General features: G+C 41.3%; 4 protein-coding genes and 1 long non-coding RNA gene across 43 annotated transcripts; 2 read left to right on the top strand and 3 right to left on the bottom strand.

Moving 5' to 3' along the window:
• Positions 1-57,868: 57,868 nt before the first annotated feature.
• Positions 57,869-66,345, bottom strand: LOC114672319 (uncharacterized). Its single transcript, XM_028833637.2, has 2 exons — positions 62,335-66,345; positions 57,869-58,728 (listed from the first exon to the last, which is right to left on the bottom strand). Exon 1 carries the CDS (start codon positions 64,204-64,206, stop codon positions 63,283-63,285), a length of 924 nt encoding a protein of 307 aa, XP_028689470.2. The 5' UTR covers positions 64,207-66,345; the 3' UTR covers positions 57,869-58,728; positions 62,335-63,282.
• On the top strand, positions 63,839-173,212 carry ARNTL (aryl hydrocarbon receptor nuclear translocator like). Of its 27 annotated transcripts, none has more exons than XM_015114732.3 (19): positions 63,839-63,972; positions 95,669-95,741; positions 135,929-136,054; positions 140,255-140,402; positions 142,688-142,726; positions 143,005-143,046; positions 144,460-144,617; positions 146,371-146,450; positions 151,502-151,594; positions 152,671-152,788; positions 155,633-155,782; positions 158,165-158,408; positions 160,078-160,184; positions 161,601-161,751; positions 162,595-162,683; positions 164,307-164,415; positions 167,098-167,191; positions 171,644-171,746; positions 172,542-173,212. In XM_015114732.3, the coding sequence occupies exons 4-19, from the start codon at positions 140,263-140,265 to the stop codon at positions 172,700-172,702; spliced, it is 1,878 nt and encodes a 625-aa protein (XP_014970218.1). In that variant the 5' UTR covers positions 63,839-63,972; positions 95,669-95,741; positions 135,929-136,054; positions 140,255-140,262; the 3' UTR covers positions 172,703-173,212.
• Positions 173,213-173,957: 745 nt separating this feature from the next.
• On the bottom strand, positions 173,958-251,826 carry BTBD10 (BTB domain containing 10). 13 transcript variants are annotated; one of them, XM_028832564.2, is made up of 11 exons: positions 251,644-251,826; positions 248,236-248,306; positions 231,480-231,637; positions 217,592-217,660; positions 201,762-201,958; positions 199,631-199,916; positions 197,325-197,427; positions 194,057-194,177; positions 185,358-185,555; positions 182,867-182,977; positions 173,958-175,093 (listed from the first exon to the last, which is right to left on the bottom strand). In XM_028832564.2, exons 3-11 carry the CDS (start codon positions 231,578-231,580, stop codon positions 174,783-174,785), a joined length of 1,497 nt encoding a protein of 498 aa, XP_028688397.2. In that variant the 5' UTR covers positions 231,581-231,637; positions 248,236-248,306; positions 251,644-251,826; the 3' UTR covers positions 173,958-174,782. The 13 variants fall into 13 exon arrangements, with proteins under 13 accessions (XP_028688397.2, XP_077816589.1, XP_014970197.2 ...); XM_077960463.1 differs by lacking the exon at positions 217,592-217,660; XM_015114711.3 differs by lacking the exon at positions 248,236-248,306.
• A 668-nt stretch (positions 251,827-252,494) lies between these two features.
• Positions 252,495-260,370, top strand: LOC144334284 (uncharacterized). Its single transcript, XR_013403986.1, has 3 exons — positions 252,495-252,623; positions 259,250-259,338; positions 260,233-260,370. It is a non-coding gene; the product is annotated as an uncharacterized LOC144334284 (long non-coding RNA).
• Positions 260,371-284,925: 24,555 nt separating this feature from the next.
• On the bottom strand, positions 284,926-287,479 carry PTH (parathyroid hormone). Its single transcript, XM_001094024.5, has 3 exons — positions 287,393-287,479; positions 285,648-285,738; positions 284,926-285,544 (listed from the first exon to the last, which is right to left on the bottom strand). The coding sequence occupies exons 2-3, from the start codon at positions 285,731-285,733 to the stop codon at positions 285,283-285,285; spliced, it is 348 nt and encodes a 115-aa protein (XP_001094024.1). The 5' UTR covers positions 285,734-285,738; positions 287,393-287,479; the 3' UTR covers positions 284,926-285,282.
• Between the last annotated feature and the right edge of the window lie 879 nt (positions 287,480-288,358).

Here is a 288,358-nt window from a genome sequence, read left to right as displayed (position 1 = left end):
AGGTTGAACTTTTGAAGAGAAGAATAAAGAAAATGTCACCAAAGAGGTGCCCAAAGGGGAATTTAAGGGGAGTTCACCTAATGAACACAGACAAAATCTCTGTGTTAAAAACAATCCCATTACTGGGTATATACCCAAAGTACTATAAATTATTCTCCTATAAAGACACATGCTCACATATGTTTATTGCAGCACTATTTGCAATAGCAAAGACTTGGAACCAACCCAAATGCCCATCAATGACAGACTGGATAAAGAAAAGGTGGCACATATACACCATGGAATACTATGCAACCATAAAAAAGGATGAGTTCATGTCCTTTGCAGGGACATGGATGAAGCTGGAAACCATCATTCTCAGCAAACTAACACAAGAACAGAAAATCAAACACTGCATGTTCTCACTCATAAGTGGGATTTGAAAAATGAGAACACATGGACACAGGAGGGGGACATCACACACTGGAACCTGTTGGGGGGTGGGGGACAAGGAGAAGGAGAGCATTAGGACAAATACCTAATGCATGCAGGGCTTAAAACCTAGATGATGGGTTGATGGGTGCAGCAAACCACCATGGCAAACGTATACCTATGTAACAAACCTGCACATTCTGCACATGTATCCCAGAACCTAAAGTAAAATTTAAAAAAAAAAAGTAAAAAAAATAGAGAAAATATTTGAAATAAAGGATTTTTTTTTAATTAAAAAAAAAAGAAACAGGCTCATCATTTTCCTCCATCACAGACTCTCCACTCATGAGGCCTCCGTTTCTGATATTTTACACCTCCCAGTTCCCCCCATTCCTCCTCAGTGACACAGTCATGCCGATTTCCTCTATTCTTTTCCACACCACCCTCCCAGGCTCTTCTGCCAGCACTTGAGCCGAGTGCCTGACTCCTGTCTCCTCTTTCCAATCTCCCCCACATGCTGTTGCCTCCACAGAGATTAATCAGGGCTCAGAAGAGGGGGGAAAAAAAAGACTTTTCACTTCTACTCTTGGGATCTCTCCAATTTTGTATCATGCATATAGATTACCCATTCATAAAATATGAAAGATATTTAAAAGTAAGTGAAAAATGGAGATAAGGCCTATATTCCTTACATTATTTTGTCTCATCTGAGCGGGCTACTTGGGAATCTCCCGACCTACAGTCCAGAATCTCCTGGCTCTGCCAAATAAGGTTTTCCTCCTTGAGGGGAACAGACATAATGGTTCCTTAGCCACCTCAAGCAGGTCTACCACTTTTCCCAGAGAGCAATTGTGGATATGCTTTGGGAGAAGAAAACCGGTAATGACAGCTAGTCTCCCATTTTAAGTCCCTCTTTGTTTAGAAATCCTATTTGCTTGGCTTTTAAATTTTTGAGAAATAGGAAGAAAATGTTTCATCCCTACCCAGATAAGGCAAAAGCAATTTGTGTCACCATGAGCTGGTGGTTTCAGCTCCTTACCTAAGAAGTTTTGCCAGGTTTGAGGTCTAAGGCAAGGGCAGGAAGCAGCGTGGGTAAGGCTGGGAGTGAGACCCTTTCACTCATTTGCTTTGTAGTATTCACAATTCCTGTTACTTTCTGATTAAAAGACTCTGAAGAGTATGGAAACTGCTACAGTTTTCACAGGCCCTCCCACAGTGGACTGAAGAAATCACGAACTTGCCAGACCTTTCTAAACCCTGCACAATATTAAGCGCAAAGTGATTAAACAGAAGTGACTCTCAGCACCACTGAGAGCCAAGATCTTTAATCACATCCCACAGGCCATGCCCCAGTGCTTGCCCTGGTGCTGATAAGGGGCCCCTTTCTGCTCCTCACCAAGGCCTGGCTCTTCCCAGGCCCCTTTCTGCACCCCCAACCACAGCAAAGCCCCAGGGCCCACCTCTGCCCCTGCAGCAGCATTCAGAAAACGGAGGTACGTGACTGCCAAGCCAACGGGCAAGAGAGGGTGCAGGATCAGGTAAGTGAAGACAAAAGAACAGGCCAGAGGTGGGATGTGGGTCTAGGAAAAAATGCTGTGGTCTATACGAGAGAAATCTGAGTTACAATCAGCAAGAAATATGTGCTTCTAGCAATGGCACTTCTTCTGTTCACCAATCTTTTATAGTCACCAGTTTATCTCCCTTCTCCTCCCCAAGTCACAGACATTTGTCATTATCTTTTTTTTTTTTTTTTTTTTTTGAGACGGAGTCTCGCTCTGTCGCCCAGGCTGGAGTGCACTGGCCGGATCTCAGCTCACTGCAAGCTCCGCCTCCCGGGTTTATGCCATTCTCCTGCCTCAGCCTCCCGAGTAGCTGGGACTACAGGCGCCCGCCACCTCGGCTAAGTTTTTGTATTTTTTTTAGTAGAGACGGGGTTTCACCGTGTCAGCCAGGATGGTCTCGATCTCCTGACCTCGTGATCTGCCCGTCTCGGCCTCCCAAAGTGCTGGGATTACAGGCTTGAGCCACCGCGCCCGGCCCCAGCTTTGTTCTTTTGGCTTAGGATTTTCTTGGCAATGCAAGCTCTTTTTTGTTTCCATATGAACTTTAAAGCAGTTTTTTCCAATTCTGTGAAGAAAGTCATTGGTAGCTTCATGGGGATGGCATTGAATCTATAAATTACTTGGGCAGTATGGCCATTTTCACAATATTGATTCTTCCTATCCATGAGCATGGTATGTTCTTCCATTTGTTTGTGTCCTCTTTTATTTCACTGAGCAGTGGTTTGTAGTTCTCCTTGAAGAGGTCCTTTACATCCCTTGTAAGTTGGATTCCTAGGTATTTTATTCTCTTTGAAGCAATTGTGAATGCAAGTTCATTCATGATTTGGCTCTCTGTTTGTCTGTTACTGGTGTATAAGAATGCTTGTGATTTTTGCACATTGATTTTTGTATCCTGAGACTTTGCTGAAGTTGCTTATCAGCTTAAGGAGATTTTGGACTGAGACAATGGGGTTTTCTAAATATACAATCATGTCATCTGCAAACAGGGACAATTTAACTTCTTCTTTTCCTAACTGAATACCCTTTATTTCTTTCTCTTGCCTAATTGCCCTAGCCAGAACTTCCAACACTATGTTGAATAGGAGTGGTGAGAGAGGGCATCCCTGTCTTGTGCCAGTTTTCAAAGGGAATGCTTCCAGTTTTTGCCTATTCAGTATGATATTGGCTGTGGGTTTGTCATAAATAGCTCTTATTATTTTGAGATACGTTCCATGAATACCGAATTTATTAAGAGTTTTTAGCATGAAGGGCTGTTGAATTTTGTTGAAGGTCTTTTCTGCATCTATTGAGATAATCATGTGGTTTTCGTCTTTGGTTCTGTTTATATGCTGGATTACGTTTATTGATTTGCATATGTTGAACCAGCCTTGCATCCCAGGGATGAAGCCCACTTGATCACGGTGGATAAGCTTTTTGATGTGCTGCTGGATTCGGATTGCCAGTATTTTGCTGAGGATTTTTGCACCTATCTTCACCAGGGATATTGGTCTAAAATTCTCTTTATTTGTTGTATCTCTGTCAGACTTTGGTATGAGGATGATATTGGCTTCATAAAATGAGTTAGGGAGGATTCCCTCTTTTTCTATTGATTGGAATAGTTTCAGAAGGAATGGTACCAACTCCTCCTTGTACCTCTGGTAGAATTCGGCTGTCCTGGACTTTTTTTGGTTGGTAGGCTATTAATTATTGCCTCAATTTCAGAGCCTGCTATTGGTCTATTCAGGAATTCAACTTCTTCCTAGTTTAGTCTTGGAAGAGTGTAAGTGTCCAGGAAATTATCCATTTCTTCTAGGTTTTCTAGTTTATTTGTGTAGAGATGTTTATAGTATTCTCTGATGGTAGTTTGTGTTTCTGTGGGGTCCGTGGTGATATCCCCTTTATCATTTTTTATTGCATCTATTTGATTCTTCTCTCTTTTCTTCTTTATTAGTCTTGCTAGCAGTCTATCAATTTTGTTGATCTTTTCAAAAAACCAACTCCTGGGTTCATTGATTTTTTGAAGGGTTTTTTGTGTGTCTATCTCCTTCAGTTCTGCTCTGATCTTAGTTATTTCTTGCCTTCTGCTAGCTTTTGAATGTGTTTGCTCTTGCTTCTCTAGTTCTTTTAATTGTGATGTTAAGGTGTCAATTTTAGATCTTTCCTGCTTTCTCTTGTGGACATTTAGTGCTATAAATTTCGCTCTACACACTGCTTTAAATGTGTCCCAGAGATTCTGGTATGTTGTATATTTGTTCTCATCGGTTTCAAAGAACATCTTTATTTCTGCCTTCATTTCATTATGTACCCAGTAGTCATTCAGGAGCAGGTTGTTCAGTTTCCATGTAGTTGAGTAGTTTTGATTGAGTTTCTTAGTCCTGAGTTCTAGTTTAATGGCACTGTGGTCTGAGAGACAGTTTGTTATAATTTCTGTTCTTTTACATTTGCTGAGGCGTGCTTTACTTCCAATTATGTGGTCAATTTTGGAATCAGTGCGATGTGGTGCTGAGAAGAATGTATATTCTGTTGATTTGGGGTGGAGAGTCCTGTAGATGTCTATTAGGTCCGCTTGGTGCAGAGTTGAATTCAATTCCTGGATATCCTTGTTAACTTTCTGTCTCGTTGATCTGTCTAATGTTGACAATGGGGTGTTAAAGTCTCCCATTATTATTGTATGGGAGTATAAGTCTCTTTGTAAGTCTCTAAGGACTTGCTTTATGAATCTGGGTGCTCCTGCATTGGATGCATATATATTTAGGATAGTTAGCTCTTCCTGATGAATTGATCCCTTTACCATTATGTAATGGCCTTCTTTGTCTCTTTTGATCTTTGATGGTTTAAAGTCCGTTTCATCAGAGACTAGGATTGCAACCCCTGCTTTTTTTTTGTTTTCCATTTGCTTGGTAGATCTTCCTCCATCCCTTTATTTTGAGCCTATGTGTGTCTCTGCATGTGAGATGGTTCTCCTGAATACAGCAAACTGATGGGTCTTGACTCTTTATCCGATTTGCCAGTCTGTGTCTTTTAATTGGACCATTTAGTCCATTTACATTTAAGGTTAAGATTGTTATGTGTGAACTTGATCCTGTCATTATGATATTAGCTGGTCATTTTGCTCACTAGTTGATGCAGTTTCTTCCTAGCATCGATGGACTTTACATTTTGACATGTTTTTGCAATGGCTGGTACCTGTTTTTCCTTTCCATGTTTAGTGCTTCCTTCAGGATCTCTTGTAGGGCAGGCCTGGTGATGACAAAATCTCTAAGCATTTGCTTGTCTGTAAAGGATTTTATTTCTCCTTCACTTATGAAACTTAGTTTGGCTGGATATGAAATTCTGGGTTGAAAATTCTTTTATTTAAGAATGTTGAATATTGGCCTCCACACTCTTCTGGCTTGTAGAGTTTCTGCCGAGAGATTTGCTGTTAGTCTGATGGGTTTCCCTTTTTGTGTAACCGGACCTTTCTCTCTGGCTGCCCTTAACATTTTTTCCTTCATTTCAACTTTGGTGAATCTGACAATTATGTGTCTTGGAGTTGCTCTTCTCAAGAAGTATCTTTGTGGTGTTCTCTGTATTTCCTGAATTTGGATGTTGGCCTGCCTTACTAGGTTGGGGAAGTTCTCCGGGATGATATCCTGCAGAGTGTTTTCCAACTTGGTTCCATTTTCCCCATCACTTTCAGGCACACTAATCAGATGTAGATTTGATCTTTTCACATAATCCCATACTTCTTGGAGGCTTTGTTCATTTCTTTTTACTCTTTTTTCTCCACACTTCTCTTCTCGCTTCATTTCATTCATTTGATCTTCAATCACTGATACTCTTTCTTCCAGTTGATCAAGTCAGTTACTGAAGCTTGTGCATTTGTCATGTATTTCTCATCTTATGGTTTTCATTTCTATCAGTTCTTTTAAGGTCTTCTCTGCATTGATTATTCTAGTTATCCATTCATCCATTCTTTTTTCAAGGTTTTTAGTTTCTTTGCATTGGTTACATAGTTCCTCCTTTAACTCTGAGAAGTCTGATCAACTGAAGCCTTCTTCTCTCAACTTGTCAAAGTCATTCTCTGTCCAGCTTTGTCTGAAGCCTTCTTCTCTCAACTTGTCAAAGTCATTCGCTGTCCAGCTTTGTTCTCTCGCTTGCGATGAGCTGCATTCCTTTGGAGGGGGAGATGCGCTCTGATTTTTTGAACTTCCAGCTTTTCTGCACTGCTTTTTCCCCATCTTTGTGTTTTTATCTGCCTTTGGTCTTTGATGATGGTGACGTACTGATGGGGTATTGGTGTGGGTGCCCTTTCTGTTTGTTAGTTTTCCTTCTAACAGTCAGGACCCTCAGCTTTAGGTCTGTTGGAATTTGCTTGAGGTCCACTCCAGACCCTATTTGCAGGGATATCAGTTGCGGAGGCTGCAGAAGATAGAATATTGCTGCACAGTGAGTGTTGTTGTCTGATTCTTGCTCTGGAAGCTTCATCTCAGGGTTGTACCCCGCCATGTGAGGTGTGAGGTGTCGGTCTGCACGTAGTGGGGGATGTCTCCCAGTTAGGCTACTCAGGGGTCAGGGACCCACTTCAGCAGGCAGTCTGTCCATTCTCAGATCTCAACCTCTGTGCTGGGAGATCCACTGCTCTCTTCAAAGTTATCAGACAGGGGCATTTACCTCTGCCGAGGTTTCTGCTGCTTTTTGTTTAGCTATGCCCTGTCCCCAGAGGAGGAGTCTACAGAGGCAGGCCGGCCTCCTCGAGCTGTGGTGGGCTCCCCCCAATTTGAGCTTCCCGGTGGCTTTGTTTACCCACTTAAGCCTCAGCAATGGCAGGCGCCCCGGCTGCCACTTTGCAGTTAGATCTTAGACTGCTGTGCTAGCAATGAGAGAGGCTCCGTGGGTGTGGGACCCCCTGGGCCAGGTGTGGGATATAATCTCCTGGTGTGCCATTTGCTAAGACCCTTGGTAAAGCGCAGTATTAGGGTGGGAGTTACCTGATTTTCCAGGTGTTGTGTGTCTCAGTTTCCCTTGGCTAGGAAAAGGGATTCCCTTCCCCCTTGCGCTTCCCAGGTGAGGTGATGCCTCGCCCTACTTCAGTTCTCACTGGTCAGGCTGCACCAGCTGACCAGCACCGATTGTCTGGCATTCCCCAGTGAGATGAACCCAGTACCTCAGATGAAAATGCAGAAATCACCCGTCTTTTGTGTCACTCATGCTGGGAGCTGGAGGCTGGAGTTGTTCCTATTCGGCCATCTTGGGCGTGCCCCCCCTAAAATATTTTTTTTAGGAAGTGAAAGTAAGCATGACCCATGCAAATGTCAATTGACTTGAAGCTGGCAGAGAGGAGGATGCCTTCTGTCTTGAGACCTCAGCGCATGCTGCACATCGGGCAACTGAGGGTTCAAAAGGCAGGAGCAGGGCTCCTTCAAGGCTTCTACCCATATTTTGTTTCCTAAGGCAAAAAAAATTCAAATTAGTGTTTGTTTTTCTTTCACTATCAAGGGCTTTGCATTTTCAAGTGAAGTGCCTTCTACCAAGAGGAATGTTATAATCCAATTCAAGGGGATTTCAGCTCACAAAAGAGGATTAGGAGCCATTGGGTAGATAACAAGTGGCAGCATATTTCCTATTAAGAGCCTCTTAAGACTTTTTTCCCTGACTGGGAGTTCTGCTCTCTCTACCATAAGAAGCTCGGAAGAGACACATTAGAGACACAGGCTGCTTTCTCTCCCAAGTGCCCCTGCTACCTTGTCTTGCTATTTGTTGCAGATCATAAGAGAGTCCATGGCCTTTTCACACTTTGAGACAAAACAAAAATTCCTGAAAACAAAGACCAAAATGATAACCAACCCTCAGGCTCCTGGGCATACGTAGGAAAATGAACAAGATCTGAACCTAATCAGTCCTGATTGCTATATATCTCCACCTGGCCAGCCACCTTGTCCCAGAAAGACGGGGAACATTTTTTTTCTCCTGAAATTTCAGCTTGGAACACATTCCAAGCTGGCTTCTCAAGCAGGAGCTGTGAAACAAGATGCAAAGAGACACCAGCAACAGAACCCAGGACAATGGAGCCCAGTTCCCTGGTAACTGCCTGCCCAGGCCTGGCTCTCCCCCAGGGACAGGCCTCCCATACATAGCATTCTTCCCTGCGATGTGTAACCTGGAAGGAAGGGTGAGCAGACAGCTTTTTCCATCCTCCCCTCTGACTCACAGAACAAAAGAGCGCTAATTGTTTTTCTTTTGGATGAGCATATGTAGACAATGAAAAAGGCAGCCTAGTGAATGACAGAGTAGGGACTTGGAGTCAGCCCTGTCTGGGCCTGGTTCTCACTATTGCTTTATAGCAGTGTACACTTCTCCAAGCACTAGATCCTTCACCTGAAAGGAGAAGAGGAATAATACCAGCTTAGCGGGTCACTATCTGAGTTAAAGCAAATATGACACAGGGCAGGGTCAGACTTAATAAATACCTGCTAAATTTGAATCATTAACTGTATAAAATCAGCAGAGTCTATTACAACCAACTAAATTTGTGCTATTCAGGGTTGCTTTTAGTTTACTTTATTTTTATGGTTTCTAACTCCATTGTTAAAAGGAGTTAAAAGGAGATGGAGACTTCCTCCTGGATTTCTTCAACTTCTAAATAAGTTAAATTCTTCTGTTCAATTCACAAGGAGAAAGTCCTTCATCTAGACAATATCCTCTTGGCACCCTCTAGAAAGCCACTTGCTTGTATGATCAATTTGTCCTAACAACCAGGTTAATTTTCAGGCTCCCAGGAGCCAGCGTGATCATTTCAAACTGCACTGCTTCGGGGTTTAGATGACATGCTTGTGCTTTGGTCCTCGGTTCTATCAGACCTTTCCATCAGGCCTTTCTCTAATACTCCCACCCCCATCCCAGGAAGGCTCTGAACTAAGGATGCTCCTCTGAGTTTGGGATGCTTAGAATGAAGCTCTCACTTCCACTCCTTCTGAGTATCTTCCCTAGGTGCTTGGTTGCAAACCAAGACCCTGGAACCTCGAAACAAGCCACTCCCTCTGCCTGCAGCTGAGGTGGAAAATGTCCCAATGTTACCAGTAAAATGATTACATTTTTACTCACATGTTTTTCTCCCTGTGTATTTCTGCCAATGCATTTTGAACTGAGCAGGTTTTTAAAAACGCTTTTCTGCCTTAATTCTCTTGCCTCATTTTTCCTGCTCCCCCTTCTCCAGCTTTTGTTTATTGGCTTGGTTTGCTTGTTACTGCATTGCAATGATAGCCCCAGTTACTAGTCAGGGTGTAAATGGGACATGCTTCTTTTTTGCCAGGACGAATCAAGAGTTAAAATAAAGAAGCAGCTGTTTTTCACTCATTCATTTCAGTACATTTACTGAGCAGCGACTGTGTTCAGGTTACTCTGCCAAGGAAATGAAGATGAATATGGCATGGCTGGCTCTCAAGGAGCTCAAGGGTTGGGGCAGGGACATTGATCCCAGGATTTGTGAATAGGATTCAGAGGGTCTGTGACTCCTGAAATTATAGACAAAATTTTGTGTGTATATACATGCCCACACACACATATGCATGCACACACACACACACACACACACACACACACCCTATCTGTATATATATACAGACAGTGAATTTTTTCAGGGAGAAAATTTCATAGCTCTTATCAGATTCTCAAAGACATCCAGAGTATAAGACAAATGGGATTGGGAAGCAGTAGGCTAAGAATTATTGGTCTACAAGGAGATACTGACATGAGACTGAATCATTAAGATGCAGTTTCTTGCAGTCCCCTTGATTGACTGATTCTCTCTTTCTCTCCACATCTAATCTGTCAGGAGATCCTATTGGCTCTATCTTGAAAATATATTGCAAATTTATTCTCTCCTCACTACCACCACCACTACCACCCTGGTCCATACTATCATCTCAGCCTTGAGTATTACTTCTGCCCTTGTCCCCGTAATGTATTCTCAACACTACAGAAGCCAGCTCAAACCTTTTCAAGGATGAAGCATATTATTTCATTCCTCTGCTCAAAATGCATCAAATGCTTTCCTGCTTACAAAGGTTAAATTCCAAACACCTTTATGTTCCAAAGGACCAACGTGCTATGTCCCATCTCTGCTCCTTCTCTGACCTCAGCTCTGACACATTCCCTCTCACTCAGTCATTTCCAGAGTTGCTTCCTGCTATTCCTCATACATCCCTCATAAGTGCCTCAGGACATTTGCACACCATTGCCTCTGCCTGCAACTCTCTTCCCCAAATGTCAGTTTGGCTTACTGACACTTCATTCAAATCTCTGCTCAAATGTCACTCGATTAAAAATATTTTTCATGTCCACCCTAGTTAAAACAGCACCCCACTATCTCTCAACCTTTGTTTTCTTTTTCATCTGATATTAAATTATGTATTTGTTTATTTTCATATTGTATGTACACACACATACAAGGATGTAACCTTCTTGAGATCAGGGATTTTGTTTAGTTTATCACTCTATCTGCAGCCCCGGGTGTATAGAAGCTGCTCAATAAATATCTGTCGAATGAATAAATGAGTGAACCACCAAAGGTTCGGCTAACAAACCTACGGCCCTCGTGTCCCCAGCCTCCTTCCCCTGCCCATTGCAAGGCTCATTACCCTGTACTCCTTCCCTCTGAGGCATGACTTGGCCTTGGAATCCTCCTCAACACAGTGCATCAGGCCACTATTACATAGTAATTGGAGTTGATAGTCAAATGTAAATCTGTTTGTCATCTGTGATATAAGGTTTCTACTTTGAGTGACTCTATAGTCACATAAGTGCAAATGCAGTGAAGTAACAAGTAATAGTTTAATCTACAAAATGCTACAGAAGCACATGGAAGAAGAAGCCACTCACACTGCTTTGGGAAGGTGAAGGAGAGGAGTTTGCCAGGCAGAAAAACCTTCCAGAATAGGCTATGCCATATCAGCACATTATAGGATGAGGCTGTGGAGCCAGGACTGTGAAGAAGGGTATACTAGAGAGGAGAAACAGCATAGGCTAAAAAGCTGGGGTTGGGGGGCCTGGAGAAGCATGGCCTATTGGGAACTGAAAGTAATTCCAGGAACACTGGGCATTTTCAGCAATGTGAGACTATGCTTGGAGAAATTGCCATGCCCTGTGGCCAGGGGCAAGATAGATTAGAGCTGAAAGAGCCCTAAGGCGGGGAGCCCACTTAGGAACCTGGTGATAGAGATCGACTGAAAGATAAAAAGACCAGAACTGAGAAGGAGAGTAGAAATGGAGAGAAAGGAGTCGGAATGAGAGAAATGGACTCTGGGATCTACTGCATGTGAAAGGGAAGAGAAAAAAGTCTAGGTAACTCTAAGGCTCGGCTAACAAACATACGGCCCTAGTGTCCCCAGCCTCCTTCCCCAGCCCATTGCAAGGCTCGTTACCCTGTACTCCTTCCCTCTGAGGCATGACTTGGCCTTGGAATCCTCCTCAACACAGTGCATCAGGCCACTATTACATAGTAATTGGAGTTGATAGCCAAATGTAAATCTGTTTGTCATTTGCGATATAAGGTTTCTACTTTGAGTGACTATATGGTGCTGTCATGAATTGAAATAGTAAAGAAAAAGAAAGCTTTGGTAGGGAGGATTTAAGTTAACTTTGACCATGTGGGATACAATAATTGTGGAAATCTAGATGGAGATGTTCAGCCTAGTGGAGGACAAGGGAGAGGGCAGCGAAACAGCTCTCAGAACTCAGCTGCTCTACATCCCTCCCTCCCTATCACCTCCAACAGTCCTCCAAACCTCCAGCCTCAGGCCCACAGGGCCATTCATATTTGAGGTCCTGTTCTCCTGCTCTAACTTCATCATATGGCCCTTACTGCCTCACAATCTATGTTCCCACCACTTCTTTCGGCTCCCTCCATGCCCCTCTTCTTTCTCCATCATGCTTCCTCTCCCATGGGCCATCCTTCCCCTCTTCTCCAGTCTTCTGGCTTGGTCTGATTAATGCCTATTCATCCTTCCTCTGCCAGTTTAGATGTCACTCTCCTAGAGCTCTTCTATGGCACTTGGCCTCCTTGTCACAGCAGAGCACCATCCCCTGTTGCTGGGATTGCCTGATCTTTTGTCCAACAGCCCATAAGCCCCAGGAATGTGAAGGCCATGCCTCTGAACACAGGGTAATATCTCTCCATCCTGTCATTTTCCCCTCTGCATTCCTAGGCTAGTGCTAAGCCTACCCTTGAGGCCTTAGTGTCACCTCCCACATGCAGCCCTAGGTACGTATCCACCAACCTGCCTATGCACCAAGCACCCTTTGGTCCCTTATGTGCCAGCCTGAATTGGAGTAGAAAGAGATAAAGATTGGAAATGGGGAATTCAGGAGGTCCCAAACAACTTATGATTCACCAACCTAAAAGAATGTGACACTCAGAGCCGCCTCTCACCTCCAAAGGGAATGAGAATGTACTGGTGACTCTTAGGGTCCCTCAGATTTTATTTTATTTTGGTCCTTCACTCCCTGGCAGAGCAGAATTCATAGGGCCTAAAGTATGAAGCAGAGTTTGTGTCCTGATTGGTTCCCTTGGAGAAATTTGGTTTTTAAGGTAGACTTTCCAGATCTGAGATGTCAGCACCTTTCATTTTATTCTGGTAAGTCTCTAAAGGTACGTGCTGGGAGAATAGACAACCAAAGAGCACAGTCTCTAGAAGCTGCAGAGCACCTCCCCTTCTAATTTCTGCAGGAAGGCATTTCTCTACGAACGACTTGTTGGGAAAGAAAACACCCAGGAATGCCAGTACCTAGTGCATTTGGGACTCGTTACATTTTTGTAGGAAATAGCAACATAAAAGAATGCTGCTTTGGGCTGGCTGGAGAGGGTTTTGGGGGGAAGAATTGGGGCTAGTGGGAGAACATACAGAGACAATGACATGGAAGATTAAAAAAAAAGAGAGAGAGAAATCAGGTGGAGGCATATGATCATTGGGAAATTAATGGGAGTCCTGAGAATCTGATAGTCACCTTTTGTATGCCTATCTTGGGTTACACATTTATTCAATAAACGTTACCTGAACAACTGTAATGTACCATGCACTGTACTGCATGTTAACCAAGAAGTGGTAGCAGTGTCTGTGGTTGGAGATGCTTAATGTACAGACTGAGCATAGCACTGACTGCTTAGGACTCTGGTTAAAGAACACAGTTGTTGCAATCTGACAGCTGCGTTCAAATCATGGCTCTGTTACTTACTAGCTGTGTGGTCTTCAGTCAGTTAGTAATCCCAGGTTCTAATATATAAAATGGAGATAACACTTATATCACAATGTTGCTATGAAGAATAAACGAGATGATAGCACATAGTAGACCTATAAATGCTTGCTTGTATTATTCATGTATTTACTCAGTACATATTTATTGGGGACTCTATGTATTACTATTATTGCAAATCATGTGCTTCTTGCTCTCTAAACACACTCCATCAACCTCTGTCTCTATTTTTTCAACATCTTTGTGAAGACAGGGAGGGATAGAAGAACATTCATCCATTTAGAATAAGAGCATTTACTGACTTGTCTAAACAGGCATTCTACCTGCCAAATAGTTTTATTTTTTTTTTCCCAAAAGGAAAAAAATTCATCTCTCATTAAATCAGTGGGCAGGTTGCCTTCTTCCTCAACTGACAGCTGACGTTGCTGGCAGCACTTCTGTGTAAGCATCTGGCAGGTGACCACTGAAGGAAGCCACAGACGTGGTTGGTGCAGCCCTGACATGCACAGACAGCCAGGCAGACTTGCCAGTCACTGCCCACTTAGAACCCTCTGCTGCTGGTGGAGGCCACCAGCCCAGCCAAGATCACACGTCTAGACAAGGCTCAGGTTGTCCCATTGTCACCCAAGGACCAGAGAGCCACAATGCTGATCTGGTTTCAGTGAGAAAGAATGCACAGGGAACATCTCTAACACATACTTCAGGTATGTGCACACACGCACACATGCACACACACAGTCAGAAGTCAGAGACAGAATGGTTGTTTCTAAGCAAAGACATTCTGCAGTAAACCTAGAGTGGATCCTAGCTAAACAATAAATGAGCTATAAAATACATTCTTGGCAGAAGTAGAACCTTTGAATATAATAGGTAGAATGTTAGATGATATTATGAAATTCAAGTTCATTTTCTTAGGTGTGTGAAGGGAATTGCGCATGTGCGAGATTGGGAGCTGTATACTGAAGTACTTAAGGGTGAAGCATCATGGCATCTAGAAATTAATTTCAAACAGTGTAGCAACGTAGACCAACAGATAATGCAAATATGGCAAACTGTTTAAAGTTGTTGAATCCAAATCAAGGGTTTAGTGGCCTATTCTTTCAATTCTTCTTTAGTTTGAAAATGTTAATAGTAATTAACAGAGGTAAAAAGAATTATAAAGAAAGAATTAGCCATAAAGTGCTCAAAAGCTGAAGTTTTCATAATGTTAATTCTCCTGAGATGTACACAGGTTATTAGCGTGAATCAGAATAAGAATGGTGTAGAGGAATATCTGCGGGTGGGGCTAGATTCTGCAGACAGTAGGGGAGATGGCAGAGCCACACGTAACCACATAATGAACATCTCTAAAGAACTTTATCCTATTCAGTTCCTCCTCTTACATATTCTCACTTAGGCTTTGCGAATGGCCCAATGAATGGGGTAGATTTTATTATGCTCTGACTTCTTATAGTTAAGGGAACTAGAACTCAGAGAGATTAAAGTCAGTTACCCAAAGTCATTGACACATAAGTGACAGTGCTAGGATAAAACCAGTGTCTTCTAGTCTGAAACCTTGTGCTATTTTCTCTATATCATGTGTTTTCATGTGGGTTCTCCCAGAAGCAGGCCTTGATACAGGGGTTCTAGTGCAGGAAGTGTATTTGGGAGGTTCAGGGACCAGTACTGGAGGAGAATGAAAGTGACAGAGCAAAGAGAAGGAGCCAGGCAGGGGTGTGGAGTGAGCCTACTATGGCAGTGGGCAACTGGAGCTGAATTTCATGGGAAAAATCTGGGAAACAGTATAAAACACATGAGTCACAATTATCCCACTCAAGGGGTGAAGGGACTGGAATATTTTTGCCCCAATTAGCAAGAATCTTTGGTTGAAGGCTGCTCCCAGGAGTGTTAACTCCCCTGGCACTTCCAGCTTGCAGCAGTTCTGAGACAAAGTCTTCAGACACAGAGACACAGATAGAAGATTGGCCCATGAACACTGGATCAGTACAGTTTGAGGAATGTGACTAGCAGACTGCCCACATCTGCTACCCCATGCTCCAGGGAGACCATCCTCCCCTGCTTCCTTCTCCTCTTACCAGTCAAGTACAAGAAGTAGAGATCAGCTCGGACTGCAACACTGTCCAGGGAGATCCAGCCCCTCTTTAGAGTGAGGTAAGATTTAAAGGCACTCGTTTGAGGCATGTACCCATCCATTCAGGTGGGTCCATACCTGTGATCAAATTCTAAGGCAGCAGTGGCAGATCTTGACCTGAGGGGTGTTAACATGCAGGCACATATGTGTACACAGCATTGCTGTTTCTAAAGTTACTTTAAGCCACATAAGGCTAAGAATAAACCACTTAGAGGAAGAAGCTCAACAGCTGTTTACTGGAGTGTAAAAGCAAATGAATGGGGTTCATCATAAATTCAGACACCACATCAAGCCCCTCATTAGGCTCACTTAGGGTTTGAAGACAATCGGGAGACGGGTAACAGGCTGGAATGAATATGGGGCCCAGGAGCATGATCTAGCATCCCTTTCATATCTCATTATTCCTGCTGCCTGCTGTGCTCTGAACAATCAGACCCATCCAACAGAAAAGAGCTTACAAATGCAAAAACACTGGGCAACCATGATTGTTTAAAATCTGTTTTTAAAATTTTACAGCCATCATAGCTCCGGTAACAGAACTGAAAATATTTCACCCACAGTTCTGCAACCACCAATAAATCAGGCTGCTGTCATTTTTCCATATTTCCTTCCAAAAAAATAGAAGTGTCAGGGAACTAAATAGTAAAGGCAACACATGTTAGAATGGGGCAGATTGAGGCAGTTCACCCAAAGGAGATGGGATGTTGGAATGCTTTGGAGAGGGATTGGCCAGCCTTGGATGTGCTGGCAAAGAAAAGTCACAAAAGCAAGCCTTGGCCGCCCTGCCCAGCGCAGTCCCAGGGAGACACAGAGCTTTAGTCAATGGGTTTTGAGTGTTTCCACTTCTGCTGGCAAGACAATCCCTATGATAAAATCAGGCTGTCTTCACTGCATACTATTAGATACACAATTTCTCTAATTGTTTTGTTCTGGTTCCATGTTTGCCAAGCAAGCTTACCCTTCCCAATAGATCTTCCCGCACAAAGATAATGTGTCAGTCCCGCTGACTTTGAGTATTTCTGTCCCCATCATAATGCTCCCTCAAGAGAAACCAAGAATGTCACTTTAAAAAAATTTTCCCAGGATTATGTAAGATTCACTATTTGTTCAGCATTGCTGTAAAACTAAAGTACTTTACCTAGATCTACTCATTTTAATCCTCATGATGACTCCAGAAAGTAGATGCCACTACGGCCTCCATTTTGCAGATGAGTAACAAAGAATGCAAGGGATTTGCCCCAGGACATGTGACTAGAAACGGGCAAAGCGAGGACATGAACCTAAGCAGCCTGGTTTCAGAGCTCATGCCCTCTGAAGATCACCAAGTCACATTGCCTCTCTCATTAGGTTTTTTCTTTTTGTTTTGGTGGTAAAATATACATCACATAAAATTTACCACCATAACTTTTTTTGCATACAATTCAGTGGAATTAAGTACATTCACATGGTTGTGCAACCATCTCCAGCATCCACCTCCAGAACTTTACCATCATCCAAACTGAAACTCCATACCTTTTAAACAGTCACTCCCATTCCCCTTCCGCCCGTAACCTCTGTTGTACTCTCCGTCTCTATGTATTTGCCTACTAGGTACTCCATGGCTGGGCACAGTGGCTCACGCCTGTAATCTCAACACTTTGGGAGGCCAAGGCAGGCAGATCACCTGAGGTGAGGAGTTCCAGACCAGCCTGACCAACATGGTGAAACTCCGCCTCTACTAAAAATACAAAATTAGCCAGGCGTGGTGGTGCATGCCTGTAATTCCAGCTATGTGGGAGGCCGAGGCAGGAGAATTTTGTGAACCAGGGAGGCAGAGGTTGCAGTGAGCTGAGATCATGCCATTGCACTCCAGCCTAGGCAACAAGAGCAAAACTCCATCTCAAAATAAATAAATAAATAAACGGAATCATACAATATTTGTCCTTTTATGTCTGGACTTATTTCTCTTAGTATAATGCTTTTGAAGTTCATCTATGTTGCGGCCTGTTTCAGAATACCTTTCTTTCTTAAGGATATAGAGTATTCCATTGTATGTTTTACCATGTTTTGTTTTTGCATTTATGTAACAGTGGACAATTCTGTTGCTTCTTGCATTAGGGTTTGATGCTTCTCATATTTTATCATATGCTGGGGCTTCTGCTTCTGCTTCTGCATTGGCTCCCTCTGCTTCTTGCCTCTGGGGAGAGAAAGTATTACAGTGCTGGGACAGGTATCTCTGTTCCACATGATATTTGCATTTCTCTTTCTAAGTCAATACACTGGCACTCTAATGTCTAGGTCAGGCCTTCATTAATTTTCTTTTAAGTAGAGACAGCCTCTCAGAGCCTGACACCTCTGGCCGTTGTGACAAAACTCATTTTCCAGGTCTTGGAGATCCACATCCAGTAAGTCCATAGTGAGGCAAAAAAATATTTCCAGTTCCCGATGCAGGCTTCCCCATGGCTGACAGGTGCATGCATGCTTTTGTGGGCTGCTTTTCATCCTATCATATTTGTTTCCATGACTGTAAAATATTCTTTGTATACTTAGCTTCTATTAATATTTATTTGACACTTATCATAAGCCAACAACTATGCTAGGCACTTTTTAAATACTATCTTTTTAATCCTGACAAGCCTGCAATAATAAAGATTATTTTTCCCCACTTAACAGTTAAGAGATGTTAAGTAATTTTCTCCAAGATCACACAGCTGGTAAGGATCAGATGGTTGCATGCTGTCTTGTCATGTAGCTGTACTATAATTTTCTTAACTGTTGACTATTTTCATAGGATAAAAGTTTTTGCTACTTTAAGTAGCAAAACATCTTTGTCCACATACCTTTATCTTTCTTTGGTGTTAGTTCCTTAGGTTATATTTCCAGGAGTGCTATTACTAAATCAAATAGTATGACTGTTTTTGTGGTTCTTGATTGCTAAAACATTTTCCAAAAGGCCAAAAAGACGGTCATGCCAAGGTTTCATGCCCAGGGTCCAGTGTTGGTGAAATCGCAAATCGGGGAAGCAAATGTTGAAGGCTTCCCATCTCCGCTTTGTGTTTTGTTTGTTTGGTTGGTTGATTGGTTGGTTTCTGTTTCAATTTTTAATCCAACACCTTCAGTCTGACCCTAGAATAGCTAATTAGTCCCATGGCACCAAGTCCTACATTCCTCTAGTAATGTCTTATGCCCCTGAGACATTCTTCCTCCTGTCCCATTCTTCTCTCAAACACCCACCCACCCTCATACCCAATAAACCTCCCTTTTTGTCGGGGTTTATAACTACCATAAAGAAAGGAGTGATTACACCAAGCTTCTAAGGAGTGATAATTTATTTTTAAGGCAGGGTGCCTGGGGAATTTGTCCTAAGGAGCAATGGGGACAGGTGCTCAAAGTGGTATATATGAGAATGTTCCTAGAGGTGTTGTTGACAAAAAGCAGTGGCTAGGCAACCATATGTCCAATAACACTAGATTAGTAAATAAATTATAATAAACCATACAGTGATTTAAAATGATGATGTAAATGTGTGCTTATTGACTTGAAATGGTAGTGTTAAGTTTGGAGGGGGAAGGAGTAAATTACAGAACATTTGATATAATCTCAATTTGGTAAAAGGGAATATATACATACATAGAGGACAAAAGAGGTCCCTTGTATATACACAAGTATATATGTGTGTGTGTATATAAAATATCAACAACCAAAAAAAAAAAAAAAAAAAAAAAAGCTGGAAGGATAGATACCAAAATGTTTTCTTTAGGAAGGTGGGAGTAAGGATGATTTTTTTTTTCTTAAACCTACTTCTAATTAACATGTGTTACTTATATCATCTTTAAGACTTTTTTATGGCATGCTTGGAGTTGGCACTGCTAGGAGAGAATGAGCATGTAATGTGCAGGTGGGTGGGAGAGAGTGTGGGGGCTGGGAGCTTGTCAGGGACCCTCCAATCCACCAGCACTGATACTGGCTACTCTGCCTGCTCCCCAGTCTGGCCCCTTCTCAATGTGCACTGAAGGAAAAACCAGCTCTCACTAATTTGCCCCCCTCCAAATGGCTATAAAAAGCAAGTTGATTTAGGATTCCATGAATCCTACCTACTCTAACATATGCTAAACATCTTTTTTGTGTGCTTTTGTTAAAAATGCTTTCTAAATGAGCTGGTGCCCATATGTCTCAGGATCCTAAAATGTGACTAGGTAGGCTGGCACAAGTCATGTTTCTATAATTCACTTCCGTGGGTTTCTAATGAGCTCAGTTAACTGCAGCAGGAGTTTCCCAGCCCAAACCATGATGCAGACCATATAATGATAAACCTTCTCTTCCCTAGACACCCCCAGAGAAGAAAAGGAGGAAAGATGAAAGACTTATCAGTTTACTAAGCACTTTTTATAAAACATAGTATTGGTTGTATATGTGTGCATGTGTTTTTATCCTATTCTAGAGTGTGACAGGCATGTGCTGGTCAAGAGACATTTAGCCCAGTATTATGAACATGGGCCCAAAGTTAGACAGAACTGGTTTTGAATTCCAGTCCTGAAACCTACTAGCTGGGTGATCTTGGACAATTTACTGAATCTATTCTTTTCTGTTTCCTCATCTGTAAAATGGGAATGGCAATAATAAAACTGATCTCCTAGGGTCATTGTGGGGATTGAATAAGACAGTGCATGAAAAGTACCTAGCATAGGCCCTGGAACATAGTAAGAACTCAACAAATATTACTGCTCTTGGTCTAGTTACTAACATTTCAAGTCAAGCATGCCACATTGAGATGAGGACCATGGCAGAAAAGAGCTGGGGTCATATAGGAAGACATACTGGAGGCACCTCCCATAGATATGGGAGGGTCACACTTTCAGGAAAAAGTGATGTCAAAGTTGGGATTCTGAAAAGTTGATATGAGAAGTCAGGTGAAAGCGAAGGAGGATGTGTGGAGAGAAGAAAAGGGAAAGGTCGCAGAAGTGTAGATGTAAAGACAGAGGTAGCTGCATATTTCTGAACTTCCATTCATTTACATCCTTACAACGACCCCATGAAACAGACATTAATATTATCCCCATTGTATCAAGGAGAAGACAGGCTCAGAGAGGTTAATTCATTTGCCATTCAAGACTGTTGGGGAAACAAGGGACCTCCTTTGTCCTATATGTCAGGAAGACCTAAAACACAGGGCTTGAGCTAACAAATGGAATGTGGAGGCAGGTAGAAAAGATTTTACTGAGATACAAAGATTAGGACTTGGGGATTGGATGTGGAAGCCAGAGAGGAAGAGCTAAGGCAAGACTGAGCCTCTACTTTCTCTGCCTTAGGAGCATGGCACCTGAACTTGTTCATGTTCCAGGGGTAGATTTGGAGATTCTGCTCTAGATGTCAGGCAAGATGAAGCACACCTTGAGTGAGCAGGTAAACAGGAAAAGAGCCACAGTGCCCTTCTGCCCCCACCTAATACCCTGTGCCCAGGTTCTGTCATCTTAGCCCCTTTCTACTCACCATGGTACTTAGTTTTTGTGGAACTGAAAATGGGTGGAAAGTGATTCATAATTACTATTTTCTGCCCCAGAAGCATTATCCACTTTGTATTCTGAGACAGAGGGTAGTTTCCCAATAAGTACTTTTTAATGGTTTGATCGATTGGTTTGTTGGTTGATGAAAGGACTAGCAAGCATTTTAGTAAATGCGTATGAATTTTTGAAGTCCATAATATTAACCTACCAATATCCTGCCTTAAAAACAAATTTCTCTGGCTGGGTGTGGTGGCTCACACCTGTTATCCCAGCACTTTGGAGGTCAATGCAGGTGGATCGCTTGGGCTCAGGAGTTCAAGATCAGCCTGAGCAATACAGTGAAATGCCATCTCTACAAAAAATTAACTGGGCATGGTGGTGCATGCCTGTATTCCAGCTACTTGGGAGGTTGAGGTGGGAGGATTGCTTGAGCCCAGAAAGTCAAGGCTGCAGTGAGCCATGTTCACACCACTGCACTCCAGCCTGGGTGACAAAGCGAGACCCTATCTTAAACACACACACACACACACACACACACACACACACACATGTTTCTTTTATCATCATTATAATGGCATAAGAACAGTCAGATGTTGTAGACTTTCCCCAGGCCAGCATCACTTGATACGTGGGGAGGTTTTAATGATTTGCCCAAGACCATAGAGAGAATCAATGGACAAATCTGTTGCAAAAGTTCCAGTCCATCATACCTTGCCCTATATCCAGATTAATGGGCTGTACTCAACACACTAACACCAGAAAAGAAAAGGATCCCTTATTCATCTCCCAAACTGCTGTCAAGATTCCCACTAGGAGGTAAAAGTCTCATTAACAATGAGCAAGCCTTTCCTAAAAAGCCTATGAAAACATCCTTGAAATAGAAATTCATCCTCTTTCATAGGTTTCAGGGGTTAGGAAAAAGAAAAAAAAAAAAAGTAGAAACTCATCCTCGAAACTTTAGCTAACTTCTGAGATCACACAGTGATTCTTCCATTCCAATTTGATTTAACAGGCACCCAGACAGGTTTTTTAAAACTTTGATTTTTTGATTAAGTTTGACAATAGCCATCAATTTAATTCCTGAAATGATAATGTTTAGAGCCGGAGAGAAGTATCTCTTACCACCTTTGGGAGTGTATGTGTCATGTCTTTTGGCAAGAGATATAGAGCAGTGCTTCCTTTTTTTTTTTTTTTTTTTTTTTTTTTTTTTTTTTTGAGACAGAGTCTTGCTTTTTGACCCTGACTGGAGTACAGTGGCATGATCTCAGCTCACTGCAACCTCTACCTCCCGGGCTCAAGCGATTCTCCTGCCTCAGCCTCCTGAGTAGCTGAGTGCCACCACGCCTGGCTAATTTTTGTATTTTTAATAGAGACAGGGTTTCACCATGTTAGCCAGGCTGAACTCAAACTCCTGACCTCAAGTGATCCACCCACCTTGGCCTCCCAAAGTGCTGAGATTACAGGCGTGAGCCACCGAGCCCAGACTGCTTCTTAAACTTTATTGTGCAGCCGGGCACGGTGGCTCAAGCCTGTAATCCCAGCACTTTGGGAGGCCGAGACGGGTGGATCACGAGGTCAGGAGATTGAGACCATCCTGGCTAACACGGTGAAACCCCCATGAGCCGAGATCGCGCCACTGCACTCCAACCTGGGCGACAGAGTGAGACTCCTTCTAAAAAAAAAAAAAAAAAAAAAAAAAACCCAAACTTTATTGTGCGTGGGGATCCTGTTAAAAAGGAGATTATGATTCAATAGGTCTGGGGTGGCACCAAAGATTCTGCATTTCTAGTAAGCTCCTAGGTGGTGCCAATGTGGTTGGTCCTCAGACTATACTATGAGTTGCAAGGATGTAGGATGCAGAGCAAGTTACAAATTAATTCTACTTTCTTTTAAGAGCCTTCTGAGGAGCCACAGAAGCAGCTTGGTGTGAACAAAAAGGACAAGAGCTTTACAGTTGGACTGATTTGGGTTTGAAACTCAAGTTTCTTCATTCATTAGCTTCTCTGAGCAGCAACTTCATTTTTTGGGAATTAAATTATACAATGCATACAAGAAACATGGTACAGTGAATGGCACATAGGAGTTGCTTAATGAATGTAGCTAGCAGCATTGCTTTTGAAAATGAACAGGAAGATGTTTTAAATATTCCATGGATTTCACTACAAATTTTGAATAGTAGTAATAGTAGGTCACAGTCTGCCTACTATCACTTATTGAGTGCCTGTTGTAGGCATCCTGGCACTTTCATCCCCTTCTCTATTTTTACTGCCCCTAAAAACACCTTCCTCATGCCTTGCTCTCTTCAATAGCCCACTTTTTATCTCTACTTGCTCTAGAGCAGCAATGTTTGCTGTCAAAATCCTGTGCCTCCAAAGAGAGCAACCTTTGTGTTGCAGATGAGAATAGAGGCCTGGCAGGAATTGTCACAGATTTATGCCTCATCATTATTCTCAGACCTTCCCCAAATGCTTACCCTGGCTTGATCTGGGGAGGAACAGAGACCATAATCCCAGCCATCCTTGCATTCCACCTTCTTCTTCTACCTCCATCCCATCCAATGAAGATGAAATTTTCACCAAGTTACAGAATTGGCCCATGTTATTTGCCCACTAGAATGTAAGCTCTTTGAAAGCAAGAATTGTTGCTTAGTTTTTCTTCTGTTAGATCACCAGAGCCTTGCATAGTGCCTGGTACATTACAAGTGCTCAGTAAATTGTTTATGAATGAATGCATGCATGTTATTCTGCAGAGGCATCTGTGATAAAATGTCAGGAACATTGAATACAGAATCAGAATTATTTTTGTTGCACTCCCACCACTCTCAGCTCATGTGACTTACATGTGACTTTGAGCAAGTCACTAATCTTGCTCAGTTTCCCTTTCTGCAAACTGAGGATCATGCATATGTATTGTGCAGTTCAGTTAAATATTGTATATAAAGTACCTGACACATAGCACATGATCAGTTGCTGGAAGCTGAATATTCAGTTCTCCCCTGTACCATTCGACATCACCATGCTTTTAAATCACACAAACATTTAAAATAGATGAAATGCAAAGATCTTTTGGAATATCTCCAAGTTAGAAAAATAGCCTTTGTTCACCGGAGATTTAAATTATGCTTCTATATGTACAGAGACCTAAGAACGTATGTGAATCTGACACTGACAAGTGCAGAGCATGTGGAAATGCCAACTACTCTGTTATAAATCTGCTCTGGGGGAGGAGAGCGATGTTGCCTGGAGATTTTTATTCATTTGAAAATGTTACCATTCACCCAGTGAAAGCCAAAGAACGGCAATGGGACACTTGGATCCAAGTGCTCTGATATTTCCTTGCCGGCAGACACCATCAATGAATTTAGAAGCTGTATTGCTTCATATGGCATTGAATTAAGAAAATGGTGTGTTATAAAAAGAGGGAGAGAAGGCTGTCAAAGCCTAGGTTTCCAATATGTTTCTTTTGTCCCAGACTGTTCCAGAATAAAGGTTAAGTATGGAAACGTCATGGGCTAGAGAAACTTGGGTCAGGAAGAACCCAAGGGCTCACTTCACATTAACAGCTTAATACTCCTTGAGTAATTATGTGCCAAACAGTGGGCTACGCACTCTACTTGGAAAACATTATTGAATTCCTACAAAATCCCTATAGGAAACATGACCCCCACGTCACAAATGAGCAAACTGGAAGTTTGCTTTCTGAGTTGCAGAAAGGCAAAGTGACTTACTCCAGTCTTGCAGCCACGAAGAGGCAGAACGGGGGCTCTGAGCCCATCTAGGTCCACCCTGGCAACACCACTAGAAGATTGAGAGATGGGGCTGGAGGGTGGGCAGCGGGAGGTTGGAAGACTCTGCTTGACTTGCCAGGCAACAGGGGATATCTGTCAGTTACTAGCTCCATAGCTCCATGGTTTTGAACACATTCCCTGGTCTTCCTCATCTGAGCTTTGAAGGATTTAGTAGTAAATAATAATAGTAACAACAAACTTTTATGTTTCAAGCACTCATTGTTCAAAAATGTTGTACATAGTATTTCTCAAAGTGCTTGCAATAACTCTTAGAAAGGAGAAACTATTAGCATTCCCATTTTCCAGCAACAGAAACTAATAATGAGAGTCACAGAGCCTAGATAGCACACAGCAAGTGCTCAGTGAGAGATATTACCAATGTGCCACACTGCCTTCTTATCCTTCTTGCAAGCCCTCTTCCAACAGGACCACACCTCCATGCCTTCCTGAGTCCCACCCAGCTTTTTCCTGAACGCCCACCTCTTTCCTTCCTTTCCTCCACCAAATCCTTACCCACTGCAGAATCTGCCCGCCTGAGAGTGTCTAAGATAAACTTTCACCAACACTCCCCCTAGTGGTGGACCAATGCCACCCTTCCCCAACTTCCTATTTTATTTTTCTATGAAGTTCCAAAATATAATTCTGTAGAGTTTAAGCTGCAAAGATTCAACCAATTGATGAGGAAAATATACATGCTGACTGTAAAGACAATTGTGAGGATTGGTTTGGGGACACCAAAAGCATCCAAAGAAGGTTTCTTTGGACGGCTACTGTCAATAACAGATAACAGATACTGAGAGATTGCAATGTGCCAGACATAATGTGTAGTTTGACTTTTAAAAACTCCACAACCAATCTTGAATTAGACACAATTATTTTCCCCACCTTACAGATAGGGAAAATGAGAGAATGTAAGAGGCTTGTTCAAGGTTATAGTGTTATGACACTGTGACAGTGTCAGAACTGAGCTGCACAGTGACAGAAGGACCCTGATTCCAGGCCTGGGCTCTGGGTCTTTGTGCTCAAAGAACCCTAATTCAAACAAGACATCCAGATTCCAAACCTGTTTTTGCCATTCTAGACCTGTGTTCCTCATTGGTAAAATAAAGGATTGCCCTTAATGACCTCAGAGAATTACAGATCTTTAGAGAAGTAGATTATCTTATTTAATTCTTACTACCTATGAGATTGATTTCATGATCTCCAGTTCTACAGATAGGGAATGACTGTGCACTCCCTAAGGTAGCAGAGGCAGGGCCAGAATTGTTTTCTCTGACCCCAATCCCATGCCCTCTTCTCTGCAGATGCTGACTTTCCAAGTTCAGGTTCACAGCACTCTGTGACTCTGGTCATCCCATCCTTCTTCATCTAACCCATCCATGTCTCTGCTTCTCTAATTCTCAGTTAAATATGTTAATTAAAACTGAAATCAGAATTTCAAAGTTTTTCCTAAGTAGTTGGGATTTTGTTCATTAGTTTCTATCTCTAGAAACCCACCAAACAATTGGATATCTTTGGGTCAGCTTTCGGTATAGCTCATAGGTCAAATAAAAGAAATGCAATATTAGACATGTGTATTAACCAGCCTGGCCAACATGGCAAAACCCAGTTTCTACTAAAAATACAAAAATTAGCTGAGTAACTGTGGTCCCAGTTACTCGGGAGGCTGAGGCACAAGAATCACTTGAACCCAGGAGACAGAGGTTGCAGTCAGACAAGATCGCACCACTGCATTCCAGCCTGGGCAAGAGAGTGAGACTCTGTCTCAGTCGATCAACTAATCAATCAATAATGTATATTAAATATATTACAAAGAGGAAAGGATGGTCCTATCATTACATTGCCTCAATAATGTGTTATTCAAAGGCTTGTGAATAATTTTCTTAGGTAACTCAACTCTTTAGAGAACATTGATATAAACAGAAGAAAATCCAATACTCAAAAATTCCGAATTATTTACCAGGAGAATACTAAAGTATAAGTAAACCCACATGATATATGGCATGTGGAATTTATTAGAACACATAGTATATGAAAAATATGTTAAAATTAAATCCCAAAATATTGTTGTTATTATATGAAGGATCCTTTCTTTGTCTGTTTTATGTTTTTAAAAGTTCATTAATAAAAATAAATGTTGTATGCCTATTTAAGTGAAAAGAACATTTGACAAAAACATCAACCTTAAATCTCATCATGCTAACAACTATTTTAATATTTGGACATTATTTTTCAGTCACAGCCTGCATACAAACACATTTTAAATATCGACTAATTTAATATTTTGTGTTCTTGGATTTTTTTTTACTTAATGTAGCATAAACATTTTACATATCTCTTTTTTTTTTTTTTGAGACAGGGTTTTGCCATGTTGGCCAAGGTGGTCTTGAACTTCCGACCTCAAGTGATCCACCCACCTTGGCCCTCCAAAGTGCTGGGATTACAGGCATAAGTCACTGCATCCAGCCTTGTATATTTCTTAATGGCTTTTATTATTGCTATTGGTAATGATCTGATACAACTCCAGAGACTGACATACCGTACTTTTTCTAAATCATTCTCTACATCACTGGATATTATTGTCCATTTCCCATCGTCTGATGTTCTAAATCAGCGCTATCCAATATGACAGCCACTAACCACATGCGACTATGGAGCACTTGAGATGTAGCTAGTCTGGATTGACAAGTAATGTAAGTATAAAATATGTGCCAGATTTCTAAGGCAATATAAGAAAAACAATGTAAATGTTTATATTGATGCTGAAATTGTGCTATTTGGATATATTGGGTTAAATCAACTATCAAAATTAATTAATTTCACTTTGTCTTTTTAAATATGATTCCTAGAAAATTTTAAATTATAAATGTGGTATTATATTTATATTGAACAGTGTTTGCCTAGATGACACTTCAGTGTACAACTATCTGCCTATAAATTTCTACTTCCGTTGAATTCCTCCCACAATCTACAGTCCAGTGAGTGAGCTTACTAGAATGAAACGTATAGTCTTAACGGTTTTTGCTATCTATCATGATATTGCTTTGCATAAGACTTGTAGCAATTTATAAAGCACTAGCACTGGATCTCTCAAGAACATTCCTAGAACTGAATAGTCTACTTTTAGATATGTTTATTTCTACTAATTTCCCAAGTGTAATATGAATGTAAGAGCCAGACTGTCTGAATTTAAATCTCCCCTAATTATGAGTCGAGCAAGTTACTAAACCTCTCTGTGCCTCAGTTTCTTCACTTATGAAATGGAAATAGCACTATCTCTTATGGTGGTTTTAGGGATTAAATGAACTTATATATGTAAAGCAGTTGGTAAATATCAAAAACTGTAAAATTATTTTGTGTAATTATAATGATAAAGATTGTTTTAAACTGTAATTCTTTGATTACTACTCAGGATAAATGTTTTCTAGGATAAGTGTTTAGTATTTGTATTCTATTCTATGTAAATGTTTTCCTCATGTCCTTTGGCCATTGATCTATTGAGATCTTGGGGTTTTTTCTCTTAAAATCTGAATTACTTCTTCATACATATAGTTGAGTCTTAATCATCTTCGGTTACATATTTTCCTTTCAATCCCATGCCATTGTTTTTACATTTTAAACAAGTTTCAAATTCAATATTGTCCATAATTTAGCAAGAAATTTAATTCCTCCTTTACTTCAAAGCTAGGAAAGTTATTTCTCATCAAGAGATACACATGATATAGTATTTTATCTCTTTTAGCTCATCTATGCTTTGAGCCTGGTTAATAAGGCTGGATTTTTGCTAAATGTTTAGACTTTGACACAGCAAAGGATAAAACAGAAAACTCTCCCATTAGGGTGCATGGAGGCATAAGGAGTAGTCCTAGGGATATTATGGTGACTTCATTGGAAGCAATGAGGTCCTATGAAGACAGAGTTGTTGCCTTCTGTAATCAGATGGATCTGACCCAATCCCTTGCTGTATGGAAAATCACCTGCAAGTAAAACCAGGTAGTGCTGGTTTCTAATTCTTACTCTCCTATTGATTAGCTGTGTGTGATTGGAGGCAAAAAATTTAGCCATCTGGAGCCTCATTTTATTCTACTGGAGATTAAATGCATATGAAAATGCTTAAGCATAGAGCAGCCAAATATCAAACTCAATTTTTAAATTCTTTATTTTAGTACAATATTCAAGATTATGTCATTTTCTTAGTGAGTCAGAAAAGGGAGTGGTTCTATATTAAACATTTCCCTGTTAATCACATTTGGCTAGATGTATCAGAAATTAGCTAGCCCATAAAAGAGGACTAGAGTATGCCTGCTGTCTGTTTAGTAAGACAAATGGGTGGCTTTTGTCCTGTTCCACTTCTTATATAGGGCTTTTACGTACTGTTCCTTAAAACAAACCTGTGAGGAAGACAGAGCAGTTTATCAAAAGTTGATAGCAAAGGAAAACTGGGGTCCTGGAAGATTTAGTGACTTGCTCAGTCACACAGCAGAGCCTCAGACGAAATGAGAGCAGACTCCTAGTCGCATGCCCTTCCAAATTGCAGGTTGCTCCCCCTAGGTATACAATTGGTTGAGTTGGACAATCTCTGGTTCTTTCCAAACCAGTTAACATAGTTATTAAGATCTTAAGCTCTGGAGTCCAAGAGACCTGGTTGGGTTCAAATCCCAGTTCTACTGCTTGCAAGCTGTATGACCTTATAGCAGTCAGTCAATCTCTTTCACCCTTACTTTCCTCTTCTGTAATGTAAAACTAACAACTTTACCAAACTTACTGGGTTTTAGAAAGGATGAAAAGAAATGGTGCAAGTAAAGCACGTAGCAGTAACTGGCAGGTAGTAAGTGCCCAAAGTTACTCCACTAAAAATGGAAAAATTGAACAATGACTCAAAATAGTTAGGTTTTGAGCCCTGAACTCAAATTTGAATTAGGTCTTCCAAGTGCTTGATCCATTAACCAGTGCATAATACCATGGAGGCTTCTGGAGGTTTCCAATGCTGTGTCCTTTGGCTCTTTCTGGTGTTTCAGGCACAAAGAGCAATTCATGCCAATTCGGCAGGCAGGTGTCATGTTTCTTACCTGTCCCAGCTGTAAACAGCATAATTGAATTTAATGTGAGAGATGATAGCAACTTCCCAGAGACACTTAGTGTTTAGTATTAGATAGCTCATCTAGTGCCTGCCCACTGGACAGGCTGCTGTAAGATTCTAGAACTTGACTTTATTGTACATTTCTACTATATATTTAGCAGCTGTAACATACTGATCTCTCCAGCTGCGCCCAAAGGTGCTCTTTCCTTTTTCACCTCGTGTACCCAAAATGCCTTTCTCATGTGGGAACCTCTCCCACTGGGTTGTAATGATCTGTAGCCCAGATGTGGCTGGCATCCCGGGGATACCACTGACCTCAACGAAAACGTCAAACCCAGACTCTTTGCATTCCCAAAGAAAGCAAACTAACTCCAGCAGCAAAGAGAGTCAGGGAGATTTCACTGAGGACCTCATGCAAAGGCTAAGGAGAGGGTTGCATCACACACCAGACAGAAAAGTTGATCAAAAGCTGATTTAAAAACTCAATTTCCTTGCAAAAGCCCTTTCCCTGGGTGTTAGCAGCCCTTTCTTCTCTCTTTTCTTTTTCTTTTGAGACAGAGTCTTGCTCTGTCACCCAAGGCTGGAGTGCAATGGCGCAATCTCTGCTCACTGCAACCTCTGCTTCCCAACTTCAAGAGATTCTTGTGCCTCAGCCTCCTGAGTAGCTGGGACTACAGGCATGTACCACCACACCTGGCTAATTTTTGTATTTTTAGTAGAGACAGTGTTTCACCATATTGGCCAGGCTGGTCTCAAACTCCTGACCTCAAGTGATCTGCCCACCTTGGCCTCCCAAAGTGCTGAGATTACAGGCTTGAGCCACCACACCCGGCCCCCTCTTTCCTTTCTTTCAAACCACCCATTTCTTCCTGGCGTTCTCAACAAATTGGCTCTAGCCATTGCCTTGAATATCCCAGAAAAATTTGGGAGTTAGCTATTCCCAGCCTCCATAAAAGACATTTCAACCATTACATCTATTCTCTCCCAGTCATGCCTCTGGCATCAAAGCCTCAGTCTTGAACATCTCATTAAAGAATCTACCCAACAGCTCTAAAGCCTTCTGAAGATGTGTGTGCAGATTTTATTAAGAAAACAAAGTTTTCTTAATAACGACTCTCTTGATCTTCATGTTACTGCAAGCTTGCTTGACTGAGCTCTTTAATAAGAGCTGACATTTACCCCATGCCCACCGTGTCAGGCGCTGCTTGCTGTAAGTGCAAGACATGGATTATATCACTAGTTGTCATGATAAACTTTTCCTAGTAAGAACCATCATTACCCTGATTTTGCAGATAAAAACCCAAGGCATAGGAAAGTTAAGTAGTTTATCCATGGTCATACAGCAAGTGGCAGATCTGGGATTCAAACCCAGGCAGGTTGACATTAAAGTCCACACTCTTAAGCAATAGGAGGGCAAAGTCTCTGTGGTTCTCAGGGACAAATGCCTCATCTCTTGCACAAGGCAGCCCCTCACAATAAAGTGGTGTTGACTGTTTGCTGAGGAGACAGACTTGCCTGGTCTTCTTTCTTTTCTTCTATTTCAGAACATCTATTCCCCTCCCTTCCATTTCATCATTCAATTTAACCAGAAAAAAAATCACATACAGAGTTGTCTATTATGTGCCAGGTGCTATGCATGGCAGTGGAGAAACAGAGACATATAATAAGGCAGAGTCCTTGCCCTTGTGTGTAAAGGTCACAGCAGGTGAGAAAGACACGTCAGACAATAAAGTATAATACATCTTTGGAAGAGCTACATTCGTAACATTAAAATACAGAGGTGGCCCTGCAGATGTCGAAGTGGGTAACCCCCTAGAGAGAGAGTCAAGGGACTTGTGTCTAGAAGAAGTGATAACTGGGCTGGATTTTGAAGGAAAAGGGGGTGGAAAAGGAAATAACTCCAAGGTATAAAGTCACAGCATTGTTTCCCCATTCTGTCTGGCTGAAAAACAGAGATTGAGAGAAACGATGGCGGCCTGTTAGCGGGTGGAGCTCAAGAGACCTTGGCTTGGCACAGCCTTGATTTTCAGCCAGGAGCAGGACACTCCTCTGAGGGAGACTGAGAGTTGGGGAGCAGCCAGGGTCCATCTCTCCTTCTGGGGACTCTGAAGACTCCATAAAGTATGGATGGGGGCATGTTGCTGCCATAGTGGCCGAACTTTTAGGAGGCTCTTAGAATGTTCCATAAGAGGAACTAACAGTGGTATGGATTCAGGAGGGAAAAGAGAGCATTTTAGAATGTCTTAATGAGATGTGGAAGTTTTGACATCACAAAGTTTTGACATATTTTGCTTTGGTCATGGTGCTGCTGTTTAACCTCATTGATAGAGTTCGTTGTTGTTGTTTTGTTGTTTGCTTTTCTTGGTTAATTCTCTAAATTCCCTTAACTTGAGGTAAGATTTCTGGATTAATCAAATAGTGGAATTAACTTAACCCTCTGGGCATATTTCCAAAAGTTCAGTCAGTATTAAGAAGCCAGACTGCCTTCTTTTTTATGGCCTGTCAGCTACTTGTTTTCAAAATTTATAAATTAAGTAGACATGGGGGGTCTCACTATGCTGATGAGGCTGATCTCAAACCCCTGGCCTCAAGCAGCTCTCCTGCTCTGAAATCCCAAAGTGTTGGGATGACAGGCATGAGCCCCAGCACTTGGCCCAACTATTCCTTTTCATTTATCTTTTTCTGAACTCTTTCTCAGAAAGACAAGAGTTCAGGATCTCTGGTCCTAGATTCAAAATGCTGTGCTAAAATTTTAGAAAATAGAGCTTGATAAAGTGTAGCATGGTTCAGTAATTCTCCAGCAGGAATCTCCCTGGGCCATGTTCTCTGTTCTACTCATTACTTCCACAAAGTTCAGGGATGTGTCTAACCGGCCAGTGGGAAGCCGCAGCTATGTGCATGCACTAGGAAGAGACGGGATCACTGTTCCTTCAAGATCTCATCATACAAAATCACGCAGATGGGAGGGTGAACAACCATATCCCCAATATCCACCCAGCCCGCTTAATGGTTGGTGCTCAGTAAATGTTTGCTAGATGAGTGAACAAATGAATAAATTAAATGGAAAACAAGAGATCAAGTACACATGGCCAAATAAACTTGAACTTGCTTTAACTGTGTCCCTTCAGACTGGTCTCTTCACGTTGGGAAAATTGAGGCAGCTAAGCTGGCTCATTCATTGTCCAGTCTTCTTAGAGAAGGATATTGTTCTGTTAATGAAGATGTAAACTCCCGAAATTAAAGCTATTAGATTGAGACTAGCAAAGCAACTCACTCCCAGAGTTGAGTCTTCTGTCTGCCTCCAGTCCCCCAGTTCCACTCCTCCAAAGGCAATCCACTGGAGTTATTGTTCTAAAATAGAAATCTGATTGAAACTCTGCCCAACTGGAAACAAAGAGGGAATTAGCATTCACCAAGAACTATGATATGCCATGGCTATGTTAGGAGTTTATACTTTACCTTGTTTCATCCAAATAACTCCTCTGTATGTGAGGTGGACATGATGTCCCCATCTTATAGACACAGGCACTGAGACTCAGAGAAACAAAATCATTTGTCCTCAGCCACATAGTCAGTAAGTAATGGAACTCAGATTCAAAACCAGATTTGACTCACTCTAAACCCCCGGGGTTGTTTCTCCTCAGACTGCACTGCCAGAAATCCTTGCCATTACACCTCACTGTCCAGAAGCCTTTGTGGGGCTTCAGTCCCTTTGTGAGCTGATTCCAACCCTTATTTCCAGCCTCATCCCCCTCATGCCATGCTCCTCTCCTTGGGCTCCTGCCACCATCTGTCACAAAGCATTTCAGGAGTGCCATGTTCTCCCAGGTCACATAAATTTGTAGTATTGTCATTCTCTCCTCTCTCTATACCCTCCCCCTTTCTCCATCTGGCAGACTTCTATTCATCCATCAAGATCCAGCTCAAATATCCCCTCCCTAAGTTTCTCTGATCACTCGCCACCAAGTAGGCTGTTAGTGGCCCCTGCCCAAGGCTCCCGGTGCCCTTTGTACCTACTACCATCAGATATAATCCAAGCAGTTCTCTGGTCTCTTCCTGTCTGACATCCTTTCGGCCACAGCTTCATGTTTAAGAATCCACTGCAGGCAGAATCTGGGTGCTGCCAACCCTCTAGCCTATTTCTAATTGCTAGGCAGATGCCACCCCCTCTGTGGAAAACACTCACAGTGTTCCCTGCAATGAATTCAGGCAATTGTTTTAAGACGAAATCCTTCCTGGGTGGAATTAACCATCAGGTGAGCTGTGGTTCTATTCTCAGTGCAGTCTGTGAGTGTGTGGTCACTTTTCTGGTTTTGCTCAAGGTACTATACTCAGGTTTTTTAAAATTATGACTAAGTGGACTCTATGAAATGTATGGACCGTAGAACCTTGACATTAAATAGCCTCACACTATCCCTGCTCCTCCCACTCCTGTTCTATGAATAGTAGACCATACAGACAGCAGGAAGAATGAATAAAAAATGACAACATTTCACCAGAAGACTGAAGCTCAGGATTATGGAACAGCTGGCTGGGGGATTGTGATCCACACACAAGCTACTGCATCATCCATTTTCTGCTGATCTTTTCCTTTTAGCTAGAATATGTGCTACTGTCTACACACCTGATTGAACTGGTAATAAACATGATAGCTATGATTACTAATCTAATAATAAGCAGTTATTAATTGCTTACGGTGTCCCAGCAATTTTCATATGCCTTCTCGTACTATTACCATCATAAGCTTGCAAATAGAATGAATTTGTGGTTAAAAAACAGGCTCTGGAGTCAGAGAGATACGGATTTAAATTCTGACCCTCTAATTCCTAGCTGTGTGACCCTGGGCAAGTCACTCAATGTCTCTAAACCATGTAATTCCACGTGTGTGAAATGAGGATAATAAATGTGGTCATGTGGTATAACAACATGTCAGTCAATGAGGAACCGAATATACAACAGTGATCCGTGAATTTATAATGGAGCTGAAAATATATACGTTTTATCTGAATATGTTATTTATATAATATGTATGTGTTTCATATGTATGTATATATATGTATAATGTCACACCTAGTGACATCTTGATGACATTCTGGCTGTGTGTAGTCCTATGCAAATATGTGTATGTTTGTGTCTTAGTTTTTAACAAAAAAGTTTAGAAAGTAAAAAAGAAAAATTTAAAAATGGAAAAAGCTTATAAAATAAGGATATGAAGAAAGAAAATACTTTTGTACAGTTGTACAATGTGTTTGTGGTTTAAGCTAAGTGTTATTTTTAAAAGTGAAAACTTTTTAAAGATTAAAAAGTTTATAAAGTAAAAAAGTTACAGTAAGACAGACTAATTTATTATTGAAGAAAGAAAAATATTTCTTTATAAATTTGTTGTAGCCTAGGTGTCCCATGTTTATAAGGCCTACAGTAGTGTACAGTAATGTCCTAGGCCTTCATATTCACTCACAACTCACCCAGCACTCACCCAGAACAACTTCTAGTCCTGCAAGCTCCATTTGTGGCAAGTGCCTTATATGTGTACCATTTTTTATCTTTTATACCATATTTTTACTAAGCATTTTCTATGTTTAGTTACACAAAAATTTACCATTGTGCTACAATTGCCTATAGAATTCAGTATAGTAACATGCTGTACAGGTGCGTAGCCTGGGAGTGATAGGCTATTCCACATAGCCCAGGTGTGTAGTAGGCTATAACCATGTCGGTTTATTTAAGTACATTCTATGATGTTCATATAATGACAACATTGCCTAACTATTCTCAATTACACATCTCTGTCATTAAACAACACAAGTGTACATTCATCACAGTGCAGAAGAACCTAGTAAATGTTTATCATGTTACTATCAGACACCCTTATCATACAGGATAAAGAAATTGATTCAAGAGGTTAAATGACATGCCTGTGGCTACAAACTAGTAAGTGGCAAAGCTGAGATTTGAGCCCAGGTCTGTCTCTTTATATTACCATCCTTTCCAGTACAGCAAAGCAATATTGAACAGTAGTTAAGAATGCAGCTGTCAGGGCTCAAATTCTGGCTCTTCCGCTCTCAGCTTTGTGATCTTAGGCAAGTTACTTACCTACTTCTTTGTGTCTCAGTCTCTCCATTTGAAAAACGGGTTTTATAGGTTTGTTGTGACAATTAAATGTGTTGATATGTGTATAGCTCTTAGAATAGTGCCTGAAATACAGTAAATGCTATACAAGTGTTTGCTATTAAAAATGACTTCCTTAGTTTTCCAAACATTGGATCTGATTGGACCCCTATCACAATGGTTAGGGTGAATGTTGGTAGAAACTTGGGCAGTTGCTCTGGATGGTTCAGTCCTTTTGCTTTTCTAAGATATTTCTCAGGTCCCTAAATCTTCTCCAGGATAATCACCAGTTTCTTCAATTTTCCCTAATAACACTGTTTTAAAAACTGTTCCCTCCACTAACCATGCTCTAGTTGCCTCATCAACTAGAGAAGGGTTTCTCACGCTTTGCACAAGTGACATTTGGCCTAAGTAATTCTTTGCCACGGGGAGTCAGGGGCTACCCCATATACTATAGAATGTTTAGCCAAACCTTTGGATTCTGCCCACTAGATGCCAGTAGCACTCCCTCCAATTGTGACTACCAGAAATGTCTCCAGACATTGCCAATGTCCTGGGGGTCAAAAACACCCCCAGTTGTGAACCATAAGGTGGAGAGCACGGCCACCAAAACTGATAAAATTCTCCAGATATAATCTGGGATCTGGATGTGCAACACTGTATGTCTTTTAAGGCAGCTGAAGATTAGCATAGCTCCTTTGACACTGAAGAATCTCCATTCTCTCACTGAACTTGCTGAATGCTAAGACTCCTATGTCTTTTTCACATGAACTGCTGCCTGTGTAGATGGATTTCTGGCCTTAAGTGCATCTCTTCCCCAGAAATCTCAACGTGTTAGAGACTGCTTAATAGCCCAGCCAGTATACGATTACCAGGGTAATCTTCTCTAAATGCCACCTTCCCTTAGCTCAGAAGCGGGCCCCATTGTCCATTCTTCCATTTCTACCCCTCTGTAAGGCCTAATTCAAGTGCCATAGCCTTTAGGAAGTTCTTTCTGATGCTTTGTTAAAATTCTTATTCTTCAGCTGTCTCTACTGTGCTTTGTTTGCATTCTATGGGCTATTTCTTCCAAAGGACTGTTAGCTCTTTGAGAGCAAGAGCTTTCTCAGGGAATTCTACAGTTCCAGCCATCTGCTTAGGGCAAACTCTTTCCCAATGAACGTTCTTTGAATAGAGTTATGTCCTGACCCTACTCATAAATATTACAATATCTTCTTGTGTACTGGAATATCAACACTCAACCATTCTACTTGGCATTCAATGTCTTCTGCACACTGTCTCCACTTACCCAGTAAACTAGTCCCTAAACACATCTTCCAACTGGCCAGATCAGTCTGTTTTCATCCAGGAACAGGTTTACTCTTTTTAACCCACAGAAAGCTGATGTCTTAACCCAAAACACCTGCCTCATCTTTCAGCCCTAGTCTTCTCAGGCATGGCTCAGCTCATGTTTAGCTGTTTCAGATCCACTTTGGATGAGATAGTAGATAAAACACAAATGCTGTCTTTAAGCACAGCCTTTCCTTTGTTCTCAAAGGCAGACAAGTGAAGTGATTTGTATAATCTAACCAATCAGATAGGCATGGGCTCAAATTCCACTTCTGTAGATTCCATAGCACTGTGACTTTGAGAAAATAACTTCACCTTACCACCTTATTTCCATATCTATACATAAGAATTGTTTGGTCCATTTTGTGCTGCTATAACACCGTGCTATAGACCGGGGTGATTTATAGTGAACATAAATGTATTTCTTGTAGCTCTGGAGGCTGGGAAGTTCAATATCAAGGTTCTGGCATCTGGCAAGGGCATTCTTGCTGCATTATCCCATAGCAGAAGAAGAGAGGGTGAGAGAGAGAAAGAAAGAGAGCAAGACAAGGCTTAGCTCAATGTTATAACAAAGCCACTCCTTTAATAATTGCATTAATCTATTCGTGAAGGTGGAACCCTCATGACCTAATCATCTCTTAAGGGTCCTACCTCTCAGCACTGTTGTATTGGGGATTAAGTTTCCAATGCACAAACTTTGGGAGACACATTTAAAGTGTAGAAAGTATCATAGAGGTGCCTGTAGAATAGAGGAGTTGAGAAGAGTGAGGTAATGCATGTGAAGTGTTCAGCCTAGAACTTGGAATGTGGTCACCATTCCAGAAACATTCGCTATTAAAGCTCTTCCTTGACCAATCCACCTACTATTGACCTTCCTTATGAATTCCTACAGCCCATAGACTATGTGCCACATAATGTATTCTTCCATTACACACTGTCTTATATTTTCTACTTGCATGGCTTTAGGACTTGTTATGTCTCTTTAAATAGACTGTTAAAATCCTCTGAGGCTAGAAATTCATTCACTCAACAAATATCTGTTGTGTACTCACTACAAGATTCAGGCTAGGCACTGTGGATGGAAAGTACACAGACATATCAACTTGGACCCTGACCTGTAGGAATTTACAGTTTAGGGGGGAAGACAAGACATGTACAATAAAGAGCCATAATTTAGGTAGAGAATGATCAGTGTCACTAGGAAAGTGTAAGAGACCAAAGGTAAGAAGAATCACTTTTGCCTGGGTGATCAAGAAAGACTCAGGAAATCTGAGCCTTACAGAGATGTGGGCTGAGAGAAGGCTTTATGGGAAAATGGAATAGCTTGAGCAAAAGCATGGAGGTGAGAAGGCAAGAAGCTTATATGGTAAACTGAGTAGTACAGTGTAACTTGAGCTTGGGGTATGTGAAAGGTAGCAGTTGGAGAAGCAGTTAGTGGCAAGAAGGGACCTTAAATATAAGGCTGAAAAAGTTGTACTTAATGTAAACTTAAGGGTAGGGAACAATGGGAGTCTTGATCAAGGAAATAGCCTGCTCAAATTTCTGCAACTGGAAGATAAATGTAGCAGGACGCAGGATGATCATTTATGAGACCACACTAATAATTCACGTACGATATGCAGGGAATTAACTTAGAGCAGCAGCTGTGAGGATGGGAAGGGAGGATGGAGTGGGCAAGACTCTGTGAATGTCAGGGGGACATGGATTACTATGTGTTCTTCACTTTGCCCCCTACAGTCTATTCTTCATACAGCAACCAGAGGGACCCTTTGAAATGCATATCAGATCATGTCTGTCCTAGTTGGTTTTCTGTTGCTTATAACAGAATATCGAAAACTGAGTAATTTGTAAAGAAAAGGACTTTATTTTTTACAGTTATGGGGGCTGAAATCCGAGGTCAAGGGTCTACATCTAGTGAAGGCCTTCTTGCTGGTGGGTGCAGGGCATCACATGGTGAGGGGGCTGTGTGTGCCAGCTAAGTCTCTCTTTTTCTTATAAAGCCATGAGTTCTATTCCCATGATAGCCTATTAATCCTTTAATTCATTAATCCACGAAAAGATTAATCCATTCATAAGGGCAGAGTTCTCATGGCCCAATCACTTCTTAAAAACCCCACCTCTCAATTCTGCCACATTGGGGATTCAATTTCAACACAAGTTTTGAAGGAGACAAATATTCAAACCATAGGAATGTTGCTTCTCTGATTGAAACCCTCCAATGGCTTCTCATCACACTTAGAATTAAATTCCAAACCCTTTTCCATATCTCATAGCACAATCTGGAGGTGCTGCTTCTCTGGTCTTGTCTCTTTACTGTCAACCTATCACTCGCTGCATTCTGGCTGCTAACCTCTTTGCTGTTTCTCAAGCAAGCTCCCACTTCTGGCCCTATGCATATGCCGTTCTCTGTCTGGTGTTCTCTTTCCCCAAATATCCACATGGTTTGATTCTTTATCCTGCTCAAATGTATCTTCTCAAAAAGAACTTCCCTGATGAAAATAAGCAGCATCCCCACCCCATCGCTTTCTATTTGCTTTTTATTTATAGTATTTATTGATTACTAACTGGCATTATAATATACATTGATATTGATGAGTTTAATCTTGGTCACCCATACTAGAATGCTAGTGCCATCAGTTTTGGTCCATGCTGTATCCTCAGAAGGAATGAATGAATAAACGAAAGGGGGAGTCAAAGAGACACTAGCATTTCCAGTCTGGATAGATGGGAGGCCAGCAGAGCTGCCATGAACCAGGATGGGAAACACAAAAGGAGAAAGAATTTTGAAAAGAAAGATGAAGTCTGTTTCTAACATTTACTATTGCAATACCAGCTGGACATACCATGGGAGAATCCTAGTAGGTAGCTAGGAAAGGACTAGAATTCTGGTTTGCATTGGGGCTCAGGAATCAATCATAAAGAGCATTTATTCAGCCATGACACTGGCTGGACAAAAGCGTAGACAATCCATCTATGAGTGTGTTCAAAATGAGGAAGCAGGCAGGGAAAGACAGGTTTTTCAATATCCACTCATTGCTCTTGGGAATAAATCCCAAACCCTCTCCATGTTCCCTACAAGATCACACATAATCTGGCCCGTTGTCCGTGGCTCTGACTTCATCCCTCCACCATTGTTCCCTGCACTTTAGCTACATGAGTATTCTTTCAGTTTCTTGAATTTGCCAAGTTCCTTCTCACTCCAGAGCCTTCACAGTTCTTCTTCCTTTTCCTGGAAGCCTCCTCTCCAACTTTACCACTCCTCACTCAGCTAACATGTTTTATCTTGCAGATCTCAGCTTTGAGATGTATCACTTCCTCAAACTGTTCTTCCTTAACTTGCCTTCCCCTCTCCCAGCTTCCTCCTTGTTATATGCTTTTATAATATATTGTAAATATGTAAATACACACATGCAGCAGATAGCTGATAGAAAGAGTGTGTATGACTGATGTCTGCTCTATTAGACCATAAGCTTAAAGGACTAGCGGGCCACTGACAATGCCTGTGATGTTCACCATTATATCCTGGCAGCTAGCACAGTTGTGGTGTAAAATAGATGCTCAATTAAAAATAAAAAAATTGTTCTGTGAGTGAACTGAAGCAGTAACAAGAGAAGCAGGAGGAGAACAAAAAAATATATACAATGATATGAAGTCAAGGTGGATTTTTCAAGTAGATCCAGGGCATTGCCATTGTTCAATACTGCAGTTGCACATGGCAAGCTGAAGACCAAGGAAAACCTGCAATCAAAGGGCCTAGAAAACTGTGACTTTAGGAACCCAATTTAAATATGGTGATGAGGGAGGGAGAAGAGGTGTTGAGGAGAGAGTAGGTGGCAGAGAAATAGAATCAGCTAGTATAGACTGCTCTTTCAAGCGATTTGGCAGTAAAATTAAGAAGAGAAGGAGAAGATGAAGGTTGAAATTGTTAGAGTCACCAAAAGGAATTCTTGAGGTGAAGAAGAATTTTACATTTTCTAAAGTCAAAAAGAAAAGTTTAGCTAAAGGGAATTACAAAATATTCATAAACAAGTACAAAGTAGTTGATGGCGCAAAGCTCCGAAGAGAAAGGGAATGGAATTTGGGACTCAAATGGAGAAGCTGGGGGGGTGGGGGTGGGAAGAAAATTCAGAAATTCAGGGCAGATGCCTCAGTTGCACATGCATCCAGCCATTTAATCCTCTTTACAAATCTCTTTGAGGTTGGTACTATTGTCATCCCCACCTATGGGTGAAAAAGGTGAGGCTTGAAACAGTAGATAAATTGCTCCCAGACATAAAACTGCTTGCTACTTGAGCTCAAATTCAAGCCCAAGACTGTCAGTTTCCAAAATCCATTTTTTCCCCATTATGCTTCTTGGGCACCCCAAAGGATGAAGTGGAGAAGCTTTACTCCTCTGAGATGTGAAAGAAGGGAGTGTGGTGGAGGGTAGGGAAGTTGAGAGAGCTCCAGTGAGGTGGCTTTCCCTCCACAGTGAAGGAAGAGGCAAAGGCATCTTTGGAAAGTGGAGTCCAGCTGAGACTGAAAGGTTTACAAGAGATGCTACAGAGCGTGGAGCCAGGTGAAGAAGCCAGGTGGAGGTGATGGGAGAGTGGCCAAGTCACGGAGACAGTCCTCCCAAAGTTGTAACAGATCCAAACATCCTGGGTTCCTGAACTTCCCCAGCAATGTGAAAGAGTAGAGAAAATAGAAGGGGTTTGTCCAGGTCTGGAAATTGGTAAAAGAGGCAGGGCTGCAGTAGAAAGAAAAGAGAGCAAGACAAGAAAGCAGCATCTTGCAATAATTGAATCTGGGCCAAAGGCTGGGCTGATGTTACGAACATTAGGAGAGAAAGGATATTTGATTGTGAAAATTGAGGATTTGAGGCCAGGGCATTGGAAGGGTTATCACTATGAGGGTTCGAGCTCTAAAGGGAGACAAAGAGAGGTGGAGAGGTGAAGGCTGTGAGCCTGGTGCTAAAATTCTTAAGGACTCCAAAAGAGGAAAATCTGTTTGAGGATAAGGGTAGAATTATGGTCTGTAAGCTATAGGCGAATCCATCAGCTTATTGAGAGGACAGAGGTGAAATACGAGCAGACCCAGTAGAGAACTCTGTGAGGGGAGCAACGTCTTGATAGGGGACTTAACACCTTGAGAAAGTGGCAGTGATGATTGAGAAGACCCTGAACATCCTGGGGAGTTTGTTCCCAGTAGAAAGCAGCAGCTCTGTGGGGCTTAGAAGTCAAGACTGAATTCATAGATGAATGAGGTGATGGAGGAAGAGATAGATAGGAATGGCCATGTCTAAGCTTGTGCATAGCATGTTGAGTTTAAGTGAAAGGAATTAATTCATTCCGAAAATCATTGTTGAGGATCTACATACTAGAGTAGGAATACAAATGAGACACAGTCATACCCTTCGGGAACACCCTTTCACAGAGAAAATAGATTCATAGCTTAGTGATTAGAGTGCAGTTACATAGCTTAGGCCCAGCCTACAGCTTTGCCAGTTGCAGTACAGTTACTTAAACTCTATAAATCTTCATTTTTTCATTGTAAAATGTGGATAATAATAAAACCCACCTTGGCTGGACACTGTGGCTCATACCTGTAAGCCCAACACTTGGAGAGGCCAAGGAGGGAGGATCACTTGAGGAAAGGAGTTTGAGACCAGCCTGGTCAACATGATGAGACTCTGTCCCTACAATTTTTTTTTTTAATTAGCCAGGCATGGTGGCATGCACCAGTAGTCCCAGCTAATCAGGAGGCTGATGTGGGAAGATTGCTTGAGCACAGGAGTTCGAGGCTGCAGTGAGCAGTGATAGCTCCATTGCACTCTAGCCTAGAAGACAGAGCAAGACCCTGTCTCAAAAATAAATAAATAAATAAATAAAAATATGACCCACCTCATCAATTTGTTGCAAAGATTAAATGAGATAATACATGGAAAGAACTTAGCACGGTGTCTGGAATACAGTTCTCATTAACGTCAGCTATTACTATTCATTAGAATACAGAAGGAGAAGTGTTGAGATACAGACATGACCAGAGTGCTTTTATAACTAGAGGAAATCAGGAAAATACTTCTATCATTTTAGAGTGAAGAGGTCTTTTTAAGTAAAAACATAAAATTTAAAAGCCAAAAAGCAAAATATGGTCATATTTACTAATATAAAAGTGTAAAGCTTAAAAAAAAAAGTGCATCTTCTATATGACAAGAGGCATTATCAAGTTAAAAGGCAAGCCAAAAATTTTGGAAAATATGTCCACCCTCTCTAACAGATAAACATTTATATTCATAGTATGTTCAAAGTCATTACAATAGTCAAATTTGTAGAGATGAAAAGTAGAATAATGATTTCCGGGGCTGGGGAGAGAAAAAAATGAGAAGTTACTGTTTAATGATTATAGAGTTTCAGCTTTGCATGATGAAAAGCGTTATGGAGATGGATGGTGGTGATGGATGTACAACATTGTGAATGTACTTAATTCCACTGAACTGTACACTCAGAAATGGTTAAGATGGTAACTTTTATGTCAGGTGTTTTTTTACCACAATTTTTTTTTTAAAAAACCCATTGCAAATGAATAAAAATGAAATTGAACACTCCTATAGAGAAATGATTGATGGATATAAAAATAGTTCATGGATGAAGGACATAAATGATGGTTAAATATCAAAAACTATCAAGCTCAACAATTGAAAACAAGAAAGTTTTTGACCAATTAGGTAACACAGATTAAATACAGCAATAATACCCACTCATAGTGTGAGCTTCTGACACTCTTATGCACCACGTGTGGAAGTAGAAATGGGCAGTAGAATGCTTTTTTAGAAGACAATCAGGCTGGAGCTGTCAACATATGAAATGAGATGCCATTTGATCCAACAACTCCATTTTTAGAATATATTCCAGGCCAGGAGTGGTGGCTCACTCCCGTAATCCCAGCACTTTGGGAGGAGAGGTAGGTGGATACACTCGAGGCCAGCAGTTCAAGACTGGACTGGCCAACATGGCAAAACTCCCTCTCTACCAAAAATACAAAACTTAGCTGGATGTGGTGGCACATGCCTGTAATCTTAGCTACTCAGGAGGCTGAGGCACTAGAATTGCTTGTACTGGGAAGGCGGAGGGTGCAGTGAGCGGGTGCAGTGAGCCGAGACTGTTCCACTGCACTACCGCTTGGGCGATAGAGTGAGACGCTGTCTCAAAAAAAAAAATATATATATATATATATATATATCTCTATGTGTATGTGTATGTGTATATATATATATATATATATATATATATATATATATATATATATTCCAGAGAAATAGCAACTGAAATTTGTAAAGGTGTAACGGGATTTATACCAGCATTGCTTGAAATTAGAAAAAAAAAAAAAAGAAGATAAAAAAAAAAAAGAAGATACCCAAGTTCCAAGTGGAATGTGGATTTGAAAGAGTACATTCTTTCACCCGAAAGTATTTACTGAGAACTACTATGTGATTTAGAACAAAACCTACATGAATTCTCTTCCTTTCAAATTGCTTTCAGTCTAATGGTAGGGGCACACAAAAAGTTAAATTAAATTTAAATTTAAGTAAGATAAAATTAAATAATTGGCAAGAGCTTTGAAGAAAATACTGACAGTGCTGAAGTGGAGAATACGGGAGATGGGTCCAGGCAGTTATGCTTCAGTTTATATGCACACTATTTTTAAAGCCATTACAGTAGTGAAATTCAGAGATGAAAAATAGAATGGTGATTGCCTGGGGCTGGGGAGAGGAAATATGAGGAGTTACTCTTTAATGTGTACAGAGTTTTAGCTTTGCACGATGAAAAGAGTTATGGAGATGGTTAAGGAGATAACTACAACCCTCTGAGGCAGTTTTGTTTAAGCTGAAAGTTGAAGGATGACAAAGTATGCGCTTAATGGATGCACTGCGTCCATTAAGGGCAAAGGTTTTTCAGGCAGAGAACACCATGTGCGAATGCTGAGAGAGGAAAAGTCTGTTCGAGAAAGGAAGGAAAGTCAGTGTAACCATTTTCCGAAGCAATACCAGGAATTTGCCTAATATGGTATTCCTTTATAGCACTTAGGTTGGCTGAGGGGTGAGGACCTGGAATGCCCTTCTGCAAACACCTGTTAACTAATGGGCTTTTTGTTTGATATGGCATTAAAATTTTTTATTACACACTAAATCTTGTACCCTAAGCTTCATTCACGTATCCTTAGGCATTTCTACTCTGTGTGTTGTGTATCTGTGTGGGTGTGGGGACAGAGGGAAAGACAGCGAATGAAAAACAAAGACAGAGAGATGGAGGGAGAGAGAAACAGAGGAGAAGGAGGGAGGGAGAGGGAGACTTGGAGTGCAATTTAGGTACGCTGCTATCTGTTCCTATCTTAAACAATTAAATGCAGAAATCATGCACCCTGAAACTGTTGCTCTTTTGAAACTGAATACTCAGTGTTGGTGCAAGCCAAATGTTGCTGAAAGTCACCTTGAATGCAAAAAGCTGCACGGAGGGAGAGCAGCAGGATTGACCATTGTTGCAATGCAACTTCTTTTAAACTTTTGACCATTATACGAATGGCAAAGAGTATGACAGCTGGTGTGTAAACTCTCCTTGATTCAATTAAGATGGAGCAAACACAGTACTCATCCCTGGGGAGCCCACAGTCTAATGGGGAAGATAAAGAGCATGGACCGATCCCATGCAAGGTAATAGCTGCTAGAAGAGAGGCACACATCTAGTGCCATGCAAACACAGATCAGGGAGCAACAAACTCAGCAGGGGTGGGAACAGGAGCCAAGAGTACTCCTGCAAAAGGAGGTGAGATGTGGGGGGCGCATTGCGGGGCTGAGCAGGAGGCAGTCAGTAGGCGATGGGATTCCAGGTAGAAGAAACAGCATGAATAAAGAAAGCAGAGCTGAAAGTACACAATGTTTTCAGGAAATAATGAGCAGGCAAATGTGGTTAGAAGCTCAGGGAGTGGCTAGTAATGAATCTGAAAGTTAGGCAGAAAGTCAAAGAGTGAAGGGTCTTGGATGGCCTATGAAGAATTTTGGAATTTCTGTAAGTGTGTATTCAGGGAGGGTTCCCTCAAAGGTTTTCAGGAGAGGGAGGTGATCTGAGCTGTGTTTAGAAAGATCACTGACTACTGCGTGACGGATGGACACAGGGGCAAGTCAGGGCAAGCAGATGAGACAGGATTCTTGTTTAGGACACCGTTCCTCCTCCACCCCACCCTCACCTCAGCCTGGCCTCTGTACACGAATAGGTCTAATGGCGGATGGAGAAAAACACCAGTCAGCTTCTACTCTTCCTCCATGGCAGGGCCGACCTCGGCACATCCATACTGCAGTTTTCTCTTGGAAGGGAGGATCAGGCTAGCGAGGCAGTGTCCTCACGAGGCCTCATGCACACCCCTAAACGCTCCATTAGGAGATGCCTGTAGGTCTGTAGCAGCTGCAGACAGAGCTGAGCCCTGGCTTCAGACTATTTCCTAGAGGGAGCAACGAGGAAATTTATCCTCTACCTTCCCAGGAGAGTACCTGCTTGGTGCTGGGTTATTTCCTAAGCTGAGTTTTGATTACTTTATATTCCAGTTTAGAAACGTCTCTGTCATTTGGGAACTGTTTTTCTGGCTGCAGCTCAACAGTGGCAAACATGGACACTGGGAACAGGCCCAGAGTCCTGAAATGATTAATATCCTGTGTTGTGAGATGTCCAAATGCATGGATAGCCAAAGCATTTAGAGAGCCAGGCTAGGCAGTGCAGTGTGATGGCAGACAAGTCCCTCAAGTTATATGGGGGGAAAGATGCTACAATTCCATATACTAAATCAATGAAATTGAATAAAGGTTCTGAACCAAACCTCCCTGTGGACATTCACTTTCAGGAAATGCTCGGGCTGGTTGTTCTGCAGAGCTCCGGTCATGCAGGGCTTCTCCAGGGAGACTCAGCCGATCCCACGTTTACCATCTTCTCACTTTCGACCCGATCCCTCAGTTTGACCAGTGGCGGCCCTGCCTCTCCTGACTGCCACAGATCAATTGCTTTGTTTATCTTATTGTCAGCCTGTTTTGGAAACACTCTCCTAGACTCCTGTCTGACTCATAGGTTAAGGAGCGTGAGTAATTCTTCTGGAACTCACTTGGAACAGGAGGGAACCCTTCCCATTTGATTTCCGGTCCTAAAAAAAGACAAGATAGTTCACACAGGATACTAATTAGTTTTCCTATTCAACAGTTAGCATGGCCTAGCCCTGTTTGGAAAGCTGCCTTTTGTGCTGCAGGGTTTAGAAATTTGAATACCTCCAGCTTTTATTCAGAATTTATAAAATGGCACCAGAATATCGTTTTGTTGTGATTAGTTTTGCTGCTAAAACTGTAGGGTTTTTTTGGTTTGGTTTTGTTTTTTTACAGAGGAAACCCAAATGATTTCTCTTATGAGACGTAAAAATGAGGAGAAATGAACAACCGGATTTCTCTTCTAGATTGTTCTCGTTTCATTGTTGGTGGATGAAGGTAACCTCTCATTGTTCTCCTCCTGTAGTTTTTGGCCTGTCCTTCTAAGCAGTGATGTAAACTCATGAAAGCTTTCACTTCAAATGGGTGTGGCCCTCTTTGTAGCCAGAATGGTTTGGCATTCATTTTCTGTAGCAGAAATGGTAAGAAAGTGGTTTTATATTCTTCTGTTTCTAAACTGGCTTAAGAGAGGACCAGCCCCTTCGTAGAGGTCAGGTACCTGAGAGCTTTTCACGTTGCCGATAGGAAGTATTCTAGCTCTGCTGGGGGAAAAACCACAGAGCGCAAGTTCAAAACCTCACCTTAGGGGCAGGGTTACAGGGAGCTTTAACTTTCTACTTTATGCAGTTTTGTACAGTTTGCATTTTTCACAATGAGTGTGGAAGACATGAGGAAAAATCAATCAAAGACTGACTATATTTCTTTGGAAATAGTTTCTTCATTCATTTTTGTCTTAGCTGCTCTGTGGCCTTGGACAAGTTAATTCACCTCTTGGTCCTTCTCTGTAAAATAAAGGTGGTTTGGCTCATGCCTGTATTCCTAGCACTTTGGGAGGCCGAGGTGGGTGGATCACGAGGTCAGGAGATCGAGACCATCCTGGCGAACACAGTGAAATCCCCTCTCTACTAAAAACACAAAAAAATTAGCCAGGCGTGGTGGCGGGCGCCTGTAGTCCCAGCTTCTCAGGAGGCTGAGGCAGGAGAATGGCATGAACCCGGGAGGCGGCGGAGCTTGCAGTGAGCCGAGATCACACCACTGCACTCCAGCTCAGGCGACAGAACGAGACTCCGTCTCAAAAAAATAAAATAAAATAAAAGATAAAGGTGGTAATATACCCGTATAAGGCTGTTGTACACTAAAACATCTAATGCACGTAAGTACTCATATTGAGTACACAGAGTCATGCTCCATAAGCTTTACTGTTGTTGCATTGTTGATATCGCTCATTGCCAGTACCCAAGACCCCCTCTCTGAAGCATGGCTGTTGAGTGGTGCAGAATGTGACTCTCACCTTTTTGGTTGCAAGGAGGAATATTAGTCTTAATTAGAAAAACATTATATTGGGAAGATTTGGAAGAGAAAGGCAAACCCACAGGTTTCCCCACTTTCTCTCCAATCATTTCTCCAGAAAACAGCTGAGAAGGTCACTGTCCACCCCATGCTTCTTCTAAGTGTAAGTTGGATTAAGCTCCTCCTCACTTGAGCCCTCTGAAGGCTTCCAAAGCACTTTGAATAAAGTCAGACTCATCTGCCCTTCTAGTCCCTCCAGATCTGCTTCTACTCACTTCTTTCCTTTTCTTTTCTTTTTTGAGACAGAGTTTTGCTCTGTCTCCCAGGCTGGAGTGCAGTGGTGCGATCTTGGCTCACTGCAAGCTCCGCCTCCTGGTTTCATGCCATTCTCCTGCCTCAGCCTCCCGAGTAGTTGGGACTACAGGTGCCCGCCACCACGCCCGGCTAATGTTTTGTATTTTTAGTAGAGACAGGGTTTCACCATGTTAGCCAGGATGGTCTCGATCTCCTAACCTCTTGATCCACCCGTCTCGGCCTCCCAAAGTGCTGGGATTACAGGCGTGAGCCACTGTGCCCAGCTACTCACTTCTTTCCTGGTCTATCCACTCTCCTGCCAGCTCATTAAGCTCTGGCATCCGACTGGACCTCATATGGGCAATCCACCCTCCTATATCCACTGTTTCTCATGGGTCTCAGTCTAAATATTACCTCCTCAGAGAAGCCCTTTCTTGTCTGCTCCCTTCATTATTCCATACACAGCCCTCTGTCTATTTCACTGTACTTGACAGAAGCTATCACTAGTTTACTTGCTTGTGGGTTTCTGTTTCTCTTATCAGATTGTAGGCTCCAGGAAGGCAAAGAGTAACCTGGACTGGCATGTAGTAAGTGCTTATTAAATACGCCATAGTAAGTGGGTAGGGGGCAGATCTGTGGAAGGAGTAAGAGGAGAGAAGTTAAAGGAAGGAAGGAAGGAAGGAAGGAAGGAAGGAAGGAAGGAAGGAAGGCCTGCAAAGGAAGGAGAGGTCAGCTATTCAAGTGGGTGGCTTTAAAAGTCTAATGACTGGTAGAATGTGGTGCCAATGACAGAAACAGTTTGAGAGGGAGAATAAGATTAAAGAGTAGATTGAGAGCTTGGTTCAAACATGTTGCATTTAAAGTGAGGCCGAACACCTAGGTGAAACTTCCACCAGGCAGAAAGATGCAGGACTAAAACTCAGGACCAGACCAGGGCTGGAGATGCTAGGTGGAGAGTGATGAAATAGTATTTAGTCTCTCAGAATGGAAGAAACCTTTAAAGGTCAGGGAAGGAAGGAAAAGAGAAGTGCTTCTGGGAATCAGACCTTTGGGTTCTAGGGAGAATATGATTGCAAAACAGAAATTTAAAGGAATCTGTAAAGAGCAAGATCATGAGTGGAGCCTGAAGCTTAATTTGACCCAGCGTGGGAAACCTCACCCAGGCAGGAAATGGGCGGATTGACAGATTCCTGTCTTCATTTAGGGTCAGTGAATGAGAAGGCACATTCAGACAGACAGGAGATGGAAGATGGTGTAAGGTCATGGCCAATGGCGAGGAGGACAGGGTTCTTAAGAAGACACCAATATAGTATAAAATGCCTACGGACACATTGCTCACAGGTTACTGATACCTCTTAGCAGTGTCCTGCCAATTAATGAGCAGACATGGACAGGTGATGGTGATGACCCCAGGCAAAATTGTGAAGTTAATGGAGTCTTTCTTTCCCTTCAAGGGTTTTTCTGCTTCCATTTGCCCCTTTCTTGCTGCTGGTGGTGTTTCTTAGAGGTACCATGGAGAAGAGAAAACAGTAGGGCCCTGGAGCTGGAGAGCTCTGGATTTGTATTACCTACTGCCAGCTTGGTGATTGGGAACATTTTCTCTGTGAGCCTTAGTATTGTTAATCTTTCCGGTGAGGATGATAATATCTACCTCCTGGGTAGTTGTGAAGATATCAGAAAGCCTCTGAAAAGCCCCTAGCACACTGTCAGTGCTCCGGAAATGTTAATTATCTTCCTTCCCAAGGCCTTTCACTTTCTGCTACCTTCTATTCTTATCAGAAATTAGTGAAACGACTTTATCTCTTCTAGGAGTATTGGCATTTATAGCTTTTTATGCACTTGTGAAATGCATTTTTAATTATTCATTCGTTCTTTCCACAAATGTTTATTGAATACTTACTACATATGTGTCCAATGCTGAGCTAGGTGCTGGGAGCACAAGGGTGGATACAACAGACGTACCACACCTCAAAGCTTGCTAGGGAAATTAGTTTCACTGTTCTAAAGTATATGCAGGAGGGTGCAGCAGTAGTTCCCAAACTCCTGCATGGACCAGAATCGCTTGGAGGGCTTTTTAAAATTGATTGCTGGGCCCCATTCAAAGCGTTTCTGGATCAGTAAATCTGGAGTGTAGTCTAGAAATCTGCATTTCTAACAAGTTCTCAGATGCTGTTGCTCCTACTGCTCATGGTTCAAGGACCACACTTTGAGAACCATTGAAATAGAGCATTAGGAAGAAAGGGGAATAGGGTATTAGTAAAGTATTGTCAGAAGAATCTGGTACCTCTTGTCTTTAAGATGTGTTGTTTTCTTTGATAAAGATAAGCTGGGGTTGTTCCAGCTAAGTTCATAAACTGCAGATGTTTTGGAGGTACAGAGGACCTCCAAAACAGTTGCCTGGACCTCCAAAACAGTTGCACAGCAACCTCAGCTTCCAGATGCAGGGCCCATTTGCTTTCCATCCCAATTCATCTCTTTGTCCTGTCCTTAAAAGTCTCTATTCAAATCAAAGCCTTTTTCTGATGACTTTCCTCACTTTCCCAGATAGAGTTTGGCCATTCTTCACTCGCATCACACTTAATACATCCCTTTATTATGATAACCATCTCACTGGATTGTAAATTTGTTTATTGACTTATATTCTCTGGTAGCCCAGAAATGCCTTGATAGGTGGAACTATATCTTATATCTCTCAGTATCGCAGTTAAAACTTGAATGTTTATGGACCACTAGACTAACTGATAGGACAAATGGATGTGTTTAATGAGTATTAAATTATATGATACAGGAAAAACTATCAAAATGATACTGTGTGTAGATACTGAGAATTGGGAGCAAGGTTTCTCTTGTCTGACCAAAATGGGTTGAACTCGTTACTCCACTGATAGTCATGTAATGTTGGATCAAATGCCCAATCATTCTGAACTTTCCTTTCATTATTGGTAGAATAAGGACATTAATCTTTGCATGTGTGTGAGGATTAAATGAAATAACATACATAAAATGTTTAACATAGTGCTTGGCACGTAGAAAAGGTGAAATAAAATGTACTATTTGATAAAATAAAGCAAAAGGAAGAATTAAAAAATGAAAACGGATTGGGCAGGGAAAAAGTGGCACCGTCAGTTAAAGCTATTTATAATACTTGCTTAATATTCATGTCCAATTACTAAGAAGTAACTTTTTTGCATATCAGTTAATATATGTTAAATTAACTTTGGTAATTATTTTTCCATTAAACTCTGTGTTGTTCTCAAGTCAAGAAGACTGAAGACTTAAGGAAAAGTCATTTGAATTGGTGTTTAGGATGTCATTGGTGACTTTTAAGAAACTTTATTCAGGAAAATGGGTATATAGGAGGATAAGGAAGGATTTCAGAGTGTATAACAAGAGGCCACAAGTATAGACAACTTTTTTGGGATAAGTATAGCATTACTTAAGAGAGAAAGATAGGCCGGGCACAGTGGCTCACCCCTGTAATCCCAGCACTTTGGGAGGCTGAGGAGTGGGGATCACCTGAGGTCAGGAGTTAGAGACCAGCCTGACCAATATGATGAAACCCCATCTCTACTAAAAATACAAAAATTAGCCAGGTGTGGTGGCATGCGCCTGTAACCCCAGCTACTCGGGAGGCTCAGACAGAAGAATTGCTTGAGCCCGGGAGGCAGAGGTTGTGGTGAGCCGAGATAGTGCCATTGCACGGCAGCCTGGGCAACAAGAGTGAAACTCCATCTCAAAAAAAAAGAGAGAGAGAGAGAAACATAATAGCAACTCTTTGTTGAACAACTTATCTATAGGAACTAAATGTTTCCACTGGCATTAGCAACATATACCAGATTTGAAATGGTTTTAATGCAATGTTCTAGGTATTCTTGAATCTGAAGCCCTGCAATTCTTTTCTCTATATTCTATGAGGTAAATGTTCAAATTCACATGTAGCTCATTTTAATGTTTCATTCCAAGATTTCTTTACCAATGGATTCCCAAGCATACTTTTTCAAAGAGCACTTAAAATATTTCTACTTAAAAACGAAGCTTTTTTACAGGATAGATATTTTAAAATGGGCAACACCCCAGTAAGAGGAAGAATACCATTAATAAATTTGGTTTTAATGACCCTGGCAGGGCAGAGCAAGCAGGACCCTGTCATTGCTGAATTGGCTTCAAAGACAGTAAAGCACAGGAAATGGGATGACAGCAAATTTCAAAGCACAGCAAAATCCTCATTAATGCTGAACTTGGAAATCACACTTCAGCTTAAAATGTGCTGAAACAGAAATAGAAAACAAACATATTGCCCTTTGGGTCTTCTTGTGTGGAAAAAAAAATGAGTGATGAGTGATGGATTATTCTTTGGGATTCTATGATAATCAATTTTGACCACTTGTTTTTCAAGGAGCTTTTATCTTCAGATTCATTCTCAAGGCGAGCTCATCTAGTGCATTCTCCCCAGTGTGTTCAAACATGCACCAAGGACTATCCTACAAACAGAAACTTGAAAGCTTTTCAGCCTCAAAAAATAAATAAATTAAAAAATAAGGCTTCTGCATTGCAGGTAATGGCCTCTTACAGAGGCTTGCAGAGAATAAGTGCAGTTTAGAAGCATGGTTAGTAACAAACTAAAAAAAAATTAATTATAATTTTTTTGTTCTTTGGTGTGTGTGTGGTTTTTTTAAAAGAGAAAATGCATTTTTCTAGTTCAATCAACTTAGTAGACCCTTTCCCTCCTTGCAGAATAAGAAACAATGTTTTCAAAAGACTATGGTACTTAATATTTTAAAATCAGATTTTATTTTCTAAACTTGACTAATCTATGACTTTCAAATGTAGTGAGTTACAGACCATCATTTATAAGGTGATCCCTTGGAAGTTTGAAAATACTTTCTAAGGGGGAAAAAGTGTTATTTTCATTGTGTTTTCATACTAACACAAGTCTCGTTAACCCATGATGTATTTAAAAGGACATATAATACCCCCCTTTTTTTTCCTTTGAGATGGAGTTTCACTCTTGTCACCCAGGCTGGAGTGCAATGGGCACGATCTCAGCTCATTGGAAACTCTGCCTCCTGAGTTCAAGCGATTCTCCTGCTTCAGCCTCCGACCAGCTGGGATTACAGACATGTGCCACCACACCTGGCTATTTTTAAATTTATTTTTAGTAGCGAAGGAGTTTTACCTTGTTGGCCAGACTGGTCTTGAACTTCTGACCTCAGGTGATCCGCCGGCCTCGGCCTCCCAAAGTGCTGGCATTACAGGAGTGAGCTACTGTGCCTGGTGCAGGACATATAATACCTTTTATAAGTAGGACTATCCTACCTTGTATTAGTAGGAATAAAAAATAGAACTTTTTATTCCTACTTATAAAAGGTATTGTATTAAATAAATAGCACTATTTCAGGTTGGAGAAAACACAAATATTAGAGTCAAAGCCACCTGAAATCTGAGTTGAATCCTAGATCAGCTGCTTACCAGATTTGTGATGTTGAGTGAATAGCTTTACCTTGCTGAACCTCAGTGGCTTCATCCATAAAATGGGGGTAATGCCTATATCCCAAAATTGCTGCTGTGAGACCAACACATGGGCCGAGAGCTGCCTCTGGAGTCAGATGTCTGGGTTTGGATTCTAGCTCTACCATTTACTTCCTGGGAGCCATAGGCAAGTTATTTAACTTCTCCATGCATCAGTTTCTTCATTTATAAAATAATGATAACATAGAAACTTACCTCTGGAGTTGTGTCAATTGTGATGGGTTGAGTCAATATGTATAAAGTGTTTCAAATAATACTTGGCACGTGGTAACACCATAAAAGTGTTTGTTTTTATTATTATTATTTTATTAGGTATGTTTTCTCTCTCAAACAACAATAATGAACTCTCCTAAGTTTAAAAATAGATAGATCGATGGAAAGATAAATAAATAGATTGATAATAGTTACCTAGGAAACTGATTTGGTTCATGGTAATTTACCTCTATGTATAGGAAACAAATTTCATCCCCTAGATTGTGTAAATGAAAACATGGAGAAAGAAGGAAGGATTATGTCTAGCCAAAACCACAATTTCAGCTGCACATTCACTTGGTTTAGAAAGAATGTCAAGTGTTACCAATTCTTCAGCAGAAGGAAAACAAGCAACAAGTCTCTGCAGCCAGACATAGAAAGCACTGTTTTGAAAAAACTGGGAAGTAGATCTCAGACATGCTTGGGCAAGATTATTATTCCACTGCATTTTAATTGCAATTGCCATACTAAAAATAGTTGCATTAGACTTCATGTATCATTGTTCAATAGCCCCATTTGTGGAATATGAAAATATTTAATGCCTTGCAAATGAAGACAGCTGGATGCTTAAAACTCTGTCTGAAGAATTAAATAGAGAGTCTTACTGTATTATATTCCCCTGGTACAGTGAAATTGCTGTTTGTCTTTCATATTCTCCAGTCCTAAGATTAGGAAGGAGTGAGGGAAAAGGTTTTATTTTAATAGGGAGGTTACCAACTATTTTAATTTCATCTACTTGGAAAGGTTAACTCCTAAACCTTATAATGGACCACGAATCATGGCCAACCTTCCAAGGTGCCAATATTGCACTCTGCATTAGGGGAAGAGAGTGGAGGAGTAGACAAGGTGGGGATTATGTGAGAAGAGCTGGTTCACTCTAATTTCCAAAGCCTGCTGTCCCTGGGAAGCATGAAATCACGAAGACCATAGCCTCAGGAAAAAAATTATGTTTTCCCACTTTGGGCCCAGACCGGGGCTCCCGACTAAGGCATTGACCTGGCGTAGTGTGTGGGGTTGTGGTGTTACAGTGCAGAGGTCCTTTAGCTATGAATGTTCCTGGGCAGCAGAGTGTCTTCCCCAGAAGCAGAGCTTCAAGCTGGAGAATGTCCAAAAAATAAAAATAATGCCAAGCACCACTAAAACTGTAAGTCATGTTGAATTTCATCTTGGAACCGGAAATTCACAATACAACTCTTGGTATTTCTCTATCAGTGTATTGAGATTAAAAGGAGCTCCAAGGCATAAAAGCAGATCACCCTGGAATTTTCCAGGGATCCCAGCCCAACCAGGGCAAGTCATCTCAAAGGCTGTTCAATTTGAAGGTGGATAACTGGTGACTAAGAAGAAAAAACCAGAATAACATGAAGTGGTGCCAGAAAACACATGAAGTGTTCTGGGACACTTGGCTCTCCTGGTTTCCTTTTAAAATTATTTTTATTATTATAAACAACTTTGCAGAAAGTTTGTCCCCTAACCTCTTCAATAAAATGTAATCAGTGAGATACCGCTAGAATACTTATCACTTTGTCCATGTATACACATCTTATTTACAAAATTTCAGTCACTCTGTATACGATGGGAGTCTCACTTTTCATATTACATTATTTGACTTTTTTCTATATATTTATGGTTTAATGTCATGTTTAACATTTTAAAGGATGACATTGTATTTTATCCAGCTGATATAACTACTTATTTTCTCAAAAGTGAATCAACTTTCTAGTCCTTATTATTGGACTTCTGAACAACGACAGCAACAACAACAAAATCAACATTCACACTGTAGCTTATGAAAAAGTTTATTTTTCTACCCAGTGAGATACTTTATTTGAACATATTGTCAACCCACTGTGAGGCAGAAAAACATAAAAAATTTTGATAGCTGCAACTTTAAAAATTGACTAATAAATGATAGAAACAACTCAACTAAAGGAAAATATTTTAAAAATTATTTGTTCTTTTATTTCCCTATATTATGGAATAAGCTGCTTTTTGCTGGAAGTTGATAGGACTATTTAGAAAGCCAAAATGGCTCAATGTGCTGCACTTGGGAATCTCATTGATTGATTCATTCATTAACTAATATTTATTGCACACCTACTACCTGCTGGAGACTATTCTAGATGTGAGAGACATGGCAGTAAAAATAACCCTCCCCTCACAGACCTTACTGTGGGAAGCATACAATAAATAAATGAATACACAACAAAATGTCAGCTAGTGATATGTGTTGAAAAGAAAATTCAAGAAGGGTAAAAAGATGAAATGCAGAGGCTGCTGTAATATTTCAGAAGGGATGGGAGGTTTTCTCTGATGAAGGGGTAATTGAAGCCATTGCTTAAATCCTATGAGTATCTCTGGAAGGTGATGTCTTGCGTGTGTCCATGCAATAGGTACAGCTCACTTTCGCATCTCTTTATCATTTTTTATTAATTTGTTCAGACAATATTTGTTCTCATGAATGTGCCACTGCTTTGATAGCTATGGGAGATACAGAAGTGAACCATGCAGGTGTGGCACCTGCCTCACAGAGTTTATGAGAAGACGAGAAATTACAAGTGAGACAGTGCTTTGAAAGAGGAAGTACCAAGTGCTGTTGTGGTAGATTTTTATAGCTGGGAGGTCAGGGAAGGTTTCCCTGAGGAAGTGACCTTTAAGCAGTGAAGCAAGTGTGAGCCAGATTCATGGGTCAAAGGCAATGGAAGTAAGGGAAATTTACAGGCAGGGAGATCAGTGTGCAAGCTTGCTTTCCTTTCTGACCTTTCTTTCCTTCCTCCCTCCCTCCATCTCTCTCTCTTTTCTTTCTTTCTCTCTCTCTCTTTCTCCTTCCTTCCTTCCTTCCTTGCTTCCTTCCTTCCTTCCTTCCTTCCTTCCTTCCTTCCTTCCTTCCTTCTTTCCTTTCTTTCCTTCTTTCTTTCTCTTTCTCTTCTTTCTTTCTTTTTCTTCTTTTCTTCTCTTTTTGGCTGTTGACTTTCACCTTTCTCACCTATCCAAATCTTCCAAGGGCTAAGAAGTAATATCACTTGATTATATTTTCTTGTCTTTCTCTGGTAAATGTGCAAATGTATGATTTAGTAGTAGATGAATAAAAGAAAATGTACATGCAGCACAGGAGTCAAAAACAACAACAATAATAATACAACCCAAACTAAATGGACTTTATTCATACTCAAGATTTGGATAGCTTTATTTACAGTAAGTTTTATTGTCCATATTTTGTTAGCTAGAGTGCTATCAATTTATGACACAGATTTTGGCTCATAAATTTCTCAAAGACCACTTATCAAGTTATACTCACTTGTGGTTTTGTATTTAACTCAAGTGCATATAATTTTCCACGTCTTTAAAATAAGTTTTATGGCAGAGAGAGAAGCAGCAGCAGGAGAAGATAGCATTGAAACCTTATAAGAAAAAAATATGTAAGTTGTATTTCCTGTCTATACCAGCTGATTCTTTGAAACCCAGTGTGGTAATGAAGTAGAGTAGGAAAGCTATGGGCCGGTCCCATAAGCTTATAGCTTCCAGAGGGCCCTGAGGTTTAAAAATCCCAAAGAATGTTCTTTTCAAAACTGTTTACAGATGAACCTCAACTTACGATGGGGTTATGTCCCAATAGACCCATGGAAAGTCAAAAATATTGAAAGTTGAAAATACATTTAATATCCCAATACACCAATCATAAACTAGAAAAATTTAAGTCAAACCATTGTGAGTCCAGGGCCATCCGTATGATAAAGAAACATTAGAAACTATGTGAATATTTTCAATGAGAGAGTTTTGCATAATGAGGTATAGTTTCTCCATACAATAAAAACGCTGCAGCCATTAGACAGCCTGTTGTAGAAGGAGGCTCAGTAACAAGAGAGAATGCTTGTGATAATTTTTTAAAGCAAGATGACAAAACTTTGACATGATAAAAATTAGATCAAAAGAGCTGGGTGTGGTAGCATGCCTACAGTCTCAGCCACTTGGGAGGCTGAGGCTTGAGGATTGCTTGAGTCTAGAAGTTCAAGTCCAGCCTGGGCAGCATAGCAAGATTCTGTCTCTGAAAAAGAAAAAAATTAGGTCAAAATATGATATAGTTACAGAGCAAATACATTGATATTTTAATGGGGGTTATATCTTCTTAATGGAATTATAGATTATTTTTATTTTCTTCTTTATGTGTGTGCTTTCCAAATTTTTGATCACAAATGTAAATTGGTTTCATAATCTAAAAAAAAAAAGCAATAGATGTTCTTGTTCTTCCAAAGAGAAAGGAGAGATTTGAGTAGCAGTTGTTCTTACAATGCACACACATCTGTGTACAAGATGAGAGTTTTCCTTAGGTAAATTCTGAGTCTGTAGCTTTTATGTGAGTGGAGCAAAGGACCCAGAGTTCACTGCAGAGGATCTGAACAACCTTTGATGCTGGAGATTGTGCTTGGTGATTATAAACTTTTGTTTGTAAAACACCAAACGAGAAGGAGAGGGCCAATGAAGTACGGCAATGTTACAAGGAGTAATTCTTTATAAGGAGTAATTCTTCTACCAATGACAGGTTAAATGACATCACTGCTTACATCTCACCATGCCAGGTGCTGACTTATTAACTGGAATGTGTATATCGCGCATTAATAATGTGTTGTGGGGCCTGCATGCTAGTTTTTCCTTTATTTCGTTTATATGGAGAGTGTGTGTGTGTGCAAAGGTTTCGTACACAAAGGTGTATGAAGTCCACCTTTATTTTCATAGCCTCTGGATTTTGTGTTATACTTAGATGTGCCTTTCAAGATTATAGAAATTCTACTCATATTTTTTTCTAGTGTTTTTATAGGTTTGATTATATGCACTTAAATTCTCTATTCCTATGGTTTATGTTTTAATGTAAGTACAGGGTAGGGGGTACATTTTATGTGTTTCCATACAGCTAGCTAGTTGTTTCAATAGCATTTATCGAAAAATCTATCTTTTCCCCAATCCTTTAAAATTCACGTTATAATTCAACTTTCATATACTTTGGGTCTGTTTCTGAAAGCTATGCCTTTTAATTCGTCTATTGGTCTGTTTCTATACCAATACTAGACTATTTTATTACCACAGTTTAATAGTACACATTGATAATGTATGAAATCTAATTCCCCCAATCTATCCCTTCTTTTCTTTTTCAAAAGCATATTGTAAATTTTTTTGAGCTAATGCATTTCTGAAATGGCTTGCTTGAACACTTCACTTTGCTATACTAACTTGAAGAGATTCTTCCTTTCTTTTATATCTCCAGAAAGTGAATTCTAGTCTGCTCATCCCAGTGAAGCAGGGCAAAATCGATGCCAGTTTTTTGAAGACAGTGTCTATCTGTTCTTCAGAGCTTCTGTTGAGAAGCCATGTGGCCACTGGTCCTTTAGCTCCCTCTAGCCAAGTGGAAAAGCCCCTTTCACATCTGAGCACCAAGATCTTTGGAATCTTCGCCATGTCTGTAAGCAAGATCTAGTCTAAAGCCTAATTACACGGTCTAGGACACATTCCAAATAAGGTATTACTGCTCTCCCATTCTGAACTGCTATGGCCATCTCATTCAAAAAAGAGCCAAAGAAAGTCTTTTCAAAAGCAGCTGAAAAAGCTATAAAACTGATTAACTCATTAATGCCTGATTTTTTTAATTCCCATTTTTTGTACACCCAGATGTCAACCTTGGTTAACAGATCAAACCATTCACAAATGTCAAATCCCAATGAAATGCAATCAGAATCTTCTAGAATGGGACTCAGAAGTCTGTATTTTTAAAACTCTCCAAGTAATTCTGATGGATCCAATCATTGGATCAGAGTCAGGGAAACTACTGTAGATTATACTACTTTATCCTCACTAACTTCATTTGTAAAACGGGAGCAAGAAATATCAATTTCATAGAATTGCTAAGAGTGATACCTAATATGTACTAAATCTTGACTGTATGCCAGGTGTAACAGCCCTATAAAGTAGATACTAAATTATCCCCCTTTTACAGATGAGGAAATTGAGGTACACAGAGGTTAAGCAATTTGATACAAGTCATCCAGCTAGCAAGTGTGGAGGGCAAGCATATCAACTGCTAGGGTTAATGTGAGGATTATATTAAATAATGTATTTAAAGCCTCTGGTACACAGTAGGTGCAAATAAATGCTCTCTCTTATCTTCCTTTTATCCACATCATTCTACTCATGCCCAGGACAATACTTTGACCTTAGCAGTGCCCTAAGAATTGAAAGTTTAGTATCCTGGAAAGTAGAAAAGAAAAGGGAAGTTAAGTAGTAGTGGAAGGAGGTGTTTGGGATCTCCAACAGAGAGAAACACAAAGAAAGGTGTAATTACATAGGGAAAAACAGGTGCACATGAGGGGAGACAGTGGCTTGGCCACTGAGGGTAGGATAAGGCAGGGTGATAACCATTAAAAGAGGAAAGCCAGGGTACAAGATGAGAATCTCAGAGGAATGGAGTCCAAAAAGACACCTATTTCAGCCCCCCTCCCACTGCATGGTAATTCAGTTCTCACTTGGAGATTTTCTGTGACAAGAAACTCAATTTATCAAGGCAGAGGATGCTTTAGCTGTTAGAAAATTGTTCATATTGATTCATTCTAGAGTTTCTACCCACAGGTTCTCCTTCAACCCCTTAAGGTCCTGAAGAATAAATTTAATTTCTCTTCTATTTGACGGTTCTTCACATATATCAAGACAGTTACCTTGTACCCCTGGGGCAAAACCTTCTGCTTCCTTTAATATTTCCTCATACGACATAGGTTCTAGCCTCTTTACATCCTGGTCCCTCTACTTGTGCAGGTAGATAATTTCTTTCTGCCAAGTCTTAATTGCAGACAATACTTCGTGTGGGTACTCACCAACACTAGGTAGCACAATGAGACCTATCTTGCTTTACATGTCAGACTTCCATTGATGCAGCCTAAGAGCATTTATTTATTTTGGCAGCCACAATTCACTGTGGACTCAGATTTTTTGTCACCTAAGACCCTTCATCTTGCTCCTATAAGCATCTAAGACACCTCTGCCTCCGGCTGGCTTCACACAGGGTGAGACTCCACATTTACCCTTAGAGTCAGCCCACTGCTCCAATATTGTATGTGGTTTGTGCTATATAATAGCGTCTCTTCCCCTCCTGGCTTTGTGTCATCTGGACATGTGATGCGAATCTTCTGGATTTTCCTTCAGGCCACTGATAAAAGTTCTGATGTCTGGACCTGGGAGAGAGGCTTCTGTCATTCTGAGGGTAACTGGTGTGGTATAGACGCTTTGAAATAAAAAGAAAAAGTCTGGTTTGAATCATGGTTCTGCCACCTACTGTGTAACCTTTGGCCAGCTAGCTAAATTCTGACTTTCAGTTTTCTCATCTGTAAAATGGGGCAATAAAAGCTTCCTCACAGTGTGGTTATAAAGATTAAGGGAGAAAATGCGGGGAAAGTACTTAGCACAGTGTCTGTTATGTAGTAGGTGCTGCTGGAATGTTGACTGACTCCCTGCAATCTTCCTTTCAGTCAACGTGGACTCATTAATCAGCATCTTTAGGTTATGGTTACTTAACCAGTTGTTAGCCCAATTAATGATACTAGCATCCATCCCATATTTCTTCATCTTGTCCACGATATCTTGTCAAGTGCTTCCCTTAAGTCCCACTTACCTAGAGTGATCTCCTCATGAAATGGGGGCAGAGACAAAGTAGCAATAAGATTCCATCAGCGTGTAAACTTAGGAAAAATAGCAAGCTACCGACCGAGGTGGTTGACCTAGAAAACAGCCAGCATTCAGCCCACAAGCACATATTGGGCACTCCGTGCCTGTCAATGAGCTGGGGATGGGCAATGCTGTTACAAAGATTAAAAATGCAGTGTCTGTATTCAAAGAACTTATCAGCCTAGAAGTCTAGAGTCACGGGGGGCCAGTCTGGGTAACAGAATTAGGCCAATTGATTTAATTCCATTTGTTCATATATCCAGCCAACAGATATTTATGGTGCACTTGCTGGGTGCCGGTCCCGCCCCCACCACTCCACCCTACCCCAGCAGGCGCTAAAGGAGAGCTGGCACGATGGATAACGAAAAAGAAGACGCTGTCCTTCTATTCAGGGAGTTTAACATCTGGAAGAGCCGGGATTTCTTTGTGCTAAAGGCCCTCTACAAAGTGCCTGGGATGCAAAAATAAGTCAGTGTCTCTGTCCTCTCAGGAACCGAGTTGCATGTCGTTATCAAATTTTTATTTTCTCTAACTGTTTCCTTCCGTCTCGCTCCGTAGACAGCTTTTCGCAGCAGAGAGCGCTGCCGCGGGGCTGGTGTCTACCCCTCAGCAAGTGGTCAAAACCTGGCTACTGGAAGGAAATGGCAATGGAATCGCTCCGCGCTCGAGTATTCTCTTTGGAACTACGGGAATGACAGCTCCAGTGGGACACTTGGAGGTCATGACGAACGCAAAGAACGTGAGAACACTTGCAGTCCTCGGGGTGGAAACACCTTCTAGAAATACTGAGTATTCGTTCTCTAGTTTAGACTTGGGCACACCAGGGGTTTTAGGAAGGGTCTGGCACTCAATGTTCCTAAAATTGGTTTCCTAGATGGAGCTGGAGGGAGGGGAGTCAGGAACTGCTGCTTTTCGTCGCAATGCCCCGAGTGGAGGAGAAGGAGGAGGGGTGAGGGCAGACGGCCAGACGCCAGCCGGCAGGGGACCCAGAGAAGAGGGACATCCCCGGCGACCCCGAGGAGCGCGGCGTGGGCACCGCAGTGGCCGCGGTTAGTGGGAGACCTGAGGGGAAAGGGAGAGGGCAGGGGCGAGGAAACCCAGGGAGCGCGCGCAGATTGGTCTTCTCCTCGGGGCGTGCGCTCCTGTGCGCCAAATGATTGGTGGCAGGAAAGTAGCAGGTAAACCGGCCCCCGCCGCCTCGCCATTGGTCCGCGGCCTCTCTAGCCGCCACACAACTGGCCAGCGGGCTGCCGAGCCGCGCGCGGATTGGCTGGTGGCGGCCGCCGGGACCGGCTCCCTTCGGGCGCTCGGATTGGCTGGCGGGAAGAGGCAGGTATCCGGGCTCCGCGGCTCCTCCATTGGTGGGCGGGGAAGGGGGGTTGGGCACAGCGATTGGTGGGCGGGGGGCCGGGCCTGGGCCGGCGGGGAGCGGATTGGTCGGAAAGTAGGTTAGTGGTGCGACATTTAGGGAAGGCAGAAAGTAGGTCAGGGACGGAGGTGCCTGTTTACCCGCGCCGGACTCACCGCCGCCGCCGCCGCGGGATCCGAGTGCGGGCGCGGGCGCGGGCGCTCCCGGCGAGCCACGGTGAGTGTCAGGCCGGCGGCGGCCAGCGGCGCGATCCCGCGCACCCCGTCGGGGGCCGTTAGAACCCTCGCGGGCGCTGCGCCCCTGCCGCCGCCCCGGGGGCAACCCGGCCGCCGAAGAACCCTGCCCGACGTGCCCGCTGCCGGCCTTAAAGGGCCCGTGACCGCTCCCTGCCCCCACCCGGGCCGCGGGGAGGCTGCGCCCCTTAAAGGCGCCGCGCCCGTCCGCCCCCATCCTCCTCGCCTGGGCTGCCGTTGCGGGCTAGGGCAGGCAGAGGTGCCGCAGGAGCCCTTGAAGGGGCCGAGAAAGTGTCCGCTGGAGTACCCACCGCCCTTCCGCGGGCATCGCTACCTGACGGGGGGAGGGGGCAGCTAGCTGCCTCTTAAAGGGACAGCTCTGCACTTGGGGGCAGTGAATCGGCTGAGGAGGACTCGTAGATGTATCCCCGGGAGCTTCGGGGATCCCCGAGGGGACCATCCTTGGCGGCTGCCCCCCAAGGGCGTTGGGCGAACCGTGCCGCGTCTGCCCTTCCTCTCCGCTTCACTTCCCTTTCGGGAGCCCGCGAGGCTGGGTGGGGGCGGAGAGGGCGTCTCCGTCGGGCTTGGGGAGTCCAAGTCCGCCCGCCCCTTCGGCCCTGTAGCCAGGGCTGGCGCTGCACCCGGGAATCCCCGGCCGGCACGGGGCCGACCCCAGCCTGCGAACTTTCGTGGGGCCTGTGCGGTCCAGGTACTGGGCGGCCCGCAAGGATGCCCCGTGGGTCTGCTGGCAGGTGCGCTTCGGCGTGGGGATGTCGCCCGGAGCCCGGGTGCGGGCCGGCCTTGGAGCCCCAGAGCTCCGTGGAGGGCGCAGCGAGCCTGGCTCCAGCTCCGAGTTTGACAGATGTCAGGGAAGAAAAGGTTCCCGCTTGGCTATTGCCGGGCGTTGACGTCCCAGAGAGGTCCCCGTTTGCTTGGAAGAAGACGAGGAAGGTAGAGGTGAACGTCGACCTTGTGGGGTGTATGTCAGCCACCCCGAGGGGTCGCGAGAGCCGGCTGCGGGGTGAGCGCAGGTGCCGCCCGGCAGGAGCTGGGGAGGGAAGGGGTGTGCTGGACACCGGCGCCTGCTGTCAAGTTCTCGCCGGCCGGTGAGAGAGCCGCTGCCGCCGCGCACCCCGCACCTCCTGACCCCTCTCCCCTCTCCGCCTCGGCCCCTTCCCGGTCACCTAGCGTTGTTTTGGCGCTTTGGCGCTTGCGGTCTCTTCTCCCTTCTTCCACCGCTACTCTTCAGTAAGGAATTATTAGCCAAGTTTTCTCACCCAGCTTCCAAAAATCAGATTCCGTATTTGTGAACAAGCTTTTCTTGACACTACCCGTATACCCGTATTTCCAGCATCGTCGTTTTATTAAAAATCCACAAAAGCTGCTCCTTAGATGCATTCCTTTCCCACGACACCTGCTTGCTTGTCATTTGTCCTTCTGACATATGCTGTTGTTCACCTCTTTAATCTATTTTTATATGACTATTATTTTAATTCTTCTGGACTCATTGATATCAAGATCTGTCAATTTGGGTTGGTGGTGTCTTTAATTAATGTACCCGTTGAATCATAAGCTTAAAATAATCATTGCTGCTCTTGAGCAGTTTTGAATAATATCATGCTCTCTGTGCTTGCAAGACTTAAAAAAAAAATCGCCGCTGTTATATTTGATTTCCATATCAAAGGAATTCCAAAATATTTTTGAAAATACAAAATTCGATCTTTCAGTCCATGTTTTGTTACTCAGATCACTTTATTGATAAGTCTTTAAAACCGCTTATAGAACATATTTAGAACGTTTGGAAATTTCCTGGACAGGATTTGAAATTGCCTGTATCATCTGAAGCTGGGTCTGTAGAAGCGTTTTGGTTTTGATTGTAGGCGTAGCCAGTGAATGATAGCAATAAGTTAAAACTGTAGTTAAATTTGTTCTTTATTCTACCCTCTGAAGAAAAAACAGGTCTCGTACAAAAGCACTAAGGGAGTTAGAAGCTGGACATCCTGGTTCTAGTTTAGGCTTGGGCTCTCATGGCCTTTCCAGTTATTAAATTTATTAAAAGTTATTAAATTTTTCTGGGTTGTGTTTGCCTCTGATGGAAAGTAAGACAGTTGAATTAGGTGATCTCAAAGGTTCCTCTGCTGTAAAGTTCTGTAAGTCTCTAAATATTTAATACATCTGAATTCAGGTTGGTATTTACCTCCTGGCACCTCCAGAATATCTGAGCTGAAGCCCTATTTTCATAAGAAGGTTAAGCAGATAAATAGATGGTGTTTTAAAGGATCCATTTCAAATGATTTATAAAACGATGACTACTCACGAGTTTGTCTGCTATTTGCAGAAGAGGTTTGCATGCCACAGGGCAGGAAAAGGAAGTGGCCGTGTTTTCAGATTTATCCCTTCACACAACAATCTCTGTGGAATTTATATGCTAAAAGATGGACAAGCACCATAGAAAGATTTGGCTGTATTAACAAAATTGCATATGAAAAGGTAAAAACTAGATAGTTAATATCTCTCTTTGGTGTTAGGGTTATAATATATCTGAGCTTTCTTTGTGATTTCATCATCAACTCTCACTGTGGTAGGAGAAAGTCAATATTGAATAAACAGCTTCAGCCCCCTGATTACATGTAGTGATTTTAGGAAGCATCGTGATAACTAAAGTAGTTATTTGCAGGGAAGTAAAATATTCTTTCTAGACCTTGAGGTTTAGTTGGGAACTAGGGACACAGGCATGTTATCCTTCTCCACAGTCTTTTTTCATTGTCACCTTATCACAAGACTCAGATTTATCCCAAATACCCACCCTGTATTTTCTTCTCCTTCATGAAATAAGACCTGCTCTGACCCAACCCCCCTCAGCATCTCTTGCTTCCTGCCCAAAATGTCCTGTCTCTATCCCCGTCATCCCCTCCTCTCCTCCCAGTTCAGAGAAAGCAAGTGGACCCCTCCTCTGTTCCTTTTCTTGGCCTCTCACCATGGGCAAGTGCCTGGGCTTAGGTGGCAGAAGAATCTATGACTCAGGTTTGGGCTGTGTGGCCTTGGATGTGTGCTTGACTCCTTTGACCTCAGGCTTCTCCTCTTGGTGTAATGGCAGTGCCTGCCTCATTGAGTCTGTGTGAGGATTAAGGGAGATGGTGCATGTAAAATGCCTGGCACACAGGAAGCCTTTCCTTTGTGCCAGCTGCCATTCCTTCTCACCTCTGCCCGGGTCCTGTCACTAGAATATTATTTGTGCTGTTTGTCCTTAGTCTCCCCCTCCCCACCCTGAAAACCTTAGGCTTGATTTAGGAGAGGAAGGATGGAAGAGGCAGAAACACACTTGTGGCGAGCCTGCTGTGTGCCAGGCAATTTACATGTGTCTTTACTTGGTACCCCAGGTTCGTATGCCTCTCTCTTTCCTCCCTTCTGCCAGCCTCCCCCACTCTCCCATCTCCTGCTCCATTCTTAGTACCTGCCCTCTGGCTTCTCTCTCTACCACCTTTCTTTATATTTCTTCTCAAAGTTTTCTCCAAAACTTTGTCTTGAGTTCCTGGGGCCCATCTGCCCATCCTTATTCCTGAGTGGTTGTTCTTGGCCCCTTTGCAGTATTTTTTTTTGAAGGGTCTCACTCTTGCCCTGCCATGGCTCACTACAGCCTCCCAAGTCTCAGGTGATCCTCCTGTCCCAGCCTCCAGAGTAGCTGAGACAACAGGTGCATGCCACCACACCTGGCTAATTTTTGTATTTTTATTAGAGATGGGAGTTTCACCATGTTGCCCAGGCTGGTCTCAAACTCCTGGGCTCAGGTGGCCCACCCGCACCAACCTCCCAAAGTGCTGGGATTATAGGCATGAGCCACTGTGCTCAGCCCCTTTGAAGCTGTTACCTCCCTTGTTTTTTTGTCCCTTGAAATCCTTTCCTCCCTCAGCCTTTGGGTCATGCTGGTTTCTTGATTCTCTTCTTGCACCCCTGTAAAGATAAATGTCTGTCCTAGCTTCTGCTATTCATACCATCCATGGCCCGGGGTCCCCTCTTTAGCCCTGACCTGTGTCTCCTGTGTTCTGCTAGCAAGGCCATTGTGGACATTAATGGCAGCCTGTAACCTGCATTTGTGGCCTTGGAGTTACGGGTTTGCAGACTGCTTGCAAGCACTGTCACAATGAGTCCTCATGACACGCTGGAGCCTACATCCCTTCATTCCCCAAGCTGTCCTAAAAGGCAGTTTGGTTGGGTAGTTTAGCATACAGACTCTGGAGCCAGATTTCACATCCTAAGTATTCCCTACTGGCTTTGTGACTTGTGGTCAAGTTTCTTTTGCTCTCTATGCCTTGGTGTCCTCATCTGTGAAACTGGGATCATAGTAGCCCCTACATCAAAGAGTTGAGGTGTGGATTAAATGAGTTAAAGCATTGGAAAAAGCATTGACAAGGGGTGCAACAGGGCCATAAGTGGACAAGGCCGTGAGTACTTAGGTCTGTGTGGAAGGAGGGTTTGAATTGGGGACTTAACCTCAGGGGGAGATAAGATTCGATAAGGTTTAGTCATCTTCGCTACAGGGGAACGTTGAGTACTGGCATGTAATGGAGTATGGTTTTTACCTTAGTACGTGCTGTCCTTTTAAATAGTGTAAACTAATTTTTATCTAGCCTGGTTAAAGAAAGGATGGCTGGTCTGCCTAACTTAATATTTGGCTAATGCTCTACCCACTGAGTTTTGTGCATGTACTGAATGAAGCATTGGCTTGTAATTATTCCTTCAACCACTGTTTGAAATGTGTGACCTGGGCAAGTCAGTTAGCTTCTCTGAGTGCAAAATAGGAATAACAATTATTATGGTAACAGCTAACATTTATTGAACACTTTCTATATACCAGCACATATGTGAGTCACCTCTGCTTATTAACTCATTTAGACCCCATAACAACTCCATGAGGCAGGTACTATTATCCTTACTTTACAAATGAGGTGGTTTTATAAACTGTCCAAGGTCACTCAGCTGTTATGGCTTGGGGCAGGATTTGTGCCGGTGGACTCCAGAGTCTGCCCTGTAACACCCTAGTAGATGCCTACTGGGAGGAAACACCCCGTTACATCCCTTACGTCACTCAGCCGCACCATGCCAGGAGCCTAGTAGGCCGACAGCAATTGGGAACCAGTGTTATTGTTGACAAACGTGGTATGAGCCTCTTTTAGAGCAGGACCGGCTGAAACCCTCCGCATAAGGGACGCGGACCTGGATGCTACCTGAGCAGCAGCTCCAAGGGCTTGTGAGCATTCTCCTCACATTCTGTTGTGCCTGGCTGTCTCTGGCCTCCTCCTGCCTTCTCTGCAGTGTTGCTCTGACCCAGGCCCCCTGTGGCTTAGCCAGCTCCTCCCCAGGCAGCTCCTTGTGTGAGATGAACCTTTTAACATAACTCACTAACCCCACTTCCTAGCCTCATCTAGCCATCTGCAGAGCTCCTCACCAAGGAGGGGACCTTTTCAAAGGTCTCTCACCTTTGTCCTTTTCTCCCTGAAGACCAACGTCCACAACCTTGGTATATCCACAGCCTTGGGGGGGGGTGTGTGTGTGTGTGTGTGTGTGTGCATATATATATATATGTTTTTAATGCCAGTTGTTCCCCAAATACATTTAGATAGTAAGGGACACATTGTTTTATGTCAAGAACCTGTTACATAAAAATGTGTTATATAATGTTCAAATATATACTGCACAGTGAAATTAGATACCACTTTTTTTTTTCAAAGAATAAAAAGATAATAAACACAGGCTGTCCTGAATATAATTAACCTCAGATTTGGGAGGCATGGAAGGACGTGCCCTGCCCTCAGAGCTCTCATCCTGAGCTCTGTCTTTCTTGAGTGCACCAAGAGCAGGACGGATGGGAAGTTGGCCTGAATCTGCCATGGTGTGCTACTGTGAGATGCTCTGGAAATTGTCTTTTTTTTTTTGGCGGGGGGGTGGAGATGCCTTCACATCTTGCTCACTTGTATCTTTCTCATGCCTAAGCAGAGGAAAGAAGCTCTTTTTGCCCCCTCATACTTAGACCACCCAGGTCGTCTTCTGACTAGTTTTCTGCTCTGCTTACCTCCTTTCAGTCTTCCCACATGACACGCCAGCTTTACCTGCTAAGAACAGCCCTGTTGCCAGTGGCATGCAGGTGACACCCCTGTGTTCAGTCTTCCAGGCTCTCCAGGGTCTAGTCCTGTTCCTCCTCTGCAACCCTGCTTCCCCACCCAACCTCCATTCCCAGCCACAGCCCTGTACCCGAGGTTCAGTTCTCCTTGCCTCTCCGCTGTCCTCCCTAGGCCTCCTGATTTCACACTCTCCCTCTGGCTGGATGGGTCGTTGCTTAAGTTGTTCCCTTGAGGCCTCACTTCCTTGCCCCTGCCTGCCTTGGATCTCACTTCTCTGTGAAGTACCTCTGATGACATTTGTTCCCTTTATGTGTGTTCTCCTTTTTACTCTTAATTACCAGCCATTCATTCATTCAGAAGCAAGGGTATGTCATAATGAGCAAATTACCATATCATACCAAATCAGGATGGCCAGTTCTCTCATTTTTAAATTGTTTCATGGCTAATTATCTGTGCTTACTTCCAACTCTCCAGTTTCACTCAGTTACTCTGTCTGTGAAGTTTATTGGATGCATAGCACTGTTCTGGGCACTGAGGATACAGCAGTGAACAAAACAAGGGGCCAGGAGGAGGAGGCAGATGATTAATAATGAAACACGTTCATGCTTTGCTGTGACAAGTGCTGGGAGTGCTAGGATGGCAAGCAAATAGAGTAAAGCAGTAGTGATGAGGTATGGTGGGAGGGAGGGTGCCTTATCTGGATCACAGGGGAGACCTCTCTGATGAGGTGACGTTTGAGCTCAGCTCCAGAAAGATCTGGGGGAAAGTATCCCAGGAAGAGAGAACAGCATGTGTAAAGGCCCTGAGGTTGAAAGGTGCTTGATATCTTTGAGGAAAGTAAAGGCTAGTGTGACTCAGTTATGAACCGCTTGTGTACACATGTTTTCTGCCTCTTTTATACTCCCTTTAACCCTGAGTCCAGGGTTAGAAAGGCCTTGTAAATACTTGCATACAGAATTATAGCATTTGTCCTTGGTTATATATTATAAAATAGTAATTTACCATACCCTGCTTGGAAGGCTTTTAATAAAACATTATATTGCATATAAACAAATTAAGAGTTTGAAGGGTTTTCTTATAAATGCACTCCTAGCATGTTTCACCAAATATTACTGCTTTAATTGTGTTTAGTGCAGAACTTTAGACCTCAGAATTCTGCTTCATGTGCACAGCCATCTTAAAAACAGGTTTTGTTCCAAAAGTTTATTTGTAAGGCACTAGATGGAAACTTGGGATAAATTTTTCTATAGGAAAAAATGAACTAAATAGTGGTTTAGTTCCTAGGCGAGCCCACAAAAGCTATTTAGTGGTGACTGTAGCTGAAAACATACTGGTTAGTATCAGCAGTCGCCAAGCCCTCTGCTGCTAGACCCTCCTCTCAGTAGCATTGTGCCTGATTTGCTGCTAGCGTTCATAGGACCCATTTACCTCAGTCACTTCTCCTACTATATTTTCAGTCTGTTAAACTTTTATAGAAGGGATGTTTTACCTCTATATCTCTAAGATTTGGTTTCATGTGTTATAAATTTGACAGTAGTGCAGGGAGTAGGGAAAACCCTGGACTGAATGCTGGGAGAGGCCTGGGCTCCAGTCTTGGCCCAGCCACTGACTGGCTGAGTATAACTTCGAGTAAGTTATCCCCTTTGAACTGTGATTTCTCAGGTGCTTTTTGACTGTAAAATCCTGTTGTTTTCTCACCATAGCAGGGGAAAATAGATATACTTCATTGTTCAAACCTGCCCTCAAATGGCTGCCTCTGATTTCTTCTTGAAGAAGTATATGGCACTCAGCAATGAGGAACTCCAGCAGTTCCCATGTGTAGCGCTCTGCAGTGACATTCACAGTAGGAACCTTGATTTTGATCTGCTATCTTTCTTGATGAGTTGAAAGAAATTTTGTCCCAGAACTTTTGGTCCAGATAAGATTTCTGTGTTCTTGGCCAACTTATCTTCCATATAATTATGTAAATTGTTTTTTCTTTTTAACTCTTAGGGATAAAAATGGTGACTCTGGCTTGCCTGCTTATAAAACATACTTATAAGTGCCCTTAGGGAATGGAATGAGTTTGCAGGAGAGAGCAGGGCTGAAAGAGTGTGGGATCAAAAACAACTTTAAATGTTAAATGCAAAGCTATTTTCAGTACCCTGCTGGAAGAAAAATTTTTTTTCAAGGTTTTAGAGGATAGAAGAGGTTTTTGCTCCAAAGAAGAAAGGAACCTAAGGTTTTGCAGTGGTGAAAAGTACCTGATCTTTTAACCAACTACCACCCTCCCTTCCCACCTCTGAGTTTTGTTTTTGACATCATGAGCCACATTTGCCATTTGAGAGGTTTGATATTTAAGTGACGCTAGTGGCAGGGCTCAATTGGCAGTGTTCAAGTGACTTAGGCGCAGAGTGCCGTGCTGCAAACTTCCCCAGTGCATTCTAGGGTGAGGAATGCCTCATAGGGAGTGACAGAGCACTTTTAGCACTGCCTCTATTTGGTCAGTCGTGAATGGTGTGTTCCTTTTTTTCCTTACTTGAAGGCATAGCAAGCAGTTGGTACAAGAAGCTGTTGCTTCGTGGACTTCACCTTGGAGCTAGAGGGAGGTGTCATACCTAGCCTACCTTCTTGGATGCTGGAATACCAGCAGCAATGTCATCTCTTTTGTTCTCTGCCATATCCCCAGCAATGAAAACAGTGTCTGTACAAGAAAGTCTCTCAATAAATACTTGTTTATTTATTCAAAAAGTGAATTCAGCTTTGGATAAACCTCTAATTTCCTCCACTCTCTAACAGTATAGGCTTATGAGGTTGATCTTGCAAAATACTTTGGTGTTTAGGTTACCATTTCTTTTTGACATCTGTGTTTTTCTTATTCTTCAGGTTGGTCGGATATCAGTGTCTTTTACTGCTGATGGTTGTCCTTGCCCTGCTGATGTTCATCTTCTGTTAACTTCAGTTGGCTCCAGGCTGCAGCAAATCTATAGCTGAGCCACATTAACTAAAAGAACACTTGTTCATATTTATTTGGGCATAGTACTACACATTTATTTATTTAGTCAACAAATATCTGTAAGCCTATATGCCAAGAATGTTGCTAGTCCAAAGGAAGAGCAGAAATTGTTGTGACCAAGGAGCCTGCAGTTTCTTTGCCTTGTGGAAGATGTTTGTGAGCATTGTAGAAGGGAGGAGGCTTCATAGAACAGGTCAGGCTTTTACCTTTAAGGATGGTAGGATTTCGATTCACAGACAAGGGGAGGACAGGTATTCCCAGGAAGTGGCTGGGTGGAAACATAGCATAATTAACAGAAGTAAGAATGGACCAGTTTGCATTCATGTACACAGACTTGCCTAAAACGGAAGGTTCTTAAATAATGGTGGGAATTTAAGTTTGGAAGATCACTGAAGGCCCAAACCTGAAGCCATTTTAGACATCTAGTGACTTGCCTAAAGTGACAGCTGGTAAGTGGTAGATCCAGGCTTAAAATAAGGCCATGGGAGCTCTGGACCACTGGCACTGGACTTGGCTTTCTCCCAGCAGTCTCTAGATTCAGGATTTGGGCTTGATTGGGGACTTTCTTTTTCTTTTTCTTTTTTTTTTTTTTGTAGTGGATACTGAGATTGGGGGTTTTAGAGTCATGAGCTGGAAATGGGCAAGGCTCTATTTAACCCACTCTTTCATTTTGCAGTTGAGGAAACTCAGTGAGGTTAAGTGGCAAGTTGGAGTTTGCCTAGTGAGTCAGAGATTGGTAGGCAATGGAGAACCACTGGAGTTGTTTTATTATGATCATGATTTTAGTGACATGAAATATTTCTCCCTAAAGCATCAATCCAGTGTTCGTGTTCCAGTTGGATTGGAGCAATGAAGGACTAAATGCAGCAGAGACCTGACAGGAGACTGCTAGATTAATCCAGGCAGGAGAGAGAGGAAGCCAGAACTGGGAATTAATTGTCAATTATGTTAATTAGCATGGCTGTTATCAGTCACCCTTTAGATTTCTAGAGTGTGGTGAACATCTGCCTGTGTGAGTGGCTTTCAAGTGTGTGACTCTGCACTGCACTGTGACCAAGATACCTTAGTTAATGAATTCTCCAGACAGAAAGTGCCATTATGGAAGTCGAATGTTGTAAAACAAATGTCCACATTTTCTGGAAAGAGCACCAGATTAGGAGGAGTCGGATAATCTGCATTTTAGGCTGCTTCTGCTGCTTAATCACCATATAGCCAAAGAAAATCACTTAATGTCTCAAACTGAGCCTGACTCCTTATCTGTGGAACAGGTATAACGATTCTTGTTGAGCCTTTTTCAGTGTATGTGTGATGCTTGTGTGAGCTAAGGAAAGAATAGACATTTTGAAGCTGTAAAGTTGCTTCCTGGCTGCAGGGAGCAGCAGTGCAGTTTTAATAAATAGTGAAGACGTAGTGGCCCTTACAGGAATAGCCTAGGAGAACCAGAAAAATTTCCCCTACTTCCAGGGCGTGTTTAGGGATCTGGCGCTGTCCACCAAGTGGGTGCTGATGTGCACTATTTTGTTGGATAGGGCCAAGGTTTTTGTTTGTTTGTTTGTTTGTTTTGTTTTGTTTTGTTTTTATTATACTTTAAATTCTAGAGTACGTGTGCACAATGTGCAGGTTTGTTACATAGGTATACATGTGCCATGTTAGTTTGCTGCACCCATTAACTTGTCATTTACATTAGGTATATCTCCTAATGCTAGCCCTCTCCCAGCCCCCCACCCCCTGACAGGCCCCAGGGTGTGATATTTCCCGCCCTGTGTCCAAGTGATCTCATTGTTCAGTTCCCACCTGTGAGTGAGAACATGAGGTGTTTGGTTTTCTGTCCTTGTGATAGTTTGCGGAGAATGATGGTTTCCAGCTGCATCCATGTCCCTGCAAAGAACATGAACTCATCCTTTTTTATGGCTGCATAGTATTCCATGTTGCATATGTACCACATTTTCTTAATCCAGTCTGTCACTGATGGACATCTGGGTTGGTTCCAAGTCTTCGCTATTGTGAATAGTGCCGCAATAAACATACATATGCCTGTGTCTTTATAGTAGCATAATTTATAATCTTTTGGATATATACCCAGTAATGAAATCGCTAGGTCAAATGTTATTTCTAGTTCTAGATCCTTGAGGAATCTCCACACTGTCTTCCACCATGGTTGAACTAGTTTACACTCCCACCAACAGTGTAAAAGTGTTCCTATTTCTCCACATCCTCTCCAGCATCTGTTGTTTCCTGACTTTTTAATGATTGCTATTCTAACTGGTGTGAGATGGTATCTCATTGTGGTTTTGATTTGCATTTCTTTGATGGCCAGTGATGATGAACATTTTTTCATGTGTCTTTTGGCTGCATAAATGTCTTCTTTTGAGAAGTGTCTGTTCATATCCTTTGGGATAGGGCCATGTTTTAAAGATGATTGTTTCACCCCATAAGCCTGGGCATGAATGGAAAAGTTAGGCATGGATAGCCATGTGAATCTTATCTGCAAACACCTTTCAGGATAGTGACAGGCAGCTGTGAACCAGAAAAACAAGTGTCAGAATCTAGCCAGCTGGCCAGTCTGTCATTCTTGGATGTTTCACCTATCCTGGGGCATTAGGCAGTGATCCAGAGGAACCTTGATTAGCCTGGGGGAACTCATGACTGAGCCAGCATGCTGTCCAGGTAATACCTGGCAGCAAAGCCTGACTGGAGATCTGCCAAACCTAATTTCTGCCAGCATTACAAGTATATTTATTATTATTATTATCGTTATTATTATTAATATTAGTGTCTAACCTTTGACTACTTACCGTATGCCAACAATTGTGCTAAGTGGTCCTGTTTTCTAGTTAGAGAGACTGAAACTCAAAGGCGCTTCAGATGATACATGCTAAGTGCAAAAGCCATGATTCAAACTCAAAACAGTCTCACTCCAGTGCCTGGATGCGTAACTGCTATATTCTCCTTTCTGTCTTTTCCTGGTACCTCAAAATACTTCTTGTCTCTGGTTTTGAGGTTTCTGATTGTGTTTTTGGTTGATGGACTGGTTGCCACACAGAGGCTCAGCTCAGCACAGCTCTTTTTTCTTCATAGTTTGTGACGGACGTCCTCCTGATACTCCGGCTGATGAGCAAATGGATGCCAGTGGTGAATGCAGCAGAAAGACGAGCTCTTGCCAGCTAGTGCGTGTGGGTGAATTTTAAAGACAGCAAAAGAAATTTCTCTAGGTCAGTTTTTCGAAGAGTGGCTGGTAGCGTGTGTTCTGCTTAAAGTTTTCGTGAAGATGTTCATCAAAGTCACCCCATAAAAGCCTTTCCAAGTGCTTTGATTCTGATAACAATACCATAGAACATTCCTGTGTAATTCACAAGTAGTTTTTACATACAATGTCGTGTTTGGTCATCATCACAACCCTATGAGACAGGTGTTATGACATTTCCTCTTGTGGACTGGGAAATTGCTTAGAATTTAAGCAACTGTCCAGGGTTCTACAACTGGTCAGTGGCGGAGGCAGCTTTGTGACTTAATTCACTCTCCATTCAAGTTTCATCTTTGCTTTCTCTATTGAAGTTCTTAAATGTTCTGATTCACTGTATTTAGAAGTCAGCAGGGATTATTAAAGTGAACTTCTTTGTGGTATACAGTGTTACTGAATCAGAGTCAATAAAAGGTCACATGATTGGTTGTTGTGTTAGATTTAATTGATGTGTACTCACTTTGTATGGTACAGAATACACACATATCTTTTGTGGGATATCATTGGTACAACAGCTTTAAAAATCTCAAGGCTTTAATAGATGATAAAACGTGGAGTTTATATTATTTCTTGAAAAAGTTGACCATTGAGTTCTTGGTCAGGAACACAAGCTTCAATTGTAACAGTTTCCATGGAGACATTAGCCTTGGCTTGCATCATTTCAGCTTTCAGTGCCTTTCCTAGGAATGGAGTGAACTGCTGAAAGAAGAGCACTGGTTGTGGTTGTCACTTAGAGCTCTCTCCCCTACTATTTCTGCTGGAGGCTGATTTGCTTTTCTGAGTCCTCTCAGTTTTTCCTGTGACCTAAGCATAAATTGTCTTTGAGATCCTGGTAATCTCATATTTTAAAAGTTTTCCACGAAAGAAAACTGAATGGAACACTTTTTTTCACCCCTTTAAAGTATTTAATTGGTGGCAAGGGGCTTTGCTAGAAGAATGGAGACCTGGTCTCACTCTAGCTTCTTGTCTTAGTTGGGATACCAGGTAAGTCCCTCTGTTAAAGAGACCCACAGGCACAATGGCTGAAACCAGGTAGAAGTTTTCTCTCTCATGTGCTAGTCCCGAGTAGATAGTGGTCCAGTCCTAGTATCTTTAACATATGGCTTCCATTTGATGGCTGAAGGTAAAAACTTACCATCTCCCAGAGGAAGGAACCAAGGGGGCACACATCCAGTCATTTTTAAAGGGAAGACCCGGGAGCCGCACATTCTCTTTTTCCAATGGCCAGAACTTGCAACTACATATAGTTGCAAAGAAGACTGGGAGATATGTTTAGTTGGGAAGCCGTGAGTCTAGCAAAATCTCTGTTTTTATGGGTGGCGAGGGGAATGAATGAGGAGAACTAGCAGTCTGCTGCGTTGTGGTGGCAATGGAAGGGATAAGTAGAATTTGAAGCTGTTGTCAGTAGAGTTGGGAAGATGCCTGAGTCAGGGGTGAGAATCTAAGCAGGCATACAGAAACCAGGGCATGTGCAGCCATCTAGAGGTCAGGGCAGCTCTTGGCTCTGAAACTAAGCAGTGGGGGGCACCCAAGCATGGAAGGGAATATGAATTACCCAAAAGACGTTAGGTTGTCAGTAAAAGGAAATTCACCAATGTAACTGAATCAGTAGAAAGAGCACTTAGACTAGGAGTCAGAAGACCTAGGTTTGAGTCCAGCCCTTTTACTTCGTAACCTGGGGCAAAATACTCCCAAAAATATTTACTTTATTGTTTAGATAATGGCAATAACGGTGATGGCCTTTCCTGCCTCCCAGGCTTAGTGTGAGACCACAGGGTGAGGAAGTACTGTGTAGACTGCAGCCCCATGGAGATGTACACAGTGTCTGCCCAGCCCAGGGCCTGCCAGGGGTGTATTTGTTGAAGTGTGAACTATTAAAAGAGTTAGGGAAAATGCATTATACTAAGGAGATCTTAATCCTGGACAGTCTTCTCTACCAGGCAGAAAGTTTCTGCTCTCCACTGGCCAAGGCCTTGGACATGTGTGTAAAACCAGGTCCCCAATAATCACATGGGCAGATGCCTGCAACTCCTTACTGGGTAGCACATGACATGTAGTATGTCCTTGGCAAGGCCATTTGCTCATTCCTCTGTGTAGGTAACTGAGTGCAACAGAACTCGATGTGAACTAGTCATTTTTAAATGATTTGGTCCATGGGCAGGTTAGAAGATGAAACCTTCCCAAGGCCACCAAAACTTGATTTCTTGCTTCAAAATAATAAGATGCAGTTATAAAATGCTTCTGTTGATTTGGAAAAAATGTGTGGCTTGTTCAAAACAATATGTATTAATAGAAAATGTAACATAAATAAGAGGATACAAAAAAGGGCTTGATGTTTCTATCTTCTGGGCCTAATATTAGTGATTTTTTTTCCTTTTGGTAGGAAAATGGGGGCTCAGTGGAATAATTAGTCTTGTTTCTTTTTCTTTTAACTTCATGAAGGGTTTGTATTATTCATTTTGTTACTTAAATTGTTTATTTGCTAAGGAAAGTGCTTCTTTCTTGGAACTCTGTGGAGTGTTTTTAGATGGACTTTACTGGAAAAAAACAAGAATTGAAATTGTATTCACAGTGTGCTCTAAACTCTTTTAAAATCTCATGCTTGGATGGAGGAAAATGCACCGAAATATTAATAGTGGTTCTCACCTCATGGAATTAGCGGTGACTTAGGTGACTTTTATTCTCATCTCCTTCTCTGTAGTTTCCTATTTTTCAACAATGAGTGTGAATTACTTTTTTTTTTTATTATTATACTCTAAGTTCTAGGGTACATGTGCACAACGTGCAGGTTTGTTACATATGTATATATGTGCCATGTTGGTGTGCTGCACCCATTAACTCGTCATTTACATTAGGTATGTCTCCTGATGCTATCCCTCCCCGATCCCCCCTCCCCACAACAGGCCTCAGTGTGTGATGTTCCCCTTCCTGTGTCCAGGTGTTCTCATTGTTCAGTTCCCACCTATGAGTGAGAACATGTGGTGTTTGGTTTTCTGTTCTTGCGATAGTTTGCTGAGAATGATGGTTTCCAGCTGCATTCATGTCCCTACAAAGGACATGAACTCATCTTTTTTTGTGGCTGCATGGTGTATATGTGCCACATTTTCTTAATCCAGTCTGTCATTGATGGACGGTTCAGTTGGTTCCAAGTCTTTGCCATTGTGAATAGTGCTGCAATAAACATACGTGTGCATGTGTCTTTATAGCAGCATGATTTATAATCCTTTGGGTATATACCCAGTAATGGGATGGCCGGGTCAAGTGGTATTTCTAGTTCTAGATCCTTGAGGAATCCACAATGGTTGAACTAGTTTATAGTCCCACCAACAGTGTAGAAGTGTTCCTATTTCTCCACATCCTCTCCAGCACCTGTTGTTTCCTGACTTTTTAATGATCGCCATTCTAACTGGTGTGAGATGGCATCTCATTATGGTTTTGATTTCCTTTTCTCTGATGACGAGTGATGATGAGCATTTTTTCTTGTGTCTGTTGGCTTCATAAATGTCTTCATTTGAGAAGTGTCTGTTCATATCCTTTGCCCACTTTTTGATGGGATTGCTTTTTTTTTTCTTGTAAATTTGTTTGAGTTCTTTGTAGATTCTGGATATTAGCCCTTTGTCAGTTGAGTAGCTTGCAAAAATTTTCTCCCATTCTGTAGGTTGCCTGTTCACTCTGATAGTAGTTTCTTTTGCTGTGCAGAAGCTCTTTAGTTTAATTAGATCCCATTTGTCAATTTTGGCTTTTGTTGCCATTGCTTTTAGTGTTTTAGACATGAAGTCCTTGCTCATGCCTGTGTCCTGAATGGTATTGCCTAGGTTTTCTTCTAGAGTTTTTATGGTTTTAAGTTTAACATTTAAGTCTCTAATCCATTTTGAATTAATTTTTGTATAAGGTGTAAGGAAGGGATCCAGTGTCAGCTTTCCACATATGGTTAGCCAGTTTTCCTAGCACCATTTATTAAATAGCAAATGCTTTCTCCATTTCTTGTTTTTGTCAGGTTTGCCAAAGATCATATGGTTGTAGATGTGTGGTATTATTTCTGAGGGCTCCGTTCTGTTCCATTGGTCTATATCTCTGTTTTGGTAACAATGAGTGTGAATTACTTTTGTCATCATGAAAGACCAGTTAAAAATTAATCTCACAAATTAACACTCTCAAGCCAAATCACGAATTTTTATTTTTCACAACCTGGCTTGGACTATAAACTGTCACACTATCTCAGACCTATCCATATTCTTTTCTGAGTGAGGCATTGAGGAACTTATTATAAAGATGATGCTTTCCTTCTGGAAGTCAAGAAACAAGCCAAGGGCTTGTAATGTGTTAGGAAAGATGTCCTGAGTAACTCTCCTCCTGGAATCTGACTAGCCTTTATTATAGTTACCTAAGGAAATGAGTTTTGTGGGTTCCCTGTTCACTGTGTCACCATTTTTTTTCTTTATCCTGTACTCATATGTACCTCAGGGTCCCCAGACTTTCTTATCCTGGGATTGCATGACTTTGTCCTTGGCTGTCTTGAGCCCCTGCCATTTCCAGTGTCCTATGTTCATGTTCACAACATTGTTGATTTGGCTGTGGCTTCTTCCCCCGGTGTTCTTGTAGACTGAAGAGAGCACATTGCTGTCCGTGTCCCTGTGCAGCTTCCCCTTCCTCTTTATCATTGCTCAGGTGAGTGGCCTGAGCAGTGCTCCTGGGATGAGGTGAAGAGAAGCCATCAAGACTGCAGGGAAGGGCTGGGGTGCTGAGCTGGCTGAGCTTTCCTGGGGGAAGGCACTGGGCCATCCATCCAGCAGCAGTTGGCCCACAGCTGGCAGGGCAGGCTCAGGAGTGGCTCTTGAAGATGGCTGCTTGGTGTTTGAAGACAGTTCCCAGGGCATGCATTCATCTGTTGAACACCTTCAATGTGGCAGCCTCTGTTCTAGATGCTGGCTGATGACCAAGGCTGACATGGCCTTGGCTGTCATGGGACTTTCATTCTAGTGGTAGAGGGAGAGAGAAAGAGACGATTAGCAGGGAAATCAATGAAGAAGATAATTACAGGTTGTAAGAATGGTCCCAGAGGGGGTTACAGGTACCTATTTACAGGGGGGCAGAGTTAGGATAGGAACCTATATCCCTGATTGCAAGGTCTGGCTCCTTCTGTGTCCTCTGGGCTTTCTGGTGGGAAGGGGGAGGTGGAGGAGCCCCCCTGGGAGGGCTGAGCTTCTCCCATTCAGCCAGTCTGGGCCAACCTGGGGCCTTCAGATGGAGATAGCAAAGGTTGAGGGCCTGAACTAGGGACTAACTCTCTTGGTCACTCCAGTTACCCATCTCTAGACTGCCCCAGGTGAACAGCCATGTTTTTTAAAGAATGAGGAGCAAATTTGCATACAGGAGTCCAGATTTATGCATGCTGTAGCTTTAGTCTGAAGACAAGCTTATAGTTTCTCCCCTATTATTTTCAACTTTTAATGAGATACCAGCATCTCAGTGCCTCTCCAGCAAGGATATTGGGCTGGTGTTTTCAGGGAACAATTTTCATTAACTCCACCTTGCCTCCCTATCACCCAGCCACCCCCAGACCCCTTCCTGGTGGCTCAGAGTCTGGCCTTGGCATGCAATAAGAATATTTTTGCCTTGGTGTTAGCCTTTCTGAAACTCTTGATTACCAGTGCTCACAGGACCTTTCTGCAGCACTGTCTGCTTGGCTGTGGACTACCCAGAGGAGCTTGGTGTCAGGCAAACTTAGGCGATTTCCCTGAGCATCCTTGTTGAGTCTGCCTTTGTACTTCTTTGTCAGGTCTAGAGGCTTGGCCGTTTGTCCTGCTCTATTGTCCCCTCCTTCTGGGAACCCTCAGGACCCTCACTCCATGGAGACCCAGCACCCTTCCTCCTGGAAACATCAGTGATAGGGCTTTCCCAGCCCTTTCCCCCATCTTCCTTTTCAAAGAACAAAGCCTTTGAAGCTTGTCTCTTACCTGTCCAATGCAGTATGGGAATCTGCAAGTTCTTTGCCTCCTGAAGGGGTCTGGAGAATCACTTGGCTTTTAGAGCTTTCCTCACTCCTCTCCCACCCATAGACTGATTTTAACCTGAGAGTAAGTCATTCATGTTGTGGTTGAATACTCCTTCCAGGCCCACTAGAAAGACTCTTTGTTACTAAATTCTGTTTTCTTGGGAAAGGGGAGCTTATTACTATCTCATTTTGTTGGTTGTTATTACCCTCCTTTAAAAATGTATCTACATACAGGCATGTGTGTACCTACATGTTTCTGTATTTCCCTTGTGAATGAGGCCCTCAGAGGGCCTGGATTTAAACCCTGGGAGTGGTAGTGACCCTTTGGGAAATGTATTCTTTTTGTTCCAAATCTTCTCTGGCTCAAATATGGGAAGTTTTGTTTAGCCGTAGTGTCATAGTTTCTCCCAGTTTCTAAGATAAGTATGGGCTCACTGTAATCAGCATGCAGACAAGAATATGGCCATCAGCCCTGCCCCTTAAATTCATAGTCAGACTCAGTGGGGAAGCCGTTCCTGTCCCACCTTGCGCTTGTGGCTTTGTCAGCCTCAGGCGGTTCCTGCAGTGTCCCCCTGCCTGTGACAGTATTGTCAGGAGTTATTGGTACTTGGGTGCTGCTTGGCCTCAGGGTGCCAGGGCTCCCATGTAGAGTGTGCCCGCTGCTGTCTTTACAGCCCAGGTGTCTCTGCAGTCCTCCTCTTACATAGCCACAGCACAGTAAAGTACATCTAGTTTGCACTGTAGTAAGCAATTTTATTTAAAAAATTAGTTTAATATGTAAATGGTCCCTTAGTTCGTTTGAATGGCTCCCCTCTCTGGCTTTGGTCTGAATGAGCTACACCTGGCTGGAGACCCCTGCTCCGCTCAGCGTGGAGTCACCTCCCTGCGCTAAGGAGGAAAGGAAGAAGTTATTCTTACCTTGGTTTTGAGACAAGACAAGCCTGGAGAATGCTATAGGGATGAAGCAGTCGCCCATTTGTCCAGCATCAGTTGAGGGTCTACTGTGTGCCTGGCATCATAGGAAGCCTCTGGAGTGCTGTGAGCAAGAAAATAATACCTGATTTATGTTTTTAAGGGTTCTTCTGGCTGCCTGTGGGTCGGCGGTGAGGAGGACAGGAGTGCAGCAGGGAGATGGGTTAGGAGGCAGTTGCTGCGGTCCAGGGAGCAGTGCCAGCTTGGGGACTGTTGGTGGGTATTGGTGTGAGTGTGGGCAGGCCGCAGATAGGCCTTCGCCCATTGGCCTTGCCATGTGTCCCCATGTGTCCCTAGGGGAGGTTTTGGGCATCCCAAACCATGAGCCTGCCCTTTCCCAAGTGTGCTAGGACCTGCCAAGCTCCTGCTCCATGGCCTATGCTGTTCATTCCATCTGGAATGCTCTCTTCCCCCTGTTTTTCCTCCTAGCTGAGTGACATTGATTAAGTGACCAGATCTCTCTTGAGCCTCATTCTCTTATTCTGTGAAAGAGTGCTCATGGAACCTACTGCGTGGGACCATGAGGCTAAGACTGTAGTTGAGTGTGGTGATTGCAGTAGCCTCCAAAGCTGTCTCCTGCTTCCAATTTCATCCTGCTACTGTGCATTCTTTACACAGTGATCCTGTGACCGAGGGTCAGATCAGGGCAGGCTTCTGCTCAGAACCCTCTTCACAGTAGCTTCCTGTCCCAGTGAGAGGAAAAGCCAAATCTTAGCATGGCCCTCAAAGCTTCCTGGTACTTCTGACCTCATCTGCCACCCCAGGGCCATGGTGTATGGTTGATCATGCTGGGTTCTGCACAGCTCCTTGTGGTGCATGTAAGTGGCACTTGCTTCCTCCCCAACTTATGCATTGCACAACTTGCACAGCTGTATATGCTGCTCCTACCTGCCCCTCTCTAGCTCTGCTCCAGCCACAGTGGAATCCGTGTTGTTCTTCAAACACACCAGGCATGCTTCCTGTTTAAGCTCTTCCTACTGCCTGCTCCCTTGGCCTGGAACATTCTTCCCCCAGAGGTGTGTATGGCTAGTTAGCTCACCTTCTTCAGGTCTTTTTTTCAAATGTCACCCTATTTAAAATTGTTCCATCTGGGTCACTGCCCCCAGATGTTCCCTTTTTCCCTTTCTCTATTTTTTCTCCTAGCACTTATCACCATCTAATATATTTACATTTTCCTTATTTGTTTATTTTTATTTATTTTTATTTATTTTTATTTATTTTTTTTTCCCAACAGAACATAAGCTTGATGCAGGCAGGCACCAGTGTTAAATTTTGTTCACTGCTGTATCCCCAGTGCCTGGATTAGTGCCTGGCATTAGGGGCTCAGTGATGCATGAGTGAATGAGTTTGGATGCACACAGGTAAAGTGTTGGAAACAGTGCTCAGCACACAGGAAGCACCCAATACATGGTTGCCAGTATTTTCATTGTCTCTGTTAATTGTCCAGGCTCTGGCTCAAATGTGGCTTTCTCTGAGCCTTTCTGTAGTCCCTTCTGAGGCTGAATTAAATCACCACCACCTGTGCTCTGTGTTACCCTTCACTTTGCCTTCTCTGCTCGGCATTTATCACACTGCAGTAGTGGGGCTTATCTCACACTTTTTCCTGTTCCAGTTGGAATTCCTGTGGGGCAAAGACTGGCCTGTTCAGATTTGTATCTCAGGCAGTCTGCGCCCCCAGCTGGCATGTGGTGGGAGCTTAGGAAGTGCTTGCTGCTGGCGGCTGTGGGAGGTGGAAAGAGCTCTTTAATCCATCAGGACCCTTACAAGGGGGCCTGGCTCCAGCATCACTGCCGTCTGATGTTTGTGCCCCCTCCCAAGGAGTGTCAAGGGAGAGCTTGACAACCACCTAAATGAGAGTCTCCAGTGGTACATTTAGAGCAAATTTTGGAGAGAGGAGTCTCTTGGATGACAGCATCTAGGTGACCTGATTGTTTCACATATAAGAGTCTGGCTTTTTGGCTACTCAGGCTTTGAGAGGTTGGGGTCATTCCAGGGAGGCAGTGTTAAGACCCATGTATTTGGAGGTGGCTGGGGCAAGAGGGTGCAGGAGAAAAGGCTTGAGCTGGCCTGTAAGGGATCTGGGTTGGTGAAGGGAGCATAGCTTCTGGGGGTGGCAGAAGAAACAGGAGAGCTGCCCCTGCCATACCTGGGGAGGGGTGAGTGCCTTGGGAGGCATGGTTAGGTAGGTGGTTTGGGGCCGTCGGGGGAAGACTGTAATTCCAGGGCAATGACTATGGCCTCTTGTATTTGGCAGGAGGGGTCCACACTGGGGATTGTGGTGGAGTGAGGGAGAGGGCACTGGGAGAGAAGCTCTGGAGTCATTTTCTCTTCCAGAGGTGGAGTTGTCTTGTGGACCTGCACATGGCACGCAGAGCCCATGCTCTCAGGCACCTTCGGGGTGGCAGAGTTTCAACTGAACCAACAGAGGACAAGGGGCTGAGTAGTCGGAGGCCTTGGCTGAGATGCCCAGTTTCTTGGTTCACTTTCTTTACCTGTCAGATTAGCAGCAAGCAAGCAAATCCCTCCCGCCTTTGCCCAGCATTAGCCTCAGAGACTTGGGAAGAGCTGGGCCTTCAGGTGGGAGCTTGGTGGCCACACTGGAGAGTGCCAAGCTTGACATTGAGTGTCCGAGGGGCTGCAAGTTGTTCGCTCATCCAGAGATGGGTTCATTCTGCAAACGTAGGAAGAGTTCCCTTCCCATTCCTCTTGGCTGTTTGGGGATGGAATTTCTGAATTGACCTTGGCCTTTCCCTAATCTTGGCCTTTCCCTTGCACCGTGGCCTCTTTACTCTTAACATTATGACCCAGCCCTTTTCCATGGGTCCCTCGTCTTCCTTATGGCCATGTAAAATGGCTGTATAATATTCTATCAAGGGAATGTTTTCAGTAAGCCATGAGCTTGTTATGGAGCATTTAGATCGCTTCTAATTTTTGCTCTTTCAGCTAATGCTACATTAAGTCATCTCTGTGTATTATGGAATCATTTCATTAGTTGGCATTTGTCTAGCTAGTGGCAATGGCCCAAGATTTAATAGAGAATCAGAATTTCTTTTTTCAAGAAGAATGTCATGAGGATATATAAAAAATTTACTTAAAATGCTAGGAATCATTTTTGTTGGGGTTTTCATGAATGAGGAAGCAGGGAAACAGTAACATGAAATTAGTCGTAAGTGAAAGGCTGTGTGTATACAAGTAACTCGTGACTTGTTTATTCCTGAGTGTGGAGTGGAGCCAATAAATCCTTGGAAGCAGCAATCTACCTGTGAAAATCAAAGAGATCTGTATTCCTGCGTCTGATGAAAACATAACAAAATAAAATAAACAGTGATCTCTTCTTAAGGATATTTTTAGAAATGCCCTAAAACAAGAAACAGTAAATAAGATTTCCGAGAAAAAACACGTCTCCTTAATTGCGAGTGAGCTTCTCTGGAAATGCCATTTAGTAGTGGAAGCAGGTTGTAGACTTGCTGAAAGGATTTGATTTTTTGGTCATTAGGAAATAACTAGAATGAAATTGACAAATAGCACTGACTTGGTCCCCAGTACTGCTGAGCCTGAGGTATGTGTTGGCTTTGGAGCGATGGGGAAGGCTTCCTCTGACTTGCTGATTTGTTGTTGTTGTTGTTGTTGTTTTGAGATGGAGTCTCGCTCTGCCAACAAGCTGGAGTGCAGTGGCGCAATCTTGGCTCACTGCAACTTCTGACTCCCTGGTTCAAGCGATTCTTCTGCCTCAGCCTCCCGAGCAGCTGGGATTATAGGCACACACCACCACACCCAGCTAATTTTTGTATTTTCAGTAGAGTCGGGGTTTCACCATGTTGGCCAGGATGGTCTCTATCTCCTGACCTCATGATCTACCTGCCTCGGCCTCCCAAAGTGCTGGGATTACAGGCGTGAGCCCCCACACCTGGCCTGTTGTTGTTTTTATTGTTTCAGTCTCTGGTGGCTTATTATATAGACTTGGTCTGTAAGCTTTGCATTTCAGTTTAAACCAGCAAATGTTTACACTATATAAGGTTGCAAGGAATAAAACTTTAGGGAGAAAGAACCCAATGCACCCGTGTTTCTGAGAAGCTCATGACCAGGGAGTGGGAAGGATAAAGCAATGGTTATTCAAGGGAGATTAAGAAGGGGGCCCTGGGAGAAGTCAGCTCCATCCTTTTAGAGAAGGGAGGAGTTCTGCCTCACTGCTGGGCAGGATGGGGCCAAGAGGCAAGAGAATCAAGAAAGGTTTTATGGAACTGGTTGCGTTTGTCAACACCTTGAAGGACAGGCTGAAATGGAGGCTGGACATTCTCAGCAAAGGTAAAAAGCCTGAGTAGAGGAGATAGAGACGGAAGGACATGGGGCAGTGTTTGGGATTTGGCTGAAGAATCGGATGCCTGTAGTAATGGGCATAGTAGCACTTTATGGAGAGTATCAGGTACCAGGCATGGTTCTAAGAGCTTTTTATGTAGTAACTCACTTAATCCACGCAATGAACCAAATGAGGTACTGTTATTACCCCATTTTACAGATGAGGAAGCTAAGGTATATAGCAGTGAATTAATTGCCCAGTATCACACTGCTGTGGAGCCAAGATCAGACCAATTTCATCTGGCTCCAGGCTCTGTGCTTCTGACCATGAAGCTGTCCTGCCTCTGATTTGGGGAAAGAACAGTCACTAGAACCAGAAAGATGGACAGATGCCATATGTTTAGAGGCTGGGATTATCAACATTCAGGAATACAGAGGTGGAAAAGAGACCAGAGTTGGAGATGAGGGGGATTGGAGAGGTGGGGATGGGAGGAGGGTTTGGTGAGAGCCGTGAGGGGCCACAGGAAGACGAGCTTTAAGAAGTTTGTCAGTGAGGCCCAGGGCTGCAGAGAATCCCAGGAGGTGAGACCTGAGGAATAGGTCTGGGCCAAGGAGAAAGCTGTGAGGGCATCGGGAGAGGGGCAGCAGGGTGACCCAGGCTGGAGCTGCTGTGGCGTCCTATCCTGGCTGCAGGGTGCTGCGTGTTCCTGGGGGATCATAGCTGTTGATGAGTATCACTGTCCCTGTCCTCTTATCTGTAGAAAGAGGTGAGTGTGACAGAGGAGGCAGGTGAGAGCTGGCACTGCTAATTTGGCAAACCTGGTGACTTTTCTGCAGCCTAATGATTTTTGAAAGCTGTTTGCTGTGCTGAGGCACAAGTGTGACTTCCCCCATCTAAATGCTGTGCAATTGCTATTTTCCCTGGAAAATTGGGCCCATGTGGGCTCTGTGTGTGGTTTATTTGAGTTCCATTTTTATAGCCTTATTACCTTGTCCCCATGATGCAAGAGGCCTCTCTCTTTTCTTGAGCTTTGCTGTGAAAATTGTTTCTTAAAAGGCACAAAGTGATCTCTCGTCATCTGGGTGGTGCTCGCTCCACAAGCAGCACTTTTCTGCAGACTCCACATACACTTGTCATCGCCCCTGCCCCCACTTGGCAGGTTCCTCTGATTGTTGGCAATTTACTGAGAACTTTTAAGCAGCTCTTGAATCTCACTACCTAGGTGTTTGTCTTGATTTCTTCTGGAAGAGTTTGTGCATGTAAATATCCATTCAGCCTCTTCCTCTCTGAGATGTTGCCCTGCCACTGACCGTGCTAGGACCCGAAACCCAGTCTTGTCCTCTGGCCTCAAGCTGATTAACAATAGCAGTCGTCATGTACAGAGCCTGAGCAGTTACCAGGCACTAAGCTAAGGCATTATGTTCATGATCTTAATTATTCCCAATTTCTTTGAGGTAGGTACTGTTACTTCTCCCATTTTACTGATAAAGAAGATGAGCCTTAAAGGGGTAGAGTAAGTTACCCCAGGTCACACAGCTAGTAAATGGCAGAGCTGGGCCTCAGTGAGCCTTTCTAACCTTGGAGTCCATGTACTCCATTCATTCATTCATTGGCAACAAATGATTGCCTGCAACAGGCTGAGAACTGTTGTAAACCCAGGGTGTACAGCAAAGGGAAAAAAGGCAGAACTCCCACCTTCAGCTTATATTCTAACTTGGGGAGATAGAGATCATATAACAAATGACATATACATTATGCTATGTGGTAATGACAACTATGGAGAAAAATGAAGCAAGGAGGTCAGATGGGAAGTGGGAGGATTTTGAATAGAGTGGTCAAAGAAGGCCTCTTTGAAAGTACACCAAATTGTTAAGTTAACAAACCCCCAAATCTCAGTGTAGCAACACAACAAAACTGCACTTCTGTGGAGAAAATTTCCAAAGTGACTTCTCCTGGTTAGCAGGCAGCCTTCCTTGCAGTCATTGAGAGACCTAGACTCCTTTTATCTTGTGTCTCTGCCTTCTTCAAGGGCTTTAGCTTCCTTTCCATTCAAATGCTGGAGTGTGAGGAAGAAGAGAAGAGGGTAGTTTGTGAGCAAGGCTTTATGGACCCATCTGGAGGAAGCATCCCTCCCTCCCACCCACTGGCCAGAATTCAGTCACATGTTCACTCCTGACTGCAAGGGAGTCTGGCAAAGGAAGTCTAGCCATGTGCCCCCTAAAAAAGGAAGTGAGTTCTGGTGAACTCATGGCATGTTGTGTGTTGCAGTGAGTGAGGTGGAGAAGTGAGCTATGTGTTTAGCTGGAGGAAGAGCATTTTATGCAAAAGGAACAGCAAGACAAAGCCTGCTGGAATGGAGTGGGGAGGAGAGGAGAGTGGGAGCAGATGAGGGCATGGAGTTGTGGGGGCCAGGCCATTGGGGTCTCTGTAAGGATTTGGTTGCCTTGGGAATGGCAAGAGGAGCCAGAACATAGAGTTTTGAAGGAGGAACAACAGCATCTGAGGCATGTCTCACAGGGCTCACTCTGGCTGCTGTGTTGAGAGTGGACTGAGGGAGCAAGGGGAATGCAGGGGAGAAGCGGGCGTTTGTGGTTGTTATCCAGGTGTGTGACCGGAAGGTTTGGCCCTGAGCTGGGGTGGTAGAGGTGGGGAGAAGCCATTAGATTTGAGATCTGTTCTGAAGGTGGGCCAGCAACTTTTGCTGTGGGATTGGTAGTGGGGCATGGGGGAAAGAAAGGAGCCAAGATAATTCTGAGGTTTTGGCTTTGCCTAATGAGTATTAGTCTTACTTCCTACCCTCAGAAGCAAGAGGGGAAATTTTTTGGAAACAGATATCTGAGTGTTCTCTGGGCCCTGACCTGTCCTCCATAACCTCTTTCACTCTGCGGTACTTTTTTCGGCACAGATGGGCAATTCGCATTCATGACTAAGCTTTCAGACACAGGGAGGGCACTTGGAATCCCTCCTAGCACACAGCAGAGGTGAGGCAGCACTGAGAATTGTCTCATTTTCTCTGGGCTCTTTGGGTCAAACCTTGGGACCCCTTTAGAGGGACATGGGAGGGACTGAGTGTGCCCTCTAGGGGGGTGAGATATGCCTACTGGAGTCTACTTCCAATGCCTGCAAACGCTGGTGACACCCTGGCTGAAGGGTAACAATCCACGTGTGTTTGAGAGTGGGAGCGGAAACTGTTTCCCACGTACTTCCTTTGGCAGTCATGACCTGCCAAGGCTGAAACTGGAGATGGGACTTTTTAATAGACCATGATCTCACTAGGAGCATATGGGGAAGAAGGTTCATCTTAGAGATGGCAGGACATGAGCTGTGAAAACAAATAGTGCACACCTACTAGATGCTGGGTCCCCGCTAGGTGTTTTATTTCACTGGAGAGCAAAACAATATATCATCCCTGCCCTCATGGCACAGACGGCCTCAAGTGGCTAAACCACAGAATGGTTAGCTGAGAGAAATTATAGTTATTTCTTTTTTTTCTTTACTGATTGCAAATGGGGTTGTATTTTAAATTTTGGTATCCATGTGTTCATTGCTAGTATATAGAAATCCAATAGATTTTGTGTTTTTATCTTGTATCCTACATGTTTACTAAACTCACTAATTAGTCATAGAAATTTTTTTTTGTTTATTCCTCAGGATTTTCTGCATAGACAGTCGTATCACTTGCTAATAGAGAGTGTTTCATTTCATCTTTTCCAATCTGTATGTTTTTTATTTCCTTTTGTTGCCTGAGTGTGGTGGCGAAGACTTCTAGTCCTGTGTTGAACAAGAGTGCTGAGAGTGCGTATCCTTGCTTTGTTCTTAGTCTTGGGGAAAACATCAGCCTTTCACCATGAAGTGTAAGGTCAGCTGTGGGTTTGTTGTAGATGCCACTTGCACTTTGCTGGCATCGTTGTGAGTAGGACTGTGGGTTTTTGTGTGTGTGTGTGTGTGTGTGTGTGTGGTGTTTGGCTGAAATACAGTGGTTATTATCTACAAGTTTTCTGTCTTGAAAGAGGGAGATTTGTTGGGGTATTTTCTCTTTGTGCTCTTTGGCATTTCTGGGTTGCCAGTCTCCTCAGTTCCAAGTCTGAGCTATATGCAGAAAAGGAAATGCAGGAAGCTCACCACTGTGTTGTTCCTTGGGTCCTGAGGTCACAGCTGGTCTACCTTCTTCAGTCTGCCCTTTGGAGTCTTCTTACAGTCATCTAGCATAGAATGCCCAGGGATTTTCGTTGTTCTTAGCAGGTGGAATCGGTGAAAGTGCACCTGCTCCATCCTGCTGGGAGTGGAAGTGGTTGGGGGAAATTGGAGCATATAGGTCGGGGCTAGTTTAGATGCAAGGGCTCCATTCTGTAGGTGCAGGAGGGCCATGGAAGCCCAGCCCTGACAGCAGTGGGAGGGGGATGGGAAGAGGGGGAGTGGAGAGAGCCCAGGTGGCTGCTGCCTATGTCCAAGCAGAAGGTCCTGAGGTCCTGGCTGTGACAGTAGAACTGCAGCAGAAAGGAAGGACAGGAAGTTCCATCAGGACAGTGAGGAAGTGCAGGGAGACCAGGTTGGTCTGAGGTTTCTAGCTTGAGCAGCTAGCTAGCACTGAGATTACAGAGACAGAGGGAGGGGTCTAAGCATGGCAGAGGCGTGTATTCTAGGCATTGTAGAGCAGATCTGGAAGACTGGACTAACTGTGCTTCCCCTCAGGGGAGGCTCCACAGAGGAAGTTTGGCTGCTGGATAAAAATCCAGGGAGTGTGCTTTCTGGGCAGAGGAAACAACGTGGGAAAAGGCACAGATACAGAAAACGGCGTGATGGGCCTGTTGGGACTCCAGCTAGCTGAGGCGTAAGTGGGTAGTTACTGGTTCCATGACTGGGAAGGATGCTGTAGGAGTGCACAAAAGAAAGAAGTTCTGGAATGCGAGTTGATGCTGCCAGCGGTCCATTTGGCTCCTTGCCTTCTGTTCTTTGTGTGTTGGCATCAGACCTCTCTACCGCAGACAGGCTGCTCTGCCTGAGGGGCTATAGCTGCCAGCAGCCTCAGTTTACAATCCCAGTGAAGGGGGAGAGCCTTTCTCTACATCTAGGTATCAGTTTAAGGGAAAGACTCTGATTGGCCCAGGTTGGTGATGTGCCTGCCTTTGGACCCATCACTGTTGCAAGGGATTGGAGAGTTCTAATCTAGGCCGGATCGTCTGCCCACCCCCGCTGGGGCAACCAGCGTCTTTTAAAGGAGAAGGCAGACAACATGCATCTAGGGAAGATAAAAAAGACTGTTTACCATGGCTTACTATAATAGATTGTGAAGAATATATAATATGGCAGTGTAGGAACTCTTCACAGAGGTTAAAGCAAGGGACTTGATCAAAGTTAGGTTTTAGTAAAATCATTTTGGACACTGTACGGGGTTGTGGTCGGAAGTGAGTGATAAGAGGTGTTGAGATGGGTTCGGAGGCCACTGCTGTAGCTCCAAGGAGCACTGATGATGCCTAAACTAGCTTAGAGTCCTGACTTACTTTATTTGCACTTCACCTCCAGCCACAGCATCAGTGAGGTGGAGGACAGGGATAGAGTCCTAGAGATGTTAGACAGGCAAGACTTGGTGGCCAGATGGAGGCAGGGAGAAGCGGGTCTTATGGAAGATTCCCCACTGCCACCAAGGGCATAAAGAATGAGTCTCTGGAAGGCTAGCCTTATCTTTGGAAACATTATTAGGTGTTGGCATACTCAACGTACCTTATTGCTTCTTCAGAAGTGTTAGTGTTGTTGGCTTCTTGTGGTATCCAGCTGGAAAAGGAAGCTGATTGATTGGATTTCCCTCCCTTTAAAGAGCTTCCTTTTTTGAGAAATCAGATGATAGATGATACAGTCAGGACTGCCAGTGGAGAAATAGGTGGGGGAGAGGAGGACTCTGGCTTGGAGACTGACTCTCCTGCCCCCAGCCTGCCCCGAGGCCTGTGAGTCTGCTTTAGGCACATTCATCCTTTTGGCATCATCCTTGCTGGGAAGGCTTTTAAGGGATTTAAGGAAAGAAATGACACAATCTGATTCATGTTGCACCAGATTTCCTCCCCTGTTCAGAATAGAGTATGGGTGGAGGTAGAGTGACTCCAAGAGTAGCAGCAGGGAAGCAGGGCACCAATTAGGAGACTATCGCAGCAATCTAGGATGGGGACGGTGGAGGTGGTGAGAAATGGCCACATTCTGAATACATTTTAAAGGTAAGAACCAGTTTTAGTGAGGATTAGATACAGAGTGAGAGAGAAAGGAGATGAAAATGACTCCCAAATTTTTGGTCTGGGCAGCTGGAAGAACATTGTCTTAAACTGAAGCGGATATGACTCTGGGAGGAGCAGGTCAGGGGTCTGTGTTGTCTCACCGTGTCTTACACAAAGCTCCCATCTACTTCTTACTTGACACAAGCAGTTGGATATCCTGGTCAGGAGTTCAGAGGAGGGGTCCAGGCTCGGAGAGAAATCTGAGCATCATCAGCATGGAGGTGATATGTGTGAATTCAAGAGACTAGTTGAGATCACCAAGGGAGTGACAGAGAAGAGATGAAAACAAGGACTGAACACTCTGACATAAGAGGTGGGGAGATAAGGAAGAATAAGCAAAGAGAAGGAGCAGCCAGTGAGGTGGGTAGAAAACCAGGAGAGCTAGAGGGCATGATTAAATGGTGTCAAAGCTGCAAGGTAAGGACTGAGACTTGACCAATGGATCTAGCAACATGCAAGACAGGCCTAATGCATGCTGTTGGACCTAAGTTTAACTTTGCAAATAAGTCATAGTTCCTTTCCAGAAGGAGAATATAATTTTGCAAAAACAGATCATTTAAGATTTATTGAAATAAATCTAAAAAGATGTGAAGATAGTACCATAGGAATCCAGCAGAAGGAAACAGGGCTTCTGGCTTTTGTGGGGAGGATTGAGTCACATTCATTCATATATTCATTAATTTATGTATTCATTCATTTGACAAAACCTTATTGGGTGCCAGGGGTTGCGGGGAGGAGGGAAGAGAGAGTTGTTGTCTAGTGGGTATAGAGTTTCGTTTTTTGCAGATGAAAAGAGTTCTGGCGATGGCTGGTGGTAATGGTTGAACAACAATATGAAGGTACTTAATACCATTGAACTGTACACTTAAAAATGGTTAAGACTGTAAATTTTGTGTGACATGTATTTTCTCACAATTAAAAATGGAGAGAGATTTAAAAAAAGCACTTTTGGGGGCCCCATCATGAACTTGGCCTGGGATATGATGTTTGAAATGGATGCACCATCTCAGTAGATGGAAGTAATGTGGAGAAAAGTGGAGGAAGATGTCCAACTGAGAGGGTTTTGGGAACTACCAGTCCTGTTTGTCTGGATAGTAGGGTCTATCGGGGGAAACCAAGCAAGCTGAGACTGCAGCCGGGCCAGTTGGTGCAGGCCCAGCATCCTGGGCTGTGGAGTTGGGCCTGCCTTCTTAGATTCTGGGAGCCTCTGGTGGTTTCTGCCCAGGGGAGTGTCATTCCAAAGGTGTGTATTTAGATTAATTTCATTAGTCCTTCCTGTTTAAACCATTGCCTGTTAAAGGCAGTGGGGTTGAGGTATTCATTTTTATGGTGAAAATTCTGGCCTAGCAGAATTTTAGATATCCAAGCATGTTTTAATGAATTGAGTAGGTTATTTTTCCATCCATTTTACAAGTATTTATTGAGGAACATCTAAGTGCCGGTAGTGTTCTAGGCAGTTGGGGGTATAGAATGGGGTGAACTTAATAGATCTCTTCTCTTGAAAAGCCTACAGTGTAGAGAAACCCCCTCTCCTTCCTAAACAAGAAGTTATGCCACAACGTGCCATGTGTTACCATAGGCATGCTACTAGCGTTCCATGGGTGCTGAGAGGAGGGGGTGCCTGGCCTGCCTGGAACACTGGGGAGGCTTATAGGTAAAAACTGCCCAATGGATTTAAAGGACAAGCAGGGATTTTCTAGGCAAAGAAGCAGAAATGGGCATCCCAGGAGTATGGTAAATCAAAACATATTGGGTGCTGTGAATTTAAAGCTAAACTTTTATTTCATTGGCTTTTAGGTGGTGCTGGCTAGAGTGTATACGTTTGGACCCAAGCTTAACTTTTCCAATGTGGAATCCTGGGCCTTCATTGGTAAGTTTGTTTGATGCCTTCTTACCAAATTATGCTATCGAGGATTGGTATTTGGAATGAAAGGCAAGGTAGTTATCATTGGCAAGTTCTTTGTGGAGGTTACCAGTCCTGGACCTGGAGAAGCCTGTAGGGCAGGCTGAAGGGGTACATAGGAAAAGTGAAATCTCACTGTGGGTTTCTGTGGTAGATGCAGAGAGGGAGGCCACAGGAAGGGAACCAAGGGGTGCGGGGGATGGATGCAGCTGGCCTTATGGAGAGGTGGAGCTTTGGCTCTGGTTTGAAGGGCAAGCTAGATTGAAAAAACTCCAGGGAGGAGTGAAAGATTTTCGGGGCTTGAGAACATAGAGGTGAGGTATAAAAAAAGTGGGCTTAGCAGCAGTCCTATAGGAGCAAAATCTTCATCGAAAGGAGTCATGGGCAAGAACTGTGGTGCAATCTGCTGGCGTCTGACGATTCTAGTCCATCAGCAAACTTTTTCTGTAGAGGACCAGATGCTAAATATTTTTGGCTTCGTAGGCCATGTGGTCTCTGTCACAGCTACTCCACTCTGCTGTGGTAACATGCAAGCAGCCATAGATAATATGGAAATGAATGGGTGTGGCGGTATTCCAGTAAAATTTATTTACAGAAGCAGGTGGTGGGCTGGATTTGGCCTGCGGGATGTAGTTTACCGACTCCTTTTCTAGACCCTAAATGCCTGGCTAAGACACATAGACTTTATCCTGAAGGCAGTGGGAAGCCATTGAAGTTATTTTGGGCAAAGAAGTGAAGTGGCAGAAGTGATGTTTACATTTTAGGAACATCCATCTGATAGCTGGACAAGAGGCATGGGCCCCTTTTGGAAGGCAGCAGCAGTCATCCAGGCATGAGGTGTTGTGGTGAGCAGTAGTGAAAATGGAAGCAAAGGTTCAATGGAGGAGATACTGCAAAGGGAGAACCAGTAGTGTTTTCAGTCTCTTAGACTTTAGAGGCAGGAGTCAAAGAGGATGAAAGTTTAGACTTGCTTGTTCACAGTGGTATCGTTGACAGAAATGTAGATGTTGGGGGTGGAGAGGAGTAGCTGATGGTTCTGGTTTTAGATATGTTGAATTCAAGATAACAGTAATCATCCATAAGAAATGTCCAGCAGAGAATTGGAAATGCAGGGCTGAGGCCTAGCCTGAGAAGATTAAGTCTAGAGATGTAGAATGGAAGCCATAGGATTAAACACGGTCTCCCCAAGATGAGCAGTGGGCTGATTTTGGGGAACATGCATAACTTTGGGATAGGAAGAAGATGGAAGAGACTCAGAGGCCATGGAGGAGAGTCCCAGGAAGGGAAGAGAATGGGGAGACCAAGGAGAAGGGACCTGAAGGGAGGCTGCTGAATTTGTGACAAGGTCTTTGCAGATGGCCTTGAGGAATGTAATGTCACAGAAGGGGAAGGAAAGAGGAAGCCAGGTTACATGGAATTGGACATAAATGAAGGATAAAGAATTGAGATGTTACAAAAATAGACCACTCATAGAAGGTTTAGGTAGTAAAAGAAGGGAGATACATAAGATTTAGATACTTGCTTGTCAGAATAACCTTTGCTTTAGCTTTGAGGCAGGCAAAGCATGCTGTGACCAGTTCTCATTTCCTTCTTTGGAGCCAAGCTGTGTTTGGGAGTTTGTGTGTACTGTAGGCTTGTGATTGTATTCTTATGCTCCCTTTTGAGGTGTGGTGTTCATAACTCTGCCACAACTTGCACCACGGAATCCAGCCCATGTCTGGACCCTTGCCATGAGACAAGATGTGATCTGTTGGGGGAGTAGTTGCAGTTGTATAAGTTAGAGGAGAAAATAGAGTGGACCAAAAATTGAAATAAAACTTCTTACTGCAGAGTCTATCCAAATATGGGGACTTGAGGATAATTCCTCCACTCATGATTGAATTACGTTTCAATTTGTGCTCTGAGTATTTTGAGTGTACCTTCTTTGGTTTGAATTCTAAGTAGTTTTTGACTTGGTTTGTGTGAATATAGCAGTTAGAGAGCTGGTAATAAAAGCAACAGGTGTAACTGGTTTAGAGCCATGATTTATTGAACACTCATGATGTACTAAGTCCTGTGCTAAGTGCTATTGTGTATCATCCCATTTCATCTTTGCAATGACCTATGTGGGGGAAGTTATTAACAGTATTCTTATTTCAGCCAGAAATAAGTCTTAGTTGAATAACCTATGCAAGGTTACAAGGGATTTGAACCCAGGTCTGTATAATCCCTGGCTTATGCTACTTCCTGCTTTTTCTCGCCTGTGTCTGGAATTTTTCCTCCTACTAATGTAGAAGGACTAGAGATAGATTGAGTCCCTCAGGTTAAATATTCAGAGCCTGTAGTGGGTGTTTCCTCTCCTTAGGAGTCTATTGAAAGGGCAGAAGAAGTGTGGGAAGTCTGGAAGAGACTAAGGCCAAACCTCAAACACTTACTTTAACTGTTTCCCCAGATAAAATTTAGTTGAAGGCAGCAGCCTTGGGCTTGGAAAGAAAATAGCACTAGAAGGCATGAGAGTCAGATTCCAGTCCTAGCATTATGACAATTATAATGTCATTTTTGTTTAAACTCTTGGCATTTCTCTCCAGTTACCTCCAGCTTTGAGCTCCAAAGGCAGGCTCCTATTTTGTCTTGGTTTTCACTGTATCCCCAGTATCGTAGCACAGAATCTGGCATGTAGTATGTTATGTACTCACTAATTATTTATTGCTTCAAATGAACCAAAGGACTTGGTAAAAGGTGCTTAGCCTCTCAGGCACTGCTCTTGGCACCATGGTTGTAGAGGTGAAACTGGACGAGGTCTCTGCTGTCGTGAAGCAGACGTCTACATGTGTGAGATGTAGAATGTGACATCAGCTATGATTATGCTCTGAAATAAAAGACAATGAGACCAGGGTGAAGAGGGAAATGCCTGTCCAAGAAGTGAGACAGTGAGCTTGTTTGGGGGTAAAATCCATAAAATTCCTCTTGGGGTGACTACAGATTTAATTATTTTGCTTGGCTGCCATTGCTAATGCCCAGTTGATTGCTCCCTGCAGTGAGGACTCCCACCCCAGGCCTCGGTTTTTTCAGCTCTGCTGAGCGTGCCTCTCCTGGGTTGGCTCCCGGTTCTCCTCCAGCTGCTCAGATCCCAGCCTCCACAGCCTGCTCTGCTGGTTCTCGGTTCTTTGTCCTTAGCTTCTGGTTTGGCTTGGTCCCTTTCACGTCATCCTTGACGTCCTCCCTGGGTGAGCTCATCCACCACTCACCCCTGTCTCGAAGACACCCAGATCTCCATGTCCGGCCTGAACCTCCTCCCAGTCCACATTCCTAGTGGTCTGCCCTGAGGGCACCTCAACCTGTCTGTCCCCTCCAGAGTGCCACATGCATCTTTCTCCCTGTGCTGCCTGCTTGGTCCACACCCCTCAGTTGCTTCTGCTTCAGTAGTCGTCCTGGCCTTGTCTTTTCCCTCATATTCCCTTGGTTACCACATCCTGAAGAGCTCATCTTCTAATTTGTTAACTCTGTTCTTCTCTGTCTCTCCACTCCTGTGTTTAGGATTCATCATTTTGTTCTATGACAGCCTCTTAATTGGTCATCCTGTGTTCATGTTTTTCCTCCCTCACTCCACTGCCCACATTCCTATCAACATATTTCTAACACACGTCTGATCAGAGCTCTCTTCTGCTTAAAACTCTCCAAGAGCTCCTCATTGCTTAGAAAGTAAAAGCTAACCCTCTTCGGTGGGCCTGCAGTCTTCTCATCATCTGGCTTTTGGCCCCCTGCAACTTTTGCCTCCCCACCCCCACTGCGCTTTGGGTTTTCCTTTTTCCCTAACTCACATTTCTAACCTCAGCCCAGTTACCAACAGCCATCACCTCCTAGTGTCTTTGCAGTGCTGGGCCCTCTCCTGGGAATGGCGTGGTCCCTGTTCACACTTTGGGAACTCAACTCCAGTTTCCCCCAACTCTTCAGGACACCATCCTTCCCTACCCAGCACCTCTCCATGACCTGGAAATGACCTTCCTCCTGGCTCCCAGAACACCCTCATGTCTTTCTCTCTTGCAAAGCACTTATCATAAGGTGTTACTGTTGATTTACTTATCTGTTATGCTCAGCAACCTGAGCTTCTTAAGGGTGGAGACCACATATACACACACACACACACACACACACACACACACACACACGCGCGCGCGCGCGCGCACACATACACACACACTCTCTCTCTCTCTCTCTCTCTCTCTCTCGCGTGCGCGCGTGCTCTCTCTCTCTCCCCCCGTCTCTCTTTCTGTCTCTCTCTGTTCTAAGTGCCAGCATAGTTTACCTGGCTCAGGAAGTTTTTGTTGAAAGAGTGAGGACTGGTCTGTTTGTGCAGCCAAGCAACAGATTTATAATGTGATAAAATGTACTTGAAATGGGAAGTTCATTGGCCATTGGGTTTATTGGGGCGCTCTTCTTGTCAGCTTTGAATGCAGGACAGGTTGTGTTGGGCTTGAGTTTGTGACTGCCTGTTGTGTCTCCCAGCATGCTGAGACCTCAGGAATGTCTCTTCTCTGTATTCTTTGCCCCTGACTTTTTATTTTTTTAGCTCTTGTTGTTGATGGACCGCTAATAGCAATTCAAAATGAAAAATAATCCATCAAGGAATTCTCAGGAACGAGGTCCACCCACCTTGGTCCTGGATGAATCCCAAATTTCCTAAATCAGCCAGAATATCTATTCTTGCCAACCACTGTCTGATAGCCTTTTTTCCCAGCTTAATCCAGCTGAGAATGCTTTTCTTGAAGGGTGAGTATACTTAGTGGCCCTTCATGGAGGTGCCTGAGGGCCTCTTTGTCTTTGTTTTAAACCTTGTAAACTCCCCAGTGAATACGGAGGAGTCTAACAAATAGGAAGAAGCTCTGACCCCAGGGGTCCCAAGTCAGTGTCTGTACTTTGCATGGGAGCTAGCACAATGCACCTAGCCAATAGCACATAAACTCTCATGTTTTCATTCAGGGCCTTAAGCTTGATGCTTGTTGTGTCTTCTTCACTTCCTAACTCTGCCAGAGACCTAAGAAGTTGTGCCAAGAATGCAGCTTGTATTTGGGGGCTCACAGTAATCTAGGAAAGCTTTTCGGAAGAGAGCCATTCTCAGCCCCGAGGTGTCCTGCAGACCAGGGCCCTCCAGCAGGCTCTTGGAGCTGCTTTCCTTGGCTGGAAATGCTTGTGATGCTGCCTCCCCTTGTAGGGACTTTCCATACGCTGTTCCCTCAGCCTGGAATGCATTTTTCTCCTGGTTTGCCTAGCTTATGCCTGTTCACCCTTTGGAACTCAGCTGATTGACCTGCCTCCTCCTCAGAAGCCCTCCCACCTCACTGATAAGAAGGCTAGGTCTTGTCCTCACCGTTCTCATGCCAGCATCTAGCGCTTATGGGCTGCTCACCTTGTGTCAGGCACTGTTAGAGTGCTTCATAGGTAACTACTTTGTATTAGGGGCTTGGTAGATGTTGGCTGAGGTAAATGTCATCATTATCCCAAAGACACTGTGTGAGGAAACTGAGGCCTTGACCCATTGAGTAGGTGACAGAGTAGGAGTTTATCCCAGATGCTGGGCTGTGGATTTCTGCTCTGACCCTTTCTTCTCTACACTACCGTTCCCTCTGCTCCAGGTCCTTGCAGTCTGTCCTTTTTCAGCACTTGTCACGGAGGTCATGACCTCTGTTCATGTGGTTATTTGATGAATGAATGTTCGCTCCCTTGCTGGGCAGCCCCTTTGAGCCCCAGGATGGCGGGAGTACGTAGGACTCTAGACAGCTGCTCAGCATGGAGTTCACCGAGAGCCTGTGGGACTGCCCACTTGCCCACAGCCGCTTCTTGCCTTTTGCATCACAGGAGTGTGGGCTAGGACCATAAAAGAGCCAGCCCAGGCCTCCCCATTTCTGGAGCTCACTGGGTACGTGCATGGGGTTTGGCCCTCACCCTCGCTTCCATGGTTCTGCACCAGAGCCAGCTGTGCTGAGGAAACATCTGTGCCTTGTTAAGGTCTGTTCCTTCTGCCCACTCCCTTTGCCCTTTTCTCTACCTTACAACCCCTTTGCTGCCCTTCTTTAAGGAAAGAGGCTCCCTTTGCCTCTCAGGGCAAAACCAGCTGCCCTTCTCCTGGTCTTCTTGATCTGCACACACTCTGAGGATGACTGCCCATGGCGGGTCATGATGGTCCGTGTGCCCTGGACTTTGGTTTCTGTGGCAGAGCAGTACTTTGTACAGTCAGGGCTCATGGCCCTATAGGAGACTGAGGGAGAGCCCGAGGTCATTACCTTAAGAGAAGCTGCTTCATGGTACAGTTTGTGTGTGTGTGCATGTATGTGTGGATGTGTGCTTTTTTCATGCATGGCGTTTTTATTTGTGTTATTTATCCCCCTGCTGTATCTCCATCTCTCAGAGGTCTAACATGGGGCTTTGAATAGTGGATATATCATAGCTCTTGGCAAAGTCTTCTCCCCTCCTGATCTGAAGGTACCTCCCTTTTCCCCTACCCCTCACTTTGGTACCTTGGCGTCTTCACAGGGTTGTTATGACTACCAGGACACTCTTCTCAGACCTCATTGAGATTGCAGTGATGTGAAAACTCTACCTAGATTCTAGCCAGCTGGGCAGGGGCCTGGCAGCAGGGGAAGCCCGGTTCCCTAGGGCACCTCACCAGGCCTCCAGGGCTCTCTAGGGCCAGACTGGCTGAGCTTCAACTGACTCATACTGTTTTTGACTGGGAAAAATAAAATGTTTAAATGGCTTCTGACCAAATGGGGAAAGTGGATGTGGGAGGAAGAGAAGGGGGACGTTAGCCACACCCTAGGTACATTTGCCAGCAGCAAACTGAGATGGGCTTATAAAGTGCGGCTGGCCTCTAAGACGCCTCCTTCAAGGGGCATTCAGCACACTGGTCTCAGGCTCTGGAGGCCCACCTGCTTCAGAACGTCAGCTCCATGTCTGTCTAGCATTGTGACTTAAGACAAACCCACCAAGCTCCCTTAGCCTCCATTTTCTCATCTGTAAAATGGGATTGTAATCATTAGAATAACCTTTATAAGGTTCTTGTGAGAGTGGAATGAAAACATGCTTAGCACTGTGACCGGCATGTAGAAAGCACCAAATATTTATTATCTGTTATTGTTGTTGTTTGTCAAAGTATTGTTGTTAATAATAACTATAAGAAGACTTTGGAGCAGATATAAAGTCTAAAATGCAGGCTGTGATGAAAGGGAGATGCTATGTAAGAAAATTGCTTTTTGAATTGCACATTATATCCAGATACTATTATTAGCACAAGTGTATCTATTATTGTTTTGTCTTTGAAAAAAAATGCTGGAGCACAATTTTATGATGTTGAGTCTATGTCCTTTGTTGTTTTGGAAAGAGGTTTATCACATTGGCCTTTATTGGAATCTTGTCTAGTGAATGCATGACTCACATTGGTGACCCTGGGTACCAAATGCCTGGACAGCACCTGGCAAAGAAGAGCCATTATTTCCATGGTCACTATTGTTTAAAATGTTTATGGTAAACAATACCTGATAGGAAGTTCTTAGAGGTTTATTGACAGTAAACTGTCAGGAATGCACTGAGTTATTATTTACTCTAGACCTGAGAAATTCTCCCTCTCCAAGTTTTGTGCCTTGTATAGCTAAATAAATATAAAAAATTTCCTTAGAATTTGATATAAACAGCTACCATTGTCTTCACAAATATGTTAGAAATATTTTCTTAATAGCAGCTACTTGACCGTTTTGTTTTTTGTCTCCATTCTGTACCGTTGCTCTGTCTCTTCCCATCTTTCTGAAAATAAAAGTGAGCCAAATTCACCATTTGAAAAACACATAGATACTTTTAGGCAGAGGTTGAAAACTCTCTACCCTCTGGCTGCATCTGGCTTGCAGATGTGTTTTGTTCAGCACTCATAGTGTTTTAAGATGTTTAAATTAGTGGCCAACATTTAAAAATGGGTGGATTTTGAATCAAAATCCAGATTTCCAACTCTTCGTGAAAAATCGAAGGTCTGGTGGGCCTGGGCCCATCTTCCTTGTGGCAGTGTGGAAGAGTGGCGGTCCCTCTGCTGGGAGCTTGTTTCTCCAGCCTGCCCCAGGCTGGCCCAGCCTCCCTGTACCTTTCCATGGCCTGCTTAGCCCCTGTAGGTAATTGAGTTTGTAGTCTCTGCTTAATATAACTAATACCCCTTAGATACTGTGCATCAATTTAGAATTATTTCCACTAGCGACTGTGACCATAGGTAGGAAGGATATTTTACTTGCTAAGTTGTCTTTCTTATGATAGCTCAAATGGCTATAATAGTATTTTAGGCTCTTTTGGATTTAATAGAATTACCTTCTCTCCTCTCTGTGGGATTTCCTCATTAACAATTTTTAAAAAGTGTTCAGCAAAGCTTATATATCAACATAAAATTTTAAATAATGCAGGATATAAATTTTAATAGCTACTATTGAAGGGAGGTTGCAAACAAGTGAACTGCTTTAATTCAATAATTTATGGTGTTGTAAATTTGAAAAATAAAAGATACTTAGTTTTGTTTTTTTTTTTTTTTTTTTAGAATAAAATAATTAAATAGTTGACCTTTGGCAGAGTCTTTGTTGAAATAGGCAAGGGGTTTGAGCTTCTCAGAACTTGAGACCACTGCCTTCTGGAGTCTTTCCTCAGATGAGTCTGTGCCTCCCGCTAGCTAGTGCACGCTCAGCACTGTGGCCACATGCAGAGGGCAGAGAGAAGACTCAGCTTCCCATGGTGGTCACTGTAGTCAGGGGGCCCTTGCAAATACCAAAATTTTAAAAAATTACTCTTTTCTGAGTTTTTAAAAACTTTTTTGTTTTTGTCATCACAAAAGTAATAAACACTTGGGATAAATTCAGACAACACTGAAGTGCTTTAACCTAAGCAACAAAATCTTCTGTAACTGCCCTCAACCTTTTCCAACCATTCCTCAAACATAAGCACTTTTGAGAGTTTGCTTCTTATACTCCTGGACTTCCGTGTTTGCTTGTTTCTCTCCACCCCTACCCTTTGCCCTCAACCACAACATAGGTACTTTCCCTTTTATTTTCTAAAGATAGACTCTCCCTGTGCATGGTGTTCTGCAACTTCCTTTTTACAGCTGTCAATTATTTTGGTTATTTTTCCAAGTCCATATGTAAAGATCAATGTACTTGTTACTTTTAAAAGTTGTACTCCATGTTATGGTTGTATGTTAAGTAAATTTCATTTTGTATTGGTAAACACTCAGGTTGTTTCTGATCTTTTGCCATTGCAGCCACTGCTGCTGTGGAAATTTTTGTGCACACCTGTGAACTTTTGCATGAGGTTTTCTTTGGTATAGATACATAGAAGTAGGACTTTCGGTTTAAATGGTTTACTATTTAAAGTTTGAATCCATATTGCCAAATTACCCTCCAAAAAGGCTGTACCAATTCATGCTCTTCCTAGGAACATCCCATTATGGCTTTGCTAATCTAGTTTTTGCTTAAACATGTATAAGAAAAGTAAATCTTAAAAGCCTCACAAAAAAATGCCATCAAAATTACATGTTTATCTTAGAAAAGCATTCAAAATATATGTCTGTAGATTTAATTATATGATTTTTTATGTCTTGACTTTGATGATGGTTATCATCCTGCAGGGTGACAAAAAAGTTCCCTAAATACTGTACACAATTATTAAATAATTATTAAGGATATCAGTCGCACCGGGTAGCCTTTGGAAGAATTACAGCCAAATCACAGCTTCCTTTTCCACAGCTCTGCCAGATTGGCTTGTCTTTCCCACCGAGGGCTGAGCCATTAATACTGAGGCTGGGTCAGCATTTGCAGGGACCCTGCCAGGGAGTACCAGGCCTTGGGCCCCAGAGACCTGGGAAGCGGGAGATGGCAAGTGACTGCTGTGAGGCTGAGACAAAGTTTTTGCCTACAACACCCCATGGCTTTTTCGTTTACTGAGCTAGATGAGGAAAGGAAAGGGAAGTGATATTCTCAGACTTCTGGTGGTCACTTTTGTTCATGGATTTCTCACAGGAGTGCTAACGTTTAGGCTCATGTTCACGAAGGTTTGAAACCTTAGCATTTGGGAAGGATCTGCAGATTCTCAGCCAGGGGCCTTAACTGATCACAGGTAGTTGTGAACTCTTGGTCCAGGCTATGTTTCAAGACTCCTTCTTAGAAAGAACAGGTCAGGTTACCACGTGCTAACTCCATGTGAAATTTTGAATTCTACCTTCTCTAGCCCTCCTCTCTGGCTCCGAGCTGGTATCTGGCATTTGCAAACAGTTTACCCTTTGTTGACTTCTTAGAACTAGCCTCACTTTTATGAGGCTGAGTAGACTTGATGCCCAGGCCATTTATCCTTTGAGGGTGCCCTCAGCTTCATCAGACCTATGCTGGGCAGTCTGGCGTAGTGGAAAGAGGCACTTGGAGCCAGACAGACCTGGGTTTAAATCCTGACATCATCACATTTACTAACAGTGTGACCCTTTGGCTGATGACCTGACCTCTTTAAGCATCAGTGTCTCCTTCTACAAAGTAGGGACAGTAATTATTTCCCAGGGGCATTTTGAAGTATATACGAATTAATATTTGTCAGGTGCCTCTCAGATGTTCAACACAGAATGAACAGTGTATAAATATGAGTCCTCTCTCATCTTCCTGCTGTAGAGAGAAAGTTCCTTGGGGATGCTCCAAGCTGGTGGCTACTGGCTGAGGATCCTGGAGTGAGAGGAAGGCTACCATGTAAACCCAGAGATGAATCATACACAATGTGTATTCTCAGGAGCTTAGTATTTGATACGGGAGCCTAACAAGCAAATAGTGTGTTCAGTAATAGGAACTAATTAATAGAGGAAAGATTAACCTTCTAGGTGGGTGGGGTTGAAAAGTAGGTGGGGTATTGAAGGTTCAACAGGAGTCTGACAGAGAAGACAGACTATAAATAATTAATATACAGCTGTATCCACTAGAGATAAAGTTACATTGTTTTTTATGTACATGTTGACTTCTTTTGGACTTGCCAATACACTGATATATTCAAATTCAGCTCCTCTCTTTTTCCCTTTCCTTTTCCCTTCACTCTGCCTCTCCCCCAGCCCTGCCTTGAAATATTCAGCCACTGAAAATTTCTTAAAGAATTTCTTTATACTTTAGTAAGTCATCAGAGGATACTAATTCACCCTACTGAGATTTTACAAGAACTTTGGTGTAGCTGGGGTTTTTTTTGCATTCCTTTTTCTACAGTAAATATAAGTTCTTCTGAGTTGCCCAGTAATGAACAAAATACCAACCATTTGATGTTTACTGCGTGACTGCTGTGTACCAAGCACATGTGCCATTTCACTTAGTCCCCAGAATGTCAGAGCAGCTTTGTGAAATGGGCTGCCCATTCTTTCTTATGGATGAGGAAACTGAGGCTTAGGGAGGTTAATATACTGAATATTATACATGTAGTGAGTAGGAAAGCCACAGTTCACCTCCAGGGTCTTTTTCTCCCTCTTTGCTGCCTTGCTTGGGGTTCAGCTTCTAGTAGGCAGACAGCAGACGTTTGTCTGAACATATGAGAGCACTGCCTGCCATGTGCCAGCCAGTTTGATTTGTGCTGCTGGTTTTGTAACCCACATGGGGCAATGACAGCTGCTCAGTTACTTTCCTAACTATTAGTGGGGCCCCAGGGTCACACATCAGTCATAATTAACAAAAAACACAATTTCCCTTTCCTCTCAACTTTTATTTCTAAGGTACTTGTAAGCAGATAGATTAGATTGTTAGCTTTTTAATTTTTTGCTTTATCTCTGCCCTTTAAAGACTATGTGAGAGAATACACAGTGCCCTGAGAGCCTGGCCTGGAAATCAGAAACTTAGATTCCAGCTTCGGTTCTGCTGGTAACTCCTCAGTCGTTATGGGTAAATAACATTCCCTTTCCAGAACTACTAGAGTGTGTCCTTGGTGCAGTCTGGGGTTCAGGTGGTCCTAGGGATCCTGCCTACTGCATGAACCCGTATCAACTGTGTGAGGCTGGAAGGAGCTCGGCGTTGGTGTTGGGCAGGCCCAAGTGAGCATCCTGGCTCCTATACTCCCCAGCTCTGTGACCTTGGGCTAATCACCTGACTCCCTGATGCTTGTCCTTGTCTGCAAAGGAAGGCTAAGAGGACCTGCTTCCCAGGATCACTGTCCAGATTGAATGAGAAGGAATGTCGGCTTCCTTCCCTCTGTCTCCAACTCCTGAGTGCACTGGTTTTGGACTAACTGGGTGTTTCAGCAGTTGAAACCAAAACACCTTCATTAGGTACAGGGTTCATTACACCTCGCAACACCCTGAGATACTCAACATTTAGATTTCTTGAAGCTCTTTTTTGTTAAGAAACTCCTCAAAGGAAGATACTCTTCTGCCCCATTGAGCTTTATTAGTGCTTCAATGACAGCACCTTATTTTTTCACTTTCTCCCCTCCCCCTCAGACAGAAGCTGCAGTGTGAATCAGTTTGCATTTATATAATTTATTTTGCATTTCTTTGCAGAGAGGAAAACTCCATTCATTTAGCAAATGTCCATCGTGCCCAGGCCTTATGTTAGGTGAAGGGATTCAGAGAGAAATAGAGTCACTGACCTCAAGAAGCACACAGGGAGGAAAGGTATAAATACATAAAGTGACACATGGGTTTGTCCTGTCACCAATGTATGCAGTAGGTGCTGTGGGAGAAGAGAGGATGACACTGGTTCTCTCTTGGAGGACCTCATAGAGAAGAGGTGACTTGTGAACAAGTCTTTTTTATTTTTTGGAGAGAGGGTCTTGCTCTGTCACCCAGGCTGGAGTGCAGTGGCGCTATCCTAGCTCACTGCAACTTTGAAATCTTGGGCTTCAAGGGATCCTCCTGCTTCAGCCTCCCAAGTAGCCGGAACTACATGCATGTGCCACTTGCCTGTCTGATTTTTTTTTTTTTTTTTTTTGTAATTTTTTGTAGAGACAGGGTCTAGCTATGTTGCCTAGGCTGATCTTGAACTCCTGGCCTCAAACGATCCTCCCACCTTGTCCTCCTAAAGTGCTGGGATTATAGGCATGAGCCACTGCACCGAGCCGTTGTGAGCAAGTCTTAAAAGATGGGTAGGAAGGAGTCTATCAGCTGTAGAAGTAGGAAGGGCCCAGGCGGAAGGAGCACAGTTCAGAGGCTGGAGCCTTGGTAGGAGGTGACACACTAGGTGCATGTCTGGAGCTGGAGCCAAGAGGTGGAGGACCTGAGTGGCTTCATCTTGGCAGTCACCCATATATTGGCAAGTCCCAAATCTTTGTTACCAGCCCAGATTGTCTTCCCGAGCCCCCAACTCCTATACCCACTGCCCATTCAGCAGCTGACTGCATGTTGAAGTGTAGTGATCTTCCCAGACGCAACATAACTAAACAGAAGTCTTGATTTGTTCTTTAAAAAACAAACACAAAACTAACCTTGTTCCTCCTCAGTCTTCCCCATGTTATGAGGTCCCATCATTTTCACCTGGCTCCCCAGGCCTAAAATGTGGGCATCATCTTTGATTCTGCTTCCTCCTATGTCCTTCACATCATCTGTTTGCAATTCTTTTTTTGTTTGTTTTACTGGTTTTAAAAATTACTTATTTATTTATTTGAGACCGAGTCTTGCTCTGTCATCCAGTCTGGAGTGCAATGGTATGATCTTGGCACACTGCAACCTCCGCCTCCCGGGTTCAAGCAGTTCTTGTGCCTCAGCCTCCCAAGTAGCTGGGATTATAGTTGTGGCGCTACCACTCCTGGCTAATTTTTGTATTTTTAGTAGAGATGGGGTATCACCATGTTGGCCAGGTTGGTCTCGAATTCCTGACCTCAAGTGATCCACCTGCCTCGGCCTCCCAAAGTGCTGGGATTACAGGCATGAGCCACCGCACCCGGCCAATTTATTTATTTTTAATTAACACATAATAATCGTACATATGTATGGGGTACATAGTGATGTTTCCATACATATAATCTATAGTAACCAGATTAGGATAATTAACGTATCTGTCATCTCAAACATTGCAGTTCTTGACAGCTGTTACTGTATGTCCTGGAAGCCACCACTGCTCCGTATTATTATTATTATTCGTTTCTTTGTCAACCAAACAGACAAGACCGCTGCTCTCTACCCGCGTTCAAATCTCCACTGTCTCTCAGCGTGTCTCTGTCAGTTTTCTACGTAGGCAAAGAGATCTTTTAAAAAGCAAATATGTGTCATTTCCCTGCTCTAAACTCTCCAGTGGCTTTCTGGCATCTTTGGAATGGAATCTAAACATCTCGCTGTGGCCTGCCAGCCCCTCCTGCTCATCTTCTCTGGTCTCATCACTTGGCACTCTCTGCTCACTCCATTCCAGCCGCTGCATCTTTCTTACTGTTCCCCTTGTTGCTTCATGGGCTTTGCACTTGCTGTCCTCAGCCTGGGCTGCTCTTCCCCAGACACCACCTGGCTCACCTTCACACCATGCTGGCCTCTGTTCAAGTGTTCTCCCACCTGTCTGAAAAAGCACCATTCTGCCCCCTCTCCCCGCTGCTTCAACCATTCTGTCCTACCTTGCTTTGGTTTCCTTCATTAGCACTCATCACTCCCTGACTTTATATGATATGTTTGTTTGTCTTCTTGTTTATGGTTTGTCTTACCCCACGAGAATATAAATCCATGAAGATGGGACCTGGTTTTATTATTGCATTCAGCACCCTAGGGCCTAAAACAGAGCCTGGCACACGTGGGTGAACCTGAAACATGAGGTGGGTGGATGGACAAATGACTGAATTAATGCATGCCTGCTTGCAAGCGAAGACTTTGGAGTTTATTTCATAGGCAGTGCAAATCTAGTAGACATCTTTCAGGAGGTGAGTGACGTGGTCAGCACTTTTATTTTAGAAAGCCAGCTGGTGGCAGTGTGGGGGCTGGACTGTAGGAGGGAGGCAGCAGAATTACTTTAGCGGTTGTTAAAATTGTCCAGGAAATTGATGCTGAGTGTTGTGCTAGAGCTGTGAGGATGGAGAAGAGGGGACAGATGACAGGACCTGAAGATGACAGTACCTGAGTGTCTTTGATTTCTATTGGGATAACTTGGTATAGTGATTCCTTTATAAGAAAAGCAGGAGGGGACGATCTGGTCCAGGGAGAGATTGTTGACACTCCGTGGTGTTTTTCTCACCAAGCAAACCTAAGCCCTGGGATGCATGTTCTCTGCAGTGGCGTTGGCTTTCTGGGGAGTGACTCTGCTGCTCCGCAGCCTCCCCTGTTCCATTTTTTAATAAGAGAATAGTCAAGATGGTGGTGTCAGTGAGTGGGAGTCTTCTTCCCGCAGATGGATCCATTGATCTTTGCATACTCTAAGCCACACTAAATCATTGGTTCTTTTCTCTCAGTGGGTACATTTCACCATATTTGATTCTGCTCTGACAAATGCTGCTTTTTTTCTTTTTCTTTTTTTTTTTTAAAGAACACCTAGACTGTGCTCAAGTTCCAGGTGGGGTTTACAGATAAATGGGGCTCCAGCATCTCCCTTCTTACAAACACACACAGGAGCCTTTGCCGTCCTTGGGTCTCAGGGAGGCAGACCGGCAACAGGCACACATTCCTGGCCCAGGTGTAGCCATGCTGTCTGGTGCTGCCTTTTGAGACCCTTTTTGTGTGTGGGGGGGGGGGCTTGAATGATTCCTTCTTTCAAAAATTCAACCCTCTCCAAGTTTTGATGAAAAGCCTTTCATCTTTAAGTAAGCACATTATTTCCCATCTTGATGAGGTGTGTCCCCTCTGTGTCCCTGAGAGTGTGTCATTCCAGCCTTCTAAATTTTATTGTATTTTTTTAGGTTTTATTTTTTTCAGACTAGTCAAGTGCAGTAGTGAGAAGCGGGGAAAGAGTAGAACAAGGGGCCGGGTGTGGTGGCTCACGTCTATAATCCCAGCACTATGGGAGGCCGAGGTGGGCGGATCACGAGGTGAAGAGATTGATACCATCCTGGCCAACATGGTGAAACCTCGTGTCTACTAAAAATACAAAAATTAGCTGGTCATCGTGGCACATGCCTGTAGTCCCAGCTACTCGGGAGGCTGAGGCAGGAGAATTGCTTGAACCCCGGAGGCGGAGGTTGCAGTTGAGCCGAGATCGTGCCACCTCACTCCAGCCTGGCAACAGAGTGAGACTCTGTCTAAAAAAAAAAAAAAGAGTAGAACAAGGAGTTTGAACTATCAATGGAGATAACTCACTACCTTTGGACCAGCCTTATCCCAGTCCTTTAAGCCTGGTCCAGAATTCCTAATCCTGCTTGTCAAGCCCTTCAAAGTGAAAAGGAAAATGCCGTACCATCTGTATAGCTGGATGCTTACCTCCCACCTCTCCTCTCCCTTCCAAAGGTTCCGATGTCATAGGAATCTACACTAGACGGCTTCCTGTGTGCCGGGCACCGTGGTAAGCACTTCCCATGCATTCTCTCTAATCCTTACTACTTTGGGGATGTAAGCATTATAATCTTCTTTTACAGATGAGGAAGCTGAAGCTTGCCACTGCTTAGTAGTTAAGAGTATGGGCTTACAGCCAAACAGACCCTGGATTGATTCTCAACTAGCTGGGGACCTTGGGCATGCTACTTAATTTTTTTAACCTTTTTGTGCATTTAGAAGATAAAGATAATATGTAGATAGATAATATAGATTATATAGGCATTTTATATATATATCTTCTATATCACGAAGATAATACGGAGTTGTGATAAAAAATTAAATGAAATGACCAGACATAGTGGCTCACTCTTGTAATCCCAGCACTTTGAGAGGCTGAGGTGGGAGGTCACTTGAGGCCACGAATTCAAGGCCAGCCTGGGCAACATAGCGAGACCCCTTCTCTTTTATGAAAAAAAAAAAAAAAAAACTAAGAAAAATAAAATTAAATGAAATAACATGTAATTTCCTAAGTACATAAGTATGTGCTTACTATGTGCCAGACATTGTGCTGTCAGCAAATAAAAGCTCATCGCAGATGCTGTTATCATTATCATCATCATCATCCCAAAGTCACAGACTGAGTCTGTATGTGAGGTCCTGCCTGGCTCCAAAGATTGTTTTTTTCTCCTGTTGCTCCCAAGTTCACCTGTCCCAAACTTTCTGGCCCCTAAGTTTACTTCCTTGTGCTTTTCTCATTGTGCCATTTGTCCCTGTCTGGGCAGTGGGCTCAAGCTAAGGCGCAGCAGTTTTCCAGTCCCTTTGAGCTACTGACCTCTTTTATGTCATTGACTGAACAGTTTCTGGTGGCTGGATCATCTGTGTAAGAACTTGGACAATTTTTTCTGATTGTTACCATCATTGTGTTTACTGTGAAAGGGCTTCCTGTCTAGTTGTTTGTGTCAGCAGCATTGTCTAAATGAAACAGGAGTTGCAACAGAAGGGGTAGTCCTAGTCTTTTGGGGTCACAGATCACTTTGTGAGTCTGAAGAAATTTATAGACCCTCTCAAAAAAAAAAATGCACAAGACAAATACAAGCCCAGCATTTTTCATGAGACGTTTTTCCTGAAGTCCACCCAGAGATCCCAGTTAACAGTTTCTGATCTGGAAGGCTATGTGCTCGTTTGTCACTGTGCTGCTCCTCATTCACAGCCATGGAGGGTGTAATGTTTCTGCAGGATGTTTGTATTTAAGGGTTGTTGGGCAACTTGGCAACGCTATACCTGTTTCATTGATACTATGTGCTGTTTGCATTTATTTCCCATATTTGAGATATGTATTCACACATGAGAACTGGCCTGGCCATTTTGATGAGATGTACCTGCTGATTTGCACATAAACTCAAGCCATTGCCTGCATCTAGAGGATAGACTGCAGAGGCTTTCTTGGCCCAAAACATCAGACTAGTAGGAATTTTATTGTGAGTTATAGACTGAAAAAGGGGATAAACTTAGCTTCAGCAGGGTTTAATCTTCTCAATTCAGGTAAATGTAAATCTCTACTTTTCATTGTAAACATTTTTGAAATTTCAGTCTTTAAAAAATGCTTTTTTTCCCCTTCCAAGTTTCAAGGTATGGGTTTGGGAGAAGGCAGATTACAAACACTTTAACTCCTCGACCTCAGACTTGCTTATGAGCCTCTCTTTGGAACATTTCCAGTGAACCGTGGAGCCAGCAGCCGTAGGCATGATGATCGCTGGTGCCGATGGCCCCTCCACTCCCTGCCTGGCTTTTGAGGCCCTACGGAAAGAAAGGAACCGAATCTTTTCATAAGGAAGGCCCCAGAATCCTTTCTCCTGCTGTAGCTGTGCTGCCAGTGTCCTCTGTAGATGGAAATGGAACTTGGATTTTGGGTGCCAGAACTGAATTCATCACAGATAAGATTAGTTGATATAAAGCTCTTTCTGATGAGCAGTTTTTCCTTCAGAGTTTTTCATTTTTGCTGTTTCTAAATTATACAAAGTAATAGACACTCGTTACAAAGGGAGGATCATAATACTCCATACCTGGTTTTGAATTCCACCTCTATCACTTATTAGATGCAGCCCTGGGCAAAATACGCACCCTCTCTGAGCCTTGATTTTCTCATTGAATGGGAGATCTAATTGTTTTACCTCATAATATTACTGTAGGGATTGAGGGATATTGGTATAAATATGCTTTTCTGAGAGTCTGGTGTGTATTTGTTTTTTTTTTCAGTGAATTAATAATTGAGTACCTACTAAGAACCAGTCACTGTTCTAGTTGATCTGGAACCAGTCGAGCAAAACAGAGAGTGTCTCTGCTCTCATGATGCTCACATTCTAATCAGAGGAGGCGCAAGAACACAAGATCACTTCAGTTATTAAGAAATTAGAACCCAGGGGTAGCATGAGAGTCGTAGGAAGGACCCCTTTGCATCGGATGGCCAGCAGAACCCTCCCTGAGGAGCTCAATGCTTTGTGACCACCCAGGTCCCAAGTTTTCCAGGACTCCTACTTTTAAAAACACTGCCCCTCCAAGTGTATAGGTCTCACTTTTGAGTTTGGAAAATCTGACCACATATTCTCTTGTTCATTAATGGGCTTCCCATTTAGAGAGTGAGTTCCTGGGGCAGGAGCGATGTCACAGGACCTTTTGAAGGTCTCCGGGCCAATGTGGACGACACTTCTCTTGAACACTCACCCAGTTGGGCTGACGCGAAAGCCTCATAGTGGGAGGTGGGGGGTGATTAGTTTCCAGCCAGAGCCCATTTTGCTCCACTGCTGCTTTGAACATTCTGGTTTCTAAGGTGCTGGAAGTAATTTCTCTCAGTGAGAGTGTGGCACACTGTCATCTTCTGATTCTCTGCATGCAGTTCTTCAATGGCTTGTTGAGGCTGTGTGGAAGCACAGAGGCCGGGGCAGTTCCAGCTCACACACTGGCATTTGAACTGCAGAGCAGTAAGCCCTACACCTGACATAACTGCATTGCCTTCTTGGGGTACGGTACAGATTTTTAAATGACCATTTCAGCCTGCTGGGCTGGGCAACGGTGACCCAAACTGATGACTCAGGAAGCCACTAAGCAGAAAGGCAGGCTGCATCTACTCACCTGTCATGTCCATAGTTGACCTACTTTTGTTTGACCTTGATTTGCTCAGTGCAGCTAAAGATGCTGTTGTGAGTGTCCTTCTGCTACCTGATTTAAATAAAGCCCAACATGTGACAGCTCAGGGTCTTAAATGCACACACTACTTAGGCAGATGGACAGATGGGTGAGTGGTTAGCCTTTCACTTACCTCTGAATTGTAATTCTATCACAAGGAAAGGGCTTAATTTCAGGAACACGGAGTAATTATTTGAGACTAGATACAATGCCAAAGCAGCAGGCCTTGATTCCTTGCTACAGGGCAGCTTAATCAGGAAATGGCCTAGATGGCCGCCTTTCAAGTAGGTCCTTGCAGTAGCTTGGCAACAGGCACAGGGTCATAATTGGAAGAATTTGGCTCTGAGTGACTGTGGGTGTTTACAGTGCACTATAGGGCAGGGCTTCTCTTATTTATAGAATATTTTGAGCAACAAGCAGCAGAAGGCTGAAAAGCCACTAAAATCTCGATTTATTTTTAACAAATTCCATTTTTCTCCTCATCCCAGAAGGAGAACTGAGTTATTAAAAAACAGTTAAAAAATACATCATTGCAGAGCATGCCATATCTAATTATGGGGTTGCCAGCATCGGCCTGCAGCCACATTTTAAGGGCTTCGTAAATCAACCATCCATTCAATCTGTGAACTTATATGACTCCTGTTCTCCATTTAGATGTAGAGCGAAATTATTGGCAAGTGGGTGCCGATCAGAAAAAGTTCTTCCTGCCTAATTTAGGAGATGGGAGGGATAAATATAGAATAGTATACTTATGTTCTCAAAAGGAGATAAAATCATTCTTCATTGTCCATTATACTTAGCTGCACAAACATCCATCCCATTGCACTAAATATCCACTTTAGGGTTTTCACACATTGCAGTGGCAGTTCTGTGCTACTCAAAGGCGCAGTATTGTGATATCTTGCTGAGCCTAACCCTGAGTGATTGTTGCTCACATAGTCGTGAAGAGACATAAACCCAGTGCTTTTTTGCCTGTGTTGTCATAGTCTACTAGAGCTACAAGATGGGCCTTCAGAGAGACACTAGTTTTAAGTACATCTCATTGTAGGTGGGGAAGCGGAGGCCTAGGCAAGGGAGTGCCTTGCCTAGGGTCCCATTAAGAGTCATGGCAGAGGTGGGCTGGGGCGGCAGTCTCTGTGCTTCTCTTGGCAGTGCCCTGCTGTGCTCGCTGGAGCTACTGTATTAAACAGATCTTATTTCTACCCTTCGGGGGTTCACAGTCTTAGAAGACACAGACACGAAGATGGCCAATCACCCCATGCATAAGCAGACCAAGTTATGTGTGTATAACAGATTCGTTGAGTGGCGGAGAAAATGAGAGTGGGGAATTTTGGAATCTATTTGGATAGCAAAGCAAAGGTAACATCAGTTGCTTTCTGACCCACTTGGGAAAAGCTTGTAGATGCTATAAAGTTTTCTAATGGAAAAAGGTGCAGTACGTTTGCCACGTGTTAGTGGGAAGGTAAGCATGATGCAGTGGTGGGTGGCAGGAGGCAGTGAAGGTAAGTATTGCAACTTTGGAGGAGCCCTGGGAATGGACTGTTGAGGTGATTTCATAGGAATACCAAAGGGAGCATAGGACTGGGCCACAGGCCAGAGACAGGCAACCCCGAGTTCCCTGGAGTGCTCTGCCCTTTTCTGGGAAAGCAAGTGGGTGGCATGAGTGCTGTGTTCCCAATGCTCTGGCCCCACCCCTGATAGGAGAATAATAACTGGTCATGGTGGGTTTGGGTTTTTTCTGACCCCCTGTATCTTTGAGTAGCGTTCTGGTAGCTAATATCAATGGACTGGTGCCAGCCTGTGTGGTGAACCTGCATCTTTCTTGCCCTGGGCGACATGTCAGGCACAGTGCCTGAGCCAGAGTGGGCTTTGGGGAGTTACTTCTCTTTCTGAGGCTGGGAGGGGCAGAGGGACGAAGGGAAACCTTTGCTAAGGAGGGCAAACTGTGAAAGCCTCTGGAGAAGTCAGCTGTTGGGATGCCAAAGGCCAGGGCTTTTAGAGGATGTGAAGAGGCCAGGCGGGGTTGGTCTGGGCCTAAACTAAGGCTGTAGTGGCCAGCATGGAGAGGAACAAGTGAGGGGGAATGATTATGGGTGAGGAAGATATACTAGGGTTTGGCTACAGACAGACAACCAACCAGAGAGTAAAAGACAGTGACATGCTGGGACATGAACCACCTACTACAGAGAAGGTCAGAGGTGGGGAGGGAGGAATTGGGGCTATGGGCAGATCCAGCAGCTGGGATCCAAAGTTGGAGCCCTTGGGTTATTGAATCCATTCTTTCTGAGAAGAGATGGTTCATCTTCCTGCCTACGGAGTTCCTAGCCGGACTGGACAGTGGTTCTCAAACATGGTGCCAGGTGTTGCCAGATAGGAAACAATTAGTGTGTCCACAGAATGTCCCCAAGGTCACCTACACATATTTGTTTTTCCTAATCTTTTGATACCTACAGCCACTTACCCGCTTTTGAGTTCTCAGAGTTGAGAATATATAAATTAGCAGTAACAACTACACAGGAAATACTTGGAAAATGGCTGATGAACTTTAGTTTGGAAATTTCATTTTTTTCTTGGATCTGGATTATAATTTCAATACAAGCTAGCAATTTTTCTTGTTGATAAAACAGTTTCTAGTTTTAAAATTGTTTCTGTAGTTAATAAAGGTAACACTATTTCATGATGTAGGCGGCCCCAGCTCTGAATGAATTTTCACAAAGCAGATTCCCCTCTTTCTCTCTATTACTTCTTGCTCTTGGACATTTCACTATGTTCCAGCAACTTTTCCTGTGTGTGACTCGGCCAGGAGACTGACTTGGGTAAGATCCAGGTCAAGAGGTTGTGTGGGTGGGTTGGAGACAAGGAGGTGCTGAAGAACACTAAAACCTTTGCCTGAGAGGAGGCTGAGAAGTAGCCTGTGAACTGGAATGACCCCAGGCTTCCTATCACGGTCACAGCCCATGGAGTTGGCAGACTTGATCACTCTATATTGTGTGCCCCCAGATAATAATGGCATTAGTCATCGATACTGTCTTTTTTTTTTTTTTTTTTTTTTGAGAGAGTGAGTCTCAGTCTGTCGCCCAGGCTGGAGTGCAGTGGTGTGATCTCAGCTCATTGCAACCTCCGCCTGCTGGGTTCAAGTGATTCTCCTCCCTCAGTCTCCCGAGTATCTGGGATTACAGGCACATGTCACCACACCCAGCTAATTTTTGGATTTTTAGTAGAGATGGGTTTTCGCCATGTTGGCTAGGCTGGTCTCGAATTCCTGACCTCAGGTGATCCTCCTGCCTTGGCCTCCCAAAGTGCTTGAATACAGGCGTGAGCCACCGCGCCCAGCCAATACTCTTTAAATCGTCCAAAGTAAGAAAATGTTGATAGCTTGTCACAGCCCTGTCATTTTACACATTCCCTGAATTATTGTCGGGCACCAGCGGGTGTTCTAGAAACACTTTTGGTTCTTTGAGCCATTACTGGTCATTCCTGTCCCCACTGCCACCACCAGATGTGGTTCTGAGAGTATTAAGTAAAAGTTTTGAAGGTTGTGTAAAGACTGGTGCAAAGTCCATCCTCCTTCCTTCAGGCTGATCAGCCACACCCTGGCTATCAGCATTTATTTACTTATTTTCTTTTTTTTTTTTTTTTTTTTTTTTTTTTTTTTTTGAGACGGAGTCTCGCTCTGTCGCCCAGGCTGGAGTGCAGTGGCGCGATCTCGGCTCACTGCAAGCTCCGCCTCCCGGGTTCACGCCATTCTCCTGCCTCAGCCTCCCGAGTAGCTGGGACTACAGGCGCCCACAACCGCGCCCGGCTAATTTTTTGTATTTTTAGTAGAGACGGGGTTTCACCGTGGTCTCGATCTCCTGACCTTGTGATCCGCCCGCCTCGGCCTCCCAAAGTGCTGGGATTACAGGCGTGAGCCACCGCGCCCGGCCAATTTACTTATTTTCAAAGTGACAGAATGGTCCAGTGGGCAGGGGCCTAAGGGGTCACTTCCTCTAGCCACCCACCAGTGCAGGAGGATCCCATCTGTGCAGTGGCTGCCTGTGACAGGCAGTCCGCTAGCCCCACTCGGACATCTCCGCACCAGACATCCTGCTCCCGCTTTATGGACATCTTTGGCTCTTAAAAATCCTCCTTTATTCTGACCCCAGATCTGCCTTTTGGCAGTGTTTTCTTAGTGACCTAGTTCTGCTGTTTGTAGCAACACCGAACAAAGGTCCGTAGGCATGGCACAATTCCACTTTAGAAGTTTCAAGGTAGTGCTCATGGACCCACGTCCTTTCCCTCTCTACCCGCTCTATCTCCCTCCACAAGGTTTATGTTCTCCAGTGCCTTCAGCCATTCTTTCTATGGCATGGCAGTCAGTATTAATCCCAGTAAAGGTGACATGTATCCAGAGAGTGCTTGCCATGGGCCAGGCACTGTTCTAAGCTCCGTACATGAATTGTCTTATTTATGACTCAAAATCACCGTGTGAGGTAAGCCCTGTCATCATCCTCGTTTTACCAATGAGGCAACTAAGGAACAAGGGCTCACATCTTGTCCAGAGCCACACAATCAAGCAGCAGAGCAGAGATTTGGGGCTGGGCATTGTGACTCCAGAGCCCATGCTCTTAGTTACGTTGCCAGAATATCTTACAGCCTTTCCTGCATAATGCTAAAAATAAGCCTATGGTGCACTGGACTTGGGCTGGTCCTGCTTTAACTTATTTTGCAAGAAATCATTTGACAGGAGCCTTAGTTGAACCATTTTCTACGAAACCTTCAGAATTTGTTTTGACAGAACAGACTGCAGGGCAGAGGCATCTGCCCTATCCCCAACAAATGGATTCATCCTGTAGCTCTGCCAGGCCCTACAGGGTTCATGAAATGGTGACTTTAGATCGAGGTGACAAATACAGGGCTCTTGATGTTTTCTTTTCCTGAATATGGTGCCTGAGCAATAGGTTTCTTGTTTAAAGTGCTTAGTCATGGTTTTATGGCCAGAAAGTAGGAGAGAGGTACCTAAGAATTGTAAAACTGGGTCACCTCTTCAAGTGCCTAATCCAATATTCAGTCTCAGAGAACAACTCCAGCAGTTATGGGGGTGGAAGGATGTGATGACCACCTACCCTCCAAAACTGGGATATAGGTGCCAAATACACATTCTCCTGAAATGATCCCTGGTGCCTCTAGCCAGGCTCTTCCAGGAGTCTAGAGAAAGATGGCCCATGACTTCATCGAGAGTCTTTGCTTCCCGTGCTCTGGGATGCCTGGGCTTTTCTGGCCAGAGCCATATACTGACAGGACCAGAAGGGCTGAGATGCTGGGATTGAACCATCTTTCTCTTTGTGAGTTGCTTTTCAGATAGCACACATTCCCGTCACTATTTTCCAGAGACTTAAGCAGCAAAGTGAGGGACCCTGGGGCGTCGACTCAGAGACCTGGAGGGGAGCAGCTTGAAGCAATGTAAAAAGCACTGGGTAAAATCTGGTTCTGCCAAAAATAGGGCTATGAGAGTTACTTCACCTCCCTGAAAGGTAATATCTTTATCTGAAAAATGGGGATGATAATAGTACTAACCCAGAAGATTGACAGGAGGATTAGATGAGATTCTGCATGGACATAACAGTGCTTGGCACAATTGTCTAGCAGTGAAGAAAGATAAATATGAGAATAATAACTTCCTTCTTCCTCCGCTATCTATTCCTTCTCTTATTCTAGTCCAGTCTGCCATTGGGTTTTCTCTGTTGTTTTGGGTAAATATCTAACCTCTCTGCCTCTTTTTGTCTGTAGAAATGCTACCGGTTCTGAGTGGGTACGTCGCGCCCCCTATAGGACATCATGGGAATGTGTGTGGGTGATCTGGCTGTCACAGCGACCCAGACGAGGCTTTATTGGGGGAAGAAGGGAAGGCAGGGTGCTAGATATAATGCTTGGGGAACAAAAGATTGCCCAACACCAGCACAGTTGCCTAATGCTCAGTGCATTCATGTAGGCAAAACCCTGCTTAAAATTATCCGAGCCTGGAATCTGACTCCAATTAACACATAAACACAAATAATTTTTGCATGTTTTTAGTATATACTGAATTTTCTAGGAACACAGCTACCAAGTATGTAAGATTTGCCTATTTGTTATGAATAGGTGCAAGCATTTCATATGTCTTTCATGATGTTTTCTGGTGTAGCAGTGCCTCAATACTTGCATATTGATTTACATATTGTCTTAGTTTTTTTTTTTTTTTTTTTTTTTTTTGAGACGGAGTCTTGCTCTGTAGCCCGGGCTGGAGTCCAGTGGCCGGATCTCAGCTCACTGCAAGCTCCGCCTCCCGGGTTTATGCCATTCTCCTGCCTCAGCCTCCGGAGTAGCTGGGACTACAGGCGCCCGCCACCTCGCCCGGCTAGTTTTTTGTATTTTTAGTAGAGACGGGGTTTCACCATGTTAGCCAGGATGGTCTCGATCTCCTGACCTCGTGATCCGCCCGTCTCGGCCTCCCAAAGTGCTGGGATTACAGGCTTGAGCCACCGCGCCCGGCCTGTCTTAGTTTTAACTATATTTCCTTTCTTCTTTGTATTACAGTTAGGGCATTATATTGATTATTTTTGGAATTATAAGTGTTGTAAGGTTATATTGTTTACAGATTTCAAGAGAGCTAAGGACATATTTAAAATATTTTTATTGCGTCTTTGAAAATATGAGAGAGCAAGAGAGAGAGTGTGCACATGCACACACATGCTTACAAATTAGCTAGAAAAATTCTAAGACAGACTTTAAATAAAAAGAAATGGTTTCATATCTCTTAGAAATGTCCTTTTACATAAGGATATGTAGTAGAAGTCCAAATTTTTAACTGCATTCATTGTCAGAGAAATGAGGTGTTTTGATGTTTCCCCTGTCCCTTTTAGAAAATATATAATCCTAAAAGAGCCTGAAACAGTTTCCATTGTCATATTTTTTCATTTTTGCCATCTCTATTTTTTTCACTCCTCCCACCTGTGCATATATATATTTAAGAAGTCCCCATATAGACTTTTAAAGAAAGAAAAGCCAGCCAGGCTCCCCACTCTTTACTAAGTTTGTTTTGATTGTTTTGTGGCCTCTACCTGCACCTCAGTCTGAGTCAGACTGACTCTGGGAGCTGTGGCCAGGTCCAGGGGAAAGTCAAGGAGGTAATGAGGCTTCTCGTGGGGGTAACTTGTAGGCCAAGTTGGGTGGGTGTAGTCAGTCTACCAGAAGCATCTTGCTCAAGCCTGGGCCTCTACCTGCCCTGAAACCTGAGGGCTCTTCAGTTGGACCACAAAGGTCTGACATCCAGGAGGGTCCCCAGGAGAGAGCAACTGTCACTAGGGAACATGCTGCCCAGCACTGACTGTACTGAGCAGCAATGTTGTGCGCCTGTTGGGTTGATGCCATGGATAGCCAGGCGTTCAGAACTGAACACAACACCTAAAAGGCAAACACAAACTGTGAATGTGCCAGTGTCAGATGCTGCCTTGGTGGTCATGTGTGGGCTGGCAGTAAGCTTTTGGTCCCTTAACACTCACTGTGTTGGAAATTTCCCAAGGCTTTCATCTAGGGTAGCTGGTGTGTGATTTCCCTGTCCTTTGTTATTCCTATCTGGAAACTAGTTGAAGTCTTTTCTATGATGTTGATATAGTTACAGAAAATCTGAATACTTACCACTAAGTTTTACAGTTCTGCTTGGTTCAAAAGTAACACAACCTTATAAGAGAAAGTTTGAAACAGGTAGAGAAATTGAAAGATGAAAATCACTACCCATTGTCTCAGCCCACAAAGACAGCTACCATCAGCATTTCTGTTTACTTCCTTTCAGTCCTTTCTGTGTTTATGAAATTTTATTATATAAATAATTCATGTCCAATATAGAAAAAGATGGAAAATTGAGAATTATAATGTTAAAACAAAAATGACCCATCTCACCAGTTGGAGATGTCTTAATATTCTGGTGAATTTTTTCTTGTCTTTTTTCTGTAGACACATAAGAAGATTGGGAAATATTGTGTATATAAGTTTGAATCCTTTTTCACCAATGTATATCAATGTATATCAGTTCACTAAGATTATTAAATGAAATAATCATTTATTAATTAAATAAAAATTTATTAAATGTATATCAATTTTTATCTGTTGATATATGAACAGATACCAGTGCCTGTCTATTAAAAGAGTACTATGTAAGAGATGATATTCTTAAACATAAAATTTAATTTAGACATGAAATTACTTTGTCAAAAGGTATATCAGTTTATATTCAGATATACAGTGTACTGACCTGCCCATTTACCACATCTTCACTAATACTGGTATTATCTTTAAAATAGAATCTTCGCTAATATGAGCAGTGAAAGTGGCATATTATCTATTAAATTTTGACTGTTATGAGATTGAGCATGTTTTTGTATACTTACTGGTCTTTGTGTTTCATCTTTTGTGGTTTCCTATTCATATTCTTTGCTTAGTTTTCCACTGAAGTATTTGCTTTTTTATTGATTTATAGGAAATTTTGTTTTGTTTTGTTTTAACTCAGAAAAGGTAGTATTGCTTCAGTTGTCACAGAGCTTTGGAGCCAGACAGACCTGAGTTTGAATCCTGGCTTTCCTACTTGTGAACTGAGGAATTTCAGGCGATTTATCTGACCCCTCTCAGAATTAATTAGTTCTTCTTTGAGGACTAAACAAAACAACACTGACTAGCATGAAAAAAAAGCCTGGTGTGTGGTTTCTGCCACTAGTTTTTGTGTTGTTATTTTTGTTGTGATTCCTGCACTATTTTCTCAGAAAAATGACCTTGAGCTCTACGACTCATGCCTGTTCAGAACCACAGAAACATGATACTCACTATATCCAAAGCTCAGAAAAATGAAACTGAAATCACTGAAGTTTGTGGGTTTTTTTTTTTTTTTTTTTAATTCTTCTTGCCAAAAGAAGACAAATGAAGGGAAAAAAACAAGCTGATTTCGTTTTCATTAAGAGGAACTTGGGTTATTTCTGGGATCAGGCAGGATACATTCAGACCAACATGTTAGATCTAGGGCTCGGAAGATCCTGAGACTCGTTATAGATTACATCATCTTCCTCCAAGTGCGCTTGCCAGGCAAATGGACAAGTGCATTTTAGAAAGGTTTTCAGTTGTTCACGTTTAAACAAAAAGGATCTCCTGGCTTTTAGTTAACCCATTGAACAGATGTGCCATTCCGCCAGCGCACTGGTTATTCACGTCCTTGGTACTGATTTTTGACATCTTTGCACCGTAGGTGGGGGAGGGATGGGTATGAGCCTGCCCTGCTCTCTTTCTCCTACTTGGGACAGAGCTGTTGCTTTTATTTGCTGAGTCACTGAAGCAACAGAGCATGTGCAGAGTCCCAGCCCGGAGTTGGGCATATCTGGGTTCCAGTCCCTGCTCTGGCCCTTCTCAGCCGTGTGATCTTGGACTAGTTGCCTTACCTCTCTAAGCCTCAGTCATCTTCTACATGATGTCGATGCCTCCCCCAAAAGGTCGTTATGAGGACCGAAGGAGACATGTCGAGGCAGGAACCATCCTAGGCACGTGTTTGATGCTCAGTAAATGGGACGTGGTCAGTGTTCAGAGGGGCGGGGGTGGCCGGTGACTGCTCTATTTCACCTCCACTCACAGCAGCAGGGCCTGTGGTGTCACCTAGACATCTCATAGGCATCCCACACTGAACATGTCCCAAACCAGCAGCTCCTCCCTGGATAGGTGGATGGCGTCCAGGGCCCTCTTCCTACAGCTGTCACATGGGGCATGTACCTGGAAAGTGGCTTTGCCCCCTTGGCTGGGGGCCTTTGTGCAGTTCATGGACTGGGAGTCACCCCCATGTCTAGACCGTCAGGAAACCCATTGGCTATTCCTTTAGAGCATACCAAGAATCAACTTCTCAGAACATACCAAGAGTTGACTTTTTTCACCCCGCCATGGCCACTCAGACTGACTCCTCTTACACCTCACATCCCATTGATCAGCACAGCCCCTGGAAATATGTCTAGAATCCAGCTGCTTCTCATCACCCCCACGCCTAATACTGAGGGCTGAGTCACAGCATCTCTTCCCTGGACTGTTGTAGCTGTCTCCTAACTCAGCTTTCTGCCCTGCCTTTACACACACACACAGGGTGTCTTCTCACCACTGCAGCCAGATGTAAAAACTAAGAGGGATCATGTCACTCCCCATTTTACTCAGAGTCAAAGCCAAGATCCTTGCTGGGGTCTTCAGGCCCCCAGGCCTGGCCCTCTGACTGCACCCCTACCTTCCTCAGCTGTCTCCTCTCCCTAGTCCCCACAAGTCACTGGTCCCCTAGCACTGGGCAGCTCCCTGCGGCCCTGTTCACCAGCTGTCCTCTGCATGGAACACCTCTGTCGCCTCTCACCTCCTCCTGTCCAGCCTCCTTGGGGCCTTCCTGACTGCCTCCCTCCCGTGGTCTGCCTCCTCCCCATCTCTGACTTTCCTCCTGAGCACTCACTGCCACCCAGCACCCGACTGACTTGTTTGGTTTTCTTGCCTTCCTCACCAGGAGGTGTGCCAGATGAGGACAAGGATTTTTGTGTCCCTATCCCCATCCCCAGCACTGCCGTGGAGAACAGTGCCTGGCACTTGGATGCCCTCAGTACATATTTGTTGAGAGATTAATGAGTGGTCGTGGGCCAGCGCACCAACAGTGTCTTCGTTGTTACCAAATTGTCCCGATTTAAAATTTGGCTACTACATGCAGTTTGTGGTGGAAATTTACTCAAATTACCAATTCTTTCACCGAAGAAATTACCTGGTATATGTGGGTTCTCAATAAACTGTGTTGGATTGCCTCAAGGTTTTGGGGCAGTGGTAGCCATCCGAGGCCTCCTTGCCAGTCAGCCAAACCCTGTGCTGGGTGGGACATAACAGATGCCCCCAGCATCCTTAGCTGATGTGTCACCCCAGAATCCGTGGGGCAGCCCACCCCTCAGCAGCAGCTGTCACCCTGCTGGGTTCCCCTTCTCCTCCTGTGGGCTTCGTCTCCCTAGGGAAGTCATTGTCCTTGCTTTCTACATCTTATCTCCCTGAACAACTCCAAAATTCTGTTATTCAGATCCCACTGACCTTTCTCATTGCCCTAGTCCAAGCTTTTCGGAGCTGTCTCTGTTTTATATTAAAACAAAGCAGTTGGACTCTTAAAACTCCATTCACTTTTCAAATTATTTTGAGTCCTCAATGCTTCCTGCTACAAAATGCTGCCCTCTGGAATGCCTTCCAGACCCACCCCCAGGACACCTGTAGCCTTCCCTGCAGCCACTCTCCTCGACTCCTTCCTCGTTCCCAGAGGTCACTGTCCTGGATCTCTCCAGCTTTAAGTTCCTTCATGTCCTCTTGCCACCTCTGCTGTCACCATCTCTGAGTTCCTGCATCCCCAAGATTTCAACCTGAGTTTGCATCTCCTGACATCACTTTTCCCAGCCTTTGCCCTTTTCAGCCAGCACAAGGCCATCCACTTCCATGGCTATAGTGGGCACCACTGAGCATGCTAGGTGTTTTCTTATATTCAACTCATTTGGTCTGTGCAACAATCTAGTGCAGGGAATCCCCCCCTTTTACAGATGAGGCATCTCTAGCTCCTGGAGGTCACCTAACTTTCCTAGGACATGTAACTAGTAAGTGGCAGGGCTGGAATTGGAACCCGAGAGGCCCTGCACTGACCACCATCCTGCCCTACCTCTCCTCAGGCACCCAGAATCCCCTCACTCTATTCTCAAAACCCACTTCTCCTGCCTTTCTGGTACCTGGGGGAGAACCCTCAGCCTCTTCTTCTGCTGCCACTTGCTTCCTCTTCTGTCAAGAAGGTCCCATACCTGGCCGGCCTGCTCTGGAGACATGCCCGCTGCCCGGCCCTGCCAGGAGGCTCTGCTGTTGTGCAGGCTTCCCGCCCCACACATCCCTTCCTGCCTGTCCTGGGGTCCCACCACCCTGCTTTGTAGTTGGCCTTGCTCTTTACTGTGGTAAAAGGTGTAGGCCGTTCCATCTAAGATCCTATAATATTCCCTTTCTCTGCTGTTGAATGTTCTTCCCATTCTCCCCACATTCTCGAAGAAGGCGTGTGGTTTTCTTTGCGTCTCAGCCCGCCCTGAGCTCAGCCCCTGCCGCCTGGCCCTGCCTGTCTTGTTGGCAAACCCTAAGCCCTAGCCAGAAACACAAGCACCTTTCAGGTGCTCCATCCTAACTCCACCCTCCCTCACACCGGCCTCTCTCCCTTTGCCACCAAATAACAGCAGTGCATTCTTTTGTTTCCTTTAGAACAAGATGCAGATGTTTTCCAGAATTTTCTTCAACTTCAGGCAGTAAGTTTGCTGGTGAAAGGAGTGTTCCTCCCCTGAGTCTGTAGAACCAGGCTCTCTCCTCTTATTCTGTAGCAATTAAAGACAAGGACAGGCAGGAAAACAATGAAAAGAAATAGGAGCCAGGTGGATGCGCCTTCACTTAGCTGGTCCTTGAGCATGACTCGTTGATCCTTCTTGCTTCCATCAGGGATTGTACCCTGTGCCCTCTTTGAACGCAGGGGCGTGTTGAGACCAAGGGTTGGGAAGAGAGCTTTGGCCTCACCAGCCTGGTCCCCAGAGTGGAAGCGGCAGGACTGGAGGCGTGTGGCAGACAGAGAGCGCATATTGCCCCCGGCCTTGCCCCCACATGTGGAGTGCTAGGTGCCGGGGTGCAGAGGGGAACAAGGCCTGGACCCTGCCTGGGGAGAGGAAGCACCTGGGAGTTCTCTTTGTGGCTTCAGATCCCATGTCGTCCTCCAGGTAACGCAGACCATCTCTGGGGTCTAGGCTGGGGGAAAACTCTTGCAAAAAATTCCTGGTTCTGGGACAGGCCGTGGGCTAAATGCATAGGGTCTGCATGAGGGGCATAGGACAGTGCCAGGCCAGTGAGCATGCACTAGGCAAAGGAAGTGGCCAGAGACCACTCAGAAGAAAAAGTGGGACATGAACCTCAGAGCCTGGGCTGCTTTCAGAGGAGCCAAGAGGCTGGGAAATACGCTCTTTCTGGTGAGGAAATCAGCAGGGGGCGGGGAGGGTCACACAGGAGGGGACTCTTAATCCTGAATGGCTTTGCAGAGCACGGTTCCCCTTGTGTGCCCCATGGAACCCTTGGCTGTTAGACGTGAGGTGATAAATGGTGTGTGGATGCATACACTTGGGACTCAGACTCCACTGCCCTTAGACCTTCACCCTCCATGGGCCCATCTTTAAAGGTCCAAGAAGCCTTGCAGAAGAAACACCTAACTATTGAACCCAGCATTCCCTATACGTATTTGGCCCCTGATTTTTCCCCCCAGATAACATCATTACAATCCTGTGGGATTAGTGTTCCATGGCAGAACTTTGGGAAGTACTTTTTGAAGAATTTGTAAATCCCTGCACCCTCTGGACTGTGCCCATTTCTTAGTTTGCATGGAGGCTGTGCTGCACAGTGGACGGAGTATGGGCTTTAGATGGGACTGGCCTGTGTTTAAATCTTCCTTCCCATTATACAAAATCACTGATTTCGATCAAGTTACTTACCCTCTCAAACTTAGTTTCCTTATCTGTAAGATAGCGGATGAAACATTAGCTAGTTGTCTTATGAGACTGTTGTGATGGTTAATGGGAAGATAATAATGACACTTACAGAGGGCTTGTTATGCTCCAGACACCATTCTGAGCACTTTATATAGCTCACTTTTCACCACAACTGTGAGGCAGGTAATGTTATCCTTATCCTACAGGTCGGGTCAGAGACCAGTGACACATACAGACTAAATGTTGTGCCCAACATCACACGGCTGGTAAATGTGGGACCTGAGATTTGAACGCTAGGCACTCATACATGATGGGGTCAGGATTTGAAACTTGACCGCCATCTCCCATCAGAGAGCATGCTTTGAATCACTATGTTATAAAGGGTCTAGAGCAGTAAAAGCACTAAGTGGTATCAGTTCCCTTTTCAGATGCTTCATGGAAATGTTAAGGGGATTGATGGTTCCTGGGACTCCAACTCATTCTGCAGTCATTATAATCAGCCCTGTTGAAAGAGTAATCTCCTCGATCTGCTTGCCAACTCAGATGCTCCCATTGTGACCATTTTGTTTGCTCTGCTGCCTCATCCTGGGCCACTTCAATTTGGGCGGCTGCTCAGTGGTCAGGTGGAGTCAGGCCACTTTCCACAGCTGTCTCATCCGTGGCCTGTACCTCCACATCCAGGACCAAGAGTCCCCCCCAAGGATGCCCAGTGGGTTGGTAGCTTGTTTTCTTTCTACACCTCAGTGATGGACTTGGCAAAGGGTTAAGAAGACATCGCTTTTATCATTCAGCAAACCGAGTGCCTTTACTGAGCCAGGTGCATGCCCTGGGGGAACTAGTCCTGTTTGGTGACTTAGTTAGATCTCTGAATCCCTCTACCAACCCTCAGTAGCTGTCTGGGAGACTGGGATTCTGTGGACTTTCCTCTATCAACGATATTGGGGTTCTTTTCCACAAAGACCAGCCTTGTTTTGATTGACATAGTGCCCCAGATTTACAAATCTTACTCCTTGCGGGATCCTCTCAACTGATCAAGCCCCATAGCTCCAAATGCCGTCTCCTTGATTGATGTTTAATTTGGGGATCCACAAGCATCTAGAGCTACCAGTTGAATTTGGGTACCCAAGGGCCACAAATGGGCCCTCCTCACACCCCAACACCTGACAACCAGTACCTTTGAGACTGAAGTACCACTGCATATACTGCTGTCCTCTGCTCAGGGCATTCTCCCTACCAGCCAGGCCACCCGGCAAACCCCTGCAACACCTCCTAAGACCTCTTCGCTGGTCCGTTCTCCTTTTATTAACACCTCCTCAGCACCCCTCCACACACACCCAAGCCCACAAACAAATCATTTTTTCATCTGTTCTGCTCTTGTACCTTACCTATGCCCCACTGCTACAAAAAAAGCACGCCTTCCTCAAGACACTTGACTGCCACCTGCTGGAGAGTTGTCATCATGACTCAACAAATATCTGCCACTTCTAAACCCCCAGGCACCTCTGGAGTAGGGCAGTGCATTGCTTGTACAGCTGTAAACATGGCTTGCCTGTGAATTGGTCATGCTGACATGTACTTATTAAAACACTTGTCCCTCTAGCTGGACTGAGGACATCTTGAATGTAAGGACTGCTGATTTCTGTCTTCGTCCCCATTGTGGTTTCTGCTAGGGGCTAGAGAAATGCTTATTGAATGATCCTTGTGCAAACACCTGTTACCTTAGGTTCAAGGCATCTGCTGACATTCAGTGAAGGTTTTCTAAATCTGTTGCAAAGCAAGGCTCCCCACAGGCGGTCACAGTAACCATGGAGGTCGGGCAGGACTTGCAATGGGGACAGGACCCCATCAGCCTCTCACCTCTGCTCAGAGGCACCGCCCTCTGAACAGATCAGAGCATGAACAGGTCAGAGCAATTCAGTGTTCACTCCCTCTGCAGACATCAGGGCAGGCACCATGTAGTGAAGAGTGGGGCCAGGGGCCATCTGCATGTATGTTTGGGCTGGGGAAGGAGAGCAGTATTTCTGGAGCATGTGCTGTGCTCAGGGCCAGCTCCCTGTAGGTAGGTTGTGGGAAAGCAGAGGTGGCAACTCACGCACCCCTGCTGGGGATTGGGAGTTTTGTGGAGAAGTAGATCAGTAAGCACACGGATACCAGACAGAGTCGTCAAGGGTGTTGATTCACTATTGTCCCTATTTTCCTAAGCTCGCCACATCATGGAAGGCTGCTACCCAAGTGACATTCTGGGGCTTCACCAAGTGTTTTAACAGAGCTCCACCCAGCTGTCACACTAGGGGTAACACTGTGGGCCAGAAGGAGAGGCAGGCCTTCACTGGGGTCCCATTTTAAAAAGGGGGAAGGCCTCTGTTCTTTTATAACACTTGTTTTCCCCAAGCCATTCAGCATAGTATTACTCAGGTCCCATAGAGAGAACCTTCCCAGAGACAGCTCTCCTTGCTCAGGCCTGTCCTGATGAACTCCCTGATACACTTCCAGGTCTTAAAAGAGTGAGAGCCAGCATTTCCCTCTCTGCCCTGGCTGCCAGGAAGCTCAGAGATAACTTGTTTGCTCAGTTCCTGTAGCTTTCCTGACCCAGGATTTCTTTTTTTTATAAATTCTCCTTGTTCCTTTTCCAGGAATGCTTGCTTTTTATGTTTTGTTTGTGTTGCTTCTGTCTCTGTATTATACTTTTGGGAGGTGGTTTTTGGAGGCAGGATTGGCAGCAATGTGGTAGTTAGAAGCACCAGCAGTAAAGCTGGACACACCTGGGTTTCATCCCCACTTGCTAGCTGTGTCATTTTAAGTAAGACAAGTTGCCTGTTCAGTTCTTAGTTCCTCACCTTGAAAATTGGGATAATGATCACAATGAATGGATAGATTATTGTGAAGATTAAACTTGTTTATTGTAAATGCCATTGTTTCCTGTTCCTGCTCTTGGATCAGGCTTGATCTGTGGCTGTAGAATCCTAGTCTTAATTTCCTTCTTCCTGCCCGTGTCTGTCACCATATGATGAGTTGTACAATAGCACTGACTACAGGACCAACCATCCTGGTTTGTCTGGAACAGAGGAATTTCCTGGGATGCAGGACTTTCAGTGCTGAATGGGAAGGTCCCGGGCAAATGGATGAGTTGGTCACCCTGGTAATAAACAACCTCAACATTTCAGTGGCTTACTGTAGCAAAGGTTTATTTCTTCGTTGTGCTACTGTCCATCCAGGGCCTTGGCTAAAGGAGGAGCCTCTATCTGGGAAATTGACGGTCTTGGGCAGACAGAGGAACACATGTTAAAGGTCCTTTAGAAGGCTGTGGCTGTGACTTCTGCTCTCATTCACTGGTCGGGGTCAGTCACATGGCCAGCCCTGCCACCAGGCTGTGCAGAACCTTCCCACTGGGTGGGGTAGCTCAGCCTGGAACACTGATCCACTCTGCCAGGCTCACCTTTCTGTTCTTTTGCTTTTTAAGGTGCTGGAGCAGGGACCAGGGAAAGGAGAGTCACCTGGTCTGGATTGGGGGTCTTGGATGTGATCATCTTCCTGTAGATAGTGGGTATGGGTTTCTTGAGGGGCAGTGTTCAGCTTTACCCTGCTCTGCTCAGAGGAGCAGCTGTATCTCCTTTGGACGCCTTCTAGTGGTTGATGCCCTCACCTTTCTCAGCTGCCAAGGCCTCTCTCTGCAGGGCAGGCTGGGCTGTGACTTCTCTTCCACCCTCCTTGCTCCTTCCTGTGGGACCCCTGAGATCCTTTCGCCATGCTCCTCGGTGGAATGGAGGGTGCCCTCACATTCTTCCAAGGCATCCTGCGCAAGTCCCTCCATGCCCTGCTTTCTCTGGCGGTCCAGCAAGACTCCATCTCACCTTGGGGCTCTCTAGCTCAGAAGTGGGCACACCTGCAGCCCCTGACTCCAGGACCACAGGCCACACTCTCCCCAGAGCATCCTCACCACATGCCATGTGGATGGCCGGGTCAGGGCGGCCCTCAGAGCCCACCGTTGGCAAGGGTACCCTCTCAAAGGCACCTCTTTTGGCTCAAATCCCTTTTGGAAGTAGCCCAGAAGAGGCTTTCTTTTTTATCTTTTGTTGTTTTATTTATTGTTCTTGCATCTAAGAATGCCTTCTTGGGCAGAAAACAGTTTCCCAGAAATAATGTTAATTAAGTGTCACAACTGGTTTAGCTTCCTTACCTTGTCTAAGCATGCAAGAGAGGCTTTTGAGGCTGGGCGTGGTGGCTCATGCCCATAATCCCAACATTTTGGGAGGCCGAGATGGAGGGATTGCTTGAGCCCAGGAGTCTGGGCAGCATAGTGAGACCTTGTCTCTTCTAAAAATAAAAAATTAGCTGCGTATGGTGGCACAGGCCTGTAGCCCCAGCTACTTGGGAGGCTGAGGTGGGAGGATCACTTGAGGCTAGGAGTTCTAGGTTGCAGTGAGCTATGATCACACCACTGCACCCCAGCCTGGGCAACAGGGTGAGACCCTGTCTCAAAAAAAATTAAAAAGGCTTTTTGATTTTTGTTTTGCAAAAGTACCAAAATCTATTAGCATTTATTATTATTATTTCTTTAAATTTGAATATTGGGAAAATTGATCAAAATGAGAAATTTCATATGGAGTTTAGTGCTTGAAATTTGGATCCTTCATCTAAATTTCAAGGAACTCAGGGCCGGGCCTGGTGGCTCATGCCTGTAATCTCAGCACTTTGAGAGGCCGAGATGGGCAGATTGCTTGAGCCCAGGACTTTGAGACCAGCCTGGGCAACATTGCAAAGCCTCCTCTCTACAAAAAAATATAAAAACTAGCTGGACATGATGGTGGTGCACACCTGTAGTCCCAGCTACATAGCACACTGAGGCAGGAGGAAAGTTTGAGCCCAGGAGACGGAGGTTGCAGTGAGCCGAGATCATGCTATTGCACTCCAGCCTGGGCAACAGAGCAAGACTGTCTCAAAAAATAATTAAATAATTAAGTAAATTTCAGGGAACTCAGAGAACGAGAAAGGACATGAAGTTCTTCATTTATTTAGCATTTGTTGAGTACCACCTGGAGTGAGGCATGAGACCAGGCACAGGAGATGCCTATAAATAAGGCCCTACCTACCTGAAGCTTATGGGTGGTGGAGGAGACACGCCTACAAGCAGAGAATGGCCACAGGGCATGAAGGAACCTGGGCAGGAGCTGCTGCAGGAGAGCCAGGGAGAGAGGATACAGCTCTGAAGGCTTCTCCAGGAGGTGTGCCTGCAGGCACAGGAAAGGAAAGTAGGAGTTTATCAGGTGACAGGGTGGTTGAAGGGAGCCACACCTCCAAGAAATGTGGGCCCAGCAGAGGCAGGTGGTTCTGGGAACTATCATCTTCAGTCTGTCGGGGGCTTTGGGCAGCAGATGGGAGGGTTGGGCTGAAGATTAAGCAAGGCCTGATGTTTCCTGCTGGGGGGGCGGTGAACTTTGTCTGGAAGACTTAGGGGGAGCAGTGAAGCTATTGCAATGGTCTGAGCAAGGGGGTGTCCCGCCTCTGACCACAGTGGGGAAGGAATGGGGCTGGAGAGGACAGCAGACTGAACAGAGGCAGTGACAAGGAGCTAGAAGGAAGTGGCTGGGCCCATCCCTTAGAGGGCTGTGTGGGGGCTGTGGGGTGTGGGAGGGAGAGAAGAAGGAAGCCCAGGGTAGGTTCTGGGTTGCTAATTTGGGGGCTGGGAGGATAGCGTGCGACCTAAACAGAGAATCAGATTTAGATGGAATTACGTATATTAAGCCTGGGGATTTCACATCCATTTGCTGCTGCTTTACCAGTTGAGGCTCAAGAACGAGAAGCCCAAAATTTCTGGTCACATTATTTGCATGTGCCCAGACTGGGATTAACAGAATCCGAAAGTGAGGTTTCTTGAATCAGATTGCAATGGGGAATGAATGCCTTGGGAGGCTGGAAGCAGTTGTATTTGCAGATATTCATTTGGAGATCTCTATAACGATCGAGGCAGAGATACCCCAAAGACTGCAAGAATTAACCAGTGAAATTTGAAATGCCAAAATTTTTGCTTCAGAAAGGTCAGGAAAGCCCTGTTTAAAATCTAAATCTTGCCATCTCAAGGCAGTGCAGGGATGGATTAGGAGGATGTGGGGTGACCCTTTTCTTCCTTTCAGAGCCAGTTCCTGCCAGACACAGGAATCCTCCACATGAGTCATAGGGTGGAGAGGAGACCCCTCAGTCCTTTCAGTAAGTGGGAGGGCAGCACTGCCACGTGGCTACCATGAACCCTGTTTCAGCATTTCTTTCTTTCTTAACTTCGTATGTGCCCAGATGCACTTGAGATTCACTGATGTTTTCTTTAGACCGAGGAGCTTGCTTCAGCAGTTCGTTTCAGGTGTTGGCTCTGCTGGCATTATGTTTCGGCTTAATGTTTTCTGAAGACTTGTTTTCTGTTGTTTTTCATTGTTCTTGTTGTCTGGCTTCAGGCCACTACCTTCAACCTAGCAAGAGCTAAGTGGTGTCTTCAGCAGTGAGGTAGCTTCTGGAGGCTACCACTCTCTTGCTATGTGACTTTGGCTAGTTTTTGCACCTCTCTGTGCCTCAGTCTCTTCTGTAAAATGGAGAACACAGAAGTGTCTACCTCATAGAGTTACTTTCAGGTTTCAGTGAGTTAATCTACATGAAACAATAAGGATAGAGCCTGACACAAAATCACACTCAGCAAGTTTTCACAATTATGATTACTTGACCCCGTAGGAGAAATAAAAAAAAAACACAACTAACTTTCTTCTAAGGACATGCCCAAGAATCCAGTTTTAGTAACTTTGAAGGCATTGTTTTCCACAGAAAATATCTCCTGCCAGATTTTTTTCATGTGTTGGCAACTTAGCTTTAACAAGAAGCTGAAGGATGGCCAGGCAGCAAGGGGTGGTAAGTGCCGGTAGAATGTGACGTGCTCGCCCAGCCTTCCTCCCTGTAATTAGGAATCATGAACCATCTCCACTGTCTCCCTTAGCTACTAAGAGATTTTTACACTTACGTACCTCAAAGTGACCTGTCTGGGTTTTCTTTTCTTGTGGCCCCCACTGTAGGTTTTTGGAAGAAGCTGACCGCCTGAAAAGAAATTATAAAACATGAAAATCGCTTTGAGGTGACCAAGTCCAGAGGCCCCTAACTCCTCCCAAGCTGGATCTGGGGTGTAAGAACTGTAACTTCAGGTAACAAAGTAGTATCCCATTCCTGCCCCCTGTGAACTGATGATTATTGGTAGCTTGCATGGCAGTTCTTCCTTTAGGAAGCGTAGTTTCTTCCAGGAACTCTGAAACTTGGGATATTCCACCTCATGCGGTTGTTTGACTGGTCAAAAAAGGGAGTGGGGGATTCTGGAGGTACTTCATGTCTGCTGCGTGGTCCAAGGGGACCAGGGCTCCATAAATCACCAAGACCCTGAGGGCAGGGCTCGGTACTCATTCCTGGCCCTGCTTCTGTAAATGTTAATGACAAAATAACAACAATGTCACCCACCCAACAGGGTCTTTAATATGATTAAATAATCATGAAATACTTCTTGAGAGGTAAATCAGAGAGAATAGGAAATTTCTGAAAATAAAGAGCGGTGAGAGAGTATTTGTTCTGCTAGCTATTAAAATGTATTCTAAAGTGCAGTCATAAAAACAGTATGGTACTGTGATGGAAATAACTAGATCAGAGGAACAGAGTAGAGAGTCCAGAAATAGGTGATAAATCAATAAAGGTGTATTTCAGGTTAGTGACAATGGGATGTATGAGCTAGCAAATGGTGTTAGAAAACATTTCCTATCCATTAGAGGGAAATAAATTCCTAAGCTTAGGTAGTATATCAAAATAATTTCCAAATAGCATTAAATTAAAAAAATCATTAAAATCTTAGGAAAACAGAGAATATTTATATTATTCTGGGTAAGAAAAGGCTTTTAAAACATGTCACTTTTGGTGCCACATACAAATATCATAAACAAAGTTAAGCAAAAGGGTGGAAAAGTGTTGGCAACATCAGTGATGAACAAATTAATATTCTTGGTATACAAATTTATTCTTTCATTCAATATATATTTATTGAGCACTTAGTATGTACTAGAAAGTATTCTGGGCACTAAGGGCACAGGGAGTAATTACTGTGCCTGCTGTCCTGGTGCTTAGACCCTGCTGGAGAGGACAGCCAATGAATTTGGGAGATTGTGGTAGGTCACATGTTGACGAGGGCTAAGGACAAAACATTAAGCAGGGGGCTGGGCTAGGGAGGCTTGGCAGGGTTTGCATTATATAGCTATTCAAGGGGGCTTCACTGATGAAATGACATGTGAAGAAAAAGGGAAAGTCATTGAATGTCGAGCTGATAGGATTTGCTGATGGATTGAATTCAGGTTGTGAAAGAAAGGAGTCAGGATGGCTTCTAGGTTTGGGGCCTGGCAACCAGAAGGATTGACATAGGAATGACTGAGAGGCTTGGCTTGGAGAGAATTAGAGTTTTGGTTATGGATGTTTCAGTTTGACATCTTTCTTGTATATTCAAGTGAGGACGTCAGGGAGGTGGTCGGCCATAAAAATCTGTAATTCAGGGTGACATCTGGGCTGGAGATGTAAACTTGGGAGTTGTTACAGTGTTTATAGTATTTGAAGGAATGACACTAGAGCCCCTGGAGAGCGTGTGTAGATAGAGAAGAGGGCCCAGGACATCCATGGGACCCTTCCTTGAAGTTGAGGGAGATGAGAAGGAGCCAGCCAAAGAGAGCAAAAAGGAGTGACCACTGAAATGGAAGGAATCCTGCAAGAAGGGGGATCTCCCAAGCCATGAGACAGTGAGAAGGGCGAGGTCAGCTCTCCTGGATGTGCTGATGGGCAAGGAGAGAACTGGCCATTGGATCTAGCAGTGGGGAGGTCACTGGTCAGCCTGACAAGGGCTGTTTTGTGGGAATGATGGGGAGAGAATCTGATTGGAGTTGGGTTATTGAGAATAAGAGGAAAAAAACCGGAGACAGAGAAATGGGACAATAGCTGGAGGAGGATGGTATTCAAGTAAGTTTATTTTTCCCAAGATGGGAATTACGTAACTCTTGTTTTTACCCAAGTGGAAATGATTCAGTAGCGTGGGGAGAGTGGATGGTGCAGGATTGGGCTGGGGCGAGGGTTCTGAAATGGTGGTCTCGAGGAGGTGGGAGAGGTAGAATCCAGGCATCAGCTGGGAAGGGATCCTAAGTAGGAGCATCTAAGGAGGTGGTGGGTGTGCACCTGCCTCTTTTCTCAGTTCACTAAGAAGCAGAGTCCTCAGCGGAGAATGGAGACTGAGGAGATGATGGAAGTTTGAGGAGAGAGGACAAAGTATGAAGTCCTTCATAGCAGAATGAGAAAATAAATGGCCAGGGGAATGAAGCATCGCTGGGCGGCATGCAGGCCTCTAAGGGGTATGTTTTCTCCAGCCATGCCCTGTTACACAGGTGAACACGGGGTAGGAGGCCATTGTGGTAGAAAAACAGGACATGAGCAGACACAAGGGAAGACAGAGAAACGCCTGTAAACAGAAGAGCACCATCAGTAATAGCTGAAGAATACAAGTAAAAACAACGAGGTCTTCTTTTTTTCCTCTTCAGACTGGCAAGAACTCTTGTTGGGGATAGAAATTATTGTCGCTTTTCTGGAGCACAATGTTACAGTATGTTCCAGAATACATGTGTCCCCTTTTGACCTGTCAGTCCCACCTTTAGAAATTTATTCTAAGAAATAATCGCTCAAATGCAAGGAGATACATGCACAAAGATGTTCACCCTAGCAGTGCTTATCAAAGTGAAAAAATGGCAGTCATCTAACCAGGAGGCAACTGGTTCACTTATCTGTCGGCAGAACAGTGACAGTGGGAAACAGTAGCTCACACTCACCCTCCTGTTTTGCAGATGAAGGAAGTTGGGTCCAGAGGGGGATAGTGACAGCTCCAGTCCTACTTCACGGAGCTCAGACCCCCTGACTGTAGGCAGGCACCCTGCCCAACCTCTTCAACTGGGCTTGGAGTCAGAGTCCCTTGCAAGGCACTTGTTAGGCCCTTTTCAAGGGCTGGTTTGCTTAATGCTTTTAAAATATGAGTTCTCAAAATGTTTTGCAAATTTCTTTACAATGTCTTCATTTCATCATTCATGGCTTTCCTTGCAAAGGATGCTGACAGTGGGGGAAAACAGGCCGACTGCCTGGGCCGTGATAGAGGGGACCATATTTTCCTGATTCCCAAGTAAGACTTACAGTGGAAAAAAGGATATTTTCTGCTTTCTTACAATGTTTACAAAGGTCATAACAGGATGTGAGGATGATCTGGCTGCAACATCTGTCACCCCATTGATCGCCAGGGTTGATTGAGCTGATCTGGCTGGCTAGGCGGGTGTCCCATTCCTCCCTCGCCAGTCCATGTGCGTCCCTCCCAAAGCTGTATGCTCAAAAAGGATGACCATCTCCGATAGAGGAGGACCAGTCTTTGGTCAAGGGTATATGAGTAACTGCGCTCTTCGGCTAGGACCTCCAAACAAGCTAACAGAAAAAGTCCTAACAGAAGTACAAAGATAATAAGGAACTTGCATTTATTCGTTTCCTTGATCATATGTTTATTGATTAGAAGAAAATACAATTAGCAGCCAGGTGTGGTGGCTCACACTTGTAATCCCAGCACTTTGGGAGGCTGAGATGGGCAGATCTCTTGAGGCCGGGAGTTCAAGACCAGCCTGGCCAACATGGTGAAACCCCATCTCTACTAAAAGTACAAAAATTAGCCAGGTGTGGTGGTGTACACCTTTAGTCCCAGCTTCCCAGCGTTTTGGGTGGCTGAGGCATGAGAATCACTTGTACCTGGCAGGTGGAGATTGTAGTGAGCTGAGATTGCACCACTGCACTCCAGCCTGGGTGACAGAGTGAGACTTTGTCTCAAAACAAGTAAAAAATAAAAATAAAATAAAATTAGCTTTGTTGGTGGAGAAAAGGGAGGAAAAATAATTAGCATTGTCGGAGAACATCTGGGATATTTGGTCCCCTCAATGGGAACTGCCCTGGGTTGTCACTCCTAGAGTTTCTGGTTCTGGTTTAGTTTTTCCATGCCACAGCACAGGGACTGAGAATCTGCTCAGCTTCTCTAGGCTTTTATGTCTTCACCAGAAAAATGAGCGGGTGAGCTTAAATTTCCTACAAAAACTCTTAAAATAAATATGATGTTCTTTCCATTCTATCATGCCTGTTCTGGGTCCGGGGGTGTGAGAGATGCGTTAGTGCTGCTGTAAACCAGCCCCGGGTCTCCCCCAGCCCCGCCCGTCCCACCACCAAACCCCCAAGCACCACCCTGGGTTTTCCACCGCTTTCGAGAGCTCATCGAAATAAACACGCCTTTGTGCCTCTTGTAACAATTCCAGATCATCCAATGGCAGACCAGAGAATGGACATTTCTTCAACCATCAGTGATTTCATGTCCCCGGGCCCCACTGACCTGCTTTCCGGCTCTCTTGGTACCAGTGGTGTGGATTGCAACCGCAAACGGAAAGGCAGCTCCACTGACTACCAGTAAGGCCTTTGGGGCATGTCTTCCTCTTGTTAAACTTGGTGTCAGTTCTTGGGCATGGAACATCTAGCAACCAGCTACTGTTTCTCCTGGAAAAGGGGATGGGAATAAAAAACCCAACTCTAGGTGGCTACACAGTTGGTTTTTGGCTTTACCTTCCCCTAGTTTGTAAGCAAGAAGGGAGCCTTCAGCACTACTGAGGCATTTAAATTCCACCTCCTATTCCCAAAATGTTCTACACCCAGGGAAAATAACAGCCTTAAGGCCAAGTTCTGCCTTTTACCCCTTTCTTCCTCTTCTTTCATTGCTCCTTTGAGCAAGAGGGTTAAGTCTATGGGTGTCATCTCAGGGGGTTCAAAGAGAGCTTAGCCCGAGGACCTCTCTGAGGAAGACAGCAAGTGTCAGGTGCTTAATGAATGTTTATGGGAGGAATGAGTGGAGGTCCTCTCTGAAAACAATTTAGGAACATTGATATTGTCCTTAAACATTATTTAAATTAGTATGAACTTGTTATATTAAATAGTATTTTTGTTTATTTTTAGACTTAATGACTTTTCATTTAAGTAAATTTTCACATTCACAGTCATCCCTTCTATATATGTACAAACACCTCGGGAATAAGGCAGTGTAGAACATTCAAAGGCACATTTTCTTTTGCCGAAGCACCTGCGTGGAATCTTACCCAAATGTCCATTTAAGAGGTTTTCTTTTGTTTAATGAGGGAAAATCTCCAAGGAGGTATCCCCCCTACAGCAGATGTCCTTTCTGCTGAAGTTCACAGGTCGAATTTGGGGAGCACAATGGCTGGAGGTCAGATGCCCACTAGGAGATGCTATGATTAATATGTAAGTTATCCCAGATGATTAAGACAGCCAACACCCAGGGGCTGGAGAGTGGGTATGAGGGCTGTGAGGGCATTCTTCCATAGCAGTAACTCCCCAGCAGAAAGACTGTGAGATGTTGGCCACAAACCCTTTGTCTTGAGCAAGCGCTGAGGGAGCCACTGATGTGTTCTAAGGCCTCTGTCATGTAGACCTGTGGGTTCCAGCTTGGTCACCACCCAAGATTTCCCTTGTGGACTCTGGTTTGCTAATCTTCTGTAATTCATGGAGACTCAATTAATTAAGCAACCGAATAATCCCTTTCATTATCTTTTAATGTAACTGAAGTCATCTATGACTGTCAGGCAGAGCTTTTTCTCACCTGAGATTATCACCTGGCCTCAAGGAACAGATAGAATTCTAGACAAAAGGGATGGGGGAATTTTTGTTTTTCCGTGCGGCCTGCATGATCTCTGAACTTTAGAACTAGCTGGGGAAACCTTCTGCCTGTGAGGAACCCCAGGGCATCTGATTGGGAACACTGTTCTAGAATGCCCACGATATGATCCAGTGCTCCTAGAAACAGCTATTTTTGCCCTTGGGATTACATTGTTTGAAGGGCCATGATCTCTCTTTTCCTATGGGATAAAGGAAAAAGGAGAGAGGCCCAGCTGGCAGTCCATGCCCTCCTGATAAATGTACGGATAGGAGAAGGCTGTGAGGGGGGTTTGGAACTCCTTCCTCTGGGGATTTCAGTCTCTTTTCTTCTACTGAACCACAGGATGCAACGAAACTTGGATTTCTGGAGTCTGTGAAAGGGAGGGAGATCTTTGCTGTGACCCCAGGACCCTCTGTGGCCCTCAGCCCCACTACGCCCCTCCCTCCCAATTCCTGAAGTCTAGGGGTTCCCATCTAACTGAGAAGCAGAACACTTGGCAGCAGTGCCTTTGAAAAGCTGCCTGGGGCTCTGCTCAGTACTTTGTTGGTACTTTAATTCCACCCTCCTCACTTCACCCCTTCCCTGCCAAATAGATATGTGTGCACATTTATTTTTGATGCTCAATATGTTTTGCAAATGGAATAAGCTTCATTTATCCAGAATTATGGGGATAATGAGAGGTTAGAGATATTTCGAGCCTATGTTTAACTAAGCATTTTTATAAACACTACATATTCCCAATTTTCAAACAATCAGAATATGGTAAAATATCTATTAACACACAGACTCTTTTGGGATGATAACTTTTGTTTGATAACCTGAGAAGCTGGTCCAGGTTTTATAGTAAGTTCAAGTTAATTTCTGTTTGTTTGTTTTACCCTTATTATACATCATTAATCGATACTGTGGCTGTTCCAGCTTTCTAATTGTTTGGTTTCTGGATAAATGAGAGCCTTCTGTCTTACGATAAGAAGCTCTTCTGTATGTCTTTATTAACATGCAGTCACATTCTCTTTTGTTTTTTCAGAGAAAGCATGGACACAGACAAAGATGACCCTCATGGAAGGTACCATGAACCTAGTAATTTGAACTTCAGCATCCTTATAGCCATTTTCTTTGCACTGTTACACATTCTATTACTTGGGGCAGCACCCATGTCCTCAGCTGGAGATGAGCAAGGAGGCTGTGAGCCTGTGGGCTCACACTGTGTCCCTTCAACCCCCAATCCCCTTGTGTGTCTGCAGAGAGATGACAGGGATCGGGCAGAAGAAAACAGCAATGTGTAACTTTGCCATTCATCTCCAGGGAATTATGTTTTTATCTTTTGCTTTTTCCTCCCTCCAGGTTAGAATATACAGAACACCAAGGAAGGATAAAAAATGCAAGGTAATCTTGGACCTCGTTTTGTCTACAAAGCGTTCTAGTTCTGGTTGCTTAGAGAGCAGCTAAGGAGGCTCTGCATGTTCGTTCCTGTTGGGCACTGTCACCTCCTCAGGGAACAGGCAGGTAGTGGGCCTTGGCCAAGGTGGCCTTCTGCCCTCCATGCTCTCCATGCTGGGCTGGCCTTTACTCTTTGCTGTCTAAGCACCTTTAACCTGAAGGGGATTTGAAGGTAGCAGAAATCAGTCAAGGCTCAAGTTTTTCCCCAATCTTCAGCAGAGGACGTCTTCCTGACTGGAGCGCCCTCCACAGGAGACATGGCTCAGTGATTTGCGTCTTCCTGACTGGAGCGCCCTCTACAGGAGACATTGCTCAGTGATTTGCGTCTTCCTGACTGGAGTGCCCTCCACAGGAGACATGGCTGGGACTTGCTTCTGACAGGGGCTCCTATTGCACTGCGAGTTGCAACTGAATGCACCACACGGGGCACGCTAGGTGCCTCTAGTAGATTCTCTGCCTGGGTCCTTCCTGCCTCCAGCCACACTTGCTGACCTCTTCCCATTGGGTCCTCAGTTCTGCCGTTAGTACCAGGCTGTGTTCTGAGGCTGCATCATGACAGACTGATACAGGGGGCTGCAGAAATTGGCTGCCCTAAGGCTTCAAGCTCTTCCCTCAGAGGCCAGCCTTGGCAGGAGCTCCCATTGCTCTGTATCTGTGGCAGCTGCAGCAAACTGAATTTCCATAGTTGCTGCACTTCCTTAGGAGGACCATCACCAATGGCAGATGCACATCAGTCAGTGTCAGCCTGCCTCAGCAGGCAGCCACTCCCGGGAGGGAGGAGTGTGACATTCCTCAGGGGAGGCTCCTGGGGACAGATGTAGCATCTGCTGCACCTAGGTGGAGTCCTGGTTGATCCAAGGATGATGGTGTTGGTTACTGGGTACCCTAGTCAGTGAGGCTGTGACTGGAAAGAAGTGGTGCCCTGCCCAGGTCACACGGCCACACAGCAGGCTCCTCACAGACCTCAGGGACAGCCCACGGGGCTCTGGATGCTCTGTGCTATGAAGCCACCACCTCCCTTCTCTGTCCTTTCACCCCCATTTCAAAATCCAATTTTGCAAAGGCTGAGAGGAAAAGAAATGAGGAGAAATGAACAATTCAGTTTACTCTGAAAAGACAATTTTTGTAGCTTTTCTCCTGAATTCTAAGGATGAGGTAAACATAAACTAATACTGACCTGGCAGTGAGACCATTTTCTTGGAGACTTTAGTAGAAAAGTCTAATTTTGAACATTCTGCAGATTCTAAATTTGCCTTGTCAGATGAACATTGAAAACAGTTACAACTCATTTATTTTTGTCGTCTTTTCTTGATGCTTGGTTACATTTTATAAGAAATCGTTTTTCATATTGTTGTTCAGGGAAGCTCACAGTCAGATTGAAAAGCGGCGCCGGGATAAAATGAACAGTTTTATAGATGAGTTGGCTTCTTTGGTACCAACATGCAACGCAATGTCCAGGAAATTAGATAAACTTACTGTGCTAAGGATGGCTGTTCAGCACATGAAAACATTAAGAGGTGAGACCCTGGGCTCTATTGTCCTTTATGTCCTTGCCCACAAATGTTACCACCCTTGCCTAGAATGTTCCTGTCCCTAAGGCAAATGTTTATTACTTGCAATTATGTAGCCTTGAGTAGTATGCCTTTACTTTTCAGCAATAGCCGTGATGCCAAATGAAGTGATTATTGAGCTTATGTGGGTTTTGACATGCAATTTTGCAGTCACACATTCTCAGAGCATAGAAACTATGTGCTTTGCACATCTCTGTATATGCATGTAATCAGGCTATGTGCCTATCAGACACGATACTGCTCTGATGTCTCACATCTTGCCTATGTTTGTGCCTGGATCCCATCCTTACAATTATGACACGCAGAAATGTAGGTGCACACAGTGACACAGAAAAGTCAGTTTCAAAGATGAAAATGCATCATGGTTCCTTTGAAAAGTGAGTCACGGGTTGCGGGTTCTCGCGGCATTTTGTTGTCAGGAATGAACACTGAAGATATTTTCATCTTCCTGGAATTTTCCCGAACCAGATCCACTCTTTGTGAGGGAGGCAGTATTTTCCTTCTTTTCTGAGTGTGGGGAGGGTGAGAAAACAGAGGCAGAAAAGTGGAAGTGACTTATCCAAACCACAAGAGAAATCTGAAATATATCAGGCATTTTAGTGAATGCTGTTCCTGGAATTTTCCATAGCTAGTCTTGGACTTTTGGAGGAAATTGGAAAGTGGGCGCTCAGTCAGATCTCTGACCTGCGTGGTAGAATTGCGTCTTTTTATATTTGCACAAAGCCACCAGAAATAAGAAGTAACTGGTTTTGTCTGACTTTAGATCATTATCCAAAAATATAAATGTTGTATCCTGTGCTGGGAGACTGACATTTAAAAATTCATATTAGCAAAGATAACACGGGTTAAATTATTATAAACTAATTTCTATTAAATTGGAAATAAGTGGCAAATCTCAAGTTACAATAAAGAGCAGGGATAGGGATCAATTGAATGGTTGCAACACGTCCTGTCTCCCTCCCTCCCCATGGCACTTTGAATTGTTACAGATCCGTTTCATTTTATTCTTTCACTATTCCACTCGCTATTCTGCAGACTCCAAATCATTTACTGCTGGCATTTTTCTCTGTTAAGTGATTGTTCTCCTGAAAAATGCCAGATTGACAACCTTTTAAGCGTAAGTCTTGTCCCCTTTCAGTCCTGGGAGTGGGAGCTGCACTGACTGAAGCAATGCATTCCTCCACATTGCCACACTCATTTAACTCACCCTGATGAAGAGGAACTCACATTAAATGCCTTCCGCAATATATTTACTCAGGGCCTGGCAGACTGGATGGGTTCCCAAGAACATTTAGAGTGGTGATTTGAAGGACTACCAGACAACCCATTAAATACAGATCTTAGGAAGAGGGAACTCTCTGAGGAGCCTCTACCAGTTTACTTCCAGAGCTGCCTTCTCTCTTAGAAGCAGATTGTTAAACTTCCTTCTCTTATCTCTTGGTTTTCCCTGTAATGAGAAAAACAGGCTTGTTAGGTCTCCTGTGGGTAACAGTGTTCTCTTTTCCATGGTATTATCTTTGGCTTACAGCATTCCGTCCAAAGCCAGATCTAGGCTCATCTCAGTTAAGGCCTAAACAACGAAATTTAAATACCAGGTCACAGGGACTAGGCCACTTGCAAAAGGTTTGAGGCAGCAAATTAGAATGAGACATTTTCTGAATATCAAGTATACCAATACTTTCTCTTTTTCCCCCCTAAGGTGCCACCAATCCATATACAGAAGCAAACTACAAACCAACTTTTCTATCAGACGATGAATTGAAACACCTCATTCTCAGGGTATGTTCAATTATGGGATTGTTTTACAACATTTGTTTTGATAAATTTTCAAGTAAGTAGCAGCATGTGGGAATTTGATGTTTCAACACTGAGCTTTTTTTTTAGGCCTGCTTCCTCTCTCGGGTCCCTCCCTTTATCTTATTGTTTGGACAGGCTTCACATTTCTTCCACAAAACCATTCTCCTCTTTTAACCTCATCTAGGCAAAAATGGAAGGCCTATGCTACTGCAATTTTAAATCAGAAGAGGCAAGATTTATTAAAAATAAGAGGGATTTAAGAATCACATTTCTGCATGAAGATTTTAGGAAGCGACTGAAACCAACAACAATTGAGACTTTCTTTTCACCTGATTTAACCACTAGCACAAAAAAAGTCCACCTAAATCTTTACACCAAAATCCCATCAGAACAACAAAACTGTGGCTCACGCCTATAATCTCAGCACTTTGAGAGGCCAAGGCGGGTGGATCGCCTGAGGTCGAGTTTGAGACCAGCATGGCCAACGTTGAAACCCTGTCTCTACTAAGAATATAAAAATTAGCTGGGTGTGGTAGCAGGTGCTTGCTTGGGAGGCTGAGACATGAGAATCGCTTGAACCCGGGAGGTAGAGGTTGCAGTGAGCTGAGGTCACGCCACTGCACTCCAGCTTGGGCAACAGAGTGAGACTCTGTCTCAAAAATCAAGGAAACAAACAAACTTCCAAAGACTAGTGGTCCAAATAAGAAAAATAAATGCAAGAGGTATATGCTTTCACTTGCTTGACTTGAGTGCGCTCTCTGTCTTGCTAAATCTCTGCTGGAAGATGGTTGAGGTGGCACTGTGGGAACCTGTTGTCTTCCATGAGGAATTAGGTCTGCACAGGGCTCTAAGTAGTGTTACTAGGTAAAGTGAGATTAACTTGGGAATTGAAGGGAAAGAAACTGAATTCAGAAATGTGTTCTTGCAAATTGTAAACAGAAGAATAGAAAAACGTTAACTAAAAGGAAGGATACCTGCTTCCACCTCCCACGAAGTCAGGGCTGACCTTACTTGCACAGCCTACAGAATCTGCATACCCATCTTTGAGCAGAAGTTTGCAAAGCCCTGGAGTAGAGGGTAGTCCATCTGGAATTTTGCATCATCACTATCCATTTTCAGCTCTCTGTAAGCCTGGCCTGTCTGCTCACTCCAGCATTCTCTATTTATCTCCTCATGACGTGCTATCTCAAATTGGAAAGCATTCACCTGCGAGGACCAGAAGACCTGATGAATAAATAGAGTTTCATTTCTCAAGTATAACTGGTCTGGAGTAGGTTATGTGGGGTTGCTGCAGTGGTTCAATGAGGTCAATAGGAACCAGGTTCTTTCTGTCTTTGCACTCAGCCACACCAAGCTAGCATGCTAGCTTGTTTCCTTAATGTAGCCGGGTACCTCTGCCAGGTCTAAGTAGCCAGACCCACTGTAAAAATAGGGGTAAATGAAACTCTAGTCTGGCTGTCCTTTTTATCAAGAGAGGATACACCTTCCCGAAAACTCAATAGTGGACTCCACCTTATCCAAAAGTGTGTCACTTGGTCACACCTGGCTGCAGGGCAGGGTGCAGAAGCAAGTGTGTATAGATTTTCCAGCCTCCCTGATGGAGACAGGCAAGAGAGAAGGGGCCTGGGAATGGTGTTGGGAATTGGCTCCCCCAACAGTGTTTGCCACACACACTTTCCAGAGCCACATGCATTTGCTCGATTCCTTCCAGAAATGACTCCCACAACCCAATATAGCATGTCAACTGTGGTCTGGTTGGCCTGAGGATGAATGGGGCTAGTGCCTTCCTTGCCAAAAAAGCCATCTCATTAGTACCGCATCATTTGGGGCAGCTGCAGTACTGCCCCCTCCCCCTTCTCTCCTGAATATGAGTTATTGTTAGGTCAGGTTTTTTACATCTTGTATAGGTGCTTTTTTGAACTTAAGATAGGACTTCTCTTTCATTCCTGTCAAAACCTGTTTGTTGAATGGCCCCACAGTCCAGCTTGTCATTAATGACCCTTGGAATCTTTGTGTGACTTGTAGATCCAATACATGCCTCTGTGCCTTTCATCCTTGTTTATTCATAAACTCAACAAATATTTTTGTATACTTAATAGATGCATGGCATTGTTCTAGGAACACCCAAATCAATGATAAACACTTTAGGGTGGGACCAGGCTCCCGAACAAGTGAGTGATGGTGTTTTGGTTACCACTCTCAGGACACAGTTATTCAAACACCCAGCTCTGTCCATCTCTCCATGCTTTTCATAAAAATGTCTATGTTCTCAGGATTTGCTGAGGTTAAAATATGACCGATGTCTGTAGCATCTCGAGAGCTGCCATCGGTGCCAGCTTCGTGGGCTTGCGACCTCTGCAGTTTCACAGGGCCCCATGCTTGGTTTAATGTCCTGTCACCATCTTGAAAATGTAATTTTTGAGCAAGGATCCCTGCATTTTCATTTTGTACTGGGCCCCACAAATTATGTAACTGGTCCTGATTCCCATACTGGTAACAGATCTGCAGCTGTAGATGTAATAGGCATGCCTCTATCTCTTTCATTCTTGCGTATTCATGAATCCAACAAACACTTTTGTGTACTTACTAGAGGCTTGGCATTGTTCTAGGAACATCCAAATCAATGACATTTGAGGCTGGGGTACAGGCTTGATTATTTTAAGAAAAAGAATCTATGTCTTTATTTCATTCATATATATATATGTAAAATAATTATCAAGCAGAGTCCTGTGGATGGACAAATTTAAAAATAAATAAAACAAGCTCCTTTTGCAATGGCACATGCTTAATCGTTTTCTTTTTATTGCTTTTCTTAATAATTTTCTATCAGATACCCATACTTACCAGGGTATGGAACAAGGATTATAATGCTGTCTCAGCTAAATACTTCATGTTGGGCTTGTCTTTTCTACTCCTTTGTTTTATGCAGCACTCAAGAGTGATCTCTCTTGCCTGATGAAGCTTTTGTCACCTCTCTGGCACGTCAGTGGCTGTGAAATGCTGTCCAATCCCTTATCACTTCCAGGGGCCCAGTTCCAGGGACTTGCTTCAACAGAAAGCCAGGTCCACTCAGATGATGTTCAGACAGTTTGGTTGCAGGAGCTGGACTTCTGCTTTTCCTCAGCAATGCAAAATGGACAAACTGCTTTCTTTACTAAGTGCTTTCAAAATATCTTTAATAAAGTGTATGTCAGGGATCAGTCAACTGTATCAGTTTACAATGTCTACATTACTTCTTCATGTTTTAAAAACCAGGCAGACCGTACCAGGGCCTCTGTGTCATTTATTAACCAGCACTGTCTTCCCAAGAGTGACCCTACCACTGGCTGGCCCTGTGGCTCTGTGGTGCTGGTAGTGTTCTCACAGCTTCTGTTCCTTAGCTGTCCTTTGGGCCCGGCTCCTTCACACATGGTCTGCCAGCCAGGGTGCTGTGGAGTTGGAATGTCCAGAGCCTCCCCCTGCTGATGCATTCACTGCTTTGGAACCTGCTGGCTTTCCCCTGGAGTGTTGAAATAGCTTTACCCATGTTGTCGGTTCAGGCCGGACCCTGCCCAGCATTACCTCCAGGGTGTCACAGTTCCCTTCTGTCCAGGTACCTTTCAAGCCACATTGCCACATCAATGAAAAGCCTCAAAAACACTTCTGTGAGATATAAGATTATCTGCAAGGCAAACGAGGAAGTTATTAATACCCTATTTGTTGACAGAATGAGGCTTCCAGCAGATGGTGCTTGGAAAGTTACTTCCCCCTCACTGTCATCCCTTGCCCCTGGGCCAGCTTAGGGACCTAACTTAGGAAAGGCTCCTCCCCAGCTTCCTTCTGGCTGAGTAGCCTGCCAGGGTCTCACAGCAACAGTGATTCTGTTCCCCTCTCACTCATGTCTTCTGTCCCAGCACAAGTGCATGCACTATTCTTTTACCTTCTGGCACATTAATTCATTTCCTAGTTCCTTGAATTAAACTACATCATGAAGGCCCTTTTGTGGAAAAAGAGAACAGAGTTTCTCTGTATTTTTCCAAAGAACAGATTGAGGACCAGTGAATAAGGTGAGAAACTAGCCCACTGTGTATTAGAACCAAGGAGGGCTGAGTCATAAGAGCAAGGGCATGACAGAGTGGGGCGCACCCTCCTTGTCACCGGAAGACCCCAGCAGGAATTGAGTGGTTGTATGTCTGGAAGGCAGTGGGTGGAATTCACACATATGCTGACAAAACAGCCCAAGCTCTCAGGCACTATAGCTTGGGTATTTACCTGCTTCAGTCTCTTTACCAAATGTTGTCCTGTCTTAATGACTGGCTTCATTGGAACATTTAGATTTTTTCCTGTATTTAAACTGAAGAAAGGGGTAAGAAGAATCTAAGTGGCGGGGTGGAGGGGTTTGCTTTTCTTGTCGCACTTGGAATGCAAATAGTCCAGCCCTGGATGGAGGGATAACATTTGAGAGTAGTAGTTCTCAGCCCTGTGTACGTTAGAATCACATTAACGTGGAAGTGGGATGGGTTTAAAAAATGCCCCAGTGATCAGCCCCATGCCAGACCATCAGCATTAAAACAAAAACAAAAAACACTACTCCAAATGTTGAGAACCACTGTTTTAGAGAGCTCCCTGTACATGGAGGTTTTCAAGTTGAAGGTAGATGGTGGCTGAGATGTTAGAGAGGGGATTTTTCCAGAGTCCTTCCAAATTTCAGATTCTGACTCTCCATAGAGTTGTTATAATTAGAGCAAAGAAGTATGATTTCTCTGGACCATGATACCTTCAAAAGAATATGTACAAGCTGAATTCTGCTTTGAAATAGAACTTACTTTAATTGGACTTTTTTTCTATGATAATTAGATGATATGTAGAAACACACACACATACACACACACAATTTGTTTTCAGCATCCTGCACTCAGGATATCACTGAAACTGTCAGTGATTGTTCCTGTGCTTTGGATGCTTAGAAGGCACATCCTCTATTAGTTATCAGGGGGATTACAAGTTATCTTTCCTAAAGTATGAGAAATTGATTATCCATTTTTCCTGATTAGGCAGCAGATGGATTTTTGTTTGTCGTAGGATGTGACCGAGGGAAGATACTCTTTGTCTCAGAGTCTGTCTTCAAGATCCTCAACTACAGCCAGGTATTGTTCATGCTCCTGTTGGTGGCGGGCAGCCTCACAGCAGTCAGAAGTGTCACTCAATTTTGTCAGAATAATTATGGTATACAAGTCACATGTGAACTTCTTCCAGAAAATTCTTAACTTCTTAACAGATAAATTAATTTAGACTTAGAACAGTCTGGTAATATGTTCCATATTCCCCCCATTGGAAGATCTGACTCTGATCTGATCAGTAGCCTTATGGCTTTCTTCTATTGCTGCAAAATAAATATCCCACAATATGTGGCGGGACAGAGGGTAAGAGGCTATCTGACAAGGGAGAAGGGTAGGCAGGTAACACAGTAACAGAGAATACGACACTTGGAAATCCACTCCATACTGTGTTTGCAGTGCTGTGTCACTTCTTAGCTCTATTGAACCTCAGTTTACTCTAAAAATTGATGATGATAACCTATAGGATCAAATAAGAGTAACATTTATAAACGCTTCTAGAACAGAGCTTTTCACCTGTTATGTCCCCCAGAGCTTTTATTCATTTATTCATTCACTCACTGACACACTGGTATTTGCATGGAAGCTTGGTAGGCAGAAGACTTGAAGAATCAAAATGACATTTATGTAAATTAGAATTAATGTAAATTTAATTTTTCCAAAGATTTCTGCTCTTTTTAGTCTCAGAGCAAAGTTATGGAGGAAGTTGCTGTTATCTGTCTGTTAATAGACAAGGTGACTGAAGCATATGATATGCGTAACTTGCTTGAGAACAGAGAGGCTGAACAGCAGAGCTGGAGTCAGAGCCCACCCCTATCTTCCACCTTCTGAGGTCTTACAGGGGAATTCCAAGATTATTGCCTTAGAAGAGCATGAACTATATAATTGAGGGTTTTCCTCTCACGTTATGAAAATTAACCTCCAGATGTCTCCTTCCTTGTGTCTAGGCAAAGTGGTTGGACATATGTACAGGTTCACATAGGAAAAGTTTGAGGTCTCATGCACAAAAACACAAAGACAACATGCAGACTGTGTGCGCTTACTTGTTGCATAATTGATTTTCTGCATGCGGTTGACTTGCCATGTTTAACATTTCATCTCCACAGAATGATCTGATTGGTCAGAGTTTGTTTGACTACCTGCATCCTAAAGATATCGCCAAAGTCAAGGAGCAGCTCTCCTCCTCCGACACTGCACCCCGGGAGCGGCTCATAGATGCAAAAAGTGAGTACCACAGAGGCCTCGCATTTCCTCAGCACTCACAGGCAGCCAACCCTGAGTGAGCAGAGGGTGAGTGTGTGTGATGGGCTCAGCCTTTCCAGTCCTACTTCTCTGTCCTCTTTCTGGGGCACCAGAGCTATCTTTGGCTAAATGGAATTATTTATGTTCTTTTGGGTTTATTTTACATAAGAAGAAAAAAATCTCGTGTCCAAATTTATTGAAAAGAAGAGCTATTTAGACTGGATTCTTTCTGATTTTTAGACTTCTCTTTTTTCTTTCAGAATCTAGAAAATCCCAGTTGTATGCTCCTGAGTTTAAAGGGCTAAGTTTGATTTGTTCTCTCAGAACAAATGGGCTCTATTTACCTGAGTTGCACACAGGCAGCCTCATAAAAGAAAGAAAACGTCAACTATAAATATGGTGTTTCTTCAACCAGAGTGTTCCTCTTTAGGTTGGCTCCCCCACCTGGCTTTCTTCTTGCAGTAGTGGAACCACCATTCACATCGACCCCTCTGCCCCCGGCTTCCTGCTACTGCACACACTCCTGTGCAAGGCCCCAGTAGCTGTCATCTACTTTAGTCCTGTGGGAGGCTGTGCACTCCTACAGTTAAGAATGAGGACTCTGGCTGGGTGCGGTGGCTCACACCTGTAATCCCAGCACTTTGGGAGGCCAAGGCAGGTGGATCTCTTGAGGTCAGGAGTTTGCAACCAACCTGGCCAACATGGCAAAACCCTGTCTCTACTAATAATACAAAAACTAGCCAGGTGTGGCAGTGCATGCCTATAATCCCAGCTACTTGGGAGGCTGAGGCAGGAGAGTTTCTTGAATCCAGGAGGTGGGGGTTGCAGTGAGCCGAGATCGTACCACTGCACTCCAGCCTGGGTGACAGAGCAAGACTCTGTCTCAAAAAAAAAAAGGAATGAGAACACAAGGGAGATTACTGGGCTCATTCCAGCTCCACCATTCACTAACTGTGTGACCTTGAGCAAGTTACTTAACCTCTCTCTGTTTCAGTTTTCTCATTTATGGAAGAGTACCTATTTCATTGGGTTGTTGTGAGGATTGAAAGTGTTAATGTATATAAAGTAGGCAGAACAGTTCCTAGCACATAGCAAGAACAGTATCAGTGTTGCATTTACGTTGGCCCAGTGCAGTCATGGCCTAACTAATGTCCTGTCCCCAAGCTGTCCATGTTAATCCCTGGAAAGAAACACCACCAGAGGAATCTCCTTCAAATCATCTTCATTACAGCACTCCTCTTGTTTCTAAAAGTAAGGTGCAGACTTTGGTATCTGTTGTCCTTTATAGTCTAGCCTTGGATTTTTTTAGTGACCTTAGGAGAAAAATATGAATGGCATTTGGTCCTTACCTTTGAGGCTCTTAGCATATAGTCAGAGAAACGAGGAGACAGACAGCACCCTGCATAGTAATAGGTGCAGCCACAGAAATAGTGCCAGGCGTAGAGAACGGATGATTAATTCTCATGTGGGCGCAAGGACAGGCATCACTGAGTAGATGACAACCGAGGTGGGTTTGAAAAGATGAATTAATGTTTGCCAGGTAATGAAGGGAGGAAGAGAGAAGAGGAAACATCATCTGTGGACAGGTGCAGGGGTGTGGAGCCACGTGGCATGCTTGGTGCTATTGGACAAAACATGCGGGGAGGGGAAGGGCTGAAGCATGAAGACCTTTTGTTCTGTGGGGACACAGTGAAGAGCTCTGAGTTGGGTGTGGCAGGCTTGGATTGGCATTCTAGGGGAGATCGCAGAGTGGGCAATGTGGGAGGTAGATGGGAGGGGAGGAAGCCCAGAAGGAGCCCTGGGCAGCAGCCATTCCTTGGCACACTTGCTCGCGTGATTTCCATGGGTGTGTTTTCCCTCGGCTTCTGTACTGACACCTAGCCAGTGTTTGGTAAGGAGGTGTGCACCTCAGAATCACCTGGGAGCTTTTCAACATAGTCATGCTCCACCCCCAGAGATTCTAATTTGGTTTTTCCAGACAGCACAGTCCAATAGAAACATAATGCAAACCACAAACATGAGCTACATGTGTAATTTTATATTTTCTGGTAGCCAGATTTTAAAAAATAAAAATAAATGTAAAATTAACTCCAAAATATTATTTCAGCATGTAATGATTATAAACAATAAGTTCGCTCACATTCTTTTATTTTTCTGTACTGTCTTTGAAATCCTGTGTGTATTTCACACTTATAGCACATTTCAATTTAGAAAAGCCACATTTCAAGTGCTCAGTAGCTGCATGCAGCTAGTGGCTAATGCATTGGACAGCACAGATCTACAATGGGGTCCAGGAGTCTGTAGGTTGATCACGCATCCAGGGGATTCTGGCCTACAAGCCAGGTTGAGAACTTAAGGCAGTCCTGCTCCCTCCTTTCCTTCCCAATATCTGTATCCTACTCATCCTTCAGTGCCAGCCCAAGTTCTTTCTCCTCTGGGAAGCACAGGTTGTCTTTGCCATTTATTTGGCACTAATCTTATATCATCCTGTCCTATTATTAATCTTTTCTTGGTGCACGTCCATTTCCCCTTTGTCAGCCATAAGTTTCTGTTGGGCAAGAACCCCATAGTATATTTCTTTTCATCCCCAGAGTACCTAATCAATTTATTTAGTAGCACACTCTATGTGATTTATAAACATTTCCAGACTGACAACACACCTATCCATGCTGCATCTGTTAAAGCCTACACTAGGGAGATATTTGTCTCATGTCATCATTATAAAACAGTGAGGCAGGCAAGAAAAGGCTTTGCTCAAGGTCACACTCCCCCTCCTGACAGACAACACTGCTCTCAGTTTATCACATTTTGTGTATTGATTTGCAGCTGGACTTCCAGTTAAAACAGATATAACCCCTGGGCCATCTCGATTATGTTCTGGAGCACGACGTTCTTTCTTCTGTAGGATGAAGTGTAACAGGCCTTCAGTAAAGGTTGAAGACAAGGACTTCCCCTCTACCTGCTCAAAGAAAAAAGGTAACAATTAAAACCCTGTGACAGGTGAAGCTTGCTTTCTACAGCGGAGCTCTCAGCAGGGCATTGGTTCAGTGGTTTCTGGCTGGCCAGAGTGGCAGGTCCCAGAGCTGCAGCCAGTACCCTGCAGTCCTCCCTGTGTGTAGGGCAGCTGGGAGCAGAGGAGAGAGCTGAAAAGCCTGATGGCAGAGATCTGTGGAGAGGACTCCTCTGTTTAAATTGTGTTTCTTTTAATGCGATTGAGGAAGAATACTCTCAGCCACAATCCTAACTGCCTCATGAACACCCACCAGTCTACCAAAATTACTCTGAGCTCACCAGTGACCTTCATGTTGTTAAATGGAATGCACACTTTTCCTTTGTCTTCCTTCTTGAAGTGTTCTCTTCCCTTGATTCCATGAAACCACATTCTTCCTCCTCCTCGACCCCCTGCTGTTACAGGCTCTCTTGCTGGCCCCTTTGCTGGCTGCTCCTCTCTGTCCTGGGCTGCTTCTCTGTCTGCAGTCTCTCTCTGTAGGTCACATCATCTACTCCCTTGGCTTTAAATGCCAACAACTTCCACATTCATATTTCCAGCCTAGACTTCTCTTTTGAACTCCATATTCATAAATGTACTGCTTACTAAATCAACCTGCTTGGATATCTCAGGGGAATCTCCAACAGGATACATGCCGAAGTAATCACCTGAGCCTCTCCTCCAGCATAAATGGCACTGCCATCCAGCTGGCTGCTCATGCTAGAAGCTGGGGAGGCACCCTCACTTCTGTCTCACCACCCCACTCCTCAGTCCTGTTAGTTATGAAATCCTGCCACAGAGAGTCCCATCTGCAAAAGTTCTCTGAAATGTTTGTCCCTTTCCATGCTGCCTACTGTCACTCAGCTCCCAGCTGCCCCCAACTCTCACTAGGTCGAAAGTGTTGACACACATGTTCCCCACCTCCAACACAGCAGCCAGGATGATCTTTTTATCAGTCCCCTTTTAAAAACCCTTCAGTGTTCCCTATTGCTCTTGAAGAAAAGCTCAAAATATTTAACATGACCATGCAGCCCCTGACCCTGCCACTAAGCACATGTAAGCCATGTTGACTTCCTTTGATGCCTCAAGCCCTTTCTGGGCAATGCCTCTGCACATGCTGTCGCTTCCTGGTTGGAATTTCTTCCCTCTCCCCATAAGCTCCCTTCACATGGCTGTCTCCAACCTCAGACCGCCTTATGTCTTATAGCACCCTGCTGGTTTGCTTTCTAGTGCTTTCTTGTACTTGCTGTTATATAGTTATTTGTGTGATTATTTGTTTAAAGTCTGGCTCCCCACTAGGCTGTGAACTCCACAAGGGCATGTCTGATTTGTTTTTCACTCTTATTCCAGTAACCAGCACAGACTCCATGCTTGGCAGACACTCCATAGTGGCTTGCTTGTTGGTGAAGTCTATAAGTGCTCTACACTTAATGTGTCCCGAATCAAAATCTTTTTTTTCTCTCTCTCTGCTGGTCTGTTTTCTCTCTTCTCTGAGTCAGTGAATGACACCAGCAACCACCCAATCCAGAAAAGTTGGAGTCATCTTCATTTGTTTCTTTCCCTTAAGCCTGATATTCATAGCAAATCCCAATAGTTTGATCTCAGAAATTTCTCCTGCTTCCTTTCTCTCCTCCCTCTCATCTTCACTGCACTGCCATAGTTCAGTCCTGCTCATCTCTTGCTGTATTATAGCCACTGGCCCCTGAACTAGCATTCCTACTTGTGTTTTCTACTCTCTTCCAGTTCACACGTCACTCTGTTCCTACAGCATCCAAACCACAATTTGATTTTGCTGTTTCTGCACTTAAATACCTTTAGAGGCCCTCCATCTCCTGCCTTAAAAAAAAATAGACCAACATATTGGTTAGCAAGTGATCCATGGCCCTTTTAATCTTCCCCCAACCTGCCTTTCCAATTTGCCCCTCACTCCCAGTACCTCCAATTTCACTTCAACCACACAGAGCTCTTGGCCATTCCTATATAGGCTGTTCCTCTGTGCCTTTGTATGTCCTCAGCCTTTATACATTCTAGTCCCTCAGCCACTGCTCATCCTTCTTGACCCACCTCCTCCACTGGTTTTTTGGGGGAGCCTTCCTTTCCTCAGGAAGAGTTAGATATTCCTTCCTTGGTGTATGTAATGAATGCCCATGGTATAACAGGCCCTACTTAAGCATACTGACACTGGATGACAGTTTTTGTTTTTCTTTCTGTCTACCCCTTTCACTAGATGCTCACTTCTGGAGAGAGAAGCATTGATTTTTTTTTTTTTTTTTTACTCCCTACCTACATCCCACCCCACCATCGGCTGCGTACACCTCTATGACCCAAACCTAGTGCTGACACTAACCATAAACTTTGCCTTCTAGCAGATCGAAAAAGCTTCTGCACAATCCACAGCACAGGCTATTTGAAAAGCTGGCCACCCACAAAGATGGGGCTGGATGAAGACAATGAACCAGACAATGAGGGGTGTAACCTCAGCTGCCTCGTTGCAATTGGACGACTGCATTCTCATGTAGTTCCACAACCAGTGAATGGGGAAATCAGGGTGAAATCTATGGAATATGTTTCTCGGCACGCGATAGATGGAAAGTTTGTTTTTGTAGACCAGAGGTAAGAGTCTACATACTACTCTTGAGCAATGATGGTAGAGGATTTTCAACCCTGATCTAAAAAGCAGAGAAGACTGGGCCATCAGCTGGCTTTTCTAAGAAGAAAGAAAGAAACAAAGCTGGGTGGAGTGGCTCACACCTGAAATCCCAGCACTTTGGGAGGCCAAGGCGGGTGGATCACTTGAGCCCAGGAGTTTGAGACTAGCCTGGGCAACATGGCAAAACCCTGTCTCTACTAAAAATACAAAAATTAGCCAGTCATGGTGGCACATACCCGTAGTCCCAACCCTCTGGAGGCTGAGGCAGGAGGATCACCTGAGCCTTGGGAGATCAAGGCTGCAGTAAGCTGTGATTGTACCACTGCACTTCCTCCTGGGCAACAGAGTGAGACCCTGTTTCAAAAAAAAAGAAAGAGACAAGTGATGTGAGTCTCTGTTAAAAAAAAAAATGAGATTCAATAGGATATCATCATAAATACAGAGATTTTTCTGCCATTCTTTGGCATATAGAGACAGTTAAGTGAGTGCCTTGATGTCCATGGCTGAAAGAAAAATAGCAGGGATAGCATGCTGTCTGAATCTATGGAATGTTCCAGAACCATTATTGCGATTGAAATTCTTTTGAATCTAGGACTTGGAAGCAATTATTTAGTCCTGAGTTGTCCAATAAAATACTCATTGGCCATGGTAGCCTCCTATGTGGCTAACGGCACAGACGTAGAACATTTCCCTCATCACAGAAATTATTGTTGGACAGCCTTGATCTAATCCAACCTCCTTATTTTATGGATGAAGAACGGAGGCCCAGCCTGGGGACTGGTCTCCTGTAGGATTCACAACTAATTGGTAATAGACCTGGACCAAGCACCCAGGTGTCCCAAATTTACTGCTTTCCTTCAGAATATGCATAGGCTAATAATTTTTCTGGCTACTAGAGACAGCCACAACATGCTGGAAAAGGAGACAGCCTCAGCTGTCTTGTGGCCTCAGCTGCTGCAGCTTCTGGCATTTGGTTGTCCTGATAAAAAGGAGGCAGCAAAAACCAGAAGCGTTGCACTGAGATTTAGATTTATACCACATTTTAATCTAATTAATGTAGTTCCTTTTTTAAAGACGGATCTCAGTCTGTCACCCAGGCTAAAGTGCAGTGGCGAGATCTTGGCTTACTGCAGCCTTGACCTCCCGGGCTCAAGCAGTCCTCCCACCTCAGGTCACAAGTAGCTGTGACCATACATGTGTGTCACCATACCCAGCTCATTTTTCTGTGTTTTTGGTAGAGACAGGGTTTTGCCATGTTGCCCAAGCTAATCTTGAACTCCTGAGCTCAATCTGCCCACCTCGGCCTCCCAAAGTGCTGGGATGACAGGCATGAGCCACTGTGCCTGACTGCTTACCATTTTTAAAGCCCCCTCAGATTTGATTTCTTGTGATAATAGTCCCTTTACAAAGCTTCTTTGCTTTGTTTCCCTCTATTTTTATAGCTCTGATTAAATTCAGATGCCTGAAAAAAAAAAGATCCACACAGTGAGCCCTCTGAAAATCCATCCAGCTCTTTTGTGTGCAGCTTTGACCTTGCTCTCATAGGCTGTAGCAGGGTTTATCCATTGCAGAGTTGCAATTAATCGTCTGAATGGCTTTTTCTTCTTTAAATATTCCTTTATTCCCTTTTAGGGCAACAGCTATTTTGGCATATTTACCACAAGAACTTCTAGGCACGTCGTGTTATGAATACTTTCACCAAGATGACATAGGACATCTTGCAGAATGTCATAGGCAAGGTAAGCTAGGATGTATAAAAGATCTTAAGTTTAAAGTGTCCCCTTGCTTCTAGACTAGTCCACATGACCTTCCAGGGAAATCTGTCCACTGAGGATGTAGGACTCAGCCAGCCTAGGACTCTTCAGGTCAGAACATCTGTGTGAAGAGGAAACTGCTGCCTGCAGGCACTGTTTATCCCCTTGTAGTTGCCCTGTGCTGACTGCATGGCAGTTTCTGAAAGACATCTCTTGTTCAGAGGGTTTTCCCAGACCCTGGATTTAGTACGGCCGAGACTGATCTGATTCTCTTTTCCATTCAAGCCTGCACTACCTCCTGTACTTTCTCTCTTGACTAATACTGTGGTTCCATGTGCAGCCTCCTGAGAGAGACCAACACTGACTCCTTCTTTTACTGTGTCTCCAACAGATCCTGTTCATTCACCTCAGACATGCATTTCCAAAAGTCTACTTTTTACCACCCCTACTGCCATCACCCTGGTTCAGGCCCTTGTGCCTACCTAGAGACCTGTGATAGACTTCTCAGGGTTTCCCTGCTCCCTCTCACCCCCAGTTCATCTTCCATAGTTATCCCATTTATCCCCATCATCCCCAGATAGATTGAGACTGATAACACCAGCCTGCTTAAAAACCTCCTGCTTTAGACTCAAGCCCAAACGCTTTTCACAGGCATTCAAATGTGAGACTTTCCACCTCCTGGCCCCAGCCCACCTCCTCAGTTTCAGTCCCCATCCCTGCCTGCAGAGGCCTGTGCTCCAGGCACCCTGACCTTCTCACTGGCCCCTCCCTGACCAGACCCTGCTGCTCCTCAGGCACTGCTGGGTTCTTCTCTCCCTCCTTCTCTTGGCAAACTCGTGTTCATCCCTCAAGGCTCTGATCTCTTCTCCTGTATAGCCTTCCCTCACTCCTTTTCTTGAGGGCAGGAGTCATAGCCTGTCTCCTCTTGTATCTCCAGTGCCTGGCACATGAGAAGTGCTCATTACATGTTTATTATATGAAAGAATGAGGTTGAATAGGTGAGTGGCTTCTGTCGATTTGGATGTTCTTAGAAATAAGTTCTGTATTGCCCTCGGGCTTTGTGATTGGGATAAAGCATGACATTTTGGACAGTGCCTTCTCATCTGCTGGTGGTCATGTTAGAGCTGATTCCAGTTAGATATATAACATGCAGTCAGTAATTCCCTAGAGCCTCAATTTTACAGACTATGGAAAATTGTGACAGCTTCACAAATGAATTGAAAGGCTCTGAGTTAGACCCTCAGAAACAACCTGTTTCCTGAGTGTTGACCACTGGGGTTTCCTTGGCTTACTAAAGAGCGATGTCATTGCTCAGGTACCTTTACTATTTTGTATTGGATGTCCTGTTTAATACTTTCATCTGAGAAAACAACAATGTTCATGTTTTCTTTACATTTTCAGTTTTACAGACGAGAGAAAAAATTACAACTAATTGCTATAAATTTAAAATCAAAGATGGTTCTTTTATCACACTACGGAGTCGATGGTTCAGTTTCATGAACCCTTGGACCAAGGAAGTAGAATATATTGTCTCAACTAACACTGTTGTTTTGTAAGTACTTTTCCTATATCTGAAGCTCCCCTTGCTTCAAAGAGATGCCTAGGGCTCCTTATCTAGAAAATGGGGTGCAGGCAACATCCAGTATCACATCCTTTAATGCCATCTTGCTAATACCTGTGAAGCCTCAGGACTGGCAGAAGCTAGAAAGGATTGTTAACAAAGGACAAGCTTCAGTACTTGTACCGTGCAGGCCCTGGCTTATGAAACTGCTCCAGGAAACAGCAACATTTCCTTCCAGATAAAGCAGCTAACCTTTGAATTGCACAGGCCCAGCACTCTAGGCATCCACTTGTGCTGCTGTGGAGGAAGGGGTTGACGATCTATGAAAGGCTCATACAGGCACTAGCTCACACTGGCCTTGGCTGAGGATCTATCAGGCAGGGGGTCCAAGCACTGGCAGCTGGAATGCCATCTCAAAAGGCTGCTACCTGCTAGAGGAGCAGAGGGAGGTGAAGGAGCCTCTCTTCGGCCAGGCCTGCTCTCTACTCTTCCTTCCCCATAGTGTCCCAAACCCCACCTATCGTTAGAGCTGCGTGAAGGGCCAGGGCTAGGTGCACTGCAGGCTGGCAGGAGGAGGTGCTGTAGTGCTGGCAGTGGTTACTGCAGCCACCACCTCTGCTGAACTGTGTCCCACACATATTAGGCAGGCCCAGGCAGGCAGTGGGGCCAAAGGCCAGGATGCAAACAGTGAGACCTGTTCTCCCACTCAGACACACACTTCATTTTCTGGCCTGTCCAGGTCCAGAGTGGACACCGGACACCTTGGCCAAGTTGAAAGGTTCACAGTTCTGAGCAGGCCTGACTCACGTTTCCTTATTGCTGGGATGTTCACAGAGCCAACGTCCTGGAAGGCGGGGACCCAACCTTCCCACAGCTCACAGCATCCCCCCACAGCATGGACAGCATGCTGCCCTCTGGAGAAGGTAACTATGTGCTGCTGGGGCCCTGGGACTTGCCCGTGAGAAGCTGCTTGTGGTCAAATATCCTCCCCTAAAGTATTCAGGGTCCCCTCCATTCATATTCCGTGGAACAAGGGAGGTCTAGAGGGGATGATGTGCGGATTTCCCCATGAATGCCGAGGACACTGTCATGTCACTTTCTGTTGAGCCAGAATACTAGGAGCTCACTGATGCACTTCCCAAAGCTGCCAGCCCCTGGAAGCCCTTGAGCTTGCAAACTTCGTACTCCCCTTGTGCTTTCCTCCTGTGTTGCCTAGTGGCCATGAGGTGAAGTGCTCTTTGGTGACTGTCACTGGCTCCTGTGGTTGGCAGGAAGGTGTCTTTCGGCACTGGGGTGTGTACCATACCCAGTGGGCTCCCTTCTCAGGCTCAGCCTTGGCCCTGTCCCTGCTGTCCACACTGGACTCATCCTTCCTGGGACCATCCCCACATGCATGGCTGCAGCCCCCATCAATGACTCCATCAGTCATCTCCATCGATGACTCCCACATCCACATCTCCAGCCCCAGTCTCTCTCCCAAGCTCCAGATCTGTCTCTCCAAATGCCTCATAGACAGAACCACCTGGATTCCCAGAGGCACCTGAAATTCAGAATATCCCAAGCTGATTTTCTGCACTCCCCCACCTGATTGGTTAAGCCAGAAACCTGGCTGCTGTCTCTCCTCCAGTATATCCAAACACGGAGTCCTGAACCTTCTATCTCTTAAACTTCATCACCACTGTTGCTATTTCACCCTCCTCATCTGCTGCCTGGATCACTGCAAATCACTTTGCAACTCTAGTCCCACTCTCCCCACCCCATCCTCCATTGTAGTTCATTCACCTTGCTGTGGACTTTCTAATAACCCAGATCTCATTTGTGCCTTTTCTGTGTATCGTCCTTTGGTACTCCTCATTCGCTTGTGGGAACTGTCCAAATTCGTTAGTACGGCATCCAAGAGGCTCCTCATGATCGGATTGGTACCTGCTGCCCCAGTTTCATCTATCATGCTCTCATCAGCATTCATGATGAATTCCTTGGAGGAGTCTCCCAAGTTTTAATCTGCCTCAGTGCTCCTGCACGTGTTGGTTGCTGTGCCTGGAATGCTTTCGCCTCCTTACCTCTCTGCCAAGCTAATTCATACTCATCTCTCAAGACTCAGCTCAGGGTGAACTTGTTCCAGAAGCTGCACCTGGCCCCAGATGAGTTGGTTGCCTTGTGCTTGCCTGTCAAACTTAACGACATTTTGCTTTAGCCATTGTGTTCATCCTGTTGGTTTCCCTGTTAAACTGTGAGCTCCTTGAGGGCAGGGACTTGTCTCTGTAACCCTGGCACGTACAGTGGTCTTCAATAAATGTTTTTTTCAGTGCATGAAGGGAATTAGATGCTGCATGAAGGGAAAAAACTAGCCTCAGATCCTAGAAGGAAACGAGCCTTTCCCTGCTGGAATGCCTTTTCCTGACAAGCTGTAGCCCTAAAGTCCCTCAAGGCACAACTCTGATGGTGAACTGCAGGTGGATCATGGGATAAACTCGTTTTACTTTAATACATAATAGTATTTCTTCCTCAGTTTTCCCCTTTCCTACTCTCAGATTCCTTTGTTGTAGGTGGCCCAAAGAGGACCCACCCCACTGTTCCAGGGATTCCAGGGGGAACCCGGGCTGGGGCAGGAAAAATAGGCCGAATGATTGCTGAGGAAATCATGGAAATCCACAGGCAAGTAACACCTTCTAGTTCCTCTGTTAAACCAGTGGTTCTCAACCCAGGGAATTTTTTTCCCCCAGGGGATATTTTGCAATGTCAGGAGACATTTTTGGTCTTCACAACTGGGTGGGAGGTTGCTACTTAAACATCCTGTGAATAGAGACCAGAGATGCTGCTTGTTAAACATCCTATAGTAAATAGGACAGTTCCCCGCTCCCCACCCAACAAAGAAATCCTGCCTTAAATAAAGATCCTAAACCAAAACAGCCCAGAGCTAAAGAGAATTATTGAGGAGACTTTCTTACGGCTCAGGGAGCTTCCCAGTGCGGACAGATGTACCTTTACTTTACAGGAATGCAGGAGTAGAGCTGTGAACTATCAGAGTGATCTGGACCTTAACAGAACATTCATTTTTTTTTTCAATCAAAGAGCTGCCCAGGATTAGTACTAGAGACCAAGCAGATCAGCTAGTTATTACTAGTTGTCTTGGGAGAGACTTCCTTTCCATATGAAAGAGAAGGAGCTTAGGAACAGTCCACCTGCGTGTGAGTCCTGGGCCTGTCTCTCTACCTGGCTCTGCTGAGACTTACTTAACCTCTTGCTGTCTGTTGACTTAAACCATAAAAAGAAAGCACTATTTCCCAAGAATTGTGTTAGGATTGTGAGGGCACTCAGGAAAGCTCCAGGAACATAGCCTGACATATAGTGAGTGCTTAAAAATTAATTAAATCTGTCTTTAAGAGCAGTCATTGAGAGGGACGCAGTTATCATAAGTCTGTCCAAATTTGGGGAATAGAGAAAGTGGTAACCAGATTCTTCAGAACGCAACTTAATGTAACATAATAATAAGAAAAGGAAGAAAAAACTGCTGCCACTGGACTGGATTCTGTCAGGAGAATTAGAGGCTGGCCTGTTTTCCAGTTGGCCCATAAAGGGGCTGTTATCCCCATAGGTAACACAGCTCTCTTCCAACCCCATAGGGTTAGTGGGTATGACCTCTGCATCAGGAAGGAGATATGAGGGTAGTGTGCAGTGTAATCAGCTTCAAACCCTGTACTTTGCATTTGCATACGCTATACTTTGCTTGAGACCATCCAAGAACAGTATCAAACAGTCCTTGACCTCAAGAATTTTAAAATCTTTTAGAAGTCTATTTTCTTTATGATAACAGGAAAAAGGGAGAGTGCATGGGCCAAAGCAAGCGAAGGAGGAAAGATCTGAACTTGGCCTTAGCCAGGGTTTGCAATGAGAGTGGATGTTCCCTCTAGAAAAGTCAGGGATATTCTTGAGTGGGCATGTGAGTGGCAAATTCAGGGTCAAGAAACAAGCTACCTAACTGGGCAGGCTTTGTGTAGGAAGGAGACACAAAGCTATGATGGGAGATTAAGAAACCCAAGAAATGATACTATGCAGTTTGGACTGGAAGAAACCTGTAAGACCCCATTTGTTGTAGGATGCTGAACAAGCATCCAAAGTCTTGTGTTACGCTTTGTGGAAGTTGCATTGGAATAGGGAGAGATGAAGGTGGGCATGTTTGATAACCCAGGAATGAGGCCTTATCCGACAGAGATGACACTGCCAAAAGAGAAATCAGTAATCTAAGGTCTAGCGTTTGAAGATGAAATCAGGAATGATGAAACAGCAATTCCAAGATGAGAAACCTGGGGAAATAGTGGTTTCATAGACGTAAGTAGGGAAAGGTAGGGGACACTCAGCAATTTTTCTGTAAGCAATTAGCAGCTATTTGTGCATGCTGAGAATACATGATACGTAGTTGTAAACTGCCGTTAAGAAGCTTATAATCCAGAAAGAAAACTTGTTCACTCTCAAATCTAGAGAATGAGGCAATACAAGAACCAAAGGACTTCTGGGCAGTGGAGGAGTGGTCTCTGGGTCACCCAAAAGCTGCATCCACCCATGTAGGAGCTGAGAGCCCTGTGGTTACACAACTGCCATCACACTCTCCCTTAACTCTAGCTGCAATCCCAAGTGATGGATTCTTTCCTGAGGTCCTTCAGCCTGACAAGTGTTTAGATGGATTTACAGTTCTAAGTCTTCCCTTCTATAAATCTTCTGAGAGATATGCTAGATAAGAAAGTCCTGGACCCATTTTTCATCAACCACTGCCTTCGAAGACTGCTCTTACTATCACTACTCCTAGGCTACCTTTTAGAGCCTGGTGCCCTCCATGTCCTGAGAGTATTCACTAGCTAAACAGTGTTTGTGGAGAAGGGGATAAATTTTTTGCTGTGGATCAAAAATGCAGGTTGATCTTCGAAGGCCTCCTCCAATTCACCTGGATTCTGTGAGGAAATAAAACTGGCCACTTACTTGAAATTCACCAACTGAATGCAAACTCCAATCCAAGGGCTTTGTCAGTGAGATGCTTGACTCTAGGGACTGCATTCGGTGCCTGCAGAACAAATCCAGCTTGTCACCTCTTTTTGTAAATAAAGTTTTACTGGAACACAGCCACACCGATTCATGACTGTGGCTGCTTTCAAGCTGCAGAGGCAGAGTTGACCTTTTGTGACAGACACTGTATGGCCTAGAGAGCCTACTATCTGGGCCTTACAGAAAAAGCTTGCCAAACCCTAATCTAGATCTTCATCCCCTTTCTCACCTTTACCCCTTAACAAAACACACACACTCCACTGAAAAAAGAAAAGGCAGTGTAATTCTCTTTTCTGACAGGATAAGAGGGTCATCACCTTCTAGCTGTGGCTCCAGCCCACTGAACATCACGAGTACGCCTCCCCCTGATGCCTCTTCTCCAGGAGGCAAGAAGGTAAGACTGATGACTCTTAGCCTAAGCTAGAGAGCCTCTTGCCCAAGATCTGAAATGTTGGGGGTGGGAGTATGGAATTGCAACTGTGACTGCTGAGACAAGTTGGACTACTTCCTCCTTGAAGTAAATCCATCTGTGTGAGGCTGGATATAAAGCATACTGGTAGGGCTAGGGAGGCTTGCTGGCATCCTCAGAGGCTTTCTTCCATGTGAGTGGAAGAAGGGAGAAAGAATAAGGAATGGGGAACTGTCAGTTCAGTTAATTGAGGGAGCAAATTCAGAGTTCCCATGAGGGAAAGATTATTGAGTACCTCACATAGAAAAGTTTCTCATTATCTGCCAGGAGTTTTCAAGGGAGAAAATATTAGTGTCTAGGGCAGGCAATGGAAACAGCAATGCCACCAGCACTGCTTTGGAAATCAAGCCATGCCTTATAGCTGCAGAATACTTGGGGATCTGCTGCCTGGAGGTTCCTGTGGTGTGACAGCATTGGATCCAAGCAGTGGATCAATCACCAGCCCTCATGAAAAGCTTTCTGTAAGACTACACTATAAATAGGTTTAGGAACCAGTCATTTGTTTTCATCTTTGCCGGAGAACTTATAAACCTAGGCCCACGTTAATCATAAATCATAAATCTGTTTATACCGCCTGATGTCAGTAGAGCTTAGGACAATTTAAAGGCCAGCATTTTGGACACAATGGCTTCCCTCCCCATCTCCTAAAACACATACAGAGAGAGAATATTAGGAATTTCCATAGGCAGGACTCCTAGGGCACAAACCATCAAAAGCAGGGCAAGGATTTTCAAAACTGAGCTCCCCGGAGGTTTGTTCAGGTTACCAAGAGCTGTGGTGTTACCAGGTGGGATGGGCGTGGGGGTAGTTGCTAAGGAGAGAAGGTAAGGGCAGAAATCCTGCTTCTGCAAGGGCAGCAATACTTCTTTTTTATATAGGAATCTTCTGCAAACATTTCTATTTGAAAAAGGGTTTTGCTCCCCTCAAAAAGGTTGAAAGTCAACAAATTAATGGGTAAGACTACAAAGTAAGAAAGACCTGGGTTCGAAGCTTGGCCTTGCCATGTGCTAGTTATATGAACTTGTACAACTTTCAAGCCCTAGTTTTCTTTATAATGGAGCGAATACTGGTTAGGGTAGCCAGCATCTTTGCACATGAGGTCCTATTATGAGATAATATATGTGGAAGTGCTTGGCTCACAATACCCATTGACAGGTGAAGTCTGGGTTTGGCATCCCGTGCCCCTCGTCCCCCTGCCCCTAACACAGGCACTGCTTGCCAGCCGTCTTCTTAGTTGTCCTTCTGTTACACCTCCAGGTCCTTCCTGCATATTGGATCCACCATCTTCTTAGGGTGGTCTTCCAGTCTCTGCTTCTCAAGTTAACTTTTAGGTACTTTACTTGACTCCTGGTATTACCAGGGATTCTACTACTTGGTTTTGTAAAGGTTATCAGTCCAGTATAGGCTTAAATATTACTCAAAGAACTTTCATATACATTGTCTCATCTCACCTTCACAACATTATAGTGACAAGATCCAGGCTCCTCAGTGTTCGTTTTATAAGTATGGCCCGAAACTACAATCCTGGGCTCATGACTTCCAATTCTTTTCACATCAACAACTACCAGCAATCAAAAGCTGTGCTCTGCATCATAAAGCTCCAGCTATTTTTGAGGCACTTATGAAACTTCTTCCTTTTCTTTGGGAAGAATGGATTATAAAATGAATCTGCGAGAAGAAATTTGGATGTGTTCTCATGAGATGAATCCTGGGCAGCAGAACTTACAAGAAAAGCAGCTTAAACAAGACAGTTAAAACTGACAGCAGTATTAAATGGTGCACCGTACCCAGCCCTTTTCAGTCACTTTCAAATTTGGAAGGTCCAAAAATGAACCATTTTGCCTGCAGTTGTTTCAGTCAGGATCAAGCTAAAAAGGAAGCCTAAGTGAGCCTCTGTAGGTCCCAGGAGAGTACAGACATCCAGAAGCACTAAGGAAAATTCAGATAAAGCAGCACTTCTACAAATGTCACCTGCAGTCTTTTTCCAGAAAGAGGGGGCACAAGATCCTTTTAAGGGTCTGCAACGTTAAAGCTATTTTCTTAATAATGTTAAGACATTAATTTTTTCACTGTATTGATAATGTGCACTATTCATGCTAAAAGCACTGTTGGGTAAAACTGCTGGCATTTTACCAAAATCAGACAAGTGGCACCAAACTATACTAGTAGTCACTGTATTCTTCACCACCACACACTTGCGATTAAAAAAAAAAAAAAAAAAAAAGTTTAAAGCCAGTTTCATTTAAGATTGTCCATCGTGGCTAGGTGCAGCAATTCACCCCTGTAATCTCAGCACTCTGGGAAGCTGAGGCAGGCAAACTGAGTCCAACGGTTCGAGGCAAGTCTGGGCAACATAGAGAAATCCCATCTCTACTAAAAAATACAAAAAATTATCCAGGTGTGGTGGTGTACCTGTAATCCCAGCTACTCGGGGGACTGAGGTGGGAGAATCACCTGAGCCTGGGAGGTTGAGGCTGCAGTGAGCTGAGATTGTGCCACTGTACTCCAGCCTGGGCAACCAGAGTGAGACCCTGTCAAGGAGGGAAGGAGGGAGGGAAAATGTCCATCATTACTTTTATAAAATTCTCAAGTACGTATCTTTTTAATGCTCTGTGACAAAATGAGAAGTACACACAAAGAACTTGTGCTGCATACCAAAGTATGATGTTTGTCTCAAAAACTACTTGTGTGATTAAGTTGTGAGTTGAACTAGCTGCTATTTTCATTGGACACCATTTTTATTGTATATGGTCATTCAGTTTTGTGTATTTAGAATACATTTTTTTGGAAATGAACGAAGTGAACCTATCACTTCAAGGAAAATGACTGACAACGTTTGTTGCCAATGATAAAATGTGAGCTTTCAAGCAAAAATTGGAATTTTTAGAAAACTTGTATCTGCTACTTTGACCTTGAGATCTTCCTAAAACTTAAAAAATGTTGTTGATGAGATAGGAAGTATTAACAATGGTGGTATTTTGATGCTGTATAATGAAATGTGTCAACATATAGAAGATATGCATAATTCAATGAACCAATATTTTCTAACTAAACGATGCAAGATATTTCAAAATCATGTAAGGGTAAAAGATCTATCCTAAGTGCAAAGATATAAAAGAGTACAAAAAATTCATTGATACGGTTTCAGATTCCACTTTGCAACTCACCTTTAAGAAACTTCTACGTGTCAAGTTTTGAAGTGGTATCAAAAAAGAATACAATTATTTGAAAAGTCTATTAACATATGCCTCCCTTTTCCAACTACTTATCTGTGGGAGGTCGGATTTCCTTCATATACTTGAATCACAAGACGTATCTAAATAGACTGAATGGAAAAACATATATGAGAATCCAGTTGAAAATTATTAAGCCACACATTAGATTTGCAAAAATGTAAAATAATACCCTTCTTGATAATTTTTTGTTATTTTTTGGAAAGTAGTTATTTTTCATTAAAATACTATTCATTATTTATGTCGACATATAGTGGGTTTCTTACATTTAAGAAATCTATTAGTTTTAATTTCAAATACAGTAAATATTGATAAATACAGCCTACATAAGCTAAAGTTCTTTGGAGTCCTCAATAATTTTTTTAAGAGTGTAAAAGGGTCCCTAGACCAAAACATTGCTGTGGAAATAAAGTAAGTTATAATGCCACCTACTGGCAAGGCCTGAAATCCCTGCTGCTCCTGAAAGCAGTAGCTACCAAACTGTTTCCTCATGTATATCCAGATAGGTCTCAAAGAATGCTCTTCTTTGATACTCAGCCAGGGGAAGGCAGCTGGGGTGAGTGGGGGAGATTTTGAGACAGAATTAGAATTCTCCTACTGAGTAGCAGTAATAATCCTCCCCAGTGGCCTGTCTTAAGAACTTAAACCACAGGTTACTGAAGTTGGCACCTGTAGTATAAGAGATTTACTTTTAAGTGTTTTGTTCATTTGACTCCTTAGAGCTGTGTCTCTTCACAGTTTGTTAACTCCACTTATTTCTTCTTCAGAAATATCTGTCACTATGTTTTATTCCCTTATAGGGGAAATACCTAGCTGGGCTCATTGAAATTTAGGCATTGGTCCTAAAGAAATATGTAGGCATCATGATTCCAGGCAGTTGAATGCTCTTGGGATTTTATTCAGCCTCTAAGTTGCCTCTGTGAGCTCACTAAAATGAAGAGAAAAGAACAGTTTGGGGGAGAGGTTTTTTTCTTACTATGACCATGTCTAACAGTTCCTTGTTTGAAATCATCCAACAGAAAACTGAAGCCATTTGAAGCTTCTCCCCACCCCCACCCCATGCATTTCCAACATGCTTCATTTTCCTTTTGGCATTGCTCATAATACTGATTCAAACTTCACACTTCCCTCTTTTTGTTTGTAGATTTTAAATGGAGGGACTCCAGACATTCCTTCCAGTGGCCTACTATCAGGCCAGGCTCAGGAGAACCCAGGTTATCCATATTCTGATAGTTCTTCTATTCTTGGTAAGTGGCATTATTATTCATTTCCATTGCAATGAGCTTGCAAAACATCTGACATAGTTTTAAGAACTGAACTGTATGAAACAAGCTAATCCTAGATAAATTTGATAGGAACAGAATAAAAGTTTAAAATTTGTTTAACTCTCTAAAAAGTTGACTTCAGTGTTTGGGTTTTGGTGGAGGTCCAAATTTGTGCCTGGAACTCAAGAGGAGGCTACAACTACCTAGACATAGGCTTTCTCCCATGTGGGGCATAATCTCTTCAGAGAGGCGGCTAATGAAGGTTCAGAGATAATGCCTAGAAGGGTGATTAGTAAGCATATCAGAAGGTACTAAAAGTCATTAAGTGAAAAGAGTTTGCTTTTCCCATCACATCCATCTTTTTCTCTACTTGTCTTTCTAGATCTGTTTTTTTCCCCTAAACTCTCCCTTCCTATTTGCCTTTCTTTTTGTAACTCCTCTTAACTGGTTATATCAGAATATTAAAATAAGCTCAACTCAAATATTTTTAAGATTAAATTTTAAGCACTTTTTACTTATTTCTAAAATGATCATTTGATTCCTTAGAGCTGTGTCTCTTCACAGCTTAACCCCACTTATGTCTTATGTATTTTTTTAAAATTGGTTCTTTCCTCTGAAAAACAGCAATATAAAAAAAGATAGCCATGCAGCCCAAAAAGCAGCCTCTCACTCTACCATTAAATGTAACTTTCTTATTAAAAGTGTGCTTAGGAATTGCTTACTTAATCCGCTTTTTAAAAAAAAAAATCACTGACCTGTCTTTATCTCCTCCCACAGGTGAGAACCCCCACATAGGTATAGACATGATTGACAACGACCAAGGATCAAGTAGTCCCAGTAATGATGAGGCAGCAATGGCTGTCATCATGAGCCTCTTGGAAGCAGATGCTGGACTGGGTGGCCCTGTTGACTTTAGTGACTTGCCATGGCCACTGTAAACCCTACATGTTGCTTTGGCAACAGCTATAGTATCAAAGTGCATTACTGGTGGAGTTTTACAGTCTGTGAAGCTTACTGGATAAGGAGAGAATAGCTTTTATGTACTGACTTCATAAAAGCCATCTCAGAGCCATTGATACAAGTCAATCTTACTATGTGTAACTTCAGACAAAGTGGAACTAAGCCTGCTCCAGTGTTTCCTCATCATTGATTATTGGGCTAGCTGTGGATAGCTTGCATTAATTGTATATTTTGGATTCTGTTTGTGTTGAATTTTTTAATCATTGTGCACAGAAGCATCATTGGTAGCTTTTATATGCAAATGGTCATTTCAGATGTATGGTGTTTTTACACTACAAAGAAGTCCCCCATGTGGATATTTCTTATACTAATTGTATCATAAAGCCGTTTATTCTTCCTTGTAAGAATCCTTTACTATAAATATGGGTTAAAGTATAACGTACTAGACAGTTAAATATTTTTAATAAATGTTTCCCTTGTTCTATAAATACTGTTCACACTTCAAATAATTAGAAAAAAAAAATCCTATGTGTTGCAGGGCTGGATTATGAGTTTCTACAGTGGATGTTCAAGGATGATCTACGCCAGTAAAATTTGTGGTGCTTTTCTGGCCTTCATAGCAATTCTGGGCTTGCATAATTTCCCCATGCTACTAGCTTAGCTGTGTTGTTAAAATAGTTCATTTCTAAATTGTTGCAATTTTAATTTATGTGAGAGCAAAGATGTTACTGCTTACACGCAAACATCGAATCCTCTGAAATTATAAATTCAAGATTATATTTAACACATTGGCTTTTCTAATGCTGCACCTTTCTAATACTACTTCAGTTATATAGTAAGTGACCCCAGTCCTAAGGCACCTAAATATTTGATTCCTTCTTGAATTGGACCACAGAATATTTAGAATAACATTTGCATAAATAATTTGCTAAGCAAAGTAGCATGGTATCATGGAAAAAGCACTGAACTAGTATGAGAAACTGGCTCTGAAACTTAGGGTGACTATATGAACTAGTAAAGTCATTTTGCCCTTCATATCAAGTTGGACTAGAAAATACTCTTTTCAGCTCTAATATTGTTTTGATTTATAGTATATTTTATAATTAGTAGGGAATTTAAATGCCTCATCACACATACAATAAGTTAAAGTTCCTTGAGCTACTATTTCTAATAATACTTATACCAGGGGATGGGAAATTATGAGACTAAAAATCTAGTCAACGTGGTTATAAATTTGGTCAGAAACATTAAAACAATGGAATTTTATTTTGATGAAAAACTCAAGTTTACAATCATTTAGTAAATGAAGAGCAAACACTTCATTTTCCTATCCCATAACTCTTAAGAAAAAAAAAGCATTAGTAAATAAATATCTGTGAACAGATTAAGGGTAAGGCAGACTGGATAATAAACCACCTCTGACTTTCACACTCCCTGCATGTGACTCACTCTAAAGGGTGAACCGGCCCTGGAGATAACTGCACTGGTAAGATACGGGCATTAAATCTCATCCTGATCATTCAGATAAACCCAAGATAAATACTTTTTGCTCATCACGGGCAGCAAACTACACAATTTTTACTGGAGGAATACTTTGACAGAAGCACTTAAATTATATTGTGTATCACAACTATAAAATGGCTTGAACATTTCCATTTAACCACCATTTATAAAGTGCAACTATAGAATACTCTGCATTTTATCTGGGGTGTGATGGCTATCAATCCAAACTGAAAGTACTCCAGCTGCCAATTTCCACCACTTTTGAAAAGACCTAGATGTGTGAAAAAGGACCGTCCCCCATACAAAGAACCAATTTCACAAACCTACTGGTAAACAAATACATTTATATAACTGGAACTTCAAAATGCTAGAGTTGTACTCATTTTTTAAAAAACCATTCAGCTACCTTTGGTCTTTAAAAAAGCCTACACTGCAATATCCTAAACATTGTTATGTGCATCTCACAATGAAGAACAGTGGCCTTGCAGTGCAGAATGAGGAGAGTACAACGTCACTGTGAAGAGTAGCATGCTATGGTTTCAAGGAAAATCAGCGTCACAGCATTGGATTCTGTGCATCAGGATCGAGGTCACTGTTGCCAGAAGGGGGATGGATAGGGAGAATATCCAGCTCATCCACTTGCGGAGTTGGGTGCATGACCACCAGCTGGTCCTGGGGAATGTCTGCTGCAGCTGCTGCAAGATTGGTGATAGATTTACTCTTTACACACTGAAAGTCCACATGCCGACTCTTTCCTTCTTCCTTCTCCCAGGACATTCGAATAAAGGGCCTTTGGACATAGTTGTAGATCACTTCTGGGCGGCCTCCAGGCCTTTTCTTTACTTTTTCTTTGTAGGTAGGATAACCTGAAAGAAAGAAAGATTTTAAAAACCGAGGAAACACACACAGACCTTTCACCCAATTTTGCCTTAGAAAGCTTTTGTGCTATAGATCCTAAAGAAAGAGAAATTAAAACAAAGAAGTGAAAACAATATTCCATCCACCTACTCATCAGTTCATGAGCCAGAGATGAAAACCCTACTGATGTAATTCACAAAATCTATCATTCTTTCAATTACTCAATATACCCACCATCAAAAAAAAAAATTCTTAAAGTAGGAGTATGTTGGAGATGAGTCCTCAGTACAATAGTATGGAGCAGATCTTGGTCTCTAGCTATGTATCTTTTTTTTTTTTTTTTTGACATGGAGTCTCACTTTGTCACCCAGGCTGGAGTGCCATGGTGCAATCTTGGCTTACTGCAACCTCTGCCTCCCGGGTTCAAGCAATTGTCCTGCCTCAGCCTCCAGAGTAGCGGGGATTACAGGCATGTACCACCATGCCCAGCTAATTTTTGTATTTTTAGTAGAGAGGGAGTTTCACCATGTTGCCCAGGCTGGTCTCGAACTCCTGACCTCAAGTGATCCACCTCGGCCTCCCAAAGTGTTGGGATTACAGGTGCGAGCCACCGCGCTGGCCTCTAGCTATGTATCCTTATATTCTCGTCACAGGATTACCTGGCCTACAGGCCTGCAAATTATGCCACACATTAGCCTTCTAGTTTCCTTAAACCTACATCTCATCTTTATATTGCTCTGACTTTTTTCTTCCCTTTTTCATTAAAAGAAAAAGCTGTACAGCTCTCCAGGTGGTTCTTGATACTTCTGCATCTAGATCAGCAAGGCCAACATTTTAACCTCCCATATCATTTTTAACATTACTACTCCCAAAAACCAAGCATTCAATTTACAGTCACATTTCCAAAGCAGCGTTCCCTGATTAATAATACCTAATATTACCTTCCTCTTTTGGAACATAGTCACTTAAAAGGAAGGACAACCCTAGATTTGAAAAAAAACAAAAAAACAAAAAATTATTTACTAGTAAGGCTATTTCTCCAAAGATAAACTGTCCTTAAGAAACTATTACACCTTCCCTTCTTTCTTCTAGTAAGAATTAACTAGTTTGGACCAGGGATTGGCAAACATTTTCTGTAAAGGGCCAGAGTAAATACTTCAGGCTTGTAGGCCACATGGTTTCTACTAGAACTACTTCACTCTGCCACTGTAAAGTGAAATCAGCCACAGAGAATATGTATATAAATGAGCATGTGTATGTTTTTCTTTTTTTGGAGATGGAGTCTCTGTCACCCAGGCTGGAATGCAGTGGTGCTATCTTGGCTCACTGCAACTTCTGTCTTCCAGGTTCAAGAGATTCTCCTGCCACAGCCTCTAGAGTAGCTGGGATTACAGGCGCCTGCCACCACACCACAGCTAATTTTTGTATTGTTGGTAGAGATGGGGTTTCACCATGTTGGCCAGGCTGATCTCAAACTCCAGACCTCCAGTGATCCTCGGCTTCACAAAGTGCTGGAATTACAGGCGTGAGCCACTGTGCCCAGCCACATGTGTATGTTTCAATAAAACTTTATAAAAAACAGGCAAGGAGCTGATTTTGGCCCATAGGCCAAAGTTAGACCATAGTTAGAAAAAACAGAATGGTCTCACATAGTAGGGGATCAATTACTGATTATTGCATAGGGAATGCATGTAGGCATCATTGGTAGCTAGTACAAATAGCCATGTGTGGAGTATGTGTGTATGTGGTGGGGGTGAGATAGGTGCAGCGGGTGAACAAAGCTAAAAATCTAAAAATCTGTAGAATGTCTTTATTTCATACTTTTGGTCAATTGCCTCTGAAGGCAGCACCAGACATCAGAAAGGTCTCCATCTCCATTCCCTTGTCCTTGATTCCTCCTGGACTATTAGAAAGACTTTAGAATTCCCATCTCCTTGTATTCTGTCCTCCACACAAAATCACCACTCTAGACAAATGTAATCATATTACAATCCTTGCTTAAAAACTACCAATGGTTTCCTCATGCTTAATGGGAAGGTCTGTACTCTTTAGAATATTATACAAGGCTTTTTTACAACCTGGTTCCAATCTACTTACTGTCATCTATTATCATACTACACTCTAACTCTAGAGTTCTTAAAACACCTGCCATATTAAGCTTTCCCGAAACATACTTTTACACAAATTGTTCTGCTGCCTGTTCCCTCTCAGCCTCCTTACCCCTGAACTCCACCTTCTTTTATCCCTGGCAAAAACATTAAGATTCTCCACACAGTTAATCATTCACTTCTTATGTTCCATAGCACTCCCATATGTTAACAATACATAACAGAACCCAACTGTAATTACCTTTTTGTATGTCTGACTCTCTGACCTAAATAATGAGTTCCTATATGGCAAAGACAGTGTCTTTGTTGGTGTATCCTCAGTGCCTAGCACAGTACCTGATAGACGGCAGGTGCTAAGCAAATATTTGAGCAAAGAGTGAATGAACTACCAGGACATGCCAGTTACAAGTAATAACCTCTTCCAATATCCATCTTACTCAGAACATTTTTTCCTTTAAAAATAAAGTAAAAGCTCTTTGGGAGGCCAAGGCAGGCGGATCATGAAGTCAAGAGATCGAGTCCATCCTGGCCAACATGGTGAACCCCATCTCTACTAAAAATATAAAAATTAGCTGGGTGTGGTGGCGTGCGCCTGTAGTCCCAGCTACTCAGGAGGCTGAGGCAGGAGAATCACTTGAACCCAGGAGGCAGAGGCTGCAGAGAGCCGAGGTTGCACTACTGCATTCCAGCCTGGTGACAGAGCGAGACTCCTTCTGATAGATAAGATAGATAGATGATAGATAGATAGATAGATAAATAGATAGACAGATAGATAGATAGATAGAGCCTGCCCCTGACTTGCAGATTTACCAACCTATTCAGTCAACAGTTAAGGGTTTAGCAGTTACTGCATCACAGAATTGTAATGCCAGAGTGCTACCTTAAAGGTGTTTATGGTCTGCTGAGAGTGATTAAATTGTTCATAAAGTCAAAGAATATTCCAAACAAAATATATGTACATAAGATAAAGTGTTAGAGCAATAGTGGAAGCGTAAAGAATTCAGAAGATGAATGAGATTCCAATGGACTAAAATAGAAAAAGCTTCTTGAAGGCCTTCCTTAATCTTAATGGATGAGCAAGACTGGGATGGGCAAGAACAAGGGGAGCACAAGGTAGGCAGAGAGAGTATCATTCTAAGGAGAGAATGGCATCAGGTAAGCTACAGAGGCAGGAACACAGAAGATGGTTTAGGAGACCCTAACACATGTATGACTGGAACAAAAAGTGTACTGGGAAACAGCTGGAGGTAACATTAGAAGACAGATTATGGTCAAATGGAGGACAGCCATGAGTAGATTCTACTCTTTAATAAGAGTAAATTATACTCTTTATTAAAAGAGAAGCTCAGATTTTTTTAAGCTTAGTTTGTTTAAATCTTGCAGAGAACAAAATTTTGTATGCAGTTCCAGAAACATGGAATTGGGAAATCAGAGGTTCTGTATATAGGTGAACTTTCAGGGATAAGAGCCAGTCCTACTGTCTTGCCATTCCTGCCCAGGATGTGGAGGGTAGAATAATTCACAATCCCATCCAATTAAAGACTTCATTACTTAGTCTCGCATTTCCTGTATTCTATGGGAACTGTAATTCCACAATTATTTTAGAGTTTGTAATCTTAAACTTCTGGTTCTTTTCTAAGTCTCGGCCAATTACTCTGATAGAAGAGAGCTTTCCACTGAGTTCAGAACAAGGACTAATGATGGGAGTAAGGCCACATCCAATATGGTCTGCTAGATGGGGTAGCAGTAATCCTAAACTGCCTTAAGAACCCAGCCCTAGGAGGTTGAGAGATGCTGTTCCATTAAAGGATAAGTGAAACAAAATGGAAAAACTCCAAAGACGTGCCTTTTGGTGGAATTGTGGTGTGAAGAATGATTTAGGTAAGAATTATTTGTGCTTTCCCATGACACGTTTGTGTTTAACAACACCAATAAACCCAAAAAGCCTGCTTAAAATTAAGTAGAAGAGGCCTGACTATAGCAGTCTCTCAATATGAATATGGGACCACAGAACTAAAATTATTTTTTGAATACTTCCGGCCTTATATTTCATCATCTTTTCTCACACATCCAAGTTCTCTCTGGTCCTCCTCATGTCTCTTGTACACCAACCCAATCTAGCTCCCATAAAAGTCAACACATTTAATATTCTAATAAACTACTTTTAAGGGACTTGGGATTGGTATGGCCGGGGCACAGCAATGGTGGGGGAGGATAGTAACAAAATGGCTACCTTGGAAATCTCATTTTTTTTTCTTTCATCCCAAGAAAGTCTCAACACTTCTGCCGGGGTTATGACTATTCTACTTATTTTTTCAAGAGGAAAAAGGAATAGACTTGATGAGAAAATACGGTTATTGGTGTACATATTAGTTGAGAAAGGAAAGAGTGCTTCAGTACATAGAAGCAGTTATTGAAAAAAAGAATAGAAGAGCCTGGTTAGTTACCGTCCTGCCAAAGTCAAGCCCAATATCACAGATTGTAGTACACAGGCAAATAATTTAAAATTTTAAATTTTAAAAATTTCCACTTAAAATAATATTTCAAAACCACTCACAGACTCAAATCACAGAGACTTGGATTCAAGACCTGGCTCTGCTATTTATTCCCAAAAAAACTTCAATAAGTATTTAACCTTTTAAGCTTTAGCTTCTTTCTCTTTAAAAACAGAGACAGTGATAGCTAACCAAATAACCCCATTAGGTAGAGGAAAGCTCCGTTTTACAAAATACCAGCTGATAAATGTAAAAGGAATGATAAATTAGAAAATTATCATTTTGCAATCTTTAATGAAATTACAAATTCAGGCAAAAATTATCAACTAGTATTTAAAACCTTTAGGTAATGATTAGCAGGGAGCTGAACATTCTTAGTGTCAAAATACCGCACAAAGGAACAGCTTAATCTTATAATAGAGAGATCAGGTTGTCACCCACAGATAGGTTTGGCTCTGTGTTCCCACCCAAATCTCATTACAAATTGTAATCCCAACGTGTCAGGAGAAGGGCCTAGTGGGAGGTGTTTGAACCATGGCAGCAGTTTCCACCCTGCTGTTCTTGTGATAGTGAGTTCTCATGAGATCTGATGGTTTAAAAGTATGTGGCAGTTCCCTCTTCACTCTCTCCTGCCACCATGTGAAGAAGGTCCTTGCTTCCTTTTCGCCTTCTGCCATGATTGTAAGTTTCCTGAGGCCTCCCAGTCATGCTTCCTGGTAAGCCTGCAGAAGTGTGCATCAAATAAACCTCTTTTCTTCATAATGACCCACTTTCAGATAGTTCTTTATAGCAGTGAGAAAAAGGACTAATACACGGACTAAGCCTTTAATCTAACTTACAGTTCACAGAAATTACTAAACTGAAGGACATACCAAGGAAATAATAGGGCAAATCCAGAAGTGGGACCTTCTACAAGACAACTGACCCAGACTCTTCAATAGGACAATATCATAAATAACTACTCTAGATTGAGAAATTTGACAAAACAAGCAGTTAGTTATAAGATGTGGTCCTAGACTGAATCTTGGTTTAGAGAAAACAGCTAAAAGGAAATTTGGGGAGACTACTGAGAAATTTTAATGTGGATTGATTCAAATAAAGTATTCTTAATTTTGTAGGGTATGTTAAAATATTTTTTAGAGCTGCATATTAAAATATTAAGGAGTGAAATATCATATATATCAGATATATATATACACAGATATATATGTTACATAATATATACACACACATATAGTGTACTATTTTAAATGAATTTTATATGAGGTTAATAGTAAATAGTACTTGTTACTAGGTCCTTACAATTATATGAAAATTCATTTAAGAGTTATGGCTCAATGCTTTAGAGCACTGCTATTTTCTCCCTGTGACAGAGAAAGAAGTCCTCACTTTCAGTAACTAATTTACATATAGCTTTTCCATAAATCTTTTATTTACTATTTGAGAACCACCTATACCTAGGAACGAGGCCACATGTTAGGTATACAATATGCAACTTGACTTCTCTCAAGGAGCTCACAGTCTATGACTGAACCGAGTATATTATAGCAAACTATTCTTAGGAACAATTTCACAGAAATTCCAAGAAGGTTTCAGAGGATTTGAAGGATGAATAATAGTTGCCATGAAAAGAAAGAGGAAGTAGAGTGGGAAAGAAGGAATTTCTAGTAAATAATATTTGATTATCACAACTATCCTCTAAGATATACAGAGTATTATACTCACTACCAAGATAAAGGAAACTGATGCTCAGAAAGGCTGAGGGACTTACCTTAAGACACTTGGTCAGTATACTCCTTACCATGGCCTATAAGACCCTGCATCTTCTGATCCTACTTTATCTCTTCTACTAATTCTCAGACCAACTATATCTCTTCAAATCTCCTCCTCATTTATTATACCAGACATATGTATGTTTTCTGTACCACAAATATAGTAAGCTCATTACTACCTCAACACTTTTGCACTTGCTATTTTCTCCTTCTAGAGCCATTTTTGTCACCAGGCCTCCCCTTCAGTGTCCTCTCCTCAGAGGCCTTCCCTGTCCTCCCAATCTAAAGTAGCTCCCAGTGCCTTCTCTCTAGCTCTAAGACCAAGTAGCTAAATCTCACTGTTTACAAAGTAATGGACTAGGGCACTAGACCAATGCTTCATATATCAGCAATTCCACTGCTTTTTAAGCCCAAAGTCTCTGGCCCTTCCCACACAAAAATCCTGTTTCTGGTTATTCTTCCTATGTATCTCAGCAGCCCATTACTATTCTCCAGCAGTTCAACCAGGTAGGTCAATGATCAACACTATTATCTTCATTATCACCATCACAAACATATACTGCGAATTTACTATGTACTAGGCAGTGTTTTAAGTGTTTTTCACGTATTAATTCATTCTATCCTTACGAAAACCTTATAAAGTACTCATTAATGCTCTCATTTTAGAGGAAAGAAACTGAGGCACAGAATTTTTAAGTGCCTTGGCCAAGGTCACACAGCTATTAAGTCACAGGATTTGAACATAAGTAATCTGGCTCCAGAGCCTTTACTCTTTACATTGTCATGCTATATCAATTAAGACACTTTGTTCTTCTTAAGCGTATTTTAAAATAAAAGAGGCATCTGATAAAACATTGCAGAAAAATTCTTTTAATTCATAAAGTAAGCTATCTAAAACTCTATGCATTTACATAAGATGAAAGAAATTTCATAATTTGTTTTTACCTTGAAAATAAGCTATTATTATACTTTTAAGACCTAAGTAAGCTATTAGTAGTGCTGCTGTTACATGAATTTTCAGGAAGTAATTTTTAATTCTATTGAGCTTCAATGACCACAACTATGCAAAGAGTCCTGCCAATCCTATGGGAATGTACATATATTCATGTCTACACACACCACATGGGCTTTGTCAAAAATGAATTAGGGCAAACTAGGGCAGAAAAAGACAAATACATATCTCTATCACTAGAGAATCTTATGGAATAACAATTTCTAATGGCCTTTTATCTGTCTTCTAAGTGCAGTTTATTTTTGTTATTTATAGGTCTACTGCATAAGCATGTGCTAATCATTTGTCAGAGTTTTTCTCAAAGTATTCCAACTGTATTCTAAATAAGATCCAATTGTTTTTAACCTTTTTGTTTTCAAAAGAAAATTAATAGAAAATAATGAAAATGTCTTACCTTCTATTCCCAATCTAATCTTCTTAAGACCCCTCTCCTTCAAAACTGACTTGGCCACATCTCTGTTTTCAATATACTTGAAAAATCTATATAATTTTGTGCTATAAATAACTAGAAACAAAAAGACAAAAATGTTATTGTATTAAAATTAAAGGATTTAGAGATGAACTTAAATTTATCTTGCTCATCAAAGGGGCCTAACAGTTCTAAAAGCCCAAATAATGGATGCAGTAATGCCAAAGGATGACTAGCCAACATGACAGGGCAGTATTCAGTATAGTTAATGTAGAAGCAAATGTCTACTTAAGTGGAAACAAGAAAAGCTTTGACAACCAATCAGAAAACCCAATCCACAGGAAGAATCTCCTTCTGAAAGATACATCACCTACACATTTATTGGAATGGGATCTGCCCCAAGTTTTAAATAAGATAATCCAAAGAAGATATCAATATCGCATCATTATCAAGCAAAGTAAAGGACTTTGCTAAGAAGTCTACAAGGCCTAGTCTAGAGGGGGAAAAACTGCCTTGTCAAAGAGTACAAAACAGATACATTTTACATTTCATGGATTGAGCAACTATTAATAATTTCCCAAAAGGCAAAGACCCTCCCCACAAACTGTTTTCCATTCAGGCGAACAGCCCCATTTAATACTGATGTTAAAAATGGCAGATTCGAGCAAGTTCTGCCCAGGTTAGTCTGTTTAGAGCAAACTGGCTTTGCAAAGGACAGACATTCCACTGACAACATGTTGAGTCTTCCAAATGTGCTGAGAACTTCAGGGAGTTAGACTGATGGACATTCCTCGCCTTCTCTCTTTCAGGTTGAGTTATCTCCCTTAAAAGGTGAACTGCAAAGGTTTTTTCAAAAAAAGAAAAACACACTCACAAACCAAACATGCTGGTTTAAGAGCCAATAAAAGGAAAATACGTATATAAACTCTACTCATGGGGTAAATTTGTGATTATTACTACATCCTTAAGATTTACTGGTATTTTAAGAAAAAGATTATTTTAGATCTTAGAAAAGACAATATATGTCATAAAGTCACATGTGGAAAAATCAGGCCAAAAGGCTATCTCTAGCTCCTCAAATGAATCTTCTTTATATTGGATCATCTTGATACAAAATAATACATATTTAGACAACTAAGTAAAAATGTTTTCAGGCCTTTTAAGCTTTAAGATAAAAAACAAGAAAATAAAAAAATATTGAAGTGAAAAGTTCAACAATGGAAAAGAAAACACCAGGTTTATTATAATTCCTTTGTCACCATCATATCATTTCTATGTTCTATGGTTGGCTGTACTTTCTTGGGGTCAAACCTTTTGAAAAGTAAAATATAAGTTATAAGCTTGTTCATTCCTTTTCCTTAACAGAAAATAATTTAGTATACCTCTTTTATTTTTGACAACCTTTCATTTTTCTTGGGGTTTGTTCAACTTTTTATTCCACATATTATAGAAAAACATTGTCAGCAAAGAGCCTAGAACTGAGGAAATAGCAACAGAAATGTCTATTACGACAACTATCCACAAAGGAATCACAACACTCATTTAAGTACATCATGCAAAAGAAATACCTCAGTGCAAACTCTGAAAAGTGCTACCATAACTTGTGTTAAAATAATCTTTCAAAAATCTCCTTTAGAAGTAAAAAAGAATGCCATCTGGAGTCTGCTTTGTTTTGATTTTAGAAAAGCATATGTAAAATGGAAAAATCAGAGACAAAATGTTTTGGTACTTTCTATATTAAACCCTAATCCTTACCAAGACAACAGACTATATAGTACAGAAGAAGATGCTAGGCTATTTTATTCAATTCCTTGAGTCATTCTTTCAATTCTTCCTTATTTATTAAACTGGTCAAAAATACTAATATTGGGCTCATCAAGAAAAATAACAAAAAAATAAGAAAAAATGTTAGTGATTGTTGCTCAAGACAGGCCATTTTGGTCAGAAATACCCAAAAGAACTATAGTACAAAGGCTTATGAAGGGTCACTGTATCCTTGATGAACATATATGATATTTTTAAAAAGGGTACCTTAGAACTTCAAGTTATCCTCAAAATCAATGAGTTAAAGCTTCTAAATGTATATAAAAACAAAAACTCATTTTTTAAAAAGCTATTTTTATAAAGGAACTAGTTCTCCTGAATGCTTTTAAATACAAAGAAAAAAAATCTATCAAGTTCCAGAGAGTCAACAAATAACTATGTGTGTATGGCATGGGTGGGGCATATTCTTCTGCACAGGGACATACTTTGGGCATTGCGAGCCATGCAGTTTCTGCTGCAACTACTCAACTCTGCCACTGTAGCATGAAAGCAGCCATAGGCAATACACAAAACTTAATTTATAAAAATAGGTGATGGGTTGGATTGACCCCCAGGCTATAGTTTGCTGGTCTATGAGAAGAGCTCTTTCTTTACACACACAAGAAATAATTTGTGATGATTCAGGAGAAAGAAAACATGCCAGAATACTTACTTTGTGAATATTCTTCTCCCATCTGTGGTGGATATTCTTCATCCCAATCAACCACATCATCATCTGTAAGCACCACTATATGACATTCCCGTTCCCCACTCTGGGCACTAGCTACCATGAGAGGGAGGATCATTTCTTCCAAATAAAATTCAAATTGTCTACGAGCACCATCATTTGATAACTCATGCATTAGGGCACCTGAAATGAAATCCACAAAAATATCTTACCAAAACTTTTCCTAAAAAGACTTCTTTTAGAAATACAGAATCTTATAATAAGAAAGGCCAATTAAAGGCATCCTACATAGGCCCCGTCATTTTACACATCATGAAATAACTTGCCTAATATTACAAAACTAATTTGCAAAGTCAGAATTAAAACCCTATCCCTAGCCTAGCATATTTTTCACTATACCATATTATCTTCCATCAGTATACGCAGTATGTCTTAAGGTATATCTTAAAGATACTTTTCAGGTTATCCACATAAACTGAAATAGTTCTTATATTCCATTTCCTGCATGCTCTGCTTCTCAGAAAGTTGCAAACCAATTTAATATTTCAGTGCAAGTTGAGAGGTGAGGTGAAAAGGGTCAACAGTCTTTAGAATAAGGCAAGCAAAAGGTCAAGCAAAATACAACATGATGCAGGAATTCCACAGCAAACTTGATACTAGAAGTGAGAGAGCTGAAAGATAAGACTTCAACCTCCTTAAGCACAGACATAATGAACAACTTCAATTTCCTAAATGCACAGCCACTAACTCACCTGCACTGCTTTTTTCTTTTATTCCTATTGATTGGCAACGTCCTATCTCCCTATTGAAGATGCCAACATCTCAAGAACTACTGCTACTGCATCAGCATGGAGAGCAAAGTCAGAGAAGCAACCATGGCAACACATGAGAGTGTGTGTGTGTGTGTGAGAGAGAGAATGTGTGTGTGTGTGTGTTGTAAAAACTGGAGAACTGGAGACGGGATGAAGGAGTACACTAGAACTCAAACCTACAGTCTCCCAAGGGAGAGCTTTTCCTCCCTACAAAATGTCTCCATAATTATATAATAAATACTATATAATTATTATAATTGATTAGATAATTAAATAATCTATATTACTATTACTTAGCCATCCTCTCTCCAGGCTGGCTATTTCCCATTGTCATTTTAAAAAGTTATCTTTATAGACAAATACCTATATTTCAACACCTTCTCTCTCCCCAGCTTCTGAACCAATTCCAATCTGGCTTCTACTCTCACTATACTACAGAAATGTCTTGCTATGGTCTCCAAATGGCCTTTATATTGTCAAAGACAATAATCATCTTTGGTCCTGATCCTATGTGACCTCTCAGTTAAATCTCCTACACTGGACCACTCTTTCTTGAAACATACTCACCCCTAAGAATCTCTGATACCATTATCCCTGTTTTTTTTCCCTCCTCCTGGCTATTCTTCCTCAGTAACCTTTGCCAACTCTTCCTTCTCCAGCTGTTCATTAAATACTGGTATTTCTCAGGACAATTTTAAGTTCTTTTCTTCTTTTATCCTATGCTGATAATTCCCAAATTTATTTCTACTAATTTAGTCTTCTGTATTCGAGATGCATTTTATTCAGCTGCTTTCTGGAAATTTCCACTTGGATGTAACCTCAGAGGTACCCTAAACTCAATACATCCAAAATTTAACTTACCATCTCTGTCTCTCTCCACAGTATTTTTCAAATCAGTAAATGGCATCACTATCCACCCAAGTTTTCAGAACCATCTCAGTACAGTGCTGGGCATAAAATGGGAACTTAAATATTAGTATACTAAATGAATAAATCCTGGATTTCTCCTTTACCTCCTAATTCAAATAATTCCCCAAGTCTTCTTAAACATACTTGAATTGTGTTATTTCCTTCTTTTGGCAGATATTTACCAAAGATAGCTGCAAAATCTCCTAAGCCACATACTTCTCTGCAAGGTGACCTTGACATCTCTTCCCAAAAAGTGGAATTTAGTTCCCCTCCCCTTTAATTAGACTGGTAATACAAACTTGTTTGTAACCAGAGGAGCATGGCTGAGGGGACAGCACATGACTTTGGAGGCTAAGTCAGAAGAAGCCTTTCAATTTCTGCCTTGGTTTCTCTGGAATGCTTGTTCTTCAAATTCTTCCTTTCTGAATGCAACCTACAGGATTTGAGAAGCCCAAGTCATATGGAGAGACTACACATAGGTATTCTGTTTGACATTCCTAGCTGAGTCCAGCCTTTGAGTCATCCCAGTCCTGGCACCAGACATGTGAATAAAGCCTCCAGCCTTGTGAGCCACCCCAGCCCATCAATTCTTCACAGATGAGGCCTCAGATATTGTGATACAGCCATAAGCCACCTCTGCTGTGCCCTGTATAAATTCCTGACCCATGGAACAAATGAGAGTAATAAAATGGTTATAGTTTATGCTAAACTTGAGGTGGTTTATTACACAGCAATAGTTAACCCAACATATTCCATCCCCTTGCCTCCATTCTGGTTCTGTTCATCATTAACTCTCACCCAAACTACTACAAAATCTTTCTGATTACATTCCCCCAACATCTGCTTTTGCCTCTCTGCATTTCATTTTCCCCACAGCAGCCAAATCTAATTGTCTCTGCTAGTCTAACCCTCTCATGACTTATACTATCCTCAAAATAAGTCTCAAATCCTCAACTTGGTACATAAAGCCCTGCTATGTGAAAAAGAATGTTACAGATCAGAGTGTAGAATCAATCCTTTAATACATTTTCTTTAATTATCCATATACTGATGACTCCCACTTACATCTAGCCCACATTTCTCTGCTGAACTTTAGACATGTATACCCAATGCTCCACTTAACAGTTCTACTTGGATATCTAACAGGTATTTCAAACTTAACATGTTCAAAATCAAGCTTTTAGATTTTTGCTCCTCATGAAGTCTCCCCCATCTCAATTAATGGCAACCTCAAACTTCCAGTTAAAGCTCTCCTCTCCTTTCCACTCCACATTCAGTTGAAGACGAAATCCTGGTAACCTGAACATCAAATATACCCAGAATCTGACTAGTTCTTACTGTTTCCACTCTAATCCAAGCCCCTACCATCTCATACCTGGACTTTGATCATGGTTTCCTAACTGATCTCTTTGCTTCTAGCACTATTCCCCTTTTGGTCCATTTTTAACACAACAGCCAGAAGTGATTCTTTTTTTTTTTTTTTTTTTTATAATACTTTAAGTTCTAGGGTACATGTGCATAACGTGCAGGTTTGTTACATATGTATATTTGTGCCATGTTGCTGTGCTGCACCCATCAACTCGTCAGCACCCATCAACTCATCATTTACATCAGGTATAACTCCCAATGCAATCCCTCCCCCTTCCCCCCTCCCCATGATAGGCCCCGGTGTGTGATGTTCCCCTTCCCGAGTCCAAGTGATCTCATTGTTCAGTTCCCACCTATGAGTGAGAACATGCGGTGTTTGGTTTTCTGTTCTTGTGATAGTTTGCTAAGAATGATGGTTTCCAGCTGCATCCATGTCCCTAACAAAGGACACAAACTCATCTTTTTTATGGTTGCATAGTATTCCATGGTGTATATGTGCCACATTTTCTTAATCCAGTCTGTCACTGATGGACATTTGGGTTGATTCCAAGTCTTCGCTATTGTGAATAGTGCCGCAATAAACATACGTGTGCATGTGTCTTTATAGCAGCATGATTTATAATCCTTTGGGTATATACCCAGTAATGGGATGGCTGGGTCATATGGTACATCTAGTTCTAGATCCTTGAGGAATCGCCATACTGTTTTCCATAATGGTTGAACTAGTTTACAATCCCACCAACAGTGTAAAAGCGTTCCTATTTCTCCACATCCTCTCTAGCACCTGTTGTTTCCTGACTTTTGAATGATTGCCATTCTAACTGGTGTGATATGGTATCTCATTGTGGTTTTGATTTGCATTTCTCTGATGGCCAGTGATGATGAGCATTTTTTCATGTGTCTGTTGGCTGTATGAATGTCTTCTTTTGAGAAATGTCTGTTCATATCCTTTGCCCACTTTTTGATGGGGTTGTTTTTTTCTTGTAAATTTGTTTGAGTTCTTTGTAGGTTCTGGATATTAGCCCTTTGTCAGATGAGTAGATTGCAAAAATTTGCAGAAGTGATTCTTTTAAACCTTAAGTCAGGTCAGGATTATAACACTTAACAACTCTACATGGACTTCTGTGTGAACAGGGCTCCCATGAAATAGTACAATGTGACAGTCTTACAGATCATATCACTCTTTTGTTCAAACCTCTCCCATATCTTCCAATCTCACTCAGAGTAAAAGCCAAAACATAAAGGCCTTATTTGACCTAGGTGCTTTGTTACCTCTCTGACCACATCTCATATTACTGACACTCTCACTCACTCCACTCCAACTATCCTGGCCTCTCTGCTGCTCTCAAATATACGAGACAAACTCCTTCATTGTGTGCATTCACTAGCAACCCCTGCTTGGAATTTAAATTTTTATTTCCAATGAAAGTTTCTCTGGCTCCTCTAAGTAACTTCTCCACTTTTTTCTCCTTGGCACTTATCACTAACATACCATATATGATTTATTTACTTTGTTTATCACATGTTTTTCCCAATAGAGTGTATGTTCCATTAGAACAGAAAGTTTTGCCTGGTTTGTTCATGCTGAATCCCCAAAACTTAGAACAGTGCTTAGTACAGAGTAGAGCCATTAAATATTTGTTCAATTAATAAATTTTGTTTCCTCTTTACCTCTCAGGCCTTATTCCTCACCACTCATACTCCATCCCTCTGCTCTAGCCACACGTGCCTTTTTTTGAGTTCCCTAAATATGTCATATTCCTTACTACTTAAACCTCTGCACATATCATTTCTACTGCTTGTATGGTCAGCTTTCCCCCACTCTTTGCCACTCCTTCAGGTTTCAGCTTTAATGGCACTTAGATAATGATTCTCCACAGACCCTTTGTCATACACTTCTAATAATATCTCATTTCTTCACTGCATTTTTCACAGCTTTTATTACTTGTTAAATGTCTGTCTTCCCAACTAGACTATAAACTCCATAAAGGCAGGGACAATGTCTGTCTTTGTTCATTACTATAGGTACTATACGCATGAAACTCATAAAAAGCTTGATTAAGAAGGAAGAGGGGACAAAAGGACAAGTTAAATGGTAAACTAGAAATGAATAGTTGATCAGGACGCAGAGGCACAAGAATGATATAGTGGACTCTGGGAAGTCGGTGGGGAAGGCTGGGAGGAAGTGAGGGATAAAAGACTACATACTGAGTACAGTGTACGCTGTCCGGGTGATGAGTGCACCAAAATCTCAGAAATAACCACTAAAAACTTATCCATGTAACCCAAAACCACCTCTATCCCAAAAACAATTGAAATAAAAATTAAAAAAAATTAAACCTGACACTTAGAAATTAAAGATAAAAGGTCGAAATCCCCAGTATAAAGATAATATTCGACACCACAGTGATGAATAGCACCACTTAGAATACGTGCAGATTCTGTGAGAGAGAAAGTAGCTAACAGAGGAGAACAACCACATTCCAAGGATCAGGAAGAAGGATGCCAAAAAGCCAAAGGAAGGGAGAGTCAAGAAAAAAATGAGTAACATTATAATTACGCCTAAAAGAAATGACTTTATTTTTCTTGAGAGAGGGTCTCACTATGTTGCCTATGATGATTTTGAACCCCTGGGCTCAAGTGCTCCTCCCCACCTCAGCCTCTCGAAGTGCTGGGAATATAGACATTAGCCCCACGTCCAGGGAAATGCCTTTAAAGACAGAGATGCCAGAATTCCCATTAAACTTAACATTGTTCAAAATCTTCTAGCCAATTTGACAAGACAAAAAAAAGACATAAAAAGTGTTATTTGTAACACAGTCAATTAACTATGAGGCATATAGGAAGATCAAGTAAAAAATCATTAGAAACAAACAGGGTTCTATGAGGTGGCTACATGTACAAAATTCAGTAACTTTATTATAAGTCAGCAGTTTGAAAAGTTAAACATATTCTACACACAGCAATAATAAAAACACAAAATATTAACAAGACCAGAGCACGCTATATGAAGAAAATGATAAAACTCTACTTAAAGACACAAAAGTGTGAATAAATGGGAAGACAGCATTTGGAGCTATATGTTAATTCTTCTGAAAAGTTAACTTCAAAGGATTCCAATGAAAAGTTCGAGTTATTTTTAATGAGAATGTTTTTGAACATCTAGAATAGACATAAGTCAGATTTGAGTATGTTTGAGCCTGAGGTTTACTACACAGAGAAAGGGAAAGACTGATGATACCAGAGAGGACAACCAGTGGAAGAGGGTCCTAAAAACACACAAGAGAATACAATAATTTGTTAATTCAGCAAACATTCTGTTGAGTCCTTAGGATGTGCTACACACCATAGACACAAAGTCAAAAAGATATAGTCTCTGCCCTCAAGTCCAAACTAGTTTAATGCCACAAACTGAAAAAGAGTGCCTCAACCAGAGAGAGAGAACATGCGAGCAAATTGTATAATTTCTTCTTAAATTAAGACATAAGCCCAGATATTTTAGTGCAAAGTGTCATTCCAAATATTCAGCAAGGGCATATATTAGCAAGAAAAAAAAATTTACTTTTGGATCATTTTTAAAAGATCATATCCATCTCTTCAAATTCTATATAGTTTTTTTATAAACATCTTTGGGAATCTCTAAATTTTTAGTAACATATATTACAAGTAATCTAAAAACAACTACAAATATTACTGAAAAGCTAAAAGTCTAGGATAATCATATTACACATATTTTACATAAAAGATACTTAGTATTAAGTATAAATAAAAGATACTTAGTATTAAGACAAGGTAAACTATGCACAACAAAAGATTGCAGAACTAAGAGATTCACATCATCTGTAAAAAATTCTAGTTTTTTTCCTATCTCTGCCAGTCACCAAAATTCAACATCAAATTATATAAAGATTAATTTAAATGGTCATATGAAAAGACACAAAACTTGAAATCAGAGATCTATAATGCTCATGGTTTCAACTAAAACTTTTTTTTTTTTTTTTTTTTTGAGATGGAGTTTCACTCTTGGTGCCCAGGCTGGAATGCAATGGCGCAATCTTGGCTCATCACAACCTCTGCCTCCCGGGTTCAAGCAATTCTCCTGCCTCAGCCTCCAGAGTAGCTGGAATTACAGGCATGCGCCACCACGCCTGGCTAATTTTGTATTTTTAGTAGAGATGGGGTTTCTCCATGTTGGTCAAGCTGGTCTCGAACTCCCGACCTCACATGATCCGCCTGCTTTGGCCTGCCAAAGTGCTGGGATTACAGGTGTGAGCCACTGCATCCAGCCCCTAAAATCATTTTTTAAGATGTGAAAAAACAGCAATTTTGGCCAGGCATGGTGGCTCACACCTGTAATCCCAGCACTTTCGGAGACCGAGGCGGGTGCATCATCTGAGGTCAGGAGTTCAAGACCAATGTGGCCAACATAGTGAAACCCTGTCTCTGTTAAAACGAAAAAATGAGTCAGGTGTGGTGGCGAGTGAATCCCTTCAAGGCAGGAGAATCCCTTGAACTCAGGAGGCGGAGTTTGCAGTGAGCTGAGATTGCACCACTGCACTCCAGCCTGGGTGACAGAGCGAGACTCCATCTCAAAAACAACAACAACAACAAAAACTCAGCAACGTTGTTCAAATGTACAGTTGTATGTTGGATCTACTGTATACCTACTACATCTTTACTCCAGAAACCTCAGGTCTTAGAATTTTTTGTATTACCATGTAGGATGATATCCTGGGCACTATGGAAGACACAAATAATTCCCCAAAACAATACTATCTACTCTTTCTAAATCATTCAGTTCATTCTTTACTACCTATTTCCACTAAACTCTTCCACAGTCCTCTAGCCCACAATGACTTCCCCTTCCTCTGAACTTCTCCAACCACTTAAGTGTTGGCTTAAGTATCTAGGTACTTAATATTGATATCAAATATCAACATTTGATACTTCTCATACACTATTTTGACTTTTTTGTGCATAATCACATCTTTTCTCAGGGTTGGCGTAACAATCAGAGTAGGGGTGCTGAAGAAATGGTGAGAGAAGAAAACCAGAGTTGGGATTACAACATTCTACACACTGCTTTGAGACTATATTTGAAGTTCTTGGATGAAGTCATTTAATCCTATGCATAAATGAGGGATAGACATTCAATCTAGGATCTTTAATGATAGGTATTGTTTTTGAGAATTATTTGTGTTTTCCATAGTGCTCATATCATCATATGTGGTAATACAAAAAATTATAAATTTTTGGATGATGTGATCAAAGAAATGAAGCCAAATGACCACACTTGACCAAAGCCAAGGATCCAAATCTAGGAGATAAAACTGGTAACAAATAAATAATATAGAAAACTGTCTAGGAGGAAATCTGGGTTTGTCAAAAAAGAAAATTATTAAAATTGAAAAAAATATTTGGAAAATTGCACAACGAGATTATCAAGGTCTTTGTAAACTTTCATTAATAATCTAGAATGCTTCATAATTCAAATAATACTTTAAGTCTAACTAGGTAAATAGCACTAATTTCAGGCTTTTTGTTCCAATATATTCTAATTATACAAACCACTTACACACAAAACATCATACTTACTGAGATCTCTACATTTAATAGTACTATATTCAAAAGAGATGCAAAGATAGTCACATGCTTCTCTCAGTTCAGGAATAGATATGCCATCAGGACAACGGATTATTCCTGTTTTATAGTAATCCTGGAAAAAGAAAAGTAAGAAAAGCATAAAATATCTGGAGAACAAGGTAGCCAAAACTTATTATTAAGGTAGAGCTGGTAACATTTTCAGAAACAGTAGAGAACTCTGACATCTTTGAAATGTGGAAGTTTAATCTTAGATGAGACCTCCGTTCACCTACTTTTTCATTTTACCTATAAGGAAAATTCAGGTCCAAATGAATTCATCGACTGACCCTGTCATACAATTATTTAAAAGCAAAGGTAAGATTTGAATGTAGGGCTCCCTGTTACCTAATTCACGTCTTCTTTATGGCATTATACCAACGCATATGTATTTTTCTTCTACAAGTTATATTTCTATAAAACTATCATAAAGTTTTAAATTTTTTTAAAAAAGTAAGGAAATTGAATGATATATTATGCTACCTTAAATACTACCTAGATAATTTAACAAAATTTGAGGTTTTTAGTACAGAATTATAGTCCTATTCAGGTATTAAAATATGTAAAATAAGACATACCATTAGATATTCTTCTTCTAATACTACCCTTTGGTGATTCCATATGATGACAAGCAATACTAATTATTTCGAAAATCTACGTAACAGGTTGTTAAAGGACGACCCCAGAATCACAGATAAGTTACTTCAGAGATGAGTGACAAAAATTCTTTTCAATTCCACAAGGGGAAATATGGACAGCTAAAAAAGCACTTTTTCCCCAAAATTAAGACCAGGCTCGGCCAGGCACCATGGCTCACACCTATAATCTCAGAACTTTGGGAGGCCGAGGCGAACAGATCACCTGAGGTCAGAAGTTCAAGACCAGCCTGGCCAACATGGTAAAACCCTGTCTCTACTACGAATACAAAAATTAGCTGGGCATAGTGGCGCACACCTGTAATCCTAGCTACTCAAAGGGCTGAGGCAGGAAAATCACTTAAGCTCAGAAGGCAGAGGTTGCAGTGAACCAAGATCGCACCACTCCACTCCAGCCTGGGCGACAGAGCGAGCCTCCATCTCAAACAAACAAACAAAAAGATCTGTCTCAAGTTTCCTGAGGTTCAGAACCAAAGTAACCAGTAACACAATTTCTAAGGTTGCTGCTTCAATGGAAGTGAAACATCTTCTGGTACTTGTATGAATATTCACCTGATCAAGATCAACTACTTTCCCGATCTGTCTTCCATCACAGAATCCTCCCTTCACTCAAACTACTTAAGAAAACGGTATTTTCAGGCTGTGGCACAAACTGTCACAAACTATCAAACCTTTTTTTTTCTTTTTTTTTTGAGACAGGTTTTCACTTTGTTATCTAGGCTGGAGTGCAATGGTGTGATCTCAGCTCACTGCAACCTTCGCCTCCTGGCGCAAAAGATCTTCCCACCTCAGCCTCCCAAGTGTTGGAGGCCGAAAGAATGAGGGCAGTGACCGACTCAGTATACACTGGAGGCTATATGAGCAAACAGCAAACTGTTCTCATGAAAGCAGGTTGCTGGCAAACTGAAACTGCATCTGCCGCCCAGAAGTAATGCTGAGGACAGTCACGCCCCAGATGCAGTGTTTCTTGTGATTGTCTACGCACAACTGAAGTCTGTTAGCAATCATGTGAACCTGTGATAAATCAAGCAGCTAACCAACAGCGCCTTCTCCCGGTTCTTTGTCCCCAGTAAATACAAAGGGCTGTGGAAGCTCAAGGTCCTTGCTCACTAGAAACAAGGAGCCCCCAGCCCCTTCTTTAAATCAGATTATGTTGTCTTTCTTTTCATCCCTGCATTCATCCCCCTTCATTCAGTCCCGTAGTAACCGTCACATCCCAAGTACCTGGAACTACAGGCGTGCCACTATGCCCAGCTAATTTTTGCATATATTCTTTTGGTAGAGATGGGGTTTTGCCATGTTGCCCAAGTTGGTCTTGAAATCCTGGACTCAAGCCATCCACCTGTCTTGGTCTCTTAGCGTGCTGGGATTATGGGCATGAACCACTGCATCCAGCCTTATGAGCCAAAATCACTGAATTTAAATTACAAGTAGGGGCTCTGTATGATAAATTAAAATATTAAAAAAAAAAAAGACCGGTTAAAACCTCAAAAAAAATTTTAAAACAAAGACATCAGCTGGGCACAGTGGCTCACACCTGTAATTCTAGCACTTTGGGAGGCCAAGGCAAGAGGACTGCTTGAGCTCAGGAGTTCAAGATCAGCCTGGACAACATGGTGAAACCTCATCTCTACTAGAAATACAAAAAATTAGCTGGGTGTGGTAGCACATGCCTATAGTCCCAGCTACTAGGGAGGCTGAGGTGGGATGATCACTTAAACCCAGAAGGTCGAGGCTCCAGTTAGCCGTGATCACTCTACTGCACTGCAGCCTTGGCAACAGAGTGAGACCCTGTCTGGGGAAAAAAACAAAAAACCAAAGATGTTAACAAATACATTTTGGAGATGACTTTTAATGTTTCTAAGTTTGCTAGTTATGTGCAATAAAATAATAGAATCAAGTAGTAATCATATTCATTCTCAGATAGTAAAAATGATCGATTTACTGCATTTAAGAGAAAGAGAAGTAAATATGACTCCAGAAATGTTACTAAATACCTGAAAGAACTGCATATGCAAACCTAAGAGATTAATAATCCCCTATCCTATCATCCTGAAGGTCATAAAATTCATTTGCTTCTATTATATTATCTGTATGTACTAAAATAAAGATGAGAACACGGCATGGTGGCTCAATGCCTGCAATCCCAGCACTGGGAGGCCAAGGCGGGAGGATCACTTGAGCCCTGGAGTTTGAGAACAGCCTAGGTAACACTGTGAGACCTCGTCTCTATAAAAAAGGAAAACAAAAAGAATTAGCCAGGCATCGTGGTGCGTGCCTGTAGTCCCAGCTACTCAGGAATGTGTGGCAGGAGGATTGTTTGAGCCCGGGAGGTTGAGGCTACAGTGAGCTATGATTGTGCCACTGCACTCCATCCAGCCTGGGTGAAAGAGCAAGAAGACCCTATTGCAAAATAAAAATATAAACAAAATAAAATAAAGATGAATTAAATGGTATTTAAGGAAAAACAATATCCTGGAATAACTCCAGAGAGATATTCAAATAGAATTCTGCTTCTAATCCAAGTACCTACTAAGAAGGGGTCTTATGATTAAGTCAATACTCACCAGAATAGCTCGAAACACAGTGGAACCAATTCCCTCTGCCACCTCATACTCTCCTTTCTCATTAGGTCGTGTAAAGTTATGTTCTCGGCCAGATCCAAACATCCTATGATAGTAAATAATTGAGAAATATGTCAATAGAATACTTCCTTCAAAAGGGAAAATAGATTTCATGTACAAATGTAAAAAGGAATTATATCATTAAATTAGTCAAGAATTTTTATCATTAATGTATTCTGGCAAACATCATAAAAGAAGGAATATTAAAAACATTTTGTTTTTGATGGTAGGGAACACTAGTATAGATTTTCTCTAAGCAACAATAAAATAAACAACAAAATTCAGAAGCTAAAGAGCTTTCCTACCACTTCTCCTCAGAAAACAACACCAATCAATTAATCAAGGGAAAAAGGTGAGTTTTTAATACTAATCTTATCAGGAAGAAAAAAAAAAAGGGAAACCATGTTATCTGTGCTTTTTCCTTAAAACTGCTGTTTTCATTGTACAGTTAATGCCATAATGCAGCACATAATAGCAGGCTAACCTGAGACAAAGTGATATGATACAGGACAAGTCAGGTTGTTTTACATTTCACAATCTTAACTATAAATGTAACAAATCCTACTCAAAATTATTAGACTTGCATCCTGGAACTGAAAAACAAGCAATCAAATGCTGGGATAGACAGGAATTAAGAAATAGGACAATGGCAAGTTTAAGAAAATTTAAAAAAAGCTCTTACATAAGAAAATACAAATGACTTTATGTTTTTTTCAAGTCATGTTTGTTGGCCCTTCAACAGTGCAATTTCCAAAATATGTCCTTAACAATAAAAAATGTACTCTAGTACTCTCCAGAAAATATAAAAATCATGATTAAAGAAAGGTGAACCTCTAGATCCTATGGTACGGTTGAATTAAGTATTCTACTTAATAGTTTCCTAATTCAAATAGTTTTCTCTTTCGTTGTAACACAGAAAACTATGAACAACAAAGCTTTTTTATGTCAAAGTTTCCAAAAGAATGCCAACTGCTTTTTACAGTTCCCATGAATATTAATTTTCATCCCCAAAGACACACTTTAGTCAATCGGCATAAAAAGAAGGCTTTGCTAATTGAAAAAGAAGAAAAAGAAGATAGTCTTTCAGGAATCAAATGTCATGATTTAAACTTTTTACAAAAGGGGAAAGCTACTCTTTTCACATCAATATGAACACTTAAAAACCTTTTTTTTTTTTAAGAAAATACAACAGCCAAAATTTCAAATATGTACTTTTTATTCTTTCTATATATCTGATGTAAAAATATAAAGTATTATTAACAGTGTCAAGTCATATTCCTGATAATTTGTCGATAATCCTCCCCTACAACACTAAAAACACAAAAAAAGCCTATAGTTCAAAGATATTTTTTTCATGATATAAAGCATAGTGTTAACATTGAAGGAAAATATTTAGTTACTCAAAAATGTATACAATATCACAACGGCAGCATTTATTCTGTATTATGAGACAATGATAAATCACACACACACACACACACACACTGCATATGCAATCTAGTAAAGTACAAGTTTTTATCTCATATAAATTTCTATTTCATGCACATGCCCTTTCACTTGATAGTAGTGTAACCAAAGATACTGATTTTACAATTAAAAGGTATAGTTTGGACATGGGGAAAAATCAAGTCTCTATTGTCTATATCCTTCTTAGACTGTGGTTCCCGTAACTGCAAACTTTAAATAGATCTACTACTCTGGACCAGCACAAATCAGAAGATGACAATTATTTCCTTCATTTTGCTAACTACTTGTTGACATTCCTTTTTTATTTTTTTTTTAAGTATCTACATCAAACCGACAATTCATGCTGACTTTACAGCTAAACAACCTATTGGTTTTTTTTTTTCTGCCTTTAAACAATGCTGATTGTTTGTATTTTGTGATTCAATGGGAACTCAAGTGCAGGAAACATATTATCATTGCTAAATTCACCTGGTTAGATTAAACTTACAGTCTCAATACGTAAAGACATTTTAGTATCCTGACTTCAATAACTAATATATTTGCTATTTTCTACTGGTACTACAAAGAACACTAGAAATAAAACCAAGTTCAAGTTCTTACTCTATCACTTTCTAGCTATATTAACTTGGGACAAGTAATTTAGCCTCCAAAGCTCAGTTCTTTCATCTGTAAAACAGAAATGTTGCATTTCAACAGAGAATTACTGTAAAACTTAAACGAAAAAATAATGGCGGTAAAAGCACCTTATAATTAGTAATGCAAATAACTGCAATAATACAAACCTGCCCAACATTGTATTTGGCTGTGCAGTAAAAATGGATGGGTCTACAACAAATCTAGTGTTATCCACTATTAGTGTCACTCGTTCTGACGTTCTTATATTCCGAGCTCCCTCTTTTGCATTTTCATATACAAACACCATCTCCCCAGATGTTTTACAGCTACCATCTGAACTTGACTGACTACTGTTTCTGCTGCTGGTCCCAGCACTGCTAATGGAACCATTTGGGGATGCTTTTTGAGGACGCGGACTGCTTGGACGAGAGGAACTGTGATCTTTTTCTCGTTCTGAAATAAAGATGTTAGACAAAGTTAGGAAATTTTCTTTTAAAAATTCAAGATCTATATATATATATCTTTTTAAATGTTTGATTTATAAAAGTTGTTTTAAGTCACAGCATTTCTACTTTTCAGTTTCAAATAACATGTTAACAGAACACCATAAACATTCATTTAGTTCCAGGAATAAAACCCAAAACATCAAAATGCTTTCTAAAATCTTTAGTTGTAGACTTTTAAAAAAGATGTATAGCTGACTAATGCTAACCCAAACTAACATCAAGATTAAGGAAAATTTTATATTTTTACTCCACTTAAAAATAGAAACCCAAGGAACCGAATATTCTCACAAGTAAAATAAATATGCTTTGAAAGTTATTACAGTAAAAGATTAATAAGAATACCAATTTAAGCTGTCCTAATTACTAAAAGGGATAACACTATTCTGAGAACACAAAGTACAATCTTTAGAATCTCACCATGTTAATAAGGGCATTCTAAAACCAGCAACTTATCTCAAAAAAAGAAGGCCCCCATCCCCCACAAAAAAGAAAGAAATTCACTAAGGGCAGTAAGAAGTATTTATTTATTTTTAATGATTTTTATGTCTACCAAATAAAGTGGCTTTAGTAGCTCATGATATATTGTTTTCTTCTCATTCTCAAGTTTGTTGAATAAAGCACTGCTACAAATTTTATGATCTATAATTATAGTCTGAAATAAAAACTAAGATTTTGTGATATGTTTCACTTAGAGACTAGATCGCTAAACTTTAAAGGTGACCTAAAAATGTACCTCCATCTCATCAGTTTCATCAGCTTTTGCCAAATTCCTCTATGACTCAAACTACTTAGAACACTCTGTACAGCATTATTGATTATATAATTAGGTTTGACATATCTCCAGAGATACTCTGACGCCTCCCTTTTATTGCCTGATTCTACAATACTGGTAGCATCCCAAAAGCAAAATTTGCTAAAGCAGTATTAATGAAATAATGTATCATATCCTGCTATTCTACTCCCAGATACTGACTTTTTCATGTAACAAACTGTCAACTCTAATTTATACTTTTGTTGCTGTCTGGCTTGTAAGTGCTAGTTTGACTTCAAGGATCAACTGAAACATTGACAACTTCTCTCATAATTAGACCCTAATATTAATGATTCTTATTTACAACAGATTATCAGAAACTACTGCTGCATATAGTAAGTCAAAGTTTTAATTTGTCCCTTCTGCGGGAGAAAATAAAAATCAGCAAGCTCACATGCTAAGGTACCTCTTCTTCAGCTGGTGTTTTATAGTCACACCATGTGTTCACCTGGGATAACAACGGTCATTTATAATAATGAATAGGAAGGAAGGGAAAGACCTGAGCTAGTTACTAACAAAGTAAAACACATCACACCTTTCATCTATTTTTATTATTAAATTTGAGATATTGTCAAAAATCAGAATAAATAACATAATGGCTATTCTACCTTTCAGGTCCTTTGTTAGCATGATAATAACTAAACTCCTATCAATAATTTACTACAAACTATTGCTATATATTTCATAAGACAAAAATTAACTTGAGAACTTTGAAAATCTATATATCACAGTTTCAAAGGCTTTTCAAATTACTTATTTTATAAGACTGTACCGGAGGTTAAAAAATTCACGTTCACTTTGCATTTAATAAGCTGTTTTTTCTTTCACAGCAAGAACCAAGCTCAACTAAAACAGAAACAACTGAATAGAAGAAGCTAATTACACTCTGCTGTATTAGGCACAATTCAATGTCATTACTACTTTAAAAAGGTAAATGCATGTTTTTAAGAACTGTTAGGAAGGTTAGTTGATTTTACATACCAACATGGTGCTGTCGTGTTGGAGAAGTCACATTTCTAATACAAGGAGTGAGTTGAGACTCTGTTCTTTCATGAGATGAATCTCGTGATCTGTCACTTGACCTTCGTCTATCTCTTGATCTCTCATGACCCCCACTAGCACCATGTAGACTCATTTTGGTGTGGTCGACTCCTCCCTTAGCAATACGCGAGGATGTACTGATAAGTTAGAAAGGAAAATTAACCATAAAAGCAGAACGTAAGATTGCAAACATTTTAAAAGAAAAACCCGAGTAACATAAAACTAATATATTGAAGTGCAAAAATGAAATGCTACTTTCTAATTCTGAAACCTAATTTACTTCAAACTTGTAGGCTTTAAAAATTCTGGAATGTGTCTTTGAAGACTGCATAGTTGAACTCAGTTTTTTCTGAACGAGAAAACTAAAGCTTAGAAAGGTTAACTAACATATGAGTTAGTAGAAGTTGTAGTAATAGTAGTAGATCACCCAGATATCTTAAATGTTACTCAAATGTTCTTTTGATTTCCTTCATTGTGGGGGAAAAGAGAAGGCAAGAGCTTCTGGAACTCTTAAAAAACTGAGGAATGGGGCAAATAAATTAGTCTCCCTGCCAAACAAAATAAGTCTACATGCTAACTTCAATCAACCAACTTTGAGTTGAGTCTTTTCAAAACACTATGATTTTTTTTTAAAGTTTTTCTGAAAAGCATTTCTCAGCCAGGCGCAGTGAATCATGCCTGTAATCCCAAAGCTTTGGGAAGTCAATGTGGATGAATCGCTTGAGGTCAGGAGTTCGAGACCAGTCTGGCCAACATGGCAAAACCCTGTCTCTACTAAAAATACAAAAATTAGCTGGGTGTGGTGGCACACACCTGTAATCTCAGCTACTCAAGAGCCTGGGGCACAAGAATCGTCTGGGAGACAGAGGTTGCAGTGAGCCGAGATCACGCCACTGCACTCCCGCCTGGGGGACAGAGCAAGACTCTGTCTCAGGGGAAAAAAAAAGGAAAGAAAAGTATTTCTCTGAAAAACCTAACAAACCTACCTACTCTGACTACATAAAGTCACAGAATTTTTAAAAACTTAAAAATATCTTATATATAATAAACTTCTCCACCAGAAGTGAAAAACTCAGAATGTTGATTAAAATAGTCCAGTTTACAGAATATTTTAACACAATTATGTATTAAGTTGCACATACTATATGTACAATGCTATGTTAAATGCCAACAGAAAGAAGCTTCCTCAGGAGCTTGTTTTCTAAGTGTAGCAATAATAGATGAACATGCAGAACTTTAAACAATTCAAGAGTTATCCCAACTTCCAAATATAAAACTACTAAACAGTTCCCAAATACGTAACTACTAAATGGGTATTAGATAATAAATGCTTTAGGATCTCAAAGAAAAAAGACATTGCTATAGAGTGGCCACTAGTGTATCACTAGTGTCCAGCTCCTGACAAATAGATAAAATTTCAATAATTAGAGTACATTTTGCAAATAAGAAAACTGATGGTAATAAAAGTAATAAAGCCAGACCTAAGGCAATTTGGAAATTTACTATGTTAGCATATACTATGGTTTAAGCAATTTGAAAATTTGCTATGTTAGCATACACTATGGTTTAAAAATATTAAAGTACTTTTTAGAAACAGAAGGAACTTCATGGCTTTAAAGTAAAATTGTTGGCTAATGCTTATTGCTTGACATTTTGAATGATACTTAATATTCTGGAAACTTAGGTTTCTCATTTGTAAAATGTAGATTCTATTTATTTTCTAAGGTTAATAGGTGAATTAAATGAAGTATAATAAGTAAGCTGACCAGCAATGTACCTGGCACAACATAATTACTCAAGAAATGTTGGTTTATTTAGTTATGACAGATGAGGATATTAAAGTTCAGAACTGCAAGACTTGCTCAGGGTCACATAGTATTTAGTAGAAATGCTAATAACACTATAACCTAAGCCTTTTGATTCATTCCAGTGCCCCTTTCATAATATTATACTGGTCTCCTTTAGCAAAACCATATGAGTTAAAATTTAATCTTGGTGATTCAGAAAGCAAAATCTTTCGGTGTCTCTGGGTCATCTCTTTGGTTGATTTTATTAGCTTTAATATTTTTTGTTATTTTGGTGGTTTCTTTCATTACAAAAATCAGTCATCACCTTGCTGTAACAGACTACAAGGACAGAAGATAAAGTTGACTTTGTATTTATCCTGAAAGTTACTTCTAGGGAAATAAAGGCAACCTAACAGCCTTTATCAGTTATTTGTTTCTCATAAACCTACAGAGAAAAATTCTACTCCCACCTTCATTCTAGTGAAAAAAAAAATCAGAGTACAGCTGCATCAATAGAACAAAATCTTTTCTTTCAAACAGAACAAATCAAAAGATCCTACTGCACTCATGTTTTTAAAAAATCGTTAGAGTAGGAATACTGGAATTTCTGGCTTGTTTTCTAAAGTAGGAAAAAAAAGGAATCCACACTAAATAGAACAAAGATCATATATAGAAAAAATAGCTGTTCAAATTATTCTGGCGGCTAAGTTTTCATCATTTTCAAACTATAAGAAAGCACATTATCTAAATGTGACTCTGGTAATTTAATGGACAAGGTACAAGCACAACTACGAGTAAGACAAATACAAGCTAAATGTTCAGTGTGAGTAAGGGCCAAGCAGACTGACTAATTAAAAAAGCGTTTTCACCAGACATCTCTGTAGCTGAAAGACTAGACACTGCTAAAATATTGGCTTCATTTCTAAAACACTTAGATTTTAAACGAATTCAAAAGGTGTCATAATACACTTTCATATTTTCTTTTAATTCCCACATAGACCGAACCCTGAATCAGACCTTCAAAATCAGATGTCATGGGAGACAAATTATGTCCTACTATATTTAATTCAATACTTTTAGATTAAGAAAGCACTCTAAAGGCAAAAACAGTTAATATGTACAAAAGAAAATGAGGATGAGCAAGTTCAGAGGGGAAAGCTCTGCTTCAGGCTGCATTGAAGCATTTGGGATTCATGAACTAAGGATAGGTAAGGACATGAAGACTAGATTAGCCCTAATACCTATTTCCAGTCAAGATAGAATAACAAGGGCTGAGTTTATACTCCTGTCTGAAACAACCCAAGAAACCAAACAGAATATATGAAACAATAGTCTGCAAGACACGGCACATGAGGCAATGAAGGAGAGCAATCACTGAAAAATGGAAAGCAAATGAGATAGGCCCAACAATTGTCCCAAATTACTATCTTGAGAGCATTTGCAAAGTAAACACAGAGAGGGAAAACACAAGCAGAACCCAGTGGACTGTGAGTGAAAGACATGGAGCTGAGACACTGGGATAAGAGATGGCTAGAGTTCTAAGGGAAAAGTAACACAGAGAGAAAACCTCAGAAATTTGCAGAGTCCTCCTTGAGTACTGAGCTGGATACCAGTCACACATGTGAGGACACTATGAAAAGCTGGGGAAAAAACCAACTCAAAGGATTAGAGGAAATAGTGCCCAGCACTCATACAGGGCCAGGAATAAGTCCTGTTCCCACTAGTTCAGACTGGAAAGCCTAATAATTTTTTAGGGCATTGGGAAGAGAATTAGAAGACTCTAAAATGGGAAATAATTACAACTAGACTGAGCACTGTTCCAGTTCCCCTAACAAATTTTAACATCAAGACCAAAAGGACCACACTGTTTCCATATAGCTAAATCCTAAAGCAAAGCTCAAGAATATTTGTAAGTATAAGAAATATCAAACACACAAATGAAGTAAAGTTTACCATGTATAGCATCCAATCAAAAATTATCAGGCATGCAAAGAAGTGAGAACATATAACCCATGAGGAAAAAAAATCAAGTGAAATAAAACGTGAACTGACACATATGTTAGAATGAGAAATAAAAATATTAAAAAGTCACTATAACCATAGCCCTCCAAAAAGAAATGTAGAGACACACAGGATTAAAAAGATGCAAATCAAGCTTCCAGAGATAAAAATGTTTACATGTGAGATAAAAAGTATACTAAATGGCCCTTTAAAATGACTATAGTTAACAATAACTTACTATATATTATCAAATGGTTAGAAGACAGAACTTTGAATGTTCCCGACATTTTTTTAAAATTTGATGGGTGCAGCACAGCAACATGGCACAAGTATACATATGTAACAAACCTGCACGTTATGCACATGTACCCTAGAACTTAAAGTGTAATAACAAAAAATAATTTAAAAAAAAAAGATCAATGTTTGAGGTGATAGATATACTAATCACCCTGATTTGCTCACTACACACTGTATACATGTATTGAAATATCACTCAGTACCTCTAAATATGTATAATTATTACATGTTACACATCAATTAAAAATAACTTTAAAAAAGAAAAGCACACTGAATGGAATTAATGGGAGATTACACATTATAGTAGAAATGATTAACAAATTTGAAGACAATGCAACAGGAAATATTCAAAATAAAAAAGACAGAGAAAACAGAAAAATAAACAGCATGAGTAAGCTGCAGGTCAATTTCAAGTGGCCTAATATAGGTATAAATGGAGTCCATGAAGGAAGTGGGAAGGAAAAAAAGGAAAGTAATATCTGAACTTTCTCCAAATTTGGCAAAAATTACAAACCCACAGATTCAATATGCACAACAAATTCCACACATACTTCAAAGAAAAAAATGAAAACAAACCCTGTCAACCTAGGTTTGCCATAGCCACTAAAAACATCTTTCAAAAATAAGAAGGATCTGTACTGATTTGTTGGAAAAAAATAAGAAAGTACAGACATTTTCAGGCAAAAAAAGACAAAGGAATTCATCATGAGAAGACCTGCACTACAAGAACAGTTAAAAGGTAGTCCTTCAGGGAGAAAAAAAAAAGCTAATGCCAGATGAAAATATGAATCTACACAAAAAAATGAAGACCACTAGAAAAAGTAACTGCATGGAAGAATATAATTTTTTTCTAATTGTTTAAATCTCTATAAAAGATTAAACAATAATGATAATAATAATAGAATAAGGGGTTTATAACATACACATATAACTACAGCAGCACAAAGTCTGGGAGAAAGAAATCGAAGTATATTATTGTAAGGTTTTTACACCACACAAGAAACAGTATAACATCACTTGAAGGTATACTGTGATAAGTTAAAGATGTATACTGTTAATACTAAAGCAACCACTAATATAAGAAAACAAAAAATTACAGTTAATATACCAAAAAAGAAGATAAAATAAAATCATAAAAAAAAGATTTGGCTAATCCAAGAGGGCAAAGGAAAAAAGGGATTGGGAGGAAGAAGGAAAAAGAACAAATGGGACAAATGGAAAATAAATAACAAGATAACACTTAACCTTAACCATGTCAATAATCACATTAAATACAGAGAGTCTTAGCATTTAGATGTAACCAGTCTAAACCATAAAAGGTGAAGATTATCAGATTGGATATAAAAACTAGATCCCCAGCCTGGCAGATCACTTGAGCCCAGGAGTTCGAAACCAGCCTTTCGCAACGTGGCAAAGTCTCATCTCTACAAAAAATACAAAAATTAGCTGGGTGTGGGGTGCATGCCTGTGGTCCCAGCTACTCAGGAGGCTGAGGTGGGAGGATCGCTTGAGCCTCGGAGGTCAAGGCTGCAGTGAGCAGAGATTGCACCACTGCACTACGGCCTGGGCAACAGAGGGAGACCCTGTCTTAAAATAATAATAATAATGATAATAATAATAATAATAATAAAAGCCAGGTCCAACTACATGCTATATGGTACAAAGAGATTCAATATAAAAGAATGAGGAAAGATACACTATGCTAGCACTAGTTCAAAGACAGCAAGAGTGGCTATATTAATATCAGACAAAGCAGAGTTCAGAACAAAGAATATCACTAATGTATTTCATAAAGGGGTTAATTTATTAAGTGCACATAACAATCCAAATGTTTTTCTGCCTTATGAGAGAGCTTCAAAATACAGGAGGCAAAAACTGATAAAACTATGAGAACTAGACAATTCCACAATTATCATCAGAGATTTCATCACCTCTCTCACAATATTTAACAGAAAAACTACACAGAAAATCAGTAGGGATTGATGAGATTTGAATAACATTATCAACTGACTTGACCTCACTGACATTTACAGAACACCCAAAAAGGGCAGAAAACTCATGCTTTTCATGTGCACACAGAACATTTATCAAGATAGATCATATTTTGGGCAATAAAACAAGTATCAATAAACTTAAAAGAATTTAATCATACAAAGTATGTTCTCTGATTACAATGGAATTAAACCAAAATTCAAAGATAGAGATATCTAGAAAATTCCCAAATACTTGGAAATTAATATCTTTAGCTAAACAACTTACAGAGCAATAAATGAAATTAGAAAATTTTGAACTAAAAGAAAGTGGGAAAAAACCCAAAATACCATAATTTGTGGCATGGTATGACATTGTAACAGTACTTAGGGGCCAATTATAGCATTAAATTCCTATACTAGAAAAGAAGAAAGGTCTAAGAAAAATGACATTAGTCAATAAAATTGTTAAACCTCCACCCAGACTGCTTGGGACAAAAATCGAGAAGATACAAACTACCAATGTCAGAAATAAGAGAGGCTACAGATACTAAAAGAATAATAAAAGAATATTGTAAACAACTTTAAGCCAATAAATTCAACAACTCAGAATGGACAAATTTAAACCTACAAAAAAGCTCACTTAAGAAAAGGTTGGGGGGCGGAGCAAGATGGCCGAATAGGAGCAGCTCCAGTCTCCAACTCCCAGCGCGAGCGACACAGAAGACCGGTGATTTCTGCATTTTCAACTGAGGTACTGGGTTCATCTCACTGGGGAGTGCCTGACGATCGGTGCTGGTCAGCTGCTGCAGCCCGACCAGCGAGAGCTGAAGCAGGGCGAGGCATTGCCTCACCTGGGAAGCGCAAGGGGGAAGAGAGTCCCTTTTCCTAGCCAGGGGAACTGAGACACACAACACCTGGAAAATCGGGTAACTCCCACCCCAATACTGCGCTTTAGGAAACAGGCACACCAGGAGATCATATCCCACACCTGGCCGGGAGGGTCCCACACCCACGGAGCCTCCCTCGTTGCTAGCACAGCAGTCTGTGATCTACCGGCAAGGCAGCAGCGAGGCTGGGGGAGGGGCGCCCGCCATTGCTGAGGCTTAAGTAGGTAAACAAAGCTGCTGGGAAGCTCGAACTGGGTGGAGCTCACAGCAGCTCAAGGAAACCTGCCTGTCTCTGTAGACTCCACCTCTGGGGACAGGGCACAGTAAACTAAGACACACAGACACCTCTGCACAGACGCAAACGACTGTCTGACAGCTTTGAAGAGAGCAGTGGATCTCCCAACACGGAGGCTGAGATCTGAGAAGGGACAGACTCCCTGCTCAAGCGGGTCCCTGACCCCTGAGTAGCCTAACTGGGAGACATCCCCCACTAGGGGCAGTCTGACACCCCACACCTCACAGGGAGGAGTATACCCCTGAGAGGAAGCTTCCAAAGCAAGAATCAGACAGGTACACTCGCTGTTCAGAAATATTCTATCTTCTGCAGCCTCTGCTGCTGATACCCAGGCAAACAGGGTCTGGAGTGGACCTCAAGCAATCTCCAACAGACCTACAGCTGAGGGTCCTGACTGTTAGAAGGAAAACTATCAAACAGGAAGGACACCTACACCAAAACCCCATCAGTACATCACCATCATCAAAGACCAGAGGCAGATAAAACCACAAAGATGGGGAAAAAGCAGGGCAGAAAAGCTGGAAATTCAAAAAATAAGAGCGCATCTCCCCCAGCAAAGGAGCGCAGCTCGTCGCCAGCAACGGATCAAAGCTGGACGGAGAATGACTTTGACGAGATGAGAGAAGAAGGCTTCAGTCCATCAAATTTCTCAGAGCTAAAGGAGGAATTACGTACCCAGCGCAAAGAAACTAAAAATCTTGAAAAAAAAGTGGGAGAATTGATGGCTAGAGTAATCAATGCAGAGAAGGTCCTAAACGAAATGAAAGAGATGAAAACCATGACACGAGAAATACGTGACAAATGCACAAGCTTCAGTAACCGACTCGATCAACTGGAAGAAAGAGTATCAGCGATTGAGGATCAAATGAATGAAATGAAGCGAGAAGAGAAACCAAAAGAAAAAAGAAGAAAAAGAAACGAACAAAGCCTGCAAGAAGTATGGGATTATGTAAAAAGACCAAATCTACGTCTGATTGGGGTGCCTGAAAGTGAGGGGGAAAATGGAACCAAGTTGGAAAACACTCTTCAGGATATCATCCAGGAGAACTTCCCCAACCTAGTAGGGCAGGCCAACATTCAAATCCAGGAAATACAGAGAACGCCACAAAGATACTCCTCGAGAAGAGCAACTCCAAGACACATAATTGCCAGATTCACCAAAGTTGAAATGAAGGAAAAAATCTTAAGGGCAGCCAGAGAGAAAGGTCGGGTTACCCACAAAGGGAAGCCCATCAGACTAACAGCAGATCTCTCGGCAGAAACTCTACAAGCCAGAAGAGAGTGGGGGCCAATATTCAACATTCTTAAAGAAAAGAATTTTAAACCCAGAATTTCATATCCAGCCAAACTAAGTTTCATAAGTGAAGGAGAAATAAAATCCTTTACAGATAAGCAAATGCTTAGAGATTTTGTCACCACTAGGCCTGCCTTACAAGAGATCCTGAAGGAAGCACTAAACATGGAAAGGAACAACCAGTACCAGCCATTGCAAAAACATGCCAAAATGTAAAGACCATTGAGGCTAGGAAGAAACTGCATCAACTAATGAGCAAAATAACCAGTTAATATCATAATGGCAGGATCAAGTTCACACATAACAATATTAACCTTAAATGTAAATGGACTAAATGCTCCAATTAAAAGACACAGACTGGCAAACTGGATAAAGAGTCAAGACCCATCAGTCTGCTGTATTCAGGAGACCCATCTCACACGCAGAGACATACATAGGCTCAAAATAAAGGGATGGAGGAAGATTTACCAAGCAAATGGAGAACAAAAAAAAGCAGGGGTTGCAATACTAGTCTCTGATAAAACAGACTTTAAACCATCAAAGATCAAAAGAGACAAAGAAGGCCATTACATAATGGTAAAGGGATCAATTCAACAGGAAGAGCTAACTATCCTGAATATATATGCACCCAATACAGGAGCACCCAGATTCATAAAGCAAGTCCTTAGAGACTTACAAAGAGACTTAGACTCCCATACAATAATAATGGGAGACTTCAACACTCCACTGTCAACATTAGACAGATCAACGAGACAGAAAGTTAACAAGGATATCCAGGAATTGAACTCATCTCTGCAACAAGCAGACCTAATAGACATCTATAGAACTCTCCACCCCAAATCAACAGAATATACATTCTTCTCAGCACCACATCATACTTACTCCAAAATTGACCACGTAATTGGAAGTAAAGCACTCCTCAGCAAATGTACAAGAACAGAAATTATAACAAACTGTCTCTCAGACCACAGTGCAATCAAACTAGAACTCAGGACTAAGAAACTCACTCAAAACCGCTCAACTACATGGAAACTGAACAACCTGCTCCTGAATGACTACTGGGTACATAACGAAATGAAGGCAGAAATAAAGATGTTCTTTGAAACCAATGAGAACAAAGATACAACATACCAGAATCTCTGGGACACATTTAAAGCAGTGTGTAGAGGGAAATTTATAGCACTAAATGCCCACAAGAGAAAGCAGGAAAGATGTAAAATTGACACTCTAACATCGCAATTAAAAGAACTAGAGAAGCAAGAGCAAACACATTCGAAAGCTAGCAGAAGGCAAGAAATAACTAAGATCAGAGCAGAACTGAAGGAGATAGAGACACAAAAAACCCTCCAAAAAATCAATGAATCCAGGAGTTGGTTTTTTGAAAAGATCAACAAAATTGACAGACCACTAGCCAGACTAATAAAGAAGAAAAGAGAGAAGAATCAAATCGACGCAATTAAAAATGATCAAGGGGATATCACCACCGACCCCACAGAAATACAAACTACCATCAGAGAATACTATAAACACCTCTACGCAAATAAACTGGAAAATCTAGAAGAAATGGATAATTTCCTGGACACTTACACTCTTCCAAGACTAAACCAGGAAGAAGTTGAATCCCTGAATAGACCAATAGCAGGCTCTGAAATTGAGGCAACAATTAATAGCCTACCAACCAAAAAAAGTCCAGGACCAGATGGATTCACAGCTGAATTCTACCAGAGGTACAAAGAGGAGTTGGTACCATTCCTTCTGAAACTATTCCAATCAATAGAAAAAGAGGGAATCCTCCCTAACTCATTTTATGAGGCCAACATCATCCTGATACCAAAGCCCGGCAGAGACACAACAAAAAAAGAGAATTTTAGACCAATATCCCTGATGAACATCGATGCAAAAATCCTCAATAAAATACTGGCAAACCGGATTCAGCAACACATCAAAAAGCTTATCCACCATGATCAAGTGGGCTTCATCCCTGGGATGCAAGGCTGGTTCAACATTCGCAAATCAATAAACATAATCCAGCATATAAACAGAACCAAAGACAAGAACCACATGATTATCTCAATTGATGCAGAAAAGGCTTTTGACAAAATTCAACAGCCCTTCATGCTAAAAACGCTCAATAAATTCGGTATTGATGGAATGTACCTCAAAATAATAAGAGCTATTTATGACAAACCCACAGCCAATATCATACTGAATGGGCAAAAACTGGAAAAATTCCCTTTGAAAACTGGCACAAGACAGGGATGCCCTCTCTCACCACTCCTATTCAACATAGTGTTGGAAGTTCTGGCTAGGGCAATCAGGCAAGAGAAAGAAATCAAGGGTATTCAGTTAGGAAAAGAAGAAGTCAAATTGTCCCTGTTTGCAGATGACATGATTGTATATTTAGAAAACCCCATTGTCTCAGCCCAAAATCTCCTTAAGCTGATAAGCAACTTCAGCAAAGTCTCAGGATACAAAATTAATGTGCAAAAATCACAAGCATTCTTATACACCAGTAACAGACAAACAGAGAGCCAAATCAGGAATGAACTTCCATTCACAATTGCTTCAAAGAGAATAAAATACCTAGGAATCCAACTTACAAGGGATGTAAAGGACCTCTTCAAGGAGAACTACAAACCACTGCTCAGTGAAATCAAAGAGGACACAAACAAATGGAAGAACATACCATGCTCATGGATAGGAAGAATCAATATCGTGAAAATGGCCATACTGCCCAAGGTAATTTATAGATTCAATGCCATCCCCATCAAGCTACCAATGAGTTTCTTCACAGAATTGGAAAAAACTGCTTTAAAGTTCATATGGAACCAAAAAAGAGCCCGCATCTCCAAGACAATCCTAAGTCAAAAGAACAAAGCTGGAGGCATCACGCTACCTGACTTCAAACTATACTACAAGGCTACAGTAACCAAAACAGCATGGTACTGGTACCAAAACAGAGATATAGACCAATGGAACAGAACAGAGTCCTCAGAAATAATACCACACATCTACAGCCATTTGATCTTTGACAAACCTGAGAGAAACAAGAAATGGGGAAAGGATTCCCTATTTAATAAATGGTGCTGGGAAAATTGGCTAGCCATAAGTAGAAAGCTGAAACTGGATCCTTTCCTTACTCCTTATACGAAAATTAATTCAAGATGGATTAGAGACTTAAATGTTAGACCTAATACCATAAAAATCCTAGAGGAAAACCTAGGTAGTACCATTCAGGACATAGGCATGGGCAAAGATTTCATGTCTAAAACACCAAAAGCAACGGCAGCAAAAGCCAAAATTGACAAATGGGATCTCATTAAACTAAAGAGCTTCTGCACAGCAAAAGACACTACCATCAGAGTGAACAGGCAACCTACAGAATGGGAGAAAATTTTTGCAATCTACTCATCTGACAAAGGGCTAATATCCAGAACCTACAAAGAACTCAAACAAATTTACAAGAAAAAAACAAACAACCCCATCAAAAAGTGGGCAAAGGACATGAACAGACATTTCTCAAAAGAAGACATTCATACAGCCAACAGACACATGAAAAAATGCTCATCATCACTGGCCATCAGAGAAATGCAAATCAAAACCACAATGAGATACCATCTCACACCAGTAAGAATGGCAATCATTAAAAAGTCAGGAAACAACAGGTGCTGGAGAGGATGTGGAGAAATAGGAACACTTTTACACTGTTGGTGGGATTGTAAACTAGTTCAACCATTATGGAAAACAGTATGGCGATTCCTCAAGGATCTAGAACTAGATGTACCGTATGACCCAGCCATCCCATTACTGGGTATATACCCAAAGGATTATAAATTATGCTGCTATAAAGACACATGCACACGTATGTTTATTGCAGCACTATTCACAATAGCAAAGACTTGGAATCAACCCAAATGTCCATCAGTGACAGATTGGATTAAGAAAATGTGGCACATATACACCATGGAATATTATGCAGCCATAAAAAAGGATGAGTTTGAGTCCTTTGTAGGGACTTGGATGCAGCTGGAATCCATCATTCTTAGCAAACTATCACAAGAACAGAAAACCAAACACCGCATGTTCTCACTCATAGGTGGGAACTGAACAATGAGATCACTCGGACTCAGGAAGGGGAACATCACACACCGGGGCCTATCATGGGGAGGGGGGAGGGGGGAGGGATTGCATTGGGAGTTATACCTGATGTAAATGACGAGTTGATGGGTGCAGCACAGCAACATGGCACAAGTATACATATGTAACAAACCTGCACGTTATGCACATGTACCCTACAACTTAAAGTATAATAATAATAAATTAAAAAAAATAATAAAAAAAAAAAAAAAAAAAAAAAAAAAAAAAAAAGAAAAGGTTGAATAGCTCTATGTTTACTAAAGAAATTTAATTTGTAGTTTAAAACATTCCCTCCAAGAAAACTCTAGGCTCATATGGCTTCACTGACAAATTCTACCAAGCATTTAAGACAGAAATAATATTACCCCTACACAGCTCTTCCAGAAAATTGACGAGAAGATAGTATTTCCCAACTCATTCTATGAGACCAACATTGCCCAGACACCAATATCTAGAAAATTCCCCAATACTTGGAAATTAAATAATACCTTTACCTAAACAACTCACAGAGCAGTAAGGAAATCAAAAAGGAAATCAGAAAATTTTGACGTAAAAGAAAGTGGAAAAAATATTACAAGAGAAGAAAACCACAAATCTTAGAACACAAATATCAATATTCTAAACAAAATTTTAATACATCAAATCCAGCAATACATACAAAAAGAATAGTAATCAAAGACCAAATGCTCTCCATCTAAAATCAGAAACAAGAATCAGAAATAAGAATGTCCACTGTCACTCTTCTTCAACAATGTACTGAGGATTCTAGCCAGTGCAATATGGCAAGAAAAGACATTCAGATTGATTAAGATGTCAAACTATCTTTATTTGCAGAAAACATGATCATCTATTGTAGACTCTAGTAAAAAAAAAAAAAAAATGTTACTAGAACCAGTAAGTTCAGCAAGGTTGCAGAATACAAAAGCAGTATTTTAAAATGAACTTTATTTCTACATACCAAGAATACGCAACCTGAAATTGAAATTTTAAAAACACCACTTACAAATAACACCAAAACCTGAAATACTTAGGGATAAATATGACAAAAGATGTGAAAAACTCACACATTGCAAATTATAAAACATTATTGAAATTAAGAAGACCTAAACAAATGGAGAAACCTACCGTCTTTACAAGTCAATTTTCTCTGTAAGTTAATCTACTAGATACAACATAATTCCAATGGAAAACCAAGTAGGCTTGCTTGTCAAGAGTGACAAGTTGATTCCAAAATTCATATGCATATGCAAATGACTTAGAATAGCCTAAATAACTTTTTTTAAAGAACAGTTGGAAGACTAACACGATCTGATTTCAAGACTCATTAAAAGGCTGTAGCAATGAGTAAAATGTGCTACTGGCATAATGACAGGCACATACATCAATGAATCAGAATAAAGACTCCAGAAAAGAATTCACATACATATCTAGACAACTCATTTTCAACAAGGGCTCAAACACAATTCAGAGAAGAAAGAGTTTTTCATCAAATGGTGCTGGAACAAATGAATATACAATAGGTATTTCACGTTCAACAATTCTAGAAAAAAAAAAAAAGGAACTCTGCGTAATAGTTCCCATCATATACAAAAGTTAACTCAAAATGGACCACACACCTAAATCTAAAACTTAAAACTATAGAACTTCTAGAAATAAAAACCACAATGCATAAAAGAACAAACCGACAATTGAACTTCATCAAAATCAAAAACTTCTGATCTTCAAAAAACAGTGTTAAGAGAATGAAAAGAAGCTATGCGCAGTGATTCAAGCCTGTAATCCCAGCACCTTGGGAAGCTGAGGCGGGACGATAGCTTGAGCCCAGGAGTTCAAGACCAGCCTGGGCAACATAGTGAGACCATTTCTACACAAAATTTTTTTAAAAATTAGCCAGGAGTGGTGGCAGGCATCTGTGGTTTCGGCTACTTGAGAGGCCAAGGTGGTAATATTGCTTGAGACCAGAGGTTCGAAGTTGCAGTGAGTCATGGTCATCATGCTACTGCACTCTAGCCTGGGCAACAGAGCAAGATGCTGTTTCAAAAAAATTAATAAATAATAGAGACTAAAAACACAAGCCTCAGACTGGGAGAAAATATTTGCAAATCATATATCTGACAGAGGACTGACATGTAAGCTATATAAAGAACTCTCAAAATAACGGGAAAAAATGTGAGATACGCAGATAAAAAAATAAGTACATCAAATGATAGCGTCACTTGTCATTAAAGAAATGCAAACTAAAATGACACTGTTACATCATTACACATTAGAGTGGCTAAATGAAAAGACTGACTATATCAAGTGTTGATGAGTACGTGTATGAAATGGAACCCTCATACACTTGTGGTAGGAATGGAAAATGGTACAACCATTTTAGAAACTGTTTCAAAAAACAGTTTGTTTCTTAAGAAATTAAACATAAACTAGCCATATGATTCAGTCATTCCATTATGTATTTACCCAAAAGAAAAGAAGACATTATCCATAAAAAATGATTTGTAAACAAACATTCTTAGCAGCTTTATTTGTAACAGCTCAAAACTTTATTTGTAACCTAAATGTCTATGAACAAGTGAAAGGATAAACCATTTGCGATATATCCACACAATGGAATACTACTCAACAATAAAAAAGAATGAACTACTGACACAAGTTACAACATGAATCAATCTCAAAATAATTACACTGAATGAAAGAAGCCAGATCTCTCCCCACCCCCAAAAAATAAATTATATAAAATTCTAGGAAATACAGAATAATGTATAGAGCAACAGAAAACATATTGGTGGTTTCACAAAAAAGGGGTATTAAGAGTTCAAAGGGAAGGGTTACAAAGGGCACCAAAGAAGTTTTTAAGTGTGATGTATACGCTCATTATCCTAATTATGGTAAGGTTTTATGGGTGTATATATATGTACCAAATTGTATACCAGAATTGACCTCTTGGCCAAAACACAGCTGCCTGAGAATACCATAATAGAAAACAAATACTTAACCATTTCAATTACACTTAAGTAACAAAAGTCATGCCTTTCTTCTTCTAATAGTCCTTTCTTTTCACACTTTTCTTAGCAGAGTGCACTAAATTCCTTCTCTTACCAATCTATATAGATTCTGGCATCCTCTTCTTGTAATATGGTCCATGGTCCCAAGAAACCAAAAGCATTTCTACAATCAGATTAAAAACATCTACCATCACCAACTGATCACCACTTGAAAACTTCACAAACCAACGTATACTACCCAGTAAACTTACTACCAAAGCCCAAATCAGAACCCTTAATCATGATCCTCTGAGATCACAATTTTCTTAAACTGAGGAATATCAATCACTTCCAAGCACCTCTAGTTACACAAACAAATCCACCTTAAACAAAAAAGAAAATATTTCCATTTTTAAATTTTGCAGCTTTACGACTTAATAATGCTTCTGTTTTCTTTACTATCAACTTTTCACTTTGTTTCAAAATAATGCTTTGAAGCATAAGGTGAATCAACAGGCAGTAAAGTTTCTAAAAACCTTTAAATCTTATTAAAATGGTCACTCTCAGAAGCAAGTATCTATCGCTTCTCGGCCTTTTGACTAAGATCAAGTGTAGAAGCAAATATCTATTCACATCAAACTTTAGAATGCAAATCTGGTATGAACTTCTGCATATGATTTCGTCACCTAATTTGTTTAAAAATTCTAATTACAGCAACAGTTTTCAATGGCAGGCAGGTTCCTAAGAACTGAAGAAAAACATAGGGGTCTCGTTTTGTTCAATGAAACTAGATACTCCTACAAGGGGAAAAAGTTTATAATACTAAACTAATACGTACAGAGTTTTTAAAATCCAACAGTACTGCAAAGTTTATAACAAAAACCAAGCCATTTTTTGAATGGGTAAACTGTAGTACAGTCATACCATAGAAAATTATTCAGCAATTTAAAAAAAACTATTGATATCTACAACAAATGTGAATGGATCCAAAAGCATTACACTGAATGAAAAAACCCAAACCCAAAAGTTTATACGCTATATCATTCCACTTATATAATGTTCTCAAAACAACAAACTTATAGGGATATAGAACCAAATCCGGGGTTGCCACAGGTCAGAGTTGGAGAGAGGGTGTAACTATAAAGGGGTAACATAAGAGAATTTCTTTGTGGTGATAGAACAGTTCTATATCCCGATTGTGGTGGAAGTTACATGAATCTATACATATGATAAAATATCACAGAACTATGTACCAGAAAAAAGAAAAAGTGCATGTAAAAATTGATAAAATACAAGAAAGGTCAATAATGTAGTTATTAGTATTGTACCCATGTCAGTTTCCTGGTTCTCATAATGTACTAAAGTTATGTAAGATGTTATCATTGAAGGAGGCTGAGTAGAGTACCTGGGAACTCACAGTATGATTTTTTGTGACTTCTTGTAAATCTAAAATTATTTCACAATGAAAAAGCTTAATATATATAACAAAAGGGGTGATAATGTGGAGACAAAAAAACACTAAACTATGATAAATTCAGGAACATAAAAAGGTATCCATAAAATAAGGACAGGAATGCTGCAATTTTAAAAAAATTAAAGAATAAGAAAAAGTTCTGAGAAATTCAAAATAATAGCAGAAATTTTTACAAGGTTACTAGAAGGGTTGAAAGAAAATATTGAATATATCCTTAAAAGAACAAAAATACAAAGAAATGGAAAATAAGAAAGCATTTAAAAAGAGAACTAATGAAGGAGGTCAACATTCAACTAACATATGTTCTACAGAGAACAGAGAAAATAGACAGGAGCACATTTTCAAGGAAATAATATAAGAAAAATTTCCATAAGTAGCTGATATAAGTAGCACTCATATCAGAAAACTGTTGACAAATACACAAAACTGTAATATAAAAAACTATACATAGCTCTGTAAAAAACCATGTATGTCTCCATAAAAGGCTATATACATGTTTTTGTCCATGTTTCCTGGCTCATAACTCCCATTGCCCTTGTTAGAATGTTGGGGGCACTTTAGGCCTCAGAAAACAGAATCTCTCTCTCTGACCTTCACCTGCCCTCTTTTCATGGCTCCTTTTTCTCTCCAAGGCAGGTCTTAGAAACTAAAAATACATTCTACTCTTCCCCTGCCTTTCTGTAATGGAGCTGACCATAAAGAAATCCCCTGACCTACTTTGCTTATAGGCCATAGGCCCCTCATTTCAGAAGGTGTCCTGCCCCATACCCTGGAGTTTGAGTGTGTTTTTTTTCCACTGACAATATTCCTATCCATTTGAATTAGTCGGACCTCAATAAAGAAGCAATATTTTATATCCTATTTTTATTCTGGGAGAAAAATTAGCTGACTTTTTTTTTTTTTTTTTTTTTTTACTATTCTAACAAATACCATATCCCCTGTTGCAGTTTTTTAAACTAAAGCTTTTAAATGATTTTATATTAATATATTTTTGAAGCAACTGATTTGCTTTTTATAAGGATCATTAATGTGTTAAGTCAGGATTTAGCAAACTATGGCTCATGGTCCAAATTCTACCCATTGCCTGATTTTGTAAATAAAGTATTATTGGAACATAGCCATGTCTATTCATGATTATTGTTCATGGCTGTTTTCATGCTACAATGACAAAGTTGAGTGATTAGGACGGTGACTGTAGCCAACATAGTCAAAAATATTTACTATCCAGCCCTATACAGAAAAAGTTTGTTGATCCCTATATTAAATGTCAGTAACTATAATATAAAAAATGCTATCAAACTTCTAAATAGATTTGATAACAATTTCTCTCTCATTTCCTTTTTTTGGTCAATTAGCCTTCTATAAACTTTCTGCTCTTCTGCTTAATATATGGTCAGTTTCCCAAGGAACAAAGGCTTAATAATGGAAAAGGGAAGTTCTCAACTGAAGAATTAGTTAAATTCTCAAAGATCACCTGTAAGTCTGTTGTTGGATATGTTTTTCCCATAAAAATATTTTTCAAATGATACTTAAATCCCAGATTACCCCCACAAAGACAACTTCAGCAAGAAATATATATAACCTAAAAATAGTTTTAAAACTATTTCTAAATCCTGACATCTTTCCCTTCTTCCTAAAATCCCATTGCAGCAGCAGCAGCAGTAGCAGTAGCAGGGCCTAAGAGTATCTTGTCAAATTTCAACTGAAGTCACATGAAGACCCAGATACTAACGTAAGGTGATAAATGTTATAAGGGAAAATAAAGGTAACAAAAACAGAGTGTCACCATTTTGAATGGTCAAAGTAGAACTCTCTGAGGGGGAAATGTCTAAACAAAGACCTAAATATGTAAGAAATAGAACTATGAAATACAGAAGGGAATAGCAAATGCTAAGGCCCTGTGGTAAGAATCATCCCTGGCTTTTTCAAGACATTCAAGAAGCCCAGGGTTGCTGGAGCATAGAAAATAAGAATGACCATGTTAAAAAGGTAGCTCTTAGGCAAGACTAGAACAAGATTATGACAGGCCTTGAAGGAATGTTTAAAGGGTTTTTGCTTTTGTTTGAGTGAAATGGGTAGCAATGAAGTGTGAATTAAATGATCTAATTTACGTTTTAACAGAATCACTTTAGCTGCAAAGCAAACCATGGGAGAATAGGAGAAAGGAGGCAAAGGTAAAACCAAGAGACCATTTCAGAGGTTACTGTAAATAATCAGGCTAAAGCTGAAAGTGACTTGGACCAGTGTTATGGCAGAGTTACGTGTTAAAGAGTGTACTAGACTATATATTTTGAAGAATATGCCTCTGAAATTTACTGATGGATGAAATGTAGGAGGTGAGAGAAAAAGAAGAGTTAAGGATGACTCCATGATTTTATCCTGAGCAACTGGAAGAATGGAAGTTCCATTTACTGAATGCAAGTGAGAGGGTGAGAGGACTAGGTTTAGAAATGTAGGTATGTCTTAGACATGTTAAAAGTGAGATGCTTATTACACGTCTGAGTGTACATAAGTCTGTGTATACTTACGGACACATAAGTCTAAAGTTCAGGGGAAAAGTCTAGGCTAGAAATACAAATTTGGGAGTTGGCAGTCACTACTTAACATTCTTCAGCAACTTCCTAGCATGAAAATTTTTTTTTAAATAGCTAGCCACTATTAAAAATTGTTCAAAGTTAATTAATGGTTGAACAGGTTTATTGTGTATCTGCTGAAGAGTATTTGTTCAATAAATATTTACTAAGCAACTACATTGTGCCAGTTACTGATCTTGGTACTGTTAATGATTGAGAAGAATATTATAATGCATGCATACACAACCAATATTTTTCAAGCAATGCTTTTAAATATTATAATTTCTTTAACTTTTGGAGTATAAAAGATATGAAGTACAAATACAAGACTCAGTTTTTAAAATATTTATCAAATGATTGTGAATATTTTAATAAATTACTTTTACAGACAGATTTTGATGGAGTCTCACTCTGTCGCCCAGGCTAGAGTGCAGTGGCGTACTCTCAGCTCACTGCAACCTCCACCTCTCGGGTTCAGGCAATTCCCCTGCCTCAGCCTCCCAAGTAACTGGGACTACAAGTGCCCACCACCATACCTGCCTAATTTTTTGTATTCTTAGTAGAGGTGGGGTTTCACCATGTTGACAGGGCTGGTTTTGAACTCCTGACCTTGTGATCTGCCTGCCTTGGCCTCCCAAAGTGCTGGGATTACAGGCGTGAGCCACCACGCCCAGCCACAAAACAGATTTCTAAAGACAAATCACAGCCATCCCACAATCACTCCTTCCAAATGACCTTTGAAAACATAACCTTTTTCTATTAAATTATCTCCATTATGCCTTTTATTCAATCCTAAATATCAAAATAAAAATTAAAAATCTATAATGTAATTAGATTGATGAAATTAAAGACTAAGAGAATTTCTATCAGAGGCCCTTTGATGTTTTTGTAATTCAGTATGTCTAACTATCCTAAGAAATATCCACAGAAACACAGAACCTTAGTTTAGGAAAAACCCTTTAGAAAATCTAGTCCAAACACTTATCTAATTCCTGAATCTTCACCTAGAAAGTGTCCTCGAATTGGCTGACCTACTGCTAATGACAGGGAAGGGGAACTTTTCTCTTTTTAAAATTTCATTCTAGACTTGGAAAGTTCTGACTCTTAGGCTGTTTTTCCTTAACATTAAGGCTTAAACCTTTTTACCTAACCCAAGTTCAGGGTTTTGGCCCAGGTTATTCTTTGTTGTAAAGAGGCTGCTGTTTGCATTACAGAATGTTTAGCAGCATCCCTGGCCTCCATCCACCAGTATGCTAGTACTTCCTCCAGCTCCCTAACCAAAAATGTCCCTAGACATTGCCAATGCCCACTGGAAGACATAAAATCACCTGGGCTGAAAACAACTGCCTTAGTTCTACCTGCTGGGACCAAATAAAAACAACAACAATGCTAACACTTGGGCATTTAGAACAATACTGGGCACCTTAATCCTCAAAACAATCCCAATTTTACAGCTGAGAAAATGGAAACTTAGCGGCAAAGCAAGGTGCCTGAAATCATATAGTTAATTAAGTGCTGGATCTGAGATGTGACCCAAGGAGTTCAATTTCAGAGTTCATGCTCCTAACTTCAAACAAGTCTGACTCAAACCATGTCTAACTGCTTTTCAAAGGAAAAGTCTTAAAATATCTGAAGACAGCTCTTATCATGACATTCCTTAATATCCAACCAGAGCTGTCACAAGATTTCTTTTTTTTTGAAAAAGATTCTCACTCTGTCATCCAGACTGGAGTGCAGTGGCGTGATCTCCGCTCACTGCAACCTCTGCCTCCTGGGTTCAAGCAATTCTCGTGCCTCAGCCTGTCAACATAGCTGGGGTTACAGGCGTGCACCAACACTCCCAGCTAATTTTTGTAATTTTAGTAGAGACGGGGTTTCGCCATGTTGTCCACGCTGGTCTCAAACTCCTGGCCTCAAGCAACCTGCACACCTCAGCTTCTCCAAGTGCTGGGATTACAGGTGTGAGCCATCACGCACAGCCCAAGATTTCTCTTAAATTGTTAGTTCCTTAAACTGGCAACAGATCCAACTTTTTCACATTCTTCCTTTTGAATATACACAGAACTAAAAATAATAATACTTTGGTATTCAGCACAGTTACTCTATTCTTCTTTTCCATTAATTGAGATGGATTTTTTAGGGGAGGGGTGAGGAAGAAGATGGGAAGCCATATGGTACTTTTGTCTTATATCTAGTTTACTGCCAACAGCCACCCTCAGGTCTTTTTCATATGTGATGCTGTAGAGCAGTGCTACCTTAATGTATCCTGGTGTTTTAAAGGCCTTACGAATATACTCCCAAAAAGTTCATCTAAACTTAGTACAACTCAGCCTCAAAAATTATTTTGGATCATTTAGTGTATTATTTACTATCGCTCACTCCTCATTGTCACTGATAAATTTGATAATTTGCTTTCTCCATATAAGCAATATGACAAAGCAAAGAACAAAGCCACCTTTCAAGATTAATCAGTCTCTGGATGGGATCATTTAAAGTCAGAATTGGTGTAATTAATTATCACAATCAGCTGGTAGCTAACTTATTGTTCCCCCACCTTACTCTCAAGGATATCAAAATGACTTTACCAAAAGTTAAGCTTAAGTCCAAATATATCATAGCGTTGCTAGTCTACTAACTGCATCAGAGAAAAATCTAAGCTGGTCTGACAATCTAATTTTAACAAACCTATTCCTAATCATTTTTAAACTGTTTTTCTTCAAGTTAGTCATAAATGAGTCCTTTCCATTTTTAATTCCAAAATCTCCTACCTGTTTCAAAATCAAGCCCAGAATCTCCCATCTCTTAGCAGTTCTTGTATTCTCAGAAAATCTTCAAAGATCACACATAATAACAATAATTTTAAGGTGTTGCATGCAGTTCCTTTTATAAGATGTTTTAAATAGCCCAGAAGACAACTCACTTAATCAGATGCATTCTTTACCTCTATACTCATATTGGTCTTTATGTCCTTCCTACCAATGTTTGTCTTATTTGTATTTCTGTTAGAAATGGGGGTGGCTTCCTCTTCGACTTTGACAAAGAAGCTTCAAGAGCTAAAGATTTTTCCCCCTCATTGTCATGCATTATTATTATACTTTCCTTGATTATTCTTCTTACATTAAATGTAATATAAGAAAACTTTTTTGGTGGTCTTGGCATTTTTCTGAAGTCTCAGTTCATCTGAGCTCTAGTTTTCCTGATTTTTTATTTATTTTGTATACTTTATTATGGTTATCTTACTATTTGCTTTGTTTTAAAAGTAATGGGTATGTCTTTAAAGGCTTCACTGTGTAATGACACTGAAGATCTTTCTCTGTCAGAAAACTAATCAAAATTATATTTTTACTTAACTCCTTACAACATTCTTTCTTTTTGGAGATATTTATGCTGTGAAATCATGCTAATCTTTTCTCTGATCAATTATCAGAAAAATGTGGATTGGTGAAATAAATTACAAAATATATATGTACAAAACACTATGTAATCTTTTAAAATTATGCAATAGAAGATCACTTCATGACTAAAGGATGTTCATAATTAAATTTCTTTTTTTTCAAGGATAGGTTACATAACAGTACTACAGTAATGTCTTTTTAAGTGCATATGTGTTATTTTATATTTTCATATATACATAGAAAAAATAGGCTATATGACAAAATATTTAGTTTTCTTTTGACAATAGAAAAACTTATTTTCATTTTATTCTATATGTTTTTCTGGGCTTACCAAATTTACCTAATGAATATGTACCATTTTCACAACAAGACAGACATTATTATCTTAAAAGAATCAGCAGAACCAGGGGAAAGTATCCTACAAAGTATAAGATTAAAAGGTCTGGCTTGAGATTCTGCTTTTAAAACTCTATTTAACAAGCTTAGAAAAACATTTCTAGACGCTAAGCCACAAAAAAGGTCAATACAACATACCACGAACAGAACTATATAAATAAGTCATGACAACCATAAGATGACCATTCAAACTTTTAGAAATTAAATGGGGGAAATTAAAAGAACTTCCTTACACTTCAAGGAAAGAATGTTATAAACCATTTAAATACATTAAAAACAAAGTAAATGTAAAATGCTGTATATCCCAAAAGTCCATATAAAATTAAGGATCAGCAGGATAAGGGTAATAAAGACAGAAGGAATAAAACCATTATTCAAAATGTTTTAAATTGTTGTAAAATTTCCTAATAAAGTGAGCAATATCATCTGTTAAGATTTAAAATCTCACAGGAAAAACCATTATCCTTATTTAGAAATTTTGTCTGGTTGAAAATTAATATTCACTAATCCAAAACCTTAGTGGCAGTAGTTAGATCATCTATTCAGATTCTGGGTTCTTTGACTTGAAAGAAAGTCATTTTAACTAATTAGAGCTTTATCATTTAAGTACATTCAGTTCTGTAAAATACTATACATAAATGGTTCAGTTAACCCTTAGTTCATCCAAATGTAAAAATATATTCAATTCCTTCTTTAGAAAATTATTTCAATTATTTCATTTATCTTGAATTTATTTTCAAATACATCAAAAATATTATTTCAAAATTACTCTCTCCTTAAATTTTTAATGATATTCATAAAAAACAACACCAAACACAATGCATCAAACCCACGAAAACAATAAAAACATATTTCATTTATTTTAAGTAACTTGTCATTAAACTGAAAATCAGACATATGATCTTTTATCTTTAGTCATGTAAATGATCATAATAAAACAAAGGTCACACATATCCCTCTCAATCTTTCTTTCAAATTCATATATGTAAATAATTATAACCCAGAGATATCATGTAATAAATGAATACACACCTTCCTTTAGTATATGCCAAGGTAGACACACAAAAACAAGAAAAAAATTTTGAAATCAGAGTATAAAGGGACTCTGCTCTTTCAAACAATGAAGCACTGAAAGCCAGGTCAGCATCCTTGGGCATTACTAGGAAACTTTAGCACATCTGATATTTCCATCATCTTCAAGATTCCTCTGAACAATCAGAAAATTCCCCAATCTCCCCCTACCTCACCTGTCCATAGACTTCCTTTAGCTTCCTCCCTCTACTGTGTAATAATGCTGTTGCAATATTTAGGCGTTAAATGTTCAGAGATACAACCCCCTCTACATATTAATTCAGTTTATTTTCTCACAGACACTGACTCAGCCGTGGGTTGTGCAGCACTGACGTTTCTAACAAAACAGCATCGTGTGAGCTGTGATCGTCCCATTTCTCCATCTCTGAGCAGTGATTGGATATTGTAATTGATAGACAGGCATAACAAAACGCAGGAGTTGAGGGCTTAGAGATATGTAGATATGTTGCCAAATGCCATCTGTAAAGCTAATTCTAGCTCTGCCAGCTTGCCAGGGTTTAGAAAACTAGGATACAGCTAACTTTCTTTTTCCTTTCAATATTTTATTGGGTATCCATTCTGGACAATAAAGCTCTTTAAAATCAAAGAGAAAATATTATTGTACTTAATTAAGAATCCACTCAAGAACTATTCTTTAAAGCAACCAAACTTTTGCATTTCTAAACTGCTGCTAGGGCTATGAAGTGATTTAAAAGGGAAACTGGAACGTTCAGACTTTATGCAGTCTCAGGAGAAACGAGCATGCGTACTTCCATGTGGGAATGAAACCTTGCGGCATAGTCCATACTCAATGTATCATCCATTTATCTTTAGTAACCTGAGTGGACTGCAGACCTGAGTTTTATATGGTCATATTCCACCCAATTCAAATATATAAGAGCTTTTAGTGTAACATCTATCTAGACATTTTAACCTCCTTATACAGAAAAAGTGCTTTTCTTTTTCTTTTTTAAATAGCAAAAACTCCTCTAACTCAAAATTTAAAAAGAAGTTGTCACAAAACCAGACCAAATACATTTCAACTGAAATGATCTTTAACATCTTCAGCAGGCTATCAAACTGTTCTATATAGATATCACACAAGTATACAACTAATGCACTCTCTATATAACTATACAACTACTCACCCAGAAATAAGTTGAGCAACTTATAAACAAATTCTGTAATTTTAAAACTAATTTTAAACCAATTCAGTAAATCTTACACAAATTCAATCATATAGACCTGCTGAGAGACCACAGGCACCCTAAAAGTCCATCCATGTTCAGATTAGTTTCTCTAACTGTAAACAAATTTTTTAAAGAGATATATACCTACATTCAAAGGAAAAGTTTAAAAAAGAAAGCACCTTTTACTGAATATTCCCAACACAAAAAAAGATAAATATTTGAAATGATGGACATGCTACTTACTCTGATATGATCACTGTATGATACACAAATCATATCACTATGTACCCCATAAATATACACGATTATGTGCCAGTTTTTTTAATTTTTTAATCTTTTGAAAAAAGAAGAAAGAAAATGATCAAAAGTAAAATGTAATACTTAAATAATTTTTTAAAGTACCTAAAGTTGTTTAGATAGAACAGAAACCACAAGGCAATGCTCCCAAACTCTCAAACCTTCATGGTAAATACACATTAGATAGTAACTGTTGCTGTTACTTTTATAAATCAAAAAATTTATTTTTATGCTAGCCAGCAAGGAAAAGTAGGGAAAAAAAAGTACAAGACTAGAAAAAGTCTGGCTATTCCAAAACATAAAAAGAACAAAACACAAATTTCAACAAGACAAAATTTAGATTATCTATAAAAACCAAACAATAAAGTATGCTTATTTCCTTACGTTATAGATTTAAATGCCCAACTGTTCAAGGTGACAATGTGCCCAATTTAAAAACCGTATTTCTCAGTCTCCCTGATCCAGAGATGGCCATATGACATGATTCTAGCCAATGACTGGTTTATAAGCAGATATCTGCTGGAAATTTCTGAGAAATTTAATTTCCTGATATAAATGAAGCCCTTTTCCATTGTAACCTTTTTCCTTCTTGTCTAGAAAGTGAACATGATATCTGGAACTATAATATCCACCTTGTGATAATGAGAGGAAAGCCAAGAAAATAAGAGATTTTTGACCCTAACATCCTTAAGCCACTAAACATGCATCTGCCATTGCCTCTCTCTGGATTTCTTATATAAAAGAAAAATAAACCCCTAACATCAGCCAGTGTTTAGGCTTGTTTTCTTTTACTCAAACATACCTAAATAAAATACACAATATTCAAAAAAGGAATGAGAGTAGGAGAGGCATGATGAAACAAAATCAGCCATGAGTTGGTAACTTAAAGCTAGGTGATGAATACCAGGGGTTCATTACATCTGTTCTATTTTGCATGTATTTAAAATACACCATAATAAGCTATTTAAAATTTGAAAAAGAAAACAATGAGAAACTTGTTTATAAATCCCAGCTCTGCTATTTACAAGTTGGATGGTCCTGGGCAAGTTTACTAATTTCGTTTTTTTTTTCATTTGCCAAATGGGAACAATAATACTATCCACAGAGCTCCACCTTCAGTTCCAGGCAAGGTAATCTGAAGATCCCTGCCAGAAATGTCCTCCATCTACCTAATACTCTAATCATCCAGGATTAGCTCAAGTCTCATTTTCACCTACTCAAGCTGATAATGATTCCTTCTCTGAACCCTTATTTTACAACTCATTACCATAGTTTAAGTGACTTATTGTCCTCTAATAGTTCCATACGTTGACACTAAACCATTCCATAACAGTACACTTTTGAATCTCTCCTGAACTGAAGGCAAGTTCTCATTAATACCTGCTATTACTTTTTAAAACCTCTCAATTAATTTACTAATAATTCAAAAAGTAACACTTTAAAAAAGTCAAATCATACTTTGTAAGTGTCTTAAGTTATACGTTCCTAAGCATATAGGGACAGGAGGTCTCTAAAAGTTCTTCCTTGAGCAGATTTTCCATGAATGAGGCTAAAATAAACTCATTTAAAGGACTTCATAGTCTTTGCATTAAAAAAAAAATCAATTCACTGGTATTTATTTTCCATTTTATTTTAATGTTCTTCACTCAAATAACCCTAAATACTGCTGCAGTCTACCTAAAAATAGCTCCAATTAGCTTGTTGTGGTGGTGGTGCATGTCTGTAGTCCTAGGTACTCCAGAGGCTGAGGAGGGAGGATTGCTTAAGCCTTGGAAGCAGAGGTTGCAGTAAGTTGAGATGGTGCCACTGCACTCCAGCCTGACTGACAAAGTGAGAACCCATTTCCAAAAAAAAAAAAAGTAAAAACAGCACTAAAAAGTTACTGATGTTACAGCTATCAAGAAGAGCTTTGGTATTTGTTATTGACAATGAAACAATAATGAAAAATGTACTGTTCATTTTTATAAATTTTTCCTGCTGTTATGTATGTAGCTTTTATAAAACAATGGCTTATTTTCTCCCTTGTCACCTCTTCATTATATAATGCAGTATTATACCTCAGCAGAAAAACAGCAAGAACTAGGATGAATACTATATAATTCACTTGAAAAAAATACACATATATATATATAACATAGTAGATATAAATACAGCCCCACATTTAATGTGATAAAACCAATACTTTTTTTTTTTTTTTTTTTTGAGACAGAATCTCACTCTGTCACCCCGGCTGGAATGCAGTGGCCTACTGTAACCTCCGCCTACCAGGTTCAAGCAATTCTCATGACTCAGCCTCCCAAGCAGCCGGAATTACAGGTGCATGCCACCATTCCTGGCTAATTTTTGTATTTTTAGTACAGATGGGGTTTTGTCATGTTGGCCAGGCTGGTCTCAAACTCCTGACCTCAAGTGATCTGCCTGCCTCAGCCTCCCAAAGTGTTGGGATTAAAGGCATGAACCACCACACCTGGTAAAACCAACATCTCTTTAATCTAAATGACAAAATAATTTCTATGAAATAGAGAAAAAGAACAAAAGCCCCAGTTTGGATGCTGACACACACATACACACACACACAGAATGAACAAACATAAAAAAATAAAAAAACACCCATACCATTTGGCATGGACTTATGAATTATAAAAAAGTCAACTTAATACTAACATTTTAGACCTCATCACATTAAAAGTCCACAATAAAGGTGAACATATTATCAGGAGACTTAAAAAGTACCAATCACTCAAATTTTCTAGCTATAGTGTATGAAGTATCTGAACTATTTCTTTAAAATCACAAAATTTCATTATTACAATATTACGGCTTTTTTTTTTTTTTCAAGAAAGCTGGTATTTCTTATCAGTGGTAAGGAGAAATTTATATTCAAGTAAGTTAAATGCTCAATAATATGCCCTAAATAATATTCATAGAAGATTTTGCTTTATGAAAACATGCTTACATACCTGTAATATGTGAGGTTTCTGAGTTGTCAATTAACATCTTAAAATTTCAGATCAAAGTGTATAAAATGAGGTATTCCTCATTAAGTTACACAGCAGAAAATGAAAGTTTTAAAAATAATAGATAGATGGGCTGAAACTTGAAATGAATTTTATTTCATGCAGCAAACTTTAAATAAACCAGTGGAGTCATTCCAGAAAGATTAATTTTTCTCATTAATAAGAAGGATAACAACACAATATAAACTCAGATAGTTAAAAATGTAGGAAGCAAACACTGACATAAATCTATATATTATCCTGTGTAAGGTATACAATGTATTTAGACACAAAATACATTCCTATTAGAGAGTTTTAAATACAAAGAACTAGCCTGTCATGTGAGAGTCCCCAGTTAAGTAAATTATAGCATTTATTCATGGGGTCAACTAGGGAGATTTTTACCATCTTTAGAGACAGAAATACAAATATTAAAAAATTAAAAAGAAATGTTTCTCCAACAGTTATCTATGGAGACAGATAAACATTCATAATGTTTTGTAAAATATCCTCCATCCTCTGACAGGAATTGCCACAACCAAATGCAGCAGTATTCCTTACAATCAGTTTCAGCAGAGTTTTCATACGCGAAATACATATTTTCTACCTACCTTGAATGTTTATAAAGTTTACGAGGTCTACTATGCAATTTCCGATCCCAATTCTCTGGATCACTGGAGTTACCGTCATAGGGATGAGGCCGTCCTGCCATCCCACTCCAAGCTTCCTCACACTACTGCTCTGAAAGCACACATGTAGCACCCATAACCTACATAAAAGAGCAGTGTTGACCTTTAAATCTATTCCATGCAGAATAAAATAGTCATAGAATTGTACAGACTTGATATTATTATTATTGTGATATATTTTTAAAGTGATGAATAGATTATAAAATACTAACCACACAAATGCCACAAATCAAATTAAAATAAACACCAGAGGTCTTTTTAGGTACTTTTCATTTGATTTGTCTATTAAATCTGCTACCACTATGTAACAGTTTAATAATGTGCTATTTATATTTAGTAAATATACTTAAACAACTGCTGTATAGGTACCTCATGTATCCAAATAACATTATGGTACCAAAAAGGCAAAAACAATTTCACAGAATGATTCTTTTAGACAAAATTTCACTTGGAACACATTTCCTAATTACTAAAAGCTTAAGATGCTTAGGAAAGCATATAGTAAAAACAAATAACCAATGTTATTATTTCTTTAATGATTATTTCTTTAATGAAGTTAAAAACTCTGAATAGAAATTTTTACTCAAAAATAAATGTATGTAAACATTCTGATGTTTCCTTATAGTGCAATAACCATAAAAATGTTTTTATCAATTCAATTCATATACTTCATGCCTTTTCACATGTGAGGCTTGTAACTGCTATTTCTACTACAGTCAAATGAAATGATAAGGAAACTCACTTAACAACAGCTTTACAGAATACCTGAGCTAAACACTTTTAAACCACATTCACTATCCAATTTAATCTTCACAATCATCTTGCAAGGTAGGCATTATGATCCCCATATACAGACTAGAAAGCCTCAGAATTTTAGTAACTTTGCCAAAGGTCACAATGCTGCTAAACGGTATTATAAAGAACAATGATAATTCACTATATAGAACAAAATCTTGATCTTGAAAAATGCTGAGACTAAAGTATTTGTTTGGAAATAGATGATTTGATTTTCAGAAATTGCAGACACCAAAAGAGAAACCAAATGAAGTTAAACAATTTAAACAAAGTTATACAATTTGGACTGGAACTCAGGTTTCCTGACACCCACTCCTGTATACCTTCTATATACTTTTCCAAGCTGGATTTGATGGGGGGAGGTGAGGTAGAGTTGTACATAAAAGTCAAAGGGAAATTCCAAAACTGGGAAAATACTATACTTTCCTGAGTTTTTTGTTATTTTTGAGACGGAGTCTCGCACTGTCGCCCAGGTTGGAGTGCAAGTGGTGCGATCTCGGCTCACCGAACGCTCTGCCTCCCAGGTTCACGCCATTCTCCTGCCTCAGCCTCCCGAGTAGCTGGGACTACAGGCGCCTGCCAGGACGCTCGGCTAATTTTTTGTATTTTTAGTGGAGACGGGGTTTCCCTGTGTTAGCCAGGATGGTCTCCATCTCTTGACCTGGTGATCCGCCCGTCTCGGCCTCCCAAAGTGCTGGGATTACAGGCTTGAGCCACCGTGCCCGGCCTGCTTTCCTGAGTTTTATGTAGTATTGCAGTAAAATTTCACAAAGAAATTATATATTTATTATATTAAATGCTCATTAAATGCTCATTTAATATAATAAATATATAAATATATAGGTAGATCCATGAGTTAAATAAAAATAAAAGACGGAGACAGGAAGAACTGCTGATTCAAATTCTTCCTTTGAATCAATGACTGATGCAAATTCCTGAGCAAATGCCACACAATTTATTTGCTGCCTGCTCCTGGAAAAGGAACCCTATTTCCTATTTGTTATTTCCTTAAGAATGACTGTATCATAAATCAATCAGGTATTAGATGATATAAAAACCATGAATTATTTTGTACATAAAAGTATGTCGATCTCATCTGAATTTTAGATTATAAAAATAAAAATGTATTCAATACAAAAAAACTTTTAAAAACCTCAATTTTGCTTTATGACTAGTTATCCGTACTGAAGAGATGAGGTCAAAGAGAAGAAAATGGGGAGAATGAACAAATCAGAGAAACAAAGGAGAAAGTCAGAAAAAAAGTAGTCACCAAATGAGATACAAAAGGTATAAAGATAGCAGAAAGAAACAATGAGAGAAAATAAGAGGTAGAAGTTTGGTAGATTCTGTAGAATGAGATTTAGAACATTTTTCCTTATTCTACATATCCTCAAGTATAAACTATTTCAGGGATTAAGTTTTCTTTTCTTTCTTCTCTCTTTCTCTGTCTTTCTCTCTCTCCTCTTCTTTTTTTCTTTAACTCTTTCTTTGAACTCTAGGCCTCAAGTGATCCTCCCACCTCAGCCTCCCAAAGTGGTGAGATTACAGGCATGAGCCACCGCCCCCAGCCATTTCTTTCGAGACAGGGTCTCCATCTGTCACCCAGAGTGGAGTACAATGATGCAATCATAACTCACTGCAGTCTCCAACTCCTGGGCTCAAGTGATCCTCCCAATGCAGCCTCCAGAATATCTGGGAATACAGACTAACATATCTTTGAAGAGCATTTTATCTCTTCCTTATCCTTAACTATCAGATATTCTTCTGAATAGGATAGCCACAGATGTCCACTGAGGGAAGAATGATCCTAAACCATGGGTGGCAGTGACCAAAAAGCTAACTACGAGGAACAGATAAACAAGGCAAATTCAGATTCAGATTTTCTACCACTATTACACTGGATGGTAAACAGGTGGCAGGAGGGAAATACCTATATGTTTTCCTAATCAATCCTACTTAAAGTAATCAGCATGTATTTCACAGCAAGCCATAAGAAAGTAAAGAATGTTCAGATGAAAGTGCTCAAAAATCAGCTGAAAAATCATATTCACATTTCATTTGTCAATAAAACTTAGGTATTACCACGTGAAAGATTTTTCCCCAGCCCTCACTCCCAGCAGTCATAGGGTTACAAGCATACTAAAAAAATAAGTGAAATTCAAGTTGAGATGTTTGGAAAAACTATGCCTATGTTTGCCTACACAAACATAACGTGTTTTATGTTTGTGTAAAAATACACAAAAATGCTAGTGTTTTAAAATTTTATCAATAAGCTACGTTATAACTGTAAATGGTTGAAAGGCCACTGGCACATGTTATATACTATTTTATAATATCTAATAATCTCTTCATTTTTAACCATCCTCTGTGCCATATTCAGTGACAATATATTTGTCTGATTTCATTCATTCATTCATTCAGTCAAGCACTTACAAGCATTTACTATAATATGCCAATATGCAAGGTGGTGAAGTAAGTTAGACATTATTCCTGTGCTCAAAAAACTCATCCTGGAAAGGGGAAAAAAGACTCCTCTCATGATTCCATATCCTGCATCTCTCTCCCACCTGTAGCACTTCTATTCAAGTTCTACTGTTGCCTCATCCTTCACCCTCATTAAATCTTGGCGTTCATTAGGATTCCATCTTCCTCTCTTCTCTACTTGCTGGGTCGAGAGAGACAGGAAACAAAACAGAAATGAGGACCAAACCCTTGCAAACATCAGGATTTATACACTACATAGAATCTATGTTTGCATTATTACTATCTGAATTCTTTAATAGGCACCCCAACTTCAATGGTCAGTCTCATCATCTTGGCCTATCACATCAATTAATGTCATTTCTACTCATCAAGCTAAAAACTTTGAAATCATCCTTTACTTCTTTCTCATTTCCCCATACCAAGTCTACTTTAGAATCTTCTTTTGACTCCTCTCCCTTTCATTCATACGACTGCTGCCCTTATTTAAGCCCTTATCATCTATCAGTAAAAATGTTGGCTGACCTCCTTACCACCGTTCAATTTCATACTGGCTTTGTTGTAATCAGAACGGCCTTCCTAAAAACTGAATGGCTCCTCATTTCCTATATCTACACTCCTTACTATAAAAAGGTCCCTCAGAATCTGGCACTTGAATCCCTAATGTCTAGACAAACTAAAGTTTATTGTTGTTTGGATCTTGTAATCATCAAAAAATAATTACCAGACTACTGAAAACAAAATTACCAGACTACTGAAAACAAAATGAAAATATCTCACTATTCATTACTACGTTTAGGCATGATAGAAATAAATTTAAATTCAAAATAATCTAGACATCATCTATACAGAGGCTGGAACCACTCGGCCTGTTGGCTAGGGGCAGGCATTCAGGAGACTGCCAAAAGTTAACTGAGAAAAGGATGATGCAATTACTTCCCCTTCTCTTGGACATTCTGTCCAAACAGGAGGTGGGGGTTGCGGGATAGAATCTTCAAAACTACAGTAACAAAATAAATAATTGCTCCTTGGGACACTATTTCCAGATAGTATCAATTAATGGTAATGATATATGCAAGAACAAAGACAAATGCACAGTGTATGGAGACCACTTATTCTATTTTCATTATCGATGTTCTAGGAAGTTTATATATTTTCTCCTATTTAAACCTTAAAACAACTCTATATTATTATCCTGTTTCATATATGAGGAAATCTTAGAGATAAGATTAAAATTCCATTCTAACAAAAAGCCCATGTTATTTCCAATGTACCAAGCAAGGTATATAAAAATTGGTACTTTTTTCAAGTCCAATAGAGTTTAAAGGGAAAAAAAAGAATTGTATTTTTGCTTATTACCAACAATGTGCCTTTTAAACCTCAGCCATCTTGTGGCTTCATCCGTCCTATTAAAATCTTACTCTTAGTCCATTTTCCGTTGCTGTAACAGAATATCTGACACTGGGTAGTTTATAATGAACAGGAATTTATTTAGCTTATGGTTCTGGAGGCTGGAAAGTCCAAAAGCAATTCACCAGCAGGCAAGGGCCTTCATGCTGTGTCATCTATAACAAAAGGTAGAAAAGCAAGAGAACTTGGGCAAGAGAAAACACGAAGGGCTGGGCTCACTTTTATAATAACCAGCTATCTTGATAACTGACCAACCCCTGAAATTAACTACATTAATCCATTTATTAGGGCTCCATCCTCATGATCCAATCAACATTTATTGGGCCCTTCCCAGTACTTTCACAATAGGGATAAAGTCTCCAACACATGGATTCTTGGGGACACAGTCAAACCATAGCATACTCTAAATAGTGTCGTTACGCAACAGCTTTTCTATTGATGTAAAATTATTTTTATCTCTCAAACTTTGCAGACAAAATATTTCAAGGGCAGCCATTACTAGAAAGACCTGATAGATAAGAGAGGGAGAATAGTGAAGAGGATAGAATTACATAGTGATACTAGAATCAGACAACAAGGTTTGCCTTCAGCTACAGAAGTCCAAATATCCAAATATGTGGATGGTAAATACTGACCAGGAGGAAGCCAAGATGACACCTGAGTCAGCTAAATGACCTAAAGTGACATTCTCTATGTGGAAAGGACCAAAAGGAGGAGAGATAGCCCTAAAGAACAAATTAATCACTTGATACTGGCAGACAAAAGAGCAAACACCTGAATGTTCACAAAGTTAATTTTGTTCTAACTACAAAGAAGGCCTTAGAGGGGTCTACATGAAGGAAGAATTTTAAGGACCAGAAACTTAAAGATCACTTGATGAGCTTCTATCCTTAGGAACAAAAGAAAGACTGTACCACCAAAAACACAGAAAATGTATGATATGGATATAACCATCATGAAAATGTTTATAATTTCCTCTTGATTGCTAATCTACTGTAAATTCTCCCATGGAGTGTAACATAAATCCAAAAATTAATTGACAGAGAACTGAACAGTCATTTTTAGCAACATCAAGAACTGAAAGAGCTTGAGGAACTGCAAACTATCACAGATAATAATGTAGGACAAAGAAAAGGTGGAAGCAACTTTTAAAAGAAAAGGAGATCAGACAGATGGAAAGAAACTTCTTGCAAACACAGCCAGGTGAACTGCTCATGCACACCTCCAACAGAAAGCAATTATTTAAATCGGGGTACACTATAAAAAACAACTATTTAAGGGCACTGGAAAGTGTCCAAAAGCAGACAGCAGTGAAAAAAGAGCTTACTCTTGAAAAACTACAACTAGAAGCAACAGAATCATGAGTTCAGTTCGAAGTTTTTTTGCTGAGTGGCCTCCCCATCCCTCACAAATATGGTGAAGGAAACCAGACAGCCACACAGCTCAAAGTGGCAGAGAAAACCTCAGAGCTGAAATTTCAGGTAGACATAATGGAAGTGAAGGAAACAAAGAAAGGTGAGGCCCAAAATCTGAGCATAAACTCTGCTCAAATCCGACTTGATAGCTAAAATACACATGTACGGGAGGTAGGGGAGAGACACCAGGTAGAAAAAGCAGGCAGAGACCGTAGAGAACTCTACCCTTGAAAGCTGCATGGCACAAGACATGATTTTGATGTTTTCTAAGCTGAATGTATTCCCCAACTGTATACACTTCCAGCAGCAGAAAGCTGAATCCCTTACTGGTTAGGGTATCAGAGGACAAAGACCACTGCTAGCAGGTAAACTGGAGATTAAGAGGGAACTCCCAGAAGAACCCAGAAAGAGGGTGAATTCCAAAATGTGAGTATAATCTCTGTCCAAATTCTTGGCTGACCACCAAATTACAGAGGTGCAGGAAAGCCTTCCCTTTGCCCTGATCCCCAGGAAAACAAGCTAAAAAAATAAGTAGTTGGAAGAAATAAGAAATAAGCACAGATGGCAGCTGCTATACACTGCAGGGGAAACAAGTTTGCCGTTTGAATCCAGGCAAGTTAACATTCTCTAAAACAATAACAAAACAACAACAACAAATCCTCATAAAAATATTACAATGCCCAGGTTTCAACCAAAAATTATGAGACATGCAAAAAATTAAAAACAGTAAAAGGCAGAAAACAGAAACTCACTCCAAGTTGGTCCAGATGTTAGATTTAGCAAACGAAGACTTCAAAGCACCTATTATAAATATATTCAAACAATTAAAGAAAAAGTCTGTACAAAGAACTAAGAGAAGAGCACTGTCGTGATGATTGACACAAAGGGCATCTCAGTAGAGAGGTGGCAACTGTCAAAAGAAATGGAAATTCAGCTTTACCTGAAAAGAACAATGACTAGAATGAAAAATTAGATGGATACAATGGCACATGGAGATTAAAAAAAAAAAAATCAGGGAACTTGGAAAACAGATCAATAGAAATTAACCAATCCACAGAATAAAGAGCAAGAAAGACTGAAGAAAATTGAAGAGATTCGGAGACAGGAGGGACAGTATCTAATAATAAAGGTAGGTAAGTTACTGAATACACACAAAACATGAATGAATCTTAAAAGCATTAGATAAGTGAAAGAAGCCAGACTCAAAGGTTACATACCATATGATTTCATTTCTACGACATTCATTGAAAGGCAAAACTATAAAGACAGAGAACAGATCAGCCAGGAGTTAAGGCTGAAGAGATTACACAGGGACAGCACAAAGTAATTTTGGTGAATGATGAACTATTCTGTACCTTAATTGTGGTAGTGGTAAACACCTGTATGCTTTTATCAAAACTGACAGAACTGTATATCAGAAAGAAATAATTTTATTGCATTTAAATTTTAAAAGAAAAAACCAGGGATGATTTTAATTAATACTTTAAAGCATCAAATATATTAGCAAGGCATAATGAAACCACTTTTTGATCAAAAACCCCAATCACACTGTCCCATTACCATACAGCCATCCTTCCACTGCCACAAACGACATACATAAACTTTGGATAAAGAAAACTGGTGAGTTTTCATTTCTACTTCTGCCACAATAGTGAGTAACGAAGAGGTTTTAGAATCAGAAAAAAACCTGTATAACTTTGTAAAAGTTTCTTGACATTCAAGACCCCAATTTCCTTAAATGTGAAATGAAGAAAATAACACAATTCTCATTATTTGGTGGTTAAAATCTACTATTATTTTAACCACCAAAGTGTTAGACAGGATACCTTATGTAACACAGTGCTAAGCACAATGCTTACTCTCTTTAGTAGGCAACCTAATATAAATTTTGTGTATATTTCATTAGTTCATTCATGCCTAAAGGTTTTAAGATTTTGCTCAGCCCTTGTTTAATTACACATACCACTACACTAATACAAAATGAATACATCTCCTTTCTCTCCCTGACATGATATACAGTACTATTTGTCCTAGAAAAATCTAGAACCAATCTAAATGTTCATCAAGTTAAGAGGTTAAAAATCTGCACAATATATCATGAAACCAGTAAAAATGAGATATATAGATGATGTTACGGAAAATATTTCAAAATATATTGTTAAGCTAAAAAGCAAGATACAGGTATGCATTATGTAATCCCATATTTACACACAAGAAAAACAAAAACAAAAAAACAGAAAAAAGAAAATTAAAAAATTAAATACACATACACACACACACTCATCCATGCTTGTATATGTTAAGATAAAATGTCTAGAAATATCATATAAAACTAAAACTAGTTGCCTCTGAGGAAATGCTGGAATAAGGAGACTTACTTTTTGTTGTATCTCTTCATAGTATTTGAATTTTCTACATATTATTTTCACAATGATAATATTGGGGAAGATTTATTAAAAAGTGTTTCGAGGTGATGGTGTTACAGAAATTTTTTTCCTTGTTTAATTTTACTGCTTAAGTGCAGTTTTGTAAATTTTTTAGGATTGCTTAAATATAGGCACTACACATGCACTGACAGAATATGTTTCTGCCACATGTCCCCCATTAGACTATAAGATCCTTGAGGGCAAGAACAAAGTATGATTCAGGTTTGTGTCCCCTCAGACTAGTACAATTTGTATGTAAGCTTTTACAAAATGTTAACTACATTAAGAAGAAAGAGGCTGGGTGCGGTGGCTCACGCCTGTAATCCCAGCACTTTGGGAGGCCAAGGCAGATGAATCACAAGGTCAGAAGTTCCAAACCAGCCTGACCAACATGGTGAAGCCCCATCTCTACTAAAAATATAAAAATTAGCCGGGCATGTTGGCGGGCGCCTGTAATCCCAGCGACTCAGGAGGCTGAGGCAGAATCGCTTGAACCTGGGAGGTGGAGGTTGCAGTGAGCCAAGATCGCACTACTGCATTCCAGCTTGGGCGACAGAGCAAGACTCCATCTCAAAAACAAAAAAAAAAAAAAAAAAGAAGAAGAAAGAAACTGACGGACATTTCACTTAATACAATTTACTAGTGCAGAGGAAATAAGAATCACAAAGATTTATAAGCAGTCTTTAACTTTTAGTTGTTTGTCTTAAAAGAATACTGTCATATACCTGTACTCATGTTTTAGTTATGGCAAAGAGCACCAATCACGTGAATCTTACTTTCAAATAAGCAAAACCTGTAACAATTCAATTTCTAATGCTCTCAGGAAATGCATATCAAGATAGTGGGGATAAAAGAGAGAAAATATCACATCCCTGAAAACAGTTTTCAAGATATTACCAAACAAGTCCTAAGTTTCCCCGAAACATTCCTCAAAGATGTGCCTATTTAAATCTCACAGAAGCCCTTTCAATTGTTAAGGCTTGTCCTTTTCTGATTTGTTACAGTTAAAACAAGACAAGCTTAGCTGAGAACTTTATTCAGGGTATTTTTGTAACCGATTGAATTGTATGTATCTAATTTCACCACATAAAATTAAAGTGGCCAGGTATGGTGGCATGCACCTGTAATCCCACCTACTTGGTAGGCTAAGACAGGAGGATCACTTGAACCCAAGAGTTCAAGGCCTGCCTGGGCAACAAAACGAGACCCCCAAGTCTAAAAATAAAAAATTATATTAAATTTAAAAATTAAAAAGATTTTAAAAAATAAAATAAAATTAATTTATTCTTTCATTCAAAATCTATTTATTGAGTACTTAGCACCTTTCAGGTATTTTGATAACTGCTAGGGAGACTCCAACAAACAGATTTAATAAAACTGCATGGTATTCCCATTAAAATTAGGATCTGTTATTTGTTTTTATTTATTTATTTATTTAGAGATGGAATTTCGCTCTTGTTACCCAGGCTGGGGTGCAATGGTGCAATCTCAGCTCACTGCAACCTCTGCTTCCCGGGTTCAAGTAATTCTCCTTCCTCAGCCTCCCAAGTAGGTGGGATTACAGGCGTGTGTCACCACGCCTGACTAATTCTGTATTCTTTTCAGTAGAGACAGGGTTTCACCACGTTGGTCAGGCTGGTCTCGAACTTCTGACCTCAAGTGATCCTCCTGCCTCGGCCTCCCAAAGTGCTGGGATTATAGGCATGAGCCACCACACCCAGCCCTGTTGTCTATTTAAAGGATGATCTCTAATTCACCAAGATGTTAAGACTTCCAAAGTCAGCTCAGTCAACCCTTGATGTTCCAGAGGTGATTTGGATATAAAATCTTTGTGCTAATTGATTTTATCACTTTTATAGAATTTCTATTCAAATTTTGCTGACTTCTTAATTAAGGCATTAACACTTCAGTAAATGAAGTGTTACTCGTTTGTTTCTTTCCCATCACAAACAGCTCAATAAATGTTTGAAAATCTTTCCATGTTTTAAGCATTTACAAAGTACCTACATTACATGATTAGCATTGTAAGTAACTAGACGTTGTTTAGTTTATAGGCTACCTTCTTAAAACTCAAAAGGCGTATTTTTTAATATCCTAAAGAAATAACAATGTTTTACTTTTCTACTATGACCAAAAAGTGTTGACTTCAAAACCAGAAACACCTTAGTTGAAGTAAACCATCTTGACATAATATCAATTAATACAGGCAATGCTCCTGAAGCTGATGCCTAAATCAAATGAGATTACAGTCAATTCTTAAGAAGCAACACCCTTTAAACAAAGTCAGACAATATTTTAAACAATACTTTTCCTTCCATGATGCCTTTTTATGTTTTTTCATATAATGTTTATTATGCTGTTCCATTTTAACCTATTCATTATTCCCTTTACCTTCCATTCCTTTCAGATTTTTGCCTATCAGCCATCAATTCAACAGGCTAGTAACGGCTCTATTAAATATGATTCAAGTGCCAGACTGCAGCACTGCTCAATAGGACTTTCCATTATCACAACAGTGTGATAATGGACATGTTCTATGTCTGCACTGTCTGAAAAGTTTAAGGAATCTAAAATTTGCCCTGAGACAAAATACTTGCTCACAAAGAAACATTTTACACATCTTTGTGTCTTGGTACTATAGGCAGTGTTCCATTTTAATAAAATTAAAAATGTTCTCATATTCAAAGATCTTTGAATTAAGGCTCATTTCAATAACTAAAAGTCTGTGGTGCATGAATAGACAAACCAACCAATATAAGAGAATTAAAGGCCCAGAAACAGAGCCCTAAAACATAAAGAACTTCAATATATGATAAAGTGATAGCTCAAGTCATCGAGAAAAGACAGACACTAATAAATGGCATTGAAACAACGGAATAAACATTCAGGAAAACATGAAACTGGATTCATACCTCATACCACATACTAGGATATACTCCAAATGAATCATCTATATAAATGTAAAAACTGGTACCATACAAATACTAGAAAAAATATGGGTGATTTAACTGACAACCGGGAAGGAGAGAAAGCCTTTCCTATTTGCCTATGAAAAACACCACTACTTGCAAAAAGCACAGAAAAAAATAAAGTTTTAAAAACAAGTAATTTTTTTTTAAAAGGAATAATTTCATAGTATATAAAGAGCTCCTTAAAGAAGGAAAGAAAAAGACAACTTCTCTTCTCCAAAACAGAGAATGCACAAAGAAATGGGCAATCTTCAGAAAAATAAAGGCAAATGGCCTTAAACATAAAAATATGTTCAACCTCACTCATAAAAGAAATGCAAATTAACACCTCCAAGTTTGACCATATACTCTGCTGGTGAAGCTGTGGAGAAGCATTCTCAATACTGGCATACACTGCCAATGAAAAGTACAAATGACGGCCTGGCGCAGTGACTCACGCCTATAATCCTAGCACTTTGGAAAGCTGAGGTGGACAGATCACTTGAGCCTAGTAGTTTGAGACCAGCCTGGGCAACATGGTGAAACCCCATCTCTACTAAAAGATATAAAAACTAGCCGAGCATGGTGGCACAGGCCTGTAGTCCCAGCTACTCGGGAGGTTGAGGTGGGAGGATCACTTAAGCCTGGGAGGTTGAAGCTGCAGTGAGGGGTGATCATGCCACTGCACTCCAGCCTAGGTGACAGAGTGAGACCCTGTCTCAAAAAATAATAATAATAATAAACAAATAAATAAAAGGAAAAACACAAATTATATAACCCCTGTAGAAAGGAATTCTGTAATATCCAACAATATTACACATACACTTACTAGTCCTACTTCAAAGATGATACAAGTCCACTAATATTCCACAAAATATCGGCAAATATATTCACTGTGGTATTATTTGTAATGGGAAAAGGCTAAAACAATCTGAATGTGCATCAAAAGAAGCTAACTGAATAAACTATGTGCATCCACACAATAGAATACTAGATCAATATCCAAAAATACACTGTTAGGTTAAACAACAACAGCAAAAAACAGGTAGGTTCAGAACAAGCAATATTCATTGTACTACCTTTTGTGACATAAAGGGGAAATTTTAAAATATGTACATATATTCAAAGACAAATATACATGTATTTATTTTTGTAAAAGAAACTCAAAGTATAAATAAGACATTAATCAAAATGGTTACCTATATGGGCAGAGTAGGACTGGGGTGAAGGTAATAGGGATGTAATCAAGACTTCTGAGTTCTTTTTTGATATACTTTAGCTATCTGAACCATGTAATGACTTACATACTTCAAATAAATAAATAAGGGGTGTATGTAATATTCATGTGTGTATGTATGTATCTGTGTACACACATATATTTGTGACTGGAAGCAATTATCATTGAGGCATGGGATTATGGTACCATTTTCTTCTTTGCCCTTTGCTAAATGTCCCCAGTTGTACATAATGCACATTACTTTTATAGTCAGAAAGAAATTACTCCAAAGAAATCTATTTTTATAGGAAATTTTTCAAAGTACTCATTAAAAAACAATTTCAAAATTAACAGCCATTCAAGCTGTGGTGGTATGTGCCTGTAATCCCAACTACTTGGGAGGCTGAGGTGGGAGGATCACTTGAGCCCAGAAGTTCAAGGCCAGCCTGGACAACATAATGAGACCCCATCTCAAAAAAAACCAAACAAACAAACAAACAAAAAACTCTTCCAGTCTACTGTCAAATAATATCATTCACTAGGGAAGCAAAGATGATCAAAGATGCCATACCACTTTAAAATATGGCAGTTTTTCCTTTTCTTAATACGTTGAGTTCGAGTAACACGGACAGCTGCATATATGTATATTTATAAACAATGCACATATACTATCACACCAGTATTATGTATATAGTACATACACACATGAAATGGAAACTTAAAAAGGATACGGTAAAAAATAAACAGAAGTTCTATCATTTTCTTCATACACCACAATGAACAAGTTTTTCATATATCCCCAGAAGCACATGCAACCCACTAGTGGGATCACTGGACAAACTACTCCAAATCAGGAGACTTGTAGATTTGTATTCTAGTCTTAGGCGTCTTACTGCCTGCCAATATCTTTGATGAAAATCAGTTAAGGGGCTTGATTTGCACTTTAGTTTTCTCTTCCAAAAATTGGAGTATTAATGGTTTTAAAGTTACTTTCAGTATTATGGTTTCATAATCCCACTAGTCTCTCTAATAATTTTCTCCTTTAAAAGAGAAACTCCAACAATTTGGAAAATTAAGGAAGAAACAAGAATGTCTCGCAGTTAACCATCTTACAGGAGGTTATGGTCTTCTCCAAGAAAATTCTAAATGAACAAATGAAGAGCTGAAAGAAACAGATCATATCGCTTGCTTTCTTGATGTGAGAAAAATCAAATTCAAGCCTGCACTGTATAAAATTGTCCTGAATGAAGTAATTACCTTTAAAACAATCCAGCACTATTTGTATGCCACCCAAAAACAAGAAAATCATAACAACACTTGTACAATTTTGTACCCAAGATTCTTTCTCAGGTATCTGAGCACTAAAATTTATTTTTATTTATCTTTTATTTTTTTCCAAACCTAGTTGATTTCCTAGGATGACATTTATTTTTAAGCTGACATTTCATGTAGTCTACAAATAGAAAACCCAAGATAATTTTCTACTCATGTGCTACAAGCAATAATAGTCAAATATGCTAAAGGAAAATAATCTAAATTAATAAAAATGGTTTTTTTAAAGGTAGATAACAGTATCCCAAAAGACAATTTTTAAAATGCCACACAGTCTCTCTCTTCACTCTAATCTCTTCCCTTTTGCCTACTTTTCTAACTAGCATTCATATTACACAGAATACCAGATATCAGCCAATAGATGCCAATATGAAAAACAAGAAAAAGAGCTTCCTATTGTTCAATGCTTACTAGAATAAGTAAAAAGAAAAAAGAAAAAGTTTTGTAATTTTCATTGGAGGAGTGATATTGGCAAGGCTGCAAATAGTCAGTTGAACTTGTCCTCTCCAAGTGAGATAGTCAGATGTGAATGTAAATCTAACTAATGGAAGTGTTTCAAGATCACTGGCGATAGAGAGGTGGGAGGAGGAGGCAATGATGCCAGCATGCTATTTTCCGAGCATAAACATGGAAAAAAGTGCTAACAATGTATACATCATTTTACTATTTATAATAGCACTTTTATATACTTTTATTTCATTTCATCCTTAAATCCCTGACAATTGGCCAGGTGAAGTGGCTCACACCTGTAATCCTAGCACTTTGGGAGGCCGAGGTGGGCGCACTGCCCGAGCTCAGGAGTTCGAGACCAGCCTGGGCAACACAGTGAAACCCATTCTCTACTAAAAAACAACAACAACAACAAAAATCAGCTGGACGAGGTGGTGTGAGCCTGTAGTCCCAGCTACTAGAGAGGCCGAGGCAGGAGAACTGCTTAAATCCAGGAGGTGGAAGTTGCAGTGAGCCGAGATCGCGCTCCAGTCTGGGTGACAGAGCAAGACTCTGTCTCAAAACAAAACAAAACAAAACAACAACAACAAAACAAAACAAAACAAAAAAAAAAACAAGAAACATCCCTGACCATTGTGTTCTATATACATTTTTCATGTGAGGAAATAAAGGCTCAGAGAGGTGAACATTACTGTCATAGAGCTAACAGTGGGCTTTAAACTCAGATCTAAATGATGCTAAATAAGACACTTCAGGCAGAAAGGTATGATTACAATTTAAAATGACCTTAGTTCCTACAGCTTCCGTGGGTGGAGGGAAAAATAAACAAAATAAGTAAATAAAATAACCTTAGAAAAGTATTTTTCATAGTTTCTAATCAAGTACTTAAATCAGTGATTCACTATAACAGACTTTTATTCCGAGCTAAATACTAAACGATAATTTCAAGTTGTCACCAAAATTACTAATAGATCACTCATTTCAACTACAAAGACAAAAATAAGCACCATATAATCAAATACCTTACATTTAAACAGAATAACATAATTAAACTATTAACAGGGTGCAGAAAGATTTTTCTTTTTTTTTTTCCTTTTTTTTTTTTTGAGACGGAGTCAGTCTTGCTCTGTCGCCTAGGCTGGAGTGCAGTGGCATGATCTTGGCTCACTGCAATCTCCACCTCCCAAGTTCAAGTGATTCTCCTGCCTCAGCCTCCCGAGTAGCTGGGATTACAGGCGCATGCCACCACGTCCAGCTAATTTTTTGTATTTTTAGTAGAGACAGGGTTTCACCATGTTAGCTAGGATGGTCTGGATCTCCTGACCTCGTGATTCGCCTGCCTCGGCCTCCCAAAGTGCTGGGATGACAGGTGTGAGCCACTGCACCTGGCCAGAAAGATGCTTTTATTGGCAACGATAATTTACAATCTTCAGAAATCTACTGTGACATAAGGTTACATATTTAAATTAAAATCATTCCTCTTTATGTTCAAGTTTCTACTATTTCAAATACTCAGCTCATTGTATTCCCAATTACCTGACAATTTCTCAATCCTTTCAGAGAGCATCTTTTTAAATTGATTGTTCACCTTCCATCTTCAAGTTATAGATTGCTACATTCTTTTTTTTTTTTTTTTGAGATGGAGTCTCACTCTGTCGTACAGTCTGGAGTGCAATGACACAGTCTCAGCTCACTGCAACCTTGCCTCAGCCTCCTGAGTAGCTGGGATTACAGGCACCTGCCACCACGCCCGACTAACTTTTGTATTTCTTCGTAGAGATGGGGTTTCACCATGTTGGCCAGGCTGGTTTTGAACTCCTGACCTTGTGATCCGCCCACCTCAGCCTCCCAAAGTGCTGGGATCACAGATGTGAGCCATGAACCACCACGCCTGGCTGGCTGATTGCTACATTCTTTAGCAAACTAGGTCTCAGTTTCAAAGATCTCAAAGTAAACGAGAATAAGATATATTAAGGGAAATGCAACATTGACTTGAACCCTGATGAAGACTCTATTAAAAAGGAGGAAATATTTTAATAGTTCTTTCTCCATTAACAAAACAAGGTAACATCTGTACCTTCCTGACCCACCTTACTTTTGGTTCAGAATCAACAAAAAATAAAGGATCCAAACAGATGACGATAAAAATATAACTGAATCCAATGTGCAAAAACCCTTATTACTTCAACTGCAAATTAAACTTACCCAGTTAGAACTGTAGGCATTCCATTATCTTCTCCCTCATAGTATTAGTAGTCCAGCCTGCTCAGATAAGCCTAACATACAAATGAATAGACAATGTATAGCCTAAGAATTGAGAGTCCCAAAAATTGAATCATAAGGCATTGAACAAAAGTATACTCAATCCCTTCCCCTAGCCTCCCCTAATCCTCCTTTGGGACGGCCACTCAGGGGATGGGAAGAAGCTGAAAGCTATTTCCAAAAAAAGAACTTCCTACTTTATGAGTCATGGTAGAAACATCTAGAGACAAAAATAATGGTTCCTCCTTCAACAAGCACAATCTTCTCAAATATAAAACAAATTCCTCAGAAGTAGTGCTCTTCAACAGGAGCATCTCACAAACACAATATATATCTCCTCTTCTTTCATTTCCTATTTCAGAGAGAGGCAAAGATTGAATGAACAGATATTAGCCTAGCTTGGCCTGAGATGACTGAGCTAAAATGAAGAAAATCAAGTCTGCAAACTCCCAAAGCAGTCCTGATTAAAAAGCAGTATTCTATGTAGTCTCTGCACAAGTTATGATAAATTTAGCTACAAAAGGCAGACCTCTTCGTAAAACTGCACAATACACAAATGGGTACTTAATCATTTCACCCACCTTTTCAAAATTCTCTCCCTTACCTAACTTCCTCTCTCACCCTTATCCCCAGTGAAGACTCTCAACTTGCCCTCTATATGCCTAAAAACCACCTCTTACTTAGGTTTGACCTCTAGCACTCCATTCCCCATAACTCAACTAGGTATGAATCAGATTGTGTGATTAAATTACTTTACATTAATGGGTAAATGAGGCTTAATCCACAAAGGTCAATTCCATACATGTCATTATACTTTACTATGTATAAGGCACTAAGTTTAATCAATTAATGTACCTATCCTTCTTACAAGAAAAACTAACACAAATCAATCCTTTAAACAATGTAAGGAAGGGGCACAAGAATGTTTGCTTCACATCACAATTTCTCCACCCATTTCTTTCCACCCTGTTGCCAAACCCCTCCAATCTCCATCTGGCATGGAATAAAATCCAAGGGATCAGTACTTCTTCCAGTAAAAGTTAATGCCTAGGAAGACAATGTGGGATAGCACAGCAAACAATAAACATTCAAATCCTGAAATGGACTATAGATGGTGTTTTGTATTTAATTTTATATATTAGCTGCAAGTACAATAAAGAGCTTCTAAATAATCCAATTTCTGTATAAGATACCTATAAATCAGCTATGCTCAGAACTCTGAGTTCTTAAACCATAAATACTGAGATGTTTTTTCTTCAGTTATTTCCACAGTTAGAATGTTTATAGTAAATACCAGTTCAATTTGCCCTACCATACTTAAAGGCTATTAAATTTAACTACTGTTTTCAATTAGACGTGACATTTTTCCCAAGACCCCTTAAGTTTGAAACTCCAAACTTGCTTTAAACCTCCTTTTATTCCAGTCATAAAATTTATTAATTTTAATCTATAACAGAGCTTCTAAACTGGAAAGGAGAATGCAACTATAGACAGGTTTGAATTTGATTCAGCCACATGATATTTTTAATGGTTTTAATTAGTTGCCAATATTTTTAAGACGCAAGACACTGAATGTAAAAATCTAGATTTCTGGTTTCTCTTGAGAATGCTGAAGATGGGGTCCATATTCATATATGGCACTGATTAGGGGGACCTCAGACTTGGATGTCTCTCTGATAAGGCATAGTGCATTTCCCTCATTTTCATTATCTAACTAGTACCCAAAGGCATGTGAGTTTGTTGCTCTTGCTATGGCTTTGAAAGGTGCATAATATATTCCATATGACTTCCATACTTCCCTAAGTCACCTACTATAAAAAGCCAAAAGCAGACCACAGTGGTTTGCAACTCCATAGTTAATAATTTTAAAAATTCACACAGCTTAGAAGGAGTGAGAAAGATTCAGACTGGTGGAAGGGTAACATAATTACATAGGGTTAAAAGTCCATCTGAAAGCTTTTTTGGGAGTGAGAAAAAAGATGAAAGAACACAAAAACATTGTTGAAACACTAAAAGCTTTTCTGTCTGAACACTGTTACTCTCTGGTGGTTCCTTACCACATTCCACGCTCTAGAACCTTCCTTCCTACTTTGTATGTATTAATATAATAGCAGTTAGGTCATACACGCTGAGAAATGTTGGAAAAATTTATAAAACACATTTATATCATCAGAAATAATTCTTCTTACTTTTTTTTTTTTTTATTTTTAACCAGTCTTAGTTCATTTTCAAATCCCTTCCCAAGTATTTTCTACTGCTTTCTGCTTTATATTCAAATGACAACTTCAGACCTGGGTTTCAGGCCTAAACTTCAATCCTGGACAGGCTCTCTAACACAGAAACTCTTTTGGCCCTTATGGCTGCATTCTTTATTATATCTCTTATTCCGATTTCTACAGTCTCTTTCATTGAAAATTTATCCCTAACCCCCTCTCTAAAACATTTTGATCAAATTTGTGTACTTCGGGGGTTGGGAGGATAGGGGCAGGAAGGAACTCAGTTGTACAAATACAACTAATATCCTGTGCTGTTTCATTTAGATTGCTAATTTGAATAAAAAGCATGAAAACTCTGAAAGATAATAAATCTTCGTAAAATAATCTCGTTTGCTAAGTGCACAAAGCCACAAGCAAGTAAAGCTCTATCTTTCAGCATGTCTGGACTACTGACTCTTCATCACAGACTCAATACTGACGAGAAAGCAGAAGCTGAAATCTGTGAGGCCCAGGAACAGTCACACTGGCCCACACTAACAAATTACTAACCGATGTCTCACCTTCCCCCGCCCCATTCCCAAAGATAAGGGTGTCAGGGCACCTGCATCTGAAGAAGAAAGACCAGAACCTCTTCCGTGCAAGTTTTAAGAAAACAAAGCTTTACCACACGTAAAACGGTTACAGCATAAAACCACGCAGCACATTAGTGGGGTATCACTCCTCTTCACCCAGAGGGAGGCTGCCCACCACCTTATTCCCTATTGTGATGCGCCCTCCTCAGGATGTCACTGCGTTCGTCTGAGATGACAGGAAAGGGGCGGGACACGGGGTTCTACTGCCCTGGAAAGGGATGAGGGTATCGCCTTCATCCCCGGGGAAAGGCCTCCGGACTCCCAACCCAAAAGCAGCAGCCACAAAACTCAAGTCTTATCCCGGCCTCTCCTAATTGGGTGCTCGTGGCCGGAGCCCAAAACGCCACCCACAGTCCCCGAGCAGGGTCCGGTCGCCCAGACCACTGCCACAGCAGCCTGGCTCTCACGCCCAGATTGGCCCCTCCGCCCTTTTCCTCTTTCGCCCCAGCCAAGCCCAGCCTCCCGCGCCGCCCCCGTCGAGTTCCCCAGCTGAGTCCACTCACTGTCGAACCTGTAGTCCCCCTTCAGTGCCCACAGAAGATTGGGGCAAAGGCCGAGGCCAGTGACACCGCCACTTCCTCCTCAGCCAGATCCCTCCAGAGGTGGCTGTGGAGGCTGCCACTGAGGCGGCTGCGCGTAGCAGAGCCGCCCTGGCAGGTTGCAGGCCGGTTCCTCAGCCTCTTCTCGCGAGAGCGCGCAATCCGAAGAGGCGAGGCCAGCCGCGTTCTCGCGAGAACGGTGCTCTCCGCCCAGGAGTGGGCGGGGTACCGAGGGACAAGGCTGTTGAGGGAGTGGCGGCCTCCGGTGGGATCTCAGCCTGTGGGCTGGCGGCGCGGAGAGGAAGGCGCAGCGCGACCTCTCCTCACAGACATCAGCGTGGGTCAACCGCGAGCCTGGATCCCGAGTGGCTGAGGGCTGTTACCTTCAAACCTTTGAAACCCACGTTTTCCCATTGACTTCCTGTCACCGTTAGAGAAAAGCGGACAGTGTCTCGGTCACAGAGTGGGAGAAATATCTCAGGGACTCTTCAGGGAAAGCGTTTTCCTCATCAAAGCGAACTCCAAAATCGCTTCTGCCGGCGTGGACCAGCTGGAACCGATGAGAGTCGGTAGTCGTGAGGGACACCCTCTGTTCCGTAGCGTACCCCGCTGCTTATTTTTAAACGCTCGGGTTGGCGGGAACCCGTATGCCAGCTGAAACTCCTTCAGTTTGGCTGCCTAGGAAACATCGAGAGTCACCTGCATGGGCTGGCTGGACAATAAAAACGGGAAAAATTGTAAAAGACACAGTCTCCGCCCTCGAAGCTTACACCCTCGGGGCGAGACCTACAGGAAAGTAGATAATCCCATTATTCTCTGATAAAAGCCGAGCTGCTTGCTTGCCTGAGCTCTGGGAGGAGATAGGGAGTAACCGGCTGTTCCCCGCGGCCTTGTTGAGAAAGCCTTCACCTGGGAGTGACACTTGCGCTGAATCTTGAGCATAAGTAAGTTCTCCAGTTTAGGGAAGAGAGGGAAGGGCATTGCAAGGAGAGGAAGCAAAGAGGAAGAGGATCTGCTTTGAGTAATTGGGTATGAAAACAGATATTGGAGCAAGAACTTTGTTGAAAAACCTTTAACCACTGTTTAGTTTGGATGAGAACATTCCCAGGCTCCTACCGTGTGATACGCAAAGTATTTTCCAAATCAGTGTTTATGCTAAGGAGATGAGCAGTTGAGCTGGACAATTACAGCTTCATCTTTGTCCTGTAAGAACCCTTAGATGTCAGAAAGCTAAGAGAAACAGGTTGTTGTCATAATTCACTAAGTTATTATAGCCAACATTTTGCTAAATTGGAAATTGCCAATAATTTCAAGTTGTCTACATAAGACCAATCTAATAGTAATTTTGTGATACAGTTTCTCAGAGAAACTGAGAAAATTCTCAGGCAAAAAACAAAAACGTCATCAGTCTTGACTTATCAAACTTTTCTCCTATAAGCTCTGCTCAAAAGAAGTCATTCTGTAGTCCAAGTTAGGGCTAATGTGGTCCGTCAAACAGGAACCATTTTCTTATATCAAAATAGAAGCCGTCCTCTTCTAAAGAAAGAGTCTGGTATTTTGCTGTAGAGTTTCCACTCACCTTCCTTTAGACACATTATTTTCATATAATTACATATAAAATAATATGTATACTATATGAAAAATACGATGTATACTATAGTTTTATTTGGCTTACCCTACTCACCCTACAAATAAGCCCAACACTTAGTAGGAAAACAAAAAGTTATTCTAACCCTGCTAATATGGTTTGGATCTGTGTCCCACCTGAATCTCATGTCAAATTGTAATCCCCAGTGTTGGAGGTCGTTGGATCATGGGGGCAGATTTCCCCATTTTTGCCATTCTGGTGATAGGGAGTTCTGGTGAAATCAGTTATTTAAAAGTGTGTGGCGCCTCCCCCACCCTCCCTCCTCCCGCCATATAGGACGTGCCTACTTCCCTTGGTTTTCTGCCATGATTCTGAACTTCCTGAGGCCTCCCCAGAAGTCCAGCAGAAGCCCTCGGGGTTCCTGTACAGCCTGCAGAGCCGTGAGCGAATTAAAACTCTTTTCTTTATAGCAGTGCAAGAATGGACTAATGTATCTGTCATAGGCCAAGTGGGTGCTCTGTTAAGCATAATTTCACATCAAGTTCTTGGAATTTTCCAGGAAGCATTAGAAGAATCATATGAATGAAAGACTTCAGGCAATTATGGATACTTTGTTCCATACTGGAATCTGTTCAAACCATCATACCCTACTTCGATGGGTCCTGGAGCTCATTTCATTCTGCTGTTCTTCAAAAAAGAGAATAGGGGTTGGGAGAAAATATAAAATCTAATAAAGTTTCTACTGTTCTTTGCTCTAAAAGAGAACCAGCCGGGCACGGTGGCTCGCGCCTGTAATCCCAGCACTTTGGGAGGCCGAGGCGGATGGATCACGAGGTCAGGAGATCCAGACCATCCTGGCTAACACGGTGAAACCCCGTCTCTACTAAAAATACAAAAAATTTAGCCGGGGTGGTGGCGGGCGCCTGTGGTCCCAGCTACTCAGGAGGCTGAGGCAGGAGAATGGCGTGAACCCGGGAAGCGGGGCTTGCAGTGAGCGGAGTTTGTGCCACTGCACTCCAGGCTGAGCGACAGAGCAGGACTCCTTTTCAAAAAAAAAAAAAAAGATAATCTTTCAAATATTAATGTAGTAGCACTAGTAACAGTTACACATTTGGTAGGTAATGCCATTAATTTAGACAATCACAAATCTGCTCTACATAATGATTTGTAAATGCTAGCTGACTGCATAGGCTAAGGTTCAGAACTTTAATGAAAGTCTTTCTTCCACACACCAAAGAGGTCAATACAGAAAGAGAAGTTTCATATAGTAGTAGTGAATAAACAAGATCATTTGGTAGTTTGTATTATAGCATGCTAAGGCAATACTGTTTCAAAGCAGATAAGACCACAGACCCAGAATCCTTTTTAATTGTTAAAACCTGGTATTTCTTTGCACTACTAAGTTTGAGCACTGCCATCTAATGGCAGGAACAGGAAAATCACCCGCAAAAATAACTCGAACCCTATTCAGCAAATACATTTATTAATCAAGACCCTGTGTAAGAATACCAAAAGAGCTGGGCACTGTGGCACGTGTCTATAATCTCAGCACTTTGGGAGGCGGGAGGATAACTTGACAGGAGTTTGAGACTAGCCTGGGCAACATAGCAAGGCTTCTCTACAAAACTGGAAAAAAAAGAATACTAAGAGATTCAGATGATATTATACATATTCTGACAAAATAAGATGTATAACTAAATAAAAGGAAAATTAAGTTGGGTCAAAGGTAGAAATAATGTGTTATGGGAGGACAGAGATGAAGATCTTTTTTTTTAGACGGAGTCTCTCTGTTGCTCAGGCTGGAGTGCAGTGGTGCAATCTCCGCTCACTGCAACCTCTGCCTCCCTGGTTCAAGCGATTCTCCTGCCTCAGCCTCCTGAGTAACTGGGATTACAGGCATGTGCCACCATGCCCAGCTAACTTTTTGTATTTTTAGTAGAGATGGGGTTTCACCATGTTGGCCAGGCTGGTCTCGAACTTCTGACCTCAGGTGATCTACCTGCCTCAGCCTCCCAAATTGCCAGGATTACGGGCATGAGCCACTGCATCCAGACATAAGATTACTTATTTTTATTTTTTCATTTTTGAGAAGACAGATAAAGATTACTTATTTTTATTTATTTTGATAAATTTGATACCAAAAAAATGCTTCTAACTGAAGAGATCAGGGAAGTACAGAAAAGGGAAAGGAAAGGAATGATGTCTAAAGTGGGCCTTAAAGAATAGGATTCATGCATAAGTAGATAACAGCAAAGAATATTCCTATGGAGAGACCATCAAAGACATACAAATAGCTAAAAGTAAGTATCTTTATAAGGGGAACAATGAGCAATTAAAAGGAATAAATAAGAGAAAAGTAGATTTAAATTGAAACATAAGGACCTGGAATGTTAGGGTAAAGCAGAGGTCTGAAGACTTTTTTCTGAAACGTATTAGCTTGCAATAGGGTAAAAATCTCAGAAGTTTCAGTTTTTGGCAAATACTATTAGACTTTTTTAGTGGAAATTGACAAGATAATCCATAATTTGCATAGAAATGCAGAAGATCTAGAATAGCCAAAAGATTTATGAAAAAGGTAAGCAAAATTGGAGAAGTTACACTTTGAGATTTTTAAAAATTTAGGTCAGGCAGGTGGCTCACGCCTATAACCCCAGCACTTTGAGAGGCCAAGGAGTAAGGATTACTTGAGCTCACGAGTTCAAGACCAACCTAAGCAACATAATAAGACTTCATCTCTACAAAAAATTTAAAAAGTGGGCCGGGTGGTGCATGCTTGTGGTCCTAACCACTCAGGAGGCTGAGGTGGGCAGATTGCCTGAGCTCAGGAGTTTGAGACCAGCCTGGGCAACATGTTGAGACCCTGTCTCTACAAAAAAATAAAAATAGGCCAGTTGTGGTGGCTCATGCCTGTAATCCCCACGTTGGTAGGCCAAGGCAGGAGGATTGGTTGAGCTCAGGAGTTCAAGACCAGCCTAGGCAACATAGACCCCAATTCTACCCATGAAAAATTTTTTTAATAAGAAAAAAATATTAGCAGGATGAGGGGGTCACATGCCTGTGGTCCCAGCTACTTGGGAAGCTAAGGTGGGAGGAACGCTTGATTGCTTGAGGCCAGGAGATTGAGGCTACAGTGAGCCATGTTCATGCCACCATACTCCAGCCTGGGCAACAGAGTGAGACCTTGCCTCAAAAAAAAAAAAAAAAAAAAAAAAAAAAAACAGAAACAAACTAAACAAACAAACAAAAAAAATCTTAATGCACTGCTACAGGAATCAAGATATCAAGATGGTGTGGTATTGGCACAGAACTAAGCATATAGAGCAATGAAATAAAAATGAGAGTACAGAAATAAACCCTTATATTCATGATTGATTGATTTTCAACAAATGTGCCAAGAAAATTCAACAAAGAAAGGATAGTCTTTTCAAAAAATGGGGTCTGGTGCCAGGGCAATTGGATATTCATATGCAAAAAAAAAAAAAAAAAAGAAGAAGAAGAAGAAGAAGAACTTACATCCTTACTGATGCCAGATTTTTCTTCATCACTTTGCCAGCCAGAGACCTCCAGCCAGCAATACCCCTTCCCAGGCCTTGCTCAGGCCTGGATTTGCCACAGGAGATGCCCCATCTACTTGACTTGCTGTGCCACACCTGACTTGCATCTTGGCATGGATCCTATGGCCACCACAACTAGGTGCTTAGCCCCTGGAAGAAGGGGGTTTGTGAGTGAGCAAGTGTGGGGTCAGGACAGCTGTTCCAAGCACCAGCACAGGAGTGGGCTCTGTGCAGGGTTTGTTGCTGGACCAGGTGTGTTGAACTGCGGGGAACACAGTAGCATCCAGGCAGTGGTGCCCACAACCCCAAAGCCCCAGAGGGGATGTTACAGCATGCTAATTAGCTCTTTTAGTCCTGCAGTCTGTAGCCCAACAGATGGCAGTACATTAACAGCTCTGTCAGCCCTGTTCTGTTGGCTGGCTCCAGCCCCATGGCTCCAGGGCTGGCTTGGCCCTACCACTGCTTACCATTGCATGGGGAGGCTACCCTCTGCCAGTGGAAGGCAGAGGTCCACAGTGTTACAGCCTTCTTTGTACTTGTGTTGAGTGTGTACTGAACTCTTGTCCCATGTCCAAGAAGAATGAGGTTACACTGACAAAGGGTGAGGAGGGTGCAGAAGAATTTTATCGAGTGACAAACAGCTTTCAGCAGAGAGAGGATGCAAGGGTGGTCCCCTATCCAAAGTCAGGTGGTCTCTCTCTCACTGTGGCTGGGTACAGGTCTTTTATGGACTCAGAATGGAGCAGTGCATGCTGATTGGTTTGTGAATATGCAAAAAAGGCCAGATGAGCACAACAGTGTAAAAAACCAATTAGGGAAGGGTAGGTATATATAAAATAGGTGAAGGGCAGAGATCAATCAGAAGAAAGCATGCCAAACAGGAAGAGAGGCTCTCAATCTGGTCTGTGAATTTACCCAGGACTTGTAGCTGGGCTTTAAACTGTCTTCAGCTTGAAGGTCAGGTTTCACCAGGGACCCACCCCATGTCTGCCTAGGATTTGTCTTCCTTCTGCCACTATCATCACCACACATCATACAAAAGAAAATTAACCCTAATGGGTTACATGGACCTAAATATAGAAACTAAAACTCTAAATTCACTAAAAAAAAAAGTTAGAGGAGAAAATTTTCATGACCTTGTAATCACTTAAGGAATTAATCTTGCCCACTGCTCAGAAAAGCCAATGCGCTGAGAACAGCAGATTTTCACAGCAAAGAAAGAGTTTGCTCACAGGGTCAGCCAAGTGAGAGGACAGGAGATAATTCTTAAGTTTATCTTCCTGAGAATTTGGAGGCTAGGGTTTTTGAAAGATAATTTGTCAGGCAGAGAGCTACAGAATGGGGAATGCTAATTGGTTGTGTTGGGGAGGATATCAGACAGGTATTGAGACTATCTTTGTGCAGAGACAGTTCCTGGGTGTGGGTCACCAGTCCAGGTGGCATCAGTTGTTCCACTGGAATGCAAAGTCTGAAAAATATTTCAAACACCAGTCTCAGGTTTTACAATAACAATGTTATCTATAGGGGCAATTAGGGAAATTACCAATCTTGTGACCACCCCATGTGACTCCTGAGCAGTATACAATGATTACTTATCTTTAACTATGCATATGTGTTAGCAGAATTCAGGCCTCTTCCATAATTCTAATTCTATGGCTTTTCATTAGTTTTTACAAAGGGTGTTTTGGTCCCTGAACCAAAGGGACCGAAGGGGCTATTATCATCTTTGCTTTAAGGTTAAACTACAAACTAAATTCTTCCATTAGTAAGCTTGGCCTAAGCCCAAGAAAAAGCAAAGACAGCTACGGTCACCTTGTGAAGTTAGAAGCAAGATAGAGTCAGTCATGTTAGATTTTTCTCACTGTCATAATTTTTGCAAAGATGGTCTCAACCTTGGATTAGTCAAATAGTTTCTAGACATGACACCAAAAGCACAAGCCATAACAGAAAAAAAATAAATAAATTGCACTTAACTAAAATTAGAACCATTTGAGCTTCAAAAGACAGAATTAAGAAAATGAAAAGACAAACCATACACTGAGAGAATCAACCTAAGGGAGAAACTGAGGCAAAATTAATGTAAGTAAAGAGTTTATTTGGGCCAAATTTGAGTACTACAACTTGGGAGCACAGATTCAAGGTGCCTTAAATATATGCTGTAGTTAGCAGCAGTAAAACATGGATTATTTTTTTAAGATGGGGTTTCACCATGTTGCCCAAGCTGGCCTGGAACTCCTGGGCTCAAGCAATCCTCCCACCTCAGCCTCTCAAGTGGCTGGGATTACAGGCACACACCATTGTGCCCCACTTAAAAGTGGATTTTTAAAGGAAAAAAGAGGTAGTTGTCAAGTTGTTTACAAATAATTTATGTAAAAATAACATAAGCTATTGATTGATTATACATTATTCTTTGTATCATATATTCCAGGAACGTGAAGATAATAGATGAGACAGCTACTCAGAAAACTATGGGGAAGAAAAGAACGATCAAAATGCCTTTAAACAACTGCCCTCAGGGTATGTGAGAGAGAGAGAGAGAGAGAGTGGGGGGGTGGGGGGGAAGGAGGGTATGACTGAAGTTTTTCATGTCTCTTTGGGCCTGATACATTTTGCAAACCTCATATAGCTCAGACTGCTCTGAAGTATGTTTCTTTCTTCATTTCCCCCTTTTGATAGAGATCTTTCTCTTCTGAAAGCATTGATCATTAATATTTTAGATTTAAATTTCTTCCATGTTGCTGGAAAGGCTAATTTCCAGGTAATCTGCCCCATGTCAAGGGAAAAAGGGAAGGGAGTGTGGCTTAAGAATTAAGTGAGGTCAGCCAGGCACTGTGGCTCATGCCTGTAATGCCAGCACTTTGCAAGGCCGAGGCAGCTGGATCACATGAGATCAGGAGTTCAAGACCAGCCTGGCCAACATGATGAAACACTGTCTCTACTAAAAATACAAAAATTAGCTGGACTTGGTGGCACACGCCTGTAATCCCAGCTACTTGGGAGGCTGAGGCAGTAGAATCACTTGAACCCAGGAGGCAGAAGTTGCAGTGAGCCAAGGTGGTGCCACTGCACTCCAGCTTGGGCGACACAGTGAGTCTCCATCTTTAAAATAAAAAAGGAATCAAAGTGAGGTCCCAAGACTGAATTCATTGGCAACACAAAGGGATAAACCAAGGGAATCTCCATGAGGTCCATCTGCTGACAAAGGAACCACACTATGTTGGAAAATTTTAAGTCATGATTGGTTTTTTTGTTGTTAACCTTAGGCATCCAGAAATATAAGGTATTATCAATTTAAGTATCAAAAATATGATAAACAATAAGGACAATTATTAACAAAACAATTTGAAAAGTGTTCCTGTTCCTGAAGGTAACCAAATAAATATTTCATCTACTTCTTGTCCTGGTCTGAAGAACAAGGTGTTGAAGATCTCCGATGATGAAGATGTCCATGCAGACAGGGCTGCCTGATGTGGTCCATTCGATGTGGTTGGAAGGAGTGCTTTATTTGATGGTGTTTTCCAATAAACAAAGTCTCCAAGTTGGACACCATGATCTTTGATGTCTCTAGCTGTTAACAGAATCCTCAGTTAACTTAGAATTTTTATTGAGAAGCTTATAAGGCCTTGGCAATAATTAAAAATACCACCTTTTTTTTTTTTTTTTTTTTTTTTTTTTTTTAGAAAACCACCTTTAAGGAGAGCTGGTTTGTAGGCTCCTTTTTTCAGGGGGCATGGGACTTCTCATTATCACTTCAATGGGAGAGACCTGATGTATTTCAAGCAGGGTAGAATTTAAGCTAAGCAAATGAAAGAGTCTTAGGCCAAGGAAGATAAGACGTTTCTGCAACCTTTGCCAATTGATTTTTTATTTTCCCATTTGTGCATTCCACCAGTCTGGAAGTCTGAGTGTAGTATGCACAATGGAAATGCTAATTCATCTCTTCTCAATCAGCTTTCACCACACAACATTTCTATAAACCTTTTATAAACTCTTATAATTGTTTTCAATTTTCTTTCTTTCCTCAGTTTTCTATATCCATTCAGTTTTATCATTTTTTTAATCTCTTCAACTTAAAACAACCTTTAAAAACCTCTGAACAAAATTGCTTTCTTTTTAACAAAAATCACATTCTCATGCCTCCTTCATAATCCTTTCAACCAAAAATACATCTTATTTTTCTTACACACGGTATACACAATTGTTTCACTTATATCTAGTAATTTTAATTACATATGTTAATTACAATTTTAACTCTTAGTAACCTTAATTTCTAGTGAAAAACCTAGAAAGTAATTTTGAACTGTTTTATATCAGTATTTGTAGATAAATTTTTAAATTAACAGATACAAATGTAATTAGTTTTTCTATACCACATAAAAACAAGATGCTAAAATAGACAAACTTAAACTTATGTTTAGTGATTAATATTTCAGTATTTTAACTTGCTTAGAAATGACTCTGACATTTTATGATTATCTATTAATTTAATACAGCATAAATTTAAAATAACACAGGAATTCTCTCTATTGTCTTCTCAGTCATCCTGGGTCCCAAGTACCCACATGACATCCAGGATGGCTGTAAAGGGTGGAGCTCATCTGGGTCCTGAATTTACATACCAGGTCTAGAGCTTAGGAGAGAGGGCAGAGCTATGAAGAGGATGCCTGGAGGGTCCGACCCTACCCAACATAAACAGGAGGCATAGCTTGGCCAGGGAGGATACGTTGGGTTTGCCCTACACCTGGCAGCCTAGACACTGTGGACATATGTATGTCTTCAGGCTTCACCATGGCCACCTGTCTAGACCCCAGAATCTAAAGGCTCAAAATCAAAGATGTAAGCTCACAGTAAGATATGTTCAAGGCTTCAGGGAAGCCCAACAGCCAGCCCTCAGAGCTTTGGCTCAAAGACAAATCAAGCATCAAAAATATCACAGAAATGGCCAGGCATAGTGGCTCATGCCTATAATCCCAGCACTTTGGGAGGCAAAGGTGGAAGCAGCACTTGAGTCCAGGTTTTGAGGCCAGCCTAGGCAACATAGGGAGACCCTGTCTCTACAAAAAATTTAAAAATTAGCCAGGTATGGTGACACACACCTGTAGTTCCAGCTACTTGCGATGCTGAGGCAGGAGGATTGTTTGAGCACAGGAGTTCAAGGCTGCAGTGAGCTATGATTGTGCCACTGTACTCCAGCCTGGGCAACAGAGTAGGACTCTATCTCACCAAAAAAAAAAAAAAAAAAAAATCAAGAAAATTTAAAGAATCGCAGAAGCAATGGGTTTTTTTGTTTGTTTGTTTGTTTTTTGTATGTGTCTTTGTTTTCGTTTTGTTTGTTTGTTATTTTTATTTTTTTTTTTTTTGAGACGGAGTCTCGCTCTGTTGCCCAGGCTGGAGTGCAGTGGTGCGATCTCCACTCACTGCAAGCTCCGTCTCCCGGGTTCACGCCAATCTCCTGCCTCAGCCTCCCATGTAGCTGGGACTACAGGTACCCGCCACCATGCCCGGCTAATTTTTGTATTTTTAGTAGAGACGGGGTTTCACCGTGTTAGCCAGGATGGTCTCGATCTCCTGACCTCGTGATCCGCCCGTCTCAGCCTCCCAAAATGCTGGGATTACAGGCGTGAGCCACCATGCCCGGCCTGTTTTGTTTGTTTTTATAGAGACAAAGTTTCACTATGTTGCCCAGGCTGGTATCAAACTTCCTGGCTCAAGTCATCCTCCAGCCTTGACTTCCCAAAGTGCTGGGATTACAGGCGGCAACCACAGTGTTTGTTCACCAAACTCTGTTACCTTAAGAAATCTAGTGGAAAGAGTATAAATATGTCTCACCAAGAAACCTAGGTGAAAATGTCTGAATTATATTTAATACTGAACTTCAAAAGCATTTGGGCTTATTTGCTTAATTAATAAATGCTAATTTATTCATAAATCAATTTGGCACCATGTAGACAATATATAAACACAGGCATGTACCCACTGGGGAGAGCAAAATCACGTGGTCATCATTGAACAGGCCCTGGAGACAAAAAATCCTCATCTGAGGAATTTAGAAGGGAGCAAAGACCACCTGGTGACTATCAAACAGGCCATCCAGAGGCAAAACTCCTTATCTGGGGAAAATTAGAAGTAATTAAACTTCCCTGGTAGCCAAAGTCAGCATGTGGTTCCAGGTCTCTCTCAACTTTTATAAGTAACTACAATTCCTATACATCTCTGGAATGCCATGTGGAAACACATTTTACAATCCTACGCTCCTGCCTTAAGGTCCATAAATTCTCCATACGCTCCTGCTGTAAGGTCCATAATTTCTCCAGAGAAAAATCCGCCACAGCATGCTCAGTCCTCTCACTGAGGCACCCCACTGCACTCCTCTGCCACATTCTTTCTAATAAACTTCCCTTTTTCAAACCTATACTGGTGCTGATAAATTCTTTTTACCAACCTGTGATTCAAACTCCTCCCAATGCTGGGGCTCTGACACCTTGTCTGGCCCATATGGGAACTTTACTGGGATTTCCCCCTTCTTTTTCTTCCCTACTTCCCTCAGTGGTCTGGTTCACTTGGGAACCGAAGGCCCCTGGCCAAGGCTGGGATCTTGAAGCACTAGAGAAGGGATACTTATACTTTATTGTTGTCCTTAGGGGTGAGGGACTAGCCAGGTTTCTTTTCTATTTTTGGACTGCCAGTGAACCAGCTTGAGTACTCATTGGCAATTGAGGGTTTCTGGCTGAGGGCACTCCCTCATATTACCCGAACTGGTGTTACCCGAAGGCATAACAAAAGAGTGAATTCGCTATTACCTGTCAGGGTGGCGAGTCCACTTTTAACACTCTGTAAACTGTGCCTTGGAAATGAGCAGCAGCGATCTGAACACTGCACAGACACTCTACAGGTTGCCGACCCACTTTTGCATTCTACTTCATCACAGGCACCTCATAGGTGAGTTATCCTTCACATTAGGCTTGAGCTGACCACTCAAACAAGGACACACTTGGACTGGTCATCCAGGAAAGGGCAGGCCCTCTATTTGTGGTGGGATGCCCCCAAATAGAGTGAGTCGAAGGGAAAAGGGATATCCAAATCCCTCAGGAAAGCCTCAGGGATCTTATAGTCCCTTACCAAAACCCAACATGGGTTCAATTTATTCTTTAATTCATTCCTTCTTGCTTTTAGGTTGCAGTCTTAAAAATTGGTCCCATTTTAACCCAAAAACTCTCAAAAAAAAAGTGTATAATTTTCTTTTGTAATCAGGGGTCCCATACCTCTGACTTGATGTTCAGGTCTGTTTAGCTTTATCCCAAAACCCAAAATTACATAAAAATCACCGTGTATGCTTCCAAGGAACTTCCTCTCTCCCTGATTCTGATGTCTTAGATGATCATTTATTTTGTCTATCACACTCCCCTCAGCATGTTTCCCCTGCACTTATGTCCTCTTCATCTGTTCCATCCCCCAACCTCCTCCACATGCAATACTCACACAGGAGTCACATATGCCACCAGTAGTACAGAGTCCTCAGAAAATCCCAAAAATATTTTGCCTCTCCACAAGGTGGCAAATGGAGATTCGGGAACAACTCGAGTTCATGTTTCTTTTCCAATGTCTGATCTTTCACAAATTCAATTTAAGTTGAGTTCATTTAGCCAGGATCCCTCTTAAATTCATTCAAAATTTTTCAGGCTTTAACTATTGCCTTTGATTTAACCTGGCAAGATATTATCGTGTTACTAACTAGTTGTTCCTGTGAAGAAAAATCATGTATATAAAAATTTTTGCAATCTATCCATCTGACAAAGGTCTAATATCCAGAATCTACAAGGAACTTAAACGAATTTACAAGAAAAAAAAAAACTCCATTAAAAAGTGGGCAAAGGATATGAACAGACATTTCTCAAAAAAAGACATTTATGCAGCCAACAAACATGAAAAAAAGAAGCTAATCATCACTGGTCATTAAAGAAACGCAAATCAAAGTCACAATGAGATACCATCCCACACCAGTTAGAATGGTGATCATTAAAACGTCTGAAAACAACAGATGCTGGCAAGGATGCAGAGAAATATAAACGCTTTTACACTGTTGGTGGGAGTGTAAATTAGTTCATCCATTGTGGAAGACAGTGTGGCAATTCCTCAAGGATCTAGAACCATAAATACCATTTGACCCAGCAATCCCATTACTAGGTGTATACCTAAAGGATTATAAATCATTCTACTATAAAGACACATGCACACGTATGTTTATTGCAGCACTATTTACAATGGCAAAGACTTGGAGCCAACCCAAATGCCCATCAATGATAGACTGGATAAAGAAAATGTGGCACATATACACCATGGAATAATATGCAGCCATAAAAAAGAATGAGTTCATGTCCTTTGCAGGGGCATGGATGAAGCTGGAAACCATCATCCTCAGCAAACTAACACAGGAACAGAAAACCAAACACTGCATGTTCTCACTCATAAGTAGGAGCTGAACAATGAGAACACATGGACACAGGGAGGGGAACATCACACACCAGGGCCTGTTGGGGGGTGGGGTGAAAGGAGAGGGATAGCATTAGGACAAATACCTAATGTATGCAGGACTTAAAACCTAGATGATGGGTTGATGGGTGCAGCAAACCACCATGGCACATGTATACCTATGTAACAAACCTGCACATTCCGCACATGTATCTCAGAACTTAAAGTAAAATAAAAAAAAATTTATAAACTCCTGAAAAAAAAAAAAAGCAAAATAAAAATCATGCATATGGTCTTAGCTCAAGCTTCAGCAGATGAAGCTCATGCTTGTAATCTTAATGATAATAGAGCTAGGGCAGAAGCTGTCCACAACATAGAATCCAGCTGGCAGTACTAGGATGCCAATGCCGGCCCAAACAGAGGTGGGGCAGATTAGATTATATGATAACTTGCTTGTTGGAAGGAATGAAAAAGGCTGTAATAAAACTTGTTAATTTTTCTAAATTACGAGAAATCGCCCAGGAGCCATCTGAGAACCCTGCCCTTTTCCAAACTAGACCAGTGAAGGCTATGAATAAATATACAAATTTAGACCCTGAAAACCCTAAGGGCCAATCCATTCTGGCCATACATTTTATAAATCAGGCTTCCCCAGACATCAGACAAAAACTCCCAAAATTAGAGCAAGGTCCACAAACTCCCTTTCCTATGTTGTTAAATACAGTCTTTAAGGTTTTCAATAACCGGGAGGAAACACCAAAAATAAAAAAGGCTCAACTGGAGTAGGAAAAATGCTGTTGTCAAGCTAATTACATGGTGATAGCATTGGCACATTCTTTTTCCTTAGCTAACAACCCCAAGGCTCATCCCTATAATACTAATAGTATGGAGCCCTGTCATCACTGCAGAAATCCAGGACACTGGAGTAGAGAATGTCCCAAACCTCTGGGTTACCAGCCGCTTTCAGGACCCTGTCCTCATTTCAAACAAGAGGGTCATTGGAAGAGTGATTGTCCCTCTTTCCCTCATGAGAGGGGACCACCTCTTCTTTCTGTGCTGTCATAGCCACAACCTTGCCAACCTACCTGATGAGAAATTCGTGCAGAACGAGGAGTAGGGCAAGGGCAAGGACAAGCACCTCTAACTCTATTCCTGGGCTATGATCGAGCCTTCAAAAGTCATCCTCTAGATGACTGATGGGGCCATGAGGCTATCCAGGCCCCTATCTTTTCCACTTCTATGGATGAGCCTCAGAGAAATCTAATTGTGGCTGAGCAAGAAATAATGTTCCTCATAGATACAGGGTCCAACTTTAAACATTTATTATAACCCAATGTGCCAGTCCTTCATTTTCCTCATGGGTATTGAAGGAAAACCCCAACAAAGCTATTTCATATTGCCACTCCCTTGTAAAATGGAAAACTCATCCTTTAACTACTCCTTTTAGTCCTGCCAAGCTGCCCTGTTCCATTATTGGGTCATGACTTACTCACAAAATTACAAGTGAATTTACAGTTAAAACCTTACCTTCTAGCTGTATTAACTCACACTTCACCAAAAGAGCCACTGCAGTCAATAGAACCTCACATTCGAAAACAAATGCCATTTGAGGTTTGGAATACTACTCCTGGGCGTTCAATATCAGCTGTTTCTGTCATCATTCAGTTTAAAAATCCCAGTGAGTTCCCCAGAATCCCCCAATATCCCTTGAAACCAGAAGCATGAAAATAATTAAAGCCTGAAATAACAAAATTTTTAGCCCATGGATAATTGAGCTCATGCAACTCACCTTGCAACACTCCTATTTGAGCTGTAAAGAAACCAGATGGCTCCTACCAACTAGTACAGGACCTTAAAATTATTAATGAAGCTGTTATTCCTATTCACCCTATTGTCCCAAACCCTTACACCATTTGTGGACAAATTCCATCTACCACAGCTTGGTTTACTGTACTTGATCTTAAGAACACTGTTTCCTGCATTTCTGTACACCCAGATAGTCAATTTTTTTTTTTTTTTAACCTTTGAATGGTAAAACTCAGATACTCAAATAACTCAACAGTTAACTTGGACAGTTCTGTGTCAGGGATTCAGAGATAGCCCCCACCTTTTTGGACAGGCCATAGCTAAAGACCTGTCTACCCTGCAGCCTCACCCAGATAGCAGTTACTCCAGTATGTGGATGACCTACCAATCTGTAGTCCTAACAAGGCTGTTTCAGAACAAAATACAGTATTAGTAACTAAATAAACTTGCTAACTATGGGTACAAAGTAGTTTCTTCCAAAGTACAAATATCTGCACAAAGCATTCAATTTTGGGGCCTTAGTTTAACCCCCAGTCAATGAGCCTCTCTAGTGCCAGTAAAGATCTCACCTTAAAATGACAACCCTTGTAATTAAACAACAGCTTTGGTCCTTTTTGGGTATGGCTGGGTTTTGCAGAATATAGATTACTTCCTTCAGATTATTAGCAAAACCTTCATATGAAGCCCTCAAGGGAACTGAGGAACAACCTCTATCAGGGACTAATGATATGAAGTCTGCTCTAAACACTTTAAAACAGGCTTTAATCTCAGCCCAGCCTTAGCCCTAAAAGATCTGACTAAGTTTTTGCTTTTGTATGTACATGAATGAAGGGGAATTGCTTTGGGTGTCTTAGCCCCAAATCTGGGGCTCTCTAAGTGCCCTATAACATATTTTTCAAAACTTTAGACTTGGTTTCCCAGCGATGGCCCCCTGCTTAAAAGCTTTAGCATCAGTGGACCTCTTAGTCCAAAAAAGCCTCAAGCTGTATTACTTGCCCCTCCTGGAATCTTATGGTTTTGTGGTACCACCAATAATTATTTAAACCATTTTCAAACTTTGGCCCTATGCCACCTTGATAATTCTCTTCATTATGGTGATTGTATTTTGGGAACAATAGCTCCCACCCAAATCACTGTCTTGAACATAACTCCAATTCAGTATTTCATTCTAGAAAAAAAAAGGGCCCTAGAATGTACTGTGGCCATAGTTGTGGGAACTATCTTGGCTCTTGCCACTTGGAGGTTTTACTTACCATGAAATCACACTACAAGAATGTACTCCCTCCCTTTTGCCTTAGCAAAAACTGGCACAAGTATATCAGTGATAGAAAAGTCTTTCGACTCACTAGCAGCAACAGCTTTTCATAATAGACAAGCTCAAAATTACCTCCTAGCTGAACAAAGAGGAATCTGTGCTGTCATCAACAAAATTTGTTGCATCTACATTAATGTATCTGAAGAAGTGGAAACTGATACACACACTTTTCCAAAGTAACCAAGACTGGACCAAAACCTTTATTGAAATCACATGGCTTCTTCCATTCTTTTAGACCTTTATTCCTTGTCATTCTTCTTTTAATATTTGGTCTCTACCTTTTTAATGCTCTCATTAAGTTTATATCTTTCACATCACAAAGATTCCACCTATAGATGGCTATGCAATATCAATACCAGCCTGCAACAGCAACTTCCACTTATATGGGGTCTCTTGATGGAATCTGGTCTTCCCCCATGAACAAGTTTTTCATAACCCCTCATTCCTTTCATGCCAAAGAACAGAAAAGGGAAAAATGCAACCTATCCCTACATTTTGCCTCAGTTTCTTCTTTTAGGTCAACAAGATATTGTAGGATTTCCTACTTAGTTCAGCTAAGAGCCAGGTCCTTGTCACATGGCCAATATTAGGCTCACAGACACTTCGAAGGGTGAGAATAATAGAATTTATTGGGCAAAAAGGAAAAAAAGGGAAACAGGGAGTCTCCACACAGCCGAAGTCCCTGCTAGTGTGCTTCCCACTCACAGATTGAATTCCAGATTCCACCCAGGAAGAGGAGGGGCCAGACTCCTCCCAACTGCAAACTGCACGAACTTCTGTGGCTCCACCCCATTGCACATTCCTCTCAGTGTGCAGGCTGGTTGGAGTTTCCCTGGGGACCCCTTGCCACCTGGCTGTCTCAAAGAGAAATGTTTGTAAATTATATAAAGGACTTATATAAGAATACATAAAGAACTCAACTCCATAATAAATAAGAAGACAAAGAGTAAAATTAAAAAGTGGCAAAAGATTTGCATAGACACTTCTATGAAGACATATAAATGAATTATAAACATAGGAAAAGGTGCTCAAAGCTCTTAGTCATCAAGTAAATGTAAACTAAAACCACAATGAGATACCAATACACATGCACAAGAATGGCTATCATAAAAAATGAGACAATAACATGTATAAATGAAGATGGGAAGAAACTAGAACCTCACACATTGTAGGCATGAATATAAAATATAGCTATTTTGGAAAACAACAGTTTTTAAAAACTTAAATATAAATTTAACATTGTAGGAAATCAAGGTATGCCACCCAAAATATGCCATTCCAGAATAAGGACTATTTTGAGCTGAAGACATTTGAAAATCAATAAATGCAGAAAGAAGCTTCCTATAACCTCCCCTTATCTCCCTAAAAACAAACCCTCAAACAAAGCAACCAACCCCGGTTATCATAAATTCTCTCCCCGAGAGTTTCATCCACCAGTGAGGATTGACTCGTATTACACAAGAAAGAGACTAGAAGTCAGCACCACATCCAGATTGTCACAAACTATCTTATCTCCCATCTACTCTCCTAAAATAAGCCAAAAGAACAAAGCTGGAGGCATCACATTACCTGACTTCAAACTATACTACAAGGCTACAGTAACCAAAACAGCATGGTACTGGTACCAAAACAGAGATATAGGCCAATGGAACAGAACAGAGCCCTCAGAAATAATACCACACATCTACATCCATCTGATCTTAGACAAACCTGACAGAAACAAGAAATGGGGAAAGGATTCCCTATTTAATAAATGGTGCTGGGAAAATTGGCTAGCCATAAGTAGAAAGCTGAAACTGGATCCTTTCCTTACTCCTTATACGAAAATTAATTCAAGATGGATTAGAGACTTAAATGTTAGACCTAATACCATAAAAATCCTAGAGGAAAACCTAGGTAGTACCATTCAGGACATAGGCATGGGCAAAGACTTCATGTCTAAAACACCAAAAGCAACGGCAGCAAAAGCCAAAATTGACAAATGGGATCTCATTAAACTAAAGAGCTTCTGCACAGCAAAAGAAACTACCATCAGAGTGAACAGACAACCTACAGAATGGGAGAAAATTTTTGCAATCTACTCATCTGACAAAGGGCTAATATCCAGAACCTATAAAGAACTCAATCAAATTTACTAGAAAAAAACAAACAACCCCATCAAAAAGTGGGCAAAGGATATGAACAGACATTTCTCAAAAGAAGACATTCATACAGCCAATAGACACATGAAAAAATGCTCATCATCACTGGCCATCAGAGAAATGCAAATCAAAACCACAATGAGATACCATCTCACACCAGTTAGAATGGCAATCATTAAAAAATCAGGAAACAACAGGTGCTGGAGAGGATGTAGAGAAATAGGAACACTTTTACACTGTTGGTGGGACTGTAAACTAGTTCAACCATTGTGGAAAACAGTGTGGCGATTCCTCAAGGATCTAGAACTAGAAATACCATTTGACCCAGCCATCCCATTACTGGGGATATACCCAAAGGATTATAAGTTATGATGCTATAAAGACACATGCACACGTATGTTTGTTGTGGCACTATTCACAATAGCAAAGACTTGGAATCAACCCAAATGTCCATCAGTGACAGACTGGATTAAGAAAATGTGACATATACACACCATGAAATACTATGCAGCCATAAAAAAGGATGAGTTCATGTCCTTTGTGGGGACATGGATGCAGCTGGAAACCATCATTCTCAGCAAAGTATCACAAGAACAGAAAACCAAATACCACATGTTCTCACTCATAGGTGGGAATTGAACAATGAGAGCACTTGGACACAGAAATGGGAGCATTACATTCTGGGTCCTATTGTGGGGAGGTGGGAGGGGGAAGGGATAGTAAATGACGAGTTAATGGGTGCAGCACACCAACATGGCACATGTATACACATGTAACAAACCTGCACGTTGTGCACATGTACCCTAGAACTTAAAGTATAATAATAATAAAAGTATCAAAGGAATATTCTTTATTTAGTTAGGAAAAGAAAGCCTGATATGTATCCTAATATTTTAAATATTATTAAAAAGAATATAAAGAGTTTAAAAAAAAAGTCTTTTCTCTCTTCTTTTTCCCTTAGAGGGAAAAAGATAGCATATAAACTCTCAAATCGCACTGCTTCTTTGGGTATTCTCTTGTTTCTCTGATGTTCTCATGCATGTAAAATTAAACACTAATTAACTTGTATATCTTTTCTCCTGTTAATCTGTTGTCAGTTTGCTTTTTTAAATTAAAAATACTATTTCTAATGGTACTTTGGATGTTGTCAGTTTAATACACAGGCCTCCCGTCCACTGAACTTAAGAGGGTAGAGGAAAAGTTTTATATCCTCTATAACATACTATCTGACTATTTCACCCCTAGGAATCTACCTAAGAGAAACGAAAACATACATCCACACAAAAACTTCTACACAAATGTTCATAGCAGCATTATCCACAGTAACCAGTTCAGGTTAAACAGAATGTGGTATGTTTATACTATTGAATACTCTTCACCAATTATAAGGACTGAAATACTGATATGTGTTACAACATGGATAAACCTAAAAAATAGTATGCCAAGTGAAAAGAAGCCAGATGCAAAATACTACATATTATATAATTTCATTTATATGAGATTTCCAAAAATAAGTACATTTATGGAGACAGAAAGTTGATAAATAATTGCCTCGGGCTGGGAGGGGGAGCAAAGACTGCAAACATGCATAAGGAAACTTTTTGAAGTGATAGTAATCATCTAAAATAAAATGGATGATAGTTGCACAACTCTATAAATATTAAAAGTCATTGGATATATTGAGTGAATTTTAAGTTATATACATTATACCTCAAGAAAAGTATAATTATAAATCCTATCAGGGGCTGGATATGGTGGCTTATACCTGTAATCACAGCACTTTGGAAAGCCAAGGCAAAGAGATCACCCGAACCCAGAATGTGGAATCAGCCTGGGCAACAAAGTGAGACTCTGTCTCTACAAAAAATAATAAATAAAATAAAATTAGCTTGGCATTGTGGCACTCACCTGTACTCCCAGCTACTCAGTAGGCTGAGGCAGGAGGATTGCTTGAGCAGAGGAGGTTGAGGCTGCAGTGAACCATGACTGCACTACTGCACTCCAGCCTCGGTGACAGAGCAAGATTCTGTCTAAAAATTGAAAAAAAAAAAAAAAAAAAAAAGAGAGAGAAAGAGATTCTATTGAATTACATATCTCAGTCAGTTCTTTGGATCCCATTCTAGTTTGCTTGAAAAAATACTTCCGGAAATTGAAACTGCAAATAAAATTTCTCAGTTCCAAATTTGGTATACAGCATAAAGCTTTCATAAGCATGTATAAAAAAACATTGAGAGAAATTAGGGACATCTTAATAATTGGAAACTCAATATTATAAAAATATCAATTCTTTGAAAATTGATCTAATAAGATCATTGCAAAAATCAAAAGATTTTATGTGTATGTGTGTGTATGTGGAGTGGAGGTAGGGCATAAATTTAGCAAACTGGATCTAAAATGGAAATACGAAAATGGGAAAGGTGAAGAATAACCTAAACATCCATTAAGAGGAAGAAAAATGTATAAGGAAGTCTTCCACCAGGTATCAAGAGTTAATATAAAACTATTGTTTTAAGGTAAGTGTGGTATTAGCATTAAAAAAGACAAAAAGGACCAATTGGCTAGCATAAAAAGCCCAGAAATAGCTTAAGCATATGTAGACTCCTGATTTTGTAAAAAAATAAATAAATAAAAGCAGCATTACAGAGAAGTAGAGAAAAAAGCACATCTTTTCAATAAATACATGTATAAAAGCAATAAATAAGCTGAAAAAATGGATATCTATATAAAAAATTAAAATTGACCTTCACCTCACACTTGCACAAAAATTAGTTCCAGATGTATTATATCTCTAAATGTATAAGGCAAAATAATAAAGATCCTAGAAGATAATATATAAAAATATCTCTATTACCTCAAGGAAACTAATGAGTTCTTAAAGTGGACACAAAAGCACTAACTATGAAAGACTGAGAACTCTGACCACATCAAAATTAAGAATTACAATTAATAGAAAGATGCTATTAAGAAAGTGACAAAGACACAAAGTGAGACAATGTATTTTCAATATAGACAACTGACAAAAGATTACTATTCAGAATATGTAAAGGATAAATCAGTATCAAAAGACAAATATCCCAAAAAGGAAATGGAAAAAAGAATTGTATAGGCACTTCACAGAAGAAGAAACCTGCCTGGCTAATAATCATATGAAAAGATGCTAAAACACACAAGTAACTCGAGAAATAAAATTAAAGGAACAATAATATGCCCATCAAATTGGCAAAATTTTAGAATTTCACAATACTTGGTGATATGGTTTGGCTGTGTTCCCACCCAAATCTCATCTTGAATTGTAGTTCCCATAATCCCCACTTGCCACAGGAGGTACCCAGTGCAAAGTAATTGAATCATAGTGGTAGCTACCCTCATGCTGTTCTCGTGATAGTGAGTGAGTTCTCACAAGATCTGATCGTTCCATAAGGAGCTTTTCACCGTTTGCTCAGCACTTCTCTTTACTGCTGCCACGTGAAGAAAGACGTGTTTGCTTCCCCTTCCACTATGATTGTAAGTTTCCTGAGGCTTCTCCAGCCATACTGAACTGTATAAATTACCTTTATAAATTACCCAGTCTTGAGTATGTCTTTGTTAGCAGTGTGAGAATATACGAATACAGTAAATTGCTACCGAGTAGTAGGGTGCTGCTGTAAAGACACCTGAAAATGTGGAAGTGACTTTGGAAGTGGGTAATAGGCAAAGGTTGGAATAGTTTGGAGGGCTCAGAAGAAGACAGGAAGATGTGGGAAAGTTTGGAACTTCCTAGAGACTTGTTGAATGGCTTTGACCAAAATGCTGACAGTGATATGGACAATAAAGTCCAGGCTGAGGTGGTCTCAGATGGAGATAAGGAACTAGTTAGGAACTGGAGCACAGGTGACTCTTGTTATGCTTTAACAAAGAGACTGGCAGCATTTTGCTCCAGCCCCAGACATCTGTGGAACTTTGAACTTGAGAGAGATGACTTAGAGTATCTGGTGAAAGAAATTTCTAGGTGGCAAAGCATTCAAGAAGAGGCAAGGCATAAAAGTTTGGAAAATTTGCAGCCTGAGGATGGAAATGTGGTAGAGAAGAAAAACCCATTTTCTGGGGAGAAATTCAAGCTGGCTGCAGACATTTGCAGTAGTAACAAGGAACTGAATGTTAATCACTGAGATAATAAAGAAAACATCTCCAGGGTATGTCAGAGACCTTCACAGCTATACCCCCCATCACAGGCCCAGAGGCCTGGTAGGAGGAAATGGCTTCCTGGGCCAAGTCCAGGGCCCCCTTGCTGTGTACAGCCTTGAGACTGTGACCCAGCTGATCCAGCCATGGCTAAAAGGGGCCAACGTACAGCTCAGGTCATTGCTTTCAAAGAATGTAAGCCCCCAGCTTTGGCAGCTTCCATGTGGTGTTGGTCCTGTACATGCACAGAAGTCAAGAACTGAGATTTTGAACCCTCCACCTAGATTTCAGAGGATGTATGGAAATACCTGGATGTCCAGGCAGAAGTTTGCTGCAGGGGCAGAACCCTCTTGGAGAACCTCCACTAGTGCAGTGTAGAAGGGAAATGTGGGATCAGAGCCCCCACACAGAGTCCCCATTGGGGCACTGCCTAGTAGAGCTGTAAGAAGAGGGTCACCATCCTCCAGATCCCAGAATGGCAGATTCACCTACAGCTTGCACCTGTGCATGTGGAAAAGCCACAGGCACTTAGCAGCCTGTGAAAGCAACCTGGAGCAGGGCTAGACCCTACAAAGTCACAGGGGCACAGCTGCCCAAGGCTGTGAGAGCCCATTTCTTGTATTAGTGTGACTTAGATATGAGACATGGAGTCAAAGGAGATCTTTTTGGAAATTTAAGGCTTATTGACTGCCTTATTGGATTTCAGACTCACATGGGGCCCTGCAGCTCCTTTGTTTTGGCCAATTTCTCCCATTTGGAATGGGTATATTTACCCAATGCCTGTACCCCCATTGTATCTAGAAAGTAACGAACGTGGTTTTGATCTTACAGACACATAGGCAGGAGGGACTTGCCTTGTCTCACATGAAATTTTAGACTTGGACATTTGAGGTAATGCTGGAATGAGTTAAGACTTTGGGTGACTGTTGGAAGAGCATGATTATGTTTTGAAATATGAGGAAATGAAATTTGGGAGGGTCCAGGGGTGGAATGATATGGTTAGGCTGTGTCCCCACTGAAATCTCATCTTGAAATGTAGTTCCCATAATCCCCATGTGTCATAGGAGTGACCTCATGGGAGGTAATTGAATCATGGGGGGCAGTTATCCTCATGCTGCTCCTGTGATAGTGAGAGAGTTCTCATGAGATCTGATGGTTTTAATAGGGGCATTTCCCCCTTTTGCTTGGCACTTCTTGCTGCTGCCATGTAAAGAATGACATGTTTGCTTCCCCTTCTGCCATGATTGTAAGTTTCATGAGGCCTCCCCAGCCATGCTGAACTGTGAGTCAATTAAACCTCTTTCCTTTATAAATTACCCTGTCTAGGGTATGTCTTTATTAGCAGCATGAGAATGGACTAATACACTTGATATTGACAGGAATGTAGAGCAATAGGAACTTTTATACACTACTGGGGGCAGGAGATGTGAACTGTTGCAACCACTTTTGAAAATAGGTTGGTATCTCCTTGCAAAATTGAACATGCATATGAATGGAATCATCAATTCCATTGCTAGCTAAATACCCTAAAGAAACCCTTGCTGGTATAAGAAATATGCAAAAGAAGGCTCATTGTTAGTAATATCCAAAAACTGAAAACAGCCCAAATTTCCATCAAAAATAAATGCATAAATAAACTGAAGTATACTTATGCAATTAATTACTATACAACAATTGGAATAACTAACTATAGCTACATACATCAATAGAAATGATAGCAGTAGGAGGTAGTCAAATGCCTAGGCAGATAGGGGTGAGTCACTGATGAAATCCCACCTTCAAGCCACAGGCAGTTTGTACCCTGAAAGCCAAGCTACAAGTCAAATCCATGGACTGGATTGAGAACCTCTCTGCCCACTTGGCACACTTTCCTCTAATTGATCCCCACCCTTCACCTATTTTATGTATATCTACCCTTCCCTAAATGCTTTTTTATACTGTTGTGCCCACCTTTAAATGGTGCCTTTGTTTTAGCCTTTTTTTGCATACTCAAAAACCAATCAGCATGTACTCCCCCATTCAGAGCCCATAAAAGCCCTGGATCAAGCCACAGTGAGGAAGAGACCACCCTACTTTGGGTGGGGGATCACCCTTGCATCCCTTCTCTGCTGAGAGCTGTTTTGTTTCTTAATAAAACTCTTCTCAATCCTTCTTACCCTTTGATTGTCAGCATAATCTCATTCTTCTTGGATGCGGGAAAAGAACTTGGGACCCACCAAATGTGGTGTATTAGTACATTTTCACACTGCTGATAAAGATATACGCAAGCCTGGGAAGAAAAAGAGGTTTAATTGGACTTACAGTTCCACATGGCTGGTGAGGCCTCAAAATCATGGCAAAAGGCACTTCTTGCAGGGTGGCAGCAAGAGAAAATGAGGAAGAGGCAAAAGGGGAAACCCCTAATAAAACCATCAGATCTCATGAGACTTATCCATCCACTACCACGAGAACAATATGGGGGAAACCACTCCCATGATTCAAATTATCTCACACCAGGTCCCTCCCACAAGACATGGGAATTTTGGGAGTACAATTCAAGATGAGATATTGGTAGAGCCAAACCATATCATTCTGCCCCTGGCCTCTCCAAATCTCATGTCCTCACATTTCAAAACAAATCAGGCCTTCCCAACAGTCCCCAAAAGTCTTAACTCATTTCAGCATTAACCCAAAAGTCTACGGTCCAAAGTCTCATCTGAGACAATGCAAGCCCCTTCCGCCTATGAGCCTGTAAAATCAAAAGCAAGCTAGTTACTTCCTAGATATGATGGAGCTACAGGTATTGGGTAAATACATTTGTTCTAAATGGGAGAAATTGTCCAAAGTGAAGGTATTACAGGGCCCATGCAAGTCCGAAGTCCAGTGGGGCAGTTGAATTTTAGAGCTTCAAAATGATCTCCTTTGACTCCAGGTCCTACATCCAAGTCATTCTGATGCAAGAGGTGGGTTCCCATGGGCTTGCGCAGCTCCATCTGTGTGGCTTGGCAGGGTACAGCCTCCATCCCAGCTGCTTTCTTGGGCTGACATTAAGTATCTGCAGTTTTTCAAGGCAAACAGTGCAAGTTGTCAGTGGATCTACCATTCTGGGGTCTGGAGATGGTGTTCCTCTTCTCACAGCTCCATTAGGTGGTGCTCCAGTAGGGACTCTGCGTGGGGGCTCTGACCCCACATTTCCCTTCCACACTGCCCTAGCAGAGGTTCTCCATGAGAAGCTGCCCCTGCAGCAAACTTCTGCCTGGTCATCCAGGTGTTTCCTTACATCTTCTGAAATTTAGGTAGAGGTTTCAAACCCCAATTCTTGACTTCTGTGCACGCGCAGGCTCAACACCAGGTGGAAGCTGCCAAGGCTTGGGACTTGCACCCTCTGAAGCCCCGGTCTGAGCTCTATGTTTGCTCCTTTCAGCCACAGCTGGAGCAGCTGGGACACAGGGTACCAAGTCCCTAGGCTGCACACAGCATACGGACCCTGGACCCAGCCCATGAAACCATTTTCTCCTAGGCCTCTGGACCTGTGATGGGAGGGGCTGCCGTGAAGACCTCTGACATGTCCTGGAGGCATTTTCCCCATTGTCTTGGGGATTAACATTAGGTTCTTCATTACTCATCACATTTCTGCAGCAGGCTTGAATTTCTCCTCAGAAAATGGGTTTTTCTTTTCTATCACATTGTCAGGCTGCAAATTTTCTGAACGTTTATGCTCCGCTTCCCTTATAAAACTGAATGCCTTTAACAGCATCCAAGTCACCTCTTGAATGCTTTGCTGCTTAGAAACTTCTTCTGTCAGATACCCTAAATCATCTCTCTCAAGTTTGAAGTTCCATGAATCTCTAGGGCAGGGGCAAAATGCTGCTAGTCTCTTTGCTAAAACATAACAAGAGTCACCTTTGCTCCAGTTCTTAACAAGTTCCTCATCTCCATCTGAGACCACCTCAACCTGGATCTTATTGTCCATATCGCTATCAGGCTTTTGGTCAAAGCCATTCAACAAGTCTCTAGGAAGTTCCAAACTTGCCCATATTGTCCTGTCTTTTTCTGAAGCCTCCAAACCATCCCAACCTCTGCCTGTTACCCAGTTGCAAAGTTGCTTCCACATTTCAGGGTATCTTTTCAGCAATGCCTCACTCTACTTGTACCAATTTACTGTATTAGTTTGCTTTCACACTGCTGATAAAGACATACCTGAGACAGGGAAGAAAAAGAAGTCTAATTGGACTTACAGTTACACGTGGCTGAGGAGGCCTCAGAATCATGCTGCTATAAAGACACATGCACAGGTATGCTTACTGCGGCACTAGTCACAATAGCAAAGACTTGGAACCAACCCAAATGTCCATCAATGATAGAATGGCTGGATTAAGAAAATGTGGCACATATAGGCCATGGAATACTATGCAGCCACAAAAAAGGATGAGTTCATGTCCTTTGTAGGGACATGGATGAAGCTGGAAACCATCATTCCGAGCAAACTATTGCAAGGACAGAAAACCAAACACCGCATGTTCTCACTCATAGGTGGGAATTGAACAGTGAGAACACTTGGACACAGGGTGGAGAACATCACACACAAGGGCCTGTGGTGGGGTGGGGGGAGGGGGGAGGGATAGCATTAGGAGAAATAGCTAATGTAAATGACTAGTTAATGGGTGCAGCACACCAACATGGCACATGTATACATATGTAACAAACCTGCACATTGTGCACATGTACCCTAGAACTGAAAGTATAAGAAAAAATAATAATAAATGGCCAGGTGTGGTGTCTCACACCTGTAATCCCAGCACTTTGGGAGGCTGAGGCAGGCGAATCACAAGGTGAGGAGATCGAGACCATCCTGGCTAACACGGTGAAACCCCGTCTTTACTAAAAATACAAAAAATTAGCTGGGTGAGGTGGTGGTCCCCTGTAGTCCCAGCTACTCAGGAGGCTGGGGCAGGAGAATGGGGTGAAGTTGGGAGGCCGAGCTTGCAGTGAGCGGAGATCGCGCCACTGCACTCCAGCCTGGGTGACAGAACAAGACTCCATCTCAAAAAAAAAAAAAATTAATAATAATAATAAAATAAAGTGAACAGTAACACTCTAAAGCAGATGTAAGAGGTAACTTTGTGGCCTAGGGCTGGGGAAAGACTTCAACAACATTCCCCAAAAATACAAACAATAAAGTGAAAAACTGATGTATCTGAGTCCATCCAAATTAAGTATAAAGATGGCGGCTGTGGTGCTGGTGGCGACGCAGTTGCTGCTGGGATCGGGTTCTTGGGGCTGCCTGGGGCTTAGGTGAGCCACAGGTGAGCCAGGCCTTGGCCTGGGGCTGGGGTGGCTGGAGTTTTTCCAGAGGCTCTATCTTTGGGTTCCGCTGGCTCATGTCCTCAGGCGGGCTCACCCCTAGAGACACCAGCCATCCTCCCAGAGGCGATGGGGGCACTTCACGACTTTGCGTCTCCATCCCTGGCTCACAGTCCCATTTGTCTCTCCTCTCCTCGGCTACTGGGTACTATCCTGCCCTCACCTCTCCTCCAGAGGCCATGTCTCATCTCTCTGCCTCTGCCCCTGCCCCACTCTCCTTCAGCATTTTTCCCTCAGAAGGCTGAGCTGATGGGGGCTGAGCTCTGTTACGTGTGACAGCAACATCTAAGCCAAGCTCGTCCAACCTGCGGTCCACCAGCTGCATGCAGCTCAGGACGGCTTTGAATGCAGCCCAAATTACAAAATTTACAAATTAGTAAATTTTCTTAAAACATCGTGCGATTTTTTTGTGAATTTTTTTTTTTTTTTTTTTTTTTTTTTTTTTTTTAGCTCATCAGCTATCATTAATGTCAGTGTATTTTACGTGTGGCCCAAGACAATTCTTCTTCCATTGTGGCCCAGGGAAACCAAACCAAAAGATTGGGCGCTCCTGGTCTAGGTTCTCGATTGCTGAACTCGTGTCCTCTCGGCTGTTGATTCCTGACATTTAAGGACTTTTTCTGTCCCCTCTGCTCTTCCTGCTCGGGCAGCAAGGTCTGTCTTTCCCCACAAGGGTGCATTCATTCAGGCAACAGGTATGTATTACCCTTCACTACATAATGAGCACTATTTCAGGGATATGGAGGTGACCAGAGAGAGTTGCTGCCCACAGGAAATGGAGACAGACAATAGTGTGAACAAAGTATTGCCAATCATGAAAATGGTTTGAAGTAAACAAGCAGCATTTAGTGGCAGAAAATAGCAGGAAAGCCTAGAAAGACTGAGGGATAGCCGTTTATCAAGGTGACATTTAAGCCAAGAGATGAAGAATGAAGGAAGGGGAGGTCACATGAAAAGGGAAAGCCCTGAAACAGTGAGAACAGAAGTTTTGGAGGTGATGAGCCCGGTGTGTTCTGGGAATTGATGGAAGAGTCGGTGTGACTGGGACCTGTAGGGGTGGGAGGTTCAGGAAATGAGTGTGGAGAAAGAGACACTAGGCCTTCAAACCAGATTAATAAGGGGTGTGGCTTCCACCTACAGTGACACTGCTGAAGGGCAGAGCTGTTTTAAGTGTTTTATGTGTATGAACTGTACTTGAGTGAGTTTTGGTTGTAAGCTGTATTTTACAGAGATGGCAATTAATTGAGACCCAAAGTACTGAACCAGCTTGCCTCAAGGTCCTTTGGCTGAGCCAGGATCACTCCTCTATGCTGTCTTTCAAGATATGTAGAAAGAAATCCTTTAGAAAGGTAAATGTTGATATCTAATGCAGACAAAACATAACTAACTGTACCTAAGTGGTCATCATAGGCTCAGTTGTCTCAATTCTGTTGTAACTGGGTCAGTTTCTCTGTTTTAGGTTTGGACTCCCTGTATACAGACACTTTAGAAGTGGTAGCACCTCTCCCTACATCCCCGCTCCCTACTTCTCTCTTACCGGGAGTACCTAAGCCTGTTTTTGCTACAGTCAATGGACAGGCAGAGTTTGAAACCAAAGTTACCATGTTGGATAATGGGCTTTGTGTGGCATCTTAAAATAAGTGTGAAAGTTTTTATATGGCAGGAAGTAAATACTGTTGGTAATGTAGTGGGTGGTCTCCTTGTTTTAATATGTACATGCTTTAGCTGCTCTCAGTTGTAATTAATATGCCAATTATGAATTGTACTCTGAGTGGAAGTATGTTAGAAAATCCAAAAACTTAGTAACCAAAATATCAACAGTGATCATTTCTGGTGGTGGCATTTAGGGTGGGTTCCCTCGTCCCCCACTTTTAAAAGTCCTTTCTGTAATTCTAAAAGTTTTCTACCACAAACATGAAGTGTATGGCTTCATAAATGTTGACCTACATATATACCTGTGAAGCCACCATCACAATGAAGATAATGAGTATATCCATCACCCTCACATAATTAAATCTGGTTATTAAGTCATTGATAATTTTAAAACATATCTCTTGACTAAAACTTATTTTGAACACCTGATTTAACCTGTGAATTTTCTTTATATTACTAGTTCTTATTAATTCAGGATCAAGATACAAAGCAAAATACCATGGTGAAATTGCGTACTCTTTGGAAAGTTGGCATTTTCAGTCAGTTGCCCAGTTTGTAGTTTTTGAGACAATACTACAGAAAGATGTTTCAAGTTTTTCTTTTTTAGAATGGTTATCTCAATACATTATTAAGTTGCTAAGTTAATGCTAATAAAAGACCTTTAACTTTAAAAAAAAGCATACAAAGAGTTAGCAAATACATGACACACTGGGAGAAAATATTTGTGGCATTTAAAACCAACACGGGGCCAGGTGTGATGGCTCATGCCTGTAATCTCAGCACTTTGGGAGGGGGAGACAGGAGGATCACTTGAGCCCAGGAGTTCAAGACCAGCTGAGCAACATAGTGGGACCTCATTTCTACAAAAAATTTTTAAATTAGCTGGGCATAATGGTGTGCACCTATAGTCCCAGCTACTCGGGAGGCTGAGGTAGGAAGATCACTTGAGCCTGGGAATTTCAGGCTGCAGTGAGCCGTGATTGCACCACTGTAACAGCCTGGGTAACACAGTGAAGCTGCTCTGTCTCATAAATACATAAATAAACAAACAAAACCTACAAGGAATTTGCGTTAGAATATACAAAGAACTCAAAATCAACAGGGCCAGAAAACCAATAGAAAAATGGCAAAGGATATAAATAAGCAGTTCATACCCAAGTGACCAACATATAGAGATAATATCAATCTCACTAATAATCAGAGATACACAAATGAAGCCAATGAGCTACCACCTGACATCAATATGGCAAAACTTTTTATAAAGGCATATCATTCCAAACTGGAGGTGGAAATAAGGAAACAGGAATGCTCAGCTCTACTGGAAGGAGTATAAACTGTGCTTGTGAAACTCATCTATGTCTGTCTTATGATTCTACTTCTGGGTGATGATCCCAAAGAAATTCTCACTCAGTTCCGTAAGAGGACATATTCAAGAATACTCACTGTGGCATTTCTCTACCAGGAAGTCAGAGACACTGTCCACTCCACCTTCTAGTATGTATTCCTCTATTACATAGGCTGGCAAGCTAAAAACTACATTTTCCAGACACCTCTGCAGCTAAGGTTCAGCCAATCATATGCATTCTTATGAGAATGGGAAGGCAGAATTAAGGTGATCTACCACTTCTCCCTTTCTGTGGGCAAGCATTGTTGTGGACCAGTGTGATTTTAGGGTACTAGTGTTAGCAAAGGTTACAGTAACAAGGCACTGACAGATGTCAATAGGCAGAGTGCTGAACATGTGTTTTCTGGGGTGGATGGTAGAGGTGTAGTGTGTTTCTGGAACAGCAGCTGCCTCCTGATCAGGGCAGTCTCAGGATAATAGTCAGTGCAGCCACTGCTATTAGAAGAGAGAATCGCTCCCTCAGTGACTTTGAGTCTTTCCTAGATTGTTTCCTTCAGCATTCTCTGTGATTCTGTAATGCATCCCTTTCTATTTAAAGTTGATTTTCTCTGCATTTAAACTACAGTTTGATTGATTCCACCAGAATGCAAGAAATTTGTTAATATTCTTCTGTTCTACATTTTGCAAAGTTCACTTGCCATTAAAGTTCCATCTCAATTGTTCATTCTATCAGGCGAGTCTACTCTGTCTGTATCTCACAGTATTTTGCATTTGTATTGTAATTACTTGCTCACCTATCTGTCTTTCTCATTAGAACATGAACTCTTTGAGGCCAGAGATGGAATCTTATTCATTTTTGTAATCCTGGCTTTTAGCATTACAGCCATCTTCCCTCCCAACTAAGTGCCTTTGCATATGCTATACCACCTGCCTGGGAAACCCTCCTACTTCTTTTCATCTAATTAACTCTTACTCATGTTTCTTATTCAACTGGATCATCTTGAGATTGAACTATACTGTTCAGTACAGTATAGTAGCCACTACCATATGTGGCTATTCATATTTTTAATTTTATAATTTTATTTAAATTAGTTTTAAATTAAATTTAAATTTTAAAATCGTTCAAATTGACCAAGGGATTGAAAATAAAAATAAGTAGATAAAAATCAGTCATCAGTCACACTATCCACATTTTATATAAATGAACATGTGGCTACCACATTGGACAACACAGAATACAGAACATTTTTGTCATCACAGAGAGTTCTGTTGGACAGCACTGATCTAAGTACATTAGGGCTCTGTATTTTATACTCCTGCAATATCGTGTGCTGTGCTTACATAGCACTTATCAAACTAAATTATGGATTAATAATATCTGGCTTCTCCATTAAATCTTAGGCCTCATGAAGACAGAAACCATGTCTGTTTTGTTTACCGTTGTATGCTAGTGCCTAAGACAGTACATGACAAATAAATAAACACTAAATAAATATTTGTCAAATGACAAATGAATGAATGAAATTATCTTCTAATAGATATAAACATTCTATTTCTTGCAATTTTGGGTCCAGACTAGAACTATGATTAGTGGGTTTTTATGTAGGGGCAAATACTTTTTTCAAGTTTCAGACCACTTCATGCCCCTTTTTTTTGCTGAGCATTTTATTTCCTTTCCTGAAACCAAGAGGACAACAGTATTTAGCCACTGAAAATTGGGAAACCTCGTACTTTGGTAATACTAAAAGGTTGATGTTCAAAATATCCAAATGTGAAGCACATGATTAAAAAAATACTTTGTATTGTTCTACCTAGTCATGATCAATGTAAACATCTGGGTATCCATCATAACCAAAAAGATATACTTGCAATGAGTGAGAAATACTTCATTTATTTAGACTTATGATCATTACATTTTTGTTTTACATTTTAAGGTAGAAGAGAGGTTTAAAAGTGCAATTTTATTCTTTTATAAATTATGCAATAACATACTTTAAAAAGAATAAACTATAGAAAAGAATAATTAAAATAACTCTTAAATGCATAAAAGTAGAATCAAAATAATCAATTAAAATTGCAGCTATCATGGCTAGTGATGGATTATATGTAGTTTGTTATATCAGAGATATTGGTACTTGGAAATCTTAATAGAGCTTTGAAAAATTAGCAGCATGTATCGTTGCCCTACACTGTCTAGAGCAGAACTCTGACCATATCTATTTTCATTTTCATTGGGATTTAGCTTTAGTTAATACATCCACATCAGCTTTGTCTGCCTCTCCAAGACTTTTTTCATGGCTCTCTACCAAGATATTGTCTTCCTTTTTTCGGGGCCTCTGGGAACCAGCATCTCTGGGAGCTAGAGGAGCTCCAAGGGCAATAAAATTGTGCACATCCTGCAGCTTCTTACGCAGCCATTCTACTCTCTCCATCGAGTTCAGATGTTTTCCCAGGTTATGCATAAGCTGTATTTCACTCACAGATCTCTTCCTGGGAAGAAGAGAAACAGAGAGGGCCACTTCCCATTAGCTCCCCACTTCAAAATGATAAAGTCAACATTAAAAATCCAATTCCCAGGCAAAACAGTACTTACTTAACAGATTTCCCATCTGATTTTGTAAGAAAGCAAATTGCCAACATGACAATCATTACTTTAGCCATGTCTTTTGCAGGTATCATCTTCACTAAAAGGAAAGGCAAAATGGAGGTATTTTAAAATACTTTTAATATTCAAAACTATAGTACACAGAATGCAATACTAACTAATTGGGTTGGTTTTCATGAGAAGCTTTTGGAACCAACCTCTTTATTTTATGGATACACTAGTATACATTATATATACACATAATTTAACTTAGAAATTAGTTTTATGCTCCTAACTATCTTTTGGAGATTTCTTGTGCAAGTTTTAATATATAAATCTTAAGCCACAAGAGGAATGAAAGAGCTTATTTTTGAGAATGCCCCCCCGCACTGCATTTTATGTTGATTATGCCTAAATGCTTATAACTTGCTTGAAAATGGCTAATTTTCTTAATAGTGTAAATTGTTAACACTGTTTATTTACTTAGCAAATCCCTTTCTTAAGTAAACTTCATTTCAGGCATTGTAATAATAACCATAAACACCAAACAAATAGGTGCTAATTTAGAGATTTTCACTAAATTAATGCACATTTCTCCTAGCATTAAAAATAATGTGTCAAAACATTTAAAAATCATCTGATTGATTACTTGTGATATGGATTTTGAGCTTTATCTCTAAATGGAATGCTTGTATTTTATTTATTCAACCTATTTTATTAACAATTATCTTTTAATATAACGTTTGTCTCTTTCTTCGTTTCACATCGATGTAGGATATTCTTGCCTTAATCAGCATTTCAGTACTTGCAAAGGCTGTTATTATAGAAGTGCTTTTCCTTAATGCTCAGTGTACTACATTTTAACATACACATAGAGTAGTTATGTTTTACAGGGAAACTCATCATTTAGAAGTAGCATAGGAAATATAATCTGCTACATTTTTGTTTACTCTACAATATAAAGCTATTGATGGAGCAACATGAAAATGTTCTTTTTCTGTTTATGTTAGAAACAAGCACTGTAGCTGGAGGACAGGAGCACTGGAGTCTAATCTTACTTTGTCATATTCATCTAGTGACCTCAGATATCTCTGCTTTGCTTCCTTGTCTTCACAGGAATATGGGCTTCTTATAAGAATATCATGAAAAAAAGCTGAAAAATTGTTGCAAAACACCCTTAAATTCATGTAATACAATTTCATGAAATTAAGGAGATACAGTTTTCAGAATAGAACTGTCATTTATGTGAAAGGAATAAATATTCACTAGTCAAACTGTGCTTGTCCAACTTTAGTATACAGATTGGGCTCTTTATGAGCCATAAAATAAATAATCTAAATAAGAATACTCTGCAGGAAAAATAGAATATTAACTCCACTTAATACATTTATAGTGATTATTTAAACCAGAACTATTCATTCACCATCAGCCTGTTTTATTTCAAAATTTTGATACCAATACTATTATATTAAAGCATAGCATGCCAAATTTTAATGATTTTTTGCTATAATTTCAGATGAGTTTTTAAAAAGCAAGGTATCTCAGAAGACTTTAATCACAATGTATTTTGTGATTTGAGAGTATTTTAATGGTATTAATTTATTTTGTATGTGACATTTTATATTAAACATAACACTCTTAGCATTTTACCTTGAAGAAATAACATGGTATTTGTAGAAATGGTACACATTAAATAATAACTTGATTATCAAAAATCTCATGAGATTCAGAAGTGAATTTTTAAGATTACTTACCATGCAATGTCTTAGAACAAAATCTTCTTTCAGGTATATTAGGAGCTGATGTTGAGTAAACTAAAGACAACTGATGAATTGGACTGCAGACCCTTAAATGTGACTTTTATATATAGATCTTCTGCTTGCCAAGAGAGGCTCTTTTATTGTTACAGATGATGTCACTCCCAATTCTCTGGATCTCACCTATAGGTTCAAAGCAGCACATACACACACCCACAGGGCGGTGCACACTCTTCTTAAGTTTTGGTTAGTTGGATACTAAAAGGAAAACAGCATTTGGCTTGAAAAGGGGCTTATGCAAAGACTTTTAACAAATACAGAATTATGCCACCTAGAAAAATTCTACCTGGATTAATGAATCTGAATTTAAACTGTGAAAAGACTGATTTCAAAGATATATGATAAAGTCATTATCTTACTTGAAAATAAAATCCAAAAATAAGTATATTTGTTATAACCATACTGTTGGTACAATTTTATGATAATAAATCATAGATGTTATGCTTATTTTACAAGCCATTTTCAACCAATCCATGTCACTTCTGGTCATCTTTCAAAAAGATGTAGCCCTTTTCTTAAAGGAATTGTTAAAAATAATTGGAGAAAATTCTCTTGGTACATAATTACTTTAAAAGCTTCAAAAGTGAAATTATTTTAAAATTTATTTAAGTTATATTTTATTTGTGCATCTTAATCTGTAATAACAACATTTGATAAGCACTAACTGCATGCCTAATTACATACATTATCCCACTAGATCTTCACAGCAGTCCTTTAAAGTTAGTACTTAAAGTACTAAAGTAGGTACTTATCCCCATTTTTACATGAGGAAACTTAGGCTTGGAAAGCAGAAAAGATGGAATTCAACAAAGGTCTTTATGACACCCGATTCTTACTACCTCAGTTTCTGCCTAAAAATATAGCCCTTCTTTGAACTCCAGTCTTGACTTTAATTTGCAAAGT

This window comes from Macaca mulatta, chromosome 14, assembly GCF_049350105.2.
Source record: "Macaca mulatta isolate MMU2019108-1 chromosome 14, T2T-MMU8v2.0, whole genome shotgun sequence".
Taxonomy (NCBI): Eukaryota; Metazoa; Chordata; class Mammalia; order Primates; family Cercopithecidae; genus Macaca; species Macaca mulatta.
This window is presented reverse-complemented; position numbering and strand designations above follow the sequence as displayed.

Excerpts from the sequence above, each read along its gene's own strand:
- LOC114672319 (XM_028833637.2), bottom strand. The coding sequence starts at position 64,206 with ATGGGGGCGGACGGGCGCGGCGCCTTTAAGGGGCGCAGCCTCCCCGCG.
- ARNTL (XM_077960474.1), top strand. The coding sequence starts at position 64,410 with ATGTATCCCCGGGAGCTTCGGGGATCCCCGAGGGGACCATCCTTGGCG. Across the intron at positions 143,047-144,459 it reads GGAAGGATAAAAAATGCAAG|GGAAGCTCACAGTCAGATTG; the intron begins GTAATCTTGGAC and ends ATTGTTGTTCAG. Across the intron at positions 144,618-146,370 it reads GCACATGAAAACATTAAGAG|GTGCCACCAATCCATATACA; the intron begins GTGAGACCCTGG and ends TTCCCCCCTAAG.
- BTBD10 (XM_028832564.2), bottom strand. The coding sequence starts at position 231,580 with ATGGCAGGACGGCCTCATCCCTATGACGGTAACTCCAGTGATCCAGAG. Across the intron at positions 197,428-199,630 it reads CCAAATACAATGTTGGGCAG|GATGTTTGGATCTGGCCGAG; the intron begins GTTTGTATTATT and ends TTACTATCATAG. Across the intron at positions 175,094-182,866 it reads GATTAGATTGGGAATAGAAG|GTTATCCTACCTACAAAGAA; the intron begins GTAAGACATTTT and ends TCTTTCTTTCAG.
- PTH (XM_001094024.5), bottom strand. The coding sequence starts at position 285,733 with ATGATACCTGCAAAAGACATGGCTAAAGTAATGATTGTCATGTTGGCA. Across the intron at positions 285,545-285,647 it reads TCAGATGGGAAATCTGTTAA|GAAGAGATCTGTGAGTGAAA; the intron begins GTAAGTACTGTT and ends TCTTCTTCCCAG.